Source organism: Atractosteus spatula, chromosome 12 (assembly GCF_055471065.1).
Source record: "Atractosteus spatula isolate fAtrSpa1 chromosome 12, fAtrSpa1.hap1, whole genome shotgun sequence".
Classification (NCBI taxonomy): Eukaryota; Metazoa; Chordata; class Actinopteri; order Semionotiformes; family Lepisosteidae; genus Atractosteus; species Atractosteus spatula.
Window position 1 is genome coordinate 31636332 of NC_142717.1, and position 216469 is coordinate 31852800.

General features: G+C 39.6%; 1 protein-coding gene across 17 annotated transcripts; it reads left to right on the forward strand.

Annotated features, from left to right (window-relative positions):
- The first annotated feature begins 2887 nt into the window (after positions 1–2887).
- On the forward strand, positions 2888–195154 carry pleca (plectin a). Of its 17 annotated transcripts, none has more exons than XM_088929313.1 (37): positions 2920–3112; positions 130388–130449; positions 139620–139634; positions 142696–142785; positions 143983–144018; positions 146096–146173; positions 146745–146837; positions 149549–149715; positions 155061–155176; positions 156614–156720; positions 158743–158862; positions 161677–161772; positions 162142–162269; positions 164879–164972; positions 165627–165781; positions 166387–166708; positions 166907–166984; positions 167082–167243; positions 167599–167703; positions 167874–167969; positions 168241–168366; positions 168876–169028; positions 169145–169299; positions 169662–169788; positions 171030–171213; positions 172491–172511; positions 173326–173483; positions 175593–175771; positions 175872–176010; positions 176982–177338; positions 177506–177589; positions 177910–178014; positions 178384–178482; positions 180837–184190; positions 184502–191919; positions 192889–193032; positions 193405–195154. In XM_088929313.1, the coding sequence occupies exons 1-35, from the start codon at positions 3022–3024 to the stop codon at positions 190838–190840; spliced, it is 13791 nt and encodes a 4596-aa protein (XP_088785439.1). In that variant the 5' UTR covers positions 2920–3021; the 3' UTR covers positions 190841–191919; positions 192889–193032; positions 193405–195154. The 17 variants fall into 17 exon arrangements, with proteins under 17 accessions (XP_088785445.1, XP_088785448.1, XP_088785439.1 ...); XM_088929323.1 differs by lacking the exon at positions 2920–3112 and adding an exon at positions 103882–103970; XM_088929311.1 differs by lacking the exon at positions 2920–3112 and adding an exon at positions 104716–105776.
- The last annotated feature ends 21315 nt before the right edge of the window (positions 195155–216469 follow it).

The window sequence follows — 216469 nt, forward strand, 5'->3', positions numbered from 1 at the left end:
TTTGTGTTCCCTAGCTTCCTCTCATAAGAAAATATTTCCATTTCCCAGGGAATGGGAAGAAAGTGGAGCAGAGCTTGGTGAGCAGAGCTTCCTTCCTACACAAGACCTCAGTAATGATGCAGTGGTGAATGACCTTTGGCCTCTATTGTAGAAATGAAGCATGGAGAGAAAGATAATGTTTCATGACCGTTTTTTCAGTGGAGGATGGCGTTAACCACTGCTTTTCTCCATTTTTCTCAATTTTGACTTTTGCGAGTTATAGAATGTTCTGCTTAATAATATAGAAACAGGAGGGTAACAGAAATTGGCTAACAAACACACCTACAGGCAACAGACTTCAGTTGAGTCTTTCATTCTTCAGATCCTTAATGGCATGTATGAACACCACTAAGCTTGCATCTAGGATTTCACTCTGGTGCACTGAGGCTACTCATCTGGCACGTGTGAAGGTAAAGTAAACCCTCCGTTCAGATGTGAACTACAATTACAAGAATAGATATCAGCGCCTAGAAATGACGAAGGGGAATACTTTTTTGACTTATGGTCATCATTTCCATTGTCACCTTCTTTGGGTTGATCAGATCATCCGGTTGTCAGTCTCCTGGTACATGGAAGAGGTCCTTTTCTCACTGCTTAGCTTGGACGTTGACACTAGAGGACACCAGAAGAAGTGTTTCTAAAATAGGGTCAAAGCAAACATGAAGAAAGTCCTCATCAGTATCAAGTTCTGGAAAGTCATGGCTATTAACCAGATAGAGGAAGAATATCAGTGAATATCATGTAGAGTTGGAATAAACACACAAAATGAGTGACAAAGATAAATCGCTGTGACCTAGTTGTGGAGTACACGACCTGATATTTCCCGAGACACCTGCTCCACCTGCCAGGGAGAGTGCAGGTTTCACATTGGTCTCATCAGTGACCTTCAGGTTTGTGGAAGACAATAATCCTTGTCCATGAGGGAGAGCTTCCACCCTCCTGCCTGCTCTGTACCACTTTCCAAAGAGACAGCAGGATACTAGGAGCACCTGCATACAATAAGAAGTCAGGAGGTGGTCCGGGTTATTCAAGTCCTTTGCAATGCAGCATCATGTCACTTATGAACCACCAGTCAGTGTTTCCCAGCAGAGTCCTCCCTGCTTTCTTCCCATTCCTGAATCCCTCCTATAGCCCAACTGATCCTTTTCCCCTGCTCTACTGGATTTTCCCTGTCACTTGCCTGCTTCTTGACCCAACCGGACTCCATTTGGGGGCCCAGTCTGCCTTCCTATCCTTCCTGCTGAGTGTGTCCGTACGGCCGGGTCTCTGTGGGTTTGTTGCAGTGGCTGCCTGCTGTCAGCACGCACACTTCTGTTTCTCTGGCACTCGTGTCACACAGGATTTTCCCTGCAATGGGTGTGGCACTTCTGTTCCCTTGGTATGTGTGCTGGCAGTGAGATCTGCTGTTGCATCACATTCGCAGTCCTGGTGTGGTGCTGTTGTTGGCCAGAGGCCTGGTGGCTCAGCCCTTCCGCCCTGCACCCTGGATTACAACACAGCTCCTTGCCCGGGTGGTTCTTCACTCCCTCACCTCAGCACTTCTGTACTCCAGCCCTGTTACCTACCAACCTGCTCACCACCTGGACACTGGCCTGTGGACTCAGACTCTGCCTCAGCCTGTCAGCCCTTCTTGCCTGTTTTTCTCCTGACCTGCCCATGAGCACTGATTCTGGTCTTATAGTTCAGCCTGGTCCCAGCCGCTCCCTCTGCAGTTTGCTCTGACAGCGCAGTCTTAGCTTAGCTCATCCTGCTAATGTGCACCGAGTGCTGCCCGGTTTTTGGCACGCACTCCGTAGACTGCCCCGACAGTGCATGCCCTGTCCGGCCGGGTTCCTGACACGTCCTCAGCGGTCTGCCCTGACAGCGCAAGCTAAGCTCAGCCTGGTCTCTGGAGCAGACTGCTCAGCTCAGTCCTGTCCCCAAGTCTCCTCCCTGCATTCCTTCCAGTGACACAGAGGCCATACTGGAGAAGAAGTGGAGCTGGCCACTGGACTGTGACAGTCTTGCTCTTAGCTCCTTAGTGCCTCCTTGCCTGCCCTTACCGTTCAGGTGGGCGGTGTGGAGTAACACATTTTTACTGGGATTTCAACCCCCAGTCCTCTGGTATGCGGTCCAGAGTCCTAACCATTACTTCCCATTTGCCAAAGGCTAACCATCATGCCACAGTTCCCACATGTCCTTTTTCACCCAATAATGACACAAGTTGATAAACAGTCCTTTTGAATTCTGTGAATTGATGCGTGCTAAGGCTAAGCCTCCTTGCAGAGTCTTTTGCTGTGTCATCTGGCTGAGTTCTGGTGGTTTACATCATCCGCCCACATTGAAATGAACTCGGTGGATTTGTCCAGTTTTCTCCCGACACTTATGTACCCTTGCTTTGTGTCCGCCCTCTGTGTGAGCAGCTGCATCAGGCCATGCTTGATGTACAAGGATAATAAGCCACCCAAATGTTGACTCACATGTACTGTACGTTAACACAAAACTGCTTATTTCACTCTGGCACTATCTAATTCTCAGCGTAGTTTTTTTTTTGTAATGACCTATTTCTTTCAAAATGCCAAGTTTTCAAGTAATTAGAAAGCAAAGGTCTTCGAGCTCTCATTGAGACATTTTCCTGTGTTTTTTCGACACGTGTTGGAAGCCTGAAGGACTGATAAATGTTGCTGGTTATCCATTGTCAGTCTGTGTGTGATGGGCCCAGTCCTGAGTGCAGGGAAGTGGGCGGCTGTGTTTGGGAGAGCATGTGGGTGTGTGGTGTGTGTGCTCGCCGCAGCTCAGCCTGTGTAACTTTAAGAGGCGGGGTTAGCCTGTGTCGGTATTTCCCAGCCAAAGGGCTGGAATGAAATCCAGGGACTGAGTGAGTAAGTGAATGTTCACAGACAGTGTGAGGGAAGGGAGAAGAATTTCTACTTTTAAAACTGACCGAAGAGAGAAAGAGTTGTAGTGTGAGAGGAAAAAAAAACACCTTAAGTGAAAGCCAGCATGGCTCTGTATAATCCTGCCAGCCTGCCACCCAATGCTGAAGAGAAGGACTTTATCGAGGCTTATGAAAACGTCAGGGAGAAATATAAAGGTAAACGCCTGCAAAGCATTGAAGTTCTTTGGCTTGAGAGGAAATTGCTGATCATGACAGGGAATCGTGTGTATGAAGCAACACATGCAAGCTTGAGCCTCATGTGCTAACTACTTTTAATGATTTATACATGGATCTGTGCACATGCTCAGCGTTTGTGCAATAGCAGATTGTGACAGTATTACCAGCACGATGACAGGGAGGAACACTGTAGATATGTTTAACTTCGGAACTTACTACTTTTATCTATATAGTCTAAATGTCATTATTCACTGTCACTGTTTACAGTGGGAAACAGTGGAAGTTATAGTTGCAGTTTATGGAGCACGGGCTGTATAAGTCAAAGTAATGCAGTTTTTGCATTTCGTGGCATTTTTTCATTCATTGTCCTAATTTAAAGACATCTCATTGTACTGCAGTTACATGCTTTTATTCCCACTCTAATTTTGCATTATTTTTATAACAATTTTCACCTTTATGCATGCTATTAGAAAAATGTACGTACTGTGTGGGTACCCAGACCATAGATGTGTTAGATAGTCTGTGGTACGTCAGGTTATAGCCTTTAATATCTGTCAAAGTATGCTGCTCCAAAAGCCTACCAATAGATCGGACATCACTGTTCCGAAAACAAGCTGTTCTTGCTTTGAAAGTTTCCTGTAAAATTTGGATTCATTCATATTTAAAAGGGTGAGCATACAAACCATGTCAAAGATGTTAGAAGCCTCAAGCTGAGACTCCCACACTGCTCTGAAACTGAACAATTGCCTGTGGAGTTAAAGTACAAATCCAGGACTGTTTGGTGTAAGGTGTGTGCTAAGCTTCTCCTTACTTGTTATTTGTTTCCACTGAACCTCTAACCACAGATTGTACAAAAGTCAAGAAGCAAGTAGGACTTCTAAAAATAACGGCCCAGTTTGTTTTCTCTCTCTGGGAGAAGCGGCTTATTCCACTGATCTGATTTATTGCCAGTGTTGTTGCTATAAAGTAAAATCAGCTGAAGTTTATATTAGATGTTAGTTTCTTGCTTTATTCGGCACGTCATGCTTTTAACCAGGGCTTTAGTCCTTATAAAGTCACAGCAAGAGTCAGTGGTGTAGTGAAGAAGCAGTTTTTTTCTCTGCTTCTGTGTTTGACAATTCTATTTCAGGAGCCTGGCACAATGGTGCAAAACACAGGGTTCGTGTCTGAGCCACGTGCTTCCTTATAGAGCAGGTAGAGAGCTGGGCTTGTTCCTAGTGATCTCATTGGTCTGAGCAGAGGTCACTTGGTCACAGCATTGCCCTTTTCCTGGATTGTCACAGAAACTGTCTGACTAGTGAATATCGTGTTTCTAGCTCTGTAACTCCACTCACGAATGTCACCTTGTCACATTCAGGATCACTCCTCTTTAATGATCCTTTGCTTTATTTTAGTAGCCCATGGTTCATAGATCCTGAAGCTTCTTCTTCAGATTATTCCTTTTCCCTCATGTGGAATTGCATTCCCACTACAGATCAGGCGAAGAGTTGAAGTACTTATCACTTTCTTATAAAAATATCTAAGAATTCTGTTAAGATCAAGCTCTGATTTTGTTCCTTCGCTTTGTACTGTATTAGCTTATTTTTTCATTTTTGTTTTTATGTGAAATTCTTTTGAGCTTTGATAAAAGCATGGAATTCATCTACTTAGTACTAACAATGCTAAGATATCAACATTGTTATAGTGATTTCCAGATGCTGTTTTAGAACCTCCTTCAAAAGAAATAATAAGTCTTACAATGCAATAAAGAGAAAAGCTGTAAAGAGTGGGTCTATTCCCGTGTGCTAATCATTGTGAGGAGTTGTACGGTTGTCCCTGAATGTACGACCTGAGATAACATCAGGCTCACATTCTAGAAGGTGTGGCACAGCTCTCTCTGTGATCCTTCTTCCATGCCTTTGACAGCGTCCTGTTCTCTGGCAGTTTCCCGTCTTTGGCTTTATCACAGAACAGGTGTGGAGCTTTTTTTAAAGGTCTCACCATTTCAGTTGCAGGCAGCACTCTTTTTTCTCTTTTTGTCTGTGGTTTTTAAACTTGTGCTGCCTTTCCTTAGAACTGAATGTGCTTTTCTTGCACTTTGAAGCTGCTTGTCTTTTCCTTTTCTTCTGCGAAGTGAAAAATTTGACTTTGCAGGCAGTGTGGACATTAGTAACTGGTGATGGCTGGTGCCCAGCAGCCTTTTAGGCACCTACACTTGTTCTCATAGTAATAACCCACACGGCTCTTTCATACACAAAGTAAAAATATCTGCAACGAATATAGCTGTGCCTTACTCAGCCAGCCATTTAGAGTGTGCAGTCTGCTGTGGATAGGTTTCAATGTATAAGAGATATTTAAGAAAATGCCAGGTTACTTTTTGCTGAAAACAGACCATATGGAAAACTGAAGTGTGTGTTTATTAACCTTCACAGTTATTTAACCATTTAGATACTGTCTTTTATCAAACCTATGCAAAAGCAGTTGGAGGGTAAACTAGATAAATTCTCTGAGATGAATGGAGAGCTTGTCACCATCAAGACTACTCGGACAAAGTCATTACTGTCCGCTGATATTTAACCAAATTCTATGGGTAAATAGAATTTACGCATGTATGCATGTCTGAGGATTATGGTGTAAAGACAGAACTGCAGAGAGACATTAGAAACTTTCAAGGAAAACCCTCAGACATCCATTTAGTGCAGTTTACTTATACAGTACATCGCAGTTCGATTCAGGTTGATGTCACATTATAAAATGAGAAACCACTTATATTCAACTTACTCCTACTGGGAAATCTCTTAAAATTTAGCACCCTTAATAATGCTTGGTGTGTTTGTTGCCTGTGGAAGGTTTGGACAATTGGTTTGGAAAGTGAAACCCACATTAGGGAATTAAAAAAAATCACAAATGGAAAAAAATACCAACCATAGAGCTGTCTTGCAAAAAGTCCTGTGCATCCTGAGCTTTGTCCAGTGTTGTGCACAGAATGTAACACACAGGACTCCCAGTATTGTTTAAAAACGTACAATAACCCACAGCCACAGTATATAAGCAACATGTCTAAAAATATAATTGCTACCATGTGCTTTTCTCTCTTGAGGATGCTGAGAAGGACTTCTGTCTTGAGGGGAATGTGGGTTGCCCAGTAACAAACTCACATGTTCTGTGCAGAGTTGGGAAATTCCTGCAGTCACAGTTCACCTTGTAAAGGAGGGTGTGTGACTGAAAGCTGGGGTGACAGCTATTGCAATGCAGAACTCTGTCCTTGCATGAGGTTTATTTTATCCACCATACTTTTACTGATGCCTTTATATCTTTGATCACACTGTGTTTTTATAGCCTGCTTTGGACACAAAGCATCTCACGAGTCTTACTTCCTTAACAGTGTGTACCCCAGCAGCAACACTCTCTGACATCAGCTCAGGGGACAATTTGTTCTTTAATAGCAATGGAGATGGGACAACAGAAGTGGGCTATGTGAAAGGTTACTGTATTGGATCTGCTTCTGCCATGAACCACTGCACTGTGGGTAGTTCCTCAGGCTTCAGGAAAGCACACCCATGCTTCCATCTACTCCTGGCATCTGATTTCATGCAACATGACCTGTCACTTTAAAATAGTGTCATTTCAAGACATGCAGGCTTCTGAAGATGTCACTGTGAACAGCAGCTCAGCTGTTCATCATGGGAAACGAAAATACGCTAGAAGCAAACGTCAACATGAGGGTGCTGGTGTTAGTAGAAAGGACGAGAGCCTTAGAATTAAAGATTCTAAGTAGTCAGTAAGACGTGTCTGGAATATTGGTGTCAGTGTCTAAAGCTTTTGCACTATAATGTGGATTTTCCGTGCACATTGTGGTCACACTGCTTTGTACTGTATCTCATTCTCACTTCATGGTGAAAAGAATAAGAGGAATCGTAGCTGGTGAAGGCTACATAGATTGTTATCGATTCTCATTCAGCTGAATTTGATTGCAGATAAATTTCAGTCATGATGGAACTCCAGGTTTTGTTCCAGCCTATTGCAGGGCACAGAAGCACATGGGCAGTTTAGCGACATCAGTTTACTTAGTCAGCATGTCTTCGTAAAAGTGGGATGAACAAGCGAATACTTAAGTGAGCACAGGGGGAACATGCAGACTCCACACAGGTTGGTGTGGGTTCCAGAATCGAGAATAGGACCCCAGAGCTGTGAGGCAATGACACTGCTGCCCCGCTGTGCCACCCCTATTTTTAATCAAGGTGTCGTTGTTGAAATGCGAGTCTGTGTCCTGTGTTAATGTAAACAGGCATGGGTTTGGAATCTTTTTGAGAGGAGCAGAAACTGGGCAAGTTTGTGTTACCCCTGTGAGCAGTGCTTCACTTCTGGGGATGTCTTCAACATCTCAACTCTGCTAAATCAATACGTCATGTCTAAGCATAATACTCTTGGCACAGAGTGGCAAAAGGCTTGGTGCTTTTCCCTACATACAGTAGTGTTTATACATTGCAGCACTTTATAATACATTCATTAATTATGTATTTCATTTTAAAAACCAAAGATTTTAAATGTTAACACCTATTAGACTAGCCATTATTATAATAAATAGTATCACACACCCAAATCGTCATTACACAGCAGTTTGAACCTTGCAGATGGACAATGGTAATGTATTTTGGAAAAGTACACTCATATAGCCAGATTGTGATTATGACATTATATAAAATATATATTATGTACAGTACAAAGTTTTTGCTGGCACAGATAAATATCAACATGTTGCTTATATGGAAGAATGAATAAAGCAGTGACTTGCTGTATATTTTGGCAGCTTCATTATATATATTACACACTGCACCATCCATATACAGTATGTGTATCACATACTAAACTATGAAGGACAGTACGTTAATGCTTGTTTTGATTTCAACATATGGAAACATTCTGATCAAGAATCATTCGTTGAAAACAAGCCTTCCAATGCAATCTTCAAACATAACTAAGCTGTTTTTTTCTCTTTTGATTTTCAGGTAAGTCCCCTTCTCTGATGGTCTGTTTTGCTGCGGTAATCAATCTGGCCATGTTACTGAACAGCAGGTATGGTGAGAGAGCGACGGTTTCTGAAGGGCAGGAGTCTGCTGAGGGGACCCAGTGATTTTGATGAGGTGTCGGTGGGGAGGTGGCTGCAAGCCAAGGGGTCTGTTGGAGACTCTGCCTTCTTTGCCTTTTAAGTTTAGAACCTGCAGTGAAAGATCTGTGAAGATAAACTTCCTTGGGTCTCATCTGCTCAGAACCAGCAACGTCTGCTTCAGTCTTTCTCTCAGTGAAGATTGAGCTGGGGGGGGGGGGGTGAATTCCGAAGGCCTAAGATAAGAACACAAATAGTCAAATCATTAGTATTTACCCACCAGATACCAGATCGACCAATCAGAAAGAGTGATTCTGAATAGTTTTAATAATGCTTTGTTAGATTTTAAGAAAGATTTCATGTATGTTCATATTTTCCAGTGATTATTTCTTTCATTGAACATTCTGGTGGGCTTTACAATATTAAGTCCCTTCATGTATTTTGTAAAGAATTTTATGAATCACTGAAAGCTTTAGTGACTTTGCAAGTTTAGGCCTTTTGTGTTCTTGCGCACTGCAATTTTTCCAAAAACAAGACAGTATGAAGTAGTTTATGATTGTGCTTCACTGTTGGATTAGCCTCCAGAATTATTCATTGAAGCAATGAGGCCACAGCCCTCCTCACAGTTCTGGTGCACATGTAGCACTGCTGCAGGTTGTGCATTTTGCCTTGAAACTGCTGGTCCTCCTCTGGTGAGGGAACAGTTAGTTGTCCTCTTGGGCAGCGTTGTAAAGACCTAGTAAGTAATGGAAACTATAAACCTAACGGGGATATACAACATTTTAGGGACCTGTGTCTGGCTTTTAAACAGGTGCTGGCAGAAAACCAGAGAAAAAAACTGAGGGAAAGTTTAAGTAATGGACTATAATTTGACGTTGGAGAAATGGATAATCTTCCAGCATGGAACAAATAGGTTTGCTTTTGTTATGGGGGTATGAGTAGGGAGAGTTCAAGCTTTCCCCTTCCAGTGAACTGTCAGTGGCAGCCAGGTCTGTCTCATGGTTTGCCCTGTAGTATTGTTATGCACAGTATGTGTACAAATGCAGAACTGTTGATGTGAGTAAAATCTGGATGAGCTGTCCCCAGTGCATGCCAATATTTCACTGGTCTCAAAGGCAGAATAATAGAAAAGTTGCAAAGCACATTTCTCAACTAGATAGCAAATGCTGGTGAATTATTAGTCAACACCATTAACTGTGATTTATTTGCTTTATCAGTAGTGTTTACCCTTATGCGGTTTGGTCCACCCCTTCTCTGCATGCTATGTGTGGTATGTCGGAAAAGAAGATTTATTAGACCCCACTCAAACCACACACAGACCTTCACATATTTGTAATCACAACATAGTCTGAGTGATACCTGGATTAAAGAAGTATGATTCAATGTCTGGTACGTAGCTTGAGCACAAGTACATTTAAATACCCCTCAAGTACTTCATCTGAATACCCCTAATGTACATGGAACCAGAAAAAAAGCACCACTGTGCAGCCTGGAAGGATGTTGTAAGGAACAGTGGTGGTCAGCTCCAGCCCTTGAGGACCTTGAATTGTGTTTCTCATTGCAACTCTTACTTTAATTACTTAATTAGAATAATTATCTGGACAAGAAACAAGTCACTTGTTGTTGTTAGGTTTCAATACGTTGCTAGTGTACAAACACAAAACTGCAGGACTGAGATACACCATCGGTGTTTTTACCCAAGTTTGGGAGCAGCATGTGTGCAGCTTCTAAAAAGCCATATCAGGGTAAGACGGGGTAAGACAGGGTAGACATTTAATGTTAAATGAATTGGTAAGAAGCCCTATCAGGGTAAGGGGCACAGCTGTAGAGATCCACTGACAGATACATGTTAAGTCGTACTTATTTAGTGTTTTATAGAGAGAGGAGTTGATTTGCCATATGTACGGTACATCTACATTGGGATTCATATTCACGCTGTTTGCTCAGAATTTGCAGAGCACCATAGACAACACCACCACAATGTGCACAGTGCATGCAAAAAGAACAACAGCAAATAATAAATACTGTAATGATGGTGACAGTTGACCATCATGCACGACAATCTACAATGGGTAATACAGAAGAACACAGAGCTCTGCACGTTTTACTTGGTAGCCAAGTAAAACATGCAGAGTGCACTTTTTATAGGTATTTGTTTTGGGTAATGAGTAAACACAGAGCAAGGCTGCCATTAATACAGTTCAGTGTCTGTGTTCTTTCAGGTATTGATTATTTGACTGCTAATTTAAATAGCCCCAGGCGCCTTTAAGATGTCACCATCCACAGTGTTTGCTGAGACACTGGAGGGAGGTGGTGGGTGACAACTTGATGTGGGAGGGGTTGGCAAGAGGCAGGGGAGTGAAGGTGGCTTTTCAAAAGCAAGGACGGGCACCTAGGAGCCACTTGCGACTGATCTCACCAGAGGCTGCTCGTGGGTGGCCCTTAGAAGTGTTCGGATTTATCTAAATTTGGTATCACGGGTTCCATTGTCTGTATGAACTCCAGGAAAGAAATGAAGTGCTCCAAGAAAGAAATGAAAGGATTAAATTATTACCTGTTACAGCAGTTAAGAGTGAGGTGTCCTTTTTTATAATTGGTACATTACCAGTGAGTCTTCAGAGAGAAAACGTTTGTTGAAGGGTCTGTTTTGAAGAAAAAAAATAATGTTTCATACCTACAGTAAATGGTCATTGTTGAGAATGAAGTGATTCTATTACTGCAGATTGTCTTTCATCACATAATTCTAACTACATCATTACTTATATCCTTTACTCTATGTTTACTCCATTTCCCTTTCCAGAAGTCTGGTATGATCCAGGCTACTGTGTTGTTCTGTCTCTCCAGCATTTCTGTCTTCACAGTGTATTATGACGCAGAACATTTTATTTCTGACAGTGATGAAAGTAAAAACAGAGGCAAAGGTACAAGTCTTTAATCTAACATTGTAATTATAAATGTAAAGCCTTAACATTAAACTAAAGTTGTTTTCTCATGCAGTATTACATTGACATACTAGTGTACATAGTACCATGGGTTGTCATTAAAGAAAGTGCCACACTGAGTCACGAAACACACATACGTACAGGCACTGTTCATGTTGCAGAGGTTTAAATCTGTCCATTTTCTTACTGCTTCTTGCAATTCAGGCTTGCTGGGGAGCCAGTGTGTATCCCAGCAAACAATGGGCACAAGGCAGGGTACACCCTGGATGGGACACCTGTCCATCACAGGGCAGAGACACAGGCATGCACACACACTGGGGCCAATTGTCCCTGATGCTAGGTAACCTACCAGTATGTTTTTAGATTGTTGGAGGAAATCAGAGCACCCGGAGGAAACCCATGCAAACATAGGGAAAACATATAAACTCCGCACAAATAGCACACTAGATCTAAAAAGTGACCAGACAGCAATACTAACCACCATGTCATGGTGCCAGCCGGAGGTTTAAATATGTGGTGAAAAGCAACTAATTGATCTCATCCAGCTTTTTCCCGGAAAATGACTGGGGATCATCTTCAACAACACGGCTGAGTAGCCTGTTCTGTTTTTGTGGACAAGGAAGTGAGCTGATGTTTCAGGTATTGTAGTATACGACCTCTTAGTGCAGCATTCATAATGCCACTGAGCAAAAATACTTGTAAGGAACATCAAACCTATCAAAAAATGATGGTGTTATTTCAGAATCAACATCAATCTGCTGGGACACAAATCCTGAGTTTATCAACACTAAAATGGGGTTAAATAGATCAAAATCATGAAAGTAGCAGGGCAACGTGAAATGAACTTGTACAACACTGCAAAGGAATTTGAATTAGTTGCACTGGGAAACTGGCAAAATAAGGACGCAAAATCTGAAAGGGTTCATCTTGTAGTCATGACCACAGTGCTCACACCATTAAGCTGCCAAAAGAAAAGCACAAAAGGCAAATATACAGAATTCTTCATGCTGCAAGATGGAAGATTTAATGTGCTTCTTTATGCATCTACAATTTCACAACAGCCTGGCAAAAGATCCTGGTGTTCAAAATATTTTTTAGCAAGCTTGTCAGACACTTGACACTTCTAATCCACCTCATATTTTCTGGAAAAAGAATGTGTTTTGTCAGTAAGCTGTGGCTGGTGGTGAACATGCTGTTTAATCATTGCAGTGTCCTGCCGGTTCTCAATGTGTGTGTGTGTGTTTAATATTTGGCACAAAAGCACTGCTTTAGATGCAATAGCACAGTCTAAGAGTTTTTTAATATGAACTGAAATCTTGCATTATATTGTTTTAATTGCATAAAATTAAATGTTGTATAACTAATATCTATTTTTTAGCGTTATATTAATTTAATAGAATGTTTCTGTATTCATATATTTCATTAAAACTGTTTTAATGGGTTTCATCTTAGTTTTGATGTGTAATTGATTTCAAAGATGGCTGCTCTAGCCACACTAGGCCAAAATGAGAACAATTCCTAGTACTTCATCTGAGGGGCTCAGTTGAAGAAGTGTGATGAAGAGAAAAAAACAGCTGAAGTGTTTCACTCTCATGTCTGTGAGTTTTCTAATAATAATGATATCATTGTTGTAAGATAGATAAATGTTACCATTGGTGTACACTGCGTGTACTGTAACTCTCAAACGAATGCAGTTCTGAAGTTCTGAACTACTGCAATTTATTTTTCAAGCTCTGGGCTCCCTGTGAAAATCCCTTTAATTTAATAGATAAATCATTTTCCTTTCCAAAAGTTTTTAAAATGATAACAGGAAGAAAAAAAACTCATTCTTAATGTAATTAAAGTAATTTAATTATTGCTGCCCAAACGTCCATTGGGGTGAAAGCTGTATATTGTACAGTATTACTACTCTGCAGGGGATTGATTTTGAGGCATAGTATCCCTCTATGTTGGGAAATGTTGGAGTTGCAAAACTATGGCAATGTTATTTCTTACTGGAGTTAATTGTCTTATTGAAGGAAAATAATCTAAAATCTCTTTGTCTTCTGTCCATTTCTAATAATAACTGGACTAATAACTGGACAGCACTAAAAAGTTGGTTGAGTGGCAGAGACCTTAGCTAACACTTATAAACAGGTTTGGTCATTATTTATAAAACTTTATTTCTGAGTTTGTGTAGAGCATTGATGCTGATTGAATAAATTTTACTTCTCTCTTGTTAGAACTATTTCTGATCAAATGTCCTCTTAAAAAGACAGTGATTACATTTATGAATTACCAAACACCAAACAGTTTGCAGGGTCTTTACCATTGAACAAGTGAATATTACCATAAGCATGTGTATAATAATATTCTCTTGAACATGACAAGAAGTCCAACTTGATTTTGTAAAGGGTACAGTATATAGAAAAGTTACACATAAGAGTTTCTTTTAGCTTGTTTGCAGTAATCACTGGTCCTCACCAAAGCCCTTTGCTTAATCACTCAAGTGAATCAACTTCCAGATTATTTTAACTTTAAAAATGACTAACTGTGCATTTCCCTGAAGAATAAAGATAAAGAATAGACTCATAAAACAATACGAACAATGAGAAAGCTTAACTTTCCCAAAGCTTAACTTCCTAGTTTTCCATCCAATAAGGGTGACTTTAGCATAAATCTCATGCATCTTTAGCATCAATCTCAGGGAAATTCAATGGCTGAAAGACTGAGGAGCACAGAGAAGCAGGTTATAGTAGGGAAGGGCTCATAGCATAACAGATTTGTGTGTTAATTCTAGACCTTTGCGATGGGTTTTTATAGCTTTAGGCAGTGTTCAGTGGTATGGACAAGGGCTATCGCGGCACGCTGGCGGAAACTACAAACATTGAGCAAAGCCGGTTTTTCTTCATGTGTCTTATTTACCACCTGGAACAAAAATGCATGGAATGAGAAAGTGTTGCAATGTGGATACCCCTCCTTTGTCTCTGAAATAGATGGAGACTTTGTATGTGGAAAAACTGCTGTTTTTTTTTAATTACATTTTCATCGTCTGCCCACTTTCACTGGGCCACTTCAGTTCGTACCCTCAACTCTTGGCACACAGCTATCTCCTTCACAGAAAAAGTGGCCTTTTCACAAGTTTATACTGTGTTTTCCTGTACTTTTACCAATGACAGTACTTCTCTTATATTGCTCAATCAATCTTCTGTAGGAGTCAGACCTAAATGTTTTGAAAGACCTAAAGGTTTTAGCTGAAGTTTTTGAAAGTATGACGAGTCTCTGTGTAGTAGGGGTGTTGTCTTCAATTCGGTATATACAGTACATCTATCGGAATAAGAGGACAAATAATACAGTCAGAGCCTCTTTCTAATTGGCTTAATGAGTGTTGTACAAATTTGCTTGTAACCGCAGGAATTTCTGTATGAAGACCTGGTGGGGTGTAGAAAAGCTGTTTTTGATTTCTTCTTGCAGAGGAATGTCTTTAAAGTAAGGAAGAAGCAGTCCTTCTTGTAAGTCATTTGGTTAATCTTGAGAATATATGGTTTGTAGCAGTGATTGCTCAATGGCTGCTCCTGGAAGGATATATGCCTTTTTTCCAGTGTTGTTGATCTGTATTTGTATTGATGAGTAAACTTATTTGAGTGAAAGAAACTGTGTGTATATCCTTCTTGTTTACTGGAAGGTTCTTTAGGTTTAGGTGAGTAATAGGTTGGCACAAATGACCGTTTGCTCAAAGCTGGACAAACTGTGCGTAAGACTGATGTGTCTAAAAGCTATCTGCAAAAGTGATTTCATAATCCGAGCACGCATGGCAGCACAGTGAGAAATTTGTCTCTAGCTTGTGATATTTCCATATGTGTGCACCTGTGGAAAAGCACAAAGCTCGTATTGTTGCCAAATCTCAAGAAGGGAGAAAGCAAATGTGAGAAAGGGAAGCACGCCCCACAATAACACAGGTATAGAAATGAGTGTGTAGCTCATGTGTGAAGATGAAGATATGGCGAGAGTTAAAAACGTCTTTCTCAGCACATAAGTTTCGACTACTACTACTACTACTGTCCACCTGAAATCTTCTTTCACTTCTGTAAAAAATGTCTCAGAGCCTTTCTTACTACAAAGTGCAGTTAAACTGAACTTCAAAGAGAGCTGTAAAATCTTGGCAAACATTCATACATGGTTTCTGAAAAACATGAAAGGAAATGGTTTCATGAGGCGCTGTGACTACTGCCCAATAAAAGAAGCTGCCTGTACCCAGAGACAGCACGCAGGTGCCACAGCACTGAGCACAAGAACATCAGATTTCTGCGGCCGTGAAGCGAGCACCCCGCAGGGCCTGACGGACATGACCGTGCAGTTGGATGGAGTGCAGAAGTGATTGATTAGGCTTGGAGGTGCTCATTCTAACGTCACAGGCTCTGTATCCTTCTTTTATTTGAGGCTGATGAGTATTCTCTAGCGGTGCAGCAGGCTCTTGACCTTGTCCAATTAAGATGATCACTTTGTCTCAGATCAGTGCTCATGGTAACATGTCAAAACATAAAGAAGTCCCAGTCTGGTGTGTTTCTCAGTCCTGTTACAGCAGCCCAGAAACATGCAGAACAATAATGCGGGGACCGTAAGATGGCATGTTTGAGTTGGCCAGATGCTGCAAATTTCACATGGGGTTGGTCCAAGCTGTTGCAGGGTTATCGAAGCAGGCAGGAACTGGACCTCTGCCATATCTGGCAGCTCTCAACCCTAGTGCTCTCAGGGGGAAATTAACCTCCTATCTGATAGGGCAATAGGGATCTTACACTGAATTCCACAGAGTTAGGAGGGATTTGACTTGCTCAGTGACAGACACTATTATGGCTCTCACAGAGCTCAAGAACTCCCCTGGTTGGGTAAATTGTCAGTCACAAATTGAAGATATAACCCCTTTAGTTTGTATCTGGTTTGGTTTACTTTGCTAGTTTCTCTATATGACTTCACTTGTGGCACTGTGGTATTTATTTTCTCGAGCATGACACTAACTTCTCAACCCATTTTTTTAAATACCCTCATTGAAGGATTTTTTCATCTTTGTTCAACCCCTTGTGTGCTAATTAACAATACACAGAAAACACATACTGTGTTTACTGTTTCTGTTTAGGTATCCTTTTTACACATATCAGTGATTATACTGTAAATATCCAAAGGTGTGTCTGATTTTTAATAATCTGGGTTTCTGTGAAATTAGTAATTTAGTAGTTAGTAGTCAAGTAAAGAAGAATGTTTTCGACATAGAAAGAAAATTGCACAGAAATTCATTTAATGCATCTTGTGAATACTGAGGTTAAAAGAGGAACATTGACAATTAGTTTACATTAATGGAATTAAGGATGCCAGTTGTTTAATGGTTCATACCGAGACATATTTACAGCTGAAAACTAAAGGCAGAACTCCAGGCAGGGAGGAAAATGATGAGCGACACCATGAAGGACTTCTGCAGATGCAGCTCAGTTAACTGTGATTCCGGTATACTTATGGAAATTTTATTCTGCGATATTTTTTTCCGGAATTGTTTTACTATGCAGTGTTTATGAAATAGTTATGTCAACGTTTTTAGCCTCAATGCAGTAAAGTGCTACTGGAAGTGCAACTGGATTTATATAAGAGTTTTCCTATAAATCCCTCAACACATACAGCATGAATAAGAACAGGAAGATATCATACCTAGAGAAGTTTTAAAAGGCCAATGAAGATGAATCAAACTGTGTGCCTATAGAGCTCTCCAGCTCGTATTTCTTACCCAATAGCAAACTGTCCTGTGGAAGCTGCCTGAGGCACTTCAAAGTTTGTTGATGAGTTATTTGAAACCTGGATAAATATGTCATTGGTGTAGACTGATTTTGGCTGGAGAGCAGTCCTTGTGTTTGTTAGATCTCCTAGGACACACTGGAAAGAAAGATGATTTATCTAAAGCAATGTCTCTTTGTGAAGAACCTTTAAAGTCAAAAGTATGAAATGGTGATTAAGGAGTAGGGGTTCTCTTCAGCACTGTGCTAACCTATGGTTACTGTAAATGTGACAGGAGGACCTGCCCTCACCCCAGGGTCTGGTTTTTAAAATTGTAAGAGAACTGTAAAAGCAAAAGTAAATAATGAACATGCTAAATTAATATTTTACACAGAACTTGACCTATCCCGTGTTATACAAGCATTGCCACCATTGTTGGCCAAATTTAATATAAATGACACTGAGGTTCTACAGGCAGGGTGGTCTTAAAATAGGGGCTTGATGGTGTTTTCCCAGTCATACTTTAATCATACTTGAACAATGTTATTCATAGACCTCTAGTTAGGATCTAGCAACTCAAACTAAGGACAGTTACTATATACTGGAGAATTACATTTGGAACGCTAATTCTTAATAAGGGAACAGAATTGAACCAGAAAACTACAGACCAACCTGCCTTACTTCTGTTTACTAGTAAAGAAACTTTAGTGCTCTACAAGTAGAATACTTAGAAAAGAAACAGCCATCTTGGATTAAGAAAGGGAAAGTCTTGTTTAACTAACCTCATACAGCCTAGTTAAGATAAAGCACTGAGGACAAGTGTTACACTGAAACATATGCCATAAGAAATTTCTTTGAAATCCTTCATGAAGGGGTAATTCTTATGATGAAGGAATGGGCAAGAAATCCATGGTACTTCCATCACACGGAGCGAGAGCCAGTTAACAAACAGGAAATATCCACTGACCCGTTTGCTGCCTCAAATTTTAATAGGCATACCCAGGGGATGGTCTGTGGCTTGTCTGTGGCAGAATATGTGAGTTCCAGAAGACAAATTAATAGTTTGTTCAGTTGCTGGTGGAGGAAATATTTTTTTTCGCCTGAAGTGAGGCAAAAGTGATTAAAGGAGTCCTCTTCCCTGTCGGAATCTGAAGAGGTTGCAGGCATGTGTTGCATCATCGCTTCCAATATGTTAATATGCAGCTTTTATTCCTGAGTTCCTCTCTTTCCAGAAGCTTCAGCTTCTGTCATTAAATCAGGTTGCCCACCTGCTTTCTTCTCTGCTCTCTCTGTTCATTCTGCATTTTCCAGATGTGCCAGGTATGTCCCTCCAATCCAGAGTCCTACTGAAGTCTCATGTCTTAAATTCTTTTATGCAAAATACTGTTTTCTTTGGGTAATGCTGAATATTTAATGACTGCGTGCTTGCCTATACAGTACATATACATATAGTGGGAGAGAGAGTTACATATAGCAAGAGATTTAGAGTCTCTTTTCTCTCTCTTTGGTTCTGGCACAATCTGCATGATCGTATTGCCTTCACAATGAAGAAAACGAGCTGTAGGTAAGGACATTTTCTTAGAGGGTGAGGGTAGCGATAAGACCATTAAGGAAGTGAGAGATCAATAGTTCCTTTCACCTTCCAGTCTTTCTCATGTGGGAATTCTATTTTGTAAAAGCCACACAAGGTTGCATCTAGAAATGTGTTCTGAAATGTCTGCACACAGTATTCAGTACAAATCTTCTGACTTGATGATCCTTCATATGTGTGCAGAGTGTGCATTTGTTCACCTAACTAAGAGACTGTTGTTCTACATTTTTTACAGAAGCTTGTATAAAGACCCTTCATCTTCACCCACTTTAATATTTTATGAAAAAGTCAAACCTCCAGAACAATAGTACACTCAGTGTGAGCATTAGTCAAGGTCTCACAATATAAATGCTTATTAGCTGTGGCATTTAAAACATACAAGCTGTTATGCAGTATGAAAATTTGCTTGGAGCAATTCTTGTTAAAGCGATAGTGCTTCATAAAAAGAAGGCAGAGCAGATATTGCTGCTGTGTTCATCCTTGGCTTGTTTTCTGGTGGCTGCAATTCCTTCCTGTTTGTGAAGGATTGTCTTCATTGAAACAGCTGGATTATGAGCATCAGACAAAGGCCATGCAGTTAAAATGGGATTTACTGGCCTGTCCTGAACCTTGGAATAATGCAGAAAAGCACGTTTATTTAGATTCTGTTTTATCTCAACAATGTGATAGAGCTAAAGACTAATGTTAGAAGGACACTGTCCAAGACAACTTAGTGCTTTGTGTCGTGAACATACTATGTTATTTGCATTTTAAAATCTTGATTCCTTCTATTTTGTCATCTTAAAATGTTTATTCTTGTGCTCACCTACATATATCAATCATATTTAGTGGGATCTTTTTAACTTTATTCTGATATATTATTATTATTAAACACAGTATGTTCCAGATAGAAGTGTCCCAGATTAATTCCTGATATCTAAGGAATGTCCTATTCTGACGGGGTAAGAACATTGAACTTTTTTAGTCTTGAACACAGAGTGCTGGTTCAGATATTAAGGTATCAAGCAAACTGCCCAGTCATATTGTTGAAATCGATACCCTGGCTTCTTTTAAGAAACAGCTGGGTGAGATCAGACATTTTTCTGATCTCATGTTCTTGTCTTGTGTTCTGGGAAGGAAAACAATGCTCTCTCAGGTCTTCAAGGTCAAATTCCCAATTCAGTTTCAAGGAAAGAAAAAGAGAAAATAAAATAATTCACCAGGTCTCGTATTCCATTTCTGTTTCTCACATACCACAGCGAATGTGGAAGTGCAAAGTCATATTTCATAAACTAATCAGTTTATTCTTAAAGGTTTCTAGTCAAAGAAAAAAAAACCCTCTTCATTCTTGGAATTACCAGTGTGTGGGCATATTCTCTTCATGTACAGTAGCATCAGCCCTCTACTGACCCACCTGCTGCATTTCATGCACTTACATAGGTGTGTTTGTCACATTTCTAACTCTGGAGCTATGAGCAGTCAATGAGACACCATATTGTACTGCCAGTCCATACTTGCCTGGCCTCTCTCAGATATGGCAGGCATTAGATGTGCCTGATTGGACACCCTAGTGGTCATGCAGGCCATTCATACAACATACATACAATCGAACCCTAGACTCTTCTTGAAGTTAGTAGCAGAGTAGTGCATAAAATTGTTCAGTGCGTGACAAAGTGTCTTGCAATAGTAACAGTGTTACAAAACCTGGGATGAATGTGTGTAGAGATCCTTTCTGTTCCTGGAACCACATGTGGTCAGTTGGAAGCCCCTAAACTAATTCATACAAACCTACTGTATATAGCCTGAACTCTCACTGTTTACTTTGTCATTATTTCATTGAAAAATATAGGAATTATACAGCTGTGTAACTCTTGACAGCTGGTACTTTTTTCTCCATGGAACTCCTCAATCCCTGACTACCTTTCAGTGTCTGATCAAGACTCATCTGTTTAGACAGCTCCTGTCTTCTCTGAGCTCTCATCCAATCCTTCAGCACCTCGTACTCGGTATTGCTCCAATGCACGGATGCCTAGTCCTGGAGGGATAGTGTGTCTGCAGGTTTTTTTGGTTTATTTAAAAGGAGCAGCATCATCCGAAATGGGACAAGCCGGTCAATTTAAGTCCGCATCCAGCTGATCTATTATGTTAGGACCTCAGCTGTGCAGACACAGTGGCCCTCCAACACCAGACTAGACAACTCTACACTACTGCAAGGCAGAGCTATGCTTAATTTTAATTTTACATTTGGTACATTGCCCTGGATAAGGGGATCTGCTAAAAAAATAATAATAATGTCAAACTTGGCTGACAATCAGAACACACTGCCTTGACTTGCTGCCTTCTATTAAATAACATGAGCAGAAGCCATGAGTTTCTTCTACAAAAAACATAATAAAAGTCAGAGGACATCCTTTTAAGAGTATGTTAAAACCCATTGCATAACCTATTTCTCAATTTTCCTATTTAATTTTGTATGCAATGTTTTTTTCTCATAATTTGGATCTGTGTAGAGGAACATCTCCCTGTATCTCCAGAGTTCTGGCATCACTAATTTGCATCATTTTTTTGTTGTTGTTGCAGCCTATTGCTAACTGATCTGATGATGTTAGATTCAATGATAAAATAGTGTTCAGTCCAATCCTAATATGAAGCAAGACAGTCTTGAGAGCACTGCACCTTTTATTGGTTTTTGTTTTTAGAAGTGTCTTCATTCTGTTCCCTGTGTTGTAACTAGGGCAGGCGTCAGTATATTTTCTTATGAAGGTCATCCTAAGCAGGGCCACATGCTGCAGGAAATTTCTAAACCGGTTCAGGGGTTGGAACCTGAAATGGGTGTTAGTTAAATGAAATGCTGTCATTGATAGAAGAAATAAGTGAGATGAGGTTGGTCATTTTTAGTTTTTTGTTTATGCTGGGAAGTGTTGGCGATGTCAGCGTGACCTATTTTTATTAAGGAGGCAGGGACAGCAGCCAGCGAAAAGTCTGGCTGTTCCATTATACTCTGCTGATTCATGGCAATAAAATCTGCCAGGCCTGCAACTGTGGGCAGAGGCAGTGCCATCCACACAGAGCCCCTGGGAGCAGGTAGAGGCAGTGCCATCCCCACAGAGCCCCTAGGGGCAGGGAGAGGCAGTGCCATCCCTACAGAGCCCCTGGGGGCAGGTAGAGGCAGTGCCATCCCTACAGAGCCCCTGGGGGCAGGTAGAGGCAGTGGCATCCCCACAGAGCCCCTGGGAGCAGGTAGAGGCAGTGCCGTCCACACAGAACCCCTGGGGGCAGGTAGAGGCAGTGCCATCCCCACAGAGCCCCTAGGGGCAGGGAGAGGCAGTGGCATCCCCACAGAGCCCCTGGGGGCAGGTAGAGGCAGTGCCATCCCCACAGAGCCCCTAGGGGCAGGGAGAGGCAGTGGCATCCCCACAGAGCCCCTGGGGGCAGGTAGAGGCAGTGCCGTCCACACAGAGCCCCTGGGGGCAGGGAGAGGCAGTGCCATCCCCACAGAGCCCCTAGGGGCAGGGAGAGGCAGTGGCATCCCCACAGAGCCCCTGGGGGCAGGTAGAGGCAGTGCCATCCCCACAGAGCCCCTGGGGGCAGGGAGAGGCAGTGCTGTCCACACACCCACACCTGGGGGCAGGTAGAGGCAGTGCCATCCCCACAGAGCCCCTGGGGGCAGGGAGAGGCAGTGCCGTCCCCACAGAGCCCCTGGGGGCAGGGAGAGGTAGTGCCGTCCCCACAGAGCCCCTGGGGGCAGGGAGAGGCAGTGCTGTCCACACACCCACACCTGGGGGCAGGTAGAGGCAGTGGCATCCCATGGAGCCCCTGGGGGCAGGGAGAGGCAGTGCCGTCCCCACAGAGCCCCTGGGGGCAGGGAGAGGCAGTGCCGTCTCCACTGAGCCCCTGGGGCCAGGGAGAGGCAGTGCCATCCCCACAGAGCCCCTGGGGCCAGGGAGAGGCAGTGCCATCCCCACAGAGCCCCTGGGGCCAGGGAGAGGCAGTGCCATCCCCACAGAGCCCCTGGGGGCAGGGAGAGGCAGTGCCATCCCCACAGAGCCCCTGGGGCCAGGGAGAGGCAGTGCCATCCCCACAGAGCCCCTGGGGGCAGGGAGAGGCAGTGCCATCCCCACAGACCCCCTACAGCCAGAGGGTCCCTGGGTGGAAGGATGGGGTCTCATGGGCTGGATAGTCTGAAGGAGGACCCTGTATTGAAACAAAGGTGTCTTCTGCAGTTCCTACAAAGTCATAGGAAAAAAAATTTGTCACTGGTTCATTGTGTTCAAAATGTATTATTTATGCAACCATATTGATTCACTGACTTAAAAATGCTATTAACAACAGTTATTCCAGGAGAATGAACTAGCAGAAAGAGCCAGTGGTTCTGTCTGTGTCTTTAGGATATGGAAGCATTTCACTTTGCTTTCTGCAAGTGTATGGGGATAAAAGGGTCTATTTTAAGTGAATGCAATATACTGTAGAACCAGTTAGAATTGTAGCTTTTAAAATGTATGTTCTCTTAATATGAATGTATTGGTCTGGAGAAATATGGTTATATGTACAGTGCACATATCACTTGCACTGATTGAAGAGGAGTAGTGTTTTTGCAATGCAGCTCACATTTTTCTAAAAAAAGAAAAAGCCCATTTTTTCTACAGCATGATCTGTTTTCCGTGCTGGTGTGGTTGCCTGCAGTGCTTGTGTGAGCTATCCTTTCTACCCATCACATTAGATAAAAGATTAATCTAATTATCCTTTTAAAAGTATATGTTATATTAAACTGCACTGTTCTTCTGTGGCAGGAGCTACCTGTTAATACTCCCTTATTATTGCTGTAGATCAGGTACTATGTTGCTATCTGGCAAGCAATAGGAGAAACTGTTTGTTGGACTAAGCACAGCCTCTAGTGGATTATTGTCTGCATCACAAAAAGCAAAGCAGAATGCATTTGTCTTGGAAAAGAACCTACACCTAAAGCTTATTTCAAGTTTTAGATGGCTTTTCATCAGATGAAGTGGCTTTATCATCTCTCACAGTTGGCTCCTAACACAAGTAAAGTAAAGGTCTGTGAGAAATCAGAACTTCGGATCCATCAGAGCACAACAGTGCTCTTTAGAGCAAATACCATATAAATCTTTGAAACTCAGTTGTGTTACAGTCTTTTCCATCTATATCTATTCAAATGTAGAAAAGTATGCTAAAGACTGTCTTTAGTACAGTATCTGTTAGAAATGCCTTGTTGATAACATTCTTGAAAGCTTACCCTGGTGTAATGCATGGTGATTTCCCACTTGGCTTTCCTCTGCATCTATCTCATGTTCACTGTCATGTGTCTCGTGTTTCCAGGCTTTCTCTGTGCTTTAACAACCACAGGCCACCTAACCTACAAGCCTAAACTAGTAAATGTTGACAACGGTACTATCACATAGTCTGTTACTTATTGTGAATCATCACATGATCACAGTCTCTGTGTCTCGGTGTAGAGTGAAGAGCACGTCCATGGGAGATAATTTTTATTGGAGATTGTTCTTACCATGGTAAACAGAAAGCAAACCAGCCCTAAGCTGGTGAGGTGCCAAACAACAGAATGATACCGAGAACAGTTCACAAAAAGTGCACGTCACTCACTCTTTATTGGATATATTCTTTTTTCCATTGTTTATTCAAGCAAAATTTTAGCAGCAAACATGGACTGTCTTTTATCTCCTGTTTGTTTAAGTGAGCCTGTTTTGGATCATCATATTGTGAAGTCACATTGTTTCGTCTGTGGAGCCCTCTTCGGGTGTGTGAAACATTGTGTTCTTCTCTTTTCAGCATGGAATAAAGCTGTTACTTGTTACATTGTTTTTAATGCTTCTGGGTGGAAATGGAGATTGTGTGGATCTCATAGTGCCTGTCGGGTAGCTGGTAAAATGTGGAGGAACTGACGAGCAACCGTGAGTAGAGAAAGGGTCATACAGAGGCTCAATAAAAACACAGCACAGAAGACCCTGTGTCAGGGCAGAGATTTATGTCAACTGCAAAGAAAGAATTATTTGACAGTCTTATCTGTTTCATGGCATGGTGCTTATGGTTTTCTCTGCAATGGTTAACGTTGCTGCCTTACTGTACTGGGGCCCTGGATTCAATTCCAGTGGTTTGGGTGCTGTCAGCATAGAGTTTGTATGTTCTCCCCATTCGTGTGGGCTTCCTTTGGGTGCTCCAGTTTCCCCCCATAGTCCAAAGACATACTGGTAGGTTAAGACGCCTCTGGGAAAATTGGCCCTGGTGTGAGTGTGTCTGTGCCCTGTGATGGGCTGGCATTATATCCAGTACCCTGCCTTGTGCCTGTTGCTTGCTGGGATAGGCTCCGGTTCCCCTGTGACCCTGAATTGGATGAAGTGGTTAGAAAATGGAAAGATGGAAGAACTATTTTCTTAGTCTCCTTGGCCTCCTGGCTGCTCCAATCTCCTCACATATATTCAGGCTTTCCAGATGTTTTTATTTTTGTATATACACTTCTTTCTACCGGTATCTTACAGTCTAATTCTTTCAACATTCTTGTCTTATCAAATGAGCTCTTATTAATTTCACGAAGACTTCCAAAGATTCATTTCAGTGTTTGGCTGTAGTAACTTGGAAATCAGGAAACCTACACCCTAGAAGGATAAAAAGTTTATTGTCAGTGTGACAAGTAATAAAACTAGTACTCGTATCATTCTGCACAGATATTATCTGCAAATGAAAGAAGTGATTTTCATAGTGAAGGTAATGTTAAACTAAGATGATGTGAATCCAGAATCTGTGCGTGTGGGCTAGGTGTGGCTCCAGCCTTCACACTCCTGGGCTAATCAGAGTGTGTGGGCTGGGCAGGACAGAACTCCAGGCACGTCCCAATGGGCTCCCCACTCTTGCATATCTGGAGAATCATAGTGCATTTGAAGCACTTTGCCCTTTGGGATGGGGTGGAACAGCTGTGCCTTACCATCATATTCAATGTCAACATCCTGTGTACACGTCAAGTACAGTGATCATCAAAACTGTATGGAAAGTCAAGTCAGAAAAGTCAGAACTGTTATTTTTGCTTTCACAGTGAACCAGTTTGAATTTTGATTTTATGGGATTATTATGCGATGAGATCATGACTATGAATGACCAGTAGAATACAGTAATGTTGCTTGTGAGAGCCCAGATTGATAACAGCACAATACTTGTCATCTTTTTAGCTCTGTAAAATGAGACTAAAGCTCTTGATACAGGTTGGAGCTTTGTGGATTCTGCATTATGGGAATGTTTAGGAAATCATATTGTAACATTGGCAACTTTACAAGTTTGTAATAATTAGCACTTTTAAGCCTTCTGCAATACTTTACCTTTAAGCTTCGGTTCCTGGTTCTCTGTGTGCTACACCATCTCCTCAGTATCTGTTCATGTTCAAGGAACAGGATGCAGCTCCAACACGCCTTCCTGCAGTGAGGTCCTGGGAATCTGCAGTGTGCAGGGCAGGGGGAGGGCAGAAGGTGAAAGGTCAGTCAATGTGGGGGCTGAGGTAGTTTAACACCAGTTCACATGCAGGGCAGGTGTGCTCAATTGATATTTTAGCATAGCCTTCCTACAAATGTGAAGATTCTTTCCAGTTTTGGTTGTATTTGTTAAGTAAGTATTAATCACGGAGCAACACCCAGAAATTAAGAAATGTAGTGACATTATTTCACATCTTGCATTGTTTGTTCCCTGGTTGTGAAGATAGAAACCTTTATTGCTATTAATATACAAGACATCTGGGTTAGGCCTTGTACAGTATGTACTGTATGAATATCCCAAAGAGACTACTGAAGCTTTTATGGTAGCTTGAGGCATCTGGCTGTTTGTGTTTTCTAGTTTTTCCTGAGTCTGCTTAGATGTTCCTTGAAGACATGGTACATGAACGTTCAACATTCTTTCAGCATAAGAAAGTTTTGTCTTCAAATGCTCAGAGTGCCAGTTGAAGAAGATAAATAATTTTGAATTAAAACTAAAGTCATGTCCAGGACTTCAAAAAAACTTCAGCAGGAAATAAGTAACATTCATATTTCTTCTAGGGACCTTTTTAAAACATCATTCAAATATACCTGAAGAAGGCTCCACAGCCGAAACATTGTGTTTCTTTTCTTTTCCGCATGGAATAAACCTTTACTTGTTCATTCAAATATAGTCACAGTCACAAAATAAAAAACAGTGGTATAATCTGCTCAGAGAGTTAATGAGAGATTATGGTTATTTAGGAAAGAATTTAAACTATATGTACAGTACATCAGACTGTCCAATACTGATGTTCACAATAAAATAAAAATGCCATTTGCAGAAATATTAAAATGTATAAACTCTGAGGAGCTGCAGCGCTAATACTTTTTTAAAATCATTAGCTAAAATAGACAGCTGGCTCTGTACAAGTCGCTTACAAACCCATGATATGATTTTCTAAAAGCTGTAATCACAGATATTGACAGCCGCAGTGCTTTGTGATGCACTCTGGCACAGGGATGGATGCCCTGCAGTAGGGTGGGTCAGAAAGATTTCTGTCCAATGGGATTAAAGCCCACATTGAAAACAAGGTACAGCAACAACAAAAGTGCTGTTCAAATCATCTGTGATTTTCAAACTCTTGAATGCAGTTTTTCTCATGAATTTTTCACTTCTTTAAAATATATTATTTTAACATCACATCAAGTCAAGCGATACCTCTTCACTGAGTTTATGACTCCTGACTGCAACTTGTGTAGGTCAGGGCCGTAATGATACTGGACTGGAAAATATACAGGAGGCTAAACATTTAAACATTTTCTGTACAATAATATAATGATTTTGTATCCTAATTCAGCCATCTCGTGGCTGTTTGTGACCCATCCTTTTTGTTATAATGACTGCTTTGCATTGCAAACTTCTTGTTTTCGCTGGAACATTGATAATTGCAATGCAGATTGTAGCATCACTGAGTTTATAGTTTAATAGAGGCGCTTTTATATGTGTGACACTAATTCAGAGGCACTAATTCCAAGCATTTTTTTTAATTCCTCCTTAATCGGGGGTGTTGTGCTTTTACTTTGGGAAATGAGTCATAGATGAGTTCTGGCCAAAGAGCTTGTGTCTCTGTGGGCTGACAAGGCAGTTTTCCTTCAACAGGCAAATCTCCCTGTCCAGAGTGCCTGCTGGCAGGGAAACACTGCCCACTGCCATGGGAATTATCTCCAGATCTGGGATGGTGAACCAGAGAGCCACGATTCAGCAGGTCTAATGGGTCACCATTAAATTAAATCTTCAGTTGGGCAAGTCTTGGAGCTCATATGAGTTCAGCTCAAAAAAGTGAGTTGATTTGCTTGAGTTCTTGAGATCCTTTTTGTGAGTCGCAGGGTGTTCACTCTTTCATTTTGAACAATTTCTCAACTACTTAGTGGAACAAACTGACTGCTTCAGCTGGTAAAACAAGAGGTGCTTAGAAAATGTTTAGAAGGTTATGGTTTGAGGATGACCTGTAAGATCTAATGGACTGTTGCTCTCCAAGAGCAGGGGTGGCCAACCCAGGAGACAGCTGTGTTTGCTGTTGTTTAGTTAATTGGCAAGATACAGGTGTTCCCAGTCATTATAACTGGAGGCTTTTAGGTGGCGTATAAGAACTGGACTGGGGCTTTCCAGGACCAGGGTTAGAGATACCTGGTTTACATGATGCTTATTTTTTCCAACGAATGGACTTCATATTACTGTTTCTTGAAGGAGCAGAAGGAATATTCTTCTAAAACATAACTAGGTCACTAAATCCATATTCTCACACCCCTTTGTTTAAAGAAGTGTTTCCGTTTTCAGTTTTAAGTGCTCTTTCTCGTAATCTCATCCCCTGATGGTCCTCTGGACCACCTTCAGTCAATGATCCTGAAGTAGTTGGTTAGAAACATGGTCAGTACCCTTCAGAAAGCTTAGTACATGTCATTTAAGTTTATATCCATTCATCACGTTTTTTAACTGTTTCTTCCAATTCAGGGTCGTGGGAGAGCCAGAGCCTATCCCAGCAAGCAAAGGGTGCAAGGGAGGGTACAATCTGAATGGGTTGGCAGTCCTTTGTGGGGCAGATAAATCAACCTTTTATTTATTTTCTAAATTTTTAATTTAGGTACTGTAAGGTGTTGCAGTCTTTCTTTCTTATTAGTGATACATTCTCAAAAATGCTGGTATTAGTTTGGTCTTGAAATGTAATGTGATGGAAATGCCATTTTCTGGTGTTACTTACATATTAACACATTCAGCAAATTATCACGTAATTGGACTCTTCTGTCTCTCTCTGACATTCGTCTCCAAACTGTACAGGCTATTACATTTCAGAAAGTCTTTCAGAAGCATACACTTCTCCTTTTAACATGACATTTTTAACTACAGTATGGGCTGTCAGTGTAGTCTTGTAATTCTGTGTTAAGAAATAGGTCTGTTAACTTCAAACTTCAACTTCTCTGTCATAAAAAGATGTCTCGGGCTGAAATATTCCCAGCACGGTTATGTGAAGCACGGGCTTTGCTATGGAAACAGCAGTGGCTTTGAGTTTTCTGCAGAAGTTTATAAAAAGACAGTAAATGGCAGGCAGGGTTCCCGTTTGGAACTGGGGCCCCGGTGACAAAGAGCAGTGGGATGAATCTCATTGTGTGCGTTTGAGGGGTTCCCAACTGGTTTCGTCCCCTTCTTTTCATTGTCCACCCTTTTGAGGAGTCAATGACTAATTAGGGCTTCCTGCTGGGCTTTGGCTTTGATCCTCCAGCTTTCTTCTTCCTGCCAGAAAGAAGAAAGAAGCCGAAACAGAAGCCGAAGTGTTGTATGAAGTTTTTAAATGGCTAGGCTTTTCAATAACCCCCTCACACACACCCAAGAATAATGCGGGGCGCCAATCAGGAGTGGCCGACAGGATGAAGAATCTGCTTGTGAAAACAAATAACCAGAGACAAGCTGCTGAATTCAACAAGGTTTTGTAAGGGAGAAAAAGGGATTCCTGAAGTTTATTCCAGCCCTTTGCTAGTTTTACAGGACTTGCAACACCGCCAAAAAACAGAGTTCAAAACACAAAAAAGACCTCATTGTTGGTTATATCTTTACTGGGAGCATGTAAGTTCATTTCAGAAGTGTTTAACCCATTACAGGTCATTTTAAAAAGCTGGGTAGGAGAAGCAGAAGCCTCAAAGTGCTTTGCAGTGGTGGTAACAAAACAACAGTACCCAGGGAGAAGGAACGTGTTGGGAGGCAGAAAAATCAGTGGCCTTGTATTAAAAGTGAGGAAATGATAGCTTGAAGAAACTTTTTTTTTAAATGGCCTTTGAAAGCCTATAAAGATGGGGAGGCTCACACAGGCTCGGGTAGAGCCTTCAGTTTAGGTTCTTTTCTGTAGCAAAGCAAGGAGGCTAGAATAGCAGTAATATTCAAGTAGGGAAGGGATCTGGTTAAGAGTCTAGCACTCTTCTACACTAATGTCTGTGGGTAGTTTGCTTAGGAGAACCAGCAAGCAGTGAGTTGCAGTCATCCCATATACAGAATAGAAGATAAAGGTATGGACCTGTTTCTCAGCATCTGACTGAGACAGGGTAGGTTATAAATGAGCAACATTACATAGATGAACTAAGGACACCTTGTAATAGTTCTAACATGAGTGAAATGAATGATATACTGGGGATGAGAAGTGTGTAACATGGGTAGATGTTGAAAGATGGTAGCATTCTTGTCTTTATTATGTCTAATGCTCTAGGGTTAAAAACTATCTCATGCAGTCATGAAACTATAGGCATCGGTTATGAGAAGTAATTAGAAGAAAGATGCTAAAACAAAAATTGCATTTGGAGTGAAAAAAAAACATATATAAACAATGACTCGGTCAACAGTGGATTCTTTTACATACATTTCAGCAATCCAGGGAGAGATGGAGATCTTGCACTTGTAAATTTTTTGTTGCGATTAACTGTAAGAAACGTTCAGCATATTTCAATGGCGTGCACTGAAATTGTAATATAAGCATAGTGATGTGTAAAGTATGATACAGTACATACCATGGGAAACTGTGACACAGCAAAGAAAATGCATGACATAAAGCCAGGCGAAGTCTGCAACAATACTGTGTATATAAAATTATCATGGCAGATCTTCTACAGTGGTGGTTACCAGTAAAGATTAATGTCAGATGTTGTATGCTAACTCCTTCCTGTGCTACTCAGAGCATCTGGAATACATCAGATAGTGCTGAGTCAGCAAAAGACTTTTACTCTTAATTAACTGATGTTGTTAAAATTCTGGGTAGGCAGCCAACATCAGATTATTTTTAATGCAAGAATAAAATATATTGGCTCTGATTAAATGTCTAGACTTTCAAAGTCTTTTTTCGCAAGACTGAAAGCAAAATATTGGATTTAAAAAAAATGAAAGCCAATGTAATCTTACTATTGTAATTCCAAAATCTCTCTTCATCTGGGAGGAAGGATGTCAAAACATTAATTGAAAATGGTTTCTTTTAGTACTCTGGATTTTGAAATTAATTGCTTGGTGTTAGAATTAATGTCCCTTTGCCCTGCAGACTTAGGAACCACTTTGTTGTTAGTTAATAAAGTTGGGCCTAGAGGGTCTTTGAGTCTCCATTAGTACTGAGGATCCACTTGTTTAGCACTCAAATTACCAGAGACAAGTTGCTAAATGTTACATTGATTTAACAATGATCACTCAGAAAATGGTCAGTTCAGTGTGAACTTGCCTGGCAGGGCAGGTATATTGGGGTGTGTTCTTGAACTTTGTGGCCCATTGAGCAACACTGGCTTGTCAAAGGATTGAAATTGCAGTAAATGATTGCCAATCTGCCATGTGGAGTTTGTATGTTCTCCCTGTGTTCGTTTGGGTTTCCTCTGGGTGCTCCGGTTTCCTTCCACAGTCTAAAGACATACTCGTAGGTTGATTGACATCTGGGAAAATTGGCCCTAGTGTGAATATAGGGTGTATCCTGCCTTGCACCTGTTGCTTGCTGGTATGGACTTCAGTTCCCCCACAATCCTGAATTGGATGAAGCTGTTAGAAGATGGATGGATGGATTCCTTATCTATACTTCATCATTGACACACGGGTATGTATCACCTGTGGCAGTACCTGAAATGTACTGTAAGGCATATTTTACAGCAAATCACAAAACTGTGATATGTGCATAAAATACATGCTGGGTAATTTAAAGCAGTATCTTCAGTGCACCCTTAGAGGCTGAAATAAGTACCATGGAGAGCTACTTTTTAAACAACCCATAGAGTGAGAGACCCTTTCATTTAAAGAAGGACAGCAGATTCATTCAGAGTCCAACACTCAAGCCTATAGCCAAATCAAATAGTAGTCAATCAATTGTTTTTTGTTTCTAGGCTGTGATTTGTGCAACAAAACTATACGGTTTGTATGTCAAAATGTAGGTATTGCTGGCGGTGAATCATGGTCATTATCATAGAGGGGGACAGTGAAACCAGACAGGGTGTAATGGTGGTAAGTGAGTAAATCCATTTTACTGATGTTTGAAATTAGCAGGATATTTTCACAGACTTGCACTGTAGCAGAAGAAATCATATTAAGCAAGGTAAAAAACTCTGCCAAATTGTACTGGGTAAAGTTTTTACACAAGTACTGTGCATCATTTTAGGGAATGTCCCTTATAACCTTAACATACAGTAAAATATTTTTTCAGTATATTCTATTGATTAAAGAGAGATGGTAAAGATTTTAATAAGCTTTTAGAGGTCCACTTTCCAGTTCCTGGATTGCATATACAGTACTTTATTTACTTTACAAAGCCTTGTGTTTTTAGGCAGTAGACCATTGTTTTAAAGTCATAGTGTTAGAATTGTCATTTTTGTTATTAATATCGAAGGTCAATTCTTGTGTTTACATTGGTCTGATGTTAGCTGTGCATGCTTGCATCTTCTCACAGAGGCTGTGGCTTTCTTAGAAGTTCAGGCTCTTTGTGTTGAGAAAGCATCGCAGCTCTTTGTTCATAATTTTTAGGAAACGTGTCTTGTTCTGACAGTGTATTTATAAGATTTTTTTGGTATTGGTACTCTCTACAGAACTAAGGAAGGAAGTTAATGTTTGGTCTGTTGTGAAAAGTAAGAAAAGATAACAGGCAATTTAATATAATGAGCTTAAATTTAGGATGGTGTTGTCCTGTGGTCAATTTAGTTTTCTTGTGTAAACACACTGTATATATAATAAGAATAACTTCGGAAAATCTGAACATTAAAGCAAGTACTGTATATGCTTTGACTGTCAATTTTTAAGAGGCTGCTCTCCCATTAATTTACAAAACACCAGTCACTGTGATCTTCATTTGGTCAATCTCTATATCTCTGACCAAATGTACGGGCAATCCTGCACTGTGAGGGACAGGGGAAACAGGGACAATGGGAAGTAATGGAATTAAGGAAACAGACATCAAGTGATGCTGGAAGAGAGCCTAGGATTCTGGGAAAACTCTCATAGTGGGAAATAGCCAGGTGGAGCTTGGAACGGAGTTGAGTGTGCAGGGTGTCACCATATGGTCAATCAGAGAGATCCAAAAAGCTCTGGCAACAAAGGAAGAGAGGCTATAGAGCTGGTGACAGTCGAAGAGTGATGCCAAGATCCTCAAAATGAATGTCAGTCTGTATAAAGGCTAGAAGAGAGGCTAGTGACACAGAGTCTGTTCTCGGTGCTCCACAGTCCGAACTGGGCACATCTCACTCCATTTGCAAGGCCAAGAGGCTCTGCTGCTTTGTTGGCCAACGGGATGTGTTCTACTTGATTATCCGGTATTTTAATTTTAATGGTGGAAATGAGTGTAACAGATGTGCATTTATAAATAAGGTTTTAAGGTTGAATATATAACTTAACAGCAGGTGAGTAATGTTCTGGGAACAGTTGGAGCTCACAATGGAGGTTTAGGAGAAAACAAACACCACCCCAGTCTCTCAGCGACATACAGGGCCTCAGTACAAAAATACAGGGCGTCGGACTTCCTCCGCATTCTCAGCATTCTTCTGCCTGCCTCTTCATCAATGAAGGGGTGGTAGGAAGAGAGGTGTGGCAACTGTCACTGCGTACTCCTCTAGACCAGGCCAGTCACCTCAATTATTCACATGAACAATTATTCACATGAACATAGCAAACTCCAAAAGTGTAAACTGGCTTGTTTGGAGATATTAATGCTTTATGCTTTTCTCAAGAGCTGGCTGTATTATTATATATCAAGGCTGTACATTTCTTAGAATGTATTTTTTCTTTTCAAGTCATTAACTTGATTAAGGTGCTAACTCTTTAGTCACCACATTAACCTTTACTTTTGTTGAAAGAAAGACTTCATGAATCTGCTGTTTTCATGCTGCTTTCCCCTGGTCTCATGCAGAAGACAGGGTGTGCTTCTGGTGCAGATTTTCCCATCAAGTGCCTCATTTTTCCCTGGGCAGAATCAGTGATGATCCTTACTGGAGCACTAGAACTCCAAAAGTTCCACCTGGATCTGGAAAACCATTGAATGATTTTTTGTTTTGTTTTTAAACCTCCAAGTGATTTAAAGAGATTTAATGGACATATTTTGTTCCTCAAAATGTCTAGATTTCAAAAGGAGTTAAGCGAAGGAGTAGAGTAGATAATGCCAGTGTGCAATGGTATTAATGGAGTTATATTCCTGTGATTCTCTGAGTTTTCATTCTGCGTGGGGCTCTCAACATTTCAAAACACCCCTGTACACCATCTCAATTTCATATTTGGAAGACATATGCCAAGGAACTGCAATATAATCCCATAATGTGGCATTCATTCTAAGCTATGCAAAGCAGTAGGAGTTGAAGGTAATGGCAGTTAGGCCTCAACGCTGATAAGGATTTGGCTGCCACACCTCTCACAGCTCATTTTGATTTTCTGCGCAGGTTGTGCACTCCTTATTCTCAGGAAACAATTTCTGTTGATGTTATATAGTATGTTAACTTTTACACTTACAATTGTGTGCAAAGCACACAGGGCAGTTACCAGATGTTGACTGTCACTAAAAAGTGTGTAGCCAGGCAACATTGTCTACATACTGTACAGTCAGGGTGAAAAACAAATCTGTCAGTGACCATACTTTCCAGGGAGAACTCACAGGCCATTCAGTAATTCTGCACATCGTGGCACTCCAGGATACTCCTGTGTACTGCACTTTGAGGTCACCTTGTCGGAACACCCATGTGTTGTCTGTTATTTCCAAAATGGTAGGAGACTGATTCAAGTGGGAATTGTGCAGATTCGAGTATTGATTTATTTGATCAGCCTCAGAATTAATGCTTGTTAAGAATATAAGAAAAAAAGAGGGTACGAATGAGAGGAGGTCATTCAGCCAATCATGCTTGTTTGATTGCTAGTAACTGGTCTGAGGATCTCATCCAGCTGTTTCTTGAAAGCAGCCACGATTCTTCAAGGATCAGATCTGAACAACGTGGCTGGGTAGCTGTTCCATACTCCCACAACCCTCCAGATCTCAACTCTTCCATGAAGTTTCCATTTTGGCTGTTGGTTCTGAGTAATTGGTGCAAACCGTGTGAGAGTCATTAGAGGGAGTGTGTTCATTCATATAATATTTCTAAATGAACAAGAAGGCAGAATTCTTCCAGAGCTGAGCTCAGTCTCTGCAAGTAAGCATGAAATTCAACACAGGGGTAATGTGTGCTCCACCAGAATCTACTGGCTGTCAAGATTTTCTCCATATTTACTTCTGGGTAGGATTCCTGTGAGCAAGAGAGTCTCTTTTTACTGTAACTGCAGAATCACAGTTTGGAAGATACAAACGAACATGTATCTTTCGATGTTCTAAAGAACAGTCTATGTTCCTTTTAAAAGGTGAAATCTGTCTTTCCTCTGACTAAGGTAGCCAGGCTTCTTTGTTCTCAATTTGTTGTTCTTAAATATGTTCTAACAACTTTAACATTTAACCATGACACTAAAAAGAATAACACGAGGTACCAAATTTGTACTCATTGGTGGCTCTTGGGAAGAGTTCTCTTAAGTAAAATGCAGCTCTTAACGTTTCTTATATGGTTGCCTTGAAAGGATTAACTGAATAAATAGGAATCTGTTTTCTGGCACAGGCCTGAACCTCTTAGTTACAAAAAGGTTTGTGATCAGGCTGCTGGCTTATGGTGCATCAGAAACATCCTCTAACAGAGTCCCTTACTGCCTTACTGCAGCCGCATTCCCTGCTCTGAGCCAGACTCCCATCAATGAAAGTGACGGCAACATCTTTTCTATTGGCTGGAGCTGCTCTGAGTGAATAGGCTGGGAAGGGTGGATGAGGGAGGGCCTTTTCTCTCACAGTTGAATTCCTGTGCAGACAGGGAGCGGGAGGGAGAGAGAGAGCGGAGAGAAAGCGTGTGAGGCCAAAACAGACCCGGCATCCACCAGAGTAGGAAAAAAAAAACACACACACAGAGTGTGAGCAAGTACTGCTTTGAAAAAGAATTACCCCGCACTGAACCAGGAGTGAAAACTTCAGTGAAAGAGCGACAAGAAAAAGAGGGCATGGACAGCTCCAGATCAATACAGCATGAGATCACTTCTCTTAAAGGTATTTTCTTATTTATCTTTTGAGTTCTTGCTTTAAGCCCCTGCTATTCTTGTTCTGTTGGCTTTTTTGCCACTCAATCCAGTGGCAAATTTACACAGTAGTTTATGGACTGGAAACCAGGGATTGCAGTTTACAAAGTAAGCCTGTTCTCTCTGAGCCTTTGCTCTAGTTCAGTCCCCTGAGAAAAAGGAAAGTCTTTGTATTTTGTCACAGCAGGAGGGCTAGGTATCAGTCCGCCTTATTGTTCTTAAGTCCTGGAGGAAACCAAATCATTTGTTTCCTTTAGTTTGTCTTACGGAGCTATTTGTTACAGGCTGCTGGGTGCTGCCTGTTTCTGCTTTAAGAGCCAGAGAGATCAATGCTGCTGGGCTCTGCAGTGTGTATCTGCACTCAGCCTGCAGTGTGCTGCATTACAGCAGTACTGTATTTCTCTGCACTGGCCCACCCTGACAGGAATTACAACTACACCCCTTCCACTGTGCTCAGGCCGCTCCAGGCCAGCATCCTGCAAGCAAATGTGGAGTTGCTACCCATGAACCAACACTATGCCTCAGACCATGTGGTTTAAATGCAGGCAAGAGGTTGTCAGCATCTCCAGTACCTTGTGGAGGTGGAGTAAACCGTCTTCAATGACCCAGCCCAGAATTCTCTAGTGCTACAAGCACTGCAGCAGAGCTCTGCCTGCTCTCGCACCTGTCTGGATATTTCCCATGCAAACCTCGCAGGCAAATTCAACTTCTCAGCTGGAGCTCTGAGACCATGTCCTTTGCTTGTGTGGAATAGGAAGTCCAAAGCGAAGGGAACTGTAATCCAAACACTTGTAGAATGTTTGGAGAGGTATTTTCAGCAGGTTCTATGCATTTGTTTATGCTCTTAAAGCTGAAAGTGTTCTGGCTGGGTATTCTGTTCAGTGTGATTTCAAGTAAAAAACGTACCAAACTGGATCTCTTTTTTTTATTTTGTGTTATTGTACTTTCAAATCTTGCAAAATCTTATTTTTTTCGTGAGTGGTGGTCTTTCAGATACCCTTCAGCACTTAGTTCTGTACATGTGAAATGATGCCCAGAAATGAAGGAAGGCATTTATGCCACTACCCTCACCAGCACAAACCGATTGAAAATGGTTTGATGTAAAGTGTAGAATGCTAGAACTTTTAGAACAGAATGCAAGTATCATATTAATTTATTCGGTGCAAGATAATTTTACCTTAAAATCTTTGTTTCGTCCAAACCATTTGTTTATGATACAAATTTTATTATTGCAGTATTTTCCATGTCTGAGAAAACATTGAAAATATTTGTTTGCTTAATATCAGTTAGCAGTGTTTTAACTCAAATTAAGGTATTGCAGACGTGACTCGCAGTTACATTTGACTAAACTTGTTTTTAAAAGTGTATGTTGTGTCTGAAAATCAGTGTGTCTATCTTCTAAACAATGTGTCTCAGTAGCTTACTGCAACTCACAGAACTATGGAGTAAAAGTCCAGTGAATATAGCTACAGACAGGATAACTCACGCCTACATTACTGTGGTTCAGCAGGCCCTGTCCTGTCTCATGGTGATAATCAATAGCTATTGGCTTTCTGGGAAGGGTTGGGATTAGATTTCTTCAGTATGTGTAAGAGGCCTCATGCTCCACTGGTCTCGTGAGTGTGAAAATGACTCTGGGTATAGATTTACTGCAGAAATCCAGCCAACACAGCAAGAACAGGGTGCCTGCTGGGCTCTGCACTGATTGCAAAGATAATTCAGCTGACACAACACCAAGCACAAAGCGTATAGACACTTAGCAGTACCTCATGCAGATGCTGGTCCTGGAGCAGGATCTCTTTGCAGAAGGCGGATGTTTGTACTATGGGACACGAAGGTGCTGTGTGGAAAGTGGACGATTCCACTGTGGTCTTGAGTGTTTGTGGATGTTCGTTTTACCACAGTGGGGCTCTGTGTAGAGTTTGGGTATAGAGTGCATATGTTTCTTGCAGTTCACCCTTAAAGAGATTCTGACCTTTGCTCCTCAGTGACAGTTTTACTACTATTACTAAGAGTTCTTCACTGCTCCAAGATTGACTCTCCCATGTTCAAAGGTCACAAAAAAAGAAAGAAAAGGCTACCGTTCAAGTGTGTTATTTGCAAAATACATAGTTACAGTAAACAAATTGCATCATGCAAATTGCAGAGGGATGCATATTGATGAAATTCTTTCAGAAAGTCTGAGTTGTTGATCACAAGTATTGCAGCTCCTCATATTTGCATGAGTGGCATCTGACGTGCCTCATGAATGTCACAGTTTTCTGCCCCTGATACCTTGCTTCCATCCATTCATCATCAGAAAGAGTACATTAAGAGTCCCCTGGCTCCTTGAAACACAGGGCACAAGTCAGGACGGCACCATTCCAGTCCCTTGTAGGGCACACATGCTCAAGCAAACAGGGACAAGATAGAGACACCAACTAAACTAGCCAGTGTGTCTTTGTAAGGTGGGAGGAAAATGAGGTACCTGGAGAATTCCTACATGAAAACAGAGAGAAAAAGCAAACTTCACACAGGAGGTGTCCCACTCTGGAATGAACCCAGGATTCAAGAGCTGTGAGGCAGCAGTGCTCCCATCCATTTCCTATGGTTCCTACAGTATGTTTTTTCTTTTGGAATAAGTGTGCCTCAGAATTTCTCTGCTGCAGAATCCTCTCACATATTGTCTCTGACACAACAACACTGAGATATTTAGATGATGCAGTGCAGACAGATAAACAAGTGATGTCCCCTGTACCTAGTGTGAACTCAGAGAACTGCAATATAGGGGGATATTGCATTTTATGAACATGAAAATTCTAGTCAGGATGTAAAGTTTTTAGTCAATCAGATCATTAACACTCACTGATCCGATCTTCACTGAGCAAAGGATAATACAAAATAATTTATGTTCATTCATTGCTGCTGTATTTATTGATTGTAGTCTTGCTGAAAAGGTTACTTAAAGATTTCATAATACCGATCAGTATAGTAACTCACAGGGAAAGAAGAAGGTTTGTACTCTGAACTGAAACCGCTTCATGCTTAGCTCAAAAGACTTAAAAATACACTGGTAATTAGATTGATTTGTGAAGTAATTAAAACCCTTCTGGCAAAATGGTAGTTTTAATTATTTTGTTATCATGTGCTTTGATAACACCAGGGTGTGGCAGGCGTGCACAGTAAAAACTTGGCTCAGTTCATAAGGAAGATGTCAGAGTAGTAATTGTTCAGATGCCAGTAACACTGCCTGTATCTGTGACAGCATGAGGGCAGACTGTCTTTGATTTAAATCCCTGCATGCGGCTTTAAAGTACAGTGCTGCAATGCACCATCAGTGGGTGAGGCATGCAGGGCAGAAAATCTGAAGTAGGTGCCTCTGGAGTTCGACTGCAGCTTTGTGGAAGATCTACATCACAATGTGAAGTTGATGGTCCAACTTGTACACTTACTGTGCAATAAGACCTGCTGTTTACTGTAATAAAATCCAAAGAATATTAGTATAATTTTAACTTGTACCAGACCATGTCTCCGCCTATTACAACAGGGCAATGTGAGAGATCTTCCTGACCTGCATCTTCCCCTTCTCTCACACTAAAGCTCCCAGGCTAAGCAGAGTGCCTGTTTTCCCATCTTGTTTGCTTTTTGTCTCGGAAAGATTTAAGCTGCAGAGAAGATATATGACTGGCTGGTCCTACAGATCTTAGCGGGGAGAAATTTTGCTAAACCACACTTGATATTAAACAGGGTAGTGTGAGGTTAGGGGAGTGTAATTCGGACTTTAAATCACCTTTGTCAGAAGAATTTGGCCTGGGATCTGAGAGATCCTCAGTACTCATTGCCAGTAGAGTTTTTCAGACTTTGAGGGATCAGAAGCCTAAAGATTCTCTTGTTCACAAAATATGTGAAAAGCTGCAATTTCTCTATGTTAAAGTACCCTTTTCACGTTCGTATCATGCATCTTTGTCTCTGCAGTGTTGGTCCTGCAGGACACACAGTCTCTGTCTTCTGACTTTTTGTCCCTGTCAGACTGCATGTTTTTTTTTTACGATGTGATTGGTGGGTATAAATTTTTTTATAATGACGCTAAAACTGTTCTGCAGCAAATTTGCATTTGTTGTGAAGAATCTAATCTGAGTTTTTTTTTATTTTAAGCTCTTGTAGTTGCTTGTGGTCTAAAGGTTGGGTCTGTGTAAACATGAAGGAGACTAGGCGATGTGCAGATTCAGGGAGTAGCCAGAGAGACGCCCTAGTGCTGATATTCTCCGTAGCCGCCCTTTCCTTCTGCCTCCCATCAGTGGAATTCCAGTGCCTTATCAGAGGCTATAAATGCTTGGAAACAGCATCTTTAAAACCCCAGAACGAAACTCTTCTCACTATTATCCCCTCGTTCTCGGTGTGTCCATGCATCCAGCTTGTGCTGTAAATCAGGGGAATGAACAAGGGAACTGAACTGTTCACGCACAGCAAGTTCAACCCCTGTCAGAAAAACGCATAAAGTGTGGTCATGTTACAAATTAATTCAAATGATTTTTTAGCAAATCCTACACTAAGTCATAGGTAATAAACATATGAAACCGGATGTTGAGAAACAGAAGCTCAATTCTGTTTTTTTACAGTTGTTTTGTTCAAGAATGTTGACGTTCTCAGGTCTTTTTAGTTTTCAAAATTAAAAATGGAAATACATGTAAGTGAAGGACTCATGTCCGTTGTTGATGGTCCATTTGTTGATAACATCAGGGTAACAATTCGGTAAAAAAAATCATGTTTTTATTTAAAACACAAGTGTTTTGAAGAACAGCGGGAGTCTGAAGTAATTTCTCATAAGGCGTTTATCAATGATCACTGCTCACAAACTCACTGTCCATTAAAACTGTAATTTATATTGTTTAATTGTTTTAATATTTTAGCTCAACAGGTGACCACAAAACAGCCTCAATCTTTGCATTAGACATTTTGAAAAGTCATCCAAACCATCATTAAACACCACTGTCCGTTAATAAAGTTCTCAGAGTTTACACAGAATACGGTTTCCTTCCTCTAGCGATCATTTCTTAACACGCCCTTGTCTAAATAAATGAGCACAAAACAAAATGTGTGGATTCACTTGGGAAGTATACAAACAGAAATCCATTCCACTGCCCTTTTGAAAGCTGATGTGCAGGCGGGTGTGCCTGCAGAGAGACGGTAACGAAGGATCTGCTCCGTTCTTCATGCATTGCATGAGTGTTAGAACACTCACATTGAAAGCTGTTGGCAGGGGAGGCCATGAACTTAGTGACAACTACCTAGCTCTCTGATATTTTGTATTTACTGCCTGATAACCAGTATTAAAATGGAGCCCAGTACTCTGCTCCTATGGCCTGAGTGTAATCAACCACCTGGATCAGACACAGGCAGATATATAACGCTGAGTCTGCAGCCTGCCCTCCGTTCAGTCTGAGCTCAGCATGACTCACCATCTGTGAAGTCTTCTGGCCATCCTGGGACATGAGTTTGTTTTGTGCAGCTGTTGGATTAGGGTCTTTGTTTTATTCTGTTTTATTTGTAAGAGCCGCTGTGCATCTTTTATTTTTGTATGTAAAGAGACAGAATGGGTTGTTTTTAGAAATTTCCTGCCACATCATATTCTTGTTGTACCTGATGACCGTCGACATGGCTGCCTCTCCATAACTCGCATCTGTTGGCTGAATACATTTCCCAAAACAAAATGATACCTGGGTATTTAATGTTGACTCGTCTACAAATATAAAACGTACAAAGGTTTATTCCATAGAAAGTACATAGGAATGAGATATCTATCATTGGTTTTCTGCTCCTTAGCCTTGTACTTGAACAAACACCTAAGCCTCAAGTGTAGCGGCAGCAGGCCAGTTTCACCCTGAAAGAGACTCCTGAGTGCACTGCAGCCACGTTCTTACAGTTCACCTACATCTGTGCTGTCAGCTCCTGCCACTCCTCAGAACAGAAGGGCCTTTCCTCACCCTGCAATAGTTACACGGGAGGAAGGAGAACATAATCAAGACAGTGCTGTTTTATCTTATTTTAAATGGGGATGAGTTTGCACACAGTACTACACACACTATTTTTTTTACAGACCCCGAGAGACTGTATCATATGATTAAAAATGAGATAACAGAATTAAAAGTCCTTTAAAGGGATTCTGTGGTTTAGAAAAACAGAAATACATGTACTGTATGTGTTCTTAATTCCCATGCACCCTGGATGTTGCAGTGAGTCACAGGCCTGTGCGTGACATGGGAGAGACCCCAGACTCCCTCCTGAATGAGTCTGAAATTCCCAGAACATGCGAGTAGGGTACTGGGCTTTTGCTTATCCTGCCTCTTTCATGGCTTCTGTCAAGGATAATGTAGAGGAGTCTCTTTCCTTAACAAGAGTTATTCGCACTGGTGTGTATTACAAAACAATTAAATAGGTCCCCGAAGCTTAGAAAATTAGAAATATAGAAAATAGCTATAGAAAAGTTGATTTCTGTATCACTGGCAATTTCATTTTACGTTTCACATATTAAAAAATAGAATTAATTCATTTTCTTAAGCTCTAAAGTATAAAATATTTGGAAGATGCAAACATCCTATGTGACACATGTAATCTGTATTTACAAATGCTTAAACTAAGTTTACATTGTTAAGAAAAGGAGAAAAATGCAACCGAAATTCAGGTGACAAATGTTTTATTGAATGTGACCACGGTCCAAACAAAGAGGTGAACTATTTGCTGCCTGTCTGCTGCATATCATAACAGTAGATTATTGTTATTTATTTTCAGTTCAATCCTTGAATAGCAACATTTCAACATTTTGTCTTGTCTTAATTTCCCCCTCAGCCTTGTGTCAGACAGTCTGCTGGTCATTGCAAGATCAGAAAACAGGCTTTGGAAAGCTGTCTTAATGTTGTGACTTCAAAAATTAAAAGTATATTAATCTTCCAATTTCCAACCAAATTAATACATTTCTGTTTTATGGGGTTATCTATAAATAGATACAGTACTTCATCTGCAGTATATATACTGCAGCTGCATTCTTTTTTAAGAATATATACTGTATATATACTGCAGCTGCAATACCATCACAAGAGGTTCGTTTTGAAATTTTACTTGATTTAAGTCAGATTTTTCTGGTTAACAGTTTTTCAAAGAACATTATCAGAAGGATTTGTATGAAGCTTTCAAACTGGATTGTACTGCACCAAGGAAGAGTTTTCTCAGAGCACAATGGGGCAGTGATGCTGGTCAGATAGCAGACTGGCTGGTGGATTAATAAAACAGATTGAAGGATCCAATTATTCTATTTGCTTACAAGGAAACTTTTAACTTCCTCTGCATTCTGCCTTGTTCATTGAGAAAGGAAAACTGCTTCATGGAAACTTTTGAACACATAACAAGAGCCCCCATCTGCGTAAAAACTTCACTTGTGAGGACTTCCATGGAAAGTACTGGAATTCATGGAATGCTGTTTTCTGACTGTTCATGTCCAGATGGTTTCAGTTAGTGCTTTTTACTTATTACACTTCCGCCATTGTAAAATTCAGTATGGTTAAAGCTGTCACATGTTATTTAAGGTGGAATGACCAAACACTCTGTGCTTGAAGAGTTAATGTCGTGCATTTTTAAAGCCTTGCATTTCAGCCCTTTAACTGGCTTCGTGTGAATCTGTCTTCTCTTTAGTGAAGAAGAAATGACTGGCAGAAGTCAGTTTCAGTGCAGTAATCTCATGTCTCCTCTAGGAGACGTCCCATATTAAGGATACGATTTCGCTGGGTACCATTCCAATAAAACAGAAATCTGGACAGCAGCCAGAAAGCTTAAAGCATTGTTTATGCTCACTGTCAGAGAAACTACACTGACAGATATAATATTCCTCTTCTAGCCACATAAAGAGTGAAGCTGGCAGGAGACTATCGAATGACTTTAGTGAGGATATGAGGAATTCCTAATACCGTAAAGCTTTGGAGAGTAATACAGTATGTGGCGATACAGTATGTTTTTTTTTCCTCTGAGGTTTCAGTGTGTTGCATTACAATTTGTTTGAAGAAACGTTAATAATCAATTCCTTCTGTACAGATTAACTGGAAAATCCCCTTTTATTTTCTCTTGTTGAATCATGGAGGTTGTGTTCAATAAAAGCAACAAACTGTTACTGAAAGTGAGTCAGATCTGTTAGCCATTCCCAAATACTTAATCCCTTAGTGGTGTTAAAACACTATATTTTGGACTGGTCTGCATGTTGTCATTAATACCAGTGAATAGTAGTGGTTCATTACATTTCCTGTACAGACAATGTCAATTAAAATTCCATGTTGGCTGAGGTGGTTGTGCAGTGAATGCACATGAGCAATAATGTTTGCATTAATAAAAACAATAAATATTAATAAAAATTAACAGCCGCTTTTAGTTTCAGAAACAGAAAAGGCAGAAGTGTTTTCAGCTGCCAAATTTATGTCATTGACAAACTTCAATGACAACAACTTTCTGTTAATTAATACACAGCCTGTTACAGACCACATTATACAGTATCCCTGTGTGGGCAGCTCCAGAACTGTCTCAAAGTCATTCAACCAGTGCCATTCTTGGGGTAGCTGAGTGGTGGAGGTGGTCATTTTCTCCTCTTAGAGAACAGGGTGTGTGCCCTGCAACCTGGACAACCCTCGCAGATAACCAGTGTTTTGGGGTGGAGGTAGCTCAATTGTGAGGGGGTATTTAACTTGTTGTGCAGTAGTGCCATCTGTTTGCACCTCTGGAAAGCTTTGGCATTCTGACATAGCTAGTCATCCCTATTGTAGTCTATTAGCACAATCAGAGTAAGAAATAGTCATCACAATTCCCTCTTCCAGCTTCAGCACCTGGAAATCCTGCCGTTTTCCTGGCCCGGTGTCAATTGAAAGCAGCCAGCAGAGTGGTCACTGTGTGATGGAAGCACCTGATATGAAATTAGCTTCCTCAGCGGGACAGAGAACGCTGTCTGCTCGTCTCTTGTTACTGTAAATAACTCTAATAGGCCACAGCCCATTGTGCCCTGCAGGATTAAAATTCCTGCCCTGACTGTGGGACAAGCTTAGGTGCTTTCCCATTCTAATTGAGGGGATTTTATTCAGCAGCATTAAGACAAAGCGCACTAAACCTAATGGTTTTATTACAGGAATTTTGCCTGCCTTCCAAAATAGAACAGCAGGACATTTGTCAACATAACTGCATATTAATGTACTGTATATACAGCGTAGCACATACACCAGACTACAGGTTAAACAGACTTTTCCTACTGATAACATATTAGAGAGGCATTCAGTTATAATAATCCCACAGATGGCATCTTTGCACCATAGGTTCCTCAGTCAAGTACTCTTCACCAAATATCCGAGCCAGTGGTTCTCCTCATAGCGTAGGAGTGCTATTGTGGAATACATCATCAGTTTTTAACTCTACAATGGAGCGAATGGTGTTTCACATTGCCGTAAAGGAGTGACAGCGCCTGTCCACAGACAGAGAAACCAGCATGTGAGCAGAGAGACTGTATGCTTACTATTCTTTAGTGTTTCAATCAGGAAGCAGATAGTAATCAGTTAGCAAAATACAGCTGGGAACCGGGGACTGCATCACCGTCATAGAAATAAAAGCTGTTTTGTCTTTGCATTAGCCATTGTGGGTGCTTAGAACTGTCTTGGGAGATGCGCTCTTCAGTAGTCACAGAAACACCTGAGGTCAACTTTAAGTTGCTTTTCTAGACCTGGACTGATATTCCTCAGTAACTCAGGTTTGTCTAGAGAGGTATGCCCATGACATCCGGCATGTAACATGGAGCTTTCAGCCACATGAAAGGGATCTGATCTTATGTCCACCATGTTTTTTTTTTCCTCACGGTCCTCTTATCATTGACTCTTGCAGTTCATTTATGAAAATTCATTACTTCTTTGTTAAATGTCTTTGAGCTAACACCACCATTTGATAACGTATAATATCTTATAATTTACCACATTTTTAAACTGCACTGGGAAAACAGGACAGGAAACTCTTCACTTCACTGGATTATTCTAAGAGAATTCTAAGTGTGAAGCCAAGCACAGAAGCTAAGACTGGAATTTGGGGGGGAATTAAAGCCTCATTTAATTATGTTGATGGAACAAAGGGGAAAGGAACAGTGTGCTGTTCCTTTTGTAACTGTGGAAAATATTTATCACAAAACCTTTTCTCCATGGCAGAAGTTTTAAAACCTTGTGTTTGTTTGCCCTTGGCTTCCGTCCCTAAAAATTGAGCTAGATCCAACTTTTTTTAATCATTGAGATGAAATGCAAAAAAATTATACCCTGCAGCTAATACAACAAGATGACTATTATAGTGCAGAGCCATACCCTGTCAAAATGTGGGATTTTCATGCTATAATCATACTGGTGGGAGGCTTGTTTGTTTTCAGTAAACCTGCCTAGATTTGTGAAAGACAAAAAGTAAATTACTAAAATGCTCTGATGGGTGATTTTCTATGTTTAATTGTTAAGGTGTAATTAGTTTTGTTTTCTAAAGTTAAATTATCATTCACAGTTCACATATTTCACATATTCACAGTCATATATTTATATAATGTCTCTGCTAGAATGTAGAAGGCAGAAAGAACAATGATATCCTCTGTTTTATGTAGATGAAGGGCGCATCTTTATTTAATGTATTGGAACTGGATGATCAAGCCCCTGTTCAAATAGTGAGGTGGCAGATGGCTGTTCAGAAGGCTCTGCTGTTTTAAAAGGCTATCAGCTATCGCTTTTGAAGGGAGAAGGATGGGGAAGAGTCCTTGATTCTCATAGATTGTCTGCTGTACTGCCAAAGTACTCACGATAAGGTGTTATAAGAGAATGTTCTAATATATACTCCCCTTTCTTAGCAGATTGTGTGCATATTACTTTGCAATACTTCACTACCCTGTTATTTTGAACTGTGCAAGTGTATGTTAGTGTTTCAGTGATATTCGCTTGAAAATATTAATCATTTGTAAAATCACAAAAGGTAGGGTTTCCATTAAGACAAGCTTATTATTAATTTGATAAGAAATGGGAGAGAGATAAATGTGTAGAATATTTTGGCCTGACAAGCTAATGAACATACAGGAGTAATATGATTGCAATAATATGAATAGTCATATTCAGTTCTGAAATAATTCATACTGTATAAACACATGATCACAGTAATTTATAGCCTATTGTCCTCATCATCATTTGGATTTTTCTGCAGAGCTGTACAATGCAATAAAAACTGGTTGATAAAACTTTTATCTTACCAAGTTGCTTTTAAATTACACGTTCTCCTCAGTCAGTTTCTTTTCTCTTGAAATTATGTTATTTTCCTGATGTTATGACACGATTTTGTGTGCACCTAAAAGGTTACACTAAAACGTAATGATGACCTTAATCAACATTTAATTGCCTTTTCTCCTGTGTTTTGCAGGTAAGTCTCCTAAATTGCTGGTTTGCCATTGCCTGCACAGGGCTGAAACAGGCACTTCTTTCTCAAGCGTGCTGTAGAAGAGCAACACCTTTCGATAAGGGAGGCTGTGAGTACTGTGCATTCCTGGAACTTGTGTGGTGGTGTAGTGAAAGGAAGCTGTATGTAACAACCGAAACGAGACACTTTCTCTGCTGCAGTGTTCTAAAAAAAAACTCCCTCACTTCACAATTCCATATTCACCTCCCAAACGCACAGCGACTGAGAAGAAATCATTAAGAATAAGAGAATAAGCACTGAGGGCAATCTCTGCTCCAGAGACGAGCATGCTGTTGGTTCTCTGGAATGAAATGTTAAAAATCAAAGTTTAGGAACAGACCCATGTTAGGTGTTGGAAACCAAATTCACTTTTTAATTCAACATACTTTGGACATTTGTCTCTGAAATGGATCTCGGAATCAAAAAATGTGGGGAAATTTTGCACTGGAGGCAAAATTGGAAAAATATCCCATTACTGTATTTCACTCCTCAATATGCTGATAATGTAGACAAAAATATGTTAATTGGCTCAAACTGTTAAAGTACAGACTCACCACTCAGGCTGAGCTGTAGGCCCCAGATGTTGCCAATGTGAGACCAGGCTATACCGCTGTCCCATTGCCACTGAAATTCCCCAAATGGCAGTGTCGTTTACCATGTGTCTCCTGGGTTTCCTGGGCTTTTATTGGCCAGGATTCTCTTTGCTATCGGGCTACCAGCAACTCCTGCAAGCTTGTAATAATGGACATGATAGATGTGTCACTCCGCCCATTGGTGCTAACTCTTTGCAAGGCACAGCAGAGCTCACAGTAAATGACAAAGAGCTGAGACAGGAGGGTGTGTTGGCTTGCCATGTCCAAAAGTTTTGGAATTCCTTTTGGGGTATAAAATACAAAATAAGTATCAAATCCTAATCTTACAAAACTCCTTTTATGCACTTTGTGAGCAGTGGTAAATATTGTGGAAAGTGTAAGGTTTCTCAGGTGGAATAGAGCATATGTTAATTGCATTCAGAAGTTTTTCCAGTCTCATTTAATTTCCTTCCATCCTTTAGTTTTTTAACTGCTTCTTCCAATTCAGGGTTGCAGGAGTGCAGGAGTCTTTTCCGGCAATCAAAGGCAGGGCACACCCTGAATGAGACTCCAGTCCATCGCAGGGCACACACAAACACACACTGTACATGCACGCACGCACGCACACCAGGGATAATTTCCCACAAGCCAAGTAACATACCACCATGATTTGGACTGTGGAAGGAAACCCATGTGAACATGGGGAGAACGTGCAAACTCCACACAGATATCACCCCAGGTCCAGAATTGAGGCCAGGTCCCCCCATGCCCGGTGCTGTGAGGCAGCAATGCCAACCACTGTGTTTCTGTGCCGTCTGTGATATAACGTCTTCACATTAACCTCTACTGTATGTATTTCCAAAAGACCAATCCTGTCACCATTGGATATTCATATGGTGTTCGCCTGTGCTAGAAAAGAATATAGATATTCATAAAATCCCAAATTTACTGGTGCTTAAATTTTGCTTAAACAATTGCAATTGAGAGCTTTATCTGACAGTTTCTTAAATTTTAATCACATACTGGTATTAGTGCAGGGTGAAAACGCAGTGTAAAATTGTTACAGTATGTAGCACTCCGGCAGTTGAGAAGCTGATAAGGTTGTCAGAGTGTAAACCATTTCATTAATCATTTACTTACTCTCTGTTATTTGCCACTTCTAAATGGAAATGATATGCAAGATTCTCACAGCCTTAAGTCATATACGGTTAGAATCCCACCACTCCTTTCACAGGGTCCTAAGTCTTTCAGATCCCCTGATAAATGTCGTTGCATTTCCAAGACCAGATCGTTAGAAACAGCTGCCAGAGAAGTAAAACCCCTCACACAGTGCAATAGAATGTGCTTTAAGAGTGAAGTGATGGGTTAACTTTTAATGTTCTTCATGGCTGAACAGATGGCTAGCCTTTCATATTACCTTTAAAACAGTGTTATTCTGTCAGTCAGCCAAGACAGTTAACCCATAGATCCCCTGAGCCCTAAAAAACACTTCCAGCTATTGTTGTTCCCCCTCCTGGCCTAGAAACCTAATCCAAGTCTCATCTGTTCACCAATTTCTGTTTATTTAACATTCAAAAACTATACAGCATTGTGTTTTCTTGTGACGCAAGAGATTTTTTTTCTGTCAACCTTTAAACAGTTGTGTGTGATAGGAAAGCCTTAGATGAAATGATTTAAGGAAAACACCCATGCTAATATTTTCAGAACATTTTAAATGTTCAGAACTCAAGTCTGAAGTCACATAGTTCACAGATGGTGTAAAAAAATAGTTGCAATAACTGCAGGTACTAGTGAATAAAGAAGGTCATTTTAACACTTTTTAAAGTTATTTTACTTGACATCAAGATGTATTTATATCAAATGGTGGGTGTCAGAAACTTACTTCAAGCATTCATTTTGATCATCATCGTTTTTCTTCTACTTTTTCTCCTTTTTGTACCTCTTTCTATCCAGGACTAAATCTGATCTGTGCCAATCTGTCAGTCTTTTCATCATGTAGATTCTCTCTTGCCTTTATTTGCAATCACCTGGTAAAAATTGCCAAGAAGTTGTAACCTATTCTGTGATGAATTAGTTATCAATTAATATGCCTCTGTTGTTTCTGGAACTCAAAGAGGTCTGCACACTCGGACCTACAGATATTAGTCATACCTTACCTTGAGTCTTATAAATCAGCATCTGTGCTTGTGAAGCACCCTGTCTCAATGACCACTTCACAAATGTCTCTGTGGACTGGAGTGCATTTCATCAAGCATTGCCCTCTGTATGGTTTGGTGACATTTCCACAGAAGCTTTAATGCCAAATTGGAACAACGTGTTTACAATATAGTCATAAGATTACAAGATGAGCTGGAACCTGGACTTGCTGAACAATGACATGATTATTTTTGCTCTAGTTCTTCAGTCTCATAACTTCATGAAAAAGATGTTAGTTTATTTGAAACAATCTTTTGTGTATAATGCATTAAAACATATTCATATTGCTGATTAAGTCATTGCTCATTTAATTGTTTTTGCATTCAAATGTTAACCGAGGCAGCCGGTGAGGATCTAAGGACACACCAGTCTCAGGTCTCCCTAGCACACTGCATTGTTTAAAACTGCATTGTGTTAAGGGCAGTTTAAACTTCAGAAGGAGGGGAAGTTTCCCATTCTGTGGAATTATAAGGCGTGACGTGTTTGAGTTCAGAGGCAGGGAGAAAGGGAGAGAGAGAGTGAGTTGGGGAGAAAGAGAGAGCCCAGGCAAGTTTCCTGCAGCGTTCCAAAAGTCTTTTCACAGCGTTCCTCCTGATCATGGCCTCTTACCACTCGTACAAAGGTAAGAATGCAAAACCTTAGAGAAAAAGAGAAAGGAAAGCCTTCAATTCCTTCTTTTGAAGAGAACAGAAAGTTTGCGAGTCTTGCACTCTTCTTGGATAGGATCTTACCTTTCCCTGTCTGTCTTGGATTATGCTTTGCTGCAGCCTGGACCTAAACGCAAAGCAGGTGCCAGTCTGGCCTGCTGCTCCCTTTAGCTGTGAGCTGAAAACAAAAGCAATGAGAGTGAATGTGCTGGCTGGTCTGCCTGCCACTGGAAGTTCTGATTTGTCAGCTACTGTAATTCTAAGAACTGTGCAGGTCGCAATGCGAAGTCACATGAGCTTACTAAAAGGGTGGGATTTATTTACTGTGTGTAAGGCCACCATGTCTCACTGGACTTGCAGTATAATAAATAAAAAACAGTGTCTGTTCGTGTTTCACACAATGGAGTTTTCAGCAGTTCAGATATCACTTTTTTTTCTTTTGTAAAGACAGACAAATGTAATTACAGGCTTAAACCTATCCTCTTTTGATAATCAAGTTATTATTTCAATTAGTCCATTCAGTTACAAATCTTGTTTAATGAAAAGATTTGTAACTGGCAAACATTAATGAAGGTACTCTGCTGTTGTTATTCATTAGGTTTCTGGTGTTACTTTGTATAATATAGTTATAATATTGGGAGGTGGGGCGGAGTTATCTAAGGGTTGAGCTCCATGATTCAAGCCTGGGTGGTGTCACTCAATTCAATTCAAGGTGCTTTATTAGCATGACCGATGGGTACAATCAGTGTTGCCAAATAAAATAAAATTAATATGAAACAAAACAAAAAATAAAAATCTACAGACATTAACAACAAAGACATATCATAAAATATTAACATACTCTATACTGTAAACATACTGAGCATTATTGGGAGACAGACTCACTCTTCCTCAGGCTGTGACAGGAGATCACATACTGGGCTGCCAGTTCAACTGAGTCCCTCCTCTCTCTCCCAGCAGGATTGGGACCCATTGTGATTCTGGCAGGTGTGGGAACTCTGGGATTAGATTTCTGAATTTAGGGAAGAATGTTTCTCTAATCCCAGAGTATCTGTCACAGTGCAGTAAGAAGTGCACCTCTGTCTCTATTTCTCCCCGCTGGCAGTGGGAGCACAGCCTGTCCTCTCTGGGCAGCCAGGTCTGCCTGTGTCACCCAGTTTCTATGGCCAGGCTGTGGTCACTGAGCCTATACTTTGACAGGGTCTGTTTCTTTTTGCTGTTTCTTATCTTGGTCAAATATTCGGCTAGTGTGTATTGTCTGTTTAGGGTTCTGTAGCATACCAGTTTATGGCAGTGCTGTCCTGAAGTTGGCTTATGTCGGTGTGGCTCAGGCCAGTGAGCCTCAGGACCAGCTGGCTAAGGGGGCTCTGTTTTGGGCTCAGCTCTTGGCTCAGCAGGGCTTTGTGGTGGTAGGAGTTTTGGTTGGTGTTTTTTAGGTGTAGCCAATACTTAAATACTCTTTTCTGTGTTTCTGTTTATCAATAGTGGGTACTGGCCTAATTCGGCGAGTGTTTGTCTCTGTTTTTTTCTGTGGGGTGTTTGTCCCATTGAGTGTAATCCTGGTCTGTGAGGGGACCCCACACTTCACTGCCGTATCCAATGGCAATGGGTTGAATTACACTTTAAAATATTTGGAGCCAGATTCTTGTTGGTGGATTGATGTTAAAGAGCCTCCTTCTTATTGCGTAGAAAGCCCTAAGTGCCTTCTCCCTCAGTGCCTTCACTCCCAGGTCAGAACTCCCAGATGTGCTGAGATGCTCATCTCACTGACTGTGGCCAGGATTTCTCAAGTGCTGGGGTCACACTTTCCAGCCCTGCTCTCTGAGAGCCCCGGTCTAGCTGATTTGATAGTTACCTCAGTTTCCAGAGACCTTAACCTATTTCATTGTGATCAGTTAGACAAGTGATTTTTTACATTAAGTAAATTAGAGATAATTTGGAGCATAAATCTGAAAACATCCAGCCTAGCTTCAGCTCTTAAGCACCAGAATTTTCTTAGTTGAAGAAAACATGAGTGCTTCAAGATAACTTCATCTGACTAGCTGGACTGAGGCTTTCCAGCACCAGGGTTAGAGATTCCTGGTCTAAAAGAACAAAAGGATCTTTTGCTAAAGTCATATAATAATAATATCCTTACACTTGTATATCCTTTTCTGGAAACTTCACTCAAAGCATTTTACAGGTAATGGGGACTCCCCTCCACCACCACCACCAATGTGCAGTGTCCACCCTGATAATGTGACGATGAACTCTTTAATGTTAAACGATGTATCCAAATAATTTAATACATTTTAATTATTTCACAAAGTGGATTATTCCTCCTCTCTTCTGTTCTAAACTTTAAGCAGAATACTTTTAAAAAGTTGCTATCCATTCATTGCTGCTTCCATATTTATCCTATCTGAATCTTCTTGACTTAAACTCTGTCCTATTCTTTCATATTGTGCTTTTCTTCAGCTTTTTTGGAGCTGGATACTTTAGCAAAATATACTTCACAGCACACTACATTTCCTTAATGATTCTCTCTTCTGTTTTCCTCTCCTATCTTGATTGTTTTGAAAACATTATATCAAGTTTCCTCTTGTAGGGGCTCTGACAAATTGTGTAAAGAAACAGTTGTTAGCCATGTGTATAAATATAGTTACAGCTGAGGACTGAGGATTTTTACCAATCAATGTGAGGAAAGTTAAAATCCCCCATCATTTTCACTTCTTCCTTTCCATAAATGTTCCTGATGTCATTATAAAGGACCGCATTGTAATTAATATCTGGAGCAGCATACTCCAAACATTACATACATTTTAAATATTCACTTAAATATATGTTATAACATTGATCCATAAAGATTCAGAGGCCTTGAATTTTTGTGTTTACTTTCCTAAAATAAATACACTGTGCTATTTTCTGACATATTGTTTTACCTTGGGGTTTGGGGAAGATGCTAGTTGTATAGATTTATACCAAACTAGTCAAGTAGTTTACGTTTTCTAGCTAAGTTAGTTTCTTAGTGCCCTACTAGGCTGTTCAGAATAAAGTAATTAAGATGCATTGAGATTGCTGGGAGTAGAGAGTGCAGAGGATTGTTTTACCTGGTGTTGTAAAGAGAGCAGTCCTCAGATATGTTTTTTTTTCTAATGTTGAATGTCAAGCACAAAATTGCACATCTGAAACTGTTTTTTAATTTAACAACAAACCTTCACGTTTTCACTTGCATTCAACAGTATAAAGGTTAATACTGTAGGAAAGAAACCAGCCAGCAAGTTCAGAAATGACATGATAAGATACAATTAACAGAGGGCATGATACAGTAAGCCCTCTGTTCTGAGGATCTGCTATGACTGGTGAGCTTTGCAGTTGCAGGGTCTGACTGACATTCTACAGCTCAGAGCAGTGATTTCCAATCTTGGTCCAGGTGACCCACACGCCTGTTGGTTTTTGTTCCAGCTGAGCCCTCAGTTACACAATCAAACTCTTCATTAACTTAATAATAATAAGATTAATTTGAACTGCTTGTTCCCAACTCTTAAAAATGTTGGAGCTTTAACCATTGTATTTTAGCATGCATTGTATCTAATTGAGGTGGGATGGAATGAAAACCACCAGGTGTGTGGGTAAGAAGTGTGTGTAAGAAGTAATTTTGAGTTAATTCATCCTTATTCTTCTAAGAGTTCCACTTGCGTACGGACCCAGAGCACAAGCAGTCTGTCCTGAACTGTGGAAACTGCAACATAACTGGTCTTTCTGATCACAGAAAAGATAGGAACTAAACCTGGGGGCAAGGAAGATTTATTTCCTTTTAGTATCCACCACAGGGAGCTTAGAGAAGGTCTTCTGGGTGCAGCGGAGCTAATTTGGACATGGTGACGTCATCGCCCTCCCTGCAGGTAGCAGGGACCTCAGCTGCCTAGGCTGGGGGAGGTCTCCTTTAGCTCATGTGGCTGGCTCCCTGTTGCATTACGCCGGAGACCTGGGTTCACGGCCCAGGTGTTGCTGGATGAAACAGGCGGAGTGGAATGGCGGAGGGCACGAGTCCGCGCGAAACCGCGACGGTCACATGAGCAGACTATACTAGGGAGGATCTTTTCTTGTATATACTGTAAACCAGCATTACCTGTCTCAGATGCTACAGTTTGCAGTAAAGTTGGTGCGTATTTGAGGGGATGGTTGAAAGTCACTTTGGAAAGTAGAAGACCTGGACATACTATCTTTATAAATAATTTGTAATTGGTCATTTATTTGTTGGCCTATAAGTAAGTTTTGTAAATACTGTAGGTTTTGGTCTCTTAAGATTGTGTCTCTTTCTTGTTCTGCCATCTCACTATGCCTGAGAAACAAAGAAACCACATGTTCCACTTGCTTGGCATTCATTTCTGATGATAATTTCATGCTATAAAGCAAAAAAGGAAAAAGAAAATTTTGGCTGTACAACCTTCTTCGGGAGCTTTTTGACTTTCCAGTATGGAATTAACCTCTGCTGGTTTCTCGGCAGCCAGAAAGCTGACACACTCTAATGTACGTATATTTTTTTAACACATTTCCAAAGCAAACTTCAGTATGGATTTTTCAAAGACAGATTAAAGCATGATGCTGTAATCATGGGTTTTTTAACCTACAGATAAAAGGTATGCTGCAGTAAATATAAATTGCTTTAATTAACATGATGTTAACATATGATGTAAATATGCTATTTTTTTAAAACGGTTTTGACTAAATATTTTGTGTATTTTAATTCTATACAACATTTGTTCTGGAACTGAGGGCCACATAACCTGTAACCCTTGAAGATACAATGCATTACTGTTGTGGTGGTTTTTTGGCTGTGTATTTACTGTGTTTATTGACTATGAAATTGTGAATTTATGGACATTTTAAACTGGCTATTTTTAATATACAGGATCTATGAAACCCAGACCTTATATTAAAATTTTATAAATTCTATATGTGTAGTACCTGATATGGAAAGTTAACAATTTTTTTGTACTTAATCACAAACAGTATACTGTTCGTCTTCAAGTCCGCTGCATCCATAGAAATTCATACAGCTTTCATTAAAAGTGAGGCAATAGCTTTCTGAAAAGTGAGATAGCCTTGTCTTTATTTTTTAATATGGTGAGCTTTTCATCTGAGATGCCCATTTGTTAGAGCAGCGTGTACTTTGTCCAAGCATACTATTGAAAAATCACACCTTTAGGTAGATATATTCTTTGAAACAGTTGTATGTATTATGTTTTATTTTCATTACAATCATAGAATTATTCTTTTACGATCATCCAGAGTAGCCTATAATTCTTGAGTATGCTGGCTGAAGTGGTTCAGTGTATCCAGTAATGGGGATTTAATGGGAAAAAAATTATACATATATAGTAAGTAGATATTTCACATAGGCTTTAACCTTTTTTAATAGATGTCAATAACGAGCCCCATGTTTTACAAGGAGCTCCATCAGGACTGGGTAATTTTAACATAGTGGAGACTGAGGCACTACAGGAGCTAGGGTGTCTAAAAACCAATAAATCACCAGGGCCTAATGATATTTTCCCAGGTATACTCAAGGATATAATGTAAGTTATTGATAGAGCCCTAGCCTGGATATTTCAATTCTCATTAAGAATGGGGTAAAGACACACAAGTTTGAGAAACTGCAGATGTAACATCAGTTTATAAAAAACATCATCGTCCCCATTGCAGGTAGCTAGTTTGAGCCCAATACAGATGCAGATTTGTCATCTTGGTTGTTCAGGCCTCAGGTCATAGGCACAGTGCTGTCTGGTCCCAGTGGGCCAATAACATGAGGCTGGAATGGCCATGATGTGTGAATCTACATGGGTATCAGTCATGGATTGATATTTTGGCTCACGTGGGGCCAGTGTGGACAACCTGTCGCTTGAACATCGGCAGTAATACACTGAAAGCTATGGTTACATTTTCTGCACAATGGAAAAAAGAGGAGGCTTTGGATTGCCTGTAGCCTGTACAGCTAAAGTTCAATACCTCACATGGTGGATACCCTGTAAGGTTTCATGCTTTCTGTTTACACCCCCACATCCCCCTCAGGGAGGTGAAGTCTTTCGAAAGAGAAAGTATTGCCCTTATTACAAGTTCACAATATCTCAAATTCTTCATCCTGTACACTCTGCCAACAAAATGGAACACTTCAAAAGGCGCTACTTATTTTGTTTTTGGTCTTAAGGGAGTCTGTTATACTTGGCTAAGGTTCATTTTCATTTTCAGATTATTTAAGGAATTCCCCCCACTCCATCCCCAGCTGAGGTAGAGAAAATTGAAAGAGAGTGTTAGCATGCCATTTACATACCCAAGGAAGATAAGCAATAATGATTCTCATCATTCATTTCCTCAATTATTCCTCTTTGTCCTCTGACTATAGTTTTCCTGTGCGTTAGATATGTTTCCCAAGCTGTTATTGTGGTCATTTTGTAAAAGAACCATATGTTTGTTGGGAGGCTTTATCCCTGTGCCCCTTTATCACACTGCAGACTGAGACTCCTGCCGCATAGTTGTTCAGTAGATGAAGAAAGTGACTATATGGCTAACACTCTGCAACTCACAATGGCAACTCACTGAAGCTCAGCAGGTGTGAGCCTGGTCAGTACCTGGATCGAAGACCTCCTGGGAAAAACTAAGGTTACTGCTGGAAGAGGTGTTAGTGGGGCCAGCAGGGGGCACTCACCCTGCAGTCCATGTGGGTCCTAATGCTCCAGTATAGTGAAGGGGACACTATACTGTAAACAGGTGCTGTCCTTCGGATGAGATGTAAAACCGAGGTACTGACTCTCTATGGTCATTAAAAATCCCAGGGCGTTTCTCAAAAAAAGTAGGGGTGTAACCCTGACGTTCTGGCCAAATATCCCATTGGCCCCTACCAATCGTGGCCTCCTAATAATCCCCATCTATGAATTGGCTTCATTATTCTGCTCTCCTCCCCACTGATAGCTGATGTGTGGTGAGTTTTCTGGTGCACTATGGCTGCCTTCGCATCATCCAGGTGGGGCTGCACATCGGTGGTGGTGGAGGAGATCCCATTACCTGTAAAACGCTTTGAGTGGAGTATCCAGAAAAGCGCTATATAAGTGTAAGCAAATATTATTATTAATAATTATTATTATTATTCATACAGGTGTATGCACATACAGTAGTACACTGGCCTTCAACCAGTAGGTGGTGCTGTGCTTCAGTGTGACAGCTGTAGTCACAATGTGGTAAAGTGCATTGCTGCACACACGAAACCAGCGCACAAAGCAACTCAGTACAAGGAAATCAAGCAACTATTTTAGTCATTTTAAACATTCTCAACACATTCTTGTGTTCTTTAGTTGTTCTTTCAAAATGCGTTGCCATGATCTTACAGTAATAGAATAAAGAAGCAATGTGCAAGTAAAATTACTGGAAGCACGGGGCAAGAGTACTCAAAGCTAGTTCCCTGCTGTATGCGTGACATTGAGTCATTCACAAACAATTGACCTTCAGAATGCCATGGAATCTAAAAACTCCCTATTAACTGTGCTCCCAGACTGAGTGTGTTTCAAGTCGAGACTTAATTGCACAAGGAGAATGTTTGTTGAGCCTTGTGCTTGTAAGGCAGTCATTGTTTTGAGATGCAAGGGCATATTTCTGCCTTGGGGTTATTGTTGGAAGGACTGAGTGAGTTTGGAGCATACAATGGCTCCACAGACATGCACGCTGGAGCACAAAAAAGTAGTATGTAAACTGACTGAGTCCAGCACTTTCTGGCAGTATTCTGTGGCACCACATTGTTCCGTCCCATTCTTCTCACAACACTGAGTTAAGATAATTACCATCTCTGCAGCAGCCACAGCAATTGTTGAAGGTGATGCAAACCACAGTTATTGTAGATTGCCTGGGCATTTACTTCTTCTGTGAGAGTGTTTCTGGTCTGAAAGCTGGAGAGTATTGGATATGTAAGGCTACCTAGTCAGGTGCATGGATTGTAGTGAAGACGTCTTGGTCATTTAGGTAGGAGATACATCTAATCAAGATGGGTTGAATGATGTAATAATGCACTATTATATAACATGCTTCATGTTGGCTCATATACTGAAAACGCCCAAGTTTATGACTTTGAACTGAACCTTAGACAGCAGTAAACACAATGGCCATAAATTATCATGCAAACAATCCTGCCAGTGATGCCAGCTGAGTTATCTTAAATGTATTGTAACTGCTCATGGAGCTATTAGAAATGCTTCTATCTCACAGTGAAAGTTTTTATTTTTAGAATGAAATATATACAGCACATGTCAACTATACTTGTCTACACTATGACACTATGAACTGGCCTTTGTTTTAATAACTATGTACAGTTCCATTATGTGAGGAAATGTTATCGGGATGGAGTACTGAGTCGGATTATGATCACAGTGTTGTAATGCAGCTTTTGATGGCCGAAACCTGCAATTATTAAAGGAATTGGGTCCTGGATTACAAAAATACAAATAAACCGAATACTCCTTAGTGAACCTTAGAAAGGCGAGGATCTGGCCATTGTGTTATGGTTTCGAATTGATTTTAAAGGGCAGAGCTCAGGCCGCAGATGGTTCACAGCTGCATAGTCTTTACATGTTTTATTTTCCATGTCAAAAGCTTCAAAAGATCAGTGTTCCATAAGCAATCCGAGCCAGTGTATAAGGTTACACAGGAACATCCCTGAGATTCCAGGACTCTGTTGTTGCATTGAATTCAAGCCCCTTGACACCTGTGACCTTTTATTGTAGCGCTTGGCCTGCATCACTTTAAAGTGTTTAGGTGATGAAGGGTTATTCCTTGAGGTGTAAAATCCAATGGTATTACTGAAGGAGCAAGAAAAACTGTGGGCTACAGAAAATTGGTCTTGCCAGAAAATTGATGAGGCTCTGATCAAGAAGAAGAGGTCGAAAAAGAAATTAAATGTTAACCTGGTTGTGGAACAGACATTTTTGTAACCAAATAAGCTATGGATAGGGAATGGAGAATTTTATAATAGATCTTAGACAATGATTTTATATTTCATGTTTGAAGGAAAGGGAACAAGGAGGATAACTTACTCACAGCACCTTATTAGGTCTTCATAACTAAAATAATGATCTAACCAGGAATCTCCTGATGACAAAACTTTAACAACTGGAGCACCTAGCATCAGGTTTCAAAATGGTAAGATGAAACCAACAGCAATTGTTAATTGTTCGAGAATATTCTCTCTAATGTATCTGTTTAAAGATTAATAATGAATGTTCTTTGCACTATGGCTCAGGTTTATATGACATTCATATTGAATACCTTAATTTACAAAACATGAAAGGAATGTGGACAATAACGCTTCTTAAATGACCTTTTCCAAAAGATTTATGTGACACTTTTAACAAAACTTTTGATGATTTCTAAGTCCTTGTTGTAGTGCTTCCCCTTTTAAAGGAGGCCATCATTAGCAATAGGGTTGGGAGGGACAGGTGTTGGTCATCCTTTATTCTTATATACTGTATCACATCACTTTGACCATGAACTAGTTAGAAAGCTAAAACAGCCAAATCCCTTGCTAAGCCCGAGGAAAAGCTTTTGTTAATAAAATACTCCACTTTTCCATGTCACATTTACCTTAGCTAAGGCATAACCCTACTGCTGACGCTTTGTAGATGAGTGAAAACCAGCACTTAGATCAGAGGGTTAGATCAGGTGTACAATATCTCACCTTCATCTTCAAGCATTATGTCAGCTGCAGTTTCACAATGCCCCTGCGCAAAGGTGGTGGTCTGTTGCTTCTTGGAAGGCTGTTTATGTACTGTATTAAACGGCTTCAGTTAGAGCCCTAATTAATTGCTTCTTTTTTCGCAGTTGAATTTGTGTTCCCCTTTATTGGTTTAGGTTGACTAGTTCCATCTGGTAGCACTAAAATACGTCTCAGGAAAGAAGCAGAAGGAAAGTATCAAATTGCATGTTAATTAGTTACAGTAAGAAACGAATGTGAAGAGAAAAACATCCAGAACATTTGGAAGCCTTACAGCTATAGGCTTTTCCTTTCCATTACAGTAGTGAATTATGGTAATACCCTAAACCTCATAGACCCGTATTCCATACATATAAGAAAACGTGTGAAAGAAAGAATAGGAAACATTCACACCTTCTCTCTATCTATCTGAAGTAAAAATAATAATATAGAAGCATCACAGTATTTGCAGCAGTTTTAAACATCATATTGTTGGACTTTTCATGTCAAGTAATTGTTCAGTATTTAAGCTTATATTTATAAAGCTATTCCATAATGCCCTGAATTACAGCTGACTCTCACATGAACACCAGCTGATAGGGGGATATTTTATATAAACACTGGGTGTCATTAAAAACCTGGGTGTGTGCTTAGCCTTTGCTCTGAATCAGCAAATGGGCAGTGCTGTGATACTCTCTGGGCAGATTGGTCCTGTGTTAAAACGTGTTCTTGTTCCTAAAAAGACTGGAGTATGAAGAAAAGAGAAGAAAAACTGAAAGAGCATGGGTTGGAATGTGTAATTATATGTTTAATTCAAAATGTTTAAAACAAAGTAACATAATTCATTAACACTAACCAGCTAGTTAGGTGGAAAATCAGTCGGGTCAAGAAAACAAGTCTGTCTGTCATGACAGAGGGAATAAGACAGCTTGTGCTTTTTAATCATCTGCATAGTGAGCAAAGGAAAGGGTCTTCATCATTTTTCAGGTATTCCCTGTCCAAGCAAAATTCCTCCTTTAAGCCCAGAAATAAATGGGCTCGTTGTCTTTCATTGTTTTTAATGACAACTTTACTGATTTGTACTGTACTGTATGTGCAGAGGAAGGAAAGTTTACGCCTGTTCTTTTTTCCTACTGTGAAAAACAGAAACACAATAAAATTGTGAAGAGACACATGAATCATTCAGGATGCCTTTTGAAGAATCTCTATGGGGAGTTCAAATATTTTGATTTTATTATTCATTGTTCATTGTACCTTTTCCAGAAAAGTGTACTCAGCTCAACACGGCAGAAAGTGCTTAATAAATATGGGCACAGTGTCTTGCCGGACTAGTGTTCTGCTGGCTGTAAAGTACCTCAGTGTATTTATCAACCAGGCAGGTGTACAGTCCTGGTTGCTGCTATATCTTTCTGTTCATAGCCCCTCACACTCATATTGAAATAGTAAAAAAAAACAAGATATAACAGAATAGACGATAGAGTGGAAAGTGGTAGATTTTACTGTTTGTGGATTCTTTTATAGCCTTCCCCCATCTTCAACAGTCATTAGGGTCTTTGGAGAGCCCTTTAACCTTCATCATGATGATGCTTCTACTGAATGCCTTATTGTGTATTACCTCTTTTTTATATCCCAGGTAAACACAACCCTTTGGAGGCCTCTTAACCCTTTATAAAGGAACAAGTAACACTTGTGATTTCTGAAATTCAATATTTTATGACTTTGCCACATATGACAGATAAGATGTTGCTTTGAGCAATGCTATTTAGATCACGGTATAACATTCTTTGAACTTTTTCAGATGGACAGGTTATTCAGTTCTTAAAGATGTGTAAGTTTTGTGCTTGTTTCATCAGGGGGATGAATAAATTGGTATGTGACAAACGCTTGGAGGTGCTCCCAGCACTGCAAATGTGTGTCAGCTGCTGATGCCTTTCAGCCTTAATCGTCTTTAAAATATGAATAAAGCAGAGCTCAGCACAAAATATTTTTTTTTCACAATTCACGTTTGGGAAGTTCTTAGTGAGTCACTCACTAAGTAGAAATGCCAATAATAAACATTTCTTTTAATTTAAGGAAATTGACATTGATGTTAAGGACAAAATTACCCCATTTCCAAATGTTTAAAGTGTGTGGAAATGTTTCATGTTTCTTGAGTATAATGCCAGTTCTGCAGTAAAGTCTCTAGCTTTTCTGCTAGAAAATAGTCTGTTTCACTTGCATTTATTCTGAGTAATGAAGGATTATTGTTTCTGACTTAATCACTCTCTGCCCTGACTGTTTAGACACTGAAGGATCAATCATCCAGACCCTGCTCCCAGACTGAGCATGTTTCGAGACTGAATTAATAATGCTCAGCAGCATTAATTGGGAGCATTCCAAAGAAGCCAGTTTGACATCACTCATTGGCAAAAAACTAAGACTCTTCTTTTATCCTAGTAATTTAAGTTACCAGTATTACAGTTGAAGTGCTGTGTATGAGCATACAGGGAGAAAGACTGGAGGGGGCTAGTCATTAAACATTGGTTACAGTGGAAGACAGACAAAGAGGCCTTAGAAATTAGATAGCTTGTGACTTATTACAGATGCAAAGGCACTTTATGTGGACCAGGGTAGCCCATTCCTGGTCCTTTGAATACAAAGGTATATTTAAGTAACTTATTAAATGTGTAGATGATAGGGGTGTTAGGTAATAGTTTACATGGAAGCAATTTATAAAAGTTAAATAATAACATAGGGAATACCAAGTGAAGTCATGTGGTTTATTTAATCTTTAGTGTACAATTAGGTGGTGATGAAAGAGAGGCATACCACCTGATAACAAAGGTATATCACAGAAATGAACAATATTTACAGCACTATACTGTGTATCTAGTCTTCTCCCTAACGCTGACCACCCTAATGTACTCAAATGTGATCATAGTCATAAGGGGAAGAGCTCCTTTCATAAACTAATGCTGCATAGATGAGCTTGTCTTCTAAACTTATGCTACAATGGAGACAGCCTTTGGTCCCTAACTCAGATACATCCAAATCAATCAGAGACTAACTGCACCAAGTGGATTTAAACAGCTGATTTAAATAGTTTCACCATTAATACAGCCTATTCATGCTAAAGTTTACCAACATCTCTTCAGTGTCAAATACCTTATAGGAGAGGGTTCATCATGAAGGAATCCCATAAAGATGGATTGTAACCTGTAATTCGCTCTTGTAAATACTTTTTTCTGTTCCTCACTGTCTGTTGGTCATCTTCTGGAAATTTTCAGCCAGTGGTCCAGCCACCTGGTCTCGAATCAGACTTGGACGTCTATCTTGAGAGAGAAAATTGCAGCTACAGTATGCAAATACCCACCTAGCTCATACATAAAAGTGCATAACTATGAGCAGGAGTAATGAGCAGCACTCATAACTTGAGTGAACAGGATACTTTCTAAACAGCAAAGACCATGGAAAACAAGAGGTAACATTGACAGCAACTGATGCTCTAGTAAAACCACATATGGATCACTTCTTGCAGTTGTGGTTTACATATCATCATCTACGACTGAAGAGCAGGGCCATTATGGTCCTTGTGTTTGACCCTGGTTGTTTCATTCCAGATGAGCTCTGGGTGACTGATTTAAACACCTTAAAGATCAGATATGATAATTACACCTTTATATGCTAATTTTATTTATAGCTCAGAAAATGTGATTCTAAATTTCCTCTATATACTTTCATACCTAAATTCCATCCATCCAATTTCTAGCCACTTCTTCCAGTTTTTCCAGCGTGGGGCTGGAAGCAAGCATCACAGAAAGCAACAGGCACAAAGCAGGATACGCCCTGGACACGATGCCAGTCCACCGCAGGGCAGGCACATGGACAGACACAGACATGCAAACTCTCACAAGCTAAAGCCAGTTTTCCCAGAAGTCAACTATCCGACCAGTATGTTTTTGACTGTTTGAGGAAAGTAGAGCAACCAGAAGAAACCCATGCAGTCATGGGAAGAACATACAAACTCCACACAGATTGTACCCCAGGTCTGGAATTGAACCCAGGGCTCCACTGCAGCAAGGCAACCAAGCTCCACTGCACCACCTGTCCTGCAGTCCTCATACCCATCCTGAAATACACAATTTTCTAGGTATGTTCCATATCCCTAGAAGAAGTAAAAATGATTCATGAAAGTTCCACATGATTAGATGATTCTTTTTTAATTGAATACTCACTTGGAACAAACACCAGTTGACTCTGGCTTGATAAAAAGAAGGATGGGGAGACACTCATCTAGGGTTTTTTTTGTGAGAAAGTTTAAAGAAGAGCAACAAGATTCATTCTAGTGTCCAGAGATATAAGTTATGAGGAAAGGCTATGGAACTTTTCAGGAATGCCAAAGTGTAGATGTGTCTTCATAAAGGAATAAATCATTTCAGTCCCACCTGTTTCAGAATACATTCAGGAAACAGAATATGAACATCAGTGGAAACTTGTCAAAAGCAGATCTTGCTCTCAAAATACTGTTTCTTGGAAATGAATACCAGAAACCCTTCTTTACAGAAAATGACTGAGATGTGGAATGTACCGCCTAGTTGTACTGTGTAGGACACTGCACCAGGATATTTTCAAACTTTGCTTGACATTATGAATCTGTAAATCTTGATAACCCAAATCTTTCCCAATGGAATGTGCAGAATTTGATTTTGCGGTTTTCTGCTAGCTTTGGTATTTATTAAATGTCTTCGGTATTTTAGCCGCAACAGAAGAAATTGAGAAAAATGACATTTGACGTGTTATGCATAGGAACCCCAGTAGGTGGTGCTGTTACAACGGTTATTTCGGATCCCTGAATCCTTATCTGATTCTCACAGATCCTAATTCAGTATTGATAGCTGACTATGCTCTTGCCTGTGTTACACTTCCCACTGTCTGCTCACTTGGCAAACAAATCTTCTCTAGTGGTTCTTAATTAAATGTTAATTAGTGGTTGTTAATTAAATGTTTAGTGTGTATTTAATGTTAATACATGAATTTTCATGCCAGTGTGCAGTGTTGCTAACAAACATGCAACCAATTTCTAAACCACTCTTCTAAAATTGACATAATTAATGAATAGATGCAAACAGACTTCATTCAGAGGCTATGGAGTTAAATATGGCCTTTATTGCAGTAATGGAAGCCAGCAAAAAAATGTAAAAAAACAACATTACAATTTTACAGTTACCATTTCATTTTTAAAAACTTTTGCCAAGGTTTGGGTATTCCATAAAACTCTTGGAATAAAAATTAAACCTTATGTAAACATTTGCACTAAAAGAGTACCCAGAGAGGCACAGACACACTGTGTTTTCTATTCCTCCTGAGCACCAAATAACATCTCTGAATCAGTTATTGACTTAAATATGAACTGACACTCTTTCTGTCTGAAGGTTTTTGGTTCTGTATAACATCCTCCAGGGCTGTAGCTTTAGCTGTAGATAAAGGAATACAGATGAGAGGCCATTAAGTCCTTCAGAGCCCATTTGCTTGCCAGAAGCCAGGGCTTCAGCTTCAACAACAGGTCTGGATAGCTTGAAATACAGTACATTATCTCTATTCTGTGCTGTAATTAACATCATACATGTTGAATACAGTTTGTTCTCTGTTGTATTTGATATACTTCAGATGCTGAATTGCTGTATGTTAATAAAATTAACTTTTAATTTACTGTTGTCTTCTCTCTTGTTTTGTAGGTAAGTTGGTGTCCCATTCCATCTGTTTCACTGTTTGTGACAATGGAGGTCTCCCAGGCACTTGAGTCTGAGTCTGAACAAACCTGTATAAACAGGTGTTAACCCTGCAGAGGACTGGAGAGATAGGTAGTGCTGAAGTTTTTTTGGGGAATTGTAAATCCTTGGAAGTCCTTGATTAATATCCAAATAAAAACATAATGGTGCTTTCTAAGAGCTGCTTTTTCTCCATTTACTTATGCTGGGGAAGAGCTGCCAGAATGGTTTTTGTAAACAGTTATGGTGTTTTATTCTTAAAATGTTTATTTTTGCTCCTTCAAAGCAAAAGGCTTCTTGTGCTATCAAGATTTCACATATACTACATGAGTAGAAAGATTAACATGTTGCATACCTTTGAACAATATTATTCAGTGTTTACATACAGCTTGTCTCAGAACTTGTCGCTGGAATGTAGCTTGTCAGTGGATCAGTGCATTCTGTGGTAGATAAGATGGCTCTTTTAAGCTTAGATCTGAAATAAAGGGTAATCTGTGCCAGAACACTGTTTTCCACAGACACTGGTTCACACAGTATGTTATCTGAATCAATAACTTCACATACAGTATTGTCAGTGGATTTTAGTTTGTACTAAGAAAGCTTATAAATAAAAGGAGGCATTTGGCCCATCTAACATGTTTTGTACATTAGTGATGGTTAAATGATCCCAATTTCCCATCCTGCCATTTCTTGAAAGACATATTGTACTAATTGATTCAACGATATGGTTGGGTAGCTTTTCCCAGACACCTACAGTATATCCCTTTTTGCAAAGACATGTTTTCTGTTCTCTGTTTTAAAAGCACTTTCCATTTCTGCTTGAATCCTCAGGTTCCTTTTTCACTTTTTGTGTTTTCAAGAACTTGCTGATTCAATCAGGTGCCCTCATTTTTATCTCAGTTCAGAACTAAAAGGATTTGGTTCTATTAGCATCTAGGTGTAGGATATTCCTCTGAATATACAGGCAATATCATTTTTGTAAGCTGCTGACAAAACTGTACTCCATATATTCAATTAGGTGCCTTGTGTTTTAAGTTTTAGCTTAACATCCCTCATAACATCATATACAGTTTCATTTGACAAGTGTAATACCTGGGCATGTTTTGTCAGAAAAGATTACTACTTTCACATAAGTCATAAATCTCTGGTCATGTGGAATGCACTCTGTGATCTGTATGTAATTTAACATAGATGGAACATAACTTAAAGATCCCGATAACTCCATGAGCTGGACCACAGGGAGAGCTGTCTGTTGCTGCTAGAAGATCCCTGAAGTCAGACTGGAAGGAGCAATAAAAGTGTAGTTACTGTAGATACACAGTAATTTCTCCCTTCCAGTGTCACAGAATCTGATTTAAGCTGTAATTCATTAAATACCTTCACCCATAGAGATCTGTTGTTTAGATATTCAAACAGTACTTCAATGGCTTTTATTGATGCTTAAAACACTGTAGATTTTTTTCCCAGAAATCTTCACCACTCCAGTGCAAGTGAAGACCTTCTTCTGATTGCTCATTCTAAACCTACATTGACTCTGACGTTTTGCATTTATACAATTGTTTTTGAAAACTGAAAACAATCTTTTGGAAAAAAAAAGTGTATGCTGGAAAAAAAAGCAAAACTTTATAAACTAATTGCCCTATTGTACATCGCTTTTTGGTGTATATGATAAGACGATATCGTTGCAAAGCCTTAGTCAAACTGTGTAAAAGAAATAAGGTTATTTTATTACAAAGCTAGTGCACAATAGCTTCATTTTAACTACTGTAGCATGAAATAAACCACAGATTAGGGGGCTACTAAAAAAAGTATTCTTTGATTTAGTTTTTATAAAACATTCTCATTCACATTCTTACTGCTTACAGCCATAATATACAGTATATGTACTGTAGTTTCCTTCAAGTATAGTGGAGGAGAAGGAGAATGGGGAATTTGACTTATCTGTTATTTTTTTACTTGCTGACATACTTCTTTTTGAAAACCTTGATGCATCCTAGAAAATACCTTACTTTAATACTGACAATTCTGACTATCAAAGGACCCATTGACAATCATTCAGGCTACTTTTTTATCTACCCATTGACAGAGGTGTTTTTCAATTTGGCGTGTTTAATGGATTGAAATATTCAAGAAGTAACGGGCATGATTAAGGCTCTGTTAAAGCTTGTCAAACAAGAGCACACTTGTGGTAAAATATGTTTTATTTCTTTTATGATCTGGCAGAGCAGTGGTGTTCATTGTCCAAGGACATAATAGTAAAGCAGTTAATTCAGCTCTTCAGCTGTATTCTTAGTCTTCCAGAGAAGTGGGTGTATTGGTGGGGGTTCTGGACTTGTTATTAAAAGTTTGTGAGTTTAAATCCCAGGTGAGATGTGGCTGTTGTATTCTTGTGCAAGGTACTTCATCTTTTTCAGTCAAATAAATGTGTGCGTCAAGGTAGTATGTTCTAGATTTGAACATTTTCATAGGTCTGAAGAAAGAATAGATTGGGATTTAGGTTCCGATATCTGTGAACACTGAAGTCTTTCTGGGTGTTCCCAAAGATGCAGATTAAAATGCTCAGAAATTAAAAAAGAAATTAAAAGGAGTTCAAAACACACTTAGTCTCTGGGTGTTACAACCTAAAATGTGAGAAAGGATGAATCCTGATAGATCAGCTATCAGTTTTTGGACTGTAGTTTTCTTTATATTTATCTTAAGAACAAGTTTGTAATCTTACACAGCATATTCCTTTGCTTACACAGATAATGGAAGAGGGATACTTTTCTTATTTTCAGATGCAGGCCAAGTAAATCATATCGTACGGCTGCAATTTTTGGAAAGCGAGCCTGAGAAAGCTTTGTGTTGTGCATTTTATAAAGCCTCAAAGACTTCTCCGGAATCTCCTTAGAGAAGGCATCCGCAGTTGCATTGTTCTTTACGAGCATCTTGGGTTTCGACAGAGGGTTTATGACAGTATAAGAATGTCATTTTGTAGAACTTTATTTAGACTGGCATTTGTTCAAAATGGATAATATTTGCTTTGGGAGGTGTTGCTGTACAAAACAGGAAAATGAAAAACCCAGCCTCCAATTTTGATAAGGAAAAACAGACCTGCTAGTGTTGTTCCAAGGATTCAGGTACCCACAGGTTGATAATAAACATGTTAATATAACCTACTTTGGCTCTAGAAATAATTTGGGAAGATATTCAAGATGATTTTATTACACTAAAGGAGGCAGAAAAAATCCTACATTCCCTTATCCAGTAGGAAACATTGATTTCAGTGGGTTTGTCCAGTGCAGCAGGTATCCATTAATTGGCATAACCCATTGTCTTCATATTAAAAGTGTTTGTGGTCTTGTATCTGCTTGTTATGGGATTCATTATTATTGATAGTGGTAAAACTACAGTATGATTTACAGAATGAGCTCTTCACTCAGGTATTTTGTGTCTGCTTTTAGCCTTTAAAAGATGTTAGAAGATATTTTAAAGATATTGGTTTCAGCACAATAATAATATATGTTGAAATCTACACGCATATAGAAAACGAATGCTTCAACTCTGAAAATCAGAACTTTGGAAAGCCTTCGGTACCAAATCCTAAGTAAGGATGAATTTACTGCTTCACCTGTTAGTCCTTTTGTATTTGTACAGTATACACTAACTTGTGAGAAGGCATGTTGTTTTTCAACACAAGAAAAAAAGGCTATAAAAAATCTCAGCCCATTTCCTGACTTTGAAACACTGTTTTATTGTGCTTCTTTGCTAGCAGGGCACAATGTAATGTTCATGCTTGATAAAAAGAAGCTTTCTCATCCAACACTGCTATTTGTCTTGGTACAGGCTTCTATAAATCCATTAAAGACCATTAATGTTCTCCACAAAGCCCAAAAAACAGATGTTAATACTGTAACGATAAGTACACTTGGGGTATCATTTCCGCTCTTGAGTGACACCCACTGTTCTCCTACAACAGGTACAACAGATGAAGATTGGATGAATTGTAAATAAACATTGATTAAGTTGTAATAAATGTCTCCTTTTTAGACAAGCATTCATGTCCAATCAAGGTTCAAAAGAAGAATAAATGCAAACTGACCAACGTGCAAAAAAACCACCGACAGGGAGACATCTACAAGCAGCATTTATTATACAACCTTCTGCTACAGTTTGCACCTAAAAGATTTGGTGATGTGTTCACAGACATCACCAAAATAAAATAAAAAATAAAGAAAAAATACAGTGCTCTATTACTTACTTGCAGTTATTACATAAATGCTAAGTGAAGAATACTAGAATGTTGGAGCAGGAATACTGCATACAAAATCTGGTGTTTAGTAGGGATCAGATTAAACACAGATCTACAGTACAGCTTCTTGAACCTAGGAGGGAAATCACTGGTATACTTTCGTTAGATTAACCAGCCTTATACTTTTACTGCTTCCTTTTATCCTTCTTCTGGTTGTATGAAAGTTCAGTATACAAACGAGATAAAACGAGAGTTGTGTGGTTTAGCCTGGGAAGAGTTGTGGATTTCACGACACCTTCCAAGGTAGTGAAAAGCAGACACATGTGATCAGCTTCAGCTCTCAGGCAGATGAAGGAAGTGAACTGTGCTGTTACCCATTACAGCATCATAGCTTGGCTTTTAAAGTTCTCCTGGTGGCTCCCTCATACGGTCAGTGCACTCTCAGAGGTTGTTACAATAAAATGAGTGGGGGATGGAATGGATCCTGAGGCCCAAAAATGCAGCATAGTTGTATGTGGCAACTTAAATGTTTTTTTAATTTAGCACTAGATTGAGTTGCTAGCTGCCTAGAATGTGGCATTTTGGCTTCAGATTTCTGCTTCTTGCAGATTGTTAACCACGGATGCCAGCTTTTGACCCAATAGAAAAATCACTGTTGGTGGCACCACTGTGCACATAATGTGGAATAATTTACTGAAACATACTGAAGGAGAGAACTTTAAAAGGAAGAAGGGCTGATTTAAAGCATCTTAAAAGGGACCCTAAGACAACACAGAAGAAAATAAGAGTGAGCTATATTTTGTCTTCACTGTCCAGCAAGTTTGGGAATGGCTGTTTGCTCAGGTTTCCAGTGCTTCACGACCTTTTTCAGATCCAGTTGTAAATGTTCTCTCTCCCTATGTGGGGTGGGGGCTCTGCAGGGATGAAAGAGGGTCTATTGAAATGTAATGGGTTTCTCACGGGGTCAGAGCATGGTTTTAATGGGATGGCACTCTAATATTTACTGCTTTTGAGCTGAAAACACTGATGCAGATACTTCATCCACTGAAGGGCGGAGAGCCAAACGCACCACTGAGCAGTCCAGTTGTTTATCGGCTTCAGTTGATTTGTTGTTGCACTGAGACTGTCTTTCCACCTCATTTCCCCGGTGTGACATCTTCATTAATGCCACTGTCGCGCATTTGGCTTTTAAATGCTTTTGTGTCATTTTGTTTCTAATTAACACTAGGAGAGAAAAACTTTAAAGTGAAATTCTTTTAGTACGTGGAAAAAAAAACTTTAAATTGTTCTTAAGCACAAACAAGAAAAAGAATAACCATGACCAATGTCAGCTGAAAACTCCTGGGCCTCCACAAGCCCTGTAATGGGCTTAACATACATACGATTCTCTTGATTTTGCTTATAGCTCTTTTTATACAGTACATTGTGGTTCAAATTTGCTAAAAATAAGGCAAAGGCGAAGTGTTGAACAAAATGATCTCAGAAACATTCCCTTTACTCACTCTTATTAGCAATCTACAATACATATTCCCCCAGGTATTTCAACCATTATATGGATTTTCTATGGATTTTATTTTGTGCATTTTAAAGTTACTTAGTTATGTCAGGTTATGACTTTAATACAGAAACTTGGTTGTTGCTGTTGCAGCTGCTTATACAGTAGTTCATGCTCAAACTCTGTACAATCCTCTTTTTATGCTTTATCTTTTGCAATTGGACTATAATCAATGCTGAGCCACAAATGCACAAACGACGCTGACCGAAACACATTACTGAGAGAATGTTTAAAGTCTTCTGTTGTGTCACAAGCGGGAAAAAATTGTGACTTGTCTGTTTTGAACTACAAAAAGCTGTCACAGCAGTGATGTCCAAAATTGTCCACTGTATTAAGCCCTGAATGTCAGAACAATCCTCCTGTGTCTGAGATGTATCCAAATGAATGTGTTTCCCAAGCCGGAATGCTCATAGCCCAGTAGGCCTTTCTTCACTTCCACTGAATGACTCAAAGTTATGCAGTGGCCCACATTTAAAACCAATGTCTAAGAAAATGAGAAAAGGTCACAAACGAGAGGAGACCATGAGTCCCATCTAGCACATTTGGTAATTAGTAACTAATTGATCCAAGGATCTCATCCATGGGGTTTCTTGAAAAAAGGGTGTGCTCATATCTCAAAACATGTAAAACAACTGCTAGGTTAGGTAAAGCAGCCAAGAATCAAGCCTAAGGTAATAAAAATCAAGTCTACGCTGGGACTTGATATACTTGGATACACTATACATGCTAGTACACAGTATAGGGTTAGGTTGTAGAAGCCAATTCTTTAAAGAAACCGTGTTACACCTCAGGAATGTTTGTCTATTTGAAATATTATTTTTTAGGAAAACCTTGTAACAGGACAGTGTTTTATGGAGAGATGCCCAGCTCAAACATAATTGCAGTTACAGAAGGTGCAATAATACAGTGAACCCTTATACACTTAGGTGCTCCTTTGCTACTTAATCTCCGGCTTCACTCAGGGAATGCCAAGAGAAATGAGTTTGAGTAAAACTGTTTCAAACCAATGCACAATCTTGACACATTTTTCATCACAAATATACAGTTAAATCATATTTGGGTAACTTTTTAATTTGTATTAGATTTAAAATCTGGATTTCTTCTCATCTAGCGCAAGCAGTAAAGGACACTCGAGGTTGCTGAAGAAAGAGTAATTTCCTTGTTAGGATATGAAAACCAAAAAACAACAGAGAATGTTTAACTAGAGAAACCAGACCTGTGACTCAAAAATGTTATGTGCATTGTTTTCAAGGAGTGGTTCACAATTATTTTCACTTTTAATTTAAACAAAAAAGATGCCTTTGCGTTACAGTTTGCTTAAAATGTGTTATACTGTAGATGTTTACTTGTTTCTTCAGTAATGTTAGTAAACACACATCCCCAGAAAACTATATTCTCGAGACTGTACTGTAGCTTTGGGAGGGTTGGAGTGTAATACATTCATCCTCTGTGACAGTCCCAGGCCACCAATCAGCTAAATTTACCTTCCCTTGTGTGTATCTAGTTCTTTCTAACATCTTCTAAGTGTTTTATTATGAAGCAGGATGCTGTTTTATATTCAACCTCCTTGAGTGGTGGTGATTTAGCACTTTGAAGAGGAGTCCTCTTGTGGTAAGGTGAGGAAATTGAAGGCATTGCCATCACAAAATGGGTGCAGATGTGTACACCATTTTGAATGGTGCAGTACAATGAGAGGAATCATTATTGAGCAAAATGTCCTCCAGTTGTGTGGTGAAAGCCTGCCCACGAGAGAAAGAAGCTCTTTCTTTCAACAGAAAAAAAAAATCATACCGGTCTGTGCCAAACTGCAATGCCCAATTTTTTTCACATGTTTGTATAGGGGAAGGAATGTAGCTGATTCATTGTCTCCAGATGGAGAGTTTTTATGAGTTCTGAATGTGGTGAATTTCCCCCAGCCCCTCCTTTCTTCAAAAGCCCACACCCCTCTCTGGCCTCTCCCTAACCAAGCAGGCACAAAAATGCCACAGGCTGCAGCTTCCTGGAGCCACAAATTTAGTAATAATAATAGGAACAAAGTACATGTTGGTCACAAGTTAAGAATGACTACTGCCCTCTTGAGCAGGCTAATACAGTAGAACATTTAAAGAATCATTCCATTGTTTATAGTGTTTGCATTTTGCAGGAATATCACAAAATAACAGCAAAATACCAGTGAATCTGCCAAGTGCTCACATGTAGGTGTGCGTGTTGAAAATTCTCCTGGATAGGATTCTTTGCATAGCAGTCACGGTGCTCCAGCTATAATTACATCCTCAAGAGGTGGCAGAGAGAGGGCTCCACACTCTCTCCAGACCTTCCTTCGAGCAGCGTGTGGAATCTTGTCTCCGAGTGCCGGATAATCCAGCACACCAAGTACACCATGATCTAGTGCGGATGTGTGTCAGGCTTAAAAAGAATTGTCCTGTACGTGATTAACTATGGAAGAATGAATAATATTTATTACCACATGCTTTAAGACCCAGCATGAGTCGTATTGGAAATGGAATATCTTGCTAGAATCAACTGTTCCCAGTGTGACCGTTGCTCGTGTGTTTTTAACATTAAGAGCTGCTTAACCTGGATTGGCTCTATTTTAGTATGAGGTGCACTGTTATTAAAACTGGATACGGTTAAATAAATGAATGAAATTTCTATACCTTTTGCAGACAGTTTTGTGGTCCCAGCTGGCAAATTGTATGGCCCAGTTGCTAAGGGCAACAGCAGTGTTTCTGACCACAGCCCGGGACGAGCTGTATTTACTGAACCAGCTTCTGAAGTGAGTCATGTTGCCTAGGCAACCGAGGGACCGAACACGAAGTCTCCCCTGACCACACCCAGCCTGGGTTTGACCGCTTAGTGATTAGTCATCCATTTTGTGGCTTTGAGAGAAGCGCCTGACACAACGCTTGACTGATTATACAACTGACTTTCTTGTCGTTCTTGCATTTGTTCCCTTCTCTGCGTTTTCACTCTTTGTACCCTATGTTTCCTGAATTAAACAAAACTGAAAAGTACTAAACGAGATGCATCTATAGACTGGCCCACAGTTTTGTCGTCTGGAACCGTGTTTTATTTGTAACTCACGTAGTTTTCAATGACAGATTCCACAATTACTTGTCTAAGCTATTTAAAGCTTTAAAATAAAGTTTTAATTGTCTTTTATAATGAATTGTCTTAATTCAGAAATGATGAGAATTAAAAACAAGCACAGATGGAGGAATATTCATTTAAGGTGGTAGAATTTACTACTGGATATAGCACACCTGCAATCTGTATGAGTAATTCCTTGGTTCAAAAGTACAGAATGGTGATACAGATAAAGAAGGTTGCATAAAGCAATTAAATAAAATACCACTTCACTTTATTGTTTCTGTCAGGAAGGCAGGTTGACCTGTGCTACTGGAATTCTTTGATGAGAGAAAGCATCTTTTTAGTGAGCTTTAGAGTTGACTGGGGTGCTTCTATGCAAGAAATTAATCTCCAAGCTACTCTTCTTAAAAAAGCCCAATGTAAGCCAATACATTGTCCAAATGTATTGTACACTGTACGAAAAAACTGCACCACATTAGCTATTGCATGTTGCAATGATATTTCAATTCAGTCACTATTTTCTACTATGCTTAACATACTGTATTTACTGGTAGTCAAAAATGCTGAAGCTATTGGGAAGAAAGACATTTAAAAACCCAATCTCAATCAGTTGTCTGTGCCTTTAAAATACCTTTAGTTCACTTTGTCAGGGGAGCAGCATTATTACTGGGTTTCTGTGCAGCAACAGTGAGTTTTCACATCAGTGCAAAACTGTCAAGATTTCTTTTAAACACACAAAGAGAGTAGAGGATGAGAGTACAATGAGCAAGTTACCACGTCTTGAAGAAAGGAAATTGGAATCGTATGACTGTGTATCTGTAACCACACTTCACACAGAAAAGCATCCTGACAGAGAGATTGCAAGAAAAGTCTTTTCCATTATGGACTCCAGACCACTAACAGATACAGAAAATATAGCAACTGAACCTACCAAGAGATGCTGTAGGAAAAGGGAAGACAACTAAATGAGATGTCATTTATACATATATAAATAAATGTGTGTGCCTCTGTGTGGATATACAGTAGGTGTAGATTCACTCATTCATTGCCAGCCATCTGCCACTGGCAGTTATTCATTCTCAGCTTAAGATCTGCTTTAGTGTGACAGAACTACCTGACAAATTATTTTGGCAAAATCTCAACTTCTTCTAAAATGATTTAGATTTATTTGCTAACATTTTTAAGTGCCTCTGGCATGAACAAACTCACATTACTCTTCATGTTGACAGCAGTCCAATGTCCTGCCTAATTTTCTAGATATTCATTCACAATAGACAACATGGCTTTTGAAATTGCATTGATTATCAGAACAAATGAAATCCTTAGAGACTGTAGTTAGAGGCTACAGGTAAACTAAAAGGTGGCAAAACTAGTTTATGGAGTCGGTCTTAGAACTACTTCAAGAAGGTTTAAGCCAGCAAGTGGTTTTCTTTAGAATAACTTTAAAAGGCAATGCAGAGTGTAGTTAATCTTAATAGGAACACAGCATTGTCCCTGTGTGTCAGTTCAGTTATATGCCAGTAGTAAATGGGGGAGATATTCAGCATAAATTCTCCTTTCCTGAAAGAGAAGACACAGATCAGCTTTGCTTGTGTTTACCTTTTTTTGTTCCAGAAAGGGATCCTTCTAAAACCAGAATACCCACCTCGTCTTGCCCATAAGAAACTACAGGGTGCCATAACAAACCATGTAACAACAATATTACAACAAATGCACGATGGCGTAAGGGTATTGTCTCAATGGCTTTTATCGAGACAGGCAGAGAGGATGGTGGAATGAAGGAAGGGAGTGTGCTGCTTCCCCTCTCTCCCACCAGGCCTTTGTAGAAGTCACATCTTGCATGAGGTTGGGCAAGACCTGGAAGTGCAATTGTGCTGATGTCTAAATTTCGGAGGCATATGCTGTCAGGAGGCTTGTCACGGCTTGGGAGGAAATACCAATCAATACTCATTAGTTACATTTGGCGAACATCCACTGTTCTCCTTCTTCTTTCAACCTTCTGCTGTAGACATGTTTGTAGCTAAATGGCTGAAGGGCTTGATAACAAAAAAGACAAAATGGCAGTTGATTAAATCAACAGCTACTTTGCATTCCCTTTGTAAAACAAGACTAGTGACTGGAACTGGAAACTAAGCAAACTAAAGCTTGCACAAAAATGGGATTTACTGTATAGTACCTGTTTTGCTTAAGTTGATCCTGTTTCTTCGGGTGGTGTTTTTGTGTCTAGACACTAGATCTAGGGGGAGTTTACTTCTGTTGTGAGTCAAAACAATTTTGTAGTTTATAAATATAGAATTGCCAATTAATTTGTTATTCCTGATTCAATCCACTGTGTATTTTTCATACACCACCTGGATTACAGAGCAGGCACCCTGGCTGAGCCACTTGAGAGACAAGTCAGTGTTTTTGATTCAGAATTTTCTGTACTCTTCTGCGCTATGTTGTCTGAATACTACCTGGATGGGATCAGTCTGAGTTGTGTGGCAGCCCTAGGTAGGTTCTAAACAGCAATCATCTGGACTCCAAAGCAATCCTCATTTTCCACCGTGCAATTACAGGGATTGCAGCAAGAAGCCAAGTGAATTGAATTTTGTAGAAAAGTAGAAAAATGAAGAAAAAAATGAATGCCTTTTAGAACCAAGATCATTTTTACTGGATCTTTTGTTAAAGACATTAGTTCAAATATGAATTGTGAGAAAGTGTCTTGAAGCTTTGGGGCCAGATGGCAACTCCACTTACTGAAGTCGGCAGTAATAAAGCTTTTTTCATCCAGAAGGTATTGAAAGAAACTCTGTAGTAGCAGAATGGAAAGAATGACTAGCTGGCACATTTGAGATTTCTTATATTGACTGTGTTCTTGCTGGGGCAAAATGTATTTACTGACAATTTTTAGAGTGCAGAATTATTATCCAAATATATTACACATTACAGGTATTATAACTTTCCTCTGAGTAAAGGTCTGTCTGTGAAAACATAAGATAAAAATTACAATAATACTTTGCAAAAATCTGGATACTTCCTGACTTGTTCAGAATCAGTGCTTCTGAGCTCATGTCAATAGTATTTATCAAGGAGTGGTTTTTGTGTGAAATTGTCTGAGATAAATAAAAGCAAAGCGTAACTAAATCAGTGTAAACAGCTTGTTGCCATGGTTCATGATGACTTCCTGTTTCCTCTTTTCTTGAGAACTCAGAAAACACCTGGTTACCAGAGTGCTTGATAACTAAACGCGTCATAGAAGTACTGTGTTCGTTTTATAATTATATTTGTATAGATTGCCTCTGTTAAATAAAACATGTAATTTATTCTGCTTTTATTCTACCCCTCTATTCCTCAGGTGCACACAGATCATTATCATGTGTTCATGTAACATGCCTGCTGATACACTTTCTCAATGGGAGAGATTCCAAAGACACAGTCAGTTCTATCAGTTGACATTTCATGAACTGAAGGACTCAGAGAGAACAGTTGAGTTCCTGTCTTAGTATCATTTTCTCTCCCCCACGCAGTGAGCTCTGCTCTTCCTGTGTGTTAAAGTAGGTGTGCACTGCTGTTCTAAAAAATCAGTTCACCTCTTGAATATTTTTTGTCATTCTTTTATGATCAGTAGTGAAAGTTTTACCTTTCCTTTATGGGGTTCTGTTTTTTAAAATCTCTTACTCAAAGTAGTGACAAGGCTATTTTTTTCTACTTAACACGTTTATTAATAAGTGAACAATTTATGAAACACCAGCAAAAATCAAGCTGGTGATTCCTCTGATTAGTGTCAGTCACTTGACTGTTGAACCACACCCTGAGAAACAAAGGCTCTACTCTGGGACCTTGGCCATGTTCCTACTGTATGTTCATAGAAGCATTTTATAGTAAACATAGAGCCTAGAGGTAATGATTATGCTCATAATTTGTAAATGTGCTCTTATCCCCATAACCCATACCCCTTTTCACACTCACCCAACTCTGGACCCAGACTCTTTAGGAAAGAAACATGGATTTGTACAAAGACCTTTCACAATAGCAGTTTAGTTCAATGGCTAGGAAAATTTTCCCTTTCCCCAGTCCATGGGGATATATTTATGCACAGTGACGGGTCTTTCTTGAGCAAAGCTGGCCCCAGACAAGGCAGCCAGTATATCTGTCTGTGTGAGTTCACTAACAATGCCATAGCGTGGTGGAAAGGGAGGCCTCTGGCACGACTGGAAGAGATTTATGGTCTTGTTGCCACTGCTCTTGTGCTTTCAGGAGAGTAAAAGAACCCTTGTTTCTGCAGCCCCCCCAGCTCAGGCAGGCAATGGGATACAGATGATGGTGGTGGTGGTGGGGGTGGTTTAGTTGGTGTCAGGGGAATTCGTGCTGAGTTTCCATAATCAAAGGCACCTGGTGAGGCTGCTTGGTGACATCATAAGGTCCAGGTTTGAGTGTGTACTACGCATGGCTGACTTTTTGGGAGACCACTTTTGGCACAGTGGTAAGAAAGGTTGGTAATCGCTACCATTTTGGCTTCAACTCTTTTTCAGTGGTGGGGGGAGAGGGGGAGGTGGGAGGGATCATGCTTTACTTTTCTTATCATATTCCACCTTTACTTTTCATCACTGGAGGCTGGAATGCCATTACTGCTCTCTTTCATGTTCCCTGCATGTTTTGCATTATAGGGGAAACCAACCGAAAATGCTGCTTTTACTGCTTTTGTATGCTTCGAACCATCATATTTTAAAGAGAAATGGTATACTATCTCTGCTTTCATGGCTTTGTACGTTGTTAAATCTTTTTAGAACAAAAATTTAGTTTTTTTTTCCATGTACCATCTGCTGTCATACTGCCATTCAATGTATTATGAAACTTATTTCATTCTTGTGAAACTTAGTGTTTAAAGCTGTTCTTCATCCGCGATGGAAGTCAAATGTGTTTGTTCCAGCTTGTGTTGCATCTCTGTGTCAGCATGGTTAGTGAAAAGCATGCAGCAGAGGCTATATCCATTATGTTTGGCACCGAGATCAGATCCTTTAGATGTGCGATCCAAGATGGTGATTATTTTAAGTCTGATTAGAAACAGATTCCTTCTTGGAGTTTACTAGCACACTAATTAGGAATTAAAATCTCTAGAGCAAAAATAATTATTCTCTTGCACGCTTCCCCTGGGTTCTGGCTCATGGAGGACATACTGAGCAGGGCAGTAGTTGTGCTGTGATGCTGGTACCTACGCCCCTGCAGGGAAGGCATTGAAACCTTCAGAATAAGATTTACTTTCAGCGGGAAATGTTATGTATTTGTTGTGTCGTTTTCATATTCAAGGATCCAGGATCCTGAGCACTTTGTGAACATTACTTTGCATTTGTTTCATTTTATGCCAAGTTTAAACCAGGCAAGATGGCATCATCATTATAATAGATCTGAAAATTGTATTAAGCAGAATTAAAGGAGAAGCTGGAGGGTCAGCCTTCAGGAAGGTTTTCATCTTATTTCTGGATGATTTCCAGACAACCAACCTCCTAATTACCCTACTAACGTTGTTAGACTCACTAAGGTTCGGAAGTCAAAAAGAAGCATCTTCGCTTAGATGCCCAATTTGACAGTAGATGTTTTTGCAGCCAGGGTCTGTGCTCTTCCCTTAGGCTGCAGAGGGCAGTGTTTGTGCTAAAGAGGGGGGCTTGCATCTGGAGCACATCACTTCAGGAGTGATGGGTGATTAAAAAGAAATCAGGAGAGGTCTTTTTCAGCTGCTTGGTGGAAATCACGCCGGAGTTCACTGCTGACCAAGCATAATGTTTCTTTTTCCAAAAGCGTTTGTTCCCGCCATTTTATTCCTGCCAGGTTTTGTTTATTTTTAGGACTACGATGGACAACCTAAAACTTATTTTTTCCAGTTTGGAACATGAAAGACTGATGTATGACTCATGTACCATGGAACACACTCTCAACAGTCCGGGTTCCTAGTCTGAAATATTATTTTATGGATTTTCCATAAAAATGCATTTCCATTTGTGCTACCAGTTCACCTTTAAGGAATATTTCACTCAGAGTGGAGGAATAAGAAATAAAAGAAGTTTGTGTTTTCTTTCCAAACACCCTTAACCACATTCACAGCACATTGGCACTCTGCAGAGTGCTTCTGAATGTATTGACTTCTAATAGGAAAGTGTTGATGGTTTTGTTCACAGTAGGGATTTATGGCATTTTAAAATGTCTTTGGAATGACAGATCATTAGTCAGAAGCAAGATCTTTAACGCGATTAGTTTCTTTCTGAACGTTATTCATGCTTGACTTCATTCTTCAGCGTAGAAAAAGGTGAACACACCAGAAAGGAAAGTGAAAACAGAGCAGACAGACAGGTTTATGCCACAATTATGTACCTTTGAGGGATGTGTTTGGAAATTTGAGCTGAATAAAACAAATCCATGCCCATTTCTATGCTTTTCCAATGAGGTATGATAAGCATGATCAGTAAATATTCTGCATGGTCTAAACTGATATTAAATTAAGATGCAGTCATTTATAATGTTATATATTGTAATAGTAATAATGTTAATGGCTTGATTCAAAGCTTACTTAAAGAGAACATTTTATCATAAAATTAAAAAAAAAGTGTTAACATTACTTGAAGAATAATTGGAAGTAATGATTGTCTTTAGCAGTTAATAATGCTAGCCCTCCCTGATAAGGTCAGTATGAGATCTGCACTCTCTGGTGGGTTTAGCAGATGTTGTCTTGGGATATATCTGGTTGTACACTGTGCTATCCAGTGATGGCGCATTCTCTTTGATGCTTGTTTTACATCCTAATTCTGGAATCTCCAGAATTTTAGTGCTGGGATTCTTTCAAGATATTCTTCCACCTTCTGTTTTGCTGAAGCGTCATGATCTCCCAGCAGTTGATACTGATGTTTCATTTCTTAAAGTTTGCTTTTAGGATATTTTTGAAATAATTCTTATGGGCTCCTCTGGTTTTATTGCCTTAGCTAAGAAGAGAGAAAAGTCTGGAGTCATCTGACCAACCCAATATTGTCTCAGCATAAGGCCCACTGTAAAAGGGAGGTGTCTGCAAGTGCACAGCGTTCATAAAGATCTGCCACCTCCTGGTTTCTCAGGTGTCGATGAATGTCTGCAATTGCACTGCATTATACATCCAGAAAGATCTATGTGTGCCTTCTCTTATAAAAGTGCATCAAGATAAATTTACTTAAAAATTATGCACTATTGTAATTTTCTCTTATAACTGATTCTAATTTACATAAATATATAGTTATATTGCTCTTGTCCTTTACTACATTAATTAAAGCAAAATGTTAACCAGGGTAGTACTAGTTACTAGACTAGCAGTCTAGTCTAGTGAAGCACAGTGAAAGTGCAGAAAATAACAGTAAAGATTAATGTGCAGTTACATTGGGAAACTTTCATAAAGCATATAAGAAAAAACCTGAGCTGAGACAACTGCACATGTTCTTTACAGTGAAAGAGGAAACCACACAGCTGTTGTATACAGTAAATGCATGGTCACAGAAGTTTTACGCCACGCAAGTCACACTGCTAACAAGCAAGATAAATGGGAAAAGTTGTGAATGAGAAAGAGAGTTGCATGGCCAAAGTACTACATGACCTTTTTCAAGTGAGTGATTTAACCATGGAGTTAAGCTGGTGGGTTTTGAATGAAGCTGGGTTTGCCTTGATGATTAAAGAAAGAACTGGATTTAATTACCTGTTAATAATTAAAGCAAAATGCTGCAGTATGTTGAAAATGTATTAGCGATATTTTTTGTATTAGCCATGAGGCACACCCTTTATAGTTATTGGTGTATGCGCCTAGCTCTTTTGTTACAGAAAACAGCACTGTACAACATGTAGCTCAGCTCAAAAAACGATGAAAGAGGAAGAGTTGTAGTGTATGCTGTTCTGCAGCTTATTTCTAGCAGCACATTGGAATTGCATTTTAAATAAAACAATCTCTACAAGTGGGCAAAACTGTACACTTAGTTTATTAAGATACACGTTTAAAGGAAAGCTTTCATACTTTATTTTTCCAAAGCAAGATAGCAACCAACAGTTGAAACATGCTTTGAATTTGATTTAGCTGTAACATAAGCAAATTTCAGGTGCAGCTTATCTTCCAATTTCATGAGAATGAGATCTCTCAGGCCACACTACAATGATACTCTTTACTGTAAACTATTTATACTGTATCAACTATTTATACTGTATATACAGTGCTGAGTAAATAGAGTGAAGAACATATTTCCAGAGCAAACGCTTCATTATAGAGAAAAACTGAAATTGTATGTAATCTTCTTGTTGTGCACTGTTTTCCCTTGTCCCAAAGACCTCCCAGAATTTTTTTTTCATTTTTTTTCTGAAGATTACAAGTTTTTATTAGTACCTGTGAAACATTTCAAAGGAATTTTAAATCAATGACATATCCTTCAGTAAAACATCTACTGCACAAATAATACACTAAGAAAGATCAAAACACTGAGGCAAATAGTTTACTGCAATTATAGAACAGCAGAGCCTTGAAGGTATCATTCTTAACTTTAGAAAGAGGAAACATGTATATGTCTTCCACTGCTTCAGGTTAGTATCTGTAAGTCACAAATCATAGGCCACAGAAACAAAATAATATTTGGCTTGTTTCTAGAAAGAAATTGTCATTAAGACGAATTTAGAATCTACGCAGTTTCATCATTCATCTACTCAAATGGATTGCTTCATAATGGTTTGGTGAGATTTTTCCTATACTATATACGTATATGTACAGTAGTACACACACTCTGTGACACATCCCAAAATCACTTATTTTGGCATCAAGATTATTAATTACAGCATTAGTATTTTTATTTGCTTGTGACATTTTCTGTTTGTGGTCCGACTAGTGATTTGACAGAAGTCCACCAGTTGGGCTCTCTGAAAACCATCAACTTGAACTTTGTCTCTTTTGCCTTGTACTTGGAGAGCACAGAAGTCAGGCTTCAACAGCTGAGGATTCGGAGAAGATAAGCACCTGTTTCAAAATGAATTCAGCAGAGGCACTCGTGTATTAATGCACCAAGCCTTGTGTTGCAAATTAGCAATGTAGATCCCAGTAACGTCTTTCAGATGAAGTGTGGGAAGCTAAGAACACTCTCAAAAAATTATAAAGATCCACCAAAATTACTGTTTCCCCCTTCATTTACTCATTCCTTTTCAGTCTCTTTCCAAAGTGCCATGCTGTATTGAAAATGTGTGCAACTCTCAACTTTTGCATCTCGATAACCCTTTTTATTGGATGCACGTAGTACTTTATTAGCATTCAACAAATATAATTGTTTATACCATAGTAGCCATTAACAATTTTTTGTTTTCAATTAATGTTCATGCAGTTACTAATCAGTAAGGGTCATTTACTACCAAGTCATTAACACTGTATTGATGTTCTCTTCATGTACTGTGGGTTAAAAGAGCTTTATACATGAAACTGCAACCCCTACACTGACATGGTACCTATTTTTTTATAAACTATCCTACCATACTGTCAAAGGATACACCACACCCTGGTACTGATGGAAGAGATGCACAGTATTTTCAGAGCTCAGAGAACTTTTCACTGGTTATTTGAAGTGGTGAACTCCTTTTAAAGGATTAAAGGTTCGCCTTGTGCTTAAAGTGAAGCTTTTCCTGTCTGGATTAGGCCCCAAGGTTGGCTTTTTGCTTATCTTTTAATCTACTGCAAAATTATTTCGTTTGCACTTATAATAAAAAAAATCAAGGACAGGAAAATTAGAAATAGCAGTAAAGAAGTATGAATATAGTCCTGAAAAAAACTGAAATATTTCTTCCTTCTTCAGTAAAATAATGATATTGCTGTTGCATCAAGAATTTAAGAGAAGATAAGTTTTTATGAAGTTGAATCATAAAACAAAATGGAGTTCTACCACTTTTCAAATCCTGTCTCCTTTCATGAAAGTGCCTCTTATGTTCTAGAAATCTACATATTTACTGATAATATGTCACCTTTATCAGTTAAAAAGTAAAACTAATGCAGATACAGATGAATAGCTACATCATATAAACTCTCCTTTCTGCTCCAAATTCTCACTGATCTTTGCAAACAACCTTCCTGTCTGCAAATATTTAGGCAGTGAGTCCCCTTGGCATCCAGCCCATCCGTTATAACTACAGAGTATTAAAAATGAGTTTATTACATCTAAAAAAATAGATTTCTTACAGTTACGTTGAGGACTGACAGAAGAACAACACTGTGAGCATATTAAAGAGATACAGGCTGACAGATGATAATCGGGCACTTTGTTTACAATCAGTGCGGAAAATCTACTTTTTGGACAGCCCTAGGTGGAGGCAAATTCATGTATATTTCTTCTATTAAAGGCTGTTGTGGTGAACACAGTGCTCCAACAAGAGGAGGCAGATGCTGAACACATTAGAGGATCTGAGTTGAAATAACTGTTTTCTTAGCTCCAGGAGGACCTTGACACCTCACTGAAATGCCTATGTTGATGTTTAGTTGTACTGTAGGTTCACAAGTGAAACCCTAGCTTTGTGATTAATTGTTTCTTGTTGTAGGTGTACAGTACTCTTAATACCCAAAGATTCTAAAAACCTCTATAAATCGGAACTTTAGATAACATGGTTTTCATTTGGGCTCGATGGAAAGTGTAGATGAAGTACACAGTATTCTGAAATTTTTGTGTTAATTCAAATATCTTTTTTTTTTTTAGATAAGTCTCTCACAAAGTCTTTATTAGATGCCATTTCTCCGATTGTCCTTGAAAGTCTTTTCTTGTGCTGTGTGCTTGTGCTTGTGTTTCCTCTCTTTGCTATTCTGAATTAGTCTTATCTGTCAGCTTGGGCTTTGAGTGTTGAACCAGCGCTGCAGCCAACAATGTTTTCACGTGGTGGCTGATGTACAGTATGAGCCTTCCCTATCAATGGAAACATATAATAAACTGGGAGGATACCACGTGAAGACACAAGGTGGTTTTAGACAGCTGTCAGGGATCGACATGTGCAATGGAACTATACTTCTGCCGCTTCTGAAAGAAGTGTAATGAAACTAAAAAAGATTTTGTGACAAGTATCATAAGATACTGTCAGTATTCACCACTGCGTCTCTCTTAACCTTTGCAGTAATGTATTATTGTTGTTTTTTTTACATGCCTTTTACAATATATGTGTGGATTATATTAAGAAAAGCAAAGATACTAAAGTTAACAGTTACTGCAATGCATTATTAATTCAAAACAAAATTCTAAAAACATTAGGTAAATATCAATACAATGTAAAAGAAGTTCAAACTCAATGCTTGGAACAAAGCCCTTTGAAAAAGAGACATTTCTAAACTTCTTTCTTGCATTTATTACAGGCATAGAAAATAAGGCACCTGCTTTCAGCTGTCTTCTCCCAAACTGAGTTTAGTATTTTTTAACTATCTACCCGTGGCTCCTACTGACTGACACAGGCTGAGAGAAATCAGGGGAAAACTGCTTTTCAGCCAACATTTTATAAAATGACCAAATTACCGTTGATTAGTCTTTTTCATCTAAATTTAAGCCTGTTGTTTAATTGTTCTTTATGAGACAGCAATTGCTTGCGAGTGTCAAAGTGTGGCCCTCAGGATTCTCCCAGCTCTGCTGTGAACGGCGCCGTTCATGGAGGGAGCAGTGAATTTGAAGACAGCTGCTGCGGTGGCTTTCTAATGGAATCCCCTCACAGCTGTCCTCCCCAGAGATTTATGGGTAATACCTCCACTCCTCACCCCCCACCCATAAGACGATCTATGACTTTCTCAGTATAGTTTCAGGACTGTTTCCTTGTAACCCTTCTTAAGTTAAAGGAATTGTGGGTCCAGTTAACTTTTCCTTTGGATTCAGTCAGCGACAGGATAACATTTTAAATATTATTTTTATTATATTTTTGCCTTTGTGTCTTATTATACAGATATTTATTTGAGATCTGAAAACTTTCAAACCCAAGGAAATATATTCAATATATGCGTTATATAGGAAGTATGGTTCCACATGATTATGGCTCTCATAATTGTGAGGAACTTTGCTGTACAGAATTGCCTTTGAGAAATTGCTGGTAGATAACATCCACTTACAATTTATTGTACCTAATGAAAAGACAGAACTGTATATGCAATTAAACATAATAGCACACTAGTTCTGAAATGCCTGAGGTCTTAGGGCCTGATGATGTGAGCTTGGCAAGAATTCTGGGACGATGAGAAGATAAATAACCCCCTACATCAAAAAATAGATGTATGGAAAAAAATCAGAGCCATGAAAAGGGACTGGGGATTTCATATCACGTTTCTGGGTGCTGACTAAGCTGTATAGGAAAAAAGACAGTTAGGTCTTCTTGTACTGTACTTTATATAGTTACCTCTATAGTGAGAATGATTCATCGGCTATACTAAGATGGTTTCAGAATTCAACCTACATTAACTCTCATGAGCGTGGACTAAATTCTGAAGCACAGTTGGGGTTGCATGCTGTTGCATCATGTGCAGCTTTTGTCATGGGTGTTCACTCGATATCTGAATGTCCACAGTAGATTATGAAAGGTATACGTCTCTTCAGATCCCCTGAAGCAGCCTTGGACCACTTAGTCCTGTATGACTTGCATGAATTAAGATCACTCTATTGGCCATATACAATTTTTCTTGTATTAGGAATTTGTCTTTTCGCATACCCCAACTTGCTCTCCATGAGACACACAGACAGGGAGAGAAGCTTGGGGTCAGAGCACATGGTCAGCCATTTATACGGCGCCCCTGGAGCAGCTGGGGTTAAGGGCCTCGCTCAGGGGCCCAACGGAGTAGGATTCCTCTGCCAGCCGCGGGATTTGAACCAGCAACCTTCCAGCCACAGGCGCAGATCCTTAGCCACATGGACATCAGTCTTCACTGTCTATGTCATCTTGATTTTTTTCCTTTGTTGCAACTGCAATATACTGTATACATTTTGTTTTCATCACAGATATACATAAGAATAATTTAAAAAACAAGAGAAGGCCATATGGCTCCTCTAGCCTATTTGGTATTTAGTAGCTATTTGAACCAATGATCTTATCCAGCTTCAACAACAAAGCTGGGTAACCTGTTCTATAGTCGTATATCCCTTTGTGCAAAGACATGCACAATATAAAATACAGTGTAACGCAGTATAAAACAAAAATGTTGCTAGCGCTTGCAAATACAGTACAGGTCATGCTACAGAGTAGCAGTTGAAAACAGTCTTAATCCTAGCATTTAAATGCGTAATTGCATCTTAAGACAAAGTAGAATTTGATTTTGTTTGTATAACAAAGAGAATATTCTGCTAAAATTTTAGACGTTGGTCTGCTGCCCTTCGACTAAAAAGCAGCCTTAGGTAAGGTGCTCAGTAAAGAATGTTAAATGAATGTTCAGAATTTTTCTGTGGTGAGAAGAAATTTCAAACCTTTTTTGAAGTATAATTATCCATACTGTAGTTTTTAAGACTCAAAAAACAATTGACTTTTCTATGTGAGGAACTTAAACAACTTGTTTAGTGGAATCCTTCACTTTCAGTTGCATTTTTCATCTCTTATTTTTCAAACAGTGAAGAACACCTGTCACTGATGTCATTACCAGTTTCTCTGTTCAGAACCAAAGGTGAAGCGGCCATCCAAAAATACTGGAAAAGTGACAGACAGGACATATAGTGAATCCCAGCCCTCCCCCATCGCACTTGGAGAAAATAGACCCTGTGTGTGTGTGGGGGGGGTTATAGCAGCAGCTTAAATATGTAGCCCAGGAAGGAGATAAAAATCCTCATTGGCTGGGAGTTGCTAGGCGGGTAAATGTCTGGCGAGGCTGTACAGGATCCAAAATTTGAAGGGTGGCTCCTTTTTTTTTACGTTTCTGAATGGCCAGCCTACTTTCTCCAGGAGAGAGGCATGTGTAATTCTTTGGGGTGTGTGCTCTTTAGTCACTGTGCGGACTGCCTGCATGTGCTCTGGCACTTCAGAAGAACATTGCTCATTTCTTTCATTCTGTCTGCCTCTCTCTCTCTTGTGCGCACACACTCTCTCGCCCCCCCTCGCAGTTTTTTCCATGCTGTTTCTTCCTCAGCTGAAGTGAAGGTAGGAGGAGCTGTGGGAGAGCTTGTGCTGCGCTGTGTCAAAGCCTTCTAGCTAAGCCATTGCACACTCACTTCCAAACCAGGCTGACAAGAGGGCAGTTTTTCAATTTAATTTTTTTACATATTTATTTTCCACGAAAGCAAAAAGAGAAAGGAAGGGAAAAGGCTCGCAAGAGGCAGGGGGAGGAGGATCCTTTTTCGGACGGTGAGCACCTGGCAGCCAGTTCTGTCACTGACTCTTCAGAGAAAAGTGAAGTTATTCACCAACTGGTTTCTCGAACTTTGAAAACAGTATATTTTGGAAGATCCTTTAATTGTCACACTAGAGCTTGACAGGCAGTGTTTCAAGATGGTGGCTGGAATGCTGATGCCAGTTCAGGACTTGCGGGCTATTTACGAACTGCTGTTCCGTGATGGCGTCCTGGTGGCCAAGAAGGACAAGCGCCCGCAAAGCAAGCACCCCGAAATCCGGGCAGTCACCAACCTGCAGGTTATCAGGGCCATGGGTTCCCTCAAATCAAGAGGCTACGTGCGGGAGACCTTTGCCTGGAGGCATTTTTATTGGTACCTCACCAACGAGGGCATCGTCTACCTGCGCGATTACCTCCGACTGCCACCGGAGATCGTGCCCTCATCTTTGCAAAGGGTGCGCCGGCCAGCATCCACCTTGGACGTGATGCGGAGAGCGGCGCGGGTCCAAACCGTGGAAGGCCTCACGTCATATGCTCCTAAGCCTTCTGCCAAAGCTGGTGCGGAGAGCCAGGACATGCTTTTGGAGAGGCAGGGGTACCGTCGAAAGAAGACCGCCATCATGGATGAAGAGCTGCAGACCCACAGGGCCTCGAAAGTTAGAGCCTCTCAAACACTTCCTGATGCCTTCACACCTAAGGACTTGTGGGAGTCGACTCAGGGCCAGTCCTCCCTCAGGAATGGGCAAAGGTACAACAAAGAGGTGAAAATGATAGAAGAACCCCAGGTCAAGAGGGTTTCTGCAGTTAAAATTACTCAGCACCTCCCTGAAGCACAGGAAGTTAAACCCCCCACAGTGGGGAGCTCAGATGAGAAGCCCCTTGCTGTGCATTCTAAGGGCTACCATAAGACATCCATGGTGGAAGAAAGAGTTGAGGTTGAGAAAACCCCAACAGGAAGAACTGCAAAGATAATTCCTGTGCAGAACACTATTAAATTAACAGAGGTCGAGTCTCCAGTCTCCATGGGGATGATCAAGGAAAAGGCTCAGAAGGCCTCTACTACTACATCACTGGAGGCCCCTCTGCCATCATTGAGAGCAGGCTCTTCAAGCAAAATTCATCAAGAGGACCATGTGACAGTGGTGGAAGAAGAGATTACAATCAAGAAATCTTCTGTGGTGAAGGTCCTTCAGCCATCTGTGATGACCACCACATCTGAACCACAGTCGGCAACGGTTTCTGTTGAGAGTGATATATCTTTAGATCTGTCTCAGCAGCCTCAGAAGAAGGTGACGTTAGAAGAGACCAGGGCTCAAGTCCAGGTTCTTTCTACAGATAAAACAGCCCAGAAGGTCCCTGTGGTGCCAGACTCAAAATCTTCCTCCTCAGAGAAAAAAGCTGTCGTCGCCTTAGAAGAACTTCGAACAAAAGAGGCAGCATTAGTGAAGAGCACTGAAGTCCAGAAGGAGCTGGCATCTGCTAATCTGAAAGAGCTCCCTGTGCCAGACACAGCTGAATCTCCAGAAGAGACAGATGCCAACATACAGGACTCCATCACAGAGGATCACAAAGTGACCGTGACAGAGGAAGTGATTACAGTTCAGCAGGTCGCTACAGTGGGAGGATCGCAAGCAGACTCAACAGAGTCCAACCCCGAAGAAGGTTTGAAAACTTTCCAATTCCATTTCCTTCTTCCGCTCTACTGGGAGTGATGTCATTGCTGTTGCTAGGTTCTACAGTATGTGTATGTGTTGTTTTGTATGAGGTTTGCTTGAATATGGTAGTGGTTGTTACAAAGATGGGATGGCTACGTCTAACCCATAAGGTATAATCGGTTTTCTATCCTGACCTGCCAAAATGTGGCTTTTTTATTTGAAGAACTGTAAAATACCTTGATTTTTTTACTTTGCTTTTTTGCTGTGCATTTCTGTTTGAAACAGGGATTGACACAGCTGAACGTAAAGAATGTGGTAGGAGCACATGTACTAAAATGCTAGTTATCTCTAGAAAACTGGTGCATGATTTTTTTACAGCTGAAGAACATTTAGATTGGGTGTTATTAAAACATCGGTTTGGAGGTGAAGCAGAAAACATACAGAGTTTTTAAAAATCAATATCTCTGCAACTTTCTTGTTGGGTTGTAGTACCAGCCCACCTCCTAAAGAGGTACAAATGCCACAATCTTTGTTCCTGATTTCTAATCATTTAAAAGCAGTGTCTACTTTGGAATTGTTTCTAGAAAGGTATAATACAAATGTTAGTGCTAACTTATTTCCAGTTAAATGTTCATTGATGGTAATTTGTCTGCTTTTCTTTTTATTATCTGTAGAATCTGAGGAAGACTGAGACAGGGTTGTCTGATTCATTTCTATTGTGCAAAACCAGATGTGCTCAAATAAGGAGTTCTGTTGCACAGGCTGTGTGTGACACAGCTTGTTTCTGACCCCTGATTCTTGCCAGCAGTGATACAGGCTTTGAGTAATTTATGTCTGTGGCAAATATTTACGAAGGCGTTCTTTTTGAAATGGCAAGTGCAAAAAAAATGGATGATTGAATGAAGGAATGAATGGTCGACTGTGCTGGGCTTTATGTAACTTGTGTTCGGCGCAGGAAGCCTTGTGCTTGGCTCTGTTCGGTGGTTTCTGATTTCCTTTATTGAGGTCAGTTAAAAAAGGCTTTTTGTGCTCTCCGACTACTTGTTTTAATGAGTCATATTGCAGATAAGGAGCTGCCAATACGAAATGCCTCTTACATCTTTACCTTCCTCTCCATGCTCAATTGCAAATAGCTGGAACTTCTTTGATTTTCTGGAAAATATTGTCATTAAGTCACAATGAACCGTTTAGTTTTAACTTGCTTTTCAAAATCACCTCTAGTTGATATGTGTTCATTATAGGGCATTCTTCAAGAAAACTAATTCAGTTACCTTTTAGTTGTGCACATTCATACTGTACAGTACCGAACATATACTGTAAAATGAAATGCATATTGTAGCCACACTGCATAGCAACCAACAAACTCTCATGACAAATAAAGTCAGAGGCTGTTGGAAAACTAGGTCCATGCATTCATATATTATCAGAAAACTGGTTATTACAGTATAGATCATGGCAGCATGGTGCCCAGCCCAGAAGCATAAGGCACAGGGCAGAAAGGTGGGACTACGCCCTGGATGGGACACCCATCCATTGTACTTTGTGCACAGACACACACACAAGAACAATTCTGACACACCAATTATTCTGATGTTTGATGCAAAGCAGAATAAACAAATAAGCAGCCATGCAGGGAAAGGAGTAAGAACATGGCTCTGTTTCGATGGAGGGAGAAAAGCATGGTCATCGCATCCAATAATGGATAAATACTTTGACAAGACAATAGTTACTAAGCAACTGAAAAGTCGGATCACATTTTGGTATCATATATCCTTTCCAGGCCCTGGGCTTTAGTGGATAAGAACTACTTTTTTTTTATATTCTCTTCTCACAAAGGGTAAAAATAGGTCCGGATTGCAAAATATGAAAAGTAATTTACTATAATGCAAAATATTTATTCATGATGCTAAATTCTAGAACTACAATGGTTTCTGTTTTTGTTGTGATAGTGTTTTGATAGTGGAGAAACAGCGGTTGTGATCTTTAATCTTGCAACTGAGTTGTGTATTCTGCCCCTCCTATAAAGCAGATACTTCACAATAGCCCTTGTTCTGCACCTTGCCCCTGTGTGCACTTTGTTACAGTTTCTGGTGTTAACAGCTGGAGGGTGTATTTGTGCAAGCTTATGTTGGCTTTATAGGTGGGCTGCTGTAAGGATGACAGAAGAAACGGTCGTATATTATCAACAGACAGACCTCTTTCTGTTTTGAGATGTTGGTCGATTTTATAGGAGATAAGGAATTCCCACTGACAGATGCAAATCACAGGATTATTGTAAGATTTGGAGCCTAGCTCCCAGTGGGGGAGTGGCGTGCACTAGGAGTACATCACTGGCCAGCTTTCCCACACTATAATTACCTTCAGTGTAATTAATCTAATTCCACTGCCATGCATGCACTTGCACATTTAGTTCACACCTTACCTGTGGGTTGTGAGCCTCTAGGTTAACAAATCAGACGCATAATATAATCCAGAATAGTTCATTTGTGTCAGCACACACAACTGATATTGACTTTGTAAAAGAGAGCTGTTACCTACTCCTCCACAAATGTTTATTTTACATGTGAATAGAAAGAGATGTGCACTGGTCAAATATGCATATATTAGCAAGGACAGTTGATCTAATAATGCACAGTTGCATTTCTGGGCAGAATTACAAGAGCTAATTGAAAAGTGTTACTGTATAGGTGGAACATCCCCTGCATAGCACCCCCTCCCTCTGGAAAAGGGAATTACGGAGCACAGTTAAAACTTCTCCGGAGCGCCCCGCCACAGCGTAGCAAATGTTACTCTTTGAAAAGCCACGCTGGGTAACGCCGGCTTGTGGCGTTAATTTGGAACTCGAAGAGATCGTACTCGGTGAGGGAAGAAAGTCTTGTGGTTTCCAGTTGTTTGAAGCAGGAACAGCTGGCTGGTGCCTTCGTGCCACGTGGAGCTGAGCTCGTCACGTGCTTTACGACCGAGAACCCCCCACTTCGGCTTCCCAATGGTTTCAATTTCTTCATCGTTTCTTCTCAGCGCCGGAGCCAACTCTCATGTGCTGCGAGACTCAATTCTTTGGCCATGACTGCATGTTCTTTTTTTTCACTTCTTTTCCTGCTGGAGAAGGTCACATGGGCCTTGAGAGTAGGAGACATTTGCATGGACGTGGATTGTCTTACAGCTTCTGCCCTTCCTCGCTTGTTAGGTGTATAAAGAGGTGATGGTTCTTATCCCCAATCTGGATGCATCTCAGATGTATGCACAGAACATCTGCAGAATAGAGATAGTGAACATTTTCATTTTTCTCTCAACACATTTGGTGTCCTTTGCTGAAAATCAAAAGCTAATAGCAGTCTACTATTTCTTCTTTCTTTTGTGTCCAGAGAACTTGGACGTACTGGCACACACCGACCTTTTTGTATATAAAGACTTTGGCTACACTCTTGTTCACCTTAATTACCGGTTCTGTAATGACTTGAAACGTGAGTTGCACTGCATGTTTATGAAAGGGTCTGGCCCTAATGAAAGCATACGCCTCCACTGTACTTCTTAATGTTTCCATAACACGCCTCTCATTTGCCATACGAACGCAAGATTTCAGCTGGGAACAGGACAGGGTTTCACATGGTTACTTTATGCTTTTATTTATACCTTTAAAAAGGAGCTTTCTTAATAAAACCAGCTGGAATTGTGGACACTGATAGCCCATGCTTATTTTAATAGAGATATCACCACTAGAACTTATGTTGAGGTGATAGAAAAATTATTACCACATGTGAACCTATTGAGGTCCAATTTATGTAAAAACCATAACCAGAAATTCAATCCATTACGGATTTATAATGACAAATGAAAACATTGTAATATATAGAGAATATTTTTTCTATGTTCATACGGTCTAGAATGATACTGATATGTAACATAATAAGTAGTTTTTTTGTGTTTGGGGATTTTGTGACGGATAACTATGCAATACACTCCCACTTCATGTTTCATTAATAGAGACTTGATACTTTTAAATCTATCACACTTGGTTTCTTGATTCCTGATTCTGGCTCTCTGTTATTTAAACAAATTAGCGTGAATGTAAAATGGACGTTTTTTATGTATTTCAGTAGCGCAACAGAATAAAACTCTGTTAACATATTTAGAAAGGGAAGGAGAATATGAGGAGATGACACTCATGATGGAGTTTGATACAGAAAAGCAACAGTAGAAAATTAAGGACTACAAAATTTCTACAACGTTTCTATTAGGGATAATTGACTTCATGGACACACATCGGGAAACTTGTCGATGGCCGCTAGTCATCAAACTATTATTGGACGTCCGTTTCATTGCTTGACATTGATCAAATCAATGTCTTCGCCTTCTTGTACTGTCACCCCACACGAACTCAATACTGCCGCCTGCTGTGCAATTTAACCTTCTAATACCCCCTTGATACCGTATTTGGCTATTGCGGCTCATTGATCTCTTATTCTGCAGCCGACGAAACGCCCATCAGGGCAACAACAGCTTAACTCACATGTGTTAACAAATGTAAAAAAAAATCGTTTCAAATAAAAAGATACTATTGACCGTCAACTCGGTTACTCTTGTACAAGCGCTCCTTCATGTGATTCGATTATTTGTATCTTTTTATTTTTTGTTTTTCGTGTACAGTACGTCGCATATATGGGCGACATATGAGTGCAGAAACAATAATATAAGAGAAACTCAAGGAGAAAAAACAACATATAATACCAAATTAGGTATTTTTATAGGCTTTACTCTTCATTGACTTAAATGGGAAAACAGAAAACCCACTGGAGTTTAAAAAAGTCCGGGGTTCTGAGTATACTCAGTATACTGTATACTGTATGTGAAGTTAGGGTTTGTAGCGCACTGTAAATGTTGCATTTTTATGAACATCGCTTTATTGTTACTCAGACCGGACTGAAGGAACTCGTGCTCCATTTCCTAAAGTGGGAACATTGTACTACTGCCTAGGAATATAGTAGACATCTTAATATAGTCTTACAAACATCAAGTTAACACACTTTTGAACTGTAGTTTTACCCACGTATTGCAGTTACAGTATATAAGATGTACCTGGTTGACTGAGAGAGTAATTAAACTGTCCAAAGTTTACAGTAATTGGCAACGTTTTTGTTGATTATACTGTAACAGCAAACATTGCTCTTTTAACTGTAACATCATATAACCCAACACCCGATGTTTCATCCCTTAGTAAAATATATCGAAAGTGACAGTTATGAATATGAATTGCAGCATGGTCCTTTCTTTCATCAAGGTTTTTAAACTCGTATATTCAATCAATTCTACGCGCGACAGTGATTTAAAAAAATAAGAGGTGTAAATCATTTTTAAAAGTAAATATACGTGAAAACTAATGATCAATTCTGTAAACTGGATTATCTTGTCGGTTGCACAAAAAATATCTATATATGGTCACTAGACGTACTTCAGAATCTGCTGTAATTAAAACTTTCTTGTTTTGGGTGACGGTTCTTTGGAGACTGACAGATTCTAATTATAAATATGCCGGGATATACATGTGACCGTGGATGTCTAGAGCAGTAAGTAGCGTTTCCTTTTTCCTGGCACAGGAATGAATCAGGAAACCGTGTCTGATTGGCAACAGTTGTTTTGTTCCTCCAATTAACAGTGGATTGTTTTTAAAGGAATAGCGCTTACTAATGCTGAAGAAATACTTAGGGGGGTGGGTAGATTTCCCAGAGTTTGCCCTGGCCCACGCTACACCCAGCACGGCTTCTGTGTATGTTGGGCTGAGACTGAGCGAGAGAGCCTGGCTCCAATCAGTTCCACACATTTCCTTTCCTTAAAACATTGCCGCTAGGATAGGGTTTGACTCGACGTGTCTGTTAGGTAGGTGAACAAGCTTTAACCTGCCACCCCAAACTTTGCTTCCACACCCCTGTTTCGTATGGACACTGCAGCGGTAACATAACAGTACAGGTCTGAGGAGCTGCAGAGGGAGAATTTCCTTGCGCTTGTCCCATAACTTCTTTTGTGGTCTTTGGACTGACAGTGAAGGTGCCTGTACAAAAAATAATTGAAAAAAGAAATGGAGAATGATGATGGTAGATCTTTCATGGAAGATTTGATTCAACAGGGCCAAGGTAGGAAATGCTCGAAATTTGTGGTCTTTCTTTTTCTAACCCTTCGAGGGCGGTCCAGCCAGATTCGTTTTAATTAGGGGTGTGTTTTAACGAGTCAGGCAACATTTTCATAGCAGTGATTGTCTTGTTTTGCTGACCAAAACAAAATCGGATCAAATCGAAATTATTTACTATACATTTCATGGTGAAAGTGAAAAACGATTTCTACCTCTGTGATTATTCAAGTTATGTAGGCGATCACTGGAAATGTCTTTCTCAGTACCGAAGCCATTTGTACGCGGATTTAGTTGCGCTTCACGTGGTCAGATACTTCAGAATTTATTAAATTGACTGTTATTTTTACATTTAAAACGGGGGAAAAATAACTATTTTAACACTAACTGGACTCGCAGCGTTTAGTACTTTACAACTATGAAACACGCTTTTCCACGCCTGCATACTGTACTTTTAATCAATATAAGTAATGATGCAGTAGCAATAGAAACAATCTAATATACTGAAGAGTTGGACAAACAGTACTAACAGCTGTTTTATCTCAGCTTCGCAGTTAACTTGGTGGGTGGCACTGAAAACAATCTTCTCTCCGTCAGTGAAAGACTTCACATTGCAATGATATTGCGAATACTTGCGTTGTTAGTTCAGTACATATAATCTCATTATACTGGGCTGGGTTGTAGAGGAGTAGCAATTTAAAATGTAATGATCTGATGTGCAAGAATCTTGGCTTTTCTAACATTCTCGAGCAGAGTTTTTCTTTCTTTTTTGTTTATCACTAAAATAAACAATAAGTCCTTGCACTGCATTCCACTCAGCAGTGTTTTGGTGATAAAGGGCCAAGCAATTCTAGTCAAACTGATTTATATTACTCCGACCAACAGTGTGTCCTAGTAAAGCTTTACTATCACCTTCTGAGAGCTGCTGCCCTTCACTCTTGGGTCCTGAGCTGGAGTACTGCCTGAGGTGCCATCTGTATGGAGTTTGCATGTTCTCCCTGTGTTCATGTGGGTTGTATCCAGGTTCTCCTGTTTATTGGTGTTTCAGCATTGTCCCTGTGTGCTTGCGTGTGTTTGAAATGGACTTGCATCCTGCCCAGCGTGTAGTCCCAGCTTGTGCCCTATCCTCTTGGGATAAGTTCCAGGTTGACCCTCAACTGGATAAAACAGCTTTCTGATGACAGAAGGATGCAGGTCTCTTGATGGGTAGTAATTATCAATATTAAGGGATAAAGTAAAAATAATTGGCACTTCCAATTCACAAAGCAGTGCTCATTTACATTTATGATTGACATTTAATTCCACAGTTCAACTATTGCTGATACTACAACTGCCCGTTCAAAACTTTGATTCATGTCTGAATTCCTCACCTGAGGAATACATATCGGTAAACTAATAATATTCTGCCACTGCTACATGTTCACAAAGCTATCGGGTAAAAGACAAATATTTTTGAAGTAGGTGTACTGAGCTCATCTAGCCAGCAAATATCCATCCATCACTGCTTTATCCAGTACAGGGTCATGGGGAAGCTGGAGCCTATCCAGCAGGGTACATCTTGGACGGGATGCTAGTCCATCGCAGGGCAGACACAGACATGCACACACGGCATGTTGTCATGTCAGCATGAACCCACACCAAGGAGAACAAGTCATGCCCCCGCACGTGATCAGTGTGGGATTGATTAAGAGATTAAGATCACTTTATTGGCCGTATACTGTACAATTTCTTGCATTAGGAATTTGTCTTTTCGCATACCCCAACTTGCTCTCCATGAGACACACAGACCGGGAGAGAAGCTTGGGGTCAGAGTGCAGGGTCAGCCATTTATACGGTGCCCCTGGAGCAGTTGGGGTTAAGTGTTAAGGGCCTTGATCAGGGGTCCAACGGAGTAGGATTCCTCTGCCGGCCGCGGGATACAAACCGGCAACCTTTCAGCCACAGGCGCAGATCCTTAGCCACAGAGCCACCGCACCGCCTCATACCTACAGTCATTCTACCACTTATTCACTAAAGGTGGAGTTCTGTAGCAATTGGACCCTCATGGACAGACCTCGACCTCCTGATCACTTTTGTTGAGGTTCGTGGTCTCCCTGATTGTGGTCTGTCATTGACTGACTGCACTTGGTTGTAACCTCTTGTCAGGTCAAGAAATAGTGTCTGTGAACACCCCAGGTGAGCGACTTAGTTCAGAGGTTGTTTTTGTGATAAGTTGTGCACCTTGGTTTCTTTTCACTTATTCTTTCTCAATTTGCACAAGGCTTGAAAGTCAGCGGGTTGCATCACCTCACTGAACCTGTGTTCAGTCAACTCTCTAATGAATTTAGTGCTCATGCAAAGGTTAGAGTCAATTGAATTTATCACAGTGTGATATTATATTGATACTCAGTATAATGAATTCATGAAAATGATGCCTAAAGCATTAAAACCATATTCAAAATCTATATATGTAATATAAAAACATAGGATAATTAGAGTGATAAGTCTCTTTTGAAGATAAAACATAAGCATAATTACAGTTAGTTTACACATTAATATATGCTGACAACCATATCAGATTCTGATCTTTTTATCTGATGTCTCCATAGCATTTATGTATCAAAAGCTAATGTGTTATATCAAATTTGAGACTTTAATACATAAAACAGCCAGACTTTGAGACAACCCGATAGCTTCTTCTCTTCCCTGTCAGCATATTCTCTGTTGTTAGATCACCATATCTATAAAAGGCAGACACTGGTGTGCTTTTCCAGACTTCTCCAAATGAAAGCTGAAACCTTGCTGAAGTGTGTGCAGTATAATTACTGACACGCAGTGCAGTGTAGCTCCATTAATAGCCTGGCATGTATTTCAGAAAAGATGTGCATTCATCTGCAGTTGCAAAGCACAAACGCACTTGCATTTAATACATTTATAAGATCATGCATACAGATGAATGCACTCTGTTTCTAAAGAACAGTGATCTTCATGCACATCTGTGTGGCACTAGGAAAGTGTCCATATATTTACTTTGGGAGAACACTGGGAGAACAGTGGTCATCTTGTGACATGTGCAAACTGCCACATCCCATCGTGTTAAGGAGTAAGGGGACAAATGCATTCAATATTTAAGGCCGTGCTATGAATTTCAGTGTTGAGCACCTGGGAGTCTGTTTGTGTTTAAGTAACTGTACTGTATACTATTGATTGATTTTGTGGTGCTCAACATATAATGCGTGAAATCAACTCGAATTTGGCATTTGACAATTTCAGTTTGTCCTTACTTTCAGCACATACTGTAAATGGAGAAATAATTTGAGACAAGAATAAAATGTAGTTTTTCTATTTAAGTTTTAAAATCTAATATATCTAATATCTAATATGATGAATGTATTTATTATCAAAATGTGATAATTAAGCGTAAACGTAAAGATAGTAAATTAGTTTATAATTATTTATAGTAAATGACGGGCAGTCATGAAGAACCAAGGTTTTGGTTATGATGAATGATGAAACCCCATCATATGTTTCTTTATAACTTCGAAACTACCATAGGCTCCACTCATTAGTTTTCTGTGCTCATACATTAGAGTTGGTAGACTATCATATCAAAAAATAAAAACAAATCAAGATACTGTTTTTTTAAATAATATTTTGGGGGATTGGGGTAGAATTTAGAAGTGCTTTCCTATGGTATCATTTTAGACATTACAAATCTGTTCACAGACATAGCATCGTTAGAAAATTGACTGTTCTTTGCTAATGTCCTTTTCTATCATATATGTACAAGAATGCCAAAGAAGCTTTTTACACAAGTCGTTGATTTTATTTACCTGTATATCCGAACTGATACTACAAAGTGGTGTTCTCTTAACTGCTTATTGATAAGAAACCTACTGTACACTGTCTTGTCAAATAAAAATGGCATGGGACTAAGCAAATGACGTTTAAGAGGGAAATAAACAGCTGTCTAAATCGGCAGTGTTTATGATGGGAAGATATATTATACTTTCTGGGGTCTGTGCCAGCAACAGATTGTACTTTGTCCATTTCAGGAAGAATGACTTTGAAATGTTATTTGCTTTACTATGTAACATGTAAGAACTGCTGTTTTCATTGAGTCTTGCTTGATTTATTCCAAGCACTGAAAAGGCTGAAAAAATAAAACATTATATTCTACATTGTATTCAAGTGAAAATAGTAATTAATAGTCAAGCAAAGTCTAATATGTGCTCAGTACACATTCATTTGGTAAACAAGCATTGTAAAGGTCCTGTATTATTAAAGTAAACTGCTTAGAAAAAACTGAAATTTCCCTTTTGCCTCGCGCCGAGGCTGTGAAGTACATACCGATTACTTTAGGTTTTGAACAATGGTCAAGTTACCAGACTGCTCCATTTTATGCTTTGTGTTTTGGCTGCATGTACAGTAATTGGTTTTCTGCCAGAACTTCTTGGTTTAAAGCAAGAACTCTGTACAATATATTTTTATCTGCATGGAGTTAATTCAGCAAAGCTCCGACTCTTGTGTTCACCATCTTAAAAATTCCACTTGTTGCAGTGTAGATATAGACATAAACTTGCTGATTAAATGAGGTTGTACAGGGTGTGGCCATTTGTTTCAAGGTCTGAGAAATAGAATCTGGACGTCTTCTAGGTCCACCCATCCAGATGTTTGTTTTTCGGGAGACGCCTTTCACTCAAAGTAAAATATTAACACAGTCCTGTCCATTTCTCAGTAAAAGTGATTCCAAGGGTAGCATTAATAATTCTACTCAAAACTCTTTCCCTACCCACTGTTCCAGGAACTGTTGCTATTGGTTTGTCCTCATTGGTGTAATCTGCTAACAGACAAGTATGCAAAAATGATACCTAGTATGTAGAAAGCTCTATTTACAGCTTTTAAAAATTTCATGGCAGCAAAAAAGGTTTAGTTATGTAATTTGCAAAAGCAACAAAAGCCGCTTAATACAAATAATCAAAGTTGATTATGCATATTTCATAAAAGCATTCTACACAAAGTATATGATAAGACCAAATCTAATCATCTGCTCTGGTCTCTGCTTACCTACAGGTGGGTAAATGCAATAGTAATGCTAGTGAAAGTGAATTCAGTTTCTTGTTATTGTCAATACTGTCTTGTCTGAGTGCGTCTGTTTTTGAAATTCATAGTTCACAAACTTACTATATATGTGGCTTTTATACATTGAGTGCTGCTCTCCAAAAGAGATGGGGCTTCTTTGTAAGGGAGTCAAGCAATTCGGACTATACTTTCCATGCTGTCTCTCCAGTTTGTCATTTAAAATAAATGTGGCTACTTGTGTTTATACAATAAAGTGTATGGAATATCTTACGGTACACTTTCAAAAGTACTGCACCATCCATGTTATTTCCATTGTGCAACGTGCTCAGATGAATAATTCTTGGGCCAATGTGTTTCCTTTTATTTCCTATTTTTCCTAAGCTGTGCTGACTAAACCAACAGCTTTCAGTTGTGGTAGTTTAAGCATCCGGCGCGAGAGTTTTGTTTTAAAGAAGGAAACACTGCAGGACAAGATGAAGCTCTGTTGCTTCTGTGTTGATTTGCCACAGGGTAGGTGGTCTTTCCTTATTAGAAATCTAGGATGAAGAGGTAGTTTAAGCAATACTAAGAAACAATGGTGACGGTTTAATATCCATTGGATGCAGCAGTGAGGGTTAAATGCAAAGGAATTTTTAATAGGGCAGATAACGCCTGAGCTATTTTTGCAGTTAAGTCCACTATAAATTCCAAATGCAGTAGTTTGTTACAGATTGGGGGTATTCCTCAGACAAAAAAAACTTTGACATTTAATCAGTTGCCGAACCTTAATGTGCTTAGAGCAAACAGTTTTGCGTGCTTGTTGAAAATTGTGATTTTGGCTTCAGATTTTGCTGTCATTTATCTCATTTTACCTTGCTTGCAGATTATAACCATGCTTGCTTGTAATGGGCAATTCATTATAGCAGGAAAATCATTGGTTTATGGATGTTGACATCTTACTTAATTATATGCTCTCAGTGTTGTGACCGAGACCTGACACTCCACCCATATCTACAGTGAATTACCAGTATATTACTATGGAGGAGTTCTATAGGAAGAAAGTGATGTTTTACAGTTTGTTATGTCAAGATTTACGTGTAGTGAAAACAACAAAAAAAGAAGAGATTCAGTATGTATTTTGAAGTAATTGTAAATAACACTCATTATATTACACATAATCTCCAAGCCCTCCCATTCTTGACCAGATTGTGACCTCTCTTTCAAAATACTGTACCTGGAGGCTCTTTTTATAAGCTGAAAGGGTGACAGAATAGCCTTCCACCTTCAAAACAAGAAGCCCTAATGGGCAGCAATGCCGACGCCAGATACGTTTCATCAGTTTCTAACTGTGACAGCATGACCAGCGTGATATTTTTATCCATCTCAAACTCCAATACAACACCCCCCCCCACCCCATCCCCAACAACCGCTAATTGTAAGGACACAGGGGAACACACTGACATATCCAAGCAGGAGGTATGGGCTGTCAAAATTGAAAAAAAGGAGAGATACCAGGCAGAGCGCACCAAACCGCTCTCCTCTGTTTCAGCCACCTCTTTGCCCTCTTCCTCCTGCGCTCCCGATGAAGATCATACCTGGTAGGTCCCTGAATCGGTGGGGTGTGAGGTGTGAGTTTCTGGGTTATGTGTGAGATGGGGTATATGTTCAAAAGGAGAAAAGTACGCAGCCTGTGTTCTGACCTTCACTGTCCAAGTCAGATGCTTTTCCATTTTTAAACTTGTCCTCGCTGTGGCAGACCTGAAATAGGTTTAATGTGTCGTCTTTATTTGTCTGTTACTGCCACGGCTCATGACCGTCTCCCTCCCTCCAGTAACCTCCGGAGCTGACATGGTAGGTGGCATTTGGCTGTCATTTGCATGGAGAGGCAAGAGGGAAGGACTTATTTCTTTAAACGGGTTTTTGGACATGAGCAATAGCAAAATGCTTTCACCTGTCTCTCCTAGATAGGTCAGCTTTGAAGTTGTCCTGTGGCTGGATTCTGTAGCTTTCCTGCATTTGCTTAAGGGTGTTTGAACTTTAAAGTAGTTGATATTTGCTTAGTGATAAGGGCTGGTCTGTTTCTTCTATAACAGGGGCTTTTATTGATTTGTAAGTAAAGCATTCATCTTAGGCACATTAGAAGTAAAGACAACACAAGGAAAGGAGGAAAGGGTGCAATTGAGAAAATTAAGAACCCCTGGGTGATACATTGATCCTCACATCTGTTTAAAACAGACCCGTAGGTATAACGTACAGTAAGATGTGATGTCAAAAAACAAAACAAGACTTCAGTGTTTAAAAAAGGTCTCCTTTTATTTTTTTTAAGCATTGCTCCAAGACACTAATTTTCTTTCTTCTGGGGAGGCAGAGGTATTTGTTTAGAGGGAACTCCTTGTCGCAATACTATTTTTAAAGCCTCTTCAAGGACAGGATTGTCCTGAAGAACTGGCTGCCTTTTTCAATGTGCTTTGTCTCATCCAGGCACGAGGAAAACCACAGCTGGTTCTATTTAGAGATGAGCTTACTGGTGACGGGTGAAATATTATCCTGGCTGATAGGAAGGGAACATGTTTCTTTAAAAAAAAAACAGAACTGCCTTAAGCTAACTTTTGGGTGGAAATATCCTCAGGAAAGCAAGAGAAATAAGCAGGGACCTTCTACATGAGGAAACCATTAGAAGAAACAACAACAAAAAAAAGTTTTTGGGAATCAAAAGCAGACAAAAACAAGTACAAGGGTACAAGAAGCCAGTTGGTACTTAAATAAACAAGAAGAAACATGTTAGGAAAGATTCTGTTTTAAGAGTGAGAAAAGTAAAGGAGGTAAAAGTGACAAATTTGGAAAACCGTTTTTTAGCACTTACTCTTATTCCATGTCCTGGCACAGAGCCACTGGCTGAGTCTCATATATTATTAACTAAACTGCAGGGCTGCAGTACTGCAGCCGGCTTCTGTAAAAACAGATGGAAGTGTAAATGTAAAAGCACGGGAGCAGTGAGTAGAGGAAGGACTTGCCCGTAACGTGCAGCGAGAAAACACGGGAGGAGTATCTGCAGTGCAGATCGAGAGCGAGAGAAGGGCTGAGACCTTCACAAAAAGAGAACGGCAGGGGAGGGGACTCCGCCCGAGAGTAAACCACCAAGGGGGGGGGATCTCGGGCTCAGGCTCTCCGTCTTTACTTCTGCAAGTGAGAGCAAGCCTAGTCCACCTCAGGCTTTTTTTTTTTAAGACCAGTCCCCCCCATCCCCTCCCACCTGTCAGCGGTTCTCGCTTCCCACCTGGTTTTGCTCCTGATGCCGGCGAATCCCCCCGGAAACGTGTTCCCGACTCTGGTGGTTTTGGGCCACATTGTCACATTGGTTGTTGTTTGGCACTGGAGAAAGCGCAAGAGGCAGGACAGTGAAGGTAAGTTCCCCAGATCTAAACAAGAACAACGTCAAGCCGAAAAGGCACTGACCTTTACTGGCCGACAAAGTCAGTCGGTAAGGACTCGTTGTTGTGGAGATGTCTTCGCTCTCCGTCTGCTCTGCCTGCCTTTCTCTTGCCCTGCCTCAAGTCTCTCGCTCCCTCTCTCTCCTTAGGAACATGTGGTTTAACCCTGTAAGCGCTGGCTGTAAGCTACTGACGCAGAGGACTAGTGTCTCATTGTGAAACTGGTACTGTATATTAACCCTTGAATTTCCACTTTCCAAACTGGCCGTTGCCAGTTGTGACTTGTGACTTTTCAACTTCAGTGGAGATGCATTTAAACAAGGTGGATGTGTCTATTGTTCAAACTGAAGCCTTTTAGTCTTTAAGCTTATTCTGTCTAATAGTGGGGGCTTTTGTGTCATTCTTTACATCATCTATTATATTTAAGATTTCATCAGAGATAATTTTTAACAGTAAAGATCTTTATTTAGAGATTTCCTTAATGGAAACATTTACATAATGAAGCTTTCTTAATGGATATGTTCCTTTCAATAATTGACACTTCATCACAGTTTAATAATGTGTCCTTTAACGTGCTGTTGGAAACTTTAAATTATGCCGGCTTAAGCGTAATGTTTACATTTATACACGCATAGAAAGAGAAAAAGAGATATGTGATCTTGTATTTCTAATGTGTGGTGGAAGTTGTTTATACTGTAACTTTTCTCCTTGTTGTGTATTATAACACTGAGGTGCAGGAGAAGCAGCTATGCTGCATAACGCTATTGAAATGACCTTTCTCCGTTTAATGACTTTGAAACATCCCGTTCTCATTATCCTGTCGTTACATGCTGTGCCCTGGAGTATGTGGACATCTTTTCTCACTCAAATGTCATCTCTACCACTATATTCCAACAGACAGCATTCAGCTCTCACCTGTTTGGATTCAAGCTTTTTATTGTTTCTATTTAAAAGTGTCTCGATGGAATTTTTCAGTTCATAGGGCGTGATTCTTAAATGCCTGGTTGCCACACTAAAACAGTAACCGTCACAGACTTGTGTCATTACAATTCTGACAGAAGGGCGCCTGAGATCTGTGAAGCTGATTATCAAACTAGTTGTTTTTCTGCCCTTACAGCATAACTGTGGTACAGTAAGAAGAAAAGGTGCATAAAGTTTTGAAATCTATTGTTTCCAGAGTCCACAATTATCTGTAAAACGATGCTAAGAATCTGAAAAGCACGTTGGTAGTTCTGCAACGACTGCAGACAAAAAAAAACACTTTAATAAATTTGACTGACATGGAGGTGTCACAGCTGTCTGAAGATGTAAGAGTATCCTTTTGAGATGGAGAAACAAAGAAAAATGTCTTTTAGATTGTTCAGATTGCATTTTCTTGCCTGCTCTAAAAGACAAAGATGGACCCGCCATCCATTACACATCATTCCATGTAACTTTCTGAAATGAGTGAAGGAGAATTGTCTCCATTAGAGTCGTGGGACTGTTGGTAAGTGAAGGACAAAACAGTGGTTCTTAAGGGCTATTCTATTCTATTGAGAGAAATCAGACACCACTTTCTAAAAAAGCCAAATAAGATGACATCTGTTGGGACACTTAGATGGATTTACCATGACAAAACCAGGCAATGACATAATGGTAAAGGGAGAATAAATACTTGATATTTTCATACAGCTTTCTAGACCTTTAGGAGGAAGAAGCACACATGTGATGTATTAGCTGAATTTCGGGATCAGATTATTTTTACACTCTCTTTTAATTACTTAACCTAAGGCAAAAATCTTTGGCCGGCATTATTCTTTGGTCTATATCCAGAGTTTTCATGTGAGCTGTGCGATTTTTTTTTGGTCAAATCTAAAATCTTAAGATGTCACGCAATTTCACAACAATAGCTTTTCTCGATGGTTTAATGTGCAATTTCACCCAGGTGTGTTCTGCCCATCACACTTAACCTGTTTCTTAGAACAGAAGCTAGAGGTGTAAGTCAATGCTCGTTTCATTTCTCACACACTAAGGCAGTGCAACAGACACAAGGTAAATTGGCCTTCAAATAAAAGTTTAACTCACAAAACAGTTGTTGAAAAGAAACAGCTTGGTAATTTCTTAGAAGCCAAGGGAAGAGTTAATACAGTAGGACTCATTTCTCCTGCGCAGTTTACTGTCCTTCCTCTGGATTGGTGAGCTATCTGGTCACAGCTGTTTCCGGCCCAGTGAAGAGGCTGATGACAGTCGGATATTTTATTCTCTCTAGCTGCCTCCTCTGCTGCGCCCAGACGCGCTGTGGGGTTGTCCAGGAAGTACATGGGAACGATGGCAACAGACTCGGTTGATCCTGTGATGATTAGGACTCCTTCTGCAGATTAAGGAATTGATTAGCCCATGTTTTGCTGGCTTGGTTTTTTGTTTACTCTGTTTTACATGGATTTTATTCCAAACCATAACATTATTGTTGTCCTATCTGTATTTTTTTTACAGCACCTAATGTTATTAGCAATGTCAATCCCATTGGGAATTTCTTTTTCCAACTTTTCCATTCAATATGTTTTCTTTGTATATAAAGGTTGCACCTACTCCGGCATGTTTGGACACTTTAATGGTGGGTTTAAAAAGAAACAGCTTCCTACTCAGGTTAAGGCTAAAGGTCCCGAGAGGAATGGGTCTAAATAAAACTGTGACCAAACCAGCATACTACTGTTTCTCAGTGCTCAATTCCAGCAGTGAACTTTTAACTTGGCTTTAGGGATGCTCGTCATTCCTTAAACCAGACCTTGCATGTCCACTCGTGGTCTTAAAGAAACTCCTGGAGTCTCTGGCTATAAAGAGCGGATTGCTTTGAAGTGAAGACAACAGACCAGTATTGTGATTTGGGTTCATGGCTGATTGTTAGAGGCTTAGACTTGAAAATACCATTTTAAATTTTGCCACTTTCAAATGTTATTCAGTTTCATAGGAATCTCAATTTGACCTTACACAATTTTCTAAAAGGATAAAACCTGCATAGGTTTTAGTTAATAACGTGGTTGACTTTACAGTGGAATTGACAGTGTTAAAGCATTATTTGGTTATTTGAATTTCTGTGGCTTTAACCACAGGCTTGTTGCCTGACAGTATATACAATGAGTCTTTGAACCAAAGCACATCTGTGAGAGCGCTATGTATTTTAAAATGTGCATATCTGAATGATAGGTAAATTCAATTTCCAACGTTGGTTTTCCAGTTAAATGGAAAATGGAAGAAACTACACTGTGTGGTTATATTTGTAGATCTGTTTCTCTATATTCTCAGGTACAGGAGCCTGTCATGGCTCTTGCCAGTTTAAATAATGCACCACAGAGTCCTCATGTAAAGCAAGAGAGGGAGTAGAATGGCTTACTCAAAGAGTGTATTTCCTGGAAACCACCATAACACTTAGCTCTCTCCTTGACAGCTGAAGGCTGTGTCTTGTTTGTTGGAAACAGAACTGAGCCTTCCCACTCTTCTTAGAACACTCCAGAACAATGACCTTCTACCTCCCAAGCACATTCTCTCAGTCTCAGGTCTTATTTTGTCATTGGACTTTTGACACACAATAGTTCCCTTAAAGCCTCCTTATTAAAAAAAACATTTATACTTACAGCATACCTATTGTATAAAGCAAATATTATACTTTGTGCAATGTGCCAATCTGTTATTGGCTTTTTTATAACTCCTAAAAGGGACGAATCTCTGGTCTGTGGTACTTGATAACTGGGACTGGTAAAGCTATCAGTAAACACTGCCAAAACACAATTTCTGTCATTTAGGGCTAATTTATAGGTTTAACTGGGACTATAGTCTCTATCCTGTAGTATGTTTTGAGTCCTGGGAGTCTATTTGATTAGCCTGAACCGGCAGGTGACTAGACACATCTTTGACTCTCTGAACAGTGCCTGGGTCTTTCTGACCTGTTTACAGAATTGACCTTTTCAATGTGGCCCATAGTTTATGGCAGCTTTTCCATCTGTACACTGCCTGGATACACTGTCATTACTAAAGATAACAATGAGTTTCCTGTCTAAATAATAGATTAGATGTTATTGGAGGTGGTTTTTCTCAAGTTTTCGAAGTCCAAACTTATCTGGAATTTGTGTGCTTAGTGATTCTTAAAGATTAGAGGTAATAAAACTGCTTTAGCTGGAAGTAGGTGGTGAGAGTAGCTTATCACATACTGTAGCCTGCAAGCTCACTGTGGACATTGAAATTAAGCCTACATTTCTCCTGCTGTAACACTTTTCTGCATACATACAGTAGTGTTTCACATTTTCTACTTTATGTTTATTTTCTGTCCTGTCATATCTTTCACAAATTCTGTTTCCCAGTTAAAAATATTAAAAGGTTTGTTTTTGTGCTTACCTTTTAAAGTTAGTAATGTTAGGAAATATGATCCTACAGCCAGAGGTCAACGAATATATTTTGATCAATTGGGATCAGTTGAGATCCACTGAAGACAGAAAAAAATGCTAATTGTTTTATAAAGAGAAGTAATGTACAGTACGTCATTGTAAGATGCACACCGAAATGTGCAACACAGTATATGCTAGTGCTGTGCCAATACAAAGAGAGATTGTCATGACAAAAAGAATGAACAATGATTACTGCCTCTTGAGGTCAAAAGTCTGTCCAAAATTCCCAGCGTTTCTTATGACTGCTGCATTTTTTGCAGATTATACTGTATCTGCCCCTTTAAGTTAATTATGAATTCCCTTGATAAACTGGAAATGCACTTTGTCACCTATGTCATTTAGCATCGGGTTTCGGGCCGGGTGCGGGTCGGTTTTTCACGTACAACTTCGGGCTCGGGCCGGCTTCGGGTCTGTTTTCTAATAAGTGAAAATCAGTTATTATTATATGTTTTATATTGATTTTTATTAGAAGAAATTCGTATCTCATTTTGCGCGCGCGCTCGCTCGCTCTCATTCTCTCTCTCGTCTGTGTGTAACAAAGCTAAAACCAGTAATGCCTGCGCGCATATTCACTTTGCTTATAGTGCTAGCTTTTTAAGTAGGCCTATTACGGTTATCAGCCGTTCCCCACCTTCAAAAGTATTACAGATACTTATTATAGATTTATAAAATACCAGTTTTTCTCAGCGCACGGCATTTTCAACTAAAGCGCATAGCAGCCGAGCAAAACATTGTAAAACCGTGTCTGTGAGAATCCGTCTCCGTGTGTCTGCTCGCTCTGAGAGAAAGAGAGGGACCGATTTCAGATGGCAGTACCATTCGGGCTCGGTCGGGTCGATTCTCAAGGTCTCGGGTACGGGCCGGGTTCGAGCTTCAATTTCATGCCCGTGCGGACCTCTAATGTCAGTGATGTACCCAGTCAGTGCATTTAAAACTGATAACGGGGCACTTCTTGAAGTATTCGATGGTTGAAATGTGGCCCGAATGCAGTCCAGATTCTACAGACTAGAAACCTCCTTAATTTGCCTCAGGAAGTGTGGCTGAGCAACCAAACACCATCTTAATCATTTCCTTTATGAGCATAAAACAATTTCTCGATGAATGTTTTCTTCCGCTGCGTCAATACTCAATATGTCAGTGACCTTAACAACATGAATTCACAGTCAAAACAAGCTTATCTGGAGATGTGATTAAAGTTTTCGATTGGATCTGCTTTCATTATGTTTTACAGTAAATTTCCACTCTGTTTTGTTGCATTATCGAGGGCTTGTCTTTCATTTACTCGGGACCTCAGATCGAATAAAATAGCTTACATTCATTGAATCATTGAATCAGACAAACTTATTTAATACATAAAATTCAGTCTGTAGACAGAAACCTTGACATTCTAAGTTTTTTTTCACTGAAAAGGACATTCTAAAAGATTAGTCACAATCATTTTCTCAAAAGAATTATTCAAATATTTCATGTGTTAGCACAGCACAGTCACATTTTCATAGAACGAAATGTGCTGATCATATCTGACAGGATGCTGCCTGTCAGATATTACCACAAACGTGGAATAATCTGCATGCTTAGCTACCAGATGTTGGTGTGTTGTTATGTTAATGCCAATTTTAATTTGGCAGAATTTGGTACTGTACCTGTTTTCTCTTAGTGCCTCAGTTTGCAGAACAAAAGAAGTTGCTGCACTTCAGTGTACAGTCTCTACCCTTTTGAAAAGCACATTGTGGTCCTCTGGTATGTGCTATACTGTACATGCAAAGTGTTAATATTATTAAGTACAGATATTTAATTTATACACTAATCTTCCATTTCTAGTATTTATATTAGTCCTGATGAAACTCTTTACCACCAAACTGCAGTATTGTACATCCTCTAACAATGGCAAGTGCAGTCACCCTACACAGTGCATATGTGGTTTATAAACTCTTAACACTCTTAACAAAAATCAGATCTAAAACAGGTCAGAAGTTCTGGGCGAGTGTTTCAGCATTTCCTGTTGTCCAGTAAAGCTTCCTAACCAGAAAATAGTCACTTTCAAAGGGATGTTTTTAATACTCTTGTATGGAATTCTGTTTGACGATAAACAAAAAGGCACACCTTGTGGAGTATCACTGGAGCCTCCAGGGCTCCTAGACAGATGAAGCAGGAAAGATGAGCCTGCAGCAGCAGAAGGGACAAACAGCTGCCGTCTGGCCTCAACACTGCACTGAACTGGCTTTTTGCAGTGGTGAAGCAGAATGTTGTGTTATGCCAGTCAGTCAAGAATTTGCTATCTCGGTGACCAGGACACTAATTCAGTACATTTCACCTGCTGTGAGCTCAGTTGAGGTCTCACAAGTGGGGATAATAAATTAAAATCTCTAGACAAGCAATAGGAGTTGCGTAGTGGGTATAGATCATGCATATGGGTACAAAAACACTAGAACACTATCACTGACACAGTGTGTGTTTTGATAATTATGACGTGGTGTCTCTTGACAAATATTAAAATAAGTGCCGATTCTTTTTGTGTTCTTATTTATTTGGTCGAGATTATGTTCTCTAAAGCTTCTCAGAAGAATGAGTTTCAACAGGGGTGTAGAAGGAACTACAATCTGCAGGATTCAGCAGCTCTTTGAAATTACCCATTACAGCTGTACAGAGTTTATTCCGCTCAGCTGACCAAATTTTATAAATAAGTTGTAATGTTATTCTTAATGTAATAATACAGTAGATTTGTACCAGGGGACACTTAGTGTATGAGAGACATCACCTCATGAAGTTTGTGCAATTAAACCACAAAACACAAACTGCCTGTAAAGACATCATTATTCCAAGACGGACCCAATCCGTCATTCTGAACTAGCGGCAAAGCTTCTGTGGGCATTAGGCAAGTGTGGCATTTAAGTTCTGTTTCATTGCAACTTCTTCAGAGGATTGAAGTGGCAGTACCATGGCAGGCACCCTCTGTGCTGATGAGCTGTGAAGTAGCCATTTGATATAAACAAGAATGTAGCTACTGTAATTAGAATCACCCCCAATATTCATAGACTACACCAAAACTATTCCTTCTTTGGGCACATTCATCCAAATGTGAAAAATAGAAATATAATAAGGATCATTTTAAAATATTTTATTTTAAAGTACAAAGAGATCTATCCATAATATGACTTTTATAAACAAAGTATGCTGTACAGTATATGTAAATTGTCAGTTGAATTGTTTCCTCATTTTCATATATTCGATGTAGATCCCTATTTAAAATACGTTGCACCCACCAGCCCTAAGGGTAAATTCTGTTCTCCTCCTCATCTGGTAGTAGCTGGTGTAGAATACTGGTTTCAGTAAGAGGTACAGTACATTACCAGACGTTTACTATAGGGTGTTGCTACATGCTTGAATCAGATAATGTTCTTGAATGTAAGACAAAAAATCTAGGAATGTATTGTAAAAAGTATTCAGACAGGCGACTCAGACATTAAAGCTCTTGAAAACGCGTTTTTGTTTCTCAGACCTGGAAAGTGGAGAAGAACTTTCATCATTCAGGACATCAACCTAAAGTTCTTGTTTTGTTCGCCCTGCGCCTTTTATGGATAAAAACATCCTCCTCCAGAGGAAATGAACAGGTTATAGTGTTCGGAGGTGTGAAAAATTCCTGGCGTTACTGCAAATTCGTTTGTTCTGAATTACAGTACCAGGGCTGGCAGGTTAGTGTCTTGGTTTACGAGATGCTGTCGTTTGAAGGCTAGATATTGCTGTCGTAAGTTGTTAGTTTCATTTAGCGGCCTGAGAAATCTCTATAAAAATTACAGGAGTATCTTAAACAGTTGTAGTAATTAGTGAGTGTATACAAATGTTATTTCGTATAGATGTGTTGATGGATTTTTAGCAAAACAGTCCCGCGATTTGTTTTAAAAAGGTAAAATTAAAAGCTGGGCGACGCTCGACATGTTGTCTCTGGTTTTCTTAGGACTTTTACCACTGCCTTGAGCTTCTGTCCACACATATTAGTATTTGGAAAACTAATAAAAGGTATATAAAAAGGCAAAAAGCACTTAAAATCTAGAACACAAAATAATCCAGCCTGATGTCCTGTAGTGAAAAATAAACGTATACGTTTTAGAAAATTACTAAATTATGTTAGCGATTTTTTAGGTTGGCTGGCAAAATTGACCAGACGTACGCAAATTTCGTGAATTTCAGTAATTCTGTTCTAGTCTAAGACGGTTGGTTCTTGGACTCTGATTTGTTTGTTTTAAAACAACAAAAAGTTTATAGAGTACCTAGCTAGATCAAGTCACGAAAGAGCATTCAGAGCGGGCGTGGTGACACGCGAAAAGGGACTGTCCTTTTTCTTTTTACTATTCTCCGTTTAAATGGGCTGGGCTTTGAAAGGGAAAGAAAACTACACTATATGTAATTGGATACATACAGCACCGTGTTTTTTTTTCTCTCCCTAATGCAGAGCAGCTTTCTCTGAGGGTCTTTCGTGCTAGCTCAAATGCCTGTGTGTAGCAAATTGTAGATAGAATTAGGAAGAGCGTTTCTGCAGACGATTCCCCGTCAGAGATGGCACGTTCTTCGGACTTCACCGCAGGGGCTAAATCCTGGTACAGCGCCTTTAAACGAGAAATAATTAACGAACGGGCAAATTATCTGAATGAAATGAGCGACGCAGAGAGGAGCGGTTTTCTGTACAGTAAAATGTGCTGCGCAGGTGAGTATTGACGTTCGCTGCGTGAGGATTCGGGAGGGGAGGAGTATTGGATGTGGGGGCGTTGTTTGAGTAGCTTGTTAACCCATTGGGTACTGATGATCCGCACTGAACCGCGCGTTTGTGTTGCGACGAATTTGCTACGATTTATCTCGCTAAAAGAAGTGTTTATATGCGAGTGTAGTATCATTAATTTCTACTTCAAGAATTCCAACATTAAACGCGTGTATTTACAGTTATTATTTTAGAGTCAAATGGCTTGGCTGTATATTAGAATTTACGTTGTATTTTACTTATTTCGTAAATTTGGTATTACACTGTGCAGTAATGTAAAATATATTGCCGAGGGGTAGGAAATAAAACACTTTTCTACAGTGACCTGATCTAGCATTTGTTTTGCAGATATGTTAAATAAAATATGTAAAAGTTATTTTATTTGCCAGCTGCATTTATGCTATTTCACTATTGAAGTATGTAATGAGTATTTTGCTTCACACTGAACAGCGTACTGTGAATAGTAAATGTCCTACTTTGTGTTCGAAATACGTATTAACAATTCATCATGAGAATTCTTAAATAAGTTACAAAAGGCTTACCCAACATAATTGATCCATGTTAAGAGTACGTCTGTCCTCTTTAACGTATGACACATCTCCAGTACTTATGTTATGAAACATTGTCAGAGATATGAATTCTTGTCCTACATTCTACATACAAACCCAATATTTCATCTATTTAGATAGCAAAGCTGCATCGTCATTCTTTAAAAAAAGTAGCTCAGTTCAGTTTTGCTTAGCTAGCGTTAGATACTGTATCACTTTAATTGTTTATGTGCATTCAAGTTAGTCTGACTTTTATGTAGTAGGTGTGTTCCTGCAATATAACCAATTTTTTTTTGCCACACATGCAAAAAAGAATCATTAAAAAAAATGATTGTGTGTTTTATTAAAGTATGTTTTAAAGTGCAAAATTAAAATCTATGTTTGGGCTCCAGCACTGCATGACCAGTGTTGTGAACTCAGCTCTAGCTTGCTGAAGACCTAAAAGCATCACTCAAAATCAGGATCCCTGCAGTGCTCAATTCAGACAAGATTCAAACCATTTTAATTCTAGGCAGATTTTAAATTTCTTGAGCCAACAGGATTTTATATACAGTATATATAAATGACATTTTGCATTCAAAATCAATGCATTTACCCCCAGAAAGCATGCTTTAAAATGAAATTTTCTTATTTGATATTAATATCCCTGCACATTAAATATACATTTATATGGCAATGTACTGTGTGCGTATGTTTGTATAAAACATTTGTATGACTAATCGGACACTCATCAGGATGCATATAAATTTAGCTTCAGAGTTTCCATTTAAAGTGTTTTCCTGTCTGCCAGTGTTTTCCAGGTGACAATCTGCCAGTTTCTGTGTCTCATGACTAGCTTTTATACTTTGTCTGGAGACTGGGCCTCGCTCCCTCACGTTATACAAATATACAGGCTATTACATTTTGGCAAGACTGACTCCACATCAGGGTGGGAATTGTAAAGTGGAAGTTTCTTCTGAACACATGCCAGCTGCCTCAGTGTAGCAGAACTGGGTATTGAATGTACTGCAATTTGCTTCCTCATAAGTTTGAAATCAAGATCTTGTGCATCTCTGACTCATAGCGTCGTTGTATTTGACTGTTTTCACAGCAGCATGTTTGACAAAAAAAAAACTTTGGATATACTGTAGCAATATACACCTACTGCTTAAAAGTCATCCAGACTTACTTGAATGCAAATAAGTAATTCAAGAAAGTGATGTCTAATCATGCTGGCTAAGCTAAACTGAATTGCTTACACATGCCCATCTAATACCTGTTACTGCCTCTGGAGTTTTAAGAGATTAGTTGTGTGTCGCAAGGAGTAGGTAACAGAAGTATGAGCTTGAGTGTGTGTTTGGCCTCAAGGTCACATTACTCCAATTGGAGTGAAGTGCAAATGTATTGTCCCATCTCTCGAATATAAGCTTTCACAAACATATCGGACGTCGCAATAATATGAAAAATAAACTTGGCATAAGTTAGAATGTTGTATTTAAAGCTCCTCCAATCATTATACTTTGTCTCTTTTGAAACAAAAGCTTCTGACCTGTTGAGAAGGCAGTAAACAGTGCATCACGTGCCCCCCCGTCACGTTTCTCTCTATTGTGCGATTGGGCTGTACTGGCTAATTCAGTGAAGACGCTTCCTGCAGACTAGTCTCGGGGCGGGGTAGGGCTGGGCGGGGCAGAGGCCGTCTGGACCGGTGGCCTGCGCTCCGCCTCCAAAGTGGAATACGCCCTTATTAGCCAGAGGCATTCAGGTTAAGAGTTACGAAACACTTCGTAATGTGTGACACCTACCAGTATTTCTTAATATTAATATAGGTAAAATTGATATTGTACTTAGCTGCTGCTAATGATCAATTATTTATTAACAGCCCCCAAATGATTCTCAGGTATATCTACCTTTGTAAAGAATTTTTGTTCATTTTTAGATATGAAAATAAGTGCTGCTTAGTCATATATTTTCAAGCTGTCCTTAAAGTCTAACATAATTTTAGGAGCGGACCCAATTATTTATAAAGTTATAGATAGGTATAATATATTCACTCTTTTATTATTATACCTTTATTTAACGTTGTGCTTTGATATTCATGCCATAGTTCTAATTTGTACGCATCCAGTCGTGTGCTTGTGTATTGTATCGAATTCGGGCTCTTGGGCTTGTGCCCTCGCCGCTCCCGCCCCAGTTTGTCTATCACCGCATGGGATCAAACCCGAGTCTCCGGCGTCCCGTAACAGGGGTTTTCCCGGTTGAGCTGAAGAAGACCTTAAACTAGCCCAGACGGCCAACGTCCCTGTTAAAAAAAGAGGACAGTCTGTATGTTGGCCGTATTTCTTTACAATATTCAGCTTCAGCACTACATGTGCTGGTTTGGAAGCCAACTACTTTTAAAATGATAAAAAATATTTTTCTTCTAACATTATTTAGTACAATTAGTTATTATTTGCTAAGAACATAGCCTTTCTGAGGGTGAAGCATGGGGTTAACTATCCTTTGCCAGATTTGAAATGAAAAATCGCTGTAATTTTTGGAATGTTTTTCTGTGTGGTAAGGTGAAGTGGAAATACTGAATAGACGGAAATCACGTGTATATGAAATATAAAAAGGTTCATTGCTCAGAGAAAATAAAAGGGTTGGCTGTTCTGTCCCCATTGACTTGGTTTGTTCTGGTCTGGTTTTTAACGCAAACCACAGGTCTAAAAATAAATAAACGAGTTTGACTGATGGCCTTCTTCCTTCAGCCTTTGTGTGTTGGAGAGCGTCACCATGGAAACAAGTATAACATTTTTTTCTGGAAATTGAAACTTGGTATTAAATATAAAAGTCAAAATTAAAATGTTTAACTTAAATGTCTTTTAAAATAACCAGCAAGCATTACACATGTATGACAAAAACTAAAAAACTAATGTTTTTTAAGAACTGAAATTGATTTGTGCTAGCTGTGTTTCTGTCCCGTAGCGCTGCTACTCTTCGACTGTAGTTAAGAAATGCATGTATTGTAGTACACTGCTTCACCAGCAGGGGGAGACAACCTCGTTAAATTCATAAAGAGAAAAAAAGCTTCGTCTTTCAAATAACCATAGTTTTGTGTAAAGTTTCAGCTAAGCAAAAATCAAAGTTTTTTCCTAGATCTGAAGCTGGGAAAATTTAAATGTATTTAAATTTAAAAAGCCGATCAAAAAGTAGGAATTGAGAACTTCTTGCTTCTATAAAAGTACAATTCTCATCTGTAACCTGAGTTTAAGGTTGCGTTCCCAATTAAAAGCAACTATTTAGAGTAACAATTGGTATGATTGTGTCGTAAAAAAATAGGGGAAAAAAGGACACAGAACACTGCCTGAGGAAGCTCATGATACCAGCTAAAGAAAAACAGCATCTCAGGTCAATATGAATTTTAAATAGCCTTGAGTCCAGGTTAATCCAGAAATTCTGGTTCAGGCCCGGGGAAATGCAAGTGGAACTAAACTGGTTGGGTTCAGCAGGGGGTGGGCGATTGTGTCAGGTTGGTTTCCTTGGCATGTGTGCAGCACCTGCTGTCACTGGTCAGGATCCGTGATGTGCCGCTCTTCCAGGTTGTGATAAGTGCCCTGTGATAAAGTTGGGCAGGCGGAGTTCAAAACATATCGAAAGATGTGACTCTGAGACAGAGGGCTAGGGTGAGGTAGCTCTCTGTACAGTACAGTAGATGGAGCAGTGAGCCACACTCATTAACAATTGCTCCCATCTACATTTTAAATGTTAGCCATATTAGACTCAGAACCCCCCTCCTGGAAGTGCAGTGTCTCCAGCTGTGTAAAGTAAGTGCAGCTCTGATCCATGAGCAGCAGCACCACAATGCCAAAGCAGCAGGCTTAGCTCATCAGGCTTAAAGGTCATTTGCCAGCGAAAGGATTGCAGCAGGAGTGCCCAAGGGTCCGTTTTTGTTATCAGGGCCTGTTAGGTGTTGCTTAAGATGATTCATGCACTGTCTGCACAATTAATCACTGCCTGTAGGTGTGTGCTGCATTTTTTCGCCTTTTCCGAACATTCCTTTGTGCGGGGTGGGGCAGCCGGCGCACGCTCCCACTTGCTCCTGTGAGAGCTGGCACTGGGACGGGGCCCTGCTGGGAGTGCGGGTCCACAGTGACGCGGCGGCTCTGGGCTCGACATGCCCGTCAGGGCAGCGGGAAGAAGGTGCAACACTTTCTGTGTCCCCAGGGCTGTCAAAATGAAATGGTTGGCTGCTTCTGTCATTTCTACTGAAACGAAAATTGGAAACGTTCCTCTTTTTGGCCTGAATCGCTTGTCCCCTCGTAGCCTTGCAACGTTTCACGTTGATTTCTGATGGAAACCTCACTGAACGGAAGAAAGCGCATATTTCCAACTTGGAAAATTTTGTCTGAATGTTCTGTAAATGGTTACTCCTTGTGCTTCTTTTTGCTCAGAGATCCTTAACATTTCTTAGAAATGAGAGAAAATACAATTAACTCTGGGTTGTCAGATCTTCCTCTTAAATATTAAAGAAAAACTAATCCTTATCATCATGAATATTTTGCAGAGATTTAGACTTGATGAGATTAATACATAAAGACAACCTAATTTGAGCAAAATGTGCTATGATTTTGCTATTTCATATGCACAAAGCAGGGACTCTTCAAAGGTGTTTCCTGCATTTGTTAAGGCTTCACGTAAGGTTGTGGATGAAGGGAGTTATCTACTACAGTATGTGTAAAGGGCTTTGACATCGCTTGTGAAGAAAAGCTATTATTAGTTGTAGTATAAAAGCTATTATTATTGTCATCTATATATTTGTCATTCTAGTTTGATTTGTTATACAGTATAATACATAGCAATAGGGCCTGCATGTTTTTAAGGGAATGCTTCATACTGAAATGTGTTTGAAAATACTTTATTAGACATTAATGGTCAGTCTTAAGGTTAGTTGCTTATGCACTGACCAGAGGTCTATAGTATTTACAAGCCACGTTCAGCACTGGAAATATGAGACCTATGTAGACGCAACTATGATGCTGACCCTGGGATCTTTTGAGAACTGGCTTGATCGAAGTCTTCATTCAGTAAGCTTGTGAATGGCCAAATTCATTGTTAACCATTCTTATGTTCCTACTGTATGTGGTTGGTTGCAATGTCAAACTGCCTGCATGCATGATGTTGATATGGATCACACTGCAAATCAGTTGATTTGCAATTCCTTTCCTAATTAAGAAGTATTTGTATAACCCCTTCAGTCTGCTTATTCAGAGTGGGTCCTCCTGATGGCTGTGCCAGTGGTAACTGTAGAAAACTATGTAGTAAACTGAACTGGAGATAATGAATGGCTTTAGGAATGTGCTGGAGATCTGTCTAGGACTGCCTTTACATTAGCTAGAGCAGCTAAAGGAAAATGCAGTCCTCTTCCATTTGCATTCACAAACCAGAAGACTGATGGCCTAATGGCTCACATGTGGCTGCTTTGAAAGGTGTTCAACGCAGTGCCTCCTTTTCCTTCTGCTAGAAACCGCCATCACTTTAACCAAAGTGATTCTGAATGGACGGACAGAAACGTGCATGATTGCACATTGCATGCAAACCAACAAAATGGTATCGCGAGGAATCAGGAAATGCGTAGGTGGTATGGGAATGGAATCCCATGTAACACACTGGGATTCCAGCATTCCTGAGGAACGGCTGAGTGTGCAGGAAAGAGGTGGTGTCCCGAGTTTTCAGTTTTACATTTTACTTCACAATGAGCATCATGGAACCCAAGTTCAGTCTCGTATGCAGTAAAAACCCAGAATCGAGATCAGATTCCTTACACATATGTAACTGCTTTTAGTAAAAGATCTTTTATGTCTGAAACCTGGCATTCAAATAAGATTTTGAATACAGTTCTAAAGAATTTCCTTTTACTATTAAAAAAATCTCGTGTATTGCCCCAGAGAATTTCAGCTGTTTCCCAGCCTCTTAAATCTGAAAAAAAGAAACCAGAATGTTTTCAGCTTTAAAACCCCCCAAGTAAAGTTCGTTTTTCTGGTTAAGCAGATTAAAATATGGAAACTATTGTTATGCGTTGTCTTCTTCTTCTAAGGAAAGTTGCAAACTCCCTGGCAGGTTACGAGAGAAAATCTCTTGTCTTGAAACACTTCTCACAGTTCTGCTTACATGAGACCATGGGAATGATTACCAACGGGGGAGCCATCTGGCTTCTGTAGCTCGCTTGGTCCTAGTTAATACCCTACCAGAGGTAATCAAAAATGTCTGAGCTGCAAAGTGATGTTGCCCCTGTGGTCCACACGGCATGAGAAGATTTTTAACAGCATCGTTCATGGAAGAGGAAGGGCTTTCTTTGGAAGCGCACACCTTGAGAGAAAGAGAACTAAAGGTAACAGATTATCTGTGTAAAACCATGGTTCTCACTGCAGTGAATTGGACATGGAGAAAAGCTTGACTCTGTTTCTGTGAACATACTGTATTTGTGTGGTGGATGCAAGCAGAGTAAAGTAAACACCCTTAGAATGAATTGATTATTGTATTTGTATGGTGTTCCATTAAACATGGTATACTGTATGTTTAATGACAGTATTAAAGAATAGTTAAATCATTAATAGTTAAATAATAATTAAAGAAGAGTTGCAAAGTACTCAATTACCATTGTCTCCAATGCTAAACACAAATGTTAAAGTAGTACTTTACACTGAATACCCAGGCGATGGTCTCAAAGACAAATACAGTGTAGGTTTAGAGATAAGAATGATATGAGATGATTCATGGAGTTTTTTATAGTAAAATGACCCCATTATTTCCCATTTCCCAGTCTTTCTGTTTCAGGGCCACTCACATGCTTTTTGTTGAGCCCTGTGGTCTTGTATTTTTAAAAGGGATTGGTTGATGCGTGAGAATGAAATCAATGCAGTGTCTATGTGGTAGATCTCACCCAGGCAGTGTCTCTTCAGATCCTGCTGGGTTGTGTTTTAGACCTTTCGTCCTCTTGCCTGCAAGTAAGCGAATGAAGCCCCGCAGCAGTCACACTCCCGTATCCAAGTGTACTAAACAGACTGAGGCGACATGCCTCACAGAATGAATCAGGCAACATGCGTGTTTGCCATAGTAATGAAGCAGAAACAGGGCAAGTTAATAATTGCACAAAGCCATCAGAAAAAAAGAAAGCATTTGCAAGGGATGTGCTAATAGACATAACATGGAAAACAATGCCCGTCCTTGGAAAGAAAAGTTATTGAGACCTTATGAACGGATTGACAGACAAGGAGATGCATCTATGGACAAACAAGCACACCTGCCAGGACTCTGCAGTGTGACCTTGGACTGGAGCACTATCAGAATGGATCTGGTCAGGGCCGGTCTGTTTCAGCCAAGACTCATTGTAGCTTTTATTGTCATCAACAGTTTCTAATTACTGACCAGAACCATGATGTTGTGCAGTGGCAGCATCCAATTTAACTGTTTTATGAGAAATACATTGTACTACAAAACCCTCAGGGTAGGCTTTGAAATCAGTACAATTAGTATTATGTTTTTTGTATAAATTTCTTGTATGTTTCAATAAACACTATTATTGAATGTACACGTCGCTGAATTAACTGGTTTTGATTGCTGACTATTTTGTTTTATTAAAGCTAGAAATTGCCATTTTTCCATGAACCCTAAAAAAAAAATGAAGATCTGCAAACTAGAAGAAGCCAGCTGTGCTTTAATGTGATTTTTGTTCTGGATTTATTAGTAATTCAGTCAAATGTGCCCTGTGTCTTTGTTCTAAGGTAAACAGATTCTCTTAATTTTGAGAGAGAAGATTTAAATGAAATTGTCACCCAAATTAATAAAACTAAGATTTGAGTTAATTTTAAATAATCCATTATGTGGATAATCCTTTATGTTCATAAAGAAAAAAAACATAGGTCAAAAATGTCAAAACATTTTTTTCAAATATGCATTAACCTGCCTGGGTGTTGTAAATCATACCTTTTTGGTTGCGTAGTCTTTTTAAGTTTTGGAAGTATTAGACTAACCTCTGTCAGACCCTGCAGTCTCTTAAGTTCCAGCATGCTTGTTTGTGCTTGTCTATACTGACTGCTTACTTACAGACAGATGCACCACTCCTTTTCTGTCTTCCAACACCCAGGAGTCTGTAGAAAAGAATTTCTTTTTGCAACTATAAGGCTTCAGCAGTCTGTCAGTTTTTCACAAGTTGCCATATTGTATATGCCATAAACATCCAAAGAAAAAGGCATTCATTACCTCCTTCGGTAGACAGTGGGGGCAATGTGTTTCTCACTTTACTTGGTGTTTATTTAAATATCTTTTTTTTTAAATGAGAGAAATGTGAAAAATTCAAGCTATGCCGTGAGTTTTATGTTCCAAGAACAAGATCTACCAAATTACATATGGGCAATCTGCTGTTCTGATCTGCTCGAGAAGCTTTACTGCATTTAAGTCATATTCTGCATGTCTTTAATTATTTGCCTGTTGGGACTGTATTTGTTGCTCTGGAGCTGTTGTTGAAAGTGTGCCTATAAGGCTGATGAAGATTCTTTAAGTGAGAGAAATGAAGATGCCGTATTTCTGCCAGTGGTGACTGAAGTTCTGACAATTTCAAGCTTGAACAAGCAGCTGCAAAATCAGCAATTTCAGGAATTTTAGATTTCTTAGCTAACTGAAATAATAGTTCATGGTCATAAAAGGTAATAGATGGAAAAACACTCCATCAAAACCTGTTCTCTTTAATTTATTATACATATTTCCTACAATGTGTGGTTTGCCTTTTTATTGTCGTTGTCAGTCTGGATTCCAGACGTCTCTTGGTTGCTGGAACTTTTTCTCTCATTGGAAGGTATATTGTTAAAAACATGGTTTGTGTATATGATTAACAAAAATTCAAATTCTTGATGTTGAGATCTAATGCTTTGTTAAGAAATATTCTGCAATAAAGGCTGTTTTGATTAAGGGGAGGTGTTCTGGCCTCATAAAGACTGGAGCAGTTTAGGATGTGTCCTTTATCACCAAAAAACACGTAATATATGTTGTGTTCACTCCTAAAATTAGCTTCATCTGCTTCCGAGACAAAATGTAATTTTTCAAGTAACCGCTGTTTGATTCTTTCAGCGTTACAGTATACTATTCATTCTGTACAGTAGGTTTCATTCTCGATCCATCACCCTCAGTCCTGCATAATAAGCTCTGGAAACAGCCAAACCGAGCTGTTGTAAGTTTTTGTGAGCTGCTGCTCATGGTTGGAAAGTTTGGACACAGATGGTATTTCTTTTCAGTGCCCTTTAGCAAAATGTTGCCTGCCAACCTAAAACCTTAACATGGGGATAAGCTGCTTTTTTCACTTTCATTCTGTGTGGAATTTCCTTTAATTTGCCCTCCCCACAGGCCACCGGTGGCCTACGTGTCTGTATGGTCTAGTGAGCTTCCCAGTAGTATTGGCTATATGCAGCCGTCTCCTTACATAACACTGGTTCTTATACAGGCTGTTATACTGTAAATGAATAAACATGTAAAGACAATGAAATGGATCTGAAGAGACTGAAAATCTAGAGTTAGATAAACCGTTATTTTAGGGTCTTTACCACCTGTGTTCCCCTTTCATATTCATAAGCAGTTTGTTTTAGGTCTGTGTAACAGTTAATTTCAAAGGGTTCTGCCCATTGTCTGGCTTTATAAAGTTGATTATTCCGAACATTTCTAATACAGCACAGACCGACAGTAAAAACAGAAGTCTTTTATCCGTTTTTGTGGGACTTTGTTGTCTGTTCCTTCAGTATGTCAGTGTAGGAAAAGTTTTGCATGGAAGTTACCTGTAAAGTAACATGCGAGTACCTGAAGTGAAATCTGAAGCTGTTCTCAACCCACAGGCTCATTGTTTCCACACCCAGACCCAGCCCTCTGCCTGCAATCCATGGACCAACCCCTGGAAGCTTTTCTGGAATGTTTATGGCTAAATTAATGATTAAATCCAGGAGAGGGTGCAGGGGGAAAAAAAAACGCTCCAGGCTGGACGGGTGAAATTTAAAGGGGAAAAAAGAGAATTTTCAGCTCGCGCCTACACCTCCCCTTCCTTTTTTGCCAAGTGCTGAGCAAAAGGGAGTATTGCATGTTGTTTCTTTCAACAGACACTTCCTCTTTCAGCTGGTTTCCCCCACAGCAAAGAACCCCTGTGGTCACACAGTAACGCAGATGGAGGTACCTCTTCCCTGTTGCGTAGCTGCCACACCTTGCTTGCTCACTCCCTGCATCTCCTCCTACACCCTCCACTCAACTCAGACCACACCTATGTGACAGCCCAGGGAGGGGCCTCACGCAGCCAGGATGTTCACTGCTGCAGAGAACACAAATCTGTCTGTGGCAGGGCCTGACTATGTAGCTTGCAGGCATTGAACGTTTTAGCAAGGAAAAAAAAAGGAGGGCAGAGCCTAGCAAGCCGAGAGAGAGAGAGAGAATTATAGGTTAAGCGTGAATAGAAGCCTAGACGCACACACTCCCACTCCAGGACATTCTGTACTCCAGCAGCAGTCATAACTCGGGGATAAAGGAAGAAGGCTCAGCATCAGCTGTGTTGAACAAAATTAAACTTTGGATTTCCCATCGTTACAAATATGGCTGGGCAAGAGAGATACAGAAACCGCTCCACGAACAGCCTGGGAAGAGACCGGATTTCCTCCGAGGAGGGATACTACATGGGGATGCTCAAAGCAACAGATGAGAGAAAAGGTACCACCATGAGGGGCTCTGAGCTCATGACAGCAGTGCGAGGAGGCGGGGGTGTAGCAAAGAGCTGGTAAACTGTAGAGGCTTTTGAATGTGCTGTTTCATTTTTTTATTAGGTTGCAGCGGGTAACCGTGAGAGCAGGGAGAGGTTTGTTCATTTGGTAGCAATTTTTAGAAATGCATCAGCTTTCACTCTGGCTTTTTGTGGTTAAGAGCAGTCGGCTTTTTGATTACAGCAGTTCGGCTGTGTGGAGTTGTTCTAAATATGCTTCCCTCATTCATTAGAGCTTTACAGCTTAGAAGCACTTAGCTGTTGATCTTAAACTTTTTTTTTTTGCTCAGAATGTGTTTTCTTTCTCTAAGCAGCTATGCCATTTGTGGTCAGCCTCTAAGAAGATCCCTCAGGGTGGTATTTTCATTCAAACAAGCTAGAAAGCAAAAAAGAAGGGAAAATAGATTTAAAGAAGTTTTGTATGTTCCATTGTATTCACTGCAAGCATCCTGCTGCCCAGTCCTTACCTCATATGTGTCCTAATACAGGTCTTTCTTGTTAAGTTTCTAAGGAACTTTTTTGCTACAGTTTTATAGTACTTTTCGGTATTTTTGCCATTTTAGAATGTGGGACTTTGCTGAAGTTTGACCTTTATTTTAAGTCACCATACCAGGTGAAAGAGGTGGACATGATTCAAATCCCAACTCAGCTGAGCTTCACTGTATGACTTTCAGCAAATCACACCCCTTCATGCGTCAGTGGAGTTCCCAGTACTATTGGCTATAAGCAGGCCTTTGACATACATAAAGCTGATTCTTCTGCAGGCTGTGAGTGAACAGACATGGAAAAAGAGTTAGGCATACAATTATTGTAAGTCCTTGACAGACTGTATTCTCCCTCTCTGTTAATAAACGATTCATTTTAAGTATGTAGCACATTACCTGTACTTAAATAATTATGTCTACAAGTGTTAGGGAACTCACTGCAAATGTTTACTTGTCCTTAAGGTGATTTTACATAATTTCTTTCTTTGGCTACTGTGCCAACATATCTGTACATGACAGAGCTGGTAAGAAGCGAAATTGCTGCTGTGGAAGGCGGAGCTGCTTACGGTGAAAGTGTGTTAAAAGATTTTGTTTTAATTGAACTTGGTGTATGACAAAAAATGAGTCACACGGTTAGCTTAGATGTGGGGAAAGATGTGGGGTGTCTGGCTCCGTGTTGTGATTAATTTAATTTAGATTCATGAATGGTATTTTTAAATCTGAAGAAAGAGAAATTATAGCTGTATTTGTGTAACATTCACAATATAGTAGTGTTAAAATTAATTTAAACCTGCTTTGGCTTCTCCTCTTTTTAATGCATTTTGAGAAGCCTCTCTGCTTTTTTTTTGTTTTACTACTTTTTTAGCTGCCATTAGATCACCAATTCCCACAACACGTTCTGCTCCAGCACTTTGTCACTGAAGTGTCCTACATTACACAGAGTTTGTTTTGGGTGGCTCTGTTTGTAAAACTCTTCTCTGTGGGATCAGTTACGCAAAGGGAGGTGACTGCAGATGTTTGCAAATCGACATGGTGCAGCACATTTAACTGGCACAAGTCAGATAGATGCAGAAAAGACTGGATGTGCATGTATGTTAGCTCTTGTATGCAAGGCCCAGTAAGTTCAGAGAAATTTTCCTTTCCAAAGATTTTACATTGTCCATTGTCTTAAGGCAGTAGCTGTCGTTTCGCACAGGCCCTGGTTAGTGTAGGACTGTGGTCAAGAGTTTATTACTCAGGTGTATGAATTGCAGAATAATAGCATCAGTGATGCCCTATACAGGCCCAGATATTGAAACCTTGTGCAACAGGTCAGAGGCCAGCTTCCTTTTCAGATGAGATTGTCAAATGTTAATCTTTACGACCAGTGTGTAGGTGGATGTATAGTCCTTTATTTGAACAGCACATATAAAGGTTTTCCCAGGAAGGGGAGGAATTTCCAGGAGGGTGACTCCTGCTCCATTAAGTGGCTGAGCAGTCAGCTCTGTTCCACAATGGAGAAGGCTACAATTGCCAGGGCAACTAGCAGCAGCAGATAACAGATCTTTGAAGATGAAGCAGCATGGGGATTCTTTTAATCTTATGATTCACTGACGGCTTGAATACCACTTGCTAATAATCTCCGGGGTGTGGTCTGAAGGACTGAGTTTGCTAACTTCCTGTTACATGCACACCACTGTTTCTTTTTTATTTATCATGGCAACTCCTAGTATGTATTTATTTGAATGAGAGAGTGCTGCAGTACAGGGGGATAGATTTTGGTATTGAATTTATTACATTTGCATGTTTAAAAAGGTGTCATATTTGAGCTACAGACTAACTAGCATCTAATCTGAGCAGAAAACAGAATTACATTACCAGTATCAGTCCCTGTTCCATTGTAAGTCTCTTTTAACATAATTTGATTAGAGTATCAGAGCTGCAGATCACTTTGACGACAGGGATTGTAGCACATTATGCTTTCCTTGCCTAGTGTTTGGGACCACACATAATCTCCCTTTAAAGTAAGTATCAGTGGACATAGAACATACTTTTGTCCCACAAAAAGTGTTCATGAGTCTGCAGTCTACAGCCCTATATATGAACTCAATAGTGTACTGTATATGAATGTGGGATTGATGCTGATCTTCTGTTTGGTGAGCAACATTTGCATTCATTTTCAATGCTTCAGAATATTACAAATGAACAGCAAAACAAAACCTTTTTTTGTGAAGTAAAAAAAAGTCCTTTGCACACCCCAGGAGTGGCAGGGCAGTTTTCCAAGTAAAGCAAGCACTGACAGACTGCTGGGTAAATCAGTATGTGAAACCATAAATGCAGAGCACAAATTATTACTGTACATGATGGAACAGGCTTGTTAAACAGATCATAATAATAAAATAGTTAAACAAATAGATATGTGTTTTGTAATATCCCTTACAGAACTTTAAATTTACAGTAAATTGTATTTTTGGATAGATTTTAGCAACAGCTTTGGCTGCCTCTGTGACCTATCGTGTTGTTCTGTATGGTTTTTACTCTTATTGTTCAATGGGATACCTTTCATCGCTGCAGTCTGAACATACAACAACCTCTTGGACAGTCATCTGATTTCCTTGGATTGGAATCTTCCAATGGACAGTCATTAAATTAATCAATTTGCTCAATTCCTTTAATCCCTTCTTAGCGGTTTGTAGCTTTTCCTTGAGAGGGTGATGAAGAGAAATATTTCACAGAAATATGGTGTCCTTGTTTAAGAAATAATGGTATTGATAGGGGCAAATCCCACTTCAGACTTTCCAAGTCTCATTCCTCATTATGCACACTAGTTTACAGTGTTCTTAGACAGTTGTGTTGCTGCAACATTCTTGTGCAATGACAAACCTTTGAGCACATATACAAGCATGTGGTTAAAAATCTGTGATCTTGAATATCTGCTAAGTCATCTGTACTTTGTCAGGACAACTCTTTCAGTCCTCCCTGCTCCTCTTGCATCTTGTTTGCTTTCTCTCTCCACCTGGTCATTAGTGCAAGGATGAGTGAAGTGAGAGGCAAGGATGACTGATAAGTCTGCTGTTAGCAGGTCAAACATCAGCCCTCTGTCAAGGCTGGGGTCGAGTGTCTCTTCTTCATTGTTTCTACTGCCCGGGGCAATGATTAGAGAACCCAGGCAAACGTTCCTGGCAGGATGTGGGAGTGACGTCCTTCATCCAGTTTGCAAGGACATGAGATCCTCCCTCTTCTGTGAAATGTTAGGGCAGCTTGTGTCGGTGACTCAGGATGAGCTTACACTGTGTTTTGGTTATAACAGTGAAATCACTCTTGATCTCCAGGTGTTTGGTCTGGTTTTGTGAGATAACACGTTCCATACTTGATTTTGCTGAAGTATTTAAAAAAAGGCCATTACACGATTTAAATCATGATGGATTACATCACATTCGTCATGCCTCTCCTTTGTTCAAGTATCCTAAAGTGCCGGTCATTCCCCTGTCGCTTAATTTCTCTAAAAAGATTATTTTTACCATGTATAAATGCCCTTCCTTTCATTCTAAAATTCTCTTTAACCTTTATTTTGTGTCAAGACTCTGCATTTTTTGCCTCTGTTTTAATAGTATTGTTCAACACAGTTAAAGCAGATCTTTCCGTTTGTTTCTCCAACAGATGAGAGGGACCGAGTACAGAAGAAGACATTTACAAAATGGGTCAACAAACACCTAATAAAGGTAAGACCACTTGTGTTTTAGTGCTGCTTGTCCACACTCCCTGCTCCACAGGAACAAGAGTTTGATGCATTAGTTTATGTAGGAACAGATACATTTATAAAGCATGGATAGCACTGTCGATTGTTTTTGTTCCTAGTGGGACACCTGAATTCTGGCCTGTATCTCAAAAACACCTATAGGCCTTGATGTATTTTAACTTAACACACAATACATGTCCAATTGAAGACATGGCATTTGGTTAATTTGTACAATTGATAAGATTGCATATTATTTTTCCCCATGAGCTGTTTTCAGGATGCACATTCTTCACAGGGAAATCTTGACACATTTCATTTCTTCATCTTCCCCATTTAAAACTGTTGACAAACACAGTACCAGGTGCTCAATGTATCATGGAAGTCTGTGATCCCTGGTGATTTATTGCAATAATTACTGCTTCGTGAAGCATAGGCTGTTTAAGTATGTGTTTTAAATCTCCATGCTTACAAATTCAGGGTTCAGGTTTACAATTACAGTAGTTAAGCAAGGTCCTGGCTACATATTCAGAGCAATGAATGCATAAGCAGTGCAAGTGTGCATTGTGACAACAATTATTTGGCTTATACCATTAAAACTCATATTATTAAGCAGACCTAATGGGTAAAATACACATTTATAGCCCTAACAGAGCTGCAAAGATTCTGCTTAAGATAAAGGGATTTCAGAGGGGAATGTCACACATAATTGAGCAATGTTAAAACACCAATAAAAATGTATCAACTGAGAAGATAGTATTACTGGCAGTCCCTCATTTATATTAATGTTACATTTTAGGACTAGGAGTAAAATGTTATATTTGGTCAATATTGTCAGGGCACCTACAGCAGCAGCATTGGAACTTCTGCAGTTCTCCGTTAGATCTTCTCTAACATATATCCCATACCTGTGAGGAATTTGCACTACAAATAAAACTGTAGAGTAAACCAATTTAGCAAGTAGGTGTCATTATCTCAGTAGAACATTTCATTCAGTCCAGCATGAATCTGTTCATTTATTACACCACTGTAGTGCCCATGCTATTCTATGACAATGGTAAGGAACTTGTGAGAATGTGTTCTTTGGAAAGATTTGAGGTGAGACCTTGCATGACTGATGCTCTGACATCTGAGTGTAGATCAACAGACAACATTCATCGCTTGTGGACCAGTATGCGATTAACGCTTAAGGAACTGACTTGTTTTTTAACCAAATGAAAGTAAATTACAGTAAAAGTAATGTAACCATAAAATTTAAAATAAAAAATTGAGATCTGTGGATTACAATGCCTAAAAAACTCTCACCTCAGTATAGTAATTCCTAAAATGCAGTCTAGGGTTAAAGGTGTTTCTTTGTGTAGCTTCCCCACATAGAACCAGTTATGTACTGATGACTGAAGTAAATGTTTGTTGATGTAACAAAGACTATATCAGTGTTAGTTAAATTTTACCTTTTGATATACAATGCTGTTGTTAGGAATGCTTCTGATTTGTAGTCATTATCAGCATATTGAATGAAGGAGCACACAAAAAATCAAGTGATTACAAAACAGCTTTCTGGTCCTTAGATTCACAGATTAACCAAGCATCTGCATTATTTTCACAAGGTTTGGCTTTTGTGGTCATTGTAGGTGCTTGATTACTAGTTTCTTTACCTCAGAAAACATAGAAAGGCTCTTAATTCTTTTAATCCACCAGAGAATTACTACACTCGTTTCTACATTCTAGCTTCTTACGTTTTGAAATATGGGAATTTGTAACCTTAATGACATCGCCACTTTTTGGTCACGGACATCCGTAAACAGTAGCTATTATGAAAGAAGAGTAGTCATTGTCTCTGTAGTCATTGTATCCCACAGTAAAAAGCAAAGATTCCCTAAAGGTTCTGCATTCCAGGAAGCTGAAAATGTGCAGTGCAGTTGAACATTTAAATATTAAAAGAAAAAGTCTCCCGTTGTAGAGTTTACATACTGTTCAGATCTTCTACTTTTATTGCATGTTTTAGTATTTATTTAGGACTTGAAAGTTAATTTTGGATTATGAAATTGAAAACTGTGATGTGTACAAACTCATGATCTGTTTTTAGTGTTAGTTATAAAACACGACTTGCCTCACTCCGCTCTCATTCGGCTAAAGCCCGTTTTCTGCCTATCCCTTACCCTCCAGGAGTCACTTTAAAAATGGTCTCGATCGGACTCCCTGGTGACGTCAATGATGAATAGTAGTCAATCAAAGAACTTGCAATGCCTTACAGATTATCTGCGCTTTTAATAACACTGTATAGACTCGGTAAAGGAATGGGCGCCTGGAGAGGAAGTGTTGGGCCAGTGAGCTTCTGCTGTGTGGTGAGGAGTGAGGCGTGTTGCCATGGCAGCAGCAGCCCTGTAGAAGACAAACCAGGACAAAACCCGTGAGGCAGCTTGAGCGAACAGCGGTTGAAAAATGTCAGAACGATTTTGGTCTGAATCATAGCTTTTGCGGTTTACTTGATTCTGTAGCTGCTCACGGCAAGGCTCTTTGCCACTGTGTGCCCATACGTGTTTGAGCTTATGTTAGTTTGGAGGAGCAGCTGTGTGGTTTAATTATGAAGAACACCTTATTACCTTTGTGCAGTGTCAATGGAAATGGCCTCATTCATCCTTTGAAGAACGTTTAAAATGAAAAGGAAGCAATAAAATCAGATGTTGTATCTTTTTGCCCAGTAAAGCTGTGTCTTTTGAATATAAAATACAGTTTATGGAATATAAAGCAGAATTGTATATGTGACCAGAAGGTTTAATACTTGGTTCATCTATTACTGATTTGCAGTTAGCCTTGATAACAGTAAATTTTTTTCTTCCTATCCATGTGCTTTGACATTTCGATTCGTACTTACTAAAAGTATGAATTTGACCTACTGAACCCCAAAACATTCAAAACTTGACTTCTTTTGTCAAAAAGCACAGATACTCATACCAGTGTTTAAAGTCTTAAAGGTTATGGACTGCGGCAGTATGACTTCAGCACGGCTGTAGACTCGATTTGAGTGTGAGGCTCTAACTGGTCTTATCTGTACTGGAGTCCTACAAATAACAATGATCTAGGTACTCTTCAATTCACAGTTGTTGACTAGTTGGCTGTAAAGTAGTCCTCCAGAGACAAAAGTTCCATTTAGTCTCCCTATCAATCACCAGCCATTATCCCATTGTTTCATTTGAACCTTTTACTTAATCGTTCACTCACTGCTTCAGCTGACATCTTTGGATTTGCAACAGACAAAATGCTTCAGGTGGCTATCAGTATTCCCATGTATTAAAGTTCTACATCCATCCATTCTCAGAAAGCAGCTTATTCCTGGTAGCACAGTGCACAAGGTGGGGTTGTATTTCCATTTGTCTAATGTTACATGTACCTTATTTGCATGTTCCTGTTGAATTTAGTGCTTCATCCATTTGATTAAGGACAAATTGGTTCACCCCCCGCCCTCCAGAAAAACCTGTTTACCCTAAACAAAAACTCCCCCATAAAGTATTGTTAGTATTTAAACCATCTCACTGGCAACACAGATGTTATCTTTCCATAGAAGATTGCATGCGTTCTGTCTTCTTAGGTAAACAAAAACGCTGTCATTTTTTACAGTTCTCCTTTTTACACGGTTAATCCTCTGGTCCAATTTCTATGGCCAAAGCATTCAATATTTCTTAATCAAAGAATTACATTGTGTGCTGGCTTTGTGTTTGAGCTGATAGTTACCCTCCGGGGCAGGGTGGTGGACACTTTGACAGACACACAATGGCTTACTGTCTCTGCAAAAACATTTAGCGGCAGCTTGAAAGCCTTCAGTTGTGTGAAGTGCTCTAACGTTTCCAAAACGAAATGCAAAGCCAAGTCCCACCTGCTTGTGTCAGTTTGAAGCTTATAAAAGATTGTCCCCCCCCCCCCCCCCCCCCGAGACAGATTGTCCAAACTGTCATTGTCATTCTGAGAAGGTGAAACCGTTGTTATCAACTGACTCATTTGTGATCCAACAATTCAAATCAACAAATGTTTCATGGGAATTCTTCAAAAAATGTTTGAATTTAGTTGAAGGCAGTCTCGTCAAAACCTCAGTCAGCAAGAGGTGGACATTTTTATCCTCTGCCTTATCTGATAACTGGCTCAAATGTAGTTTCCAAAGTCTTTCTGTTGATGACTTAAAAGCCATGTGAATGAAGGTACTATACCTATACAATATTGCAAATCCTGGAAAGAGGTATTACATTTGTTCGGGTAATCACATAATTAGAGTAGGCAGGTAACTGATAAGTAGGAGGAGGGAAATATGAAGAGCCAGAATGATCCTCCTACACATGCAACAGATGAAAATCATAGACTACAGACACCTCAAAACTGTTCCCTGTTGTCTTTAAGTAATTATAAAAGTTTTGTAGTGCCAATTACATGAATATTTTACCCTTTAAATATATTTGAATAAAAGCTTATTTGGAGTTTGCATGAATACCTTTATGGACTCAAAAGCCTTTTAAATACAGTAGGACACTGAAAATGAAAAGGGACTCAATAGTTAATTTAAGAAAACAATCTTTACATTTTATATGCACTGCTGTACAGTGCCTTGCAAAAGTTTTTATCCCTTTCCAATGATGTCTGATTGTGTTGAATTATATATGATCTATACATTTTTAAAGGGAGTATTTAAAAGATGTGTTGTTTAATACAGTATGTAGCAAAGGCAGTGAGTACTTTTGCAGTCGACAGTTTTAAATTTTGGATATTTCTTTGCGGGTTTTACTGACATGTCACTTCTTTTACCGTTCAGAATGTTCATTTTGAGCCTTCTTGTTTTGATTTTGCTCAAGTGCAATCAGAGCACGCATTTGTATAACTGATGGTGGACAGTGTTAAAAGAAAACTGAAATGACATTATTATTGGTGAATCCATAGCCTCACAAAAGTAAAAAAAAGTAGTCAAAACGCTTGAATCAGTTTTGTCCTGATAAGGGTGCATCCGTGTTGCTGTGCTCTTGTTGCTATTTTATCTTTCAACACAATTTGTGTCTTCTTTATTTTATATCTAAATCATTTGTAGAGAAGGTTGAACTGCAGTGTACTGATAAATGGCTGAAAAAGAAAATCAATTTATAGTATACATAAGGTTTAAATATTTGGGGTAGGACATATCAGATAAAGGTCCCTCTTTGTTTTTTTAAGAAGAAATGTAACCACAGTGCAGTGAAATTGTTGTAGGTCATAAACTTAAGAACAGAAGAAGAAAGTGAGAGGAGGCTGGAACAGCTCATTGGGATTTTGGGGTCTCAGGATCTGGCCCAGCCATTTCTTGAGAGAAGCAGTGGTATCGGGTTTGACAACATGCCTGAGTAGCTTGTTCCAGACTCCCACTCTCCTTTGTGATGAGGTTTTGAACAACAATAAATTTAATGCTCCTCGGTGAAATGTCTTCCTAAACAGCTGAAGAATGACTTTTGTCCGAAACTTCCTGAAACAAATGCTTTACCATTTTTTATCTTTATGTGCAAGAAAACACTTCCTTTTCTTTCTTCATATATGCTGAGGAACGTGAAAATTCAACAAACAGGTATTGGAAACGACAGTGTTTTTAATGCCCCTCAGTATCGACAGTAGCTCAGTCATCTGCTGCTACTGATATGCGAAACCACGTACAAAGATGTACCCCCGATAAATTCACTACACTGCAATGAGGTTATTCTCTTCCACTCATACAAAAACTGTAGATACCATAGTTGGCATACTGTAGTGGTATCCATGACATCAAAATATTGAGACATCGAGTTTCATCTCACCAGAGTCCTGGAGTTAAGAGACGCATATCTGTGTGCTTGTCTGGCGGCTGCCACTTTTATATTTCCCTGTCACCATGCATATTTAACCCCAGAAAGCGATAAATATACCAATGCTATTTCTGAGTTGACTCTGTCTTGAGCCTGTGAACATTCGGCTTTAGCAATCTGTTTAGACTTTCTGCAATTTCTTCCGCCTGTCCAGTCACAAAATGAGTTTTTTTTTCAGGCATTTCAGGAATCTTCACAAACTTGTAGGAGACCTCCTTTGAGCACGTTGCTGTGGTGGGTTAGACTAGAAGCGAGTAAGAACAAATCCCGATATAGATTTTGTTCATGGCTCAAACAGGAGCTTTGATTTCTCTTTGTGTGGCCTTTCCTTTTCAGTTTCTTTTTCCAGACTTAAGCAAAGGGAGTTCTGTATGACACTTTTGGCTCTTGAAAAAAGGGTTTTAGGAATAGACCAGATTTTTTTAGATTGCAAACGCCGAAGTAAAATCATTACTTATTCATTACTGTTATTAATACCATGGGGTTTCATTGTGTTTTTGAGAAATAAATGCGATAGTGGTGTATACCACAGACCTTCATAAGTCTCACCTTATTAATGAACTTTTAAAGAAAAGTGCTTTTGGTGAAAAAAGAGTTTTCCACACAGCTTTAGTGCTGTTCCCTGCCAACATACCCAGCTCATACTGTTTTAAAAACAGACGTTTTTATTCCCCCAAAGCATCTGGTTTCGTTTTAGCTCCTTTAAGCGCCAGATTCTGTTCTCAGGCACCTGACCAGCTGCCAAGTGGACGGTAGCACATCAGGCCCACAGACGCCACTGGGCTGCTTGGCACAGGAGGCCGGGCAGCAGTCTGCATTCAGTCAGAAGCCAGCTGTGCTTCATTTCCAGAGTTTACAGTTAGTTTCTGGATGGAGATGCTTTCTGTCAAATTCAACATTAAGCTGAATCCCACATAAAGAAAGCCACACACTCAACTGGCTTCTAACTTAAAGAATCATGTATAATTTAAAAACATCTTCAGTTGGGTCTTTCTGTGTTTTGGAAATGGGGCATGCATATATAATCTAAGCCAAAGGGCTGATTTATTTCCCAAAGCTAAAATATCTGCCTACTGGAATAAGAATTATTCCAATTACTGTTCTGAAGCATCTTGCTTGTTGGGCTCTAGATGAAGTTTGGACTGCGTACAGGTTGGTCAGTGAGTAGTAGTATAATAAGGGGGTGTTTCTTTAAGGTTGTCTGCATATTAAGCCAGAAAAAAACTTTTCATAAAATTAGCCAGTACACATCCTGGAGGGTGCTACTTGTTTTAATGTGTGCTTGATTGTCTCCTCTCTTGCAGACTCACAACACATGGGTTATGCAAAAAGACAAATTCCTAATGCAAGAAATTGTATATGGCTAATAAAGTGATCTTATCTTAATACACTTCCCCCAGACAGCAGTGAATTCCAATATGCCAAAAGGCCAGGCTCCCATCACAGAAGAAATCACCAATGACCCCGTAACACAGGCGTACAGTACAGTACACTGAATAAATCCTGTTGCAGGAGCAACAGAAATCGGTACACATTCAAATGGTCCCATGGGAACCACATTCCTCTGGGTAGCATTGGGACTTGTCATGCCCTAAGGATACACTGCACTCCCCCTGACAAAGGTGGCAGTAATGGAGAAACCTGAGCATGGAACAGCTAACAAGAAGATATCATTTTTCACATATATGCCACTTAGTATTATAACCAATTTTGTCCTTGAAGATAAAGGTAACTAGGGTACACTGCCAGGTATGGGTACAAACCATTAAAATAGGAGTGGTAATTAAAATTCATTGAACAGGGCTTTTTCTTCAAGTTGACAGTTTACCTGGAACAGGATCAAACTGAGGTATTCCAGAAATCCTCACCCCTGAGCTGTTTTGAAAAGGAGCAAAACATTTCTGCCTCAGCTGCTTTCTGTGTGTGGGTGCTGAAGTGTGTGAGGCAGGGCTTTGAGTGTGCAAGACTTCTTTTCAAAGGGCCTTTTGTTAATCAGTGAATGTTGGTGAAGGGGTCTGTGCTTCAGTGGACCAGAGTGCGTTTTGATTCCGTTGTGGAGATAGCTCTCTTATATGGGTCTAACCTGTGACTTCATGCAGTAAGCTGCTGGCAGATCATGCTGTTTTGATTCTCCTCAGTACCCCCTACCAGATATGGAGAATCGAGTCATAGATCAGCCATCTGATCAGCAGTTTAAATTAGATCACCACAGATCTAGGGAACAGGCCTTGGGAACATTTCCCGTTCTAAAAAAGTGTAGTATTTAAAACGCAGCATTCTGTGGAGTTAGTTTTTGCTATAAAATGGACATTGATTACAATGTTTCTCGCAGTGTTTCACCGTATTTGTTGTTCACTTCTTTGTGAAAGAAGCCTGTAAGAACTGTGTAAACGAGGGCCTGAATCTACAAGGTTTGAAAGGAATCCAGGGCTATAAAACAATATTGGAAAGACTTTCCAGGCTTCCTCATTATAAATACCTAAATGTATATTATTACAAATATTAAATTGTGAAATGGAAAAAATTACAGATGCCTGAGAGCCAGTTAGGTCAGGTCACTGAGTAGGTGCTACAATGTATAGAATATGTTGAGATTTATTAGAGTATGCATTGCTCAAAATCTATAGAGGTGATAAAGAAATGAAATGGCCTGTTGTGGAAATCTGTGACAACAGTGGTCTCTTGTGGCCAGATGAAGGTGCTTCAGGTATTTGTTCCACAGGTAAAATTAAAACTGAGTCATTGTAGATACGTACCTGATGTTAACGTGCGCTTACAGTTCAAATTCAAATGATTATTCTTTCAAAGCAGAAGCACCAAAACAAACCCTTAATACTACCTATATATGGGTAACTTTGTATTGCCACAGTAGTACACATTCATTGTCTGTCCTGAAACGAAAACACAGATTTGTTTTTATAGCTGCCAGCTCTAAAAAATACCTTAGCCTACATAACTTTGATTTTTTTTTCAAAAGCCTGCTGATGCTTGTCAATCCCATAAACACTCTTGTACCTGCTGACACATTCCTCTCTGTCTGTTATGTAACATGTGAAGTATGAGACGTTAATAGACTGTAAAAGAAGTGAAAACACTACATTTTGCGGATGTTCGGATTAATCCACTTTATAGATAAACAGAACAATATTCTTATTCTCTCTTTTTCCTAAATCCTTCTTTTCTTTTCACACTTTGTTACAATCTTTGTCTAATTTGTGTATTTCTTTCCCATTCGTGGTATTTTATTCTTTCTTTCTCCTTCCTCTCTTCCTCCATCTCTCGTACCCACCCCCTTGCCGCCCTCTAGCACTGGAGAGCCGAGGTATGTGCCACCTGTGAACATGCCTGTGCAGGGCTTCTGAAAGCAGCGTAGTGTGCTGCACATTCTCTGTTGCATGTAGACCCCCTTCCTTCAGGCTTCAACAAGAGCATCTCAGACCCCTTCTCTCTCTGTGCTCCCGTACTAAATACAGTGTCCTCACTGCCCCTGCTTGAGAAGAGTTAAGAAGAGAAAAACAGCAGATCCCGAAGAAATAAACAACTAGACCTTTTAGATTCTATATGTTTGCTTACATTTGAAAATAATTGCTCACCAGTCATGCCACCTATACCTATAGCATACTGCGTTACAACATCTGAAAGATATCCTTGAAAGCTTTTTGGTACTTTTTCCGAAAAGATCATTTTCGGAAAATGGTTGAGAAATATAGTTTTGCGAAAACATTTGAAAACTAAAACCTTCAAACTTAAATGTATGATATTTGATAATTTGAGATGATTTTCCAGAAATGTCTCTTCTCACAGCATTGATAGTAGTCATTATGAAGGGGCTCCTTTTGCTTGTGGGTGTGTACTGTAGCTGTGCTCTTCAACGTGCACGAAAATCAGCACCGTTCAGAGGGAGGATCTGAGGTCCGTCTGTGGTGGTCACGTCATAAAACTGTGTTGCTTTGCGTTCTGCTTTTCTTATGGACCTTTTATTGAGAGATTATTTCAGATTTTCTCACTGCTTTCCTATTAAAACTGTTTGGTTTGGTTGTTGTGAATTGTGTCCTGGTCCTGCCTGCAGCCTGTGCTAGCCTCCAGCTCACCACGGCCCTCTGTGTTAAAGGAGTTGCTAAAAAATGAAGAAAGCATGGTACTGTAGTATAAAGCAGTATAGTATAGGGTGTAGTATAAAGAGCTCCACATTTATCCGCACATACTAGACATACAGCCTGCCTTCTTCACTGCCTACATCCTGCCATTGTTACAATTTTAACTAGCAACATTCTGAGTACTTTCAGAACTTCTTTTAATTTTGGATGACATAATTTTTCAGGGGAGAATAAAAAGCTCTTTAGGCAATCTTCAGAGCAGTATCTTTTTAAATTGCATTGGATGTACAGTAATTTGCTTATAGATAAACCCTTATATTTTTGAAAAGCATACTGTGTTATTGAGGGTTCGCGAGGTCACAAAGTCACATTGATGGCAACATCAATATAGCAGGTTCCTTTCTCGCCTCTCTCCTTGGCTTTGTACAAATATTTGCCAGTTTTTACCCAGTGTGAGGGGAGGTCAGTAATAACCATGTGAATGTCACCCACCTTTCACCCGTACAGTGTGAATGTAATTATTGAAGCCTTTGCAGTTACTGATGTATTCTGACTGGTGCTCTTCACGCATGTACTAATGTTTTAAAGGATGCATGGCTTGTTTGCATGATTCCCTTAAGTATCTATAATTAAAACTGCAGTAGGTAATTCTAAAGGTAGAAAGAATGATGCATTGTCTCATCTTAAGGCATCAGGTACCATTTGATAGCTGTTTATTAGCTGATGTTTTTTGTATTGTAACCACTGAATCAGCCCGTGGTTTAACAAAATATCTTAAAAAAGGTTTGTAGGTTATATTGTGAATCCACCCATTTCACTGTATTGTAAGTACACTATTTCAAAATATCTCAGAAGTGCATGTGCCTTATGTTTGGATAGCAACAATACCTTTCTTGTTAAAACGTTGTATTAATAAAAAATTCCATGTCAGCCTCGGAGTGGCTAAATCAATAAAAGCATTTGCTCCATGGCTATGTCATTGGTATACTATGACTGGTCTTCATGTGGGGTCACACAGCTGGAGTCTTTTCTGGCCAGAACTTCTTTTGCTTGACATATGGCTGTGACCCCTGGAAAGGTCCAGGCAGCTGCCAACTAGCTGTGATGTCAGTGATGGGAGTTAACACTCCTGTTAACTTTTCAATGATGATGCCAGAGAGGAGAGTACACTGCCCCTTCATTCCTCATCCGTCCCGCTACAGAGTCAGTAGCAGTTAGGCAAGTTAATAAACAACAGATATTAGCTAGGTTAAAGTAGATAATAATTTCCCATTCCAGATTTTCAAAAGGAAAGGGGTTATTTGGATGGTACATGCAGGGAAAAGGGCAATATTCCTGTAAGGGCATAACGTTCTCAGGATTCTTGCATGCTTGTTCTTGTATTATGCAGCGAAAGATGGAGTTGTTTTTGTTATTATAAACCAATGGTAGAGTAGTTTCTGTGTATTTTTATACCTGCAGGGGATACAGAGTAATAGGCTGCTCTGTGGTTTCATGTTGTTTCTTGTTAGCTCTTGGTGTGATTGCTGGAACTACAGTGCAAATTGAGATATACAGTATACAGTAGTAGGATGTGTTTATTTAAGAATTCCAGACGTTGCAGTGTGTATGGTAAATTAGGTATTTTAAGTATCTTGGTGAACATGCTTGGACGAAGTAAATTAATGTTTCATTTTCTATACTGCATCTCTGTGAAGACCTTTTCAACATGTCAGTGCATTGCAGCTTTATAATTTGTGTATTTTAAATTATTTTAAATTGATCAGGTTTATGTTAAAATGCCTTTCTTAACTTTCTTCTTTACATTTTGTTATCAGTTATTGAAGATTATATTAATTTCACTAGCCTAGTGATCCATTCTACTCAGTCAGGGGACAATAAAGTTAAAATGGGGCATCATGACAGCTGACAGGAGCAGAAGAAGACAGCTGGACAGACTGGACCGACAGGACAGACAGCTGAAGGAGTGGCAAACACTCCGAGTCATCACACAACAAAGTACAAATCCTGTCATTTACTAAAGCACAGGTATTATGCCAGGCATGAAGGTTATGAAATAGAAGGAAAAGGAGGCCAGTAGTTCTCCCTGATCCCTGATCAGCAGTCTACTCTTTGAGTCAGATGTCCTTTTGATACTGTTATCTGAGAGGCTATAACAGTAACTCCTAAAACTCCTTTCTTTGATTCTGTGCCATCCAGAGCAAGCACAGTAAAGTGCCAGACTAAAATGTGAAATGTTTCTCACTGAATGACCTTCAATGTGATCTGTGCTTGTCCTCCTCCCAGGCTCAGCGCCACGTCAATGACTTGTACGAGGACCTCAGAGATGGACACAACCTGATCTCACTCCTGGAGGTCCTCTCGGGCGAGACTCTGGTGAGTCCTGCTGGCGTTTCGAACTGCTCTCCGCTTCTGCACCACTCCACTGAAACCTGCCCCCCTCTCCCTCCCTCAGCCGCCCCTACCCCAGCTTCTTTTTGAACTTGTTCCAAACTGCTGTCCCTTCAGCAATATACTAAACCCCTACCTGCCCAGCACATGCTAACCACTAAAAGAAAGCCTGAAAATATGCAAGGTACATTCCTGAGACCTAAAGACTCTGGCTTTTTAAATTTACCATACTCTTTACATAGGTGCCTTACCCAGTTTGTCTGTAGAGGCTGGGGTGGGTATTTTATTCAATACACAACAGGATCTTACTATCACCTCACTTACTTTTCTAAAGATACTCTCTAGTAAAATTAAGCTCAAAACGTTTCTCAAAACTTTACAGTGCTGTTTGTTTGCCACATTCCCAAAGGTTGAACTCGCACACTTAAATTAATGAATGCCACGCAGCATTTGATAGATAGCAAGACCCTGAAAAAGATTTTGGATTGGCAGTGGGTGTACTCCGCCGGGAGTTTCACGTTTTCTGTGGTTGGTCATGTAAACAATCAGTACTTATCATGAATTTTCTTTTAATAATGAAAATTCTGTTACAACTGTCATGAAAACTTTTGTGCTGGTTTGTGTCATCCCCCAAAAATACCATAACCAGGAATATAGAAGTGAACTACTGCTCTTTATTACCAATAAAAGCTAAAATAATTCTTCACAGATGTGCACTGGAACAATTTCCCAGTAAAATTCCCAGTTGCATATGAATACAATATACCAATCTAGCAACCATATCAGAAATCTGTGGTTTTGTTTCACTACTGATCCCAACCTAGCAAGGACTCAGCTGCCTGAATTTGAGTGATATATTGAACAAGTCGATTCTGTTAAGTCTAGCAAACTGTTTGGCAGCACTGCATCATATTAGACATTTTAGATTTGCCTTGTACTGTAAGTCGGGTCCCTGGCATTTTTTTGGATTTGCTCAGGTGCTGTTTTTGCATACCTTTACCTGTTCTTGCAGACTGCTTCAATGACCTTAACACATTAACCTTACTTTGCTTCCTTCTGTGAAACTGTGTGCGTTCTTTGACTCCTGGTTTTCCTTTTGTACCCTCCTGTTTGCTGACCTCTGCCCTGACCTTTGCCCCTTTCGCCTTTGCGTCCTTTCTTGCACTGCTCTTGCTGGGGTAGCCGAGGGAGAGGGACGTTATCAGGAACTTGCGTTTGGTGAGTGGGTCTGCACTTGAGGCACACGTGCGCCGTGGCATGGGGCACTCCCACTGGCGGGGCACTGCATGATGTCTCTTACTGGCCTGTTCGTACCCGGAAGACTCCCGATTAAGAGTCACCCATAAGACATTGGCTGATTTGAGAGAAATTCAATATGAAGCATGAGGAAACTCAATTACAAAGCTTGCTGATTCTTTTCTGTTTTTTTTCTCAAAGCTATCACAACGGATTTTTGAACTTTAGTTTCAAAATGTTCTATGCGATATTCGCTTTTTTATGAAAAGGAAATGCTCTGCCTTTGTGTTCAGTGTTCAGTGTTAAGGTACACCAGATAGTTTTAAAAGCGGAAATTATTCCATGCAACATAAGCAAACGTACTGTAGTCTGAATGGACCACATCCGCATTGTTAATAAGGAATGCCTGCTTTCCTAATCTCTTCTAAACATGTTTGGAAATGCACACCCAATGCATCATTACACGCTGGAAAAACGTCCCCCTTTACTATACTGTAGATATACCGTTGATCTGGACTTGGAAAAAAATTGTTTAACTGTACCTCATTTTGATTTCATTACTGTACTTGCAATTGAATTTGCATAACGAACTTAAAATTAATGTTACTTTGTGCGACAATAATGTTGAATGTAAGGACAATGAATACGTAACCTGAATCTAAACAATTGACTGTAAGAAGAAAGGATGGTCCAAGTGCTGAAACAAGAGAACAAGAGTGGTTGTGTTTCTTAGCCTTCATTTCGTAGCGGTTGAAAAAATAAAAAATAAAAAACACTGTATGACAAATGGGTGGTACAGTATATATCTTGTTTCCTCTCTCAATGGGAATCCACCTCAGCATGTATATTATTTCAGCAGGAAGTTGTGTCGGTGACATCATACACAGCAGGCCAATATGAGCTCAACTAATCCAACAGCTAACCATGCGATTGGCTGGGTCCATGCATGTCCATGTCTGACAATGAGGTGCATCCTCTTTCTCCATGTCTAGTGTGTGTATGGGGGCAAACAGGAGAGACAGTCTGAGCACCTTGGTGTTCATATCATTTAGGCAGATATCGTTTAGCACAAAATGAACACATGAGGAGAGTCAAAGGAGAGTCAAGTCACTGGGTCAAGAATAAAAAAGAAAGGGACAAACTTGGCAATGCTGTGAAACCCTTCTGCACTATTCAAGCATGGATCATTGAAGTGGACAAATAAAATTAAGTAGAATCATGAGACATCCTGGAATGCAATATTCTTGATGCCTCTGCTTTGGTTAACAAATACTGGCTGTAGAAAAAAATGCAACACTTCTCAAGAAGTCTCAAAACTTTTTTTATGTTATGTGCTTGTAGTATTTATTTATTGTTCATTTAAACTAGTATTTATTCATTTGATCCCTAGAACTCTTAAAAAACCTAGTGACCAGCACTAAAATCTTGAAATGCAGAATTTCTTTCCAGATTCCCAGTGTATGTTTGATTTTTGATTTGTGTAAAAAAGTACAAAAATGTTTTCCATGTATAAGGATCAAGCCACCACATGTGAGATATGAAAGAACAAGAATAAATAGTATTATACAGAGCTATGTGCTATGGAAATAAAATACCCCATTTGCTTTAAAAGAATGTATTCAAGCTGATGTCATTCCTGCATGTCTTCCCATTCCTCCAGCCTAGTACTATGCTTCCAGATCCATGTCTCGGAGGCATTATTGGTGATGTGATGTTGTGATTAACCTTTATGCGTTTGTCACAGGACAGGTTCCCTACTTGTCAGAAATTCAGTGAGATTTGGAATAAATGTTAAATTACCTCAAAGATTTAAGACATATGGACTGAAGGTAGTTCCAGGAATTGCTATAGTACTGTGTGGAGGAGATAGTTCTGGTATTGGTTCTCACTGTTTAACTCTCTCAGAATTAAGAATTCAGATCTGTGGTTGCCGTTCCTATTCTCATTCATCTTTGTGCTGTTGGACTCGTCCGGTTTTTTCCAGGTGATACTGGTGTACCTGTAGGGGGTCGCGGCAGCTCTGTGGCTCTCTAACTCAGTGTTTCTTTTATGTTTGCAGCCCAGAGAGAAAGGCCGCATGCGCTTTCACAAGCTGCAGAATGTTCAGATTGCACTGGACTTCCTGAAGCACCGGCAGGTGAGACTGGAAACTGCATCTGTCCTGTGTGAATGGGTCTCTCAGAGCAAACTCCAGAATGGCCAGAAGTGTTATTCATTTTAGTTTAGAATATTCCGTTGTACAATTCCCTTTTTTGCCACAGTCATGACATTTGGAAAGGAATGCTTGATCAGTCTTCACAGTTCTAAAGAATTTAAAGAGAAACTTTTATTGCATGATGATGATTTTTGTGCTGGATATTGGTTTACTGATATGTGGAATGACATATATTGTAATATTATGTGTGGTGCCTCATGAAAGTTTATGTGCTTGGCACATGCAATTTAAGTTATTTTTCTGAAATTGTAACATACATTGTACATGCAAAACAAGATTTATAACCATACGTTGGCTAGAACAGTTTCTATCCAAACGTCTAGAAAGGAGTTTGCATCGTGATAGAATAATCCTTGAATTGCTATGGCTGTTTAGTAGAGTATCCTGTGTGAGTGCAAACTGTTTTTTTATCTTTTACTGTATGTGGACATTAAATTGAGAGAGAATGAAAAGGTCATTTTCTCAAGAGGGCCCTCCTGTGTGATTTTAACAGGTTAAGCTGGTGAACATCAGAAACGATGACATTGCAGATGGAAACCCCAAATTGACTCTTGGGCTGATATGGACTATCATTCTACACTTCCAGGTTAGTGCTTACCAACCAGTCTCATCTTCCAATGTTTTTATCAGGCTTATGATTTTTTAATTTTTTTTTCTTCCCACTTTTGATGCATTGGTGCATTGGGACATCCAAACAATAAAGTTTGTGAGAAAGGTTCAAGTCCTTTTAGAATTTCACAAATGTGAAGTATGTTTAAAGGTCTTTAAAATCTTTCTCTTATGAACAAATTCTCCAATTGAATTGAAACACTGAGACTTCACTAGCAAGTTTGTAAAGGACACAAATAGTCACTGCATTCTGCATTGCTGTAAAGTACAGCAATAATCTTTGCCTTGAGTGTGGTATAAACCAGTTTCAAGAGACATAGCTTATTGCACAAACTGCTTCTGCTTAGAAACTTGGCAAAACATATAGCTATAATGCTAATGCCAACAGGACCAGTGTATGTGAAAATGGAGTACCTACGCAAACCAAGGCGGCTGTCAAAATTACCCTCTCTTTTTTTCCATTGTTGATACATGCAGTTTTCTCTTTATTCCATATGAACAATTGAAGTGGAGAGCTCAGTCTAACTTATCTTTCATTATTTCTTCTTATTCAAGCAATAAACATGCGTTTTTGTGAGTTAAATGCTGTTATTATGGGGATCTAATCATGGATTCTATCATTACCCTTGTGAGTCACTGTTTCCCCGAGTTTAGGATTTAACGAGTTAGAGAGGAGGGCGAGGCAGCAGGATGACTCACTAGCAGAGCCAACGCCCAGCTGGGTAGACAGTAGGCCCTATTCACTTAGCATTATCACATTCTGTTGTGTTTTAATAATGTTATACGGCGTCACATTGTGCATGAATGATCTCTTGATAACATCAGACATGTCCAATTTTTATTTTGGTCTTTCTTAGCCTAGCCAGCTTTGATGTATCAAGCGTGCAAATTAATCACGGAAGAATACTGCTTATGGATGTGCACACCAGAATATTTTTGTTTTACCAACTGAAGTAAAGTATTAAAGAGGTCAAATAAATCAATAGCAGATATTCTCTGCAGTGAAAGTTATGTTTTGAAAAGGCATGCATGCTGCAAGAGAAGAGTTAAAGCAATTAATGCCCTGTGTAATGGAGGGAAGCAAGACAATTTGCTGGTTTTCCATAAAAGGCAAAGTAGCGGGGTGTGGTGTTTGCTGCCATACCGCATGTGAGTCACCATATCCGCACAGAAAAGAGTTTTCTTTTCCTGCAAGGGGAGGGGTGTGGATTTGGCTTTCATTTCCCTCACCCACTCTGCACATCCAAGAGAGCCGAGATGAAGTGAAGCTGAAATCCAAGTATATCCACTGTCGGTGTGGTACACTCCCCTTGGGACAGGCACCCAGACACCCCGCAGGAGAGGGTGTCTCCGTTACACACAAACACTGCATTGAATATGACAGAATTACTCTTCTCGGGCCGCCAGGTTATTTCCCCATCATCCTCCTGCCTCTCCCCTAGAAAAAAAATTGTCATTTTTTTTGTTACAGTATGTAACATTAGGCTTTAGCCAGTTATGAAAGTTTGTACCCAACGACTAATGGGTTTTGTCCAACTTATTTCTCCTTTTCTTCTTCTCTGGGCCTCTGTATGTCATGGTGTGGCCTAGCATAGCCCCAAGATCACAAGACGGTAGGATGCATAGATTAGACAGCTCTATCTGCTCCTATTTGTCATTGTTCAGTGATTAAAGACCAAGAATACACATGATCTTTTCCTAACAGATACTGTAGGTTGATGTAATGTTGTGGTCGACTTGCTTGGCTGTCCAGAAAACATTTCCTGATGGTCATCTTGAATTCTTCAATATTTACATCTTTTGCAAAGAAAAATAGTTTTACAGTAGCTGATTTCATCAGTGGTTTATAGGGCTAGGTTATTTTGGGCTTTTAAAACACTTCTGGGAATGTTGTTAGAGAGATCTTAGACTGGACCCCTCACAGTTTCCGTTTTTGTTCTTTTTTGCATCTGATAAAGACTGAAATGAAATGTCACACTTGCATCTTTCCATCAAATCTGTTTCTTTTTGTACAGTCAATTATTTTTAGTAACTAATTTAGATCTTTGCGAAAGGAGCTTATTTTTCACTTGACGGTTCATAGTGTTCTGTATTTTAGGCGCCACTGAATTTCGTTTCATTCTGAAAAGCACACAGATAGGACCAAAACTTGACAGCAGTTGTGCAGTTTACTTTGTGCCTTTCTTCAGTGGATATTGAGGTTAAAATATGTGATTCATTGGAGACTTAGGATCAGGAAATTGCGCAACTGGATGCTATTTTCAGCTGTGTCAGTTTGTCATGCAACTTGGCAATGATTAACGTGTATTGTTTTTACAAAAAAAAACAGATGATGCTCTTGGTATGGAGACTGTCGCTGAGTCGGCTTCCATTTTCAAGACTGCCCTCTGTTGGAAACCAGGAAGAAAATGAACAGCCCAACAATGTGACCTTCTGTCTTATTGGCCATATTTGAAAAACATGTAGTGTACCACTATTCTTTTTTCCTAAGAAGAAATCAACACACTAAAGCTGTCAGGAGTTACAGAGACCAAAGTAGTAGACACAGAATTAAGGAGACCTGGAAGGCATTTTCACAATATGGGTATCGAGCAAAAGTTACCTGTTACTGTCCCAGTCTCACCCCAGACTCCCGTTTCCGAAATGTTGCCCCTTATCATATTCCGTTTGTGCTCGTTGTGTCCACAGATTTCTGACATTCAGGTGTGCGGCCAGTCTGAGGACATGACAGCCAAGGAGAAGCTGCTTCTCTGGTCTCAGCGCATGGTCGAGGGCTACCAGGGCCTGCGCTGCGACAACTTCACCAGCAGCTGGAGGGATGGCAGGCTCTTCAACGCTGTCATTCACCGCCACAGGTGAGGCTTTTCGCGCTGCCTGCCAGGCTGAGCTGGGAAGGGCTTACATTTTTTAGTTATCTCGGGTAACATTTCTGCATCAAGAAAATTAGCCTTGTGGCTAGGACTTCTTCAGACATGACCAGCAAGTGCTGTTTGAAGGTTCTCGTTTGTGTTTTCAATTGAATCACTGAAGGATGATTGTAAAACCTACATCTTTACCTATAAATATTCTTAAATACTCCTGTCATTGATAGCAGTTATAAACCAACGTAAACCATGTAAATGAGAGTAACTGCTGAGAAAAAACACCCTCAAGAATCCCTCTACTTCCCCGTGGCTTTAGGCAGTTTAAGGCATAGTTTTAAATTCGTTGCTCTCCTGATAAGGGTAAGAATGTGAAATATCTGTCCAACTACAGGATGGCAGACATGCCATGGCATGCAATCAATAAATTAAAGAAAAAAGCATAAATGTTATGCTGATTTGTACAGAAAAAAATAATATAAAGGCAGTCTTTTATCTTCAACTTCATTTAAAAAACGAACTACTTTTAGCGTTCAAGTCAGTTTTAAAACATTTACATTGCCGATTCACAATTTGCTGTGTATGGGAATATTTGTGATCCAGTGGCCGGGGTTAAAATTTTCAGCACTTTCTTTTTGAAAAATACAAAAACAGAAGTTAATGGGTGTCATTTCACAGAACAGGGGGTTCCAGCCCTGGTCCTGTAGGTTTTTTCTCCCAACTAAGTTTTTTATTGTAGGCTAATTGACTCCAGTTTTATGTGTGGGGCAAAAGTTCAGATCTTAGAAGGTACTGTACAATAGCATTTGGAATTTGCATCTCCCTGTGCCAATTTCTGAGTTTCGGTACCCCTCTCATTCAGGTGTGTTGTCTGAAATTTGATCACTTGGACCTCTGCTATAGTCATTGTTGGTGTATTTGTACATTGTCAGATTCATTGTACCACCTTCAGTGACAGTGTCAGTGACCCATTTACTGTAGCCACTTTATATCCACTTGGATGTGCTCTTTAAAGAGATTTCCAAGGTGCTGAGTTTGCACCTTCCACCATCAGATACCTTAAGCATCATTGAACCTAGCATACCATGCGTTAGTAACAGTTTTTTGGGTGAAAAAATCATATTTTCACTCAGACGGGAATTCTCTTCTTGACCAGGCTTGTTGTTGGCTCACAGGCAGAGGCTTCCTTCATGAAAGAGGCCCCTTTTAATAAATTTTAGAACATGTCAGTGCTCAAGGGTTTGAATACTTCACAGGGGAGTTGTCAGAGATGGCACTGAATTATTGGGGGGCAAATGGAAACGTAACCTAAAATTATTCTGCTTATTTATCCCTTCTGCTCAAATGGGTTTATAATATATTCATAACCCCCCGAACTAAATTGAATCAATCAATTGTTACATTTGTAGAAAATGCAAACAAACCAGCTGTTCATTGGCTTCAACAAAGTTCAGTGAATCAAATCGAGATGCTGTAAGAAATTCCAACACACCTCAGTTCTAGGTGCAGTAGATGAATGTCATTATTAGCCTGTTATGAAAAAGAAAAAAACAGAAGGAATTCTATAGACATGTATTTGTGCTGAAGTGCAACACGTCTTTTCCTAACTCATTTTCACTAACGAAGTAAATCATCAAGTCGATAATAAGCTGGAAAGCACAAATGCTGACTTTAAGCCTATACTGCATGTGCATGGAGTAACTCCCCAGCATCTTAATCGGACAAACTCCCAAACTGCATTTTCTGTAAATGAACAGTATGAGATCTTTTACAAGTAAAGAGTGACCAAAGATATAATATGATACCAGTTAAAAAAAATTCTAAAAGGCATGGTCAGTTATTGTCAAATTTTCAGCAGCTCTTGCAGTTATGTTGTAGGCCTGACGTTTTTTGTGAGCTTGAACAAGTGGGGCATTTGAGGCAGAAAGGGATACGTTCAGAAAGTTGAAATCCATGGGGCAGTTAAAGCTACAAACGGTAGAGAAGAGGCACAGGCTTTGCTCTGCTTTGAAGAGTTACATGAGTGGAGCTGAACAGGGAGAGACGCACAAAGAACGAAACATGAGCGCACGGCAGTGCGGTGGGAGAGTCTCTCGCTGAGGTGTGGCAAGTCTAAGAGAAGCATTATGAAAAGAAAAAAAAATTCCCCCGGAGGGCACAGAAAAAAAAAAATCAGTGTTTGAAACTTTAGCATGTACCTGCGGAGAGAAGGTCCGCCCAGCTGCCACAGAGGATTCAAAGAGCTTGGGGTACTCTGCCAGGAACACCCACAGACCACTGAGCCGGGAGTCTGAATAAAGAGACTGTTCCAGAGGAGAGGCAGCTACAGCTACAGCTACAGCTGCCTCTTCTGCACAGAGAGCTTTAGCTTCTCCGGTAGAGCCTATTCACAGAGAGTGCATCGAGTTTTAAGCTTTCTGTTCTCAATGTTAGTGTCACGTGCACATAGAAGCTCCTTTTGCGAAGCAGAGTTTTCTTATTTTCTTGAAGTTTTTTTGTAGTGGCCGAAATTCAACAATTACTTTGACGTCTCCTTTGTTACTATTCCGAATCAGAGTGAGAGAACTTTTAATACCTTTATGGACCAGGTGCATTTGAAAGGTGGATTGTTTTCTGGAAGAGCAGGAATATTGTGCCCGAACACCATGTGGAGTGGTGTTTGATCCTGTCTGGTATCCTTCAGGAACTGTTGGTTACAGAACATGTGGCAAAGAGCAATGTTGTGACTGTGGATACTGCCTGGAAGAAGAGCTCTGAAAAACCTTGTAGTGGAGGAACAATGTGAAGACCTTTGGCAGTGAGCTCCTGCTGCATCTGTTTTTACTGAAGTGCACCTCCTTTGAATCCCTGGCAGCTGTCACCTGTTTCCTCATCACCCATATATAATTATATGTTTTTCTATGAGAGTTGTGCTGCATTTTTGACCACACACCCATTTCTTTTCGGAGTCCTGGAGAAGGAGAAAACTGAATTAGACAGCAGGAATAAGAAATATGTGGAGCAAAGCTGGAATGACAGACACAAAGATGTCGGGCTAATTTAATTAGAGGGGACTGGAAGGAAGTGCGATACGTCTGCTTGTGAAGTTGTTTACTGGTCTTCCTGTTTGAGAAGGGGGGTGTGCTCTTCTCTGCCACCATGCTGAGCTTGAAGAGAAAGCCCAAAGTAAAAAAACGGAGGACCGGCTCAGTGGGCAGCGTGCCGGGCTCGTTGAGTGACCTGGAAGACAGGGTGGTGATGCTCTGTGAGGACATCCCCTCCGAGAGCTCCTGCGATTCTGGCCGGGGGTCCCAGAGCCCCGGTGCCCGCTCCAGCGGGGACTCCCAAAGCACGGAGCACAGCTGGAGCTGCGCAGGCTCGGGTCGGGAGCAGGGATGGGGCTCTCAGAGCAGGGAGCAGCAGCTGTCCTTCCGTGAGCTGCAGTACGTGGAGCAGGACTGCCCGAGGAACCCTGGAGAATACTACACCGTGTCCTCCACCCTGCGTGTCAAAGAGCTGTACGCACTTGCTCTTCATTGTCCTTGCCCTGTCGCTACACTGAAGGGAGAGTTAGCTGCAGCATTTTTCATTGTTATTATTTTTCATTAGAAATAATACCAAAGCATGGTGGTCCTACAGTGTAGACGCAGAAAATTTGCAAAATAAGTTTAGGATTGTAACACGTGTTTGGAAGTATTTGGAACTGTAAAGAAGAGAAACAGGAGCGGGGCTTATGTAAACCTTTCTATTGTGTGAGGTTTCGGACTTGATTCTCTAGGACGGCAAAAAGTAAATGAATATTTCTGATGATTTGAGCACATTTTCAGTTACATCTTATAAAATCACTGCTTTTGCGGACTTATCAGGTGACATAATATATTGTTTGCAATATAGAAATCGCTTAAGGGATTTGAGTTGCAGTCAGAAATGATTTTAGCAAAACCTTTTTCTTTATTGTAGGTGAAGATTTTGGCTTTGAACCAGCATACATACTGTACAAAATGCATTCCCTCCCTTCTGTTTAGTCTCACCATCTCTCTCTGTTATATTCTTTGCTCTTACTGTCAATATTTGCAAATAGAATGCTATTTTCTGCTGCCAGTTCCCTAGTAGTGTAGAATGTAACCTGTTTTTGCCAGCTTTTCTGAAGAGCAGCTAGATGACACATTCTGCTCCTAGGTGCTTCAGGATGTGTTAATCATCCACTCATACCTCTAGGCTGTAAAGAGCAGATGTTCAGAGACTACATTATAGATTATAGACAGGTGATCTGTTATTTTTAGATTTAGGTAAATGAGCCTTACACATACAACACAGTCCATATTACCAAGAAAATAATTAGTTGGCAATCCTAGCAGCCTACCTTTTGTCATCGTTAGTCAAAGATGTCACTTTTTGTTTCCCTTTATAATAGCTCCTAAGCAATATTCTCTGTGTTATAGATACTTTTTTGATGGCTGGCTGTGATGCACATCCCCACCTATGTAACAAATTTTAAACAAACTAAACCATGTCAGATATGTTTTACAAATTTGCTTTCATGGAGCGAAATGCAATTCCCATGTTAATCTATTAATAGCCTCTTACCCTGGTAAAGTAAAAACCTAAAAAAAGTAAAGTTCTTAGTTTCAGTAAGTTAATTTATTTATCTAGTCATTAGTTATATGAAATAGGTGCCCCACTGTTTTTTTGTGGGTTGAAATATATTTGGCAACTATTTGTAAAAGAAAGTTCAGACTTACAAGACCAAAAGCTTCATCGCTTTCCTGTATGAATTATTTCAGAATGTGGGGCAGTTCTTTCTGGATGACTATCATATTACAGTTTTTTTTTATCTGCAGGAAGCAAAAATGCCACACTAACAAATTTAAGATAAGTCAGTTGTTCAGATTTTAGATGCATCATGCTTTGTTTGTATTACACTATGTCTTTTTGGTGAGAATAACATAATACTCAGTGCCACTCATTTTGAAATACTGTACTTTTTCCTTCACATACTTGGATAACAAACATACAGGATAGAATATGTGAAGAACTGCTTCTTATTTGCAGTTATACCCTTTAAAGGACTTTTTTTAGACCTTTTCCGATAACACGGAAATTTAATAACTGCGCATCTAAACATTATGTCCTTGCATAAATTTTATCTTCTGCATAAAAGGCACTTTTTCTCTAATCAAACTAAACATACTTTGCCTACACAATACATTAAATAATTCATCTGGATCAGTAATCCCCCAAAAATAAATGATGCAGTATATATTGCAATGTGACTGCACTATGGAAAAATCCTCATTTTTCATCTGAACAGAGGTATCGTCTCAGTAGCCCTGATTCTCTGCCCTGCTCGTTCTGTACAGACCGATGCTGATCGACATGAACAAAGTCTACAGACAGACCAACACAGAGAACCTGGAGCAAGCTTTTACTGTGGCTGAGAAGGACCTGGGTGTCACAAGGCTACTTGACCCTGAAGGTAAGGTAAACCAGGACTAAAGCTAACTTTTAACAATAGCACATTATTTCAGATGAGATGCTAAATTCAGGTTCTTTTTTGGATTAAAAATGGCTGTTCTACCAGTGGTTTATTTTGTTATACATTCTGGAGCACACTCAGTTTTTAATTAATTAAAAATACATTTTAATTGATTAAAATGGGTTGTGCATCAGTAGAGACAAAGTTTCTTTTAAAATAATTAGAAATCAAAGTGAAAAAGTAAACTAATGACAGAGCTGGAAACAAAGGAGTACATGGAGAATTAAATTAATGTTATTGGGGTTAAGGTGGTGATGGTCCCTATCTTCAGAATACGTTTGTGGGGATGCAGTGTGGACCAGTGGTACAGGTCTATATAATCATCATCTATTTTGGTAATCAAAATGGAAGTTTTGCAGGTAAAATCCACCCTCCTCAACGATCTGAGTAAAGTCTCTCTCTGTTTCTCTGTCTAGTTTCCAATCACATTACTTATTAGTCCCATGAAAAGCATTAGCCTTAAGAGAGAATACATCAAAGGAGTGTTTCAAATAGAATAGCTCAGTGCTGTTAAAGGATTGCTATAGACTTCAGAGTAGCTTGGACATGTTTTTGCTGGTATAGGCCTGGTCCACCCTCTGTGATTGAAGCTGATGTTAATGTTGATTCATGTGGGCAGAATCCTTATGTCTGAGCTCTTGAATTGATTTAATTTTGATGTACAAAGCCTTTATCAGTGCAAGGGTGTGCCTTTGCAGGCAGTAAGTGATCATTTTCATGACTATAATTGCCTGATGTTCCTTTGTCCACCTCTGAACTCATCTCCACTGAACCACTGGGGATGCATTAGAACACAACGTCACCCTAAACTGTCAGTTTTTATCTGAGGGATAAAAGACACTTTCACCTGGGAATGGAAGAAAGCATTTGTCAGAATTCAGGCTGTGAATTCAACATGTACCAGACAAACAAATAAAATTTGTCCAGAATGTTGTTTATTGCAAACTGTTTATTAAATCATAGATGTCCCATGACTGTTAGTAGGGTTATATGGGTTTTTTTTTCAAATTTATCTGAAGTCTTGTGTCTATCTTTGTAGTTGCAGTCATGAATCTAACCAAGTGCATAGGTGGTGAAATATTAATTTAAATAGTGAATGTAAAATAAAGTAAAAAGGCATTTTTTGGGGAAAATGAAGCCAGGTTAATTTCTACGTAGTTTAGAACAGCAAAAAAGCAAACTATAAATAGAGGCTACACTTTTTTTTATAAAACCGTCTCATTTATTTTTCCTAATGAAACAAGAGAATGACTGGGCGCGTCTATCAGACAAACATTTTGGGGGCATTTTGGAAAAACAATTAGAGAGATTTCATTGGGTGTGTCATAATGAATCTAGGGATGCATTAATTGCTACGTCCCTGTGTCTTTGTATTAGACGTGGATGTTCCTCATCCTGATGAGAAGTCTATCATCACCTATGTCTCCTCCCTGTACGACGCCATGCCCCGCGTCCCGGACGTCCAGGATGGGGTGAAGGCCAATGTGAGTATTGGGGCGAGTATGTCATTGCTTGTGGGGGACACATCCTTTTGTCTACCACACGCTCAACTCAACTCATTTCCTTTACCATCAACATAATTCACCACTTTTTTAAGCATAACAAAGATTGTAATTAGTTTTTAACACCCATGAATCCCCAGCAAGTGGATTTCTTACCAACTGGCCTATTAAAAATGCAGAGTGTGAATACGTTCTGCTGCTCTGTAGATGCCGGTGTCTCTGGTCCTCGTAGGCATAGGTTCCCAGCATGAATACAAATCCTGGAAAATTTCCAAGGAACAATCAAAAGATTCATTCCCATTCCACAAGTATGACTAAAGCCTAGTGGAAAATGAGCTGACATTTTGCTACTGCTTTCTTCTTAGAATGAGTAGGCACATTATCTAGAAAATTGGACTCAAGTGGACAAGATCAGCTGAATCTGTTGCCACACTGTGTCCCATCTGCAGACAAAAGGGTCAGCACTTTTCTCAAACAGTAGAAATGTGAAGTTAGGCTAAAGATGAAAGGGACAATTTAAAAAGTACATATACACATTTTATTCATCAGTGAAACATCATACATTTGAGTATTTCCACTTGTGCGTGTAGTTCTGAAGTTTGTGCTAAAACAGATGATTACTGGAAAGGGCATGTGTTTTTGTGTTACAAATTTTTAACTCTTTATTTTACGATTTACAGATGGAATTAAAGTAATTTTCTGCTTTCATCTTCCCTTACAGTTATATGTTTTTTTTTCTAATTAACCATTTACATTATGCATTATACTTGCCAGTATTTGCTAAGCCTCTCCACCTGTAATGCAACATAAAAGGTTGTATTTTCCTTTATACTGTATAAGTGGAAAAGGGTTCTGTAGTAAATTATTTTTTTGTGATTGTTTTCTTAGTGGTAGCTAAAGGAATTCCTTGCATACACCTGTCTCTTCCTTCCATATAATCAAAAGTAAAATTACCCAAATACATACCGGAGAATTCAGATGGTATGTCTAGGTTTACTATATTATTAAGGGCAAAATGGATGGATTTCCAGTATTGTATTTCCGGGCTTGATCAGAGTAAGTGTAAATCAGTTGCTACTTGCTCTCCACATAATCTCCTACATTTTAAACTGCTTCCTTTTTGTTTTGCTTGAATTTTAGGACAGTTAAAAAAAATACGTCAGGTTTTTTCAACAGACGTTTGTCCAAATGTTCTCATATTGTATTTGCCTGTAAGAGCTTTCAGCTGCATATTTGATTAAATGGTTATTGTGAAACCAAATTAATATGGAACTGTGAAACAATATTAATATACTGCTAAAATCTGAGAGACATGTTTGTTTGTTATGTCAGTTGTCTTTTGTTTCACTCTGAATCTTTTTATCATATCTTATTGTTCAGGTTCACAATTCCACTATTGTGTCTCTTTAACCTTGTTTGCAAGGTAATGTGTTCTAATGATAGGGATCTGAGCTGTCATTATGATGCTGTTATGAATGATGAGATAATTATTCACAGTTCCCACTCCTGCTATATATCTGTCTTCACATGATTTGGAAGAAGCTGATGCAGGTCTGCTTTTGCTCCCACAAGAACCATGAATAGGAAGGTTCTTCTGCATCTAATGTGTGCAGTACCCGACCGCATAGCATCACAAGTACATGGTTTGACGTCAAAATTGCAACGGTTCCTTCACCTCTAATGCCAGATCAGTTTTACACTTTTCAATGTGGCACTTAAATATAACTTCTGTACTGCAGAAGCTGTGAAAATAATAAATGAGAGAATTATCCTAAAGGAGCAAAAGGACATTATGGAGAGCTACCACCTCTTAAGTGGATAAACCAATGCAAGTCTTGTGAGTTGAAACAAGGTTGCATTTCTTCATCTGTGCCCAAATCCGTGAAACTGTGATCTTTAATTGATTATAGCTGGTATGTAAGTAAGCAAGTTAGCGAATGAAGGAAGGCAGGCTCTTGATGCTGGTAAAAGCCCTGACCGAGCCATGCCTGCTGTGCTCTGCAGGAACTGGAGCTGCGCTGGCAGGAGTACTATGAGCTGGTCACCCTGCTGCTGCAGTGGATCCGCCACCATGTCATCATCTTCGAGGAAAGAAAGTTCCCCACCAGCTACGAGGAGATTGAGGTGAGTCTGCTTCTGCCAGGGGTCTGGGGTGCAGAGACCGAGGTCTCTGTAAGTGAGCTCTGTTGGCACTATAACACATCAGGCCGGTGCACTTTGTTTGTGAATGTGCCTGTATGTTGTTGTTTACTTGTTGTATGTTACTTTGAAGCAGGTAGTAGAGAGCCACGTTAGATATTGACTTGTGTTTCAGATATAATAACTGGTTATGAAGGGACACCTGGAAGTTATGAGGAAAATTGGACACAAGTGATCTTGAGTGTTTTGCACAAATGGTGATCCCTCAAGGTGTCATGTTGTTGAAGCAGATTCCCTGGGAATTCCCTGGGTGAGACCCATGAAGTAACAAGATACAGTACCAGCACGATGGGCTGACTGGCTGCCTCTCATTCATGACCTTTTTTTATGTTCTTATGTAATTGTGCCATCAGCGAAAAGTCTACAGCAACAAAACTTTCTTTTAGCAGCATTCTCCAAAAGTGGTTGGAGGTGAAGTACAATAAGAAAAGAGAAAAATCTCGTCCTGTAGAAAAGACAAAAACTTCATTTGTACTTGGATCTTAGTTTTTTGCTTTGGATGCACCATGTAAGGTACATGGATTTTAATTTCAGACACTGTTCAGCTTAACCAAAAGAATATACTAGAACTATTTTGTCATTAGTACCTTTTTTTACTGTATAGGTTCTCTAATTACTTGCTGTTTTATACTCCGGAACAAAGCCTGTGCCGTTAAATTACAGATCAAAAAGAATGGATTTTCTTTGTTTTCTAGGGGAAAGTTGAAGTTGGTTTTAATAGCAGGGCGTTGTTTGGGCTGAAGTTGACTGGGTGGGGCTCTCCTGTAATACGTGTCTTAACTGGAGGAGTGATCTGATAAATGCTCCCAGGCACACATGTATTTTTATTACCTCTGTACTTGGTCCACTCCCTGGCAGCACTGCCACTCCCATAATAATCCAGAGATAAATATTAAATAAAGCATTTTTAAACACCACTTTCAGCCCATTTAAAACAAAATTATTACAATAATCACGGAAGAGTGAGGTGAACAGTTCACATGCTCATTTAAATTTTATCAAATGATCTCCTGTAGGTACTGTTTTAAAGGAGGCAAGCTCTTAAACGTGTCTCTATGTACTGTAGCCTGGAGTATAATTATTTTAAGAATAGACCTTTTATCAAAGAAACAAACCACATTCACCTGGGTGGAAATTCTTATATTAAATTATAAAACATTAAAAACTTTTTAAAGTATTATTAACCTTAACCAGCATTCTTAGTCAGACCATCCATTACAGTGTTATTTGCAGATGGTTTCACGCCTCCCTTACATTTCAACTGTTTTGAACAAACAGCACATCAAGTTTTAACTTGATTTTTAATTTGAGTTTTACTTTTCTTCAAAAGAATCAAACATCTGACTCCATGTGACAAAGTGCTATTCTTGGGTATTGTTGTAGATTACTAATAGAAGATTTGGGATTACAACTTTGTGCTGTTTGATTACTGATATATAACCAAGTATAAGGCTAAAAGACAACCAGATTATGTATTACAAGCCAGTTTGCCAGTTTCTTTCTTCAAGATGTTACAACAGATGAACTGAGCCAACCTGTGCTGTCCAAAAAACAATTAAATTGTATGCCTTGATTAACTTTAGAGTCAGTTTGATGTGTTTGTTGTTCACGAATGAGCAGGAAACGCTTGAGTGACTTTGACAGTTGTATAAGTACTAAGTTACCTCATTAGTGAGAGTGCCTAGTGGGCTCAGGAAATGAGATAAAAATGTCAAGCTGGGTGAAAATCAAGAAAAAGAACCCATGAAAGAAGCAGTTGAGCCCCTAAAACATTGTATGGGAGGCTGGACTCAGCTACAGTACCTCAGATGAACTCGCCAGCAGTGGAGAGAGGTCTTCTTTAGTGATGAATCAGAGTTTTGTGTCGACCAGCCCAATGGGTATCGGCAAGAGTGGTACAGAGGTGCAGAACACTAGTGATTGGTGGCATCCAGGCTCACAGAGTTTTTATTTATCAAGTGCGGGGATGTTGCCTGCTGCCCTTACTGAGGTGACAGCATTCCAGCAGGACGGCATACCTCCGCATGCTGCTACTGTAGCAGAGCCTTCTCATGAGATGAAAATGTGCCATACATGTTTAACTCACCAGATTTGAGTCCCATTGAACATTTGTTGGATGAGCTCATGTGTGTGGCATTTTGGGCTGAGAGACCAGTGAACAGGTTGGAGCAGAATCCCTCAAAACAGTATCTGCAACCCAGTGTAAAGCAGGTGTTGCAGACTTACAGCACATGTGTTGTCTAACAGAGGCTATACATGCTGCTGCCCTTTCACTGCAGACACCTCGTTGATCAGTGTAGTTGATAAATGTTAATGCATGTTGAATTTACCTAGGTCATGTCTGTTCAATAAAATGATACCTGCTGCAAAACATTCCACAATGTAAAATTGTTGCAGTTGTCATGCTCGGTATACAGTACATGTACAGTATCTTACTCTCTGTCTGATCTGATTTGGCCAATGTGGTTCTTAAATACCTTTAATAAAAAAAATTATTTTTTATATAACTTCATTTTCTTCTTTGCCAACAGTGGGATAGACCAACCGTTAATTTTTAGTTTCATTTCAGGATTTGTGACATTAATGTGTTCCAATAGTGTCACTCAGGATGCACCCATGTAGTCTTGCTTTTCATTAATAGAAAAGTGGTCAGCCAAACAATTTTTATCTGATTGTACTCAGCAGGCTAGCTCTTAAATATGGTGGAAATAACGCGCTGATTCAATTTTGTCTCTTAAGGTTTTGTGGCGACAGTTCTTGAAGTTTAAAGAAACTGAACTCCCTGCTAAAGAAGCCGACAAGAATCGTTCTAAGCTCATCTATAAGTCCTTTGAGGTGAGTGCCGTCATGGTCAGCTTGCTGTGTCAAACTTTTTATTGTTTTATTTGACTGTATGGACAGAAAATCCCATGGCCTTATTTTTACCCCTGGACAAACTTCCATTAATATTGCATTGCCAGTGAGTAAGTGGAATGCTGGAGTGTTACACATATACCTAGAACTTATGACACAAGAAATTCAACATTTGTGTACTTCATACTTCAGAAACACAACATTTGTACGCTTTTGGTGAATGTTTAAAGCAAAAATAACAGAACGGACTGTGAATACAAGTTGTGTTTTTGTCTCTTGCATGGAGATGCAACTTCAATGTGAATTTAGGACAAAGATGGTAACTGATGCTCCTGTGTGTCCTCTCCATAGGGTGCTGTGCAGGCTGGCCAAGTCAAGGTTCCACCAGGTTACCACCCCCTTGATGTGGAGAAGGAGTGGGGACGCCTCCACGTGGCTATTCTGGAGAGGGAGAGGCTCCTCCGGGCGGAGTTTGACAGGTGGGTGGGCCGTGAACTGACAGCAGTTTTCAGGGCTTTGAAAATGAAAGGAATGGAAAACACCTTTTCTGTTGTGGTCATTCTTTAAAATGATTGAGCTGAATGGATTGTAGAAATGGCGAACCAGCAACTGTCTTTGTTTTAAATTATAATGGGTCTTGAGGTAATGGTCACATTGAAGGACTCTGATTTACACCTAGGATGCCTGAAAGGAAACACAACTTCTGCAGATCTGCCTGTCTGGTCTGAAAATGTCAAAAATTAATAAGGAGCATTTTTTTTTCCAGGCAAATGATGTGTTTATGTAGTCATATGCATGATAGGGTGTGTTGCTTTGGTTTAAAAGGGATCCCTTTTTATTTGAGAGCCTGGTAAGCTCTATTAGCAACTGAAATGTTTGGTCTGTGGTGTTGGTTGAGGGTGTTTTATTCCTCAGAAACAATACAGTAGTTGTCTACCAAGACATACAGACATTGACGGTGGTTTTAATACCCTGAAGGGAAAGTGTGCTACAATCACATGCCTTTCTGAAGCCAGTACAAATTGTATCTTTATTGCTTAGAGAGCTCACTGCAGGAATCTGAAGGAAGCAGCAGAATAAAATCACAGAACATTGTTATTTTAAGGAGATCCCTATGCAAAATCAGAACTTCAGCAATGCATACATCAGTGTCACATGCAAGTTACCATAATAGTGCATCTTGATTTATTTTTATTTATTAAGCTATGATTCTTTTTGCTAATAACTCATCTTCTTACATTCACTTGCACACCAGCTAGCTCATAGCTGATTGGCAGAACATGCAATGGACCTGTTATTAGTGTTGCACAAAAACAAATGCCATCCACTTTGGATCAATGTATTGCATGTCTTAACATCACATATTTCCAGTTCAAATCCCCTATTTTGGATCTGAGGTTTTTTTTTCTGTCCACTTTTGTCATTATCATTGGAGAATGTGATTGATGTGGTGGTATTGGTTGACTAGAAAGCTAGTAGCTACCAAATGAACAAGGTGAGCTTTTATTGCCTTTCTGATTTCGTTCTTATGGTACAATTAAATGACGTTAAAGCTTGCACCTTACTGCTCCCTGAAGTGTTAATGGCCTTTGTCCACATTTCTCTATTCTGCTGTTGGGGTTTCCAGTATGTGAATTTGTGCAAATCTTTCATTCAATAATTCAGGGATAATTTAGTTATTGAGGTCAGAAATTGAAATGATAGTAAATGAAACAAGCACAAGAAAGAAATGCTGAATTGCCTGCTAATCAGTTTCACAGAGACCTATGTTTGAGGATCCAGAATAGAAATGAGCATGAGTAAATGCAGCAAATGAACATTGGGATAACTGCAGCTGATGGTGTTTTAACCATTCTTCATTCTTAGGATTAATAATATTGTAAGTAGGTCTGCGTAGATCATTTAAGTCTGGCTGATCTATTTGCACTTGGAAAAGCTCCAGAGCCAACTGCACAATTTAGGTCATTGCAACAGAAATATATTTTTGTCTCAGCTGATTATTAAAGCATGTGTTTGGGTTTTCCATCTCACAAGAATCATTTCATTTTACAAGGGAGGGGACTTTATCACAAGATAGTCTTGTTGCTGGCTCTCAGTGAGCTCTGTAGGAGCCAGTAGCTCTACAAAGCTCTGTGGAAGGGAGCCCTGCCACTCGTCCTCAATGCCACTGCTTAACCCGGTCCACAGCCTTTTAACAGAACTGGTCCGCAAGGGATTTTGAAGAGATTTTCCTTTTAGCTTGGGGCTTGTGAGAGGATTCGAGTTTGTTACACTTTCCCCATCATGGACTTTGTTACGTTCAGCCTGAGTTTACAGTACTTGCTTTCTTCACAGAGGCAGTGAGTTTTTCCTTTTAGTTTGTGTCTGTTTTAGCTAACAATTTTATAACTAGGAAGACTGAATAAAATGCTAGCTTTGTCGGCTTAATGACATTTGTTGGTAGCACGGCGTACTGAATTCTAGAGCTTTCACCATGTTGTCTGAGGATTTCAGTCCTGCACATCAAAGCATGAAGAAGAATTTTTTTAATAAACCTAAAACTAGAAATGAAAAAAAGTGAATTGCAAATAAGTGCATTCCATTAGCAAACATTTACACAGGCTAGATAGATTTATAAATGCACGTAGAAAATACTTCTCTGAAAAACAGTTTAAATTTAGTTGTTTTACATTGTCTTTTACCAACTATTTTCTTTCAAGTGTTTCATACTAAATGGTTAAAATACATGCACAATGTGACTAAACTTTATTTTAAATCTGTTTGTGTGGAATAAAACAGTATTTACAGTGCACATACACAGCACCTGAGTTCTGCTGTCATCATGCTGTCACATACAGTATAAGCTAGTGTAGATTATACTGTATGTGACAGATTATAGATTGTCACATACAGACAGGATAGATTGATGTCATGCTCCCTATATTTGTGATACAATCCTTATACTGTACCTGACACCAGATTCATTTAATTTTAAAGGAATTTTAAGGCAGTGATCTTAAAGAGAGTTGAAATTTGTAATTTAGGTTATATTATATGTTATTATATGTTATGTGTAATATACTGTATATATGTTTAACTCTGGCTCCAGGTTAGAGAGATTGCAGAGAATCGTCAGCAAGATCCAGATGGAGTCTGGGGTTTGTGAGGAACAGCTGAACCAGGCGGAGGCTCTCCTGCAGGCGGTAAGGGGCTGTGGCACTAGGCTGGATGTTTCAGTATTTTATTTTCAGGTCAAAATGTAGTATGAGAAATGCACTTCAGCCTTCCCCCACTGATCAGAATAGAAAACTTGCAAAAGTGTTTAAAGGAGAATTTAGCTTGCTACATGGGCTAACTCACATGCTATTCCACTGTTCTTACCAATAGTTTAAATTTAAAGTAGAATTTATTTCAGTGCAATCAAATTCTTATTTTTACATAGCTTGTTGTAAAATGATGTACAGTTTTGTTAAGTAAAATGTTCTCTTATGAGTCAGAAGTTCATATTATAGTGCTCCCATGTGGCTTGATCAATGAAGATGCTTTAAAAAAAGCTGAACCTCAAATTTGACTGACTGTTTGAGGTAACTCAAAACAAATGCTTATACGGTATGTAAGCTGAAATCTGCAGATTTTGAAGAACTGACAACATTTCTAAGAAACATAAGCAATGTATTTGTTCGATTCAGGCAATAAATTTAGGTTAATTTTAACTTTAAATAATTTTAAGTCTACTGCTCTCCTGACCCTTATTCCAATGATGTTCCCATGCTATATATCTGCAAAAGACAGGACAGTGATGAATTTCAGATATGTACCGACGAAATGCAACTCACTGACGGCTGCTCTTTCTCTAGGACATCCGTTTCCTGAACATGGGGAAGCCTGCCCAGAACACAGCCGAAATTGAGAAGGACTTGGACAAGGCTGACGGGATGATCCGGCTGCTGTTCAATGATGTCCAGGTGCTGAAGGACGGCCGTCACCTGCAGGCGGAGCAGATGTACCGGAGGTGAGAACCCCCTGCCTGGGCAGAGTCTCCTGCAGGCCAAAATGCAGCATCACAACAGTCTGTAGTGACAGGAAGAGGAGGAATGAACACATAGAGATAGAGATAAACTGCTTTGAAAGTGGTGTCTGGAGACAAAATATGACTGTTGTTCAAGACACTGAAGTATTTCAGGCGGTATATTAGTATTTTATATTTTATTGTATATTATATGTAATTGTATATTTATTTATCATATAATATATAATTATATATTTATTTACTATATTTATGTAGTATAGTTTTCAATATTCTTTTATCCTTTTTAGCATTAACTCCATTTCTTTTAATTCTTTAAATAACTCTTATTTTCTAAACCTACACTGTTTTTCCTGTGCTACAGCAGCTGGATATACACCTTTCACCTTTTACAATTTAAGAAAGTGGGAATCAGCTTTTTTTCTCTGGAGCAGATGCACTTGGAAATCACGTGGTTAATATGTAAATTGTTTTTAAGAACGATTCTGCATGTTGAAGACATGTTGTGAAAATGGAAGCTGTGCCCTGCAGTCCCCGAGGCGTCACATTTAAATTTCGTGTTCAGTAACGCGCCGTGTGTGTGTCTTCAGGGTGTATCGCCTTCATGAGCGCCTGGTGGCTCTGCGCACCGAGTACAACCTGCGTCTGAAGTCAGGAGTGCCCCAGACTCAAGCTGTCCTGACCCAGACCGCCCAGCAACAGACCATGCGGACGCGTCCCGAGCTGGACGACGTGACCCTGCGCTACATCCAGGACCTGCTGACATGGGTGGAGGAGAATCAGCGGCGCATCGACGGGGCGGAGTGGGGCTCCGACCTCCCCTCTGTGGAGTCCCACCTGGGCAGCCACCGCGGCCTCCATCAGTCCATCGAAGACTTCCGCGCCAAAATCGAGCGGGCGCGCGCAGACGAGGTAGCAGACAGCACCCACCTGTGGCGTCCTTGCAGTGTCACATGGGAAATTTCAAACTAAAAAAACAACTTTACTCTTCCACAGCACTCTATGCACAATCTACACATGCCAGCTATGTGCTGACTCTTTTGCTTTTTGATTTATCAAACCCTCAGTGTGGGAATGTAAAGTGAAACTCGCCTTTTCTCTTTCATTCAGAATCAGCTCTCACCCGTGAGCAGGGGGGCTTACAGAGATTATTTAGGGAAGCTGGACCTGCAGTATACCAAGCTGCTGGTAAGTGTCACCTAGATTTTTTTAGTGTTCCGATTTTTAGGGCATCTCACAGAAATTGAAGGTCCCTATTTAAATGTCTTTTCTTTTTTTTTTAAAGACTTCCTCCAAGTCTCGTCTCCGCAACCTCGACCAGCTTCACGCCTTTGTGTCGGCTGCAACCAAGGAGCTCATGTGGCTGAATGACAAAGAGGAGGAGGAAGTGAACTACGACTGGAGTGACCGCAACACCAACATGACCGCAAAGAAAGACAACTACTCGGTACGGTGATTCTTTTGATCCCAGTGACAGATAATACAAATTTACACCCTAACCTACTTTTACACAAAACAAAAAAGTTATTCAGGGGAAAATATTAGGCATCATATTGTGTATTCACATATGTTTGAGGAGAACAGAGATGGTCCTGAGTTGTCTGTGTCACAGACCACTGTTTAGAACTATGGAAATTGGTTTGGTCAAGTGTACTGCAGTTTGTGATGTTCCAAAAGTGGGAATGAAAATGATAAACCCAAACTACATCAACAGTAGCAAAACTACAGTATTGTCCCATCAGTGTGTTTGTACTGCCTGTCTGGTCCAAGAAGGTCCTGAGGGTCTCTTCTGTCTGATTCAGGGTCTGATGCGGGAGCTGGAGCAGAGAGAGAAGAAGGTGAATGACACTCAGGCCAATGGCGAGAGGCTGCTGAAGGAAGGGCACCCAGGCAGGAAGACAGTGGAGGTGAGTAACTTTACAATACATTTAAATACAGTAGGTGGAGAATGGGTGGAGGTGGAGAAATGTTCCATCGCTACATTTTCATTTTGTTTTGATTTTTGAGTATTCTTTGAACAAATGGCAGAGGATAGAATAAGGCAACTGTTTCAAGTAAGCCTGTTTTTAATTCCTAGGCCTTCATGGCAGCCTTGCAGACGCAGTGGAGTTGGATTCTACAACTGTGCTGCTGCATTGAGGCTCACCTCAAGGAAAATACAGCATACTTCCAGGTACGTAGTTCGCTGTCATGTCTGTGCTACTCAGAATGGTCCAGTGTGAAGCTCTGAAAGACTAAAGCCCTGAGAAAGGAGATAAGTGTGTTTTTTTTTTGCTTCTAGAAAATGTGTTTCAAATCCTGTCATTTCAGAACACATTTTCCTTCACAACTCATTTTAAAGACCAATATTTTGTATTTTCTGATCACTTTTCTTGATCCAGTCATTACCCTTATCACTACCATCAGTCAAATAAATTAGAAGCATTTTCTGATTCCCTCTACAGTTCTTCTCAGATGTGAAGGACGCGGATGAACACCTGAAGAAGATTCAGGAATCCATGAAGAAGAAATACAGTTGCGACAGGTCTATCACGGTCACACGGCTCGAGGACCTGCTGCAGGATGCCATGGTAACTGTAGGGCTCCTGAGAGCCATCGTTTAGGATTATTATTTCCATTTTGTGTTGTTTAGATAAATATCAGTGAAGTTACAAATTGTCTTTGCTGTGAACACATTCTTATGTTCTTTAATCTATTAACTACTAAGTTCCAAATGGGCTAGATGGCATAAATGGCCTTTATGGCCTTTTCCTAAAAATTAAAAACTAATTTGACCAGCTGGAAAAAAAAAATTCATAGAAGTGGTTTTCATCCTGAGTTTCTTTTATAAATACATGGGAGAAATATCTTGCGGCAAAGTGTCAGTTCCTTTCCCATTAAAATTTAAGCACCTGGAAACAGTGCCCTCTGACTAGTTTTATGATTAAACCAAAGGTGACCTTTATTGGTGACTAGAATTGAAATGATGTGAAATGAAAGCCAAAACTGTAGGTATTGAAGTCACTGGCATTTAAGGACTGAGAGGGAAAATATCCTCTCAGCATCATTTTGATGTTCCCTGTGCTCTTCCCCCCTGCAGGAAGAGAAGGAGCAGCTAAATGAGTACAAGGCCCACCTGGCGGGGCTCAATAAGCGTGCCAAGACCATTGTCCAGCTGAAGCCTCGTAACCCAGCCAACCCCCTGAGAAGCAAGCTTCCGGTCCAGGCTGTGTGTGACTTCAAGCAGATGGAGGTGAGGGTCTGCAGAGCAAACGCTCGAACATTCACTGACCACTGCTCACGGTTCTGCAAACAGTGCGTGTGAAAGAACGGCCTAAAATAGCTGTTTTTGCTCCATCTCTCCTCCAGATCACAGTGCACAAGGGGGATGAATGCGTTCTGTTGAACAACTCCCAGCCCTTCAAGTGGAAAGTGCTGAATGCTTCAGGGAATGAAGCTGTGGTGCCATCAGTGTGCTTCCTCATCCCACCTCCAAACAAGGAGGCCCTGGACTCCGTCTCCAGGTATGAGAGCCGTGCATGTGGAACTGGATATTGGCATAGTTGGAGAAATCCACTATCACTGGTGACTGTTATTCAAAGGACTTCGGGACACTCCAGTGGATATTGGTACCAGTAGCTCAAGCAAGCGTAATGAATTATGTAGTCATGCTCAGGTTGCAGTAAAGATACTGTATATAGGGATAATTTTTGTTTTTAGAGAAAACATCCCAAATAAAAGTCTAAAGCTTCTGTCTTACAGGTATTTGGTAATAGTGCAGTTTATTAAAAATATCACCAGATATCACCAGATTTATTTTTTTCCTCTGTTTCATACATTTTAAAATGACATTTTATGCAATTCACATTTTTGGTGCTTTGTATAGCTTGGATTCAGTCCACCAGAAGTTGGTAACCATGTGGCACCACCTGCACATCGACATGAAGAGCTTGCTGTCCTGGCAGTACCTGATCCGTGACATTCAGCAGATTCAGTCCTGGAACATTATCATGGTAAGAAATCATACCAGAGGTCCACCTCTCTAGCCCTGCAGACTGTGAAGGTCTTTATTATAATCAAATAGAAGAAGGTTAGGTTTCTCTAGTCAAGCCAATCGCTAGTTTCAATACAGTAAATCAGAACTTGAGTAGAATGAAAACCAGAAGACACTATGACCCTTTAGCAGTAATGGACCACAATATGTATACTGGGCCCTCTTCTATTACAGCCTTCATATATGAAAAGCATGCAGCTGTACGTAGAAAAGTAAAAAGAATAGGCAAAACAGCATGACAGCAAAACAGTAAAGGTGCAAGATAGAAGCTTCTAAAAGTTTAATTAATCTTCCTTTTGAAAATGTTGATACTTTAGTACTAAAATAAGAAGAAATAAGCTGGAAAGAGTGATGAATCTCAGGTGTTGAAATATTAAGCTAATTCCCCCCCAAAATTGAATTGCATACCTGACCAATATAAGAAATAATTGTGTGTGAATTCTAATCATAATTAATCAGCTGGCTAGCCTGCAAGAATGTTAAAATGGGTGGTTGGATATGAGGGTGGTGAACTTTGGTGAACTTTATATGATTGTTCTATCACCTTGTCTGTTATCTGTATGTCTGATTGTGCTTTTTTTACTGAAGGGCAGTTTCATATACAGTAGTCCAGTGTTTTGGATTTTGGTTTTGCATTTTAATGTTACCAAGGTTTTTTTATACAGAACATTATTTGCATCAGTTGTTATACACATGAGCTCTTCAGACAAGAGCCCCTTTTCATCTCCCTTCACTCCTGATAAAGTGGAGAACATAAGTTTATAGTTAAATTCAATATAACTTACTTTCAAATGAAGTATTTTTGGAAAACAATGATGAGTGGTGTCCTTCTTCAGTTACTGTGTGCTCAGGGTTTTTGGAAATTCAGTTAACTAAATAATCTTCCCACCCTGTTTGTGATATTATGAAGTCTACTCATTATTGTTTTAAATGAGTGTGGGGCCTTCACTTATTTCAGGAATGCAGGTCCTAATAAAATTGAAATGTTCTATGAATAGTCGCTTTTTCTTTGGAAAAGTGTTTTGCCAGTTCATGTTTTACTTGCTTTGAGTCTGCATCCAGTGCTGCAGTAGTCCAGTTTGGTAATAATTAGTTCTCTCCTGCTGATTGATCATATTTTGAGGGAGTCCATTGCTACCTTTACATGCAAGGTGGAGGAGGGGGTGAAATCACTGACGTGAGTCTTTCTTTGTGCCTCAGTTTAAGACCCTGAAGCCTGAGGAGTACAAGCTGATCCTCCGGAACCTGGAGCTGCATTACCAGGACTTCATGAGAGACAGTCAGGACTCCCAGCTGTTCGGAGCAGATGACCGCATGCAGGTGGAGAGTGACTACAGCAAGTCCACCCACCACTACGAAACCCTGATGCGCACACTGGAGAAAGGTGAGTCCTGCCAGACACACAGCAGCACTCCCTGCATCCTTACAGAGGAGAATTTCTGAGGGATTGCTTCAGTTAATATCTGCTAATTCGCAACTGGTTGAATCATTTTGATTCATTTTGATATATAGCTCTTCTGTTGGTCAAGAACTTTGTAGTATAATATAACTTTTTAGCCTAAACAATTTCTTATTTAGGTTTCAAGTTATTAATACTTAAGAGTTTATCTGTTCTTAACAGTTAGGAGGTTATCCATATTTTAACTGAAGTGTGGTGTAATCGTAGAGAGTTGAAAGCGTGTGATCTCCACATCTGTAAAACCTATGTGATCTCAATATCCATGATATGGCATAGACTGTTACTGGTAGATCTTTGAAATGCCAACAAGGAGAGCAGTGACAAAACTGAATGTTTTCACTGGAAAGAAACTAGAGCAGAGATTGTTTTTAAGAGTGAGCAACAAAGTTCTGCCAATTAAGAGCAAACTGCAGCTCTAAATGTTTGTACAAATACTGTATATTTTGTCAGAGAACATAGAAAATAATGCTAGTATCTGAACTGCACTGCACTGGAAATGTTTCAAATAGGAAGTAAAGAGAATATTTCATGCTGATTTTGTCATCTGGGTACTGGAAAAATTGAGCCTTGGTGCTGTTAATAACACGAAGCTTCCTTAAATAATGAAGCATACCCCACCGACAGGAGTGAGAGATTTTTTTTTACCCAAGCACTGTAGGCATCTTACCAACTTACAGTACTCATTTCAAGAAAACACCCCACAAAACACCACACACCCCTCAAAATAGACATTTTTAGGATTTCTATATGAAAATAGGAATTTATATGGATTTATCTTAATTATATGTGCTGCCAATAAACTAGGTAAAAAAGATTAACATAAGAATTAATTTTTATAGCTAATATGTTGTGTGTTTTCCTCTTTTATTTTTCAGTGTAGAATGAAAATTTTCTTGCATGTCTAACAGTCTTTTAAGCAATTACAGTATTAGTGCATTCAAGTGAAGAAGCCATTTGATTTAATGAAAATATCTTGGTGTGTATGAAGAAAATACATCTTTTAATATTACTAAAGTTATATAACTGTATTGTCATCTAAATGGGGTATTAAGATGAAAGCAATGGATATTCTCAATTGCCTGCCCAGAGCTTCTCAAAGTGTTTGATCTTTTACACAATGTGCATGTACCCCAGAGGGTGATAATTCTTTACTGTAGATTATGAGAACCAAACAATAGATAACTGTTAACTTCATATTGCAGGGTCGATGATAAGATTGAAGGGTGAGTGGCATGCTGGTGACCACTTTGTTGCTTTAGGACACCCACTTAGTTGCTAATTGGCCAAAGCTATAAATCTTTATGTGGACGGATGAAGCTGTGCTCTCCTTCCATCACATACTCGCACTGGTTGCTGTGTTTTAGCCACTACAGTGCTTGAAGCCCTGCAGCTGTTGATAAAACTACCCACATGCATGTTGTTTTTGCACTTTGTGTAGGTTTGGTGTGAAACCTTTTTTGTGATGTCTTCTTTAAGAGATTGAAGATTTTTAATGAAATGCTCAATTGATTTGTTACTGCGTGTGAACGTTTAAATATACTATTTAATATATTGTTAAATAAAGCATGAAAAACACAACCAATCGGAATAACAGAACCCATAGCATTTGTTGCATTTTAAATGACTCACTATATTTCAGTTTGCAAGAGGAATAGATAGGTATTGTAATTTATGCGGACATTCTCTCAGAATTACTTGAGACAATAAGATTGCATATTATAATAAAGAACAATACTTCTAGAACACTGTACAATACTTTAGTTCCTGCTCAGACTAGATTTTAACCTATTTCTGACTAGGCTCTAATACACATTAGTTAGATTATGTACATGATGGTGTTGACACGGGGGTTAGTTAACCTATGTGATAAACGCAATATAAAAAACAGTCAAAACAATATTTAAACTTTTTAAACATGAACTTAAGAGCCATCAGGCATGTCTCTCTTTACATCTCCCTTTCTTACCAAATATGACAAGGAATTGTTATGCCTATAAAAATGAGTCTTAAATACAATTGTAATTCTTCTTAATCCAGGAGAGCAAGACGAGTCAGTGTGCAAGAGCTTCATCTCCCAGATCAAGGACATCCGCCTGCAGCTGGAAGGCTGTGAGTCTCGCACCATCCACAAGATCCGAATGCCCCTGGACAAGGACCCCCTGAAGGACTGTGCCCAGAGGATAACAGAGCAGAAGGTACAGGGACAGGCACTTTAGCATTTAAAAACTCTTCTACTGTAAAGTACCACTCAGAGGGTTTCAGGTAAAGGAATACTGCTGGCTTAAAGTTACACTACATTTTTTTGACGTCCTGTCGAGAAAGATTCAGTAATTTTCTATTCAAATGTGAGGAAAATCATTTTAAAATACTGTATGTATGGCTTAAACAGAAGGGCATCTTCTTCTTCTGAGAGATTTTAGCATTTTTTAAAGTAGATGTTAATGAAAAGGTTAATGAAAATCGGGACATATCAATGTCCCGATGCACAGACCCAAAAGTAAAAGTGAGGATTCCCTGGTGAAACAGCATCTTTGTGATGAGCAAAATGTTTTTGTTGTGCAGTTGGGTTGTTTTATTGACAATTAGTTGTTTTAAATAACATTTTTGTCAAAACGCAGGCATCTATTGATATTATAAGGAATTTGTGTTTACAATGGAAATTAAGTAAATGACTAGACAGGACTGTCTACAACAAAATGAGAAAAGAAAGCCCAATGCTGCATTTTCTTTCACTATTACAAATTGCTGATTGGCATCACAAGCAATATGCTTCAGAGAGAGTGAGGGAGTAAGCCTTTGGGGACAGAGCAGGTGGTATAGAGTGCAGAGCGAAGCACACTGGGAGGGCATGGGACAACAGGCAAACCCATTTTGGTGCCGCCTGATTTCCTCTGCAGGTCTGAGAGATCAGTAGAGTAGAGTAGTTTATTGCTATGTGTACACTTATGTTGGAATTCCTAAATCGCGATGATCTCTCGGGACACAGACAGTACAACAGACAACACCACACGATGTAGACAGTACATTACAAACATAATAAACAGTAACAAAAAGAACAATAAATATATTGTGGGACAGTAAATATGCAGTATTGAGAAAACAAAACATGGTGGACCATGCAAAAAGTGCGTAGTGCAGATATGTATTGAGTCTGAGGCATTGCAGTTAGCTGTTGAGGATGCATACTGCAGTGGGATAGAAGCTGTTCTTGAGTCTAGTGTGTTTAATAGTGCGGTACTGCTTGCCAGAGCGCAGAGGGGAGAACAGTTTATGGCTGGGATGGATGGGATCCTAAATGAAGGATTGCTTTATTACGACAGCGGATGGTGTGAATCTCACCGATTGGTGGTAAAGCATATCCTATAGTCCTTTGTGCCGTCGCCACAACCTCTTGTAGCGCATCTTTGTCATGCATTGTAGTAATGCTATACCGCACAATGATGCCACTAGTGAAGACACTTTCTATGGAGATCAGTGATGGCTTTTTGTCAACAGGAGTGACATAGTGGATACTTGGCTGACGGAACTGGAAAAATAACTTACAGTATGTGGAGGCTGTACCCCACTCTTGTCCAGTTTTTCCTGTCTCTGCTCAGCATATTGGTGGGCAACTTGCTTTGATCTTCTTCTTTGAGCCTTTTTTGTTGTTTTTATGGGAAAGAGTTCTAATAAATGTCTTATCAGTAATGGGGTGTCTGTATATTGTAGTTGGATAAGTAATAAAACTCTTTATCCTTTCGAAAAGCAGAGCTCTGGGTAATGACTTTGTTGACCTAAGAAACAAGCATAGTGCTTTTTATTTCATTAGATTTTATGTATTTGTTATAGGAATTTTCCAGTGACTGTAATCATTATTGTATTCTACTCAGGGGAGGAATATTATTTTTGATTAATCAAAACTAGATATGAAGTGCAGAGATGCCATTTTAGGCTCATTTTGTTATTTTTAAAAAATGGAACATATTGACATATTGACAGACTGAAAATCAGACATGCATAGAATATAGTACCGAGCATATACAGTATATTAATCAAGATATGCATTTTCCATATTTTATTTTCCAGCAGAAAAACACAACATCAAATAACACATTCACACTAAAAGCACAGAAGAGTAAGGAGTTCTTTATAAAGCTTTTGGGATGGAGACTTCCTGTAATGTAGTAAACAGAACAGAGATAATTTATAGTTATTACCAAGCCAATGTATTTTCCGTCAGAAATGACAAGATGCAGCTTTTATAATCGTGCTGTCTGTGTCAAACACTTTAGAGCTAAGGTCTGACTTCCTGACTGTGTCCTCAGAAAATCCACACTGAGCTGGAGGGCATCAAGAGGAACCTGGACAAGGTGGCAGAGAAGACTGAGGCAGTCCTGGCATCACCTCAGCAATCCAGCTCTGCTCCAGTCCTGCGTTCTGAGCTGGACATCACCCTGCAGAAGATGGACCATGTCTACAGCCTCTCCTCTGTCTACCTTGACAAGTACATGACCCATCCATTAGCTGCCCTCTGCTTCCAGTTTGTGTTCCTGTTGTGAAAGTTAGCTGTGCCCTAACCTCATTTACCACTCTCATCCTCTCAGGCTGAAGACGATTGACCTGGTCATCCGCAGCACCCAGGGCGCAGAGGAAGTGGTCAAGAAGTATGAAGACCGTCTCAGAGAGGTCAACAAGGTGCCTGCCGATACCAAGGAGGTGGAGACCTACCGAACTCAGCTCAAGGTAGAGATTGAAACCGCAACCATCAACTCCAACAACTCATTTACTTCACAGACTTATATTATTTGGTTTCCAATTTATTTGTTAGCTAAACACCCTTAGCCAGGGAGACATACAATACATAAATTAAATTTACATTTCAACTTTACATGTCATTCACATTGTTTGAACAAGTTCTGAAATTTACACTTTGAAATCAGCTGTTCTTCCTCCTCATGATTGTTAATGATGTATCATGCTTAGACCATAGTCACCATAGGAAAGATTTTGGTCAATTGTTTCAGGCAGTGCTTTATGATCACCAGGTTCAGTGACTCCTAGCCATGTTCCAGAGGAACACTTCAATCTCAGCTGGGGCAAGAACCAGAAGGCACGATCACAATTTGCTTTCAGTTCTGTATTCTACCAATATCTGGGTTTCAGAACTACCTCATCAAGGCCATCACTTTTAATACTCTCATCAAAGTAATCAGTCATGGAGTAAAAATCAGCAGACATAGAGGTCCCTGAGAACTGGGGTTAGGAAGCACTCATCTAAGAGATGTTGCTTAATTAATTTGTCCTTTGACCTCTTATCTTAGTTTTCAGACCAGTCTTTTTAACAAAGAATTAGGTAACTGAAGGCAATCATTCCAGTGAGGTGCAAATTGCCGCAGTGCTGTAAGTAGCACTTCTTTGCAGATTAAAAAGATAGTTTTCTATAATTTTACAGCAGATAGCTGTATAAAAAACCTTTATCATTGGTTAATATAGGAGAATAGAATATACATCCATGCTAATTAAATGGAAAGTTGAGAGTGAGAGGATGGCGAAGACCAAGAGTCATGGAGGAGGGTGGTGGAGGAGGCCAGGGCTCTACAAGGGGCCATAGAGCCATGGGTTGTTGTTGCTAATTAAATGGAAAGAGTAGGTGCCAATATATGTCTCAAGCTGTATCAATGGCTGCATTCCGTCTGTTCCTGTGCTCCCCGCAGAAAACCCGCAATGAGGCAGAGGGTAACCAGCCTGTGTTTGACGGTCTGGAGGGTGAGCTGAGCAAAGCCGCGACTGTGAGCGAGCGCATGTCCCGAGTGCACAGCGAGCGCGACGCCGACCTTGAGCGTTACCGCCAGTGCGTGAACAGCCTGCTGGAGCGATGGCAGGGCATCTTCACCCAGATTGACCTGCGCCAGCGCGAGCTTGAGCAGCTGGGCCGCCAGCTGCGCTACTACCGGGAGAGCTATGACTGGCTGATCAACTGGATTGGAGATGCCAAGCAGCGCCAGGAGAAGATCCAGGCCGTGCCCATTGGTGACAGCAAGACACTCAAGGAGCAGCTCACCCAGGAGAAGGTAAGGACTTTAATTGTTTTTCACAAATTATTAATTGCAATTACAATATTAATCTTTATGGGTATTGTTCCCAACTTAACCATATTTCTTTAAAGCAGATGATGAAAGTAGAGTATATGATCATTTGTAAATCGTCCCTACTAACATAACTCTTCTTTGTCACACAGAAACTCTTGGAAGAGATCGAGAAAAACAAAGAAAAGGTGGATGAGTGCCAGACGTACGCCAAGGGATACATTGATGCCATCAAGGTATGTGTCCGACCCAGTAACACACGTCAGCATAACCTCAGTCATTCTTTGTGTAATGGATTTGAGAAACTTGTTGTAAGTTACTGCATTTTCAGCTTCATAGTTTTTGTTAACGGTCAAATTAAGTGCTTTTAAGAACAGAGAATTTTTCATGTTTTAAGCTGCAGGGTTTCCCTTTTCTTGTCACATCTGATGTCGCGTACAGGTGTGCCATGGACATTGGAGTTTTGCGAGTTAATGTACTGTATGGAACTTCATTTCTGTTACTGCACGTTTGAAGTCCCAGATATCCCGCCAACCCCAGCTCTCTCCTCTCCCAGGATTATGAGCTTCAGCTGGTAACTTACAAAGCCATGGTGGAGCCGCTGGCCTCTCCTCTCAAGAAAGCTAAAGTAGAGTCCGCATCTGACAACATCATCCAGGAAGTGAGTGTTTTGCTGAGATATTTTTTTTTTTAATTCTTACACTTTTACAAGGTAATAAAAGCAACACAATGTTTACAAGAGAACATAACACGATGTGCTACAGTAGCATCACTTGAAATGTTTTTGTGCAAGTTTACTAAACAAAATTATATGATGAGATGTACAAGGTAGTGTTGTTACAGAAAATTAGTAAATTACAATGTTCAAGAAAGTGCAGTTCTTTAAACAGGCATTGAGTTGAGGCTGAGACAATGAACTGCAACACGATGCATGAATAGTTAACAGGGCTAGAGGGTACATGATGCTGTGCAGCACTGAGCTTGTCAACAGCAGCTTGTAATGTGATCCTGTGCTGTGTTGCTTTCTCAGTATGTCACCCTGAGAACCCGCTACAGTGAGCTAATGACTCTGACCAGCCAGTACATCAAGTTCATCACAGACACACAGCGCCGCCTGGAGGTGGAGGAGGTACGTGACACCCTCCATGGGGAAAAACAGCACTAAGCCTTTTAAACCATTGGTACTGTGTACTGTGTGTTGCTCAAACTGTGTGTTATTTCCTTTCTTCTCTGCCCTGAGGAGCAAAATAGATTGAAGTTGAAACATTTTGGATTTCAGTAGTTTAGGGACTTAAAACCTAGAAATCCTGCTTTGTTCATGTAGTCTAAGTATACAAAAATAGTCTAAATGGAAGAAAACAGTAATCTGCCAAAAGGATCAAGAGCGTGTTGCTTTGTAATTGAAATAATAAAATTAAAATTTTAGAAGGTGTAGAAAGAAGAAAATTAAGATTTCCAAGGGTCTGTGTATTAATGTTTTAGTAAGTATTAATAAAAAGATGGTTCCTCTTCCTGTTAATTGTACTAAATACTGAAAAATGCTTGCATAGTCAGGAAGATTGCAAAATGCCAATTTCACATATCCTACCCAAACCCTAATCCTACCAATGAGGTGTTCATCAGGAATTTAAGATCAACAAGTGCTAGTGCTGCAGCACACCTCATTTTCCAGCAGTATTTGTCTCCCATTCACTGTAGAGTTTACTGTATGTGTGAAAGCACTCCTTCAGTGGAACGAGACACTTCCCAAATACACTTGGTACTGTTCAGCCTGAAGCAAACGCCCATTTCTCTCTTAGCTGTTAATACATAAACATCACTGAGAAAGTTGACCAAACATTCAAAACTAAGGGTGAAATAATTTCACTGTTGTCTTATAACACTGTTTATCAAGTGTAGTTGTGAGATAGCTTTGCCTTGCTGCAGGCTTTCATTTAGTTTGGTTTGGATTTTAAATTGAGTATGCTTCAGGCTGACTCTCACTTTTTTAACTTTACTTTTCAAAATTAACATGCCTTATTTTTTCCCTTTCTTTTCTAACCCTAACTTTTTTTGCTTCTCTAAACTGCTTGCCAGTGCTTTGTCATGATGAATGTTTGCCTTGTTTGGCGCTAAAGAGGTAAATTATCCACAAAGCACCAGGTATTCAAACCCACCATGTTCATTGCAGCTATCACCTTCTCACCGGGCCTGAATTGGTGTGAAACGTCTTTACTTAGATTTCAGCTTGTGTTTGTCTTGATAGACCTATAAATATACTATTATTGCATCTTCTTCAGTCAATTCCAGTCATAGAGCACCTTATTTTTAGTTTCTGTGCATTTCAGGTTTTGTGACTACCGTGTAATTGTATCTTTTTTGCCTACATAGTAGATCTGAATTGCACAAAGACTTTTCTTCAGAACCTACACATTTTAAAAACATGTAAAAATTTGATTGTTCTATTAATATTAAATTAAACTCATATTAATCAGAATTTTGTGTTGTAAACTATCTAAAGATTGAGCTACCTTTGGTGCAAGAACAGGATTACAGTCTAATTAATGAGGTTTCACTGCGGTGCCATCTCTCTCCATCAGTCCCATGCTTTGTTTTGCTGCATCACTAGTCTTTTTGTGTATTAAGGCAGAGGATTGGGGATTGGCTAGGTTTGTCTGCTGTGCAGTGCCTAATCACTGTGCTGAAGTGAGCAAAAATCCATCAATTATGTGACATAATTTTAGATAACACATCTGTAGTCTAACATTCATTTTTTAAGGCCTTGCCTCAACATTCCATAAATTGCAAATTGAAATTTGGAAGGGAAGAAATCTGAAGGCATCAAAGGTTTTTCTTGCCAAATTCTTTTGTGCAGTCTTGGCCTGATCTAAACTTGTCTTTTGCTTTTAATTGTATTTGATCAAATTATAGAAAGTACAGAGAAAGTTGTTTTGCTGTAGTGAACATAATTATCAGAATCATTGTATATCCTTTCCTTGTATAAGAAGTTCTTAACATCTTATGTTGATTCAATGAAAAGGAACCCACTGTATATCCCAGTGTAAGTGAATATATGACTCAGGCTGATGGAATAAATACATTTAGAATTTTCTAAATCAGTCTTGTATGAATAAAGGATCCATCCCTATATCCTGTGCTTCATGTATTCTGGATGAATTAATGTGTGAAGTAGAAGCGATTTTGCCTTTCAAGACATCAGGAGCAATTTCAATTGCATGAATCCATTCTAGATCCAAACTGTATCTAAACTGAATTGCTGTGGTGTAATGTCTCGTTCTGTGTTCCATACATTCAGTAAATGTTACATGACATCTTTGTTAAAGTTTCAGAACTTATGTAATTCCTTATTGATCTAGTTGTAGCTTTATTTACAAACCTGCTTAATAACATTAATATATTTTTAATTTGCTTTTAGACTTAATATAGACTACTGTACTTACTTATTTTTATTTTCTTTTTTGCCGTTTGCTTTTGCTAATACAGAAAGCTGCTGAGAAACTAAAGGAGGAAGAGAGGAAAAAGATGGCAGAGATGCAGGCTGAGTTAGAGAAACAGAAGCAGTTAGCTGAGGCTCATGCAAAAGCCAAAAGCAAGGCAGAAAAGGAAGCCGATGAGCTGAAACTCAGAATGCAAGAAGAGGTCAGCAAGAGAGAGGTGGTTGCTGTTGATGCAGAGAAGCAAAAACTCAACATCCAGCAGGAGCTTCATGAACTCAAAAACCTTTCTGAGCAACAGATTAAGTCTAAAAGTCAGCAGGTAGAGGAAGCCCTGTTGAGTCGCACAAAGATTGAGGAGGAAATCCATATCATCAGGATCCAGTTAGAGGCAACAATGAAGCAGAAATCTACAGCCGAAGCCGAGCTCCAGCAATTAAGAGACAGGGCCGAAGAAGCAGAAAAACTCAGGAAAGCTGCCCAGGATGAAGCTGAAAAGCTCCGAAAGCAGGTGAATGAAGAGACCCAGAAAAAGCGAAAGGCTGAAGAGGAACTGAAGAAGAAAACAGAAGCAGAAAAAGAGGCTGCTAAACAAAAGCAAAAGGCTTTGGAAGACTTAGAGAAGCTTAAAATGCAAGCAGAAGAGACTGAAAGAAGGAGGAAACAAGCAGAGTTGGAGAAAGACAGACAAATCAAGTTGGCACAAGAAGTAGCACAGAAAAGTGCTGCAGCAGAGCTTCAAAGCAAGCGAATGTCTTTTGCTGAGAAGACAACGCAGCTGGAGGAATCACTCAAGCATCAGAATGTTACTGTCATCCATTTACAGGAGGAGGCAGAGCGTATTAAGAAGCAACAAGAAGAGGCTGACAAGGCCAGAGAAGAAGCTGAAAAAGAGCTGGAAAAGTGGAGGCAGAAAGCTAATGAAGCTCTCCGTCTGAGGCTCCAGGCTGAGGAAGAAGCCCACAAAAAAAGTGTTGCCCAGGAAGAGGCAGAAAAGCAGAAAGAAGAGGCTGAACGCGAAGCTAGGAAGAGAGCCAAGGCTGAAGAAGCTGCTCTAAAGCAAAAAGAAATGGCTGAGCAAGAACTAATTAAACAAAGGAAATTGGCTGAAGGGACAGCCCAACAGAAACTTTCTGCTGAGCAGGAGCTCATCCGTCTGAGGGCCGAGTTTGATCATGCTGAACAACAGAGGTCTTTGTTAGATGAAGAACTTTACCGCCTGAAAAATGAGGTAAATGAAGCAGTTCAACAGAGAAAGCAACTGGAGGAAGAGCTTGCCAAAGTGAGGGCTGAAATGGATGTTCTTCTCCAGTTAAAGGCAAAAACTGAAAAGGAGACAATGTCAAACACTGAAAAGAGCAAGCAACTCCTTGAGGCTGAAGCAGTTAAGATGAGGGAACTTGCTGAAGAGGCATCAAAGCTGCGCTCTATAGCTGAGGAAGCCAAGAAACAGAGGCAGATTGCTGAGGAAGAAGCAGCCCGACAGAGAGCAGAAGCTGAAAGGATTCTCAAGGAAAAGCTGGCTGCAATCAATGAGGCCACTCGCCTCAAAACTGAAGCAGAGATTGCCCTCAAAGAGAAGGAGGCAGAAAATGAGAGACTGAGAAGGCAGGCTGAAGATGAAGCTTACCAACGCAAGATCCTTGAGGAACAGGCAACACAGCACAAACAAGATATTGAAGAGAAGATTAACCAGCTGAAGAAGTCTTCTGACAATGAATTGGAAAGGCAGAAGACAATTGTGGAGGAGACTGTAAAACAGAGAAGGATAGTAGAGGAGGAGATACGCATCCTGAAACTTAACTTTGAGAAAGCCTCATCAGGAAAACTGGACCTTGAGTTAGAACTGAACAAACTCAAAAACATTGCAGAGGAAACACAGCACAGTAAGCTTCAAGCTGAGCAGGAAGCTGAAAAACTACGCCAGCTTGCCCTCATGGAAGAGAAACGGCGCAGGGAAGCTGAGGAGAAAGTGAAAAAGATCACTGCTGCTGAAGAAGAAGCTGCTCGACAACGTAAGGCTGCTCAGGAAGAAGTGGAACGTCTCAAAAAGAAAGCTGAAGAGGCTAAAAAACAGAAAGAGTTAGCTGAGAAAGAAGCAGAGAAACAGATTCTTCTCGCCACAGAAGCTGCCCAGAAATGCATCATTGCAGAAGAGAAGGCCCAGGTTGTTCTTGTCCAACAGAAAGAAGATGAACTTTTCCAGAACAAAATGAAACAGGAATTTGAAAAGGCTAAAAAATTGGCTGAAGAAGCTGAGAGGGCCAAACAAAAAGCAGAACAGGAAGCTGCTCTCTTTCGTCAACAAGCAGAAGATGCTGAACGGCAAAAACAAGCAGCCGAAATCGAGGCTGCCAAGCAAGCCAAAGCTCAGGAAGATGCAGAAAGACTTCGGAAAGAGGCTGAATTTGAGGCCGCTAAACGTGCCCAAGCCGAGGCAGCAGCTCTCAAGCAGAAGCAGCAAGCAGATGCAGAGATGGAAAAGCACAAAAAGCTTGCAGAACAAACTCTGAAGCAGAAGTCCCAGGTAGAGCAAGAGCTGACCAAGGTGAAGCTGCAGCTGGATGAGACTGATAAACAGAAAGACCTTCTAGATGAAGAGCTGCAGCGCCTCAAGGATGAAGTCGGTGATGCAGTCAAGCAAAAGGCCCAAGTGGAAGAAGAACTGTTCAAAGTCCGAATCCAAATGGAAGAGCTGATGAAGCTGAAGTTGAGAATTGAGGAGGAGAACCAAAGACTGATAAAAAGAGACAAGGACAACACTCAGAAGTTCCTGGAAGAGGAAGCTGAAAACATGAAGAAACTGGCTGAAGAAGCTGCTAGACTCAGTGTTGAAGCCCAGGAGGCTGCTCGTTTGAGGCAGATAGCTGAAGATGATCTAGCACAGCAGAGAGCCCTTGCAGAGAAAATGCTGAAGGAGAAAATGCAAGCAATCCAGGAAGCATCTAAACTAAGGGCAGAAGCAGAAATGCTCCAGAGACAAAAGGACCTTGCACAAGAACAGGCTCAGAAACTGTTGGAGGATAAGCAGCTGATGCAGCAAAGACTGGAAGAAGAAACAGAAGGCTTCCATAAGACTCTAGAGGCTGAGCGCAAGAGGCAGCTGGAAATAACAGCTGAGGCAGAGAAGTTGAAACTGAGAGTCTCGCAGCTCAGCGAAGCCCAATCCAAGGCTGAGGATGAAGCTCGCAAGTTTAAGAAACAGGCTGATGCGATCAGTGCTCGTCTCCATGAGACTGAGCTTTCAACAAGGGAGAAACTGACTGTTGTGGAAAAACTAGAAGTACAGAGATTACAGAGCAGCAAGGAGGCTGACGAGCTTCGCAATGCCATTGCTGAACTTGAAAAAGAGAAGGAGAAGCTCAAAAAGGAAGCTGAAGATTTGCAGAATAAGTCTAAAGAGGTATTGTTTTTTTTTAGTGCAGCATGCATGCATATAGTTTTCTACAACATGAAACACAACTAACCCTTCTTTCTTGTATTCGTATCCTCACAATGAATTAAGTTTATAACAGTAACGTATTCAAAATATCATATGAGAAAGAAATTCATGTCACACAGCTATAGTTGGGAATTCCTAATAGAGTTCAATCAAATGTTGTTTTCTGATAGATTTTATATACAATTTATTTTAAATATTGCATGTTTTTTTTGGTACCAAAGTTGTAGTAATGTTTAAAATATTAACTTTTTATTATTTGTTTTCCCTCCTAGATGGCTAATGCACAGCAGGAACAAATTAAACAGGAAAAGACCATTCTTCAACAAACATTTATTACAGAGAAGGAAACACTTCTGAAAAAGGAAAAATTCATTGAAGAGGAGAAGAAGAAACTGGAAAAACAATTTGAGGAGGAGGTTAAAAAGGCCAAGGCCCTGAAGGATGAACAGGAGAGACAGAGGAAGCAACTGGAAGAGGAGAAGAAGAAACTGATAGCCACCATGGACGCTGCTCTTCAAAAGCAAAAGGAGGCTGAGCAAGAGGTTCTTAGCAAGCAGAAGGAGTTGCAGGAACTTGAAAAGAAAAGGCTTGAACAAGAAAAACTGCTTGCAGGGGAAAACCAGAAGCTTCGAGAGAAACTGCAGCAACTACAAGTTGTGCAGAAACCAGCTGCACCTCAGACGAAAGAAATGATGATCCAGACTGATGATGTTCCAGAAGATGAACTAGTTAATATAACTCAGGTGGAAACAACCAAGAGCGTCTACAATGGCCGAAGTCCCGGAGATGACGTTGATGGCATCAAAGAGAATGGAGAAGCAGGGCTAGCATTTGATGGAATTAGAGAGAAGGTCCCTGCAAGCAGGCTTGTAGAAGTTGGCTTATTAAGCAAAGATCTCTGGGATAAGCTAAAGAAAGGTAGCACCACAGTGCAGGAGCTAAGTCAGAATGAAAACCTGAAAATGTATCTTAAAGGTAAAAACTGCATAGGGGGGATTTTGTTAAAGCCAAACAAGAAAATGAGCATCTATGAAGCTATGAAGGATCACAGAATTGCTCCTGGCACTGGCTTAGTCCTGCTTGAAGCACAAGCAGCTTCTGGATACATCATTGACCCAGTTAAAAATAAAAAGCTTTCTGTTAATGAGGCTGTGAAAGAGGGCCTCATTGGACCTGAACTGCATAACAAAATGCTCTCTGCTGAAAGGGCAGTTACAGGTTATAAAGATCCTTACACAGGCAATAAAATTTCCCTCTTTGAAGCCATGAAAAAAGGTCTTATTGTCCAAGACCATGCTGTCCGACTGCTGGAGGCACAGATAGCTACTGGTGGAATCATTGATCCCGTTAACAGCCACCGCGTGCCCATTGAGACAGCCTTCAAGCAAGGCCAGTTTGATGCAGAAATGAACAAGATTTTGTCGGATCCTACTGATGACACAAAAGGATTTTTTGATCCAAACACTCAGGAAAACCTCACATACTTGCAGTTATTAGAGAGGTGCACTACCGATCCTGAAACAGGCTTGTGCCTCCTCCCAATTACAGAAAAAGCTGCTCAAAGTGAAAGGACATACACTGATGAAGAAACTAAAGATATATTTAGCAAAGCTACTGTCTCTGTGCCATTTGGGAAGTTCAAGGGGAAGACGGTCACTATATGGGAAATTATTAACTCTGAGTACTTCACTGAGGAACAAAGAAGGGATCTCATTCGGCAGTACAAAACAGGAAAAATCACAGTGGAAAAAATCATTAAGATCATTATTACTGTGGTTGAAGATGGTGAAAAGCAAAAAGAAATTGCATTTGATGGCCTTAGGGCTCCTGTTCCTGCTAGTGAACTGCTAGATTCTAAAATTATTGACAAAGACATGTATAACCAGTTGCACCAGGGAAAGAAATCTGTAAAAGAGGTGTCTGAGCTTGAGCCTGTCAAGAAGTCCTTGAAGGGTACAAATAGCATTGCTGGAGTAGTGATTGAATCAACCAAAGAAAAACTGCCTTTCTATCAGGCCATGAAGAAAGACTTCATAAGACCAGGAACTGGATTAAATCTGTTGGAAGCCCAAACTGCTACTGGATATGTAATTGACCCAATCAAAAATCAGAAACTCACAGTAGATGAGGCAGTGAAAGCAGGCCTTGTTGGTCCTGAATTGCATGAGAAGCTACTCTCTGCTGAGAGGGCTGTAACTGGATACAAGGACCCTTATACTGGAAACACTGTCTCCTTATTCCAGGCAATGAAGAAAGACCTGATCCATAAAGATCAGGGGATCCGATTGTTAGAAGCTCAGCTGGCTACTGGAGGCATCATTGACCCAGTCAAAAGTCATCGTATTCCACTTGATGTTGCCTGCAAGCGTGGCTATTTTGATGATGAAATGAACAAGATCCTCTGCAACCCAACTGATGATACCAAAGGTTTCTTTGACCCAAATACTCAGGAGAATGTCACTTACCTTCAGCTCCTGAAACGATGTGTCACTGACAAAGAGACTGGTCTTCAGTTGTTGCCGCTTTCAGAACAAGCTATTAAAGCAAAGGAGGAGCAGGCCTATACAGAAGTCCAGACTAAAGAGGCTTTGAACCAAGCTACATTAGAATTACCATCTGGACCCTTTAAAGGAAAGAAAGTAACCATCTGGGAAATAATAAACTCAGAATACCTGACAGAGGAACAAAGGTTTGAGCTAATCAGGCAATACAGGATGGGTAAAGTGACAATTGAGAAGATCATTAAAATTGTAATCACTATCATTGATGAAAAAGAAACAAAAAAACAAGAGCAGGTCAGCTTCAGTGGCCTCAGAGCTCCTATCCCTGCCAGCTCGTTGCTTGACTCCCAGATTATTGATAAAACTACTTATGATCAGCTGCAGCAAGGCAAAAAGACACCAAAAGAAGTAAGTGAAATTGACTCAGTGAAAAAATACCTGCAGGGGACTGACAGCATAGCAGGAGTTTATGTTGAACCTACAAAAGAAAAAATGAATATTTATGAGGCTATGAAGAAAAAACTTTTAAGACCCAATACAGCCCTTGCATTGTTGGAAGCACAAGCAGCAACTGGTTTCATTCTTGATTCAGTCAAGAAGCAGAGGCTTACTGTAGATGATGCAGTGAAAACAGGCATCGTTGGCCCTGAACTTCATGAAAAACTTCTATTGGCTGAAAAAGCTGTGACTGGCTATAAAGATCCTTACACTGGTAAAACGATCTCCCTATTTCAAGCAATGCAGAAGGATCTTACAGTGAATGAACATGCCATTCCACTCTTGGAAGCTCAGATAGCCACTGGAGGCATCATTGATCCAGTAAATAGCCATCGTGTGCCTGTTGAAGTAGCCTATAAGCGAGGCTATCTGAGTCCTGAAATGACCAAGACTCTCTCAGATCCATCAGATGACACCAAAGGTTTCTTTGACCCCAATACTAATGAAAAGGTCTCTTACAAACATCTGAAAGAAAGGTGTATGAGAGATCCAGACACAGGCTTGTGCTTAATACCCCTTTCAAAAACAGAGGCACCATCTGTGGTAGAAAAGACTTTCTTATATACTGAAGAACAGACAAAGAATGACTTGGCAAATACTCAAGTTGACATACCACATGAAAGTCTTGCTGGAAAATCTGTGTCCCTGTGGGATATCATGAACTCAGATCTCCTTCCTGAAGGAGAAAGGCAGAAGCTACTTGAAGAGTATCGCTCAGGCAGAATTACAAAGGAGCGCATGATCATCATCATTATTGAAATAATTGAGCAAAGAGAAATCATAACGCAGCAGCAGCACATCTCTTGTGATGTGATTCGGCGAAGAGTTACAATTGAAGAGTTATATAGCGCCAGGATCATTGACCTAGAAACCTACAATTTGCTGAAACAAGGAAAAAAGACAATACGAGAAATCATGGAAATTGTGAGTGTGAAACATTACCTGTTTGGTACAGGGAGTGTGGCTGGTGTTCTGGCTGATTCTGGCAAAGAGATCAGCATCTATCAAGCAATGAAAAGAGGTCTAATTAAGCCTGAAATAGCTATGGGTCTACTGGAGGCTCAGGCAGCAACAGGGTTCATGATTGACCCAGTGAAAGAGGAAATGCTAACTGTTGATGAGGCTGTGCGAAAAGGTCTTGTGGGCCCTGAGATCCATGATAAACTTCTGTCAGCTGAGAGAGCAGTCACAGGTTACCGGGATCCTTACACTGGCAAAATCATTTCCCTCTTCCAGGCAATGAAAAAAGACTTGATTCCAGAAGAGTATGCTCTGAAGTTATTGGAAGCACAGATTGCTACTGGTGGCCTAATGGATCCAGAATACAACTTCCACCTTCCAATAGATGTTGCTTTGCAACGTGGATACATTAATAAAGAGACAAATGAAAGACTTTCTGATCCAAACGGGGACAGTAAAGGGTATCAGGACCCAGTTACAGAGGAAAAGCTTACTTATGCACAGCTGCTGAGAAGGTGCAAAGTTCAAAAGGACAGTGGTCTCCGTTTGCTGTCCCTGGCAGATAGGAGACTTATGTTTAAGGGTCTGAGAAAGCAAATCACAATAGAAGAATTGTTGCGCTCTGAGATTATAGACCAAAAGATAGTCAGTGATCTCAATGAAGGCTTGACTACTGTTGAAGAAGTTAGCAAGGGACTTCAGAAGTACCTAGAAGGCACAAGCTGCATTGCTGGTGTGTATGTAGAGTCTAATAAGGAGTGTCTCACAGTCTATCAAGCCATGAAAAAGAACATGATTAGACCTGGAACTGCGTTTGAACTTCTGGAAGCTCAAGCTTCTACTGGCTATGTGATTGACCCAATAAAGAATATGAAACTGACTGTAAATGAAGCAGTTATGATGGGGATTGTTGGCCCCGAGTTCAAAGACAAGCTTCTCTCTGCTGAACGAGCTGTAACAGGTTACCGAGATCCCTATTCTGGCAAGACAATCTCTTTGTTCCAGGCTATGAAGAAAGGTCTTATCCTAAAAGACCATGGCATTCGTCTACTGGAAGCCCAGATTGCTACTGGTGGTATCATTGATCCAGAGGAAAGTCATCGCTTGCCGGTAGAGGTGGCTTACAAACGTGGCCTGTTTGATGAAGAGATGAACAAGATACTCACTGATCCAAATGATGACACTAAAGGTTTCTTTGATCCAAACACTGAGGAGAACTTAACTTACCTGCAACTAATGGAAAGGTGCATTACAGATCCTGAGACTGGCCTTGTTCTTCTCCTCCTGAAAGAGAAAAAGCGAGAAAGGAAAACATCCTCCAAATCATCTGTCCGTAAACGGAGAGTGGTCATTGTGGATCCAGAGACAGGCAAGGAGATGTCTGTTTATGAGGCTTACCGCAAAGGACTAATTGATCACCAGACCTACATGGAGCTTGCAGAGCAGGAGTGTGAGTGGGAAGAAATCACTATCTCTTCCTCTGATGGTGTGGTGAAATCCATGATCATTGACAGGAGGTCTGGCAGACAGTATGACATTGATGATGCCATTTCTCGAGGCCTGATTGATCAATCTGCCCTGGATCAGTACCGGGCTGGCACTCTATCAATCACAGAATTCGCTGATATGCTGTCAGGAAACATGACTGGATTCCGCTCCAGATCTTCCTCTGTTGGGTCCTCCTCATCATATCCTATGAGTCCCATCCCTGCAATCAGGACTCCAGCTACCACGTGGAGTGACCCCACTGAAGAAACAGGCCCAGTTGCTGGGATTTTGGATACTGACACTTTAGAGAAGGTTTCTATTACTGAAGCCATGCACCGAAACCTTGTGGACAATATCACTGGTCAAAGATTGTTAGAGGCTCAGGCTTGCACAGGAGGAATCATTGACCCCAACACTGGGGAGAAGTTCTCAGTTGTTGATGCATTGAACAAAGGACTTGTGGACAAGATCATGGTTGACCGCATCAATCTAGCCCAGAAGGCCTTTAATGGTTTTGAAGATCCCAGAACTAAGACAAAAATGTCTGCTGCCCAAGCATTGAAAAAGGGCTGGCTTTACTATGAAGCTGGTCAGCGATTCTTGGAGGTACAGTACCTCACCGGTGGGCTCATTGAACCTGACGTTCCTGGCAGAGTACCACTGGATGAGGCCATTAGGAAAGGCACTTTAGATGCACGTACTGCACAGAAGCTTAGAGATGTGAGTGCTTATTCCAAATATCTAACTTGCCCCAAAACAAAGCTAAAGATTTCTTACAAGGATGCGATGGACAGAAGTATGGTCGAAGAAGGTTCTGGCCTTCGTCTCTTGGAGGCCTCTTCGCAGTCAACCAAAGGGCTATACAGTCCCTACAATGTTAGTGGAGCTGGGTCAGCCTCAGGATCCCGATCAGGATCCAGGACAGGATCACGATCAGGCTCAAGACGGGGCAGTTTTGATGCATCTGGATCTCCCTTTTCTATGACATTTTCATCCTCCTCCTACTCTTCCGCAAGCTATGGTCGGCGATATGATGCTGGACCCCATGGTGGGTTGAATATGGCAGAACTTGCACAAGCTCTCCTCTCTGTGCATAGGAACTGCAGCTCTGAAGAACAAGCAGTCTTCAAAACAGTACAGCCGTTGCACTCCGCAGTTGCATAATAGTAGTTTTGAAAAAGACCTTATTTATTCTGCTCTGCATGTGGTTGAGTTGGGATGTTGCAGTGCTGAATAAATATTAGTACACTATTGCTGGATGTAATTTCTAATTCTTCTTATTATATTCTTAAAAGAATATCCTAAGCTAAACTCATCCTTTCTATAATGAAGCAAATCTAATTTTAGACTGTTTTGTTGCCATTTTAGCGGTTGTATTAGCACATTTAACCTTGACATTTTTATTTCTTATCTGAATGTCCAAAACGGATTTAACATTGTTTTCAGTGGTAAACACTGGTTAACACTATTTTTTCATTTACATAATACATTTGCTGAACTTTAAATGAAAAGGGCAATCAAAAATTCTTTTGGCCCTATTTGCTTTTAAATTTATATTTTTATTATTTTAAAAATATTATTTTTCTTAGTTCTATGTTCTTCTGAAATAGCCCTCTCTAAACCAACATGAATATAAACACAATGCTGTATACCGGATTCAAAAAATATATATATTGCTTTATATTTCTATATATGTGTATGAGGATCTAAGCAGAGTCATTTTATGAAAAATTTAAGTCCTAATCCAGCACAGTTAAAAAAAACAATTATTTTGCTATCTGCAGAGCAGAATAAGAAAATGTCAAAGGTCATCCATTTTTAACAACAGGGAAACATACATCAGGAAGCTTTTAGATCCTTCACCATCTCTCTACATCACTGCCACAGTTCTGCCAGGCTCAAGATATGATTTTTGCCAAGATGTTCTCTGGTTATCCACTCCACCAAATAAAATGCTAAACACACAGATCTCTTCTAAATCTGAGAAAACTTCAATTCAATTCAAAGAATTTGCCGCAGCGATTATCTACAGAATCTTGTCATTTCAACCATCTCTATGCATCAAAAGTTTGGTTTTAAGATCAGTGGAACCCATCGTCGTGGTCAAAGGAAGGTGTTCAACATTCCTGGTACGTCTCAAGATTTAAAGAAGACTTCAAAAGGCTCATGTTTTCAGTGAGAAAGATTCCAAAACATCACACTCTCCAAAAGGTCTTCAAGCTGCTTCACACTCTTTGGTGATTGTAAGTAAAACACAGTCTAGACTTCAACTGCCTGTCACCTAATGTTTTTTGCTTGCTTGTTTTCTGTTTTCTGCCTCCTGTGCTTTCACATCACTTTTCATGCCTTTTTCTGCGACTCACAGCTCCCACCCTCCCACTGATGGTCCTGGAACAGGGTGGCAGCTTTGCATGCAAGTCCTCAGTTCCTTTTAAATTCATTCCAACTTTTATCTTCCTGTGTATCTGGGAAGTGGCAGAGGTATGTTAAACTTTTGTGCTTATCGCGCTGTGCTGCGAACTTTACGTCTGAAAGTATAGCTTGTGTTGGAAAGGGTCCTATCCCTATCTGAATCCGAGAAAAAATCAGAAAATCAAATCCTTTCTGCTTCCAATAACACAGTGCTTGCTGTTTTGATGATAGTGTCTTTCTATTAATACTGTTGAAAATTGTTTAAAGAGTACCAAACTCCAGTTAGCAAAGTAGTGGTATGAAGGTGATTTGTGAATCAGAGTGAAAAGGATTCAATCATGGCATGAAACAAACAGCAGATGAATACCAGAACTGCTGAACGTTGTTCCATCGTGTGGGAAAGAAATTTAAACTTTGTATACATGGTGTACATTTCCCTGGATAAAGCCGTATGCCAAGTCAATACATCTTCATTTAAAAGGCCGACTTGATTAATCCTCAAAACTCTGAAACATCCAGTCCTATCCATTTCTCGTAACAGGATCACGTTTGGACGAAATCGAACTAATGAAACTAACTAGTCTGCCATTTCCAGCATTGTTCTACAGGCTCCGGTCAGTGAAGGCAATGGAGGACTCTCATGTTTTTCAAGTGAAGCATAGATTGTAACTGAGATGACCTGTAGACTTTAAACTCAGACCTTACAGAAGCTACTGAGTGTATCGATGATGAGTCAGTGTTTTTTCTGTAATACAGATTTTTATTTTGCTTAAACATTGCGCCATTTCTCTTGGGTCTAGGCTTCCACCCGCTGTATACACCAAGAGGAGGGTGTTGAGGGAGGGGCTTTCAGCTGGAACACTAATCGTCAAGACACCTGGACAGATCAAAATTGTAACTTAAGCATCTTAAGGACTCAGCTGCCTCCCCGTCTAGATACTAAGGTAACGAAACATTTGACTATAGAGGGCAGGATCTACATTTTTGTACATCTGTGTGTGTTTTGGCTGCTTAAGTCTGTCTACATCCATACTTTGAAACCTTTTTTCAGTAATTTAGTATTTTGTTGTTTAAAAACTAGTTTTTAAGTATTTCTTTTCATTGTTCTGAAGTGTGTTTTAAATTCTCATAATACCATAAATGATTCCATTGCAGTGACTAAATTAAAAATCACAAGACACTAACACTGGGAACCAAGCTGACTCTTTTGGAGGCCATTGTTTTGTGCAACAGCTACTTCCTTTGTTTTGTCTGATCAAACATCTTGTTTAAGTCATTTCATCAATTCATAGTCATTATTTTTTGTTTTGTTTTAGATCTGCATTCAAGCATTTCCCTCCTCTTATCACACCTTCCCCACGTGAAGAAATCTGAGGCCATTGAACCTTTTGAAACCTCTTCATGCTTCTTCTTGAGATACCAGGAATATGCTACATTTACCCAGAGTTACTGTTAACACTACAAAATAGACCGAGACACTTTCCACTGACCTTCTTACCTGGACCTGGCTTGTCTCAGTGAGACATTCACAGCTACTGCATTTCATTGGCCATGACAGCCGATTTTATGTCTCCTGTGTGATCAAAATGCATTGATCAAAAATCTGTAAATAGACTTGGGAAATGAACTCATGCACTGCAGAAAAGGCTTGTTTGGAGACAGTGCAAAGATGTTATTTGCAGGGCTTGTTCACTTCAGTTGAGACCAATTTACAGATACTTTGTCATTTTCTTGTAAATCATCAAATTAAAAAAAAAACAGACTGCCATTTATAGCTACAGTGCCGCGGTATTACTGTAAGATGTAATGTGTAATGAAAATGTCATTGTATTATTGAAGTCACCTTTATCGATAAATAATACTTTTTGTACCCAAAATATATTCTTTGCATTGATGAGATACAAACCGAGAGGAGTGAAAAAGCCAGTTACTATGTACCATTTCTCTTAACGTGATCATAGAAAGGACTGAAATCCGCTACAGCAGTTGAAGAGTTATTAAACAGTTTAAGACAATTTTAACACATACAGTATGAGCAGTGGTGAAAGTCTCTTCTAACTGCTCCATTTTTTAGTATTTAGTATTAATCACATGAAAGATGTACTTGCTTATATGAAGGATCCTTCAGTGTTCCTTTGCAGTACTCACAAGATTGCTTTTAAACACTACAAAGCTTATGATATTGTGCCCTTTATTGCATTCAGTGAAATTGCGCCTACTGTAGCAACATGACTAGGAAATATTTTGTGGCCTTATTGAAACTAATTTTCATTTTCAGTAACATAAAATAATTTTTCTGTGTATACGGATGATACGTTTTATTTAGAATGATAAAATAGACTATATAATTCAATTTGGCCGCACTGACATATGAAAAAATAACAATAACCAGCTCAATTGCACCATCATGCAGCATACTGTACAGTACATCTTGTACTGTATGTTTAGCCTTACCTCTGTGGAGTTACTGTTTGTTTCCTTGAGACATTTTGTGGGGTAGTGAATATGCAGCTTATTTAAGAAAAATGTCTGAAACCTTAATGGAGTGATAAGGGTAATATTTGAATATTGATTTTTTAAGATCACGCCCAAGTCCAAACTTAAGAGTTATCTTTCTTTAGAGAAGGATCTGAAAGCTTCATGTTCCTGTTGGCTTTAAACCAGTGTATTGTACCCCTTTTGTTCAATATAGCAATACCTTTGTCATATGTTTTGTTGTTCCTTAAAAGTATTTGACTTCTGTAAATCATCGTTATTTTCATTTTTCATCATGTTTTTGATATTATATAATATATTTTTTTGCTTCGCATGTTTTACTAACATGGTAATGAAACATAACGGGAATTGCAAGATAATGAAGACTTCAGATGTGTCCGCTCATCAAAAAGCAATATACTGTATGTTTAGCTGTATTAAATCATTAGAAAGGCATCATACATGAAACTGTTTGGTTTTTCCCTTCAAAAAGAAAGTGTTATAAGGCATGGTTAAAATTAAAATCTGGTGTATTTTTTGAGGATAACACTATATTCTAATGTAAATAAACCCATGTGATACAAAAACAAATCTTTTGTCCTTCAGTCATTATCAAATGTAAAAATAAAGATGACCTTAAAACACATCAACAGGCAGCTGGCTAAATTAGAGTAGAGAGTTAAGGTATCAGTTTGAAATTAACTGATATCCAGCAAATTGTTCAATCATTTTAAGATACGAAATTAGATCAATTCCCAGGGATCCTCTGTGTGTAGAATCTACTGCTTCCCAGCAAATGATGTCATATTACAGAACAGACATTAACAAGACCATTTCTCATGGAAAAGCTGTATCTTGTTTAATCTGCTTACACAGAGCTGGTTAGGTAGTGTTTCTAGCAAATGACCTTCAAGTGTGGAGCTAATTTGAAAACTTGGGATCACTAAGCTTCAAGTAAAAATGCATCTTAATGGACACAATTAAATGACCTCCTCTCATTTGTAGCACTTATTACTACAGATATTCTTAGTGCTAGTGTATACACATTCCAAGCATAGCAGAGATTATTTCTTTAGAGTTTTTCTAGATTTCATTCTAACCTGTTCTATACCATCAGCCACATTTGGCCGATGCCTTTATCCAAGTCAACATATTGTACTTTTGTATTTATTTATACAGGTGGGTATCTTACTGGATCAGTCTGGGTTAAAGTACCTTGTTCAAGGGTACAACTGCTGTGTTTCACCTGGGATTTAAATCCACAACCTTCCAGTTACAAGTTCAGGGTGCTAAACAGCTATTAATATAACAATACTATGTTTAATATAACTTTCTAATCAGGAATTATTGGTAAAACAGTATTATACTGTACATTCTATACTCAGAAAGCACTACCATCTTGAGCCTTGAACACCAGTGAGGTTTGAGCTTACTGTAGTTCAGGTGGGTAGCTGTGTCAGCATTCATATGCTGCAAAGGAACAAGTAATAGGTTTATTCCATGATGAAAAGAGAAGAAAGAAAACACGTTTTGGCTGTGGAGCCTTCTCACACCAAGGCTCCACAGACAAAACATTGTGTTTTCTTTCTTCTCTTTTCAGCATGGAATAAACCTATTACTTGTTCAATACACTGTATATTGATGGAAAAAAGAAACACAACATTTTCTGGAATGAGAATGCTATAGTTATAGCTTATGTACTTTCACAAAAAGACGTCAATTTGTTTTAAGCCCTGTGACCAGCAAATTGTTAGGTGCACTTTTACCGAACGAGGTCCAGGTGGAACAATGCCTTAATTCAAAGCTTAGGTCACTGCAAGAAAAAGGCCACACTTAGTCAGTTTTCTGTGCATTCCATAATGCCTTGAATGTCACCAGAAGCAAGGGAGAGGGCCAGAATGCTGCAGGCAGGCATGTCATGTGCCAGCGTTGCCAGACACTATGGAGTAGGCCACTCCACTGTGTTCCAACTGCAGAGAAGGTTTCAGCAGACCGGCAGGACAGATGACTGTCCAAGATCTGGTTGCCCTCAAGTGACCACACCAGAGCAGGACCGACACATCACACTGGTCCATCTGAGAGTTCGTTCCAGATCCGCCACCCATACTGCTGCTGAAACTGCCATCAGACACATCAGTGACAGGACAGTGAGGCTCCATGCTGCTGGCGACCTGTCAGAGGCCTTCTGCTCACACCTCCTAGACGTCACACCTGACTGGCTTGGGCCAGACAGAGGCTGCAATGGACTCGTCGGCAGTGGCATCAGGTCCTCTTCACGGATGAGTCACTCTTCAGCCTGTTCCACGCAAGACGGGAGGGCCAGAGTATGGAGGAGGAGGTGTTGCGTTTCTTTTTTCCATCAGTATATTTAGGTTGTTACAGAACATTGCAGTTGTCCACATAAAGAAGATTCACTCATGTAATTGACATCTAACAAGAAATTTACACCTCTATCAAAACAAATATTGTAATTGCTGTGGTCAGATAATTCCCACAACATGTATGAAAGAAAATACTCAATTGTCACATTCACACTGAAACCTTGCCAAAAAGCATAACCACCACAGCGAGGTGCAACACATTCACTAAGGCTGTAAAGGTATATTCTTTCCACATGGGGGCTGTATTGAATTTTGTGTGCAAGTGAGGACGAGGAAGCATGATGTTAGAAAATGTACAGTATGTAGTAGCTTTTGCAGTGGGCCACTATCATGGATTTATATAAGGAAGAGGCCATATTTGTAATTAGTGTTTTTATTTTCACATTTTATTCATAATGTGTAGCAAAAATAAACCATAACCCACTGTTTTATGTTCTTATATTTTTGCTCTGACCCCAAGCTTCTCTCTCCCTTTCTGTGTCTGTGTCTCATGGAGAGCAAGCTGGGGTATGCGAGAAGACGAATTCCTAATGCAAGAAATTGTATAGGGCTAATAAAGTGATGTTATGTTATGTTTCTCACAACTTTGGATTTTTATTTGTAATAATAAGTTGGGAAATGAACTTTTTAGTTGAGGCAAAGATGCTAAAATGATGTGTAGTAGGTCAGAATAGCAGTACAGACGTAATGGAACTTCCCTATGTTTAACCCTATGAGAACTTTTTGATTTTGAGACTTCAGAGATGACAAGGGATTGTATATACCTTCATTTCAGGGTGTGAATTCTTGGGCAGAGGTTGTGATTTCCACAGGCGATCTTCAATATGATGGACGTGTTCAACCTCCGGAAATGCATATTCATTCTGGTCTTCTAGAGACTCGAGATGTTTGTCCCACCAAAAAGCAAGTCTACGTTAAAATAGAAGAGGTAAAGGAGCAGCAGCCTGTGAACCACACTGAAATGTCTGTCATTATAAATGAACCCCCCTCTTCCACAACATATATGGCTGATATGGTTAGTTTTTAATTCCAATGAATCGTTTGCTTTATGGATGATACCATAAACAACACATTATGGATGATACCACAATGTAACAGTGTCAGGGACTGATCTGGGCAATATCTACAGATTGTAACTGAGGTGGGACTGAAAAGGTCTGAAAGGTGTAGTTCAAATTGCGAATTGGGGGCTTCCTTAAGCAATCAGGAATGATTACAGTGGTTGTGCAAGAGCTTAGTGAGGTACACTACACAGTAATCCCCTACAACAATGAAATGTTGTGATGAGTAAAGGAGAATAAAGTAATTGCTGAACTATACCATACCTGAACTATGAATTTATTTCAGTTATGTAAAAGTGTAACTAGATGTACATATGTACTTAAAGTAAAGATCACATTGTTTGAATTTAAATGAAATAATAAACCGATAATTACTAATTCCCAATCAAGTATTTTCAATGCCAAGTTCATAAATGAGAAATTAAGGGCTTAGGTGTGTGAGAGAGAGAAACAGATTCACAGAGGAACAGAACTGTTGTGTAGATCAACTGCTTGTGCATCGCTTTTAGGAATAACAAATGTGTCCCAAACTGACATGGAGAACAGTACTGTATATTTGGAGTGCTGATATCACTATATGCTGTTTTTCTTTCAGAATGAAGTGGAAGTGACACAGAGACCCCAAATGTCAGCAGCTAAACAAGAAAACAGGTAACAGTGATGGAAAGTGTACTGAAGGATCCTCTAGTCACTATTTCCTCTGTAATAAGTTTCTTTCTTCCAATGAGAGAGATTTCAATGAGAGTCTGGTCATATGCCATTGATGCAATTCTACAATGTATTAGGCAGCATGCCAGCTAGCAGATAATGAGTGTGTGAGCAAATGGCTAAAGACAGCAGCTGGCCAATTGTTAATGTCTTTTGTACGACCAACGAACAGGGTATGCCTGGATGAACTCTCATAAATAAATCTAGGAGATAAAACATTAAAAATAAAATCACAACAGTTGGAGTGAGGAAATTCAAATATGCGGGCAAACTGACAACAGCTAATCAACTGCTGTTTTAGTGCCAGGGAATGGGCTTGTGTGTAGGTTCTCTTGCATGAACTTACAGCTCATTCAATAGTCCTAAAACGTGGGGAGTAGTCCGGGAAGATTTAACTACGTAAAGAAGGGCTGAAACAAAATGTATGAATGGTCATGAAAATGTATTTCAAGTTGTCCATTGTAAAGAAAAGCAATGAAGAAAATAAATCTTTTGCTGCGATCTAACTGATGCTGTACCATCCACCATTAGAAAACCACTTAACCTGAAGAGGGTTATGGTAGACCGGTCCTATATTGTGCCCTTTGCTTCCAGTGTAGCCTCCGATCTCATACTAATGCACTGCCTTTGGACAGGACAATAGTCCTGCAGAGACACATTTAGACTGTTTCAAAGCCATGTGTAAGGCCAAAGGTCTAACTGCCATGCCACAGTGCCAATCTCATATCATATCTCATATCGGTGCTGTATCATCCTTAATTTCTAGAGCATAACATAATAGTAAAAAACTTCATTTTATGTACAATTTTATATAAAAGTAATTTAAATTATTTACATTACATACTGTGAAAAGAACATTACAAGAAAATTACAAAGTCAAGGTCAGAGCTGTAAAGCTGAAGAAAGCACTTCATTATTACAATGGGAGAGGTGCTTATTCCAGTGGGTGAGTGGTCTCATGCTGTTTAATGCTTGAGTATTGACTCTTACATTTCTAAGCACAGACAAACCACAACATTGTGGCTATGAACATAATCCTCTTTGATCCTAGCAACATCATCCTTCATTACTGCTATAATATGCAGATCCAATTTGTTTGTCCTTTGCAAACAAGCCATTGATGCTCTGATTATTGTGTGTTTTACAGTAGGGTCTCAACATCTGCAAATTTAACATTGGCAGATTCACTTTTTCACAATTTGGTCTGGCTGACAAGGCCTGGTATGAAAGAAGAGCAGAGGAGGATGAAAGTGAGACAAAGGTTGTTAACTGCAACATTTAAATAAGATGGACTTTGACAAGTCCTTTTGGACTTGATGTGAGGTAAATCTAGCTAATGAATTAACTGATTACTAACCTGATTGCTAAACGAATTTCTGCCGTTTCGTTTTGTTGATCGATGTTTTCAATTAAAGCCAATGCATTCTTATTTTCATTATTATATAAGCGAGGGTTGCATTCTATATGCTGTACATACATACATTGTGTGATGGCACAGGGGTGGACTTGGTTATATGCAAATCTGGCTATTGCCGATTGTTTTCTTCACCGACACCTGGCGAATGTCGAGACGCTACTGAACTCTCCTTCAGCTGGCTCTGACCCTCACTCAAGAGCTTTGCCACGTACTGTTGGGGAGTTCCTTTACCTGTTCTCAAAGTATATACTGTACAGTACAATACATTTGGGCAGGTCGTAGGATTTAAGAATCTTATGTGCTTTGTGTAGGAGAGAAGTTGAAGACTGGCATCACTGGCAAACAGAGTTCAGAGGCCAAATCCGAGCGCTTCGGCACTGGCTGAAGGGAATGGAGATGAGACTCCCTCCTCTGGATCCTGTGGTAAGTTACTGTCATTTTAAATTATAATACATGCTTCTTGCTACTTTTATTAGCACTGTTTATTATAAATATATATGCTTATATATAAGCTTGACCAGGATTGACGAGAAGTATCTGTCAAGTGGTCTTTTCCATTATTCTTTGAAACTGACATGAACTTCAACAGCCTTGTCTCTGTGAAAGTATCTGTAAAAGGGTCGTCACAGTGTTTCCTATTTTGGTACGTTTCATTGTCACATAATAAAATGTCTTCATTCTGCTCCAAGCTTTTGATGTTGCAAAAGAAGTCAGTTGCTTTGGGCACGGCTGAAAAAGTGAAATGCTGATCCTTGTTGAGTGATGTCCTTTTTTACAAATGCAATAAGAAGAGGTGGAACTTCTGATTGCTCTGAGAAAAACGTTGACTTAAAAGTGCATTCAGATACGAGACTGAATCTCTGTACAAAGAACGTGCAAAAAAATGGAGCCTTCAACACTGGTAATGCAGCACACACTTGTCTGGACAGAGTGAACAATATCCACCTACTGTATGTTCCTATATCCCATTTATAACTAAAATTACTACCTGGACCTCAGGTACAATGAACAAGGATTGGTTCTGTGTAAAGTAATGTACATGGTCATCTAAAATTACTACTATACTTATACTATTTACTACAACTATTATTACCTGGACAGATAATTAGTCATACTGTATGTCCTTTCTGTAATTATGGCCTTTTCACAGACATTTTACCTCATTTCAGTCATCTGTGAAATAATAAGTTGGAAGATGAGAAAAGAAAATAAGATAAGATCACTTTATTGGCCATATACAATTTCTTGTATTAGGAATTTGTCTTTTCGCATACCCCAACTTGCTGACACACTGAGACACACAGACAGGGAGAGAGAAGCTTGGGGTCAGAGCACAGGGTCAGCCATTTATACGGCACCCCTGGAGCAGTTGGGGTTAAGGGCCTTGCTCAGGGGCCCAACGGAGCAGGATTCCTCTGCCGGCCGCAGGATATAAACCGACAACCTTCCAGCCACAGGCGCAGATCCTTAGCCACAGAGCCACCGCACCGGTGACACTGTATAATGTGGTTTACCATAATACCTGTTATGGGAAGTTTTATATGTTATGACAATCATCGTGTAAACCATTTTCTGTGTGGTTTTATTACAGCTCAATGATAATGTTTTGCATGATTTTCAATTTCCTCTTGTCAGATGAGATTACTAACAGAAAATATTTCAAACGTAGCATGTTTCAAAGTAAAATGTCATATCTTGGCACCCTGTAATTATTTGAATACACATTTGTGATTTATTTTCTGGTGCGTGATTTTAAAAATGGTAATTATTTTTATTTCTTATCTTTATTTAGAGATAATTAATGAGCCTTTAATGAGAGCAGATAAATGATTTCCAATACAATAATTATGTTGATTGTTATCCAGGGTTTCCTAACCATGCTGAGCTCAGAGATAAATCTGTAGCTGCATCTGCTTGGCTGTTCGGTTTATTCGTCATATGCACAAGTGCAGTGAAATGCTTCTTTGCATGTATGCTCTGATACGAAGGCATTAAGGAAACACCAAAACATAAACACAGAGCAGCAGTAGCATCAATATCAAGTTAAATAACATACAACTATAAAAGAAGAAGAAAAAAATACATCAGTGTGAGTCAGTGGTAGGGGTAGAGTTCAGTACTCTGACAGCTTGTGGGAAGAAACTGTGTTTGAATCTGGGAGTTTGTGCCTTTATGCTCCTATAACACTTACCAGAGGGAAGGGGAGAGAAAAGTGAGAAACCTGAATGACTGGTATCCTTAGCAATACTTCCAGCCTTCCTGAGACAGCGAGTTGTAAAAATGTCCACAATAGAAGCAGCAGTAAGCCATGGTTGGGGTTTCTAGGGGTTCGAAGCTCAGCAGGCACCCTGAGGGGAGAGTGTGGGAGAAAGATAGGGTCACAACATTGGAGAGAGGGTCTCGCAGTCTCTGGCAGCTTTCGAGAGGCTTCCCTGGAATAACAGCCGGCCTCTTTTGTGCACAGACCAGGCAGGAAGGGTTGTGAGCAAGTATGCAATAGAGGCCCTTTGCACACATGAGCGGACAGCCTGAAAAGGAATTAGATTAGACTTGTGGATCAGAAAGACAAAAAAAGCATAATTTGACAGATGGATCCCTGTGATCTGACTGAAAAGGATTCATTTGTGCTTCCTGCGTTTTCCCTCTGTGAGGACAGAATGATGATTGTTATGATTAACCCTTTGCTCTCATTGAATAGCAATTTTTGAACATTAAAATCAGATTAATTTAAATTGCTTTGCACCATTGAACCCCCATGTGACAGAGGTACTAAAATAAAAAAGGCCGATAGACAATATGGTGCCACAAAAGAACAGATTCAGATACCCTGTGAAATTGCATGTCTTCAATAGGATTGTAGGTTATTCACACCAAATGTTGGAAATAGTAGAAATTAATATGGAAAACCAACTGAATGAGGGACATTTGTATGGTCTGGATTTTGGATTTTTTTCAGCCATTGATGCACATTTTAACAGACTGTTTACTGTGACCTGAGAGAGATGTAATGTTTTTACTTTTTGACTTTGTCTTTCTCAGAGTGCAGGTTGAGCTCTACAATGGTTCTTAATGCACAATTTGCTTTATCCACTCATGTCATGTCATGATTAGATTGATTCTAAATTAATTTATCAAAAACTAATTTTTCTGACAATTCTGTCACTGTCTATTACTATCAGATGTTAAAACTCTGTGTGCCATTTTGGATTAAGGGCTTGTAATTGATCTACATTTTAAATACTGTATGTGATTAGAACTGATTTTTTCTCACTTAAGAAACACTACAGTCAAAGCCTGAGTGGATAACAAGGAGACTGAAATTCTGTTTTATGCCTTTGTAAATATTTGTCTTGATCACTGCAACTCCCTGATTTCTGGTATGCGGTGCAGCAAACTCAACAGCAATTGTTCAGTACTGCCGCGAAGGAAGCAGTTATAACTGGATCACTATATAAGGTGATCCACTGGATACAGGGCTATTAGCTGCTAAGCTCACTCTTTGTTTTCCAGAAAAGTGTAGTGAAAATTAAAATTTAAAGTATAAGTAAAAGTGCCTGAAGCAAAAAATGTTTTGTTTCAAAAACAATCCATGCATGTGCTTTGGGCACATCAGCTCTCAAGAGACAGACCTGCCTCATTTCTGGCAGCTCCCTTTTGTGACCAACTGTCCCTCTGTCTTTAATAAAGTCTTCTCCAGAGAGATTACAGATCAGGTGCCTGGATGAATTCCCCACTTTCTTCGGCTTTGTTAGTGTAGACCTTTGTGCCTAGTAATTAAGTCTAAATGTAATGTCTAGAGGGACACATCTACTTTTATTTCCTTGGGTAGGAAAATTATTTTATTCATCAACTATGTAAAAAACTTTCTACGCTCTGCATATCTGTCATTTAGTACACTGTGAAATCCCAAGCTGTGGGATCTGCCTTTTTATTTATTTAAATGGCAATTTTTGTTTTCCTTTGTATTTGAGTCAGAATGAACTGATTTCGTCTTGGAACACTGTCCTGGTTATACATTTCATTTCTTTCAGAGCTCTTTTCCTCATTTTCTCTGTTTTTATTTTGAGAATTATGGATGTTTCCATACCTCTTGAATGAAAGGAAAATTAAACTGGCAAACTCTGTGAGTTCATCACCTTCACACGTGACTGGAACAAAGATCCCAGACATATTGTTGAAGTTGATTCTTCAGGATCCTCCAAATGGCTGAATAATCTGAAATCAATTAACTATGCGCAGCGAACCACAACATAAATTGCAACACTGACCTTCTCTTGTCTATAAACTTTCTTACGTTCTCAATGAGCATTTACTGTTCAGTGTAAAGAATTTTAAAGTATGCTCTACAAAAATCTGGGAGGATTAGGGCAAATTATTGTTAGTGATTCATCTTTAATATTCCCACTCAGAGAAAACTGGTATCTGACTATTTCATTTTAAATGTAGCTGCTAGATCTTAATTATATTGGCTAACCGTAAAAATCTGTGAGTTGAGAAAAAAGTGAGATGAAGGCTTACATGTGCCCTTTGAGGCAAATAATCATCTGACCATCTTTGCACTGGCAGATATTCACACTGGCTGCCCATTACATAAACTACACAGCCAGGGTGAAAAAGAAAGGACAAATACAGCTCTGCCTACTAACACTGCAAGCTCACAGATAACTGAAAGTCACAACACTAAGTGTACCAGAGCCAGCCCACAATACTCCTAACTGGCTGCTGCTTTAATAGGCTAGTGTGGATGTTCTTATAGTATTATAAAGATAAATTTATAGGCTTGTGAGACCATCAATCAATAAAGCATCGATAGAGCTGTGCTTTGGCATGATGTAGTTTGGACTTGGGCTATTTCATAAGAAACTGTGAAATGAGGCATAGTTTAAGTGAAGTAAAATATTTTAATACATAATTATTTTATTTATGTATTATTCATACAGTATACATGTATAAAATGCTCAAATGATGTAACACCTGAAATATGACAAATAAAAAAAGAAAATACGCTCTAGAATTATTTAAAAAGGACAACATCGAGGTTAAAAAACAGTAGAATTATTTGTAAGGTCAAAATAAAATATTGCAAAGGCCAAGAAAGAGAAAAAAAAGAACATTGCAAAGGAGGTTAGTGAAAGATTTTTCAGTAGTTTAACAGTAAAAGAGCAGTAAAGAATGACATAGAGAGTTTAGAGAAAATAATGAGAATGCTTTAGACTACAAAAGGGTAATAACTGATGTATAAAATTAATATTACACTCATTAAGTATGAGTATTGGAGATTCTGTACATTAAGTAGTGCTATTAAATCTAAGATAAATTGATAAAATGTAAGATAAATTGATCTCCAGGGCCTAATGGTGTTCTCCCAACTGTACTTAAGTAAATGAAGGATGTAGTTTATAGAACATTAAGAAATATATCTCAGTCATTCAAGACAGAGATAATATCCATTTACTAGAAAATAAATAATGTTACATCCATTGGAAAAAAAAAGTTGACAAAAGTTGACAAAACCTGAATCAGGTGATTCTAAATGTTTATTAGTGATGTACATTCTGTTTGCAAACTAGAGTTCACTTACTGAAACAGGACTGTTTTCAGCACTGTAGAAACTTTTGATTCATGAATGCTGCGTTCAAGGAGGGGATGTTATTTTCAGTATGGTACGAGAGACCGTGTGGAGAATACATTACATATAGTGTAAATAGACACATCTCATTCGTTATCATTTTGGCCAAGTGTCATTATAGTGAAATATCAAGGGCATGTTCTGTACAATACCCAAAAGATACAGTTTTACTCCTTTCTTGCATGCAAATGTATCAGAGTTTTTCAGAGACATGGAAATGGTAGAAATGGTCTAGGTCAAAGCTAACAATTGCTCATGAGGAAATGGCTTGGTTGTAAAAGCAAAACAAGTACTTTAAAGCACAGCAGGTGTTTGTGTATAAATTAAGCTTCCAGCTCCCCTGAGAGATTTCCAGCACCAGAATTCGGTGCTGTTTTCCCAGTGGACTTACAGTGCTCATTATTGCTTAGCTCCTGTATTAATGGATGGAAGAATAAATTGATAATGCGCTGTTTAAGTTTAAATTGAATCAATAGAGATTTCATCCTCAACCATTATACTTTCTTTCTGCTCATTACACTTGTTCCAATTCATTCTGGAAGAAATCAAAAGGTAGTAGGCACAGAATCAGAATGTCATTACTACTAACAATAGCCAATATAGTAACTAGTTGCTAACAATTTTTGATCCTCATTTGTGTCCACAATGATTTTAAAAATGCAGAATCTTCTTTTGAGTTAAGGAAAGAAAGCATTGGACTTGGAAGATGTTATTAACAGAAACACCCGTACTTCGTTGTTCAGTGTGCTCAGCAAAGTTCCATGTAAAAATGCTGGATTGAACCCCACCATCCCTGTCCTTCTCCCATTCCTCTCCTCAATCTCTGCTTTGTAATCTCTTAAAGCAAGGCAAACAATGATCACACCGCCCCTGAAAGCCAAACAGCCATGTGGGACTTGGGAAACGAAGTACAAAAACAATTCTTAAAAATGTCCTTATGCCACTGCCTTGTCCCACCAGCAACATTGTCAATCGCAAACAAAGAGACGAGAACCATATTGTTTCACCAAATCTTCACAGGCTGCAGTATCACCAATAATACATTTGTCTGACCACGATTTCTCCTCAGAAATCAGACTATTTCTTTGTACAGAAAAAAAAAAGCGTTAATTCTTTGAACTAACATAAAAAAGGAGGCAAAAGATATAGAGTAGATGTTTTTTTTTTTCTTTTTCACATAGCTCTCCGCAGGAGGCCAGCATTTTCATTCACAAAACACAGGCCTCTCTGGGAAATAAATGTTCCAGTGATAAATGACTGGTGTAAAGAACTGCACTTTAGTTGTGACCCATCCAAAGGGCCCTATTTTATAAAAAAAAGATTGTGTGCCATTAGGTATTCCACAAGGGACTTGGGAATTTTTGAGAAGCACTCATTATCATACACTAGAGCACCTATTGAGTTTTATTGAATTTAGGCGTGTGGGAGATGGAGGAGATGGGGGGTAATAAGCCAGAGATTAATCCACTTTCAGTGCTTTCAAGTCTTCTAGAGCATGGTGTTTTTATTAGATTTACGGTCATTCACTGCCATTCCCAATCCATTTACAATCCCATTCTTTTCCCCCTTACCCCAACCGTATGCATAAACCAGGATGTTCTTGCCACGTAATTCTTGTGATCCTGGGATTTGTGTAGCTGCAAATTCAATAACTTTGCTTTGTGAGTCTAAGTTAACTGATAACTGAGATCTCTGTACTGTATGTTGACCAGCACTTCATAAGGGCTGTATTTACTGTAATTTTTTAGGAATCTTGCTTAGGGTAATTTGTAGTTCTTCTGTTCTCTGTGGAAGACATTGGAAGTGAAATGTCTTTGTCACAAAGCAGTCTGTGACTCACTGTGGTGTCCGCACTGCTTTGTGAAGGGATGGATGATCTCAAAAAGACCTGACAGGTCTTTAGGGTGATTCAATTATTTATTAAGTGTATGAAGCATATTGAAAGCATGATTGTGTTTGTGTAGTACTGAATAGTAGAATGTCGTAGAGTATGTATTAATCCTTTCCAGAAATTTAGAAAAGGAGTCTCTTGAGCAAGCCAAAGACATTGGATATCACACGTGAATGCAATAAGCTCAGAGCTAATTATTGGGCTTTTGTACTTTCTTGATAAATAGAATTTGATTCTCTGCAAAACACAGAGAATCACAATTTGATTAAAGAAATGAGAGCACAATTTTTTTAACCAAAAATGTATACATGCATGTGAGTGACTATTCTTTCATGCTTCTTTATTTAAATGTCATTGTGTCTTTTGAATATCTTTTGGTAAGGCCTAATACAATTTTGTGTGGTTTTCGTACCTCTCCAAAGTACAGCAGTAGCATAGTATGTTCTATGGTGGAAAATGTAATAGAAACATTAGTAAATAGTATAATAAGCTTTATTCTATGTAGTGCATTTTATAGAAGATGTTGCTTTGCTGTGTTTCCTAAAAAGTTGCACAGAAATCTACATTTTAAAATTTTAAAATCAACCAATATTCTATTTTTATGTATTTTCTTATTTTTAATATGAATTAATTGGACATAATTAAGAGTAGCATTATTTAGAATAAATGCTCATGTTTTATTTAACCTAAGACTGCTTTTTTTTTGGCATGTTTTCTTTCAGCAGATCACCATTTGGGTTTTGTAGACCATCAGGTGAGAAACAGGTCTGTTTTAATGAGCGAATCACTCTGAAATGTGAGGGCAGAGCAAAAATAAAAAACATGGCCTCAGTGCTGAGAAGTGGCAAGCTTTTTCATTTTTTTAAGTGGTCTCTCCTTGTTTACAACCTCCCTAAATACTGTGAAAAAAAACGAATGTATTATCTCTGCTTTATAGCCTGACAGGGATGATCTTTCTCTTCTTCAGTGACAGGTCCTTCTGAAATGCACTTTTTAGTGCAGTGGGGAGCTGGAAAGCAAGGAGGTGAAATAACTTAACCTCAAGGTCATGCCATTCAAATGATTTTCCCAGGACAGTCAGCATGACAGGCATTGTCACATTGGATTCTTTTCCTCCACACGGGCACAAAAACACCAAATAATTTAAATGCTTTAACAGTCAAGTGGCATCTGTGTTTAAGAACATCCTCCATGAGTCAGCACATAAATCGTGAACTGCACCATAAACCCTACATTTAAGAAAAAAGCACAAAAAGTTTTGTATTTCAATTCAATTCAATTTGAGCTTCATTATGCCCTAAGAGATTTTTTGTGTGTGTGACAGGGACCAGTACATCAATCCAGCAAAAATCAAGTGTTTTAGTACTTTGGTGTTTGGTTTAGTACTTTGACTATTTTCTTAAAAAATCAGTAATGCTTTCTTGAATTTTCAATGTTTCCTAGTCCCGGGGAGAGTTCTGATTTTACAACTCAGTGGCTCTGCGACAAGACAGGAAGACACCTATCCTTGCCAAACAGTTTTTGAGGTTCATTCCAATTCCAAACTATTTTTTACACCAGTAGGTTCTTCACATGATCGGTTTAGCTAGGCTATAAAGTGTTTATATATGGTGCCTTACTGTTTTATTCATACTCCTAATGAAATTGAAATAAAACATCAAATAACAGGAATATTTATGTATTTTCTTGCTTAAAACAATTTAAAAAATATAAAATGTTATACTGTAGTTGTTATGGCATTGAACAGAGAAAAGTTGTATTTGTTAGAATTAATAGAATTCCAGGCAGGATAGTCATACTGTATCTCTAAGTATTAATAAAATCCAACAAAAAAAATTCTCCTCTTTGGAAGTCTTTGGTCTCTGAAGGTTTCTTCTCTGGGGTATAAAATGAGGTAACAGAAAACATTCAGAAGTAGGAGCATCATTATGGTTGTGATTTGAAATCTTAGAAGTCTCTCCAAAGACTCCAGGAAAAATGGTTATTTACTGTACGTCTATAAGCTCCAGATGGCTATAAAAGAAGCAAAAAAAAAATGGAATCTACAACTTCCCACTGCTGAGTCCGTTATTAAGACATCTAAACCTGCAGCTACTGTATACTGTACGCCCTGCTAGCAACACAAGATGCCTCAACAGGTTGAGATAAATGATTCAGGAGGCAACAGGTGGAGATCTCCAAAACAAACTGGGATCTTCAGTTTGTTCCTCCGGATCATGAATAAATCTGGAGGTCTCTGCACGGTATGTCACTGAATGTTTGCATTTCTTATTCAAAATCACAATTCGGTGTTTTTGAAAACATCGTGTAATTCAATACTGTAACTGAGAAAGGATCCAAACACACACACAATTGTTCTTGTTTGAAAGAAGCAGGCTGTGCTCATCAACTCTTCGTTGCTAGGGAGGAGAGGTGGGGGGGTGGAGAAAAAGCAGAAGGCTGCTGGGAAAGTTATCTTGAGGTTTTCTTTTGGGGCTTGTGCACCTGTCCACACCAGGAAGCTGATTAAAGGGTCTTTTTGATCCCAGCCCTATTATTTCTCTCTCAAATCTGAACCTAAATAAATATGTTCGACACACTGTAATTACATATAATGTGCTATGTATTTTCCAGTCAGTGCCAGGTGGTAGTTGGTAAGACAAAGACTTACTAAAGGTGAATGAAAAAAATCACAAACTGATAATTATATCATATTTAGCCATCTGTACATCACAATTATTTGTTATGTACAGTACACTTTCAAGAGATTTTAAAGGATGAGAGGCCATTTGGAATTTAGTGATTCAGTTATAGACTTGCTGGTTTTGAGGTCCTATGCAACTTTGCCCAGCTGTTTGTTTCCAGGTTTGAATACTAAACTTTAAAATATTCCCTTTCTTTTAAAAATGTGTGCTGCTGGACTGTACAAGACATTAACTGTACATTTCATACAGTTGTGCCTTAGGTTTGATAAAACTATGCTTTGTACTAAATTCAAGGCAAGGAAATTGAATTAAAAATGAAGGAGGTACAGTATTTCTTCCATTTTGTGTCTTATGTGTGTTTTTTCCAACATCTCCCTCTTTCAAAACACAAGAAGTCCTGTAACTATGGTACCTAAGGATGAGTTTTGATGAAGCGGAGATCTGAAGAAAACACTTTAATAAATTACTCTAATTGGGCTCACTTGTAAATTTCAAGGGCTTAAAAGGATCTCATCATAGTTTTTTTGTCTTTTCACTTTTTGTTTGGTGGAGTTGGAATTTCGGAAGCTGGAGCTGCGCTCAAAAGCAATCCAGGTTTTCACAGTAATTAGTTTTCTTTGTTGATACTGCTGCTGCTGGTGAACTGTTTTTGAAAAGAGAGGGGAGTTTCTTCTTTTGTGGCCCATGCTGAAGTCACTTGGTTAGCAAGAGAAAGAGTGGAGTTGAGGCAGCTATCACTTAACATCTGAATGTATGGGAAGACCGGGATCTTTATAACATTTTTCACTGGAAGCAGCGTGGAGTTTTAGGGCCAAATAGAACTTGGGGGAGGGGTTAGCAGTGGGGGAGGAGGGCTTACTGTCTAAAACTCTGGCAAAGAAAGACAAGGAGCACAGAATTCAGACAAGTGCTAACAGTGGTGATGCTGAGGGAGAACAGAAGAAAAAGGATGCACGCCTCTAAAAAAAGCTTAAGCGTTTTGGGGGACACATTTGTGAGGAAATAAAATGTAACTGAGATCTCAAAACTCAGTGCTGCACAGCAGATTTTCATTAGAACAGACTAGCAACCAAACAAGACAGAATCCCTCTTGCTGAGGAGAATGAAAAAGGGGGGAAAGTTGCGTATTGTTCACCACTGTCTGAGGGCAACTGCTTCGGGTGAATTTGTAGTGTGAGCAGGGGTCTGCCTGTGGGAAATGGAGAAGCCGGTGAGAGGATGCTTGCACAAGGCAGGATTGCCGACGAGTACATGGTAACAGGACACCAACCGGATTTACTTTTGTTTTTGCTCCTCGTTTGTCAGTAAGTACACTTTTTAGTCGTCATTGAAAGTGACAAGTCCAGGAACTCTCTTTTAATTTGAGAGAAACTAAGGTGGGTTTGTCAGTAAGTGTACATTGCTCAGCAACAGTGCTAAAATGTGATACTGAAGCTCAACAGGTTTTGCTTCACATAATGCCAAACATTAAGCAAACAATATCAATGTCTTTGTGATTCATTGTTTTTATAGGGAACAAGAATGTCATACCTTATGTGCATAATATATGCAGGCAGCTTAGTATTGTTTTAAAATGGGCATAGATGTTGCAGAGTTATTAGTGGTTTTTAAGACTGGATTCAATAAAATGAGAATATCTTGTCTGCATGAATATTTCAGTATAGGGTGTTGAGTGTGGTAATTGAAAATTAATTAATATAAAACTAGCTGAGCGTTAACAGTTATGCTGTTAGCCTTAAGTTCAGATGAATGCTGCACTTTGACTGTGCTCTTAGCAGTATATTTTCACTACAGTAGTGAGGAAAGTATTACAAGTGTCACTGTGAACATGCTTTATAAAGAAATGTTACTCTCACACATTCATTTTAAGGCTTACAGTTTCTGTAAATGTCAAAATGTAACATAAAAACTTGACATCAGCCTGATATGAAACCAGCACAAACCCTGACACTGGAATTAGCATGACAATGAGATCTACAGACACAATTAGGTGTTGATTCTAACCAAATAACCCCAATCTATGCCATCCGATTCAGCCAGCTCCCCTCCCCCTCTCCCATTCCATTCATTGATGGTTGTGTCAATATAAATGGTGGACTGCCTTGCATCGCAAGAGAGACTATTATTTCATCAAGTGCTTAAGGCCTGTTTCCACACATTTTATGTCCTATTCTCTAACACGGGATCCTTCAAGCACCCCAATGACCATCACAGAAGATTTAGTACTATTAGACATAAAAGCTGTATTTTATTTTAAGTATGTAAATCAAGAATAATGTTATGTTTTCTAACATATAACAGTTTTATTATTATAAATTATTTTATTTATTAATATGTGTCAATACACAAAAACATTTCTCAGGTTTTGAGAAAATCTCTCAATCTTCATTTGGGGAACAATTGAATTGATACTGGTCAGTTTTTATCCACAACCAAAATAAATAAGATGCATTTTAAGATCAACTAAATATCAACAGTCATATTTGCTTCCGATCTGCACCTGAGTCACTCTGAAAATGTGTACCTGTCCCAGTACATGTTGATAATGTTTTGACAAAGCAAGATGTCAGTATCTCAACAGCTAACTGGGATGGTATTCAATAAGGAGAGCACTGCCTGACTTTTTCTACTGAACACCTTTTTAAGCCAGAAAGCTTTGTAATGGAGGCTGAAGAGCTGCTTCACGTGCTGTGGTCATGAGAGGAAAGTAATCAGGCGAGTAGGATAAATAAACAAAAAAAAAATCTTTTGTAACATACTCTAACTTGAGTCAATAAATATATTGTGAATAACACTGTTAATGCCATGAAATCTAATTCTTGCATATTTTTGCATAATTTGATGTGGTCTACAACTAAATCTCCACATAATGTTTCATAAATCACCTGTGCTGTTTTTTCAACTGTCTTGAGAGCACTGTCACCTAACAAACTTTAATAAAAGCTAACATCCTTCTTAGAGCACCAAAGCCGAGTACTCTGTTTAGTGAACGGATCCCTGGTTAAATAAAATTTGATCATAAAAACTTAAAAATAATGTAGAAATAATGGCAACTTACTGCTAAAGTATTAATGTGTTTTTATTAAATGGATTAGACTTAAAGAAATGTGATTTCTCAGGGTTCTGGCATGACTTAACCTGTAGCAGTGCTCTTTCAAAGTGCCAGTAAGTCCTTATAGCTCATAGTTCCTGTGGAAACCTGGACTAACCTATTGATTCCCCGTTTCCTGGATTATCCACGTTGTCACCTGTCACATCTGGCTCGACACTGCCAGAGTAGGCTGAGTCAGACAGAGTACCCAGTATTTTCCATTTGGCCCATTCATTCTCAAGGGTGAGCACTGGCAGCTGGCACACTGGAGTTCAGTTTCCAGCAAAGGTTTGAGGACTACACAGCAGCACAAACAATCTGAAGGCTAGTGATGAGGGGATGAAAGAGAAGATCAGAGTTTTAACATGAACAATTTCTGTGGCCAAGTAAAATTTTAATGTAATGGTATGTATAATAAATATAAAACTATGTATTGGTGTGGTATGCATTGCAAATATTTTAACTCTCTGAATGATGGACGCAGCCTGCATATAACTGACAGGGTGTGAGGTCATTGAGCAGGAACAATGGGATAGAAGCTGAGCTTGCGGAGGTGTCACACACTGGCCCTGTCACGTTGGGGGTTTATTTCAGGGTCAGACTTTGGGAACTGTTTTCTATTTAAATGAAATCAAGTACTCTAAACTAAGAAATTAAACTTTTCATCTAAAACAATTCAGGTTTCCACGTCACAGTGTGGTTACTCAGACAGCGTGAGGTGCTGATACCTTTAAAAATGACACTGTTGAATGTCACGCTTCTCAGAATTATTCTTTTCATTTCACTTTCTTATGTATGCTTTAACTTTTCATCTGATGAATTTTTCCACACAGATACTGACAACATAAAGCATGTTACCACGGTTTACAAATCTCAAGTCTCAGGTGTGTTGCCATAGAATTAACTATATGATAAAAAAGTATTTTTTTATTACTGGAGTGCATCAGGCCAGAACTCATCCTGGTCTCTGTGTAGCATTAAGCAAATTAGGAAGCACATGACTCCCCACCTGGCTGAGGTGCTGGTCCATCACAATGATCCCTCCCCTATTTACGCTTCTGCAATAAATTCCATCCGGTTCCCTCATAGTGTTCTCTGTGTTAGACTAAAAGGGTGGTGCTCCTATAAAATGGTTCTCTTCAGCCTGGGAATGTATTTGAGTACAAAAAGACCCTCAGAATTTATTAATCTTGAGTGTTTGTAGTACCCACAACACTTCTGTCTTTTCTGTGCTGATGCAATATGATACAAATCAATGTCCTTCCACTGCCTGAGGCATGTTGATAACTTCGTTATTATACATCATACATTTCACATTCATTGTCTAGGAGATTCCTATTATTGGACCAAATACATTTTTAAAATGTATAGTTTACATTTATTAGTGATCAATCACATCCTTTCCTGTTTATTTCTTGTACATTGGTCATAAAAAAGTAAAAATGTGACTCCAATATCAAATAACGAAATAATTTGCATCGATGCTGTTTGTATTGTTCTGCTGCTACCAGGAATTACTAGACAAATACTGGACAGCGCTAGCGAGCAGTTTGTCAATAATCCATATCTATGGTTATTGTAAAGTTTTCCTTAAGAGTTAGAAGCTTGTAAAACAATTGCGAAGGGAAATGACGAGAAGGGAGAGACTGTTACAACAAAAAATGATACGTGTGCAAAAACAGGTGTGCCTGTCTGTTTCACGGAACATCAAAAAATTAAGAGGTTGACAGACGGAAAGATTTTAATCCCCCTGAAAGTTTCGCATTTGATCGTCCGAGCGAACGGGCTGACTGGAAGTAGCGTTTCCAGCGCTTTTAGAATTAAGAGAGTAGAATTAAGGCTTAATTTTTAATAATTACCTGGACCGCATACATTCCGTACTATACATGTGTTGCAGCTACAGTACCAAGATCTATTCAAATGAGAATATATTTTTGGACACAGTGTACCAAATGTGGATAAGGTAATGTCCTCTAATGAAAAGCAACCTTAATTTAAGGTGGCTTCTGAAAATTCAGAAACATCTCTTTCTGGTGGGGAGCCAGTTGTTCCAATTGCCCTCTCAGTGACCTCCCCAGTGTGGGCACTGTGTAAAAACAGGAAGCTTTAGTCCACGAACAGGAGGGATCTACATCCTGACCAGATACACAGAACTATCGCGCACACGCTTAGACTTCTTAGGTGCTGACTCTAATTCACAAAAACTATTATTAGTATTATTACTAGTAGAAAGTTCACCTTTCATAGAACATAAGGGACTCTTTAAGAAAAACATTCAGGAATAAAGCTTCCAGGGATCTGGCATTCTTTTTAGTTTTTCTTCCTATACACTACTGTGCTATACTGGCCATTGTGTGTGCTGTTCAATTTCTATTGTTTCATAAGTTGAAGGTTTTTGATACAACAAAAGCCTCATGATGGCAGCAGGAGTAGTATCAATATTAATATAAGAAAATATAACTGAAGATTGTGCAACTATATTCAAATTTGTAAATACTATGTAACAGTATGGTACATAAATGTGAACAGAAGCTGCTAAGATTTTTTAAGGACAAATGGGCTTTACAGGGTTTTGTACATAAGACTGGTGTACAAAACATTCACATTTTACCATTTAAAAAGTTCTGCATTCTAAATAGCTTTCAAAACACTGTCAGGAAATTCTCATACTAAAGGTCAGACCCATATTTTCCCAGTTCTTCTGAAAAAAAGGGCATTTTATCAACCTTTTTTCCAGATTTTTCCTAAATCTTCTCGGCAGTCAGAAATGAACCAGTATTTTATGCTTGTCATATTTGATCAGGGCCTAAATAGCTTCCCACTGAATAAGAGGGGTAAGAGCCAGCCAAGAATTTCAAGCTCTGCTGCCAAACAGAACAGTGGGTAACCTTTAGGATTCTGCCCCATAGACTGGCCTGTCATTGGAATTCTATACTGAGAAAGTGCCAACAAGTAGACCAGTTGATAGATCCCAACAATAAAAGCTGTCTGCAATTGTCCTTAGTTTTCTACAAATCAGACCCATCCTAAAGATTCTGTTCCAA

Coding starts and splice junctions, on each gene's coding strand:
- pleca (XM_088929308.1), top strand. CDS start 114,776: ATGGCACGTTCTTCGGACTTCACCGCAGGGGCTAAATCCTGGTACAGC. Junction 114,924..130,387: donor CAGTAAAATGTGCTGCGCAG/GTGAGTATTGAC, acceptor TTTCTCCAACAG/ATGAGAGGGACCGAGTACAG. Junction 149,716..155,060: donor GCTGTCATTCACCGCCACAG/GTGAGGCTTTTC, acceptor CGTTCTGTACAG/ACCGATGCTGATCGACATGA.